This window comes from Chroicocephalus ridibundus, chromosome 5 (assembly GCF_963924245.1).
Source record: "Chroicocephalus ridibundus chromosome 5, bChrRid1.1, whole genome shotgun sequence".
In the NCBI taxonomy this organism is placed as follows: Eukaryota; Metazoa; Chordata; class Aves; order Charadriiformes; family Laridae; genus Chroicocephalus; species Chroicocephalus ridibundus.
Genome location: NC_086288.1, coordinates 5544120 through 5796991, shown reverse-complemented (window position 1 = coordinate 5796991; position 252872 = coordinate 5544120). Strand labels below are relative to the sequence as shown.

Sequence of the window (252872 nt, the reverse complement as noted above, 5' to 3'; positions counted from 1 at the left end):
TAAGACCGACTAAAAATTTTAATGACTTTTAAATCTGTACAGATAGGCATTTTACCGTACTGTTGCACTGTTTTACATGAGCTATTTATATAATCTTTCGATTCCTTAAATTCCCGCAAATATTGACCATAACTTAAATCACCGAGTGCGGTGCACCGAACTCTGAAAAGCGGAATGCTACAGAGCATGCCCATCACAGTAAAAGCCTTCAGCTGGAGTCAGCTTCCTTTTTCCTAAGTGCTTGTTCATTCCACAAGCGGGACTATCCACTAATTTACCTCCTCAAAGCACCGTCAGGACAAGTTAACCTCACCTTCACTGGTCAGGAAAAGCAGCGACCCCGCTGCAGGGTAAAGTTACAGTTTCAGCAGGTAAAAAAAAAAAAAAAAAAAAAAAAAAAGTGTTATTTACATGTTGAGAAAGTTGCTTTCACTTCCATAGAAATATATTATACAAATAAACGTTCCAAGACAAGTTACACAGTAGTAGCTTATGCCAAACCAAAAAAATATACATTTGGTGTGTACAAATTTTTTAAAGCTTATTACAGGCATCGCAAACATCGTTAATTGCATTAAAATATTTTCAATGACATAGCTACAACTTAAATTAAGATATGGAATGTTATCAACAAGATTTATCTGTTCATTAGCGTTGATATTTGTACGTACTTAATCCAAGTGTGCAGTTTCTTTGTTCAAGTTATCAGGAGACGGACCACACTGTAGCGGCCCCGCTATTATTTATAGATCTAAAAGAGCGACACAACTTTCACCGACAAATTCAGTTCTTCTGATGATGCAGATTTACCACGTACCACAGTGGGTCGCTTTTGCTCCACAACAGTGAAGTTACGCCCCGTCCCCCTTTTTTCAGGGAAAAACAAGACAGCTACACCGAAGAACAGTAGAGTAGAATGGCTTTACTGAAACTTTGGGGAAAGCTTGAGATCTACAAGCGTTTTGCATGTTGTCTTCAGTGAGCTTTTTCTTTTTTTAAAACGTATAACTTACATTAAATATCAGGGGAGACTACACGATACATTACACCAGATTTGCAGAAACTGAACACCTCCTTGAATTTCAGTCTGTATTAGCAGTATTAACCACCCTGTTTAGAGGCACAGGAAAACCAGAGCACTTCACCACACTGTTTCGTAAGTCGAACTTTTTTTTTTTTTTTCCTTTTTGAAATGCAGATATAGGAATTCAGTCTTTAGGTTCTTGTTCTCCCCCCCTCCAGCAGCAGAGCAATCATCCCTCTCCCAGTTTGCTCAGAGAATGCTGCTTTTCAATAATTGTTCCAGTCAAACTGAATTACAAGTTTTCCACAGCTAAATAATGTTAAGGACCACGCAGCAACAGATGTTGGTCAGTTCTGGGGGGACGGGGAAATCAAGACTTTGGTCCTGCCAGTTCTCCACTAGGAACTGGTTAAAATTTCCAGTTTGACACATACAAGAATTTTTATAGCTGTTCTTCTATCTAGCACGCGCTAAGTCTGGTATATTATACAAGACAATATCTTACCTAACCTGATGATTTATACTATGTTTATTGAGGTTAACTGTACTTAGCATAAAGTAATAAAAACATAAAACAAACGGTAAGAGGACAACACAAGGCTCGGAAGACTATAAGCTAGATAGGGAAAAACTGCCATTTACCACGTGTGATATTTGTTTTGCAGCTGGCTAAGTACACCTTCTAAATAGCTAAAGTCAAAAGCACACATTGGAAATAAAAAGTCTTTAAAATTATTTGTCTATATTCAAGTATTAGATAAATTGTATAAGATTGTTTCTGAGATAAATGTTAGGCCAATGATGAATTTTTAAAACAAAATCAGTAGAAACATCATCCAGAAAAAAAAGGCTGGTTAAAATATAGATAGGCAAGCTATGAGGCTTAAATTAGTGCAGATAATTTTATATTAAATCCAGATATCCAGAAATATACACAATAGAATCATCCCAGTTTCATAAAAGTTTAGAAGGTAGATGATAAAATTGCACTTAGTTCTGAATTAATTCAGATAGCAAGTCATTCCCGCTCCTTGCTGATCAATTTGTAAGAAAAAGGGAACCATGTTATAAAAGAGCAAATTGCTTTTGTACATTCTATTTCACTTTTCAACATTTGGTCACAAACAAGGGCCACGCAGCTCCACTATCTGTCTTGACGATCGGAATCGGATATCCTTACATCTGATGCAGACAAATCTAATACAGGATTTACAAATCCGGCATATTCTGAGTTGCCGTTATCATCCATTTCAGCGCTAACAAAGTCATTCTCCCACTCCAATCCATTAGAATCGTCAGAGGCGGAAGTTGGATTACTTCCCGTCTTCTTGCTGTTAAATTTCAGCGCCGCCCGGAGTATATCTTCTTCTGTTTTGGAGCGTTCTCTCATTGGAATCATTCTGTTCATGCCTGCGATTTGAGACATGTTTATGAGACAGACACAGTCTTGAGGGAGTACCTTTATGTTTGCGTTAGATCATCAGAAGAAACTCTGGTAATTTCACTCCTGAGCATCACCGTATTTTTTTCTGGCGGTGGTGTTCGCATCAACCCCATAGTTTGCGGTCAGTTTTGGCCCAAACGAACACAACAGCCAGTGATGTTGTTTTACAGCGTTCTAAAACAGGCAACATAGCGAAACAACTCGCTAGCAGTGTTTTTTTTATTTTATATATGCAGGCTGCTGCCCTATATGTAAAATGCACGTAAATATTAGATGATTTTGCCATAGTAGACGATTGTGCCATTTCCAGAAAAGCCAAATGTCTGGGGAATCCCATAATACTCCGGTAACTTACTGACCTCAAGACCCTCAACCAGTCAAATGAACAAGATCATTTTGCATGCGGGTATGCCTGGGAAAGACTGAATCTTGTTCTCACTTGGTTTTCAATACTTATTTAGAAATATATTACATTAAGCTAACACATAAAAGAGGGAGGACAACTCAATCTGTAAAAAAAGCAAAAGAATGCAATTTTTCCCCATTTCTTGAGCACGGTGTAGAATAGACAGTTCCCAGAACACTGTTACTCCACTGATGCTAATTACTCTCAATGTAAAATCCAGTGTACGTCAACACACACGATCCTACTCTAGCTCCAGTTCTTCTAGAATGCTATTAGCTCTTGCACACACGAACTAAAAAAAAGATGCTAGGATTTCTGGGTAAGTCTGTGAAAGTTAAGTCTTTCAACACAGGTTTCTGAACCAGATGTTTTAGTGCTCTAAACAGATTGTCAAAACCTAGTCTATTAAAGCAAACAAAAAAAAAAAACGCGCTATGCATTGGCTAAAAGAAATCCTAGCTTATTGTAGGTGAGCTTTTCAAGAGTCAAGGTCTCAAAATTTTGGGTTAACTTTGAAACAAAGACAAAAATTTTCGCAGATTTACTAAAGAGAACAGAAAAGATCTATAACAAACAGCAGCAGCAATTAGGATAGTTGGGCTGCTCACCTGGAATGCAGACTTAAGTTTCCAGTAGAAGTTACAATATAAATAATTAGGGTTTGAAGAAACAACGCTTCCCAAAATACTTCACTCAGAGACTCCTGCCCAACTTCCACATTTTAAAACAAAGAACAAGCTGTTCCTTCTGCTGCCGGCTCACAAGAGGGCAGCATTTCTTTACCATTAGTTTTGTTGCGAGTCGACAAGTCAGTTCCACAAAATGCAGGAAGAGACATTTACTGAAGGATCCAAATAAATTAATCATTTATTGGACAGTTAACCTATCAAAATAAGCAATTTTCTAAGTAAAAATAATTTATAGTTTAACCATTACATGCTTGACAGAAATTCTATCAGAATTAAGTTTTAGATCACCTTCCCTTTTCAAAATGACAAATTTGCAATCAACATACTTAAAACTCTCAGCATTTTTAACTTGGAAGTTCAGAAGGAAACCGAACGGCAGAATAAATACCTTCTTCATCTTCCCACTCTAAATCTAATGAAGTGCTGTCATCATTTCCACTCGTCGATTTTGTTTTGGTCATTAAGTCACAACTGCTCTCTGTGTTGGGCGTCAGCACTGTAGCATCAGATGAAAGCCCTATATAAAAAAAAAAAAAAGGTATTTTTAATTCATAAACATACATACTTGAATTTGAGGTTCAGTATGCAAAACTAAACTTTCAAAAGAAAGTTTTTCTTGGGCTTCGTGGCCTTTAAACCTCAGAAACACTTGAAAAAGCGCTTCACTTCAAAGAATATACAGCAGCTTTTTAATAGTCAGCATCACTAAGATATTACAAGAGGAAATTTAGCAATACTGTCTAATTAGAACTATAGAGGAATTAAGTTGTCAGCTGGATGTGTGTGAAGGCTTGCAAAAAAAAAAAAAAAAAAAGAAAAGCCCCATAAACCAACCTTCCCTTTCCAAAACCCTAAACTCCTAAACTCCAGGCAGCGTTTCCCAAGAATTACCATCGGTCCTCCAGCTTTTTAGTGACTATCACATACCGTCATCAAAAAACTTACGGATATACACTTATAGGCAGCCAAATCCTCTCTTGCGCTTCATTAGAAAAAAATTAACCATTAGCATGATTTTAATTATTTTTGCTAAGAAACGACTGAAAAGAGCTACACACGCGCACATTTGCATCTTCAATACACAGTTAGGTTTTACAAGAGAAGTTTACTGCATTGATGTTGCCTCCACAAAGACAGCTGGAAAGCCTTAGTAAAATAAAATCCATGCACAACACTCATTTGCTTACAGAACTGGTTTGCTTTTGAGACCTGGAATGGCTGTAGCACAAATTGTATATGCTGTGGGTTTTTCGAACACTTGAAGCATCGGAGATTAGAAAGCAAAGTAAGTTTCTATCAGATTTTTTAATACAAATATACGTACACAAAAAATACACATACATACAAATATAAATAAATGATGTTTATCTAGAATAAGAAATAGTATTCCATGCTCCTCAGTTGCTTAACATTTAAAGACATGCATAAGAAAAAGAAGACTTACTACTACTTCGAAAAGCTTCATACTGGAATTTGGTATTTCTTAAGAAAGAATCAAGATCATCTTCTGCCACAGAGCTGCAAGAACAACGCACGTACTGTTTTTAACTTTATAAACCTCTAAGGATGCCACAGAAGATAGGTTAATCCTTCGTTTCTAAAATCTGGTTAGTTCCTACTTACGCCATCAATCCTCAGTTTTCACAGTTCCTTTTCTAACTGTACTTCCCTAAAGGAAATTCCCTCCTATCCCCCCTTCTCTTCAATTCAAAAATAGGCGGTTTAGAATTTTTTTCTAAACTCAAATACTGTTCCACAGTAAATTTCTTTGGGGTTTTTTTTTGTTTTGTTTTTGTTTTTTTTTCCAGGGTTCCCCACCCAACCCCCAATACCAAATACAGAAGGTGGGAGTAAAGAGAATTAAGTGAATATTATTAATGAAGAAACAGGCTGGAAGTAGGTTCAACTTTGTATGCATCAGTCTAATAACTACAGTGAAAACAAGAACGAATGCAATCTACCCTCCAATTCTGCACATTAATGGTAACCCGTTTGCGTTCAGTAACTATTCCATACGAAGAAAACTGCAATCAATGAAAATAACTCTGACTTAGAAATGCTGCGCATGTAAGGTTTGAGAAATATGTGGATTTTTCTTTTTTTTTTTTGTGAGAGGCCATGAGGAACAGGAGTAAAAACAGTCATGGTTCTCAATTATCATTAATAAAACTTTATATCTTACCTCTGATATTCTCCATTATTAACAGCATGCGCTCGCTGTGTTATCCTTTGCTGTCTACGTTGCTATCGAAAGAAGTAAATTGTTGAAAAAGCTGAATGCAATCACCTGGAGTAATATACCCAATACATTAAGCATTCCTTTAACTGTGACATTAGAAGGAGCATTGTCTTGGTCCTTGGAGCAGTCTAAGTACAACTCGGGAAACGACTGACGTTCATTCAAATAAAGATCAGATTTTATAATACTGAAGGGAAGGCGACATGCAAGCGGTAATGTTTTAGTCTCAGAAATCTCTCCATTTAAAAGAAGGTATCAAAATTTTAACCTATTCCATGCACCAAAAAAGGAAAAAGTGCATCCATTTGTCTAGAAACATGTGAACACCATTCACAATTGCATCTGTCCTCTGCTCTATTGTCTTCTTTTCTCAAGCCACTGGTATTTTCAGCACACAGCTAACACCTGGGTTACACTTGATTTGTTTTGCTCTGTGCGAAGAACAGTCGGCGTACCACCTAAAAAGAAAGATTTCCTACAAGCCCTTTTATCCCTCTACAAAGCAGCACTGCTACCTCCTTTGGTTGTCTGTATCAGCACTAAGTGCTTCATTTACATTAATAAAAGCTTTGTTGCTTTGCTAGGCCAAAACTATTAATACCTCTACACTCTTGAGACAGAAGAGGCTTTCTTGGTATCACTAGGCAAAACCAGAATGAAAAATGCAAGACAAGCCATAAATGCATTTATTTTGTAGTTATAAGAGGAACAACAGATGTCATGGAAGCAGGGTTCCGCTTAAGTTTTAGGGTTTCAACAACATAAATCGTCTCAAGTTTCTTTTCCCTGCCTTGAAAAAGAGAGCATAAAAACCAGGCACATCAACTATGTGATCAGAGGTAAATCAGTTGTGAAGCAGTAATTGTTCACTAATTATGACAAAGATTAAGATAAAAATGAACAAGCTAGTCTTATAGACAAGTCTAATGTACCTAGCTACTGTACTTTCTGAAAAATCTATTCTCAGCCTTAAAAGATCTATCCCTGCAAAAGAAAAGCAGGGGTAAATAAACCAGAATTTTTCATGTCAAGTTTAACTTCATCTAAGAATTGCTCTTTGCTGGGTAAATAGTCTTGTGCGATAAGTGCATTGGATCAGCTAGTATTTTTCAGTCCCAAAGGATGATGGATTTGTTTGCTTGGCATCCTTTCCATCTCGGGTATTTAATTATCAGAACAGGCAGACTGAAACCAGTAAGGAAATGGAAAGTGCAGAAGAAGTAACAATATCACATAATGTTGGTTGTAGATGAGAAGACTGAAGTATGCAGGGAGAAAGACACAAGAATTTGGCACCAACACAGTTACCAGGTCTGTAAAAATCAATTACTGACATATGCAAAAACTGCCTTTTAAGATTCATATACCCACATAATATCCAATTTAAATTATCTACCCATTTTGTCAGGTCACATCTAGCACTGTATGTTCCAGGACATATTAAAATTCTCCGCTGTTCCAAACCCTGACATTTAGTAGGGCAACATCAGCAAGCCAAATTAAGTTTTAAAAGGATGCCATACGTCCAATGAAAAACCTATTTTCTCATTGAGAAGACTTCTGCCCACAAACAGCAGAGAGATGAGTTATGTATTCAAAAATGGCTTCTACATTATTTAGAAAGGTTAAATGCTTGATGCATATCTACACAAAAACGCTTCCTTAGAGATGCTTATAATCCCTATGGGTTTTGGGGGGTGGTTGTTTGTAAAGGAGATAAGTGGTACTAATTTCACGAGGAGGAAATTAAAATCTCTCTAATGCATTCTATCTTAGGTCCTGACTGAAAGAGGTGCGTATTAAAAATACTGAAAAACAAGAAAACTATCATTTCTTGCACAGAACTTCTACAAAAACCAGTTAAAGCCATAAAATAATTCACTTTTGCTGACTTTATATAGACCAAAAGTGCTAAAAAAAAAAAAAAGGGAGGCATAAAAAGGTCAAAGAATTAACCTTTCTACACCAAATGACAAGAGGATAGAAAGAGAAATGTGAAATGAGACCTATATTTAGCAGCATAAATATTAGATGAACACTCAGTCATCACTACCAGTCTGGAAATAGCAATTTTCAATTCACTGCCTTTTGAATATAGACATTACACTAGGGTTAAAGATCTCCCCTATACCTCCTGTAGATTTCAGACTTTCCCATTAGTCTAACACTGAACTTTTCAAAACTTAATTCTAATTCAACACGTATCTAGTGGACTGTTTCCTCAAAAATGCTACAAAACTGCAGCCATATACATTATAGACAAACAGACAGCAAAAAGTGAAAATGTTCTTTTTAACATACACATTTCTGGCAACCTGCAATTTCTACAAGAACACATCCTTTAATAGCTTATTAAGATGGCAAAGATATTAAACGCACTGATAATATGTAACTCTGAACTGCAACATGAAAACCGTCGGTAATAAATGCTATCAGGATACAGAACAGCATCTGTTTTCAAGAGAGCAGGAAAACATAACGTGGCTTTTGTTTTGCTTGACCAAGCTCCAAAAGCTAAGGCACCAGACATCTGAAAGTAGGCACAGACATATTAAATAAATAAAGACTACTGTTAAGTCATTACTGGACTTTGGCTACTACACATAGAAACCACGAGATGACAGAACAATTCAGGTTGGAAGGGACCTCAGGAGGTCATCTATAGTCCAACCTCATGCTCAAAGCAGGGTTAACAGTAAATTCGGACAACTTGGAAACACGTATCTTCACGTTAACGCAAGGAACAATTAAATGCACAGATACATAAAGAATATTTTGCAAGTCTAAATGACGTCATAATGCATGCTTAATTTCAGGGGGTTTTTACTAGAAAACCATCACAGATCACTTTAAAGATCAGTATCTTCTACATAAGGAGTCCGTTAAGCTAATTATAGATTAAAATCATACATCTCTCATTCAAAATCTATACTCAGCGTCATAAGCTGTTTCAAACAATTCTGATCGTTTTCAGCTGTTTCAGGCAGCCGTACTTCCAAATCGCGTTATTTCTTTCTCTACTTGAATTTACAAGCCAAAGCAATTTCCTCATTATGTTTCCTGAGATGTAAAGGATGTTAGGAAAGTCTGCACACATAGAAACAGAACAGAAGCTCTGATATATATTGGGGTCTTTTTCCCCTCACCTCCAAGAGCTTTTTCTGCTTTGCTGCCCTGGCTGCTTCACGTTGTGCAGCATATAAAGCCTCCTCTTCTAGTCTTAACTTCTCCTCTTGTAAGGCTAACTGTATATGAACAAAATAGTAATGGTTAACAAAAGCAGAACCTATCTATCTTCCTATGAATAAAGCCATAATTTCAATAAAACAAAAGAAGAGCTTCTAGAACATAAAAATAAAATAAAATTGGCTATAGCTAAAACATTTTTTCTTCATTAACTGAATCTAACAGCTTAGCCCCCCACCAAACATCCCAAGAAATTTAGGTAACTAAACATTACCCTACTGAATAAACATCATTACTAGCGAATTGCTGTAAATGCATGTTGTATTTTATTATGAACTGTATTTTATTATGCACTGCGAAAGACTTCAGTCTTTTCAGTTGCTTATTTCATTGGTACTTTATTACAAGTCATTCTCAATTTCTATGTTGCGGTCTACATTATATTCCATTAATTGCTGCAACATACTAAAACAAAATGACAAATTATGCATTTTTTCTCCTCAAGAAAAGCTCTGGAAAAAACTGAGCACAAGAAAAGTTGCCTTTCATTAAGAAAACAACACCAAAACAAAACCAAAACCAACCGACGAACAAAACCCAATTGTTTCGTTCACGCAAATGGAATCTCCTTGTGTTCGTGGTTGATCTTAACTACTTTAAAAGAAACACTATCCACACCATACTAGTCATCGTAACTGCTTACCTCTGACTGAAGTTTCATATCAACAACTCGTTGCTTTTCAGCAATGGAGTCATAATGTCTGTCTTTCAAGTCAGCAATTTCTTCCTCGGTCAGAGGTCTGAAAGCATGGGAGAAACACAAAAAGACTCCATCTATTATTTACGCACGAGAACCCTAAACTGCACTTAAATATATCCACATAGTCTTTCTCGACTGGTCCTGTAATGCAAATTCCACAAGCTGTGCTTTTGGCCTCCTCCTCCTGCTCCCGAGAACGCAGTTTCAAAGTTCCAGTTTACAGAGGACAATGCTCTCTTGCCTTACTCTTACAAAGCATTTTTTGTATCTTTGTAGAAAGCATATTTTCAAAACATTGTTTACTAAGAGAACTACTGCATAGTACAGTTAGTATCATTGTGGTGTAAATATAACTTTTTTTCTTACTCGTTTTGGTCCCCTAATTGTAAGTTATTGCCCTTTCAGCTGTTGCCTGCTTTATGTCTACTTTTATGTATCTAACAAAAAAGACCGCAAAAGCATTATAATAATTACAAGGTTTGCTATATTGCTTCTTTGGGACCATTGACAGGGAACAGCATTTTGGGAACGATCAAACTTAAGTAATACAAAATGCCTAGAATTAGACAAGCAAAGCACACGCTTGGGCACCTTCTTATGTTTCCTATAGAGCAGACCTCTAAGTTTCTACTGCCTACGTAAATATTAGCACTAACACCTGTGTAACTTCAAATGCAGACCCTGGGAACAAGAATAGCGATTCTCTTTGCAACACACTGTTTTAACACTCTTGTATAGTTTTTTACACGATGCATTATCATCTAAGCTGTTTTAACGGGGTTAAGTTTGACGTGTATTCTTTCCACGTATCTGACAACTGAAAAGACAGAAAGGGTTTTGACAGAAACTCTGAAAAATTTCATAGTCAAAACGGGAGAGCAGAGGGAAGGAGAGGTCCTGAATCTCAAAGTCCTACCTGTGACTGCTTCCTGGGCTTTCCCCCTGTTAAAAAAGAAATAAAAATAAATGTCTGACTTTGAGAATCCCACCAATCGATCAACTTCAATTGGGGAAAAAACCCAATACTACATCATAGCTTCTCCCATATATTGGTTGTGCAATCTCGGGGCTGGGGGGGAAATCTCCTGGTTTAGTTTGGAATCTTGTTGCGCAATCAACTGAACTGGCTGATTAGGTAAAACAATAAGTACTTCCAACTGAAAATAAATATTCCAGTGGTATATTTCAGGAACAAAACTATCAGTCCTCATATTTTTAAATACAGGGCAGGGTATTGAAAATGTGGTGTGTCCCCCACCCATTATCAAGCTCTATTAAATTCGTAAGACTGAAGTTTTAAGGCCAACTTCTATTTTTCCGAAGTACCGTTCAGCCAGTTTACCCATACTTGTAAAGACAGAGCACTACCAAAACCTTCCTTAGCAAAGCAACCCAGGGCCACGGATGTTCTCAGATAAAGAGCGTTTGCTGAGTCTTATACAAGAGTTACACCAGAAGCAAATTCTCCTTCAAGGCTTCCCTCCCTTTTTCTTATATTCTTTCTGCCTTCCTATTGTCCACAGTGCTCTCTTCCTGAAAGGGTTACTACCCATCCTCCTCTCAACCAGTCTTCTCTTCTCTTAGGTCTTCTTCTCTCCCAAAGCGTTAAATATTCATTCCTAGTGCAAGCAAAACTCAAAGTCAAAAAACCCTGCAATTTAAGTCTACAACATAGCATAAAGTGGGAGGAAGATACAGATCTTGGAACCATTTTTAAGGGCCATACTAGCGGGTTTCACATTACGATCCAGGTACCTACCTCATCACTTTCCACTAGGTTCTCAAACTGCAGGGAAAAAGAAGTAAATAATCTTTACAATTCAATAGAACAAGTCATTAAACACATACAGTAAGTATGATTATATATTTAATCTGTATTGTAAAAACACTACTCCATCAATAACAGTGGGACTGTAATACCGCTTACAAAAGCCCCTACTTTCAGAGAAAGTATTACTTTTGGAGTGGGACCTCTCTTCTTACCAGTGTTTCTTTTCCTAAATGATACATTCTCCTAAGAGGAGAAGAGTCAGCACTAAAGAACATTCACGTACTTTGCTACAACTTATGTGAGGGCCCTGACAAAAATGAAATCTCATTAGCTTGTAAAATGGCTGATAATTCTGTGTAACTGAAGCATTATGACCCAAGCAGCGGAAGGAACGGTATGGCTCTGACATACACCAAAGCACCCACTCAATTTAAAAATGTACAAGATGTATGGGGTATAGTGCCTTTGTGTAACCTCTACCCTGCGTGGCAACCGTATGATACTTATCAAAAAGTTATCTGAAGATGCATTTAATTTACGGAAAACAGAGTTAATTTCTACCCAGAATTCTAAAAATAAACCAGCAACAACCACCCCCCTCCCAGCTTTGCACGTAAGAAACTAAAAGTAAATAAAGGCACTGTAATGATTAATGATAGGAAGCCAAAAAAAGCCAGAACCAGGCAAAAATGCACAAACTCATCCATCAGAAGTTCAAATATCACGTAAAAACAAAGCAAATGGAAATTCTCCACACTATTCTCAGTAGAGTGATCCTACCTGTAGTCACACATCAAACATGGAGGCCAGTACCTACAGCGAGGCTCCTTATTGACTTGTATACTGACTAAATGCTGTAAACAGACTACGCATAACAATTTCTGAGGAGGACAGAACCTTCTTTTCCCCATCATATTTCTGCTGCAGGAACACTCTCTCGCAACTGGAAGTTGTGTACTAAAACAGATTCCCCCCACCATATACCTCTGTCCCTTTTCTTGAAAGCCAAAGCAGTGATTACAGCTATTAATGTTATTCTCAGTAATGGGGGCAATCTGAAAGGTCTAGGACTTTTAGACCATAAGGAACACTCAGAAAAAGTAAACCAGGTTATTCTGACAATCTCAACCTACACAAATTAACCTCACGCCACCCTCAGCAAAAAGGGTGATATTCGGTAGCCAAGGAGCTCTTGTAGTGAGCACAAAGTGGACTACAAGTGCAACTAACTATAAACTAACCTCATCAGACACTAGCTTTTTCTAGAATCAGAAATGATTAATGATCCTGCAATCAAGAACTTAATATCCTGCACTTAAACAAGCACAAAAGAAAAATCACTCTCAACACAGCAGCGATGAAAGATGCAATAGGCAGACTTCAGAATGCTCTGGTGCTGAGTATCAGATCACAACGGATACTTCTCTTCCTTCCAAATGACAGATTAAAATGAGATGATGAATCAATGTTCTGAGGTGTTACAAGAATCTTGCCACCCATTGCAGCATCAATTTCGTCTGGATTAATCCAGAATATTTCAGTGCGCATGTGTGCATAAACAGCAAAAAGCATTAACGGCATTGCTAGAATTACAGCTTTTTCCACCTTTTTTTTTTTTTAATCACTAAAAATGTAAGCTCTTACCTCTATAGTGAAGTGTTCTCCTGTTGAACATGTTCTAAAATACTTTGACCTGGAAAAATAAGTCTACAGTTACACTACAGAATAGTCTTCAATTCACAGCAGAAGGAAATCAAGCCCAATATTTTCAAAGAGCTTTTGAAATATGTTAAGTACGTATAAAGTAAACATAAAATCCTCACGTATTAAGCACATTTACGCATGCCAGACTCTGCATGGCTACCAGAATGGAAGGAGGCAAAAGCATGTAAACATCTTCTATAGAATTGGAGAAAAGACAAACACCACCCTCAAGTGAGAAGAAATCAATTATCAGGATGCCGGACTTGACATTTACAGACATTTAGCGTGTTCTGCAATACATCCTTCAATACATTTTTCTCAAAAACCGTAATTGCAGGCAATTTCTGAAAACACTGTTGCTCGTCATGGCACTTAACTGTTTACTAGCATAGCACCCTGTACAGTGTCAACGTTAAACAACACAGTTTATTTTGACAGCTTGGCACAGCTAGAAGGTTAAACCTCACAGAAAAATGTCTACAAAGAGGTCAAGACAATATCTTTCAAGTACAAAAAAAAAAGAGTCTGTAATTTTATACAGGGAATCAGTCTCCTCCTTGATTCTTGAACTATCCTAACACTGTCCTCTATAAAAAACAATACAGTATTAAGTTACCTGAATGCATTTTTACACAGTGAAAGAGGTTTGGCTATCTGCCAAAAGAACCTTCTAATGTACAGGGTGCTTCAGTACAACATCCATCTCATCAAACTATTTTAGAAACCAGAGTTTCCAGTTTGCAAGTGCTGACTGATACCAGGAATGAACCCAGGGCCTCAGGCATTTCGATACCTGTACAAAAGATCATTCTGTATTTGCAACCGACACCTATGTCTACTATACTAAAAGCAACACACCATCCAAAGCTTGAATTATTTTAATCATGTCATATTTCATCTCCATCATATTTTTCTTTGCAAGACAGGTAGGGCACATCTCCCCTGGCAATTTGTTGTGCAACCCACTTGAGTCTTGGTCAGCCTTCCCTTCTACCCCATGGTGTGCCTCGCAGGGCATAGCTGCCCCTAAAGAACTGTTTCCAGTTGATTCATTGCAATTAAACCAGAGGTGAAAGGCCACTTTAATTCATGCATTACATGGCAAGCATAACTGGTACGCATGGCATGAAAACTTAAAGTAATTTCACTGCTACCCCTCTGTGTCACATTTTGGTGTGCAGGAGCCAATACTATTAAGAATCTAATTTAATGAAACTGTTACAGGAAATTGTTTCAGGATTATCTATGCTTTTAACAAAAGCATGATTCCAGTTTACAGCATCAGGCAGTAACTAGATAATGCTAAACTTTACGAAGACACAACCTGCACGAATTGAACACCGAGCCTACAGAAAACTAAGAGAACACAGTGCAAACTTACTAAATGTAATTACAAATAGACCAACAGCAATGACACTTCAAGGGAGACCTACCCTTTCTGCTACCTGCTAAACAGGGCCTCAATAACACAAGACCTAATTCTGTGGCAGAGTTTGAGCCCTTAAATCCCAGAGCAAGTATGGAAGATTGAGGTCATGAGGGACAGAAATGGAAGACCCATCAACTTCACCCCCCATACATAACAACTTCAATTGAAATAAAATAGTAACCTATTAAGATGCTTACAAGTTTTATTATTCTCCTTTAAGCTCTACTGCTTCATTATTTTCTAAAACAGACTTGAGAAAAGTTTGGTAAGTAGTAGAGAAAACAATTCAGTTAATTGGCCACAGGACCTACCTGCCAGATCAACCTTCAAAGATCTAAAGCTATTGCAGACAAACTTTTCAGCACTCCATACGTATACGTGCTTTATTCTCCTTTTATGCAAAGTCACGTTATCGTCTTTTATTTAAAAAGAAACCCCACACCCAACTTATACGGATTATGTGTGGAAAAGAGCCACTAAAAAAGAACATTTAATCTATTAAAACCGAGGCATGAGTTAAAATTACTTTTGTAATTTTGTTATTACTTTTTGTACTTGTAAAATAATCCCAATTAACTCGATAAACTACGTTACGCTGTTCAAGAAGTAGCCAAATCTGCATAATTTGGTAGCAATCTAAGAAAATTTATGACTCAGTTTTGTTTCTAATACAATTCCCTGCCCCTCTCGCCACACAGGAAGAGGAAAATACCTAAATTGCTCAACACTCTAAAACTGTTCTGTAAACTACCAGCACACCCAGAAAATGAAGATGATGAGACACGTGGCAGCTGCCTGGTGACCTTTTTTTAATAAGCTGATCCCCATATACAATATTCCTGGTTCGGGCCTCAAAATACAATTCATATTAGCAGTAAACCAGTAGTTACGTGGAAGTTACATAAAACACACGACGAAGTCTGGCGACTAACACAGTAACTTCAGCAACCGTCTGCTGAAAACCAACGGGAGACTACGAGACAGTGGGGCAGGAAGCTAACAAATGAAGCTTCATAAAGCAAAACACACACCAAAACCAAGTACTAGAACAGATGACACTCCGAACATCAGTGATCATACAAAAGGGTAACAGAGTATTGCAAACATGCAATGAAAAAAGAATACGAGGTGGGGGGGGAAACCAAAAACATACAGGTAATAGTCGATTTAGACCAGAGGACGAGATAACCGTGTATACAGAATTTGCTGTTATAGCAAAGCCGATCTTGTGCCTATTTGGACTCTGTCCCCTACCCAGTGCTCCCAAGTCAGTTAATAAGCCAGTTAAAAGTAGTCAGGGGAAAAAATAAAAGACCAAAGAGACCCCACAACCAAAACAAACATTTAAAGGGTAAGTACACCTTGCCGGAGACTTATTGTCACTGCACCTGACTCCTAAAAAAGGGTATTGGCCTATGAGAGGAGACTCAGCAAAACACACATGTGAAGCAAGAATCTTTCAAGTATTACCTATTTTTCTAAGGGTATAGCACGAGAAACAGATACTGAAGTGCCAGCTGTCGAGGCATTTCAGATGTGCTCATACCCTCTGCTGGTGAGTACCAAGAATAAAAGCAGGTATCCTCCACATACACACTGTCCTGGTCTTTCACCCATTTCTCTGAAAGGTATTCCTAAAAGGTCTTTGGGACAAGCAGAACATCAGACTTGCCTGCTAGAGCCGATGTGAAATAAGAGGTCGCGAGTTCGCAACAAGTAAAATGCTCAGCATATCTGCCTAGAACAACAATGCTAATACACCAATCAAAAATAAGTGATACATCAGTATCAAATACTGGTAAGCGCACAGAAGAAAACCAAGTTCTTGTACAGGCAATGTTTGTACACCGCTTTTCCATGAACTGATTGTTGCAGAACAAAACACAGATTACACATTTACAACATATATGAAAGTTTATTCGGACTGCTCCGGATCTTCTGTAATAGTCACCCTTTATCCCAACTGAGTCTCGGCTTCTGACTCACAGAGAACACACGTATTCGAGAAAATATAGTGTTTTTCCACCTTTGCACAAACACAGCCGTCTGCACAGATTTTGGCAACTGACCTGAAAAACCTTTCTAAGCTGCCGCTGCTGGAAAAAACAACCCTGGAAGAGGGCTAAGGACTGTTCCCACAGCCAGTTACCTGAAGCCACCCCTGGACGTCTATGACTGTCAACTGTGCAAACTGCACAAAGCCGAGCAACCTTTAGATGGCATTTCATCAGCTCCAGCTGTCAAGGCAGATGCTACATAGGCGTTTGCTTCCTCTCTCCCCTCTTCAATCTACCCACGCTGGTCGGGGAGAAGTGGACAGCCTGCGGCCCACCTGTACCCACACCCTGCATGAGGCGACATGCGTCCACCTCAGTTCGCCCCCGGACCCCACCTCAGCCCCCCGGCCCGCCTCGCCTCAGCTGACCTCTCCCCGGGCCCGCCTCAGCCCGCCCAGACTCACCGGGCCTCAGTTCAGCTTTCCCCCGCGGACCACCTCAGCCCCCCGGCCCGCCTTAACTCAGCCCCCCCGGGCCCGCCTCAGCTCCCCCCCGGACCCCACCTCAGCCCCCGGCCCGCCTCGCCTCAGCTCCCCCCCGGACCCCACCTCAGCCCCCGGCCCGCCTCGCCTCAGCTCCCCCGCGGACCCCACCTCAGCCCCCCGGCCCGCCTCGCCTCAGCTCCCCCGCGGACCCCACCTCAGCCCCCCGGCCCGCCTCGCCTCAGCTCCCCCGCGGACCCCACCTCAGCCCCCCGGCCCGCCTCGCCTCAGCTCCCCCGCGGACCCCACCTCAGCCCCCCGGCCCGCCTCGCCTCAGCTCCCCCCCGGACCCCACCTCACCTCAGCTCCCCCGCGGACCCGGCTGAGCCCCCCAGCCCGCCTCGCCTCAGCTCCCCACGAACCCGCCTCACCTCAGCTCAGCCCGCCGGCTCGCCTCGCCTCAGCTGCCCACCCCCCCCCGACCGGCTTCCCCTCAGCTCAGCTCCCCCGGCCCCCACCTCAGTCCCCCGGCCCGCCTCGTCTCAGCTCCCCACGAACCCGCCTCATCTCGCCTCAGCTCCCCCCCCCCACCCCGGACCCCCACCTCAGCCCCCGGCCTGCCTCAGCTCCCCACGAACCCGCCTCGCCTCACCTCAGCTCAGCTCAGCTCACCCCCGGACCCCGCCTCGCCTCAAGCTCAGCCCCCCACCTCGCCTAACAGACAGGGACCACCCGCCTCAGTGCCCCCCATCTCGGCCGCCTCTCCTCTCTTCACCTCTCGCCGAAGAGGAGGGAAGGGGAAGGCGGAGCCGGGCGGACCCAGCACCTCCCCGCCCCGGGGAGGGGTAAGGGGCAGCCGCGCTCGCTTGCTTACCCTCCGCCTCGCTGCAGCCGACCGGTTTCCCTCCGCAAGAAGAGCCCGCAGCACCACTGCGCCCAGCAGTTCCCCATCGCATCCTGGTCAATGGCTCCTCCTCCCTTCAGGCAGGCTCAAACCGCCCCCGCCGTCAAGGGCCGCGACGGGGAGAGAAAGGGCAACCGCTGACCCTAAGAAACAAAGGGCCGGGCGGCGGGTGGAGGCTCCGCGCCGACACCAGCTTCATGGCCGCGGCCGCTGCGCAGAGGCGGATGCCGCATGCCCCGACAGCTGGCACCACCCCCGGCGGCAGCGGACCGCCCCTTCCCGGGCGCTGAGGAGATGGCGGCGGCCGGGGCCGGGCGGGCGGAGGCGGGAAGGCGAGGGGGGCGGCCGCCCCCCTCGCCTTCCCGCCTCCGCCCGCCCGGCCCCGGCCGCTTGCCTAAAACCGCCTAATTCAGCTTAAAAAAAACACCCACATCCTGTCAAACCTGGGAATTTTGAAGGCTCTTCTCCTCAAGGACCGTCGCCAAAGGTATTGATTTCCCTTCCAGGTGTGGCCTCGAGGGAGGAAGCGTCAGAGGGAGGTTGATGGAGGGCGTGGAGGTCCCGTCATCTCAGGGGGGGAAAAAAAGGTGGGCTTAGAAAAAAATAAGGTAGTTTACCACAAAACTGCCTCGGGAAGAAGGCGGGAACACGTCACGATCAGCTGTGTCATCAGCATTGCATGCCACAGGTGTGACTTTTATTTTTCATTTGTTTTATTCAAAGAATCATAGAATGGTTCGGGTTGGAAGGGACCTTAAAGATCACCCAGTTCCAAGGGACACCTCCCACCAGCCCAGGCTGCTCCAAGCCCCATCCGACCTGGCCTTGAACCCCTCCAGGGATGGGGCAGCCACAGCTTCTCTGGGCAACCTGGGGGCCAGGGGCTCACCACCCTCACAGCAAGGAATTTCTTCCTAGTATCTCATCTAAATCCACCCTTTCTCAGTTTAAAACTGTTCCCCCTCGTCCTGTGGCTCCCTTCTCTGATCCAGAGTCCCTCCCCAGCTTTCCTGGAGCCCCTTGAGGGCCAGGAAGGGGCTGGAAGGTCTCCCCGGAGCCTTCTCTTCTCCAGGCTGAACCCCCCCCAGCTCTCTCAGCCTGTCCCCACAGCAGAGGGGCTCCAGCCCTCACAGCATCTTTGTGGCCTCCTCTGGACTTGCTCTAACAGGACCATGTCCTGATGTTGGGGGTCCCAGAGCTGGGAGGCAGTACTCCCCTCCATTTTGTGCAACGAAAAGAAATGGGGTGTATTGTGAAATCCTGTATCTTGGTATATGTTCACTGCAGCTTGTACGCTGTATGCGAACAAAAATTCCTTAATTAAAAAAAACCAAAGCTCACCGTTGTAATTTCAGCCCTAAGAGGTCACTTGGGGCACCAGACAGCTTCATCCCTCTAAGTTGTTGGAGACTTCGTTATCAAAAATATTAAATAATGAGTTGTTTGCGTGACCCAACTAAAACATAATATCTAAATGACAGGGGCTATAATTTTTTGTCTTGTTGAGGTTTAATTACAAGAACTGCAATGGATGATTCTGGCAGATACCACGATGTCTCAAAATGTCTGGCAAACAAAATAGAAAAACAAAATCAGGACTGACGCTGCGTTGACGTTCTCTAGATGAACATTGAAGACAAACACGATGTGGAAGGCACACAGCGCAGCCTCGTGTTATTTGGTATAAAAAGCTAAATAATATATAAAAGACGTGCCATTGCCCCACATTCAAAGGATCCAGAATCTATGTTGACAGAAATTGTATCAGTGTCACTTTTGAGGAGAGGAATCCAGTTCAGGGCCCCTGTTGGCTATAGGCATCACATTACAAGAGGGTTTCTCTCTATAAAAAAGGCTTTTTCTCAAATTATGAAGACTGAACTCGGTCAATGCTATTCGGATACCAACAGGCTGTCAAACGTATGTGGAGCACAGGTACTGTATGGCTTGGCAAGATACCGTGCTCAATTCTTCACCACCTTCAGTTTCTCTGGCTTTAAATTATAGCACCAAGCCAACTCATATCATCGTAAGTCAACAGTGCTCTTATATTTTTTTTTTTTATGTATATATATAAAAAGACCACTCAATAAACAAACCCCAAAGCAACCTATAGCCAGAAGAAATTGTTGTCATCTTTGAGTTAGTTGCTGATGGTAAAAGCTGGCATTACTCACACAGCAGCGAGGCGTCTGGAAGTAATACAGATCCCATTGACACCGGGCACTGTCCGTAAGTGAGAAAAGCTGGTTCCCCGTATCATTTGCTATGATTAAAAATAAAATAGCATTGAAGAACCATCTGCACTGGCAAAGTGAGTTTTTGCAGTCTGCTGTGCATGTGCGTTTGTGGTTTGTGCCTTTGGTTTAATGGAAAGTGGTGTCTCAGCGGTGGAAGAGTTAATTGGTTGCCAAGTTAGCGATCTATTAGCAGCGCGGAACGGATGCCAGGACCCAGAGTAGGCACTTGCTACAATAATGGTGAGCAGTAGAAGATGGGAGGAATATAATAAATTAATGCTAACTGAGCTCCGATTTATATTTTTCCTGGAAATGTGAGGTCAGCCTTGAAAGGTGCATTACAGTGATTGCACGTAGAAAGGGAGGAGGAGGATGAAGGAGAAATAAAAACAACTGGCAACGAATTACAGAAGGTGACACATAGCGACGTGACTCAGAAGAAACAGGATAAAGGTTTCGGAAAAGTCATATTGGAATATAGGATTGGAATTGGGAGACCTTTTTTTCTACAGCAGCCTGGACTGTGCAATACATACACAAACAGAGGAGAGAAACATCTGGGAATCGATGGGTAAAAACTGATGAGGGAAAGCAGCTCAGCCCTTGTTTGATGGCCAGGGTGTGACATTTTCCTAGCGGCCAGACGGGGCAGGAGTTTCACAGCTTTGCAGTCCTTTGAACAGGCACGACCGGTCTCTGCTCCTTCCTCCCTGTTGCTTTCACCTCTTATTTTTTTTTCCCCACAACTCTTTAAACAGCACCTTTATTTTGGGAATATTGGCACAGAATGTCTTTGTTTCCGTAGTTTCCGTCTCCGATTGCTTCCTCCTGCACGTGTCCTGCCATGCTGCTCATCTCCAGGGCAAGACAAATCAACGGGAGCAAATGACATCACAGGTTGTGTCATCAGTCAGTGTCCTTCGCTGGCATGCAGGGGAAATTGCAAGTTTGTTGGATTAAGTCTCGATGGGTGAACACACACACGTGCTCCAGGGTTGCTACATGGAATAGAATTCCCTATTGAAGGAAACACGTTACCTTCGTGCCTATGTGTTAAGTTGCACATAGTATGCGCAGAAACTGCCACGTTTTTAAAATAAAACACACAGCAAGGGCACAGATAGACATCCCTTTTAAATTATTCCACCTTTATCGCTGCCACGTTCTTAGCAACATAAGCTGCCTCGCAACAGCCGCGCAGCTGCTCGGGCGCAGAATATTCATTAAATTAATTCATGCCGGGTTTTTTTTTTTTTCATCTTGGCGCTCTGCCCACCCCACGTTTTCATGCCAGGATTGCTCAGTCATTTGCTCTTCATGTATCTTATGGGTTTTAAGAAAAGGAGCTCAAAGGAGAATGCTTCATAAGGCTTTTTTTCTCGTTACGAGCCAAGTGGCTTTCCAGCGCTCTGAGGGTGGCTTCGTTAGGAAGGAATCGGGCGTCTCTTGTGCCGTTAACTCACAAATTGGTTTCCTGGACTGAGGGGACGGGGACGTGGAGGTCTTCAAGGCGAAAGGAAAGGAGGAAATTTTAGGAGCCGTGGGCTCCTGTTGGAATTCCTGTGGAGAAGCAGGTGACCCAGAAGGGACATGCCCAGTAGGACCAAAGCGCTTCCCAAAAGGTCCTGCAGTGCAGTCTTTCCCTCCTGTGCCCTCACTACGGCATACAAAACCTTTTCCCCTTCTTCTGATGAGAATCCGCTCTTAAACCTTTTAATTAATGAACACAGAGATGGAATCTGGCGTAGCTGACACCCGTACCTTTACTGTTTTGCTTTAGCTCCCCTCACGGCCGGTCGCGCCGTACGGCTCTTGCGACGGCTGGGCTCGCGCGGCGGCTGCGCCTTACGGCACCCCGTTGCCCTGGTGACGGCGCGTCGGGCCTCCCGCCGCCCGCCGGTGAGGCCCCGCTCCCGTCAACCGGCCGCGGCCTAACGGGGCTTCCCCCGTCCCCGGCTTCCCGCCGCGGCCATGGAGAAGTACCAGGTGCTGGGCCTCGTGGGGGAAGGCAGCTACGGGGTGGTGACCAAGTGCAGGAACAAGGAGAGCGGGCAGATCGTCGCCGTCAAGAAGTTCCTGGAAAGCGAGGAGGACGCGGTGGTGAGGAAGATCGCCGTGAGGGAAATCAAGCTGCTGAAGGTGAGGGGAGGGGAGGGGCGGCTGTGAGGGCAGCTGGCTGGCGTTTTCCAGCGAAGCCGGGCCGAACCGAACCGGTGGCTTTTTGGTGGCTTCGCTTTTAAATTCGTAGCTCCTTGTTCAGCTGGGAGACGTTCCTGTCGCAGGAGAGCACTCGCTGCACAGAGGTGGTTCATGCAGGGCCCGACCTCTTTATTGGGAAGCTCCTGTAGTTATGACTCGAGTGACCTGCCCTGCCCTGCTGTAGGCACGGGGAGCAATGGAGCTCAGCACGGGTGTCCCCTGGGGAGGGAGAGCAGCCTCCGCTGCGCTCCAGGGGCCTCCTCTCGGCCTGTTGGCAATCCTGGTAAGGTGTTGAAATACCTTCCCTAAGGCAAAGGCCTCCTTCAAGCAGAATAGTAACCTTCCTGTCTATGGCCGGGGTTTTTATTGCAGTAAAGGTGCTAGGTGTTTAGAATGATCGGTGCGGGTGAGATCGACCTGTAGAGAGTTGATGGGTCCTTGGGAGGAAGCTGCCTCTTGAGACTACTTAATAGTCTTTTAAGGAATGGTGTTTATCCAGTGAAGCTGTGGGATAGGTGTAAATTTCAGCCATTGGGTCAGTTTTGAAAGGGAAACAACTCTGACCACGATTTACAAAGTATAACTAAGTCCAAACCAAAAGAGACATAACTGTGCCCTGTTTGTATTTCCAGGAGCAGCCAAGCTGTAGTAGATTCTTTTAGCCCCTGAGTTGTAGCCGTGCAGAGCTTCGTTTCCCTTTGGCTGACGTTGTACTGGATTTACCTGGCTAAATCTGACTTGATTAGAATCTAGTCTGTGTATGTGCCCTGTATTCAGCAAGGAAAGGTACGAGGAAGGGAGTCATAAGCTCTCTATTGCCTCCCGGTGGTAGTTGTGTCCCCCTGCGTTGTGTACCAAATTGGAGTACCTCGCAGCTGCGAACTTGCTAAAAACTAAAGAAATGCTCAACTTTTAAAACCTGCAGGTGAACGGTGACCTGGATGTGTGGCAGTGTGCCTAACCGGATTCGGTGCCGATGTTACTCGATACAGAAAAATGCTTCTAGGAAAGTTTTACTTTTATTTTATTTTATTAATGGCACTTTCCTGGCAGGCTTGTACTGCCAGCAAGAGGCTGGAGGGGGACAGGTATCGTGTTCCCTGAACCTTATCAATCAATGGCAATCCACTAGGCTGAAGCCAGCTGGCATAATGTCCTTTGCTGTTTGAGTGCGTGATTTGCCTGGTATCAATTGTGGGTGCCTTGTACTCACCTAAATGTCCAGTCGTACTTCAGCCTATTGGCTTCTTATCAGCAGTTTTATGTGGTGTAGCCTCATTGTGTGGGTTGGTTTATTAAAGGTACTTCTCTTCATGGGCTGTAGGTACTCTGTCTGGGAAAATACCCAGGAACCTTAGATAAACAGGGTTTTGGGTGTGTGCCCTTCAGTGTTTTGTCATACGGTGTTTCTGCTTCCTCTCTTGGCTTTGTTCTTCCTACAGAAGCTTTTACAAGTTCCTGAACCGTTTCACTGCCAGGTTTTTCCGCTACATTCCTTCATGAATAGGATGCCAAGGATGCAGAGTGGCATTCTGTGCCAGGACATACATCTGTTGTTCTGCTTGCTCTTTTGACCACCTTCAGCCCCTGTGTTTGACACCATAGCCTCTAGCAGCAGTTGCAGCATTTTCCTTCTTCCCTTGTCCCGCAGGTGGTGTGCACAGAAGAGTGCGTGTCCCTGTCACGTGCACATGTGGTAGTTTTAAGCCTTGGGACACGGGTGATGCGTCTGGTGAAGAAATGAAGGAAAGTTTTACTAGAGTTGGAGTGCTTCTAGGCTTTTCCTCTGACGTGGAGTGTTCTGGAGGTGGGAGTACATGCAAGCCTGCCTCCTCTCCTCTTGGCTGCCATAAGTGTCTCTTCACAAGTCTGCCGGACTATAGTCCCTGTGCTGTGAAGGAAAAAAAAAAAAAAGTGATCACTGCAAGAGCTACAGACCCTTAGAGTTAATAGAAATGCACGAGCTGGAGGTTGAGAGGCAGCCGGCAGCTCCAAGTGTTGTCCCCTCAATTCCTTCTAAAGCAGATCTGCGTGAGTCTGGATCGTACCTGATCTGTTGACCAGGCTCGGCGTAGTTACTGAGTCAAAGCACGTACTGCCTCCTAGGTGTGTTGGGAATTAACTTGTTTTCCTGGGTTAGTGGGAACTTGGCAAGGGGAACATTACCATATATAGTTCAGTAAGTGTGGCCTCTCACGGTGAAAATAAATATCTAGAGATTTAATCTTTTTATAGTTTCTTCACTTGCACGCTCCCTGTGAACCTAATTTATTTTTTTTTTTCTTCTCTTCTGGAGTTTGGGCAGAAATTCAATCGAGGCTGAAAACAGCAAAACCTCCTCGGGTTTCCTGTGCTGTGAAGAAATTATTCTTGAGAAAAGAGCTTTTTTTCTAATTGACCTTTTTTTTTTTTAAAAAAATTTTCGCTTTTCAGACCTTCTAAGAAATCTAGGTCTTTGACGGACCCAGGTGCAGGTTGGCTGGCACTCCCTCTCGACTGGCAGAGCATTTTCCCTGAAAGTCCCTGTGCTCTGCAGTCCTCCCGCATCTTCCTTGGACGCGATCCCTGGGCTAAGGTGCTGCCTTCAGGCAGCCTCCGATGGCGTTTCCCTGCTAGGCTCCAAGCTAATAAATAACTGCGCATTGTAGCGTGGTCTGTTTTGTTAAAAGTGGTGTGTGATTAAACCAGTGTTACAAATGTGTAACGGATTAGAGGTGTATTCGTGGCTTGTCAGCATGTGATGACAAAATAACTAGAAAATACAGCGGCTTTTTTTATTCCCCTCTTCATAAAAGTTGCAGGTTTTTTTCTCTAAACTATCTTCAGCTTCCCCCTCTGCATATATTGGGGAAAAAAAATCTCTTCAAATCCTTGACTTGTCAATTTTCTCTCTGAATCCGCTCGACGCAGTTTAATGGAAGCTGTTTAATTGTTAACACTATTACAGGTAAGAATGCTGAACTTTCCTTTTATCCGTTCAATGTGCTTGTATTCTGGCACATGTTAGTTATTGTAAACGTGCATATGCTGGCGGTGCCGGCAGAAATGCTTTGGGTATGGTAGGAGCTTAAAAGAAAAGTCTTCTGTCATCCTTTTTAGAAAAAAATACAATACAGACACTGAGTAGTTGGTGATGAACTGGCAGATAGGTAGAACAGAGAGGTATTGCAACTGCTTTTGTTTTTCTTCTAAACGGGGATGTAAGAGCTTTTTAAAAAGAGGCCCTAGAGAAAGCAGTGACAGAGGAAAAGAGTAAAACTTCCTGGAAACGTGCGAGAAAAGAGAGGAATCACTTTGGGTTGTTGGCAGAGGCAAAAAATGTTCTTAAAACAAAGCATTGAGAGCTGTTTTCAGCAATCCTTTGAATCCTGTCTGGAGGGGGTAGCTAGTGGTGCTCCTCGTGCCCTGCCCTGAGGGAGCAGGTAGGGTAACGCAGTGTTAATTGGTCACCTTGATGAGAATGTCTCCTAAAGGAGTTTGAGTCACAGGTACAGGCCAATGTTACAGGCTGCACTTATTGTTGCTTGAGCAAATAAGCAAAACCAGAGAACTAGCAAGGGGTCTCTGCAGCTCACCAGTCGTGGCTAAACGTCCTGTTCTTCTTCTCGCGGTGGTCAGAGACATACTTCGCAGCACGCTGAACTTTCCAGTCCAAACCATCCAGCTTTGTCTTTCCTGCTAGCTCAGGATTTTCCTTTGCCATGGCAAGTCTTTGTGGGAGATGCTGTTAGGTGCCTGCTGTCTCTCACGTGTTAACCACACGCTCCTTTGGAATTCTTTTTGACTTCTTCAAGATATCTCTCACGTAGAACATAAGTTTGCTCTAAAGCTTGTCAAGATCATGGCAGGAGTTAGTGTCATCTCTTAGGTGAGGAGAGAAGCAGAAGGCGTGAGATTTTCCAGTAACAGAAGAGTGTATTTTGAGCATCCCCATTAAGAAGAAATGTCCTTAGCATTTTATTTATTTTTATGTTATAAAACCAGGTGTCTGCGTATATGAGGTGGCGGAAATCCTCCGGATAATGTTAAAAAAATAAAATAAATTTGGCAAAATAAAACCTTTTCTAGAATATCAGTGAGCGGATTTTAAGAATAAATGAATGTGAGTGCCATGACAAGAAGAACGTTCCAGGGCAGTGCACTGGCTGGGTTGCAGCAAAAAGTATCTGGTCGCCATTTATCCAGTATATGCTGTCAAGCTCTCACAAAACATTTCCTGTTTTATAACAGCAACTCAGGCATGAGAATCTCGTGAACCTGCTAGAAGTGTGCAAAAAGAAGAAACGGTGGTATCTGGTGTTTGAATTTGTGGATCACACGGTGCTTGATGACCTTGAGGCATTTCCAAACGGACTAGACTACAGCAGGGTTCGGAAATACTTGTTTCAGATTATGAGAGGAATAGCGTTTTGTCACAGTCATAATGTAAGTATGCAACAAGAAGTCAGCTCTGCAGTTAACCTTGAATGAATAGATACAGAAGCGTACATTTTTTGATATATATTAAAACTTAGAGAAATAAAGCTTTGGCTGACAAGGAAGAGGCAGAGCAGAAGGGACAGACTGAATTTCATATGAATTCAGAGCTTGATGTCAGCTAATCCCGTAGCCTGCCTCAGATGGATTTGTGAGGGTGTTTGAAAGGAAGGGTCCAGAAGTCCATGGGGATCCGATGCTGGATGGCACCTTATTGTAGGTTGGTTTATCTTGCAGGGGGAGAGAGTCTCTCTCAGAAATTTGATTCTGACAGCGCCCATGCAAACATGTAGGCTTGCTTTTTCGCTTCATTGGGTTTAGGTTTTTGTTCTCAACTGATTTCTAACAGGTTTGCCAACTTAATCCTAGTTGTGTAACTATATATATAAACACACACATATTTGTCTATTCATTTTTATGTTTGGGAAATTGTGTCTCTCATGAATCCCTAAAATACTCTTCACATTTAACTGCAGGACATGCCCGTGCCCTTGCGATACTTCAGCTTTTAAACTTTTAGTCGAGGCCAGATTTTCAAGCATAATAAATTGCGCCTGTTAAAATACCGACAGTAAACACATCTGCATAGCAGATGTAGAGAGATACGTAAAATAAATGCTTCTGTGTGCAAAAATTAGAGGTTCTGTGTTTACCTGTGCACTTGGGTCGGCACCTATTCATTGCCTATGTGCATGTCGTTGTCTTTTAGAGACTCTGTATTTTCTCATGCCTGCAAAAATGTAATTTTCTCCCTGGATGTGAGAAAGCTACTATTTTTGGTGAGCCAGTCAATTTACTATGTAGAAATGGGGAATTTATTTGTCTTGACTCGCTTTTTCTCTGTGCAGATAATACATCGGGATATTAAGCCAGAGAACATACTAGTTTCCCAGTCAGGAGTTGTAAAACTATGTGACTTTGGATTTGCTCGCACCATAGCAGCTTCTGGGGAAGCTTACACAGACTACGTGGCGACCCGATGGTACAGAGCTCCAGAGCTGCTGGTGGGAGATACCAAGTATGGCAAGTAAGACTGGCTTGTGAGGCTGCGGAAGGGTTGTGGGCATGTGAGGGGGGGGTTGCTCTGTGTTTTGGGGAGGCAGGGGACTATTGCTTGGCAAACAGGTTAAAGGGATGCTGCTCAGCGTTCCCTGGTTATTCGCTTGTGAAGGTTTAAGCCTCCTTCTCTCTTCCACTCTGCGGCTAACTGCTGCCGGTGCTAGGCTTTCCTGGACCAAAAGGCGAGGATAGCCCTCAGCATTCCTCATCTGTTGTCTATAGGAGCGTTTCCGTTGCCAATGCTAGTATTGGAGGAGGTTATGATTAGACTTCCCTCCCGTGCAGTCGGAGTCATGGAGGGAAGACAGAAAAGTCCCTCCAAACAATTAGAGATGGACGTTTCAGAAGGGAGTGGGTGGGATGAATGAGATTTTTTTCTTACTGCGATCCCCAGTGCAGCAAAACCAGGTCAGAACTTAAACTGTGTTCTTCACAGGACTGTTAGTACAATTGTGCAGATTTACGTATGTCCCTGTATTACTTAAACTTAATTTTCAGTAAACGTGCCTGAAGAGCGGATGCCTGCACAAAGAGGAGCGGCTTACCGTTGTGCTCTCTAAAGTGCAAGATTCTACTGATGCATTATATTAGTTTTTTTAAAGCATTGGGGTTTGGAACCTGATTTTACACCTGTCAGGCTTCTGCTAGCTGGATCCTTGCCATTCATCAGAGCACTCGTAAGCCTGGAAAACAGCTGTCGTGCTGTTTAGGGGGCAAAGCCGCCCTCTGGGCCTGTAACCTGCTGAAGACGTGCTGTGCGCTGGCCTGGCTCAGCCTTTAGATCAAAGAGAGATCAGAACGAAGCCACGCTGAGCTGGGATGTCGGGTTGTTTTTTTTTTTTCCAGGGCTGTCGACGTGTGGGCTATTGGCGCTCTGATAACAGAAATGCTTACGGGAGAGCCCCTCTTCCCTGGAGATTCCGACATTGACCAGCTCTACCATATCACCAAATGCCTGGGTAAGAACAGCCTGTCGGGCTCCTAGTGCCTGCTTAGTAATGAAGGAGTCAAGTACATTTTGACGGGGGAAGTTGAGTGTAGGGAGAAAGGCTGTGGTGCACGCTGAACTGTTTCTGAGAGCCTGTACTTTTAGTGCCTTTTACAAAGGGGGAGCTGGGAAGTTGTGAGTACAGCATCAGTTCCTGGCACACAGGTAAAAACAGAACGACACTGATTGTAGCTCTTCACGGTAGTTCCGACACAGTATTTCAGCCTCTCAAATGTTTCACAGGACTGCTCTGTATTTCTTCTGAGTGGTTGCTTTGGTTGTGTGATTCCAGGTAATTTAATTCCAAGACACCAAGAGTTATTCTATAAAAATCCCCTCTTTGCTGGCATGAGGTTGCCTGAAGTGAAGGAGGCCGAATCTCTGGACAAACGCTATCCCAAGCTCTCTGCTGCAGTGCTAGATTTAGCCAAGGTAATTAACCAATCGTTTACTATGAACGTGTCTCTGTTTACTTGTCCTTCACCTTGGGGGGCAGAAGAAGAGCCTACAGAAAGGGCTGAGGCTGTTAAACTGGCGTTCTCTCAGCTACCCATGCAACAGGCAACTGCTTGGGTTGGAAGCTTAGTGAGGACTGCAAGGATACAACAGCTACTGTCCTGGGTGACAGGGGAGACCAAGCCAGTCATCTCCAGAGCCAAAATCGTCACTGCATGTCCTCCAGGGAGGATTTGTATCTCATGGTGCCCCACTGATCTAAGTTTTCCAAGGAGATTTGAAAGGTGAAGAAGGGCTTGTGTGTTGAAAGCATCCGCTATACACCTCACTGCATCCGTTGATATTTTGAAAGGTCTCCCAACAACCTTTGTCCCTCATCCGGTACCGAAGTGGATGCTTTGTAGGTAATGCACAGCCCTTCCTTACTTGCGAGCAGGGCTGTGGATATAGTGTTTTCTGCCAACCCTCCCTCTGCCTGCTTGGTGGAGGCGCTGCAAGCAAGCAGGCTTGGGTGGGATGGCATCCAAACATGTCCCATGCCCTTGGGGTTACGTATCTACTCTGTGGGAGTTAGGAAGCCTACAGCTTTGTCATAGACTCTGAAGAATCCTTCCAGGGAGTGCTGTTGTGCTCCTTTTGACGCAGGAGTCTGGAGCACCTTTATGATAGGTAACTAAACAACTTGAAAACCACATAGTTGTATTTGAAATGCTTAATGAGTCTAAAGCTTTAGGCAAAACAAACTGAAAACAGGGGAGGCTTACTGAGAGCGGAGTTATGTATTTGTGTGACAGGTATTCCGCGTGCAGTGAATCTCTCTGAGCATCAGTGATTGGAATGGAAGCAGACAGCAAACATTAAACTTTTTTGGTAGTGGTGTCTCTTGGGCCCATTTCAATATAACAGGCCCTAGAAAGGGGAGTTTTGCAGCTTTTTTCCTGACTTCACTCAGAAATACTAAAGCCTTTGTTTAATTTCTAATATATTTGCCTTCTGATGTTTATGTTGACTTGACAGAAGTGTTTGCAGATTGATCCGGACAAAAGACCATCCTGCGCTGAACTCCTGCAGTGCGATTTCTTTAACAAGGATGGATTTGCTGAAAGGTAAACGGTTCATTCCTTGCTCAAAGCAGGCTAATGATGAGAGGGAAGTTACACAGTTGTGCTCGAAGATTGCATGCCGGGTTTGCAGAGCTGACAGCCCCTAAACGGGTTGGGTTTTGTTTGGGTTTAGCCTTCCTGGAAATAGAGCGGTTGAAAGGGAGCGCATTGCAGCGGCATGTTTGCCCCATTACCTTGTCATGACATTAATTCCTCAGTGTGCGCACCCAGTGTCACACCGTATTGGGTAGCTTAGTCTTGCGCTGTATTCGCTGTCTGCATCTACACCCGGCTGGGATACGAACGCCTTTATTGCTGTAACGTGAAAAGCGTGTGCTTGTAAGATTTTATTTATTTTAATGCATACATCATATTTGGCTGGCTTCTCAGTAGTTAAAAAGGCACGGTTTACTTGATTACTTAAAAGGCTATAGGAGACTGGGCTGAACACCAACTGATGATGATATTAACAGAAGCCCTTTTTTTTTTTTTTCCCCCCCTATACGGAATGTAGATTTGCTCAGGAGCTTAAATTAAAGATTCAGAAAGATGCCAGAGACCGTCAGTTACAAAAAAAATCAAAAATCAGCAAAAGGGACAAAGATGAATTTTTAGAAGAAAGAAAAATCCTTGGTGTCCAGGTTTGTTCATCTTTGTTTTCCAAACCCGTTTGGGGTTTTTTGATGTTTTAAAATGACTATATAAGTACGTGCAGCAGTTTAAGTTCATAGCAAGAATATAAGCATAATTGTCTCTTTCACTTTTTAAAAAAAAAAAAAAAGGCTGGGTAAGTGTGATGTGCCAGAGAAGCTCACCTTTGGAGGCCGCTGTGAGTCTAAACAGCCCCGGAGACTTTGTCGCCCGATTCAAGGCAGTACGTTAGGCCTGTGCCCCCGCAGGTCTGAGACTCAGTGCAGTACAGCCTGCAGGCTGTTGTGTAGGAGTTCTGTGCCTTGATTTTAGCCGTTTGGCCCTTACGAGGTTGTTCCAGTGCTCGGTTCCGCAGTCCTCAAATGGCTATTTGGGCCGTCCCTAGCAGGTAAACTACATCATGATGCAGTTCCTGGCAAATAAGGAGCTAAGGGGAGAATCAATTAGGAAGTATAACTCCTGTTGAATCAGGAAAACATGCTTGTATGCTGTTGTTTACCTGTGTTAAAGCCCTGTCTCTAAAATTACGTATTTTGCTTTCAATTGGCTACTAAGGAGTAGAGGCTTCAGAGTGACTTTGAGGTGATACTGGGCTCTTATTTCATTTCTTTGGAAGTGACACAGGATACGGCTGTTCTTCCTCCATAGTTTCCGATCCCATTCTAAAGTGACTTATTTACAGAGGGCGCTGGAACCCTGACAAGTCTCCTCCCATTTGATGGAAAACAGAAGTTTTCTACTAAAAACAATTCCACCTCCATCAGATCCTTGCAGAATCACGCAGGTTTAGGCTCTGACTTTTTTTCCCCACCTGCACTGCTCTAAGCTACTTTTTAAACAGGACCGTAAGAGAAAGACAACGCTTATCTTCCCAAACAGGATTTCAGCATCGACTCGAAGAGCAGAGATGCAAAGCTATTAAAGGCGAAGCGCTCTAAAGCTGATGCAGAGAAGGCGGACCGATCCTCCAACCTGAGCTCCCTGTATGACAGTGCGATCAACCCGTTTAAAATAAGCCCCCACACCAGCCTAAAAGATTCCAGCAGCAGCTTGGACTATGCCAAGAATGCAGGCATAGTTATCCCTCCCATCAACCAGAACCTTTCTCCCACTACGGTTGGGATGGGGCCTTTGGCTGGGAACCTTAATTACAGGTACGAGAGCAGAGCTAGAAGAGCTTGTATCCATCGTCCCTGTCACCAAGGAGCTGTAACGTCCCAAGAGAGGTGCAGGGTGATGGTGTGGGAAGGCCAGATGTGGGTTTGGGACAGGACACGGCTCGAAACAGCATTCGGGTGAAGGATTATGTGGATGAGAAGTCCCGGCTTCACCTCGAGCAGCTGTGTGTGTCCGCACAGGCTCTCTGCGTTCGGCAAAGCGCTACTGGACAAGCAACAGTTCGCCGGCTGCTGTGACACTGGCCTTTCTTTGATTCATGGCTTGTCCTTTGGGCCAAACTTCTCTGTTCACTGAGCTCACGAAGGATATTTTCCCCGTGAGCCTTCTTTCTCAGCATTTAATGACAGTGTTTCTGGGTGTCTTGCATTTGTTGTTTTTATATTCACCGTGTTACCCCCCCAGTTAATACAAAATTTGGTGTATTTTTGATTACAGAGTTGATGAAAAGAGTAAAAAATACTTGAACCCCTTTCTGAAGCAACGGAAGCGTTCTCCAGCGGGCCATTACAGCGTAAGCTTGACGTCGGTAAGCCATCTGTCTTTCCCCCTTGGCAAAGCAAAAATAAATGCTGCACTCAAGTATGTGTTTTATTGTCAAGAATCCCATCTGTTGCAGCCTTCACCCTAAGTCACGACTAGAAATATTATTTCCTTTATCCCTTTTTCCGTACAGTTGTATTGTCTGTTATCCTTTGCTAATAGTTATCTTATATGAAACGTATTTTCTGTCAGAGGACAATTTTAAATGAGGGGAGCAGTCCAACACGGGATATCTGTGAGACTTTGAATATATCTGTGGCCTCCTGCCTGGCCGGGAAAAACAGACCGTGTGTGCTGCGCTACTGAAGCAGGATTGAAGATTTGGATTTAACGTGGTCAAGGCCTTATTTAGTCATGTCATAAACGCATTAAAAATTGATAATGAAAACAACTGAAATAGAAAGCTTTCCACTGCACACGCTACCTAGGCAGTATTCTTTCCATGCCAGCGGGAACGTTTGCCTTCGTGCAGAAAACTGATCTGAGCCATTCTCCCGGTGTTGTATTTTGTCTCTCGGAAAGCAGTCTCGCTTAGATGATTGGGTTGTTTTCACTGCGGCTGTTCGGTTGTTTTTAATGTATAAATGACACTTGAGCAGAATAGATTCCTTCACACACATTAGCGTCTTTTCTTCTATTCTTGCGCAAGTTCCAACTACAGCGGAACGTTGCCATCTTGTTGCATTTTTAAGCTTGAAAATAGCTTCGTTTTTGTTTTTTTCTGTTTTTTCATGAGCTGGTACTTACGCCCTTGATTACAGGTCACTAATGAAAAAAACATCCTTCAGGCAAATAGGAAAAAATGGGAGTTCTCGAAGGCGGATGTGCGTTTGCCAGAACTAAATCATCTCCCTGAACTGAGAGGAGTGGAAGGTATGAGCTTTGACGTCCTGTAAATAAAACCTGCATCCTAAATAAGTGACAGGAAGCAGCATGCGTTAGAGCACTCAGCTCTTGCTTCCTTAACATGGTAGGCATCGGTTGTGTTTTGCAGGGTGGCATCCCAGATTTCTGAAAAAGGAAAATAAAACAGTTTCAGAGTCCCGCGTTCCCTCTCTTGCTGCTATCGACCTCCATACCCCAGGTCTGGCCTCACAGCAGGTAACGAAGCAGTGAAATAGTTTGTGCTGCTCCGTATTTGTTTGGTTCGGGACTTTCTGAATAGCGTGACCCATGAATTTCCAGTGTGACTCTTAGCAGAGGCACAACTTGCCTTGGTTTCTAAGTAAAAAGACCTGAGGCTTTAGGCCGGGGGAAAAGAGAAGGGTCATGGATGAAACACGGGGCTCTATTTGTCTCTCTGAGGTTAACCAGATATTAGATTCTTACTGCTAAGGCGGACAGTGTGAATTGTTGCGAATTCAGCTGGCTGGATCGGGGTGAAAGTAAGCCTGATTTACCGGAGTTGAAGAGAGACCAGGAGGGACATATGTTTTGAGGAGAACTGTTCTGGCTGTGTTAGATGTTGAGGGGCTGAGGACAGTACAGAGGGGGAAAGTGTAGGAGCCAGACGGAGGGAGAGAAGGGGGAAAACTAGCAAAAAAACCAACTTGTAACACTGAGGTGTTGTTTGGGAGTTAAGTAATTCCAGAGGCAGTCACTTCGGCTGCCTTGCTTCCAGTTGAGATTGGGCAGACCGTCTTGGGGCAGGAAACATTTTTAAAGTCTGATCTGATCAAAGAACAGATTTGTTTAAGTTGCACATTGGGAACACAGAAGGCAATTTCTGATTGTTCTCTATTTATACTACACTTGGAAATTGACACTCTCTTTTTTTTTCTTCTTTTTTTCTTTTTTTTTCCCTTCCCAATTTACAGCTGTCGGGGACCTTGATGCCCGATGCGTCAGAAGCCGGTTTCCCTAGAGTTGAGCACTAGCCTTGTGGAGAAGGAGATGACACCTGCCTGTAAAAGGTAAGCGTTAATTTCTGCAGCGTTGCCTTCCGGTGGCTTCAATTTCTGCTGTGTAGGCTTCTGGTATCTTTCAGATGGATAGTTTCGTGAACACTTACCTAGTTGGGAGGTGCAGTGGGACAATCCTTTTACGCATTCTTGATGAGGACTTCTTGCTAGGACAGATTTCTTACAGAGGGCAGCACCCGGCTTTCTTCACGGGTACTGAAGCTGGCTGTAGAAAGTAAATCGTTTTCCTAAGCTGAGGTGCTGGGCGTTGGTGTTGGAAATTAAGCAGCTCGTTAAGTTGGGGGTAGAGGAAGGCGATAGAATAACCAAAAAGGGAATGTGGCTGCCTTCAGATGAAGAGTGGAAAAACTGGGTCCTATGTACAGCACTGTCGAGCGCGTCCCTGAAAATGGACTTAGTAACCATGTTATACAATCTAAATTTATTTAACGTAGCTGTTGATACCTGAGTGCTCTCCAAGCATGAGGTAGGAGTCTGGAAGAGAAGGAAGCTTAGGAAAAGTCCTGGCTGTGTGGTTGCCTTGTAGGCTTAAGATCGAATTGCTAAGTTTGAACTCTGACACTCTATTTGCACTTTGAGTTAGCCTTGCTTCTTGTCATTCTAGATTGTTTTAAGCTGAGGCTTTTAAATGTGGTTTTAATAGTTTCTCATCTTGCCCGTTGAAAGACAGGCAGTTCTCTAAGTTGTTTTGTCTGAAAAAAAAAAAAAACCCCTCATAGAAAAAATTGTGTTGTTTTGATTGTTGTTTTGCTTTTTTTTTTTCTATTGGGGTATTGTTACCTCTTATCGCTCAGCATCTTCCAGGGTGTCTTGGAGTGTCTGTACGTCTTGGAGTTTCTCAGCCTCTTGAAAGCGAGAAGTGCAGCGCTTAGCCGAGGTTTTTCACTCTCACACTCATCCCTCTTCCCTCACTGAGGCTGGGCAGGAGGACTGCACCTTCCAGAGGGAGCAGAAGTTGGGGAGAATAAAGAGGGAAGGAGACAAGGTGCTCTGGAAGGGTGTTCAGACAGCCATGAGCATGTCATGGCAATACTGTTAACACGTAGGGGCAAACTGTGCATCTTAGTTTTTTTCTTTTGGGCACTGGCGTTTCCTGTTTGAGAAGAGGGAGCAACCACTGACTGAAATCTCTGCACAAACGCTGCGCGTGCTCTTAATCTGTGTGAGGGTATTTGGCACTCACATGCACGTGACGTGTTGGCTTAATGCTACTAGGGAAAAAGAAGAAAAAACGTTAGGATGGGAAGCAATCCTGATAATAAATGTGGGAGGAAAAGAGAACTTACTAAAGTTGTCTTCTGTGAAGCACAGGGGTGTAAGTGCACAGCTTTAGCAAGGTAAGGACGCGTAATAAATCAAAATAAAGGAAGCATGTCATCAGGGAGTCCCTCGGTGGTTTCGTTAGCCTGTCTATAACATCATTCCGCTTTTCTCCTCTCGATGCAGGCGGCTGAAACAGTGGGAACAATCCGTCTGAGCATCCAGGCGCTGAAGCTGCAGGGTCTCTGCGGGAGAGAGGAGGATCCCTTTCTCTCTCGTTAGCGCAGCGGATTGCCACGGGAAGCGGCTCGGGTCCCGTCCCAGGACGGAGCTCACACTGCCGTTGCTGCTGGATTTCTTGCATGCAAAACAGCTCCTGAAATACTGGCTTTCTGGCCCAGGGCTGGGCCTTGTCCGAGGTTGCTCTAAGGAAAAAAAAGCGGTTGTTGGTTTGTGTGACAAGGGCAGAAGTTGGTTTGGAGGATTTGGAAGGAAGCTGGGCTTTCTTTTGTCAAACTGCTGCCCGCTTGAGGATTTTCTCTTTAAATGAATAGTGAAGCGAGTAGATAGCTGCTGAATTTGCCATGTTTTGGTGGGCTACCTGATCTGAAAAGCACCTTTGCCTTGACATAAATGTCAGTGAAGAAAACGTTTGTGCAGGAAATAAGACGTTTAAACGTGCATATGTTCCCAGCTGTCCCTTTGAACCCCTCGCTAACGCTCAGCAGCGTGTGTGACCTTGTGTTAGGTCCCTTTTCCCTCCGTGCTTTCCTCCCCCAGTCTTTGGGCGGTTGTCAGGGGTTTTAACTGGGCCTGTTGTCTGGCCGCGCTGGGTGAATCGTGGCCGCTGTTAGCGGCGAAGGAAGAACGTGGGTGTAAAATACTGCGCCGTGGCCTGGGAAATGGCTTCCGTGGGCGCTGGGTAACTTAAGTCATCAGTCCTTTAGGTCCCCTGGGGGAATGGGACATGGAAGTGTAAAACTCGACAGTGGCTCCTGAGGAGAGAAAGATGGCTCCGCTTTTATCTCGGGACCGTTGAGAAACCATTTTTGCTTAACTGCCCTCACGTTGGCTGTTCTATGGTGTCCTTACGTTGCTCACAACTATTTTCCGGCAGCTGGAGGCTGTCGTCACAGCTCCCACCCCTGGACGGCGTAGTTGATTTTGGAACTCGTCCTTCCACAAAATATGTCCTTTCCCGTGGATGTGTCACGGCAGAATGCAGGATGTCATGGCGTTTAGAGCTTTGTGGCTGTGCTGCGTTTTGACACATACATTAAAATTTGTAAATAAAAGGATGTTCAAATTCCAAATCTCTCGGTACTGGTGCGTGCTTACAAATGTAAGATCCGCTGATTTAAGTCTTCCCTGGACTTGGTGCTCATTTGTATTGCTGGTATCACCTGCAGTGAAAAATAAGATATTTTTTTTTTTAATCCGCTTTTATTTAACAGTTGATGTATTTCTTGCAGCCATTTACAAGCGCAGGATCCCAACGTCCCTCAGCAGCATCCGGACACCGCGAGGCTGATGGTGCTCATCCGGTTTGCCCTTTACCTTCCCATTGCCTTTTTTTTTTTTTTCCTTCGCTGCTACTGATGAACTGCTCCGGGTAGCCCAGTTGTACCTTCCCAGCTGGCCACAGCACTCATTTAGCTAGCCACGAGCAAACGCAACCAAGTTATTCACCTAAAATTGACCTACGGAGAATTCACCGAGGCCCCAGGGGCTGGGGCAACCCCCGGTTGGAACCGGGCGCCTCTCCCAGCGCTCGGCCTCCGCGGCCGTGGGTCCTCATCCGGAAACAGAATGTTCTCCTCCCAGAAAACATTCCCAGGAAACCTGTCTGCCGTCTTGACTGCTTTCCCTACGCTGCATCGGATGGCCAAGAGCTTCCGTTTTATTGTTGGGGGAGCAGGGGGGAAGGTTTTACGGGAATGGGGGGGGGAAATGGCAGGTCTTAAGGGAGAGGTGGGAAAAAGGTTTTAGGGGAGAGGGGGAAAGGGAAGGTTTTAGGGGAATGGGGGAGGGAGGAGAAGGTTTTTTTGGGGGGGAAAAGGAAGGTTTTAGGGGAACGAGGGGCAAGGAAAGTTTTAGGGGAGAGGGGGGGAAAAGGAAGGTTGGGGGGGGAGGAAAGTTTTAGGGGAATGGGGGGAAAAGGAAGATTTTAGGGGAATGGTGAAAAAGGATGATTGGGGGGGAAAGGTTTTGGGGGAGAGGAGAAAAAAGGGAAGGTTTTTTTTGGGGGAAAGTAAGGCTTTAGAGGGAAAGAAGGTTTTGGGGGAGAGGAGAAAAAAGGGAAGGCTTTTTTTGGGGGAAAGTAAGGCTTTAGAGGGAAAGAAGGTTTTGTGGGCGAGGAGAAAAAAGGGAAGGTGTGGGGGGAAGGAAGGTTTTGGGGAGAAGGGGGAAAGAGGGAAGGTTTTGGTGGCACGCGGGGGGAAAAATGAAGGTTTGAGGGGAATGGGGCAAAATAAGGGTTTTTTCGCGGGGGAGGGAAGGTTTTAGGGGAATGGGGGAGGGAAGAAGGAGGTTTTTTGGGGCGAAGGGAAAATTTTAGGGGGATGGGAGGAAAAGGAGGGCTTGGGGGAGAAGAAAGGTTTGAGGGGGGAAGTTAAGTTTTGGGAAGAGGGGAGGAAAAAAGAAGGAAAGAAATGAAGGTTTAAGGAGGGGATAAAAAAAGATTTAAGGGGGAAAAGAAGGTTTGAGGCTGGGGGAGCTAATTTGGAAGTGCCGGCGGCACCGCCGCACACCGCTGCTGGGGAGAGGGGGCGGTACCGCCGGAAGCGGAAGCGGCGGAAGTTGAAGGGGCGGAAAGCGGAAGTGATAACGGCGTCCGGGCCGGGCGGGGGTGACCATGGCGGCGGGCGGGGAGGAGGGCTGCGAACACTACCGGCGGGGCTGCCTGCTGCGGGTGAGGCGGTGGCGGGGCCTCCGGGGCAGGGGGAAGGACAAGCGGGGCGGGTTTTAACGGGGAGCGGTGCCGTTCGCAGGCGCCGTGCTGCGGGAAGCTCTACGCCTGCCGGCTGTGCCACGATGGCGCCGAGGGGCACCGCTTGGACCGCTTCCGTGTGGCCGAGGTGCAGTGCACCCGCTGCCGCCTCCTGCAGAAGGTGGGTCCGGGGAGGTAGGGGGTCTGGGGGCGCCGCCATTTTGGGGGCGCCGCCGCCATTTTGGGGGGGGGGGGTGCGTGGTAGGGGGGGCGGCCGTTAGCGCACCTAACGGCCCCTTCCCCGGTACGGCGGCAGGCCCAGCAGCACTGCGAGGGCTGCCGCAACCTCTTCGGGGAGTATTACTGCGACATCTGCCACCTCTTCGACCGCGACAAGAAGCAGTACCACTGCGCCGAGTGCGGGATCTGCAGGTGCGTGAGGGGCTGGCGGGGAAGGCGAGGGGGACCCGGCCTTGGCCTGACGCTTTTCTCCTCAGGATTGGGCCGAAGGAGGATTTTTTCCACTGTTCAAAGTGCAATTTATGCCTAAGCTTGAGTCTGCGGGGGAAGCACAAGGTAAGAGTACACCGTTTAACTCCGTATCTTGAAAAAAAAACGCCTTGAAAACAAAAGTTGATAGTGCCTTAGCTCTGTCCGAGGCCATACGGACCAGCAGGCTCTTTTAAGTGCACCTAACAGCAACACAGAGCGCTTCTGGGCTGGCTTAGCTGCCGTTTGAAGCTATAGGAAATAAACATCTTGGTCTCCTTCCCCTTTAAAAGGAGCTGTTGATTGCGGCTCTGACAGTGTGTAAGTTTGAGCTCCGGTTCCTGCTGTAGTATAGGAAAAGCTAGGCCGCTTGCTGCTGCGGGAGTTCTGGGAGCCCTTTCCTTATGTATACTTTCAAGCTGTTTGTTTTTTAATATGCAAAGCCAGCTGCTAATTCTCAGAACTTCAAACCTAAATGCAGTGATGTTTCATACGTCTTTTCTTACCGTTCTAAAGGTATTTTAGAGTTTAGAAAAAAAAAAAGCAGATATTTATGCAGTAGAATAATTTTTGTTTGTTTGTTTTTTGCAAAGTGTATTGAAAACGTCTCCAGGCAGGACTGTCCAATATGTTTGGAGGTGAGTTCCTTCCTTTTGTTTCTTGGATTTGCGTGCGGCTGTATTTTTGGCTGTGTTTGAATTAATCTTCTCATCTTTGGTCTGATACTTGCCTCAAAACAGGACATTCACACATCTCGCGTTGGAGCTCACGTTCTGCCGTGCGGTCACCTTCTTCACAGGTAAAGCATTGCAGATACTTGAGAAAGGGGAGTAGCTGCTGCCTTGTGTGTGGCGTTTACTCAGCGGCGCTATAGGCCTGGTTAGTCTGTACCAGCTGCTTAGAGATGGTTTCTAAGGGATTCACACAGTTTGGGGACTGTCTGTGTTTCATCAGGAAATAATTTCTTTAGAAAGGTTGTTTTCTTTCCGCGGTAAACTTTGGTGGTTGGTGGTGGAGGGACCTGGGTACTGTTCATTCTGAATTTTCCTGTGCTGAATTTCCTTCTGTTACTAGTTAAACGTCAGTAAACCTATAGGGAAGTCCCTCTTTAGGGCAGAAGGCAGTTGCAGATTTTAAGAGGTCGGTGGCAGCTCTCCTTAGGCAGCTCCCCAAGACAATGGAGCGCTGTGTTGCGCTACGTAAACTGTAAGCTCTATTGGGAATTTAAAGGGATGTTATATATATAGCGCGGGGTGCCTTTGGAGGAATAATTACCACGTTTCACTTCCATTTTCCCTTTCTGTTTCTATCTTGTGTTACAGACGCAGCTTTTTGTTACTCTCTTGGCTCTCTGGTTTCCACCTCCCTCCCCATTGTCCTTGTGCGGTCTTTCATGTAGGTGTCCACAGATTGAATTTTCCTTCAGCTCCTGTCCATCTTAAACTTACCTTGTGATGCATCACACTATTTTTTTAGCCAGCTTTAACCATGCGGTGCTTTTCATAGTACTAACTCTGTTCCCTCGTGTTAGGTTGGAAGACCTTAGAACGGAGTCAAACATGCTTTGTCTCCGTATTTTTGCCTAAGTACCTGGTGATTTTGCTGGGAAGCTTTGTTCTCAGTTGGATTCGGGATGCTTTTTAACTTATGATTTGGGGATAACTGTGTGCCTTTTCCCTTCATTCAATCCAAATATGTTACCAGCCAGTAATTGCATTCTTTTTACTGAACTTCTCATTGTGCTTTTTTTTCAGAACGTGTTACGAGGATATGCTAAAAGAGTAAGTGTTTCTAAATATCTCTTCTCTTAATATTGTTGTAGTCCAGACAGATTACAAACAGGTGTCCCTGCCCACGGCAGGGGGATTGGAACTAGATGATCTTTAGGGTCCCTTCCAACCCAAACCATTCTATGATTTTATGATACTTCAGGAGGTAAAGATCACGATGACAGTCCTGTACCCGACAACGTAAAGCCAACTCCTAAAGGGATAAGGGGCTTTTAATTTCGAGTTCTTTTTGCAAGAACTTTTTGATTCACGGTGTTTCTCTTTGACTGGTGTGATACGAAGCTTGTCCTTTTGGGTGGACTTGTTTCACAGCCCCACTCCCATCTTCTGATTTAGACTTTTTTTTTCTTTCTTTCTTTCTTTCCTTCCTTCCTGCCAGAGGTTACAGGTGTCCTTTGTGCATGCACTCGGCTTTAGATATGACAAGGTACTGGCGTCAGCTGGATGACGAAGTGGCGCAAACTCCTATGCCCACAGAGTATCAGAACATGATGGTGGAGGTAAGAGATGGGGCTTGCGCGATGTCTCTGCTTTGGGCAGATTGTGCCTTTACGTTACTGGCAGCAGAGGGCACTATGAAGTTGTCCTGCCTCGGGTTGTCTGGTGTTAGGGAATGATGAAGAGATGTTGTGTGTAGGCTTACAGTATTCATCTGCTGGGTTTATAAACACACAAAAAAGCATTCTGGAAAAAAAAAAAAAAAAAACAATCCCAAAAAACACAACCTCTTAGTGTTGTAAGACCACGCGGCAGAGAAATGGCTTGGTCTGTGAAAGTGTCTTGCTTTGTCCAGTAGTGCTTAGTGCTGTGTGGTGAAAAGCAGGAACGTTTGTTTTTTAAGAGCTTGGAGGTTCATGTTCCAAACTAAACGTGGTGGGTTTTCTGCAAAAATATCCAGCTGTTGATTTGTGCAAGGCTAGCACACAGAGGTGAATTCTGTTTTCTTGGGTTTTTTTGTTTTTGTTTTTTTTTTCCTTTGTGTTAACTCAGAACTGTGAAACTAGTCGCCATTCGCACTGAATTAAACAGCCCTGGTCATTACTGTTTTAGCTGCACCCGTTACGGTTTAGCCAACCCATCCTACCGACGCTTGGAGTCAGGATATTGGGGGGGGGAAAAAACCTGTTTACTGCCCGTTTTGAGAGGAACCCCCACTTGCCTGACTTGCACGGCAGAGTGGCCCGTGTTGCTGTTAATCTGCGCTCATTTTCACTTGAGGGTTTCTCTGGTGGTTTCCTACATCAAGAGAAGAAGCCAAAGTCTGTCCCCGACTTACGCGAGGAGTCATCTTGCCGTGCTAAAAGGCAATTTCTCTGTGATGATACAGTGGGATCTGAGTAGTTACAGGTGGAAAAGTTAAATCAGCCCTGCTGTCTTTAAAGGAAGATATTTTCCGCTTTGTCCCCCGGTGCCAAACTGGTTCTGTGGTTGCTAAAAGCGTGGTTGTAGTCCGTTATTGAGTGTCCTGCTGATGCTGAGGGCCCGCTCTCTGTCTCTTTTCTGTGTGTGTAGATCCTTTGCAACGACTGCAATGCCCGCTCTACGGTGCAGTTCCATCTCCTAGGCATGAAATGCAAAAACTGTGAATCATACAACACCGCCCAAGATGGAAAATGCCGGCTGCCTCTGGAGGAGCAGTGACCGAGATACCCGCTGCCTACGGCCGCGCGTGGACGACTCTGCCACGGAAGAGACTTATCTATTTAAAGGAAAAAAAAAAAACAAAAAAAACCAACAAACCCACCCACTTGTCAGTAAAAAATCTATTCCAACTTTTTACAACACCGGTGAAATGGTTACCAGGTTTAATTAACGCGGGTGCAAAGGAGTTTTGCTAATTGTGCCCCACTGCCTAGTACCTGGGGCACAGAGCGGTCGGGCCCTTGGGGGACAATCCCCCCAGCGAGCAGGGTGATGCCCGCTGAAGGCTGCTTTCCAGAGAGAACAGCGTTCCTTTAAAAGAGCCGTTTACTAGCGGAATAACTAATGAGACGCAGAATGAGGCGTGATGAGCAGCTGATGCGGCAGAAGATGTTTCGGGGCAGCTGAAGGTTGCGAGCGCGCCGGGCGGTGGAGGTAGAGCTGTGCTGGCTGCAGCTGTTGGGGGAAAATTGGTAGCTTTGAGAGCAGCCTTTTTACATAAAGCTGACGTCTGCGAAGTCTTACTTGGGTACCTTTTGTTCCTTTTAAACGATGTGTTCATTCCAGGGCCTCGGAGCCGTCGGTGTAAGCGGCTGGAGAGCGCGAGCTCGCGGAAATCGCACCTTTCCTCGATTTGTGGGTGCGCGCGGCGTGCGCACAGAATTCCCTTCAAAACAAGGCTGTCCTGCTTGCCTACGCGCGATGAACGGCCTAAAAATCCAGCCTTCTCCCCAGGACACCCATCCAACCTGCTGTCTCACATTCCTTTGCCGGCCGCGCTCGCCTTTACACCCATTTCTTCCTCATTTTGCGTTCTTTGGTTACGGGGGCCAAGGTGTAGGGTTTTTAGACGCGCGCGTAGCATGGTGTTTCGATGAAGTACGCTAAGCGAAGCACGTGTCGTCGTCTTGTCGGGATTGTCGTCAAATTGGGCTGAGCCCGAGGTGTTTGCTAAAGCAGCAGCACTCGAGTAGTGCCAGGGACCAATTTTATGTGGCTTTTGGGGGTTGTGTGGGGTTTTTTTTTGTTTTTTTTTAATGGTATCCGGAGAGAGAATGGAGGAGTGCTTTTTAAAACATAAAAAAAATCCCAACAAACCTTCCCCCCCCTGCCGCTTCCTCACGTAACACCCTGCCCAAGGTGTTTCGCAGCCTAAATATTACAGAATGTTACGGAAAGCTCTTAGTTTCAGAGAATTTCAGAACATGCAAATAGTGTTCAATAGCGAAATAAAATATAAAAATAAGCCCAGTTATTCTTCACCGTACAACTACTTGATTTTAATTTGTTCTACCGTAAAACAGCTGCTTTTCTTCTTAATCTGGCAGTGCCCTTTATGTATGAAATACCGGGACTGGGACGATACTGTTACTGTAGCTTGCCTTTACTGCAGTATCTTTTTTCTGAAGCGCTTTTCTCACTGCTATAAATAAACGAACGTAAAATAACGTCTCTATTAAAATAAACAAATTACACTCTGCCTGGTGTACTCTTCTTTTACGCGCCTGCTCTGGAAATTCCCCGCCGAGTTTAAACTATGATTTGATGCTGAAAAACAAGGGTGAGATGCCTGAACGCGTGGCCCGCGTCACTCTCGTATGAAAATAGCGCTCTCGGCAGCCCCTATATTTCCATATTTCTGTGGCACGAGGTGAAACCGGAGCGGTTTGCGTCATTCCAGCACGTTGCCCCGGTTTCTTCAAGTCCGGGTCTCTGCTCTCCCACCCCAAACCTGCCCCTCTGTCCCACGGTGCGAGGGAGGTGGGCAACCGTAGCTACGTGCGTGGCCCAGCGGGTGCTTTGGGTTGGGGGGTGGCTTTCTCCCCTGTCCGTGGAGATGTGGAGGAGTCTCGTGGTGGGGAACTGCGTGGTGGGACCAGGTGGGCTGCATCAGCTCATCTGGAGCCCATTAAAGCCTGGGGGCTGTGCTGGGGGGAGCTGGGTGTTTGGTGGGGGAGCAGGTAAGGCTTCTGTGCTTGGTTGTGCTGGAGCGTCTTTGGGGGTGCTTCTAGGGAAAGGTCCTTTTTGGAGGTGTTGGGGTACGGGCTGTGCTGGGCACCAAGTGGTGGTTTCCTCCTGGGGGCTGCTGTTCAAATGAGGGAAGCTGGAGGGACTCTGTGGTCTTCAGAAGTGTAGAAGGAGCGTGATTTGGCTCCTGGCTGTCTCCCCCAGCCTTGCACGTGTGGGGCTTGGGGTTGGACATCGAGGGGAACGTCTCTCTGAAGGGCCATGGACTGGGGAAGTGGCTGATTTGACTATGGGACTGCGAGTCCCTGCTGCGACGGGCCAGTCGAGGTGTTCCCTCACTCAAGATGGTGCTGACATCTCTGCTTGACTTCAAACTCCTGTAGATGGTGAGAACTCGCCTCTTGCTTCTGGATGATGCTTTTGGTTTCTCCATTGAAGCTGCCAGCAAGACTCCCTGCCGCTTTGGAGCTCCCTCCAAATGTCTGCTGTCACCTGGTGGCTTCACTACCCTCCCTGGATGGAGACCTGCTCCCAGGTAAGCCCTGAGGGTCAATGGGGCTCGTATCAGCCTGGAGGAGTTGTCACCTCAGAGCTTTGTGGTCTCATAAGGACTTGGGGAGTATTTTTTTTAACTGGGAAGAAGCAGCAGCTCTGGGTGCGCAGGGGAATTTGGGTGCCTGGCGCCAGCAGAGCTCATCCCACCACCCATCACCACCTCTGCTGCTCCGCTGGGTCTTGCTTGGAGGCTACTGCTGCCCAAACATCTAGAGCCCCACGGTGACTGCCAGCAGCTTGGTACGGCGGGTTTGGCTGCCCAGAAGCAGGACAAAAAAAGGTTCAGGTGGTGCCACTGAGATGTTTTCAAGGTGCTCTTCTTGCTTGACTGTTACTGCTTGAGAAGTGACTTCCCGCTGGCTTTAAAAGGACAAGGCAGGGTTGAACGAACTGTAAATGGGATGAAAATGTTGATGTCAAATGAGGTCTTTGAGGTGAATGTGAGGAATGTTGGTTTTTCTGCATTATTAAAGCAGTTACGGTCCTTCTCCCAAAGAAGAGGGGGGGGAAAAAAATTCCTTGACCAGGACACACACTCTTAGTTGACACGGGAGAAGCCTGTGGATGGCAAATCTGGGTTAGACACAGTGGTGGCTGGAGAAGCAGAGATGGCAGGGAGTTGTGCCGAGGGCGTCCAGCAAAGCTAGGAAAAGGAACTAGCTATTAATTCCCTTCTTGTATTAAAAAAGCCACCAGTGAACAGATGCCGAGAAGAAGGTTGGGGAGCAACGTCTAGTCCTCGTGGGCTCCGAAACTGGGGCAGGCTGTCTCTGCAGATGAGCGTGGCAGTGTCCCCGGCTAGGTGCTGAGTGCTCTGGCTTGATGGCAGAGGTGGCCCCACCTTCTGCAGCTCTGTAAGCAGTTGACAAAATGCTTTTTTGTGTTCCTCACAAGCAAGCCTTGCGTGACACGGGGTTGTCATAGGTACTATCTGTGCCCTGTGTGGATGGGGCTCAAGCCTGGCTTCGTTGGCACCTGGTGGCTGTTGCCTTCAGAAGGTGGCGAGATGTTGAGCGCATCTAAAGTGCTGCTGGAGGTGGGGGACACGAGCAGTAACTTGCCTTTTATGCGCCTCTAAGGGTTTGTGCTGGCGGGTGGAGAAAGGGAGACCGTGAGGTCCACACCACCTCCTTGGGAAGGGCTGGGCTTGCCCACCCTAACTGGGGGCGCCATCGCTCCCCCCAGCACCCATACTGGTGAGCCTTTGGGCAAGGAAGCCGTTATCCCAGCGGGTCCAACAAGACCTCATGGTTCTTTCTGGCAGGCCTCCTCCCTCCAAGGGGAGCACTGTGGCCACGGGAGCCCGAGCGCTGCCGGTGGTGGTGGTGGTGGTGGGCCATGCAGGACACGAACCTCTTCAGCCAGCAGGTGCTGCTGGGGGCCAGCTAGAAGCAGCAGTCCAATCCAATCCAATCCAATCCAGCCTTAATTAAAAAAAGAAAAAAAAAAAACAACAACGAAAACCAGAGCAGGCAAATTGTCCCTGCGAGCAGCTGCTGGGGAGAAACAGATGCCAGCAACTTGCTCATTAACCGGATGAAATATATCTTTAAAGAGAGATGCTATTCCGGGGCTGCTGCTGAGGGGGTGGCCTCGCAACTGACGGCGGGGCCAGCCTAGGGACGAGTGGGTCTGCTGGGAACGAGGGACGTGGGGACGGCGGGCATTGCCGGCGAGCACAGGGGGACGGCACAGGCTTCTTGTGGCTCGCCAAGGTCGAGGCTGAATTTCTGCGCCTCTCCCAGCTATCCCTTGCGGAGCGCTCTGCTCGTTACCGGCTAATTGTTTCCTGCTTGTGCGTTGTTTTTCTTTTCTTTTTTCCTTTTTTTTTTTTTGTTTTTTTTTTTTTTTTTCCCTGCAAAAGTGTAGTCGGTTCATTTAGCCGATAAATAACATCGTGGCGCAGCTGGGAAGCCAACTTTGGAAAACTCGATCGCGAAGTAGCCTTTGACAGAGCAGCTAATTGTGAAACCGTGCGGGTCCAGTCCGCAACCAAGCAGATTCGATGCTAAATGGGAAGCTAATTTTATCCCTGCTGGAAATATTCCTATTTGGGTTCCAACCACAAGAGGAGGCTGAAAGAAAACCCGTAGTTGAGCTGAGCTCCCTCCCCAGCTGGACTTTTTGCCTGGGGTTGAGGAGGGGAAAAAGATCTCGGGGGCGGGATCCAGGTGATTTTGACCTTTTGCTCTCCCGCTTTTGGAATTTGCCGCTGCAAAGTGATGGGGGGGGGCATCTGGGGAACCTGATGCCACCAGCTGGACCCGCTGTACAGTGGCGTTTCAGCTTGGCACCGAGCCCCCCTTAGCTCCCTTAGCCAGGGAAATAAACTGCATTGCGCGGCGGAAAAAAAATGGATGGCTTTCCGAGGTGGGAAAGAGAAACGCAGGGAACGGAGACAGGCGAGGAGCTGTGGGGTGGGAGGTGCTGCGCTGAGCTCTGCTGCCCCGTCCCCTGGAGATGCTGGTCCAGGCTTGTAGAGCGGCGCGTGAGCGGTGCTGTTGGGCAAGGTGGGCTTCATTCCCACCTCCCTGGGCTTCAATCCTGTCCTCCCAGGGACTGGCGCATCCAGGGGTGCTGGGTCCCCTGCATCCCGGCCCCTCTGCGTCGATGGATCAGCAGGATCTGCTCAGCCTCTCCATGGGGGAGCAGTTGTGGGGCAGTCAGACCTGTCTGCAGGGCAGGTTGTGGGGCAGGCGGACCCGCGGTGGCTCCAAGGGTGACCTGGTGCCCGCTGTCCATCCTTGCTGGGGGCTGGCATCGAGGGGAGAGACATGGCGTTGACCTTGGAGTTGGCACGGTGCCACCCATCTCCATCCTTCCGTGAGCTTGGATGTGCCCGAGCAGCCGAGCGCTGCCGGGAGCGGGCAGGATGCTCGGATCGGAGGGATGCAGGTGGTCCTGGGATGAAGGCAACCTGCTGGCTTGGCCAGGGCTTGCCCGCTGGCTGAGGGAGCTGTGGCGAAGCTGTCCCTAACGCGGCAGGGCAGGGCAGGGAGCTCCCACCCTGCCACCCGCAATGAAGCCTTGTCACCGGCGTAGGGCAAAATCGGGAGCAGATGGGATTCTCGCTGCCTTGTGGGAAAAACGTGGTGTTCCAGCAGGCGCAAGGGCCGCCGGCACAGCCAAGGTCAGCGGAGCTGTTAATAAAGCCTGCCCAAATACGCAAAACTCAGGAGAGGGACTCGTTAAGCCAATGAGCGGAACGATGCAGGACCTGGGGGCTCGGGAAGGTGCAAGGCGATGGATCGGGAGCGTTTTGGGAAAGGAGACACACGCCTCCCCCCCGCCTCGCCCCAGTTTTGGGCTGGAAGGGTGGGTTTAGTGACTCTGGTGGTGTTCTTGGCTTGCTGGCAGAAAACAGCTCGGTGTGGTCTGATGGCCCTGGGTCCAACAACATCATTTTGGGGGGAAAGTAGGGTTGTCCCGATCGGAATCTCCTGCAGAGCCTCTCCAGCTGGCTGCGTGCCCGGAGACGGGGGTGTGGGTGCAAGGCTGGAGCTGGAGGGGTGCTGGGCCGGTACCCCAGTGCTGGCGGATGCTCGGCTGGTGGCAGCGGCTGCGAAACCCAACCCCGAGCGCTGCCGAAGCAGCAGCAGCAGCAGCAGCAGCGCGTGTGTTTGATCTGCGTCCCCCTGGGAGGGCTCGGGGAGAGGCGGGGAGCACTCTTGGGTGGGAGAAGACCCTTCCCTGAAGCTGTGCAGGCTTAAACCCCCCTGTCCCGCAGCCGGAGAGCCCCGGCTTCCCCGAGGCCGAGCCTGATGTCCTGCCCCTGCCCGGCTGCAGAGAAACCATCTGTTTTTCCTTTCCAACTGGAGGGAACGCAATTAGGGAAAGGCTCGTGGTGTGGTGCTATTTATAACTCGGAGGGCCAGCGGAGCATCTGTCTCTCCGGCTCCAAGCAGGGCTGGCTTAGCCCAGGGGTGTGCCGGCACCTCCGCGCTGGAAACGGGGTGGTTTCCTTGCTTTTTCTCCTTAATGGTCCCAGCTGGAGTTGGGGGGGAGTTTGCACGCGGGACTTGTAACTTGTCGCTTGATAGCGTCATGAAATAGTCGCCCTCTGACCCCTGAACCGATTCCCTTATCTTTTGCAAGGAGCTGGCTCCGGTCTGGGTGGCGGAGGCTGGAGCAGAGCCTGGGGGTGGGGACCTTGGGGTGCTGGCCACCCCCCACTTCCCTCCTCTCGCTCATCTCCTACGGCTTTTGGGGACTGGGGTCCCTCGGGGTTGTCGGGAGTTGCAAAGTCCAGCTTTGGCAAAGCCCAGCCGCCCGGCTGAGCAGATGGGACGGGGTGGGTGGGAGAAGTCTGGGTGCTCCGTGGAAAAAAACCCCCACCTTTCTAAACCTGTGAAATAATTGCGAAACGATGGATTAGCCGAAGACCTGTGAGAAGCGCTTAGGCCTTCAACACCGACTTCTCTGGTTGCGCTTGCAAGTAGCTTTGTTGGCAACACAGAGCAAGAAGTTAAACACCTGGAGCTCCTGGCTCTTCGTAGCTGCTGGCAGTGGCTTTTGGGAGCGGTGGAGGTGGCGGGATGGTGGGTGGGCTCCAGCACACCCTTGGGAGGTTGCTCGCCCAAGGGGGAGGTCCCACCAGAGGCCGGTGGCTCCCGGTCGTGCCCCTTGACCCGGGCAGAGCTGCTGTTTGCTTGCCAAAGCTCCGACCTTCTCCCAGCCCCGTGTGTGCTGGGGCAATGGGGAGCAGAAGACTTCCCCTAGCTTGCGTTGGGCGCCTGAGGCTGCTCTTGGCTGAGAAATAAAATAAAGGGCTACAAAAACCCAACGCGCAGATCTTTCTATAGCACCCAGGAAGACCAGCGGGATGGGCTGAAGGCCAAGCGGTTTGACTGGAGGTAGTTGTGAGCCGCGAGAGCTGAAGGAAAGGGCTTCCCCGTTGAGAAGTGACCTTTGAATAGGAGTGGCACCTGAAGACGACAGCACCCCAGTGCTAAACGAGCTACAGAAACTAATTCGGGGATGTTTCGTCCTCGTGTCGCAATATTTCCGGGGGGTTTTTGGCGGAAGCGACTATTGTTGGAGGCTGGGGCTGTAGGAACGTGCGGTGCAAAGACCAGGTGACGCCTTCAGCTCTGGACGGAGCTGCTGGGTGCTTAACGCGCCCTGCTCTCGCCGAAGGGGTAATTACTTCATCTAACGAGCGTTATTGCTCCTGGAGGCTGCAGCCAAGAGCTGTCTCTGCTAATAGGTCATTAATACTCACTCCATTAATACCAGCAAGAGCCTGAGAAGACGACACGCGGAGACGTGTTGATGGGATATTAGCATATTCGCAAACGAGCAAAACAAAAGCACGATTAGGGAGGGCAGAGGGAGCCTGGCAATGGGGGTGAAAGCACCTCTCCGGTGAGGGCAAGGCAGGAGACCTGGAGAGGGCTCACGTCATCCGCAGCGCCGCTGCCCAAAGGACCAGGGGAAGGGGATGTTCCGCACGGAGCTATGCAAGCTATTTTTGCTATATAAATAAAATATCTCTGAGATGAGATTGAGCCAAAGGCGGGGGAGTGGGGGAGGTGGGAAGCCTTTGGGAAAAATGGGCTTTTGCTATTTTCGTAAATAAACCAAGCCGGTGGCAGAGAGTTTTCCTCATCTTTTTTTTTTTCAAAAAGAGAAGAAAAAAAGAAAGTCTTTATTTTTATGGCGTATCCTGGATGGTTTTTTTTCCCCTGCTGCCCTGCCACAGTAGTGGGGGAAGACAGAAATCCCAGGGTGAGCTTGGAGGGTCCGAGGTGGGAAGATGAGGGGAGTGTTTGCAGGCATCGCCTTGAACGCAGTTCTGCCTTTGAGGGCGTCATCCCCCATCATGAAGTGTTTTTTCCACTTGGCGAGCACATCCGTTATTTTTCGGGCGGCCTTGCGCCTTGGCCCTTGCTGGCCCTTCAGATAGAAATGCACCAGCCGCGTCGCAGGCTGGACGCAGCGTGAATAAATGGAACATCAAGTCTGGTGTGTCTGCGGCGCGGTCACCCAGGAAAGCCCTTCGGTGCGGTCTCGGCACCAGCTCCCTCTGCCCCGGCGTCAGAACTGCCGGCACAGCATCCTTCCTCCAGCAGAACCCATCTCCTGGGACCCAGGGAGTCCCCGCATCCAGCAGGCAGCCGAATTTGCCCGGGTGTTTTGGGGGCAGGCGGGATGGGACGGGGCTGTCTGGGTTTAGCGGAGGGGCCGGCGTGGCTTGGGGAGAGCTCCGGGCTTTCCGTGGGGTTAGTTGGAATAACTCCCGCCGCTTTATTCTTCGCAAAGCGACGTATTTACCATCCCCGCGGCGGGGCAGAGTCAGGGCATCCCTGCATCTCGCTCGCCGTCCCCGCCTCCGCCCTTGTAGCTTTTATCCGACGCCGGGTTTCACCCAGCGATACTTTGGAGCTTTTCCGGGCCGTAGCCTGCGGTACCCAGCCCTTCCCCGGCTGGTTTTGGCCCCGAGCTGGAAGCCCGGCTCAGCTTCGCTTACCCCTTTCATTTCCCGGAGGATGCTCTGAGTCGGGGTTGCGGGGAGGGGGTGGTACCGCCGCACAGAGCCGCTGTTTTCGGCTCAGTTTCCAAACTACGCGGGTGAAGGTGATGGATTTATCACGACCCACTGCTGCCGGTGGGTCGCGTCCTCGCGCCTCCCTCTCCGCCCGTAGCAGTGAGCGCCGTCAAAAAAGACAAGCGGTTTTGTAAAAAGCCCTTTTTCACCCAGCGATGGGCTTGGGAGGCTTGAGCCCTTGTCGGGAGGTGGAGTGTCCATCCTTTCGTCTTTCACCTGACCTGTTCGACGAGCGCTGGCGGGCAGAAGCTTTGCCTTGCTGCTTACACCACGGCACCGGCGACGGTTCCTGGTCCCAGGCTCTTGCGGGAAGCGAGGAATCTCCTTTCACCCCGGGATAGCCCCAAAAATACGTCCAGCTTCTTCCTTGCGTTGTAGGCAAGAGATATTAATCAATTTTTAAGCGTCCAAGCGCAGGGTTGAGCAGGAAAGTAAACTTTACATTCCAGCCTTGCGGACCCGCAGCTCGGCGGCGCCGGGGAGGAGGCGGCGGCATCTCCGGTTTTGGGCGCTGACGCAGAGACGAAGTGTGAATCTGCACCTGAAATGAGCCCGCGCTGATGAGGACTGCCTTAATTTCTTGGCCAAGCCTTCCTCCTAGAAACTCTCGGTGTCCTGCAGAAGGCGATGCCCCATTTCTGTTCTCCTTCGTGAAAAAAAGTAATTTATTCCCCTGGAGATCGTATTACTTTTTTTTTAAGTGAAGGTGATGGCTTTTCCTCTTCTTTTATTCCCTCCCTTATAGCAGCGGCGTTTGAGCAGAGTGAGTGATTATTTTTTTTTTTAAAAGTTCGGGGTGTTTTGGTTGTTTTTAATGCCTGTTACCGGACACTGTTGAGCTGTAGCTCAGGATACAGAGCTGTCCTACCGTAACTCTCACCCCGTACGTGCTCCCAGCCCCACCAGCTTCCCGAGCTGGCCGGGGTTTGAAGGTGTGACAGCTGTTGGCTGCTTTATTCTCCGTTTCTACCCACTTTGAACCAAAAAAGAGCGAGGAACAGCTCCGTATCCAGAGCTTGGCGGGTAGGCTTGGCGCCAGCAAATCCCGCGCTGAAGTCTCGCTCTTGAGCCACCCGAGCCACGCGAATATGAAAAGGGAGGTGAAAGGACGGAACGCCGAAGGGGCTGAAACAGGCTGGGAAGGCAAGGGAAAACACCTAACGATTGCGTTTCCTTTTGGGAAGCGGGGCTGGAGGAGATGCCCTCGTTTCTCCTGGCCTTTTCGGGTGGCTGGTGTGGTGCCGGCCGCCTTCATTACGCAGGCTTGATGGAAATGAAGAGGTGACGCATCCGTTGCGGGAAGCAATCGCCCGAACGCCCCGAGCTTTGATGTTCCCCAGGACGCTTCTGCCAACGGCAGAGCCTGTTTCCCCGCCTGCGCCGCCGATTAACCCGAAGCAAACCAACGCCGGCGTTTCGGGTGAGGTGACAGCTCGAGCCTCTCCCGTTTGCCTCCCATAGGGAACCGGCAGCTTCTACGCGGTTGCCCTCCCCATAGCAGCCGCGCGGCTTCTGCTTTTGCAAAGAGGTATTTTGGAGGAAACCCTGATGAACCTCATGCAATAAAACAATCGGTAATTAGGAGCAGAGATATAAAACGCTGCGAACTGGTCCGTCTCTACCTGCGCGGAGGTGCTGCTGCCTTCCCCAAAATCCCTCCGGAAATTCAATCGTGCCACCGCCTTGCCAAGGGTCTATGGGATGCGCCCAATCTACAACCTCCGGGGTGATGGTGACCAGCTCCGCGGGTTTGCTGGGATGCCCCAAACCTCTTCAGCATCATTATTATGATGCCTCACAGGCCGAGGGCTTTGCTTTTCACTGCCCAGGGCGGGGGGTTTAGCCCGAGGCCGAAGTGGCCAAGTGAGGGGCTGCGGGCTGGGGTGAGCATCCCCCCCCCCCCCCTCCCACTCCAGCTTCTCACACTAGCAGCTCAACACAAAAATTTGGCTGTGTTTTAGCGGCCAAGCCTTTCAAGGATTAAAAATAAAGCTGCGGAGCACGCACCCGCTGGCACCTCTCGGCCCAGGAGTGTGGGTGGTCAATGCACCTTCCCACGGGCTCCCGGGCTGTGTTTGCGGCGGAGGGGGGGGGGCAAAAAAACCACAATTAAATGGAAAAAGAACGAAATGACAAGTTTGCTACGCAGAAGCCCCTGCAGGAAAAGAAAGGGAGCAGTGATGGAGCAGCCCCGTACCATGGTCCCTGGTGAGGGAAGGGGAAGGATTTCACAGAGGGGTGATGCAGGGAGGTGGTTTTGGAGGAAGGGGCACGTCAAAGCGCAGGGGACCCCTGCACGCTGCCGGCTCTGGCTCAGCAGCCCCCATGTACCACCCCCCGGGCAAGGGGCAGCAGCGTTTCAAAGGAAGCCACGGCCCTGGCTGAGCCTCCATCCTCTCCCTTTCCCTCCCCCACATCCCATCCCTTCCCTTCCCCTTGGGGAATTTGGGCTCCCTCGCCTCCACACCAAGCGGCCGACGTGCCCCAGGACCCAGAGTTTCCTACACAAACGCCAAAATTCAGGTTTATTGTAGGCACTGCACACACGCACGCCCTCCGGTTGCCTGGCGTCCGCCGGACCCGCCGTCATCCTGCCCACAGCAGTGGCTCGGTGCCTGGCCATCTCCCCGACAGCGGATGCTCTGCTGCAGAAGCGCTTATAAATTAAGGATATATATTTTTTTTTTTATTATTCTTTTTTTTTTTTTTCCTCGTCCCTGCTAGGAGTCGTCGTAGAGAGGGTTGTTGTAGTTGCCCCAGGAGCCGTAGTCGTGGTCATCCAGAAGCCTGCCGTAGGAGGAGTGCCTGCCAGGGGAAAGCAAACCGCCCGCCGTTACCTTTTGGGGGTTTGTTAGTTATTTTACCTCACTAGGCTGAGAGCTTCGGGATGTTTCAGCAGGACGCAACCAGGACAGAAAATAAGCCCAGGCAGGATTTTTGTCCCCGTTGAACCAGACTGGGATATGCTAGGGAATTAAAACAAGACTTCTGCTCGTCTCAGTTGTCAGCAAAGCCTCATTAGAGATGCTCAGCGCCGGGCTGGGCTGCTGTTTATTGTCTGAGGCACGGCAAGACCCGTGGCAGCAGCTTGCCCTGGGGATAATTACTGGTTATGACTATGCTGAGCAGCGTCTCCGGCATTTGAGCGAGGCTGTTGTAAAACGAGGAAGAAAAAGCTCGGCTTTTCAACACAGCCGTGGCAGAAAACGCAGCCGTGCTGGGACAGGAGGCTGCACATCGCCCCGCCAGGCTTGGGGACAGCATCTCCCCAGGGTTTGCCCCCCGAGCTTCCCCCTTGAGATGGGGAGAGGGGCTGCAGCCTCGGTGGGGTGGGGGGACGGACACACCACAGTTGGAGCACCCCGTTGGGGCAGGCACCCCCAAAAAAACAGCCTTACCTGATCTTGAGGTACGCCGCCGCCCCGAAAACCAGCACCACCACCACGATGACCGTCACGGTTATGGCCACGATGCTCCCTGCGGAAGATCCGTCAGAAAGGGCGGCGCTCAGCATCCCCGCCGCACCCACCCCACACCCCGGCTGCTGCCGATACACCCACGCCAACCCTCTCTGACATGGTGGGGGGGGGGTACATCCCCTCACTGCTTCCCAAAGCTCCCGTGGAGGATGCTGGGCACGCCTGTGTTTTTTGCCGTGATCCCTTTCCCATAAAGGCAGGGATAAAACACAGCTGGGCTTTGCTTGAGGACTATGGACTTGCTCCTTCGTGGCCCCCCCCAGCACCAGGCAGCGTTTAGTGCTGAGCCAAGGCTGCAAAATGCTCCAGATCCCTCCCTTTTCGGGCCTTAAGAAGCAGCTTTAAGCTGCCTGAGCTTGCAGAAGAGGACAGGTGAAAGCTAGTGTCAGCTCAGTGAGGTCTCCGGGAGGGAGAAGAAAAACCTACACCTTCCTAACTCGGGCTGCGCCCACCGTCCACACCCTTGTTTCCTCTCATCCTTAAGTGTTTCAAATCAAACTTGCAACTAAGGATTCAATTCACATCTCCGGGCAACTGAGGTTTGGTATCTACTTCTCCTCGTCTCCACCAGTGGAGCAGATGACATAGGCTCCTCCAGGAAAGCCCAGCTTTTACTGAATCATGCTCTCAGAAAGTTGACCAACTCTTCCCTTCCGATTCGTGGGGCATCTGCCCCTCTTATCTAAGCACCTCGAGGGTGACATTATATCTATATATGCACATGGAGGGTGGTGGTGCTCACCTGCGCTCAAGGCACGGGGAACCTCTTCCATGGTGACGCCGGTGGAGAGGGTGGTTTTGCCCATGGCCGTGGCCTCGGCTGTGGTGGGGTCAGTCACAGTCACTGGGGGGGACGTTGGCTCCACGGCCAGGCTCGATGCCATGGCCACCGTCCCCAGGGAAGGGAATTCCTTGGTCGGCGTCGGTGGCTGGGTCGTGCGGGGGTTCGTGAGGACAGGCGTTGGGGACAAGACCGTCCCAGTGGATGAGTACAGGTCGCTGGTGGGGAGGGAGGAGGAGGAGGACGCAGGTATACGCGTGGGGCTGGCAGCTGCCCCCAAATCCATCGTGCCTCTTGCCAAGGTGGCAGTATTTGCTGTCCGAAGACCTGGGGCTGTCTCCAAGGTCGGTGGCACCGAGCTGGGGTTGGAGGCCACGGGTGGGCTGTCTGCTGTGGTGATGGCGGCTGCGGCGGTGGAGCTCACGTTGATGGAGGCAGGAGCAGGGGACAGTGCTGCTGTGGGGGTGGCATTGCGGCCGTCCCTCTCCGCTAGCCCAGAGGACACCCCATCTCTGGCAGCTCCTGTGGACACGGACAGTGAAGGCTGGCGAGGAGCCGGTGTGGAGACATCTGCATCCCTGGAGCCTGGCCCCACCGGGATCCTCTCCGAGGGGAAGGGAGGGCGGGTGGGGGCGAGGGGTGATGCTGTGGAGTCATTGCCCAGTCCTAGGAGTGAGACAAAGAAGTATTAATAACAGCAAAAGCCTTGGGGCAACCTGGGGTTTGGGTGAACACGAAGGAGTTTGGGAATGAAGCTGGAAACATGTCGGTTTTTAAAATGCTGAGAGCCGCCTAAAAAGAGATGGGAAATATCTCCGCGTAGCTAGAGGTGAGGTTTAAACCGGACCGCTTGCCCCAGGGTGTGTCAGGACTGCTTTTCCCCAAGGTTGGGACCTCCCCCCATCCCCAGTCGCCCCCTCCATCTTCCCAGCATCTCCTCCCAGCAGCCAGCGAAGCGGCAGGGGAGCAAGCTCCTCCCCAGCAGCAACCACCGCGCAGCTGGGAATGATAACACAAGACTCCTCTTTCTCCTCTCCCCCCATTTCCTCGCGCATTCATTCATTTGTCTCCCTTTCTTAGCGTGAAGATGAGTCATTTTTTCCCTTATCCTCACCAGCAGACTGCTGGAGCTTTTATTCCCCCCCCCCCTCTTTTCTACTCCCCAAGGCTAAATTCAACACTAGACCAGCACTAGCAGCTAACTCCCTCAGCACGGTTGGGCTGAGGGAAGCGTGTGCCGACGCTAAGTGACATCGGGAGGGATTTTTATTCCCATGCATCCATTTATTTACACCCCCAGAGCACCCCAAGCCCAGCACTGGGAAGAGCAAGAACTTGCTCCGGTGCAAACAAGCCGCAAGGAACTAATTATTATGAGTGCGGAGGACAAAAACACTCGGCAAAACGCTGATTTTGTGGGAACCCTGCAGCCAAGTTCCCACCTTAGCTCCAGAGACAGGAGCCTGGTGCTCGTCTAAGGGAAAAACAGCAGCGGTGAGAGCAGAGACAGCTGTCGTGGTAGATCTTTGCGAGTAGGAACTTGCAGATCATACGTGGCTGGACATCGCTGGTGGGCACATAAGGCTCTCCTCCCCATCACCAAGCCGCCACCCCCCCCACCAAGGAGACGTTGTCAGCCACCCCAGCCAAATCTGCAGTTCCCCCCCCAAAGTCAAACTGAAATGCCACCCGTGTAGGTGACACTCAAGGCAGCAAGAAGGACCCAGCCTGCACCAGAGATGCGTTTTAGATGGAACAGAGCGGTTGCTGGCCCACCATGGGATGTTTATTGCACGTTAAAGCTGCGCCAAGAAACAGTGGCATGGAAAGGACCCGAATTTGGGAGCAGGGGCTGTGCAACACAGGGTTTCTCCAGCAAGGCCCCTCACCGCTGAGCACCCAGGAGACCCACGAGGCTCCCAGCAGGGCACAGACAGCACCTCATGCTGGAGGAGAGCTGGAAACACCTAGAAATGGTGGGATGCAACACTGGTGAGCAGGGGTTTCGGGTTTTTTGAGCCATTGGTGCAAACAGAAGGCTGCAGGTGTCTAAAACAGCTTGACTCAACCCACACACCTTCAGCGGAGGAGGACAGCAGAAGGGACATCTCAGCTAAGGACCTCCACCTTTCATGGCACACCTTTCATGAAGGCATTTTCTACCTAGAAACCTCAAACATGTGCTTGGCCAGGGATTTAAAACCATCTCCAGGGTATGGCTTCTACAAGAGCCCAAGGCATTTAGGAGCACACATCTAAAAATTTTACTTCTCCTGGCCCAGTAGATACCCCTGTGGTGGGCCCCATTTCCCAAGCAGGAGAGTCTGTGAGGTGGGACTGATGGCACAGGTGCTCTTCTTCCAGGGACAGGCACTTGGGGATGCCTCTGAGCTTTCACCCTCCACAGGCTCTCGGTCTGTTGAGGCACAAGGCTGATAGACCTCAGGATAAGGGAGAGGAGACGGGTGACAAGCCGGAGTCTGGTTACCGAATAAACCACCTGGCTCAGCACCCTGGTTTCCACACGTGGACGTCCCACCTCTTCCTTCCCAGCTTCCCAAAGCACACCAGGCTCCTGCTGTCAACAGGGCACTCTGATGTGTCCTCATCCCAGGATCTCTGCATCTCAGACTCCCTGGTTACTGCCTGGGAGTTACTGGCACATGAACTTGAGTCACGTTGCTGTGGTAATCCTGAGCTTTGAAGCCATTCGTTCAGATGAACGCAGCTTGGCTTCATCCACAGCATCTCACCTGGACAAAGCCTGCCCGCAGGGCTGGCTCCATCCAGCAAACCTGACGGGTCCCCACTCATCCTGTCCCTTCCTCCTGCCAAGGCTGGGGGGCTCAATTGCTCACTTTGGGCACCACAACGCCATAAAACCAAGTATTCCCTGTACCTTGCATAGCTCTCCACGCTGATGTGCCCCAGGCAGCAAGTGCCAGGTCCCATGCCAGCGTGGTGGGACCTGCAAAGCACCTCCAGCAACATCTGTTGGGGACCAACACCATTTGGAACATCACTTTCAGTGGCCAGAAAGAAGCTGCAAGAGCCTGCCTCCTCATGGTGTTGAGGTTCAAGTGGTCGATTTGTGCCCTTCTTGCTTTTACACTGGTACCCCCCTTGCCCTTTCTTGACTGGATTGAAGTATCTTGACGGGGTTGAAGCATCCCCATATGGTCTTCTCAAGACACTCACCTGGGGGGCAGGTGTCAGAGTACAAAGAAGGGAGGCCATCGAAACTTCGTCTCTTTTTTTTTTTAAAAAGGGAAAGAAGGCATAAGTGCCATTTCTAGCAGGTACTGTTAATCCGCAGCCTCCCCCATCGCAGGAGCTGAAGGTGGCATCAGCCACAGCCCCGGGAGAGCACAGCCCGCTGGTTTTCGTGGCCGAGGGCGGGACATGAAATCCCTGGCTGGATTCACAAGGAGCATTGAGCAACAGGGTCTTTCTCAAGGATTTAACACCACGCAGCCATCCCGGGCCTTATGCAAGAGCAGGCACCGTCTCCGCCAGAGGGTCTGCTTTGGAGGCCCATGGGTGGAAAGGCCTATTAGCAACACTGTATTTGATATAAAGGGCACAAGTGAAGAACCCAAGTGCTCAGGCCCAACCTGCTCCACCAACATCCCCGTGCCCGCACTTCTGACCTCAGATAACTGAGTTTTCTACCCCTACACACAAGCTACACCAACACCAAGTCCACCTCCCCCACCAGCGGTGATGCAAGGCATCATCACTGCAAGCGCTATTGCGACAGCGAACCCCTCAACCTCCACAACGCTGCCCAAAGGCGCCCAGCTGACCTGACACGGCATCGCCATGAGTAGCTTCCAGCTTACACACGCCCTGAGCAGAACACTCATCGAGTGTTTTAAGAGGTCTGCGCCGGAGGTGGCTCAGCCGGAGCAGAAGTCGGCCGCCATGTGGTGGCAGAGGATGCTGGAAGTGCCAACAAACCTGAACCGAGCACCCCTTCATCCTTAGTGCTCTTCGGATGAGCCCTGAACATCTGTCTGTATTTCTGGAAAATAATTCTTTCTCCATCACCCCTTGGCATTTCAGGTGTGGCTTCTCCAACAGCAGCACCTGCAGCCCATGGCGTGCCATGTTGCTCTTACATCAAGCACAGCAGGACCCTCCCAGGGCTGGCAGCACCTTGAAAATTTATTACCTCTTGTAGATGTAGGTGCTCCCAGCCTCTCATGGACACAGGCAGCTTATTCCCCCTCTGCAAAGCCATCTCATGTTGCTTGCTTGTGCTCTGGGACGGCACAGCTCTCAGGATCTGCTCCAACTTCGGAGGCAAACCGATAGGGACCTCAAAAAGCTGGCAGTACTGCTAGCCGGGATGAGTCAGGAAGTTTCCCATAATATCTAAAGGGTATAAATTCAGAGGGTGAGCCAAAACTGGCTGCAGGAACAATCCTTGGCCGCTGGCTGAGCGCTCCCAGCCAAGCGGGTCACAAGTCACAGGGACATTTCCCAGGAGACCAAGCACAGCCGAAGGCAGCCCTGGTTTTCCTTATCTCCCCCTGCTCCTGCATGGTCATCGCCAGCCAAGCTTTGGTTTCCAGATCAATAGTGCTGCATTTATCTCTGCTAGCAAACCCTGCCTGTGCCAGCCCACTGCTATCCTCTCCTTCCCCCGAGCCATCACCTCCACCAGGTCATCTCTGACCCAGCGACCGCCCTCACCCACGGCGCATCACCCCCTCCCACACGGGCTGTGCCCCGTGGCACCGCCGGAAGAGCCCAGCCGGGATCCCAGAGGCCATGCAGGCTGCTTCTCAACCAGGTTAGAATGAGGGGGACAAGAAGGACCTTGCTGAGGACCTCCTTGGCTGATAGCACCACACGTCCTCACACCACTGCACCCAGCTCATGGACAGCCTGCCCCCAGGGTGGCCCAAAGAGCACCCAGCTTGTCTGCTAGCCCAGTCCTCTACCAACACATCTGAGCCAGGGGGCAAAAAACCACCAGGGTGGGGGTTTCCTTGTTTCTGCAGCACCTGGTGTGTAGGAGCTGCGGCTGTGGGCAGAAACAGAGCCATGCACTGGAAGAAGGGACAAAAGACCACTAGAAGACGAGGTTTAGGACTTCAAAACCTAAAAAAAACCCCAACAAACCTCAAACAGGGGTTGTCAGAGGGGCTGGAGGATGTCAGCTATCAAAGGGTGCCCAGCACAGCTCGGCCCTGAGGAATTTGCCTATCTAATTCACTTACAGCAGTTGACCACCCCGCTGGAATCCAGGTTGGAGCAGAGGCAAGCCAGGAACTGCCAAGACACGGTAACAGCCTAGGAAAACTGCAGCGTCACAGTTCACAGCCCCACACGAGTGTTGAAAAGTCCTTTTTCTATGTTGCCTTCCCTAGGAGTATGGGAAACAGCCAAGGAAAGAAAAAACCCCCGAGTCCCTATAATTCAAATATCTCGCTCCTAGGGAATATTAACCCTAATCACCTGCCAACCCAAGGAATGAACCATCCACCTGGTGGATTATCTCCCTCTCCCATTGGCATGCTGTCCTCCTGGCCTCTGCAAGCCACTCAAAGGCAGAGGTCTCACCCTCCCAGGAGCTGAACACCTCCCACGCTCTGCTGGAGAGCCAAGACCTGGGCTGGCAGCCTCTCTGGCACTCCAGAAACCATCACAGCAAGCTTTCCAGTCCTTCTCGCCGGCTGAAACACAGCCTTTTGAAAAACAACAACAAGAGAACATCTCTAGCCCAAGTGGATGACATCAGATGGAGCAGCCATACCACAGCAAACAAACATCCACTGATAAGGCCGAGATGGAGCTGTTAACGAGCTTCACTTTGTGACTCATCACAGCTGGTGCAGCTACCAGAAGGTCCCCATGACCTAACCCACTCACAGCAGTGCTCGCAGCCTGAATTAACTGGGGCACCCACGCCCCAGCTGCAGTAGGTGATGCTCCTCTAGCAGCTGAGGCCCCAGAGATAACTTCAGTTTCTGTAACATTAATATTATTTCTTTCTCAGCCCTCCCAGCAGCTTATCCTGGCTGTACTTACACGTGGAATCTGAACCCTTCCTGAACAAGAAGCACAGCAACAAATGGAGAATAAGGCACTGCAACAAGGAGGTCTGGTGGGCGCCCACACATGCCTTGTCCATGCAGCAAGGTTGGGTACCACTTTCCATGCCAGCTCAGCAGCTGCTTCTGGGGCAGGTACTAACAAAACCGTACTTAAGCCACGCATTCAGCATACAATCTCTGCTTTCGAAAGGAAAAGTCAACAGTAATCCCGCTGCATACCTACAAGGCATATCCAGGGTAGATAAAAACGGATGTTGACAGAGCCCCCATCCTCTGCTCAAGCCAAGGGAACACATTAAATACAAAACCAACAGAAAAAATAAAATGAGAGAAAGAGTCAGAACATCAATCTACATGAAAGAAGAGGAGCTCAAAGACAACCTATTGGCAAGTCCAAAAAACCCACCCACTACTATAGACATATATATATCTACCACACAGTTGAGACAAGGAGGGAGGACTTGAGCCCCAGTTTAAATGGAGGTCCCGGCCCAATGGGCTGGGGGTGCGTGGGTGGGGGGTCCCAGGCGAGGCTCGTCAGGGTGATTAGGGGCTATTAGCACACTTAGGGGTTCCGACATAAAAGCTGGTGGCTGGAGCTGGGTCCTTGTTGCTCATGATTGCTAAGAGGACAGGAAAAACATGGTGGGTAAGGAATTGTACACAGGGGGGGCTTCTTTCAACTTTTTTGGACCATCAAATGGACCCTAAAACCTAAGGTAAGGTGGTGTGGCTCAATGTGGGTGATGCAGAATCTTTTTTGGCTTTCTGGAGATGTTGTGTTATGCTGGTTTTCTCCAAGTAATGATGATGGAGCAGCTCTGCCCCCTCTCATCCCACAGCATGTGTTGGTTTATTACCAGATGAAGTCATGCAGAGCAGTAAAGCAATTAATGTTTAAATATAGGGTAAGGACTTCCTGCTCGTGACCTTGTTGGCTTGGCTTCAGTTTCTGTGGCTGGGGACGCCCGTGTCTTGTGCTGGGTTTTGTAGTTCTCTTCCCCCCGCTGCTTGTCCTCAGGTGTGACTTTTATTGTGCTGTTGCCGTTTAGCCATAAAACTGGTAACATTTATCTGCAGATGGCTAAAGGTCTCCTTGTGATGGCTGGAACTAAATAAAGCTGCTTCTTGCTTTGGGTTCAACTTGTTTTTCAAGCTGTTCAGTATCGGGCTGCTTCATCTTTTCTGTCACCGTGTAATTTGGTGTTGCTCATCTCTCTGCTCTGGTTGGAGGCTCCGTTTGCAGTAAATAAGGGTTGGTCTGAACTCCATACTCACCCAGGAGAAGGAAGCAGGATGATGTGGTGGTTGTTTTCGGTATTGAGCTTGTGTTTCCGCTCTTCTAGGGCGCTGCTGCGGAGCCCTACCTTTGTATCCACCAAGAAATGAGGATGACGAGGTGATCTGGGAACAACCTTCCCATACCAGCACCTAGCCAGCTTGGCACTGGGGAAACAGCAACTCCTGGGGACATCTGTTCAGCTTAGAATAAACCAGGGCCACCATAGTGGCTCTCCAGGATGACAGCAAACCTCCAGCACCACATGTGCTTGCTGGTGACCTATAATGCTAGCAGCAGGTGGAGCAGCCCTGGGTGATGTGCTGCTGCTTTGCCTGCTCGGCTCCTGCTGTATCCCCTTTCTTTTCACCGCCAGGTCATGTCAGTGATGGTATGAAACCGGTTGCAAGTAGGAGGAGGAAGAAGCCAAGTGAGAAAATCCGGGGCCAGAAACATCAGCAGCTAAAAGGCAAAGCTGTCCAACAACTGCGTCAAGAAGTCAAGGCTGTCAGATCAAATAAATGTGCAGTTGCTCTGATTTACTGGCGAGCCGAGCTGGCTTCCTGCATGATTAGTTTTTCTTCTGCTGCATGGTCGTTAAGTGGTTTAGGTCTAATTGCTCCAAAGCCTGAAGCTTTCTTGTAGCTAAGAGAAACAGCCACGCAATGGAAACCAATCTGCTGTCTCCAGGTGTCCCTCACCATCCAGAGGCCCCATCCCTGGGGGAGAGGCTGTCCCCAAACACACAGTTGGCCAGGGCACCCTGGGCATGTCCCTTGGGAGCCCTCCTTGAGGATGCAACCCATCAACCCATCAGTATCCACCTCCCTGTGTGTAGGGGTTGTATCAGCATCTCCTGTAGATGCGTGGCCTGCCTTTTGCAAAAGGCAGGAGGAAAGTCCACGTGGCCAAACACATAAAGCTGGGGGGTTTTGGGCAAGCTGGCAAGGAGACACTCCAAGTCTTCACTGGCTGGTGGGTTGTGGCCTGGCTTGGGAGCAGCAGCCGCTCTTCTCCAGGCTATTGCGTGGGAGGAAGGAGCTAACACAGGGGCCTGGCTTGCTCTTGCATGCTTCTCAGACCCTGAGGAAAGCTGGTGTGGTCAGATTGCTCTTGAGGAACCAGGTGGACAGCTTCACTGTGCTGCAGTCTCTGCTCTTCCCAGCTAAAAGTGGTGATGCCAACTTTTCAAATCAACGTGGTTGCCTGCATGGTCCCTATGACCAGCTCCTTCCTTGCCTGGGGTGGGCGTCCAAGTCCTCCTGGGGACTTGCCCAGTGTCTGCCCCAATGTCCAAACCCAGCAGCAAGGGCTGTCGGCTGCGTAACGAACCCACCCTTCGCAGCAGCTGTGGAGTTGGCTGGCAAAGAAAACATATTTTCCCCCCCCATCACTAAGTGTTGCTTAATTATTCAATTCATTAAGCATTTTATCCTGAAGTCACTATGAAATTATAGCAGAAAAGGTGAAGAGGAGTATCTAGAGGGGGTTTTTTATTCCTTCTGAGAGTGACAAAGCACTGGTTGACCGGTAGCTGTGGCTACCGGTCAACCCGTGCAGAGGTGTCTGATGAGGACCTGGGGTGGAAAACCTCTGCGTTCCCGGAGAGCGCCGGGCTGGCAGAGCCCCGTGTCCCCCTTGGGGTGTGTTGGCAGGCTGTCACCTCGCGCGGTGGCTTTGGCCGATGGCTGGGCGTAATGAGGCTGCGGAGCAGTGTGGGAACCTTTCCTCGTGCTGTGAGCTTTGCCCTCATTAAGAGCAGTAGTTTACAGCACCGGCTCTTTCCAAAATGATTTTCTGCTTGATTTAAATAAAAAAAAACTTCAGACAACTCATGTTTTTTTTTTTTTGAAGCATGCAAACGTGTGTTGTGCTGTGTCTGCTTCCCTGGGATGTCACACCGCGGGAGGAGAAACCGTTTGTCGGCTCGTGGGGCTGGGAGGCTGGCAGAGGGGATGATTCTGGGGCCCCCCTCACAATACATTTTCCCAGGATTTTCTGGGATATGGCTCTCCGGCCAGCCAGGCGTGTTGCGAACAGCAGCTCTGCCCTAGTGACACCACAGCAGCTAAATAATTGCCCGGGCTAGCTGCTAATTGCAGCTTCCAACACGCGTCAGCCCCATCCCAGCTTTCCCCGGGAGGGGAAGCCGTGGGGTTCAGCTAAAGAATTTTCGAGCATCCTCTGGTATTCGAGGCCGAAGCTCATTCATTTGGGATGGGAGAGGGGATAATTAACCACCCATCTTCCCCTGTCCTTCAGCTCGTGTAGGGGGGGAGCAGGGCCAGAACCGCTCAAAGCTTCATCTCCTCGGTGGCAGCTCAAAGCAGCCCACCTGCCAGGCTCCGAGCCCACCCCCCCTCCCAAAAAGCAGCTTTTCCTCCCCGGAGGTTTCTCACAGGAGCGCCAAAGCCTTTAAAGCCGAAAGCTGCCTCTCGCAGGTACTTTAAAACATCTCAGCTGCCGTCTGGGGAGCAAAGGGAATTGCTAAGAGGGAAAGAGGGCTCGGGGCTGCAGCGCCCAGCTGTGCGTACGGGGCCGGGCATCACATCAGGAAAGCAGGTTTGACTTTGCATCCAGCGTACGAAGAATTAATAGCATAAAAACTTCCTTGTGCGAGATGCTATTATGTCATTATGTGGCCAGGCGAAGCCCGGTCTCATTTTATTCCTGCCCAGTGACGTCCCCTCTGTCACTAAGTCCTGAAGAATGAGCTCGAAGCATATCTAAATCGTGCTCTTTGTTTTCTCACTGGTAGTAAATATATATATATATATATATATTTTTTTTTTTTTTTAAGTATTATTTCTATGGGGACAAAAAAGTAGTAGAAAGCATCCGAAGGATTCGGGGGTGTTTGTGAGCAGCCTGGGAGCCATGGACCGCACTCCAGGGAAATCTTTCCTGGCTCTTCTGCCAAGCCTTGCCGGCGTTGGTGCTTTAGGGAGGGATGGTCGTGGGAACGGCTTGGGATTTGAGCCGGGCACTGGGAAAAACCCGCCTCCCAACCCCAAAAGCGGCCGAGGGCCGAGTCCCAGCAGAGCCCGGCCACTTTCAAGTGGTTCACCGAGACGGTGGCCAAATCGGGGCCAGGCAGAAGCCAGCAAAGGAGGTGAGCGGCACCCCTGCGGAGCAAAATGGGGGTTCATCCCCACCCCTCCCAAATGCACTTGCTTGGAAAGTACCGAAACAAGAGCTTGTTGGCAAACTCCTCCTTTACACGGTGAAGGATTGAGCCAGCTCTCCCTCCTCTTGCACTAGTGGGGTGGCTTAACAGGGGAAGATCTCCCACAGGCTGATGTGATCCAGGATGATCATAGCATCATCATAGAATGGTTTGGGTTGGAAGGGACCTTAAAGATCATCCAGTCCCACCCCCCTGCCCTGGGCAGGGACACCTCCTGCTAGACCAGGTTGCTCCAAGCCCCGTCCAACCTGGCCTTGAACCCCTCCAGGGATGGGGCAGCCACAGCTTCTCTGGGCAACCTGCTTGGTTTGATGAACGGTTTGCTGCTCCCGCAGACGCGGCCTTCCCCGGCTGCTGTTTTGGGGACATGGCTGCCGGCCGCGGGCTTTTGCCGGGAGCTCAGAACCTCTCCCAGCCCTGTCCCCTCGCGCTGCTCATGCCGCACGCCGAGAGCCATTTAATAACAACAGCTTTGCCCGATGTGTTTCTCCTCGTGCGCGTCCCCGTCGCTCGGTTATGCAAGTGCGTTTTTCGTGTTTCTGAGCAAGCAGCTCTTCGTGCTGTTTATTAAAAGCCCAGCCTGGACGGGGGGACAGCCTGAGCGTGCTGTCATTTGAAAGCGCTCGCTGTCGCGCCGGCCAGAACTGTCTCCTCTGACTGTCTTGGGCGGGGGGGGGAATAGATGTCAAAGGGGGTGTTTCTATGAAATTGTGGGGGGGGGGGTGGATATTGCTGGGGGGCAGGAGGAAGGAGATGCCTTTAGCTGGTCGGGGAAAACGCCAGGTGCCGGGTGTGCGGGAGCCTCCGCTCAAGGCCGGGGCGAGCGATAAAAGCTCCTTCAAATCAGGGACTGTGCTGGGAGGGGGGATGCGAGGCTGGGGGGGGGGCAATGGGGGGGGATGAGCTCCAACCCGGGCAGGGGGACTGCCGGCGAGGAGATGCCGGTGATCCCCCGAAGTTGTCCTCCTGCCCCCCGGCTTCAGGGATGCAGCCGGGGCAAAGAGGGGCAGGAGGCAAAGAGGGGCGAAACGCCTCTCGCCCCCCAGCCCCCTTGGTGTCGGGGTGACCGTGGGGACGGCGGGGGCGGGGGGGGTGTGTGTGTGTGAGTGAGTGAGTGGGGACCAGTGCGAGAGGGGGGGATGCTCTGCGGAGCCCTTCCCCGGGCATCCTGCTTCTCCCGGGAAGGGAGAAGAGGCGGGGGGGGGGGGGGGGCTTCCCTTTCCCCCCGGTCCCGGGTCCCCCCCCTTCCCCATCCCGGTGCGGCGGAGGGCGCTTACCTGCCGGGAGGAGGAGGAGGGCGAGGAGGAGGCGGCAGCAGCAGCCCATGGTGCCGGCGGGGCTGGCGGCCGGGGCGGGAGGGACGCACCGCCCGGCCCCGCCGCCGCCGCCCCGGTCCGGCCCCCCACGGCCGCCGCCGCCGCCGCCCCCCCCCGCCCCCCGCAGGTCCATGGCCGGTGGCACAGCGGCACCTGCCGGCACCGGGGACGGCGGCGGGGCAGCGGGTGGAGGATGCGGGGCAGCGTGGAGCTGCGGGGACCAGGGTCCCGCAGCGGTGACCGGGGACCGGCCGTAGGGGACCGGGCAGTCCGTAAGTGGGGACGGGCACCGGGGCTGGGGGTCGGGACAGCCTCGGGAGGAGGCACCGGGCACCCAGCGCTGGTACCGGGCGCCGAGGACCCCGCCAGGACCCTGCCTCAAGCGTGGTACATCCTCGCCGGGCATCACACACCGGGCATGGGGGGGCTCTTGCCCCAGTCGGTGGCGTCGGTGTGTGTGGCACCCTGTGGCGTTGTCCCTCGGCCCTGTCCTTCCTCATGCCGTCTCCCGCCTGAATGTAACACGCTTTTAAAGGAATAAATGCCGCGTGCACCTTGCTAGGGCATCCCTCTTGCCTTTCGGGGGGACGTGGGGCAGAGGCCATCTCCGGCCGTAGCTGGATGGGGCCGCCCATGCCTGTCCTCACGGCTGAGCATCGCCTGCCGCATCCGTCCGGGGACCGTGGCGGGGGACACCCCGGGGTCCGTGCATCGTGGGGAGCCAGGGTGGAGCCAGGCAGCCATGGCCTTGCCTTTCTGCCACAGGAACAGGTCCCAAAATGCAGCTGCCGGTGCCCAAAGGACCCGGCCAGGAGCCACCTGCGGCGCAGCGGGAGGTACGAGTGCCATTTTTTTCTACCTCTTTCCTTCTGGAAAGCGTTTTGCCGCGGGTGAAATGTTTTCAGGCTGAACTCATCTTCTCCGGGCTTTCGCACGCTCGCTGCAAAAAAGGATGTCATCGAGCCGGGGCCATGGCCGAGCTATCTTTAACTGGGGTTATGCAGCCATTCTATTCTGTTGCGTTGTGTGGTGTTTTCTCGGGATGGATCCTGGCTCCGGGCCTAAAACAGCAGGACACAAAATCTGAGGCAGCTGGCGTTTCTGGAGTGGCCGGGATGCTGGCTGCCCTTGCCGTACATGGGGCAGCATCAGCACCTCAGCTCTCCTTGAAACCTTTCCTCCGCTTGGGAGGAGGAAAAATAATGCCGTTATCAGGATCCCGGCATGCGATAAACTCCCTGCTGCTGGTCTCCCACCCTTACTTTGACTTTTTTTTTTTTTTTTTGCGGAAGGTGCTGCGTGTTTCCACGGCGGGGGAGGAGGTTTTCCGAGGAGAGGGCAGGGCTGGGCACAGCCACCGCTCCCCTCCGTGACATTGGGTGCAAACTCCACGCCTGAGATGGGTGCGAAGGGCTGGGCTGTGGGAGGCCTTGAACATCCCTGCCAGGCACCGTCCTCGGGCTCCAGCTGCCATCTGCTGGCCTCCTCTGCCTGGTCTCATCAGCATGGACACTTCTGCCTGGTCACCTCTATCAGCATGGTCATCTCTGCATGGCCACCACAGTAAGGCCACACCTGTCTGGTCACTTTTGCATGGTCACGTCTGCCTGATCAGCCCTGTCTGGACACATTGGCATGGTCACCTCTGCTTAGCCACCTCTGCCCTGGCTCATCAGCAAGGCCGCCTCTACCTGCTCGCCTGTGCTTGATCTCATCAGCATGGTCACCTCAGCAGGGCCACTTCTGCCTGGCCTCCTCTGCCTGCCCACATCTGCCTGGTCTCGTTGGCATGGTCACCTCTGTGTGGCCACCTCAGTAGGACCACATCTGCCTGGTCACCTTTGCATGGTCACATCTGACTGACCAGCCCTGCCTGGACACATCAGCACGGTCACCTCAGCAAGGCCACCTCTACCTGGTCACCTCTCCCTGGTCTCATCATCATGGTTAACGCAGCAGGGACCCTTCTGCTTGGTCACTTCTGCCTGGCTCCCTCTACCCGGTCTCATCAGCATGGTCACATCTGCCTGGTCACCCTGTCTGGTCTCATCGGCACGGTCACCTCTGTGTGGCCACCTCAGTAGGGCCACACCTGCCTGGTCACCTCTGCATGGTCATGTCTGCTCAATCACCCTTGTCTGGTCTCATCAGCATGGCCACCTCTGCTTAGCCACCTCTGCCCGGACTCATTGGCATGGTCACCTCAGCAAGGCCACCTCTACCTGGTCACCTCTCCCTGGTCTCATCAGCATGGTCAACACGAGCAGGGACACTTCTGCCTGGTCTCATCAACATGGTCACGTCTGTGTGGCCACCTCAGTAGGACCACACCTGCCTGGTCACCTCTGCATGGTCACCTCTGCATGGTCACGTCTGCTTAATCACCCTTGCCTGGTCTCATCAGCATGGCCACCTCTACCTGGTCTCATCAGCATGGCCACCTCTGCTTAGCCACCTCTGCCTGGACTCATTGGCATGGTCACTTCAGCGGGACCACCTCTACCCGGCCACCTCTCCCTGAGCTCAGCAGCATGGTCACATCTGCCTGGTCTCATCAGCATGGCCACCTCAGTAGGGCCACACCTGCCTGGTCACCTCTGCATGGTCACATCTGCCTGATCACACCTGTGTGGTCTCATCAGCATGGCCACCTCTGCTTAGCCACCTCTGCCTGGACTCATCGACACGGTCACCTCAGTGGGGCTACAACTGCATGGCCACTTCTGCTCCGTCTCATCGGCATGGTCATATCTGCTTGTCACCTCTGTCTGGTCTCAAGAGCAGGCCCACCTTTGCCTGGTCACTTCTGCCTTGCCTCAACTTCCCGGCCACCTCTGCCTGGTCTCATCAGCATGGCCAACTCTGCCCGGTCTCATTGGCAGGGCCAGCTCTGCCTGGCCACATCTGGGGGTGACATCTGCCTGGCCACACGGGTCCCTGGGCCTCCTCCAGGGAAGGTGTGATAGTCACGGTGACAGTGAGAGCAGAGGGCGTACATCCAGCGAGAGGTCCCTTTTTGGAGATAAATTCTGCCAGCCCTTCCCAGTTCCTACTGGAGAAGGGAAACCATTGCCTCTGGTGACATCTGCCTTGGGGCTCCAGCTCTTTCAACATCTCTTGAAAATGCTTTTTCTCCCCAATTTTATCCAGATATGAAGGATGCCAAAGGGACACCATTTTCTTTAGGTGGGCACAAGGATTTTTGCTGCTGGCTCCCTGCCTTTGCCCACCCCACCGGCATGAAGCCGGCTCCTCTTGGGTGGCCCCGTGCCGCATCCAGGTGGCAGCTGCCGGTTTCCCCGGTCTTGCCCAAGTCCCCGCTGTCCCCACCGGAGCTTTGCAACATTTCTCCGGTGGTTTAGCACACCCTGCCAGCTTTCGGGGGGCTGGGGTCTCTCCCCCGATGCCAGCCGGGAGCCGGGGTGGCCGCCAGCCGAGGGACCGGCAGCACCGGCATGCCGGAGCTCGAGGCTGGGTTTTTTTGGCTGGCTGGGTCCGCGGGAGCTCACTCACCCTCTGGCCGGTGGCCAAATGGCATGGCTGGGTGGCTGCCAGTGCTTGCATTAATAGCTGCCAGCTTGCGGTTTGAGGTCACCCGTTCTTTCCAGTCGTTCATTTCCCGCCTCCCCCCGTCCCTTAGTTCATGCCCGTAACGACACCGCGCCGGCAGCAGCCCCGCCACCCCTCCCTGCCTGCGCTCCCCTTCGCCGGGCCAAGCTCTTGGGCTTTCCTTGGGGCCAGGACAGCGTCAACTCAGGGCGCCGCATCCCTACAGAGCGTCCCCAGACGCCGGTAAGGCGACATGCCAGCGTCCTGGGGGGGGGCGTGGGGTGGTGATGGTGCACCTTCACCCCTGCGTGCCCTCCTCTTCCTCGGGACATCGCTCAGGGGACCAGAAACATCCTCCCAGCCGCCCCAAGGCAGAAAAAACCAAAAACCCTCCCAAGGCCAACGTGCGGAAGGCTTGTGCCAAGGCACAGCCCCTCGCAAAATAATTCGTAGCTGCCGTCATTCCCTGCCCAGGGCTCTGGGAGGGTGTTTTATTAGCAGCTCCGCTATGAATAAATCTGCCTTTTCATAACGCGCCGCCCAGGGGATAAATAGCGTTGGGGAGGTGAGGCTGGGCTCCGGCCGCACGCCCTCCTGTCCCTGTGGGGAGGGGAACGCCCGGAGCGTCCCCCCCCCCCCCCTCCCCCGCCTCGGAAAGCGGGGTGGGGGGACTGGGGGGGTCGAGGGGGCGTCCCTGTCGCTCCCCAAATCCCTAGGGATGCTGAGGCGAGGCGTCTGCTCGACGCCTCCTGCCCTGGCTGCTGCTGGCGGGACGGGCAGGTGGATGATGCCGGGGGGGGGGGCGGGGGACACGCTTGGGGGGACACAGGTGGGGGGACACGTTGGAGGGGGGGAGGCTGAGCCGGGGAGGGGCACCCCCGGACCACCAAGGGATGCCTCCGGCGGGGTAGGAGCCGGGCAGCTGGAGGAAGAGGAGGAGGAGGAGGAGGAGGAGGAGGAGGAGGAGGGCGGAGGTGCCGGCAGCGGCCGCCCCCGTCCCGTCCCGCCCCGCCGCAGCCGCCGGGCACCGAGCAGGCGGCGGCGCACATGGAGGCGGCGGCGACGGCCCCGGCCCCGGCCCCGGGCGGCGGCCCCGGTACCCTCCTGCTCTGCCTGGCCCTCGCCTCCGGTAAGAACGGGGCGGCGCGGCTCCCTAAGGGGATCCCCCCCGCCCCGCCGCGGTGCCGGTGTCGGCCTGGGTGACCCCCTCCACCCCGGCCCGGTGCCACCGTCCTCTCTCCGTCCCAGCCTGCGATGATCCCGGTGCTGCCCCTGTCCCATCCCGCCGCTTCCCGGTCCCACGCTGGTGATCCTCCACCTGCCTCCCGCTCCCATCCCGGTGCTCCCCCCGTGCCTGTCCCGGCGCTACCCCATCCCCTCCCGCTGATCCCCTGTATCCCCCCCGTCCCACCCCGTCCCGGTGACTCCCTGCGTCCCCCGGACAATCCCATCCCATCCCATCCCACTCCTTGCCCCATGCCCGGCCTGGCTGTTAGCCGGTCCTGTCCCCGTGCACCCACCCGCCATGCTTCCCTGCACCCATCCCAGTGCCCCCCCGGTTCCCATCCTGCTGCTCCCCACCATCCCACCCCACTGCTCCCCTGCGCGCGCGCCGGCTGGGCTCTGAATCCCGTGGGGCTGGGATGCCCTGGCAGGACCCTGGAGCGGAGCTGGGATGCTTTTCCCACCTGTTGATGGGACACTGCTCACGAGTTTCGGCGTCTTGGGGGATGCAGGGCCGAGTGTGTCCCCGTGTTGGTTCCCAAGCGCGTGGGAAGCGGGGAAAACAGGCAGCTGCCTGCAGCTGCCTGCTGAGGGCTGGCAGGAGATAACCAGGGGTAGGGCTGAACATCAGCCGGGCTTGGCGATGCCCCCCCCGGCATTCGGGGGAGCCTTCGCCTCCGCCGGGAACAGTCTGGGTTTGGCCCTTTGGCAGGGCTGGTGACAGCGCTCGGCAAAACCTGCCAAACCTGTGCTGGCAGGAGGAAATCAAGGGTGGCCGACCAGTTTTGGGGCTGGGGTGCCCATCGGTGTGCCGGGTGGTTGCTCTCCTGCAATTCGAGCTTTCCCAGGGGCGCGTGGGGGGGTGTTACGGCAAAAGAATCCAGTGTTTGGGTTGCTTTCCTGGGTTATCTCCGGCTGCTCGGGAGGGGATGCAGCCTCAGTTAGCAGAGCCAGGTTCTCCGTGCATCAAAGAGATGAGGTTGCTTTGCACCCCCAGCTCCTGGGTGCTGAGATCTGGGTGTCGGGGGCGGGGGGGGGCACACCAACCCGCCCCAAGCTGGCGGTGCCACCGGGGCGGTCCTCGCCAAGGGGCTGCCAACCCGGAGGATGCCAAAAGCTCTGCATCTGGTTGCAATAAGGGTGGGGATCGCGTCTTGGTGGGGATCTTTCCATGCCGAAGCTGCGAACTTGGTCACCAGGGGTGAAGTCAGCCTCCTGGCTCCCGCCGGGATGCTCCCACCCCGCTGCCTGGGCCGGATGGGGCGGTGGGATCCGTGCCCTCCCCGATGGGCTTTTTGGGTCGAGGAGGGGATGCTCGCCGGTGGGGAAGCCCCGGCAGAGGCTCAGCCCCGGCCTTGCTGCAGCTCTGTTGCCCAGAGCACGTCGTTAGCGCGGCGGTGGCTATATATAGCCAGGAGGGACGCCTGTGCTGGGAACATGGGACGGGGGGGGGACGCCGGAGTCTTGGCAGGGCAGCCCTCCCCGCTGCTGCCAGCGTGCCGAAGTGACGGAGGGGATAACGGGTACCGGGGGACGAGGCTGCCCGGGATGGGCTGCCCAAACTCTCCCATCTCCAGGAGGTCTCTCGACATGGCCAAACTGCAAATTGCACCCGCTCGGGATGGAAACACACCCACACACACCCCCCGCCTCGGTGTGCCACCCCTGCGGGAGCCACCCAGCACCTTGCCCCGTCAGGGAGGACCTGTCCCCGCTCCCTTGGGTGCCACCACAGTGGGGCGAATCCCTGGGGAGGGCCGGGCTGGCGGCGGGGCCGGGCTGAGTCAGCGCTGGTATGCCAGCGATCCGGTTACCGCCGCCGTGACGTGCCGGGGCTGAGCCGGCGCTCGGCTTCGTCCCTTGGCCACGGCGAGCACGGTCACCCCCTTTCCCGGCTCGGTTCGTGCTGGGCATCCCACACCCCCGGTGCAGCAGCGGGCGACGTTGCAATGGGGATTTAGCGCTGGAATTAACTGGGCTTTGGTGGGCGCTGAATTGCAGCGCTGCCGTCTCCTCGCACCCACGGCCAGTGGGTTTTTCAGCGCCCCCAAAACCCAGGCTCTTCAAAACTGTGAGGGAGGGGGGATGCAGTGAGCCGGACCTCCACGGGGATCCCCACCTGCATCCTTCCCCAGGCAAAGGGGCTGGCCCCCCTGAAACCCGCCCCGCTGGCTCCCGGACCCCCGTGCTGGAGCGTTGGTGGGTGGAGGAGGCAGGCGGGGACCGGCTTTCCCTTCTCCTCGCCCCTGGGGAGAAGCTGATGCTGCCAAGGAAAGGGGTGGCCACGGGCGCAGCTGCGGAGCCCTTTGCCGGTCCCCTCCCTGCGGGAAGGGCCGGGAGAGCGGCTGCGGTGGGGCGGTGGTGGCCATGCCGGGGTTCTGGCCGGGCTCCCCGTTTCTCTGAGCCGCCTCCATTGCGTTTCAGGCTTGGCGTTTTTCCGTTGCGTGGGTGCCGACGCCAACGTCACCGCCGGGCACGGCACGGAGGGGCTGGCCTGCGGCACAGCCGAGAGCTGCACGGGTAAGGATGCTCCGGGGAGCCGGTGGCGTTGGCCGGCGCGGGATGGAGGGGATGTTTTGTCTAGCGTAGCCACATGGCATCCAGCGAGCTGGGAGGTGGCCACGGCTGGCACGCCACGGTCAAGGACGCACACGTCCCCATTGCCGCTGGCCGGGCTCGGATCTGCTGCAGCTCCGGGGATGCTGCCGGAGGCGGCCAGAACCGTAACCTTTGGAGGGGGTTGTGTGTGGAATCCCTGTCACCTTTGTCACCCCCAGGGAACATGACGCAGCTGCGGCGGCAGGGTCACTTCTCCAGGTGCCCGGAGGAGTACAAGCACTACTGCGTCAAAGGGAGATGCCGCTTCCTCGTGGCCGAGAACACGCCAGCTTGCGTGTAAGCCACCGCCGGTGGGGACGTGGTGGCACAGCCAGTTGGGGGGACGCCATGCCCGTCCTCCCCGGGGCGAGCAGGAGGAAGGGGATGCGGGTGCCATGGTGGTTTTTTGAACACGCACCCGCCCTGCCTCCCCCGTGCAGGTGCGAGCGGGGCTACACGGGGTCTCGCTGCGAGAGGGTGGACATCTTCTACCTGCGAGGCGACCGGGGCCAGATCGTCATCATCTCCTTGATCGCCGCCATCGTCACCCTCATCATCCTCGTCGTCTGCGCCTGCCTCTGCAGTCAGTAAGTGGCGGGGAGAGGGGGGACGGGGACACAGGGTGAAGGGAAGGGGCATCCCAGGATCGGGAGCGGATCCTGCCCACCTCCGCCGGCTTGGGACAGGTTGAATTCGATGGGACATCACTTCAGGGCTGGGAACCACGTGTGGTCCCACCGAGAGCTGCTGCGAGGTGAAAGCAGAGGGAGGAGGAGCGGCACCTGCTTGTTGGTTTGGGGTTTTTTTGCGTGTTTTTTTTTAATTATTTCCCCCCCACCTTCCTCCCTGCAAAGCCACTGTCGGAAGCAGCGGAGGAAGAGAAAGGCGGAAGAGCTGGAGACCTTGAACAAGAATTTGCCTTCCAGAAGCGAGGACGTGCTGGAGACGGACATTGCGTGACGGTGCGTGGGGCAGGAGGGGGGGGGGGATGTGTCACCGAGCCTGGGGGATGACAGGAGAGACCCCCCCACCCCGGCCCACGGTCACTGAGGCCGAAGCCCTCCCCTCTCTCCGCAGGAGTTCCAGGTACCCGCGGGCGGGTCCCGGATGGCGGCACCGGCTGGCTCCACGGGCAAAAAACAACGGCTTGAATAAAGGGGTGACGGAAAGGTGTCCCCGTGTCGCCGTGGTCCTTACGGTCCCCCCCAAACCCCGCTACCGGGGAGGGGCGGTGTTTCCCTCCGCGTCCGCCAGGGGGCGCCGCAGCGCGGGGGGCGGGGCCGCGGCGGACACGCGAGGCTTCAAAGGGCCCGGCCGGCCGCCAGGGGGCGCCGCAACAGCGGCAGGCGCGGGCGGAAGCGGGCGAGGGAGAGGCGTCCTGGTCCCGGTCCCGGTCCCGGTCCCGGTCCCGGTCCCGGTCCCGGTCCCGGTGCCCATCTCCGGGCCGCCCGGGGGCCGTGCTGGGGCCGCTTCTCTGGGCCGAGCGGACACCGGCACCTCCGGCCCCGCCGCTGCCCCGGGCGCGGCTTTCACGGCAACGGGGGGCAATGGCGGCTCCCGGGCTCGGAAAATCAGGGAAAAATGGGGCAGAACCGGGGCCTTCTCTCCGCGCCGCTGCCCGCTCGGCGCCGCCTGAAGCTCCGCTCCCTGCCCCGGGGGCGGCGGCTGAGGCTCGGCCGGGGGGCACCGGCAGCTCCCGGCTTCCGCCGCGGGCTCAGCCCCAGCTCCGACCGTGACCCGGCGACCGGCCGGGGGGGCTGCGGTACCGGGGGGAGACGGGGTCCGGCGGGGCCGGGGGTCTCCCGGGGCGGCCGGTGACCCCTCCGGCCGCCGGCACCGGCCGGTTTCTCTTCCTCGGCCCTTTCCCGGAGCGGCCGCCGGCGGGACGGACCCCTCGGAGCGGTGAGTGCGGGGGCGGCTCGGGGGGGCTGGTTGGCTTTGCCCCGGGGCTCCGCTGCTTTGCCCCGGGGCTCCGCCGAGGGCCGGCGCCGGCAGCACCGGGCGCTGGGGCGGCTCCGAGCTCTGTTTAAATCCCTGGTTTTGTCTAAAAAGCTTCTTTTTCAGCTGGAAACGTGCCGCGGAGGGAGCAGAGGCCGCCGCAGGGACCCGTCGGCGGCCGGTGGAGCCGGGCAGGGGCAGCGGGGGCCGCCCCGGTGCCGCCCGTCCCTCGGTCGGTGCCGGCGGCCCCGGCGATGCCCGTGGCCGTGCCCCGGCGTGGGGAGGGCTCATCCCGGCGACGGTGAGTGTGGGGGGGGACCGGGGGACGGGACGCGACCCCGGCGGGGATCCCCGTTCCGGGGCTCCGTGGCTGCAGGGGGGCGTTCGGGGAGGCGGGAGGTCTCTGGTGTCCCGTCCCCTCTCGGGTGCGCGGTGCCGGGCTGCTGCTGCCGAGGGTCCGGGCAGAGCTGCCCGTGCCCGGGCGGCCGCAGGTTTGTCTGTCCCGGTGCCACCGGGAGCTGATTGTCCCACCTCTCTCCCTCTGCAGGGACGGACGGACGGACGGAGGAGCCCTGGGAAGGAGCCGGGCTGCCTGCGCCGAGGACAGGGGACACCCCAACCCGCGCCCCCCCGGAGACCCTGCGAGGACGGCAGCGCTCCAGCTCCGTGCGGCTTCAGGTCAGTTCTTTGGGCCTCTGTTTGTTTTGGGTCCCGCTGGGTTTGGGCCCCCGTTTGTGGGTTCGGGCTCCCATTTGTTCTAGTCCAGCTCCCGGATGGCTCCAGCTCCCGTTTATTTCTGCTCTGGTTTTAGGTCCTGCTTCTGGACGGCTCCAGCTCATTGCGGCTCCAGCTCATGGGTGGCTCTGGCTCATTTCAACTCCTGTTCCTTGTGGCTCCAACTCATTTTCACCTTCAGGTTGGTGGTTTCTGTTTTGTTTTGTTTTGTTTTGTTTGATGGCTCCAGCTCGTTTGCAGCCCCAGGTCATTGTTTCTGTCCTGGTTTAGGCTGGGGCGCAGTTAATTTGCTTCTCGGTAGCTGGTGCAGGGCCATGTTTTGGGTTTGTGCTGGAAACGGTGTTGGTCACAGGGATGGTTTAGTTTTTGCTGAGCAGAGTTTGCACAGCTGGGTACGGGTCAGCGGGTGGTGAGCAACTGCACTGTGTGTCACTTGGTTTTGGATATTTTATTATTAGTAGTAGTATTAATAGTATTTTTTCTTCCTTTTTTGTCCTATTAAACTGTCTTTACCTCAGCCCATTAATCTGACTACTTTTTTTTCTTTTTTTCAGTTCTCTTCCCCATCACAGTGGGGTGAGCGCAGGACTGTGTGGTGCTCAGCTGCTGGCCAGGCTCAGCCACACCACTTTCTGCACCCATTTTTTCAAGGTCCAGCGTCTGAATGGCTCCAGCTCAGTTTACTGCTTCTGCCCATCTCCAGTTCATTGATGGCTCCAGCTTGTTTGATTCTGCCCCAGCCCATCACAGCTTGTGCTTGTTCAACTGCTCCTGGCTTTTGGCCAGGTCGTAAATCAATCACTGTCATGGCCTGTATATGAATATGAACTGTCATAATTGTACACGTGTTGCCTAATGAGCGTGTTTATTGTTCAATGACTAGTCCGGTGAATAAACAGTTGGACTCTCAAATGAAGTGGGAAAAGTGCCTTTTCGCCCAGAGACTATCTCAGACGTTTAATTCGGCCTGGTGCATGCCGGCGTCCCGCACTTTGGGGAACAACGCGACCGGACCCCCACCTCCGGCGGGGGTCCACGCACCCTGCCTACCCCCCCTCCCGCCCGGGCCCCAGCGCCCTCCCACCCCCCTCTGCCTCCCACCGCCCAAAGGGCCCCCCTCCCGGGCCACGGTTTTGGGGCTGAAAACAGACGACTGAGCCTCCGTTTCCAAGTCCCAAAAACGCAGCACTTGGTCATTTTTCTGAGCCCAGACCCGCAGGACTCCGCCGGCATTTTCAAGCACAGAAAACGCACGACTTAGTCTTTTTTCTGGGCTGCAGAAACCCCCGGGCTCTGCCCCAAAACCGCCCCAGAGCTTGTTCCCAAACCCCCAGCTGGACCCAGTGGGAGACCCAGACCCCATCCTGAGCCCAAACCACCCACCAGTGCCTGCTCCTGAGCCCCGAACCTGCCCCCAGTTCCCGGTCCTGAGCCCCAGACGCCCCAAACTCTCCCCAGTGCAGGGCCCAGAACCCTGAATCTACTCCCAGGTCCCGGTCCTGAGCTCCAAATCGCCCCCCCCCAGTTCCAGGTCCTAAGCCCCAAACTTTCCCCTGTGCCCGGTCCTGAGCCCCGGATCTGCTTCCAGGTCCCGGCCCCCAGCCCCACAACCGGCCCGGCCCGGGGCTCCCGGCCCCCAGCACCCACCGCTCGGCACCAGCTCCCGACTCCCCGCAGCCCCGGACAAGCCCCCAGCCCCAGGCGCTGGTGGAACGGGCAACGGGACGGGGGGACCCGCCAGGCGGACCCGGGGCGCCGCTCTCCGGCCCTCCGGGCTTTATTCCCCGGCGCCCCGAGCCCCGACGGCTCCTCCGACGAGACCCCGGCAGCGCGGACGAGCCTCCGGGCGCGGGCCCCGGCCCGACCCTCCTCCGCTGCCGGCCGCAGGCCGAGCCCCCCGCGCCTCACCTGGCCCCGCCGGGGGAGCCCGGCCCGGCCGCTGCCGCCCCGGGGCCGCGGGCGGCGCCGCCGGCAGAGAACGAGCGGAGAGAGAAGGGGGCGGCCGGCGGCCGGCGGGGCCCAAATGGCCTCGGCCCCGCCCCGCGCACGCGCCCTGGGGACCCGCCCCCCGCCCCCGCCCCAGGCCCCGCCCCGCGCACGCGCCCCGAGGCCCCGCCCCTCCCGCCCCGCGCACGCGCCCCGAGGCCCCGCCCCTTCCGCCCCGCCCCGCGCACGCGCCGCTTCTTCCGCCGGCAGCGCGGGAGCGGTGGGTGCGGACGCGGGGTCTTCTCCCGGGGCTGGTGAGCTGGGGACGGGGCTGGTGTTGCGGCTGAAGCTGCTGCTGCTGCGGCCGGTGTTGGCTCTGGGAGCGGGTCTGGGTCTCGCGGGCGCGCGGTGCCGGGTCCCGGGGCCGCGGCGGGGTCGGGGCTGGGCCCGGTCTGCCCCGAGCCCGGCCCGGCCGCCCCCGTCCCGGCGCCGCGGGCCGGAGGAGCCGCGCTGCGGGGCCGGGCCCGGCCTGGCGGGGAGCGGCCCCGGGGCCCAAGTCCGGCGCTGCCGGCTCCTGCCCGCCGGGCTCCGGGCCCGGCCCCGCGGGGAGCCGGGGGCTGCCGGGGCCGGGCACGGGAAAACGGCGGCGGCTTCGTGCGGGCGCGGAATAATAAAGGCTGGAAGCGGCGGCGGGGCGGGGGCTGCCTGGGGCCGGAGCGGGGCTGCGGGTGCTGCCCCCCCGGGGGAAGCGGGGCCGGGCCGGGCTGTCGGTGCGAGCCCCGGGAGCCCGGGCTGCAGCCCCCAGCGGGGCCGGGGCTCTTGCCGGAGCCCCCCGAAGGCGGGACTCGGGCTGTGCTGCCTGGCCCGGACACGGGCACACGGGGCCGAGCCCCCGAAGGCGGCACTCGGTGGCTCTGCCGAGCCCCAGCACTGGCCCCCGGAGCCTTGTCTGGAGCCCACGCACCCCCCCGGGGCTGGGGCTCTGCTGCGAGCCCCCGCAGGCGGGCACTGACCTCTGTTCCTGAGCACCAACACACGGGGCTCGGTCCCTGTCTCTCAGCTCTAACACTGGCCACAGGAGCCCGGGCTGCAGCCCCCAAAGGCAGCCCTTGGTCTGTCTGGGGGAGCCCTGACACTGGCCCCATGAGCCAGGTTTCAGGTCCCCAAACACAGGGCTGGGTCTCTGTTTCTAAGCCCGAACACACAGGGTTTGGACTCCATTTCAAGCCCCCAAAATGCAGCACTTTTAGTCTCTTTTTGTGAGCCCAAAAGCAGACCAAATGAGCCCTGTTTCAAGCCCCCAAACACAGCACCTAGCCCCTCCTTCACAGCTGTGACACAGGGCAAGTGACCCTGGTTTTGAGTGCCCAGAACACAGCACTTAGTCTCCGTCTCTGAGCCCAAACACACAGCACTTAACCTCTGTTCCACACTCCCCAAGCGCAGCACTTAGTCTCCCTCTGTGAACCCGAAATCTGTCTTGGTGGCCCTGGTTTCCAGCCCCCAAAGTGCAGCACTTAGTCTCTGTTCCTCCCCCTGGCCCAATGAGCCTGGCTTTCACCCCTGCCCCCAAAACGCAGCACTTAGTCTCTTTTTGTGAGCCCAAAACCTGACCAAATGAGCCCGGTTTCAAGCCCCCCAAAATGCAGCACTTAGTCTCTGTCTCTCAGTTCTGAGCCTGACACTCCAGCCCCCCCCCCCCAAAAAACACAGCACTTAGTCTCTGTGAGCCCTACACTGGCCAAACGATGCCAGTTTCAGGCAGGACTCAGTCCCTGTTTCTCAGCTCTAACACTGGCCCAAGGACCCCGCTTTCAAGCCCCCCACCCCAAAACGCAGCACTTGGTCCGTATTTCTGAGCTCTGAGCCCGGCCCATGAGCCCTAAACACACGCAGGACTTAGTCTCTGGTTTTAAGTTCTGAGCCCTAAACTGGCCAAACGAGCCCAGTTTTGAGCCCCCCAGACTCAGCACCAAGTTTCCCTTTCTGAGCCCCAAACCTGCCTTAGCGACTGTCCTGCTTTGAGGTGAAACAGCACCGATTTTCTGTTTAGTAATTTCACTTTTTAGCTAAGCCCCTTCCAAAGAGCTGAACTCTGAAATCACCCATCTCTTCACCCCTCTCCTCAGGAGAGCATCTCTCCTTTGTCCCCGTGGCCCAAACCACGGCAGTGACCCTGGTTTCAAGCCCCCAAAAGGCGGGACGTGGTCTCTGTGTCCCGGCTCCGTGTGCCGGAGCCCCAAACCCGCCGGATTCACCCCGGACTCGGGGTTTAACCCCAGCGGGGGCCGGGGGCTGCCCGCTCACACCCACCCCCCCCCATGCAGGAGGGTGGGGAGAAGAGGGAGAAAGAGGAGGAAAAAAACTCGTGGGTTGAGTTAAAGGCAGTTTAATAGCACAGTAACGGCAGAGAACATCATCATCATAACAACAATAATAAAGTAATAAAACAATAGCATCGGTACAAGGACACACACTATGACAATGCAATAACAACACGCACAATAACAATAAAATACTAATAACAACAATAACATGGGTCCAAGGACCCACACAAGGAAGCGACACAGCCCAAGCGGCTCTCAGCCCCCGGGGGCCGGTTGCCCGGCCCGTCCCCGCCCCGGCAGCCCCCGTTCCCATCCCCTCCCCGGTCGGACCGTTCCTCTGCCCGGCCGGGCCCCCCCGCTGGAAAAGCCCCGGCGGACGCGACCCCCCTGGCCCCGCAGCCGGCGCCGTTCCCGACCCGCTGCCGGGAGAAGGGAGCTCCGTCCCGCCGAGCCGGTCCCGGTCCCCCCCGGCCGGACTCGGGCCGTGCCGGAGCCGCCGCAGTCGCTGTCCCGGGCGGGAAGGCGGGACTCGCTGCCGGCTCCGCGCCCCGAGCCCGGCCCGGAGCCCCAGCCCCGGTTCCCGACCGCCCTGGGGGGGAAGCTGGAGCGGGACCGGGCCGGGGGCAGCGCGGCGGCTCCGTCCCGGCGGGCGCCATTGCCCGGCGTGGGGGCGTGGGGTGTCCGGGCCCCGGCCTCGCCCCGCCCGCTCCTTTTATGGGCATCGCCCCGCCCACCGGGGACGCCCCGGGTCCCGCCGCCCGCCCGCTCCGCGCTGCCCGCTCCGCCCCGGCCCGTGGCCATCGGTCAGACGCCCATCGCTCGCCACCGTCGCCCCCGTTGGCCGCGGGCCGGGACGACAGCCCGGGCATGCGGCGGCGGGGAGCGGGGTCGGGGTCGGTTCTGCCCGGGGAGAAGCGGCGGCGGAGGCTCGAGGACACCCGGGGGGGGAAAATCAGGGGAACTCGAGCCACTGAGCGAGTTTTCAGGTCCCAAAACCGCGGGACTTTGGTCTCCCTTTTTTAAGCCCCGAACACCCCGACTCGGTGGGTTTTACATGCCCGGGTCTCACCGCACCGCTCGGCTCCTGTCCCCGAGACCCGGCTGAGCCCGGCCTGGCGCTGTGACCCCCCCGCCTCCGGCGCCGTCCCCGCACCCCAAACCCCGCGGGTGCCTCTTCCCCCCGCGGCCCCCGAGCTCGGGCTCCATCTCACCAGCCCGGGGCCCCTTCCTCAGCCCCGAACCGCCCCCGAGGCCGCCTCTCGGGCTCTGGGCTGGAGCGACCCCGCGCACCCCGATCCCGCTGCTCACCTGGGGCGGGCGGACGGACGGACGGACGGACGCACGGACGGACGCCGTCCGGGGACCGGAGCTGCGGGGAGCGGTGACGGCGGACCTGGGCGGGGGGGGGGGGGGGGGGGGGGGGGAAGATGGCGGCCCCGCCCCGCGCAGGCGCAGTTGCGCTCGGCGCAGCGCTGTCATGGCGGAGAAGGTGCAGAAGAGGTAAGTCTCCCTGTGAACCACCCCCCCCACACACACCCCCTTCCCCCGCTCCCCCATCACCCTTCCACACACACACCGGGACCCGCCTCCCCCTCCCCGCATCTCCCCTCACGGCTCCCCCACCCCCCACCCCCCGCCTCCTCCGTCCCTTCCCTCAGCGTGAAGATCGCCCCGGGGGCCGTGGTGTGCGTGGAGAGCGAGATCCGCGGGGACGTGACCATCGGTAAGACCCCTTTCCCCATGGTGGGGGGGTGTCTGGAGGGGGGGACGACTGGCCGCGGGGTGACACCGGGCTGTCGTCCCCCCCCCCCCCCGACAGGACCCAGGACCGTCATCCACCCCAAGGCCAGGATCATCGCCGAAGCGGGACCCATCGTCATCGGGGAGGGCAACCTGATCGAGGAGCAGGCCCTCATCATCAACGGGTGGGTGAGAAGCCGGGCGGTGGGCGCGAGGCCGGCCCCCAGCCCCGCGTCTCATTTCGGGGCCGGTGACACACCTGCGAAGGTTCGGGAGGTTGACGCGTCTCGGGAGGTTGACGCGTCTCGGGAGGTTCGCCAAGGCCGAGGGTAGGGTCGGGACAACCACCCCCCCCCCCCCCCCGGTTCTCCCTACAGGGACGGAGAGCAGCCCTGGCCGAGAAGGGCTGGATGGAGGAAAAGCTGGCTATGACCTGGCAATGTGCTCTCACGTCCCAGAAATCCCACCACCTCCTGGGCTCCATCACCAGCAGGGAGAGGGTGATGCTCTGCTCTGCTCTGTTCTGCTCCAGGGAGACCCCCCCCCTTTGCGGTGCTTCCTCCAGCTCCGGGGCCACCAACAGCAGAAGGACACGGACACGGGGCCAGAGGAGGCCGCGGAGATGCTGTGAGGGCTGGAGCCCCTCTGCTGTGAGGACAGGCTGAGAGAGCTGGGGGGGTTCAGCCTGGAGAAGAGAAGGCTCCGGGGAGACCTTGGAGCCCCTTCCAGTCCCTCAAGGGGCTCCAGGAAAGCTGGGGAGGGACTCTGGAGCAGGGAGGGGAGCCACGGGATGAGGGGGAACAGTTTTACACTGAAAGAGGGGAGATTGGGATGAGATAATTAGGAAGAAGTCCTTTCCTGTGAGGGTGGTGGGACACTGGCCCAGGTTGCCCAGAGAAGCTGTGGCTGGCCCATCCCTGGAGGGGTTCAAGGCCAGGTTGGACGGGGCTTGGAGCAACCTGGGCTGCCAGGGAGGTGTCCCTGCCCAGGGCAGGGGGTGGAACTAGATGGCTTTTAACGGTCCTTTCCAACCCAAACCGTTCTGCGATTCTATGATCAGTCTTGTCAGAGGTGAGCATGTGCTGACAGCTCTTTAGGGAGCAGGGTGTTCGCTTAAAAACCCTGAGGAGGTAGAATTTAAAAGAAAACAAGCCAAACTTTTGTGCGTATGTGTGGCACGATGGCTAGGCAAGAAGTCCTTCTTCTGTGAATCCTTCTCCAGCCGACAGGAGACAGCCCAGCTGGATCCAACAGGATATATGTGGCTTCGGCCTCCCACAGAAATTGAGCTGCTAAAGAGGATGGTACCTTTGTGTACCTCAAAACTTGAAATACATTCTTCCGCCTTGCAGGTATCCGGAAAATATCACGCCAGAAACTGAAGAGGTGGAGCCCAAACCGATGGTCATTGGCACCAACAACGTGTTTGAGGTTGGGTGTTGTATCCTTGCCGCGCGGCGAGACGGACAGTCTGACCCACCGCGCGTTGGGACGGCTACAAGGGGAAGCACGTGTGGGTTGCGTCGGGGTTCGACCAGCCCGGGGCTATTTAAGGTGCAAGGTGTTGGTCTGAAAATGGCGTCGGGGTTCACCTTTCGAAATAAAAGCAAAAGGTTTTACAGTTTTCTTTAGCACGGACCTGTAGACTCCCAAGCGATGAAGGTGGGAGATAACAACGTCATCGAATCCAAAGGTAAATCTGGGCTTATCATCTTGGCCCTTGGGCAGTGGCGCTCTTGTGGGCAGTGGCGCTCTTGTGGACGCTGGGAGAAGCGGAGGATGACGTGGTGGGGTCGTGCTGGAGCTGTGGCCAAACCACAGCTTGTCTCAAAGCTGTCGTTTTTCCCCACACAGAACCCACATGGGTCGCTGCCGTGGTGGCAGCTGGGCTGGGCTGGCTGTGATGGTGGTGGTTGGTGGTCCTGAGGAGCTTGCGATGGTGGTGGTTGGTGGTCCTGAGGAGCTTGCGATGGTTGCGAGGAGCTTGTGATGGTGGTGGTTGGTGGTCCTGAGGAGCTTGTGATGGTGCTGAGGAGCTTGCGATGGTGGTGGTTGGTGGTCCTGAGGAGCTTGCGATGGTTGCGAGGAGCTTGTGATGGTGGTGGTTGGTGGTCCTGAGGAGCTTGTGATGGTGCTGAGGAGCTTGTGATGGTGCTGAGGAGCTTGTGGTGGTGGTGTTTGGCAGTGCAGGGTTTGACAGGGCATTCCTCCCTCTCTTTCTGCCAGCATTTGTCGGCAGGAACGTGATCCTGACGAGTGGCTGCATCATTGGGGCCTGCTGCAACATCAACACCTACGAGGTGATCCCTGAAAACACCGTCATCTACGGGGCTGACTGCCTCCGCCGCGTCCAGACCGAGCGGCCGCAGGTGGGTGTGACACACGGCTGACACGCTGTCACCCTCCCGTCCGCCGCAGCCCGTCCTCGCCGTGGTGGCGGGGCCACTGGCTCACCTCCCCTGCCCCTCTCCCCAGCCCCAGACGCTGCAGCTGGACTTCCTGATGAAGATCTTGCCCAACTACCATCACCTGAAGAAGACGGTGAAGGCCACATCCACTCCTGTCAAGAGCTGAGCATCTTCTGCCGCCGGGGCTTTCGTCTGCTCCTGTGAAGCACTGCACGGTCCCGGGAAGCGGCCGGTCCCCGCGTCCCTCATTCCGTCTTTAAAAAGAATAATAACCTTGCTGATTTGTGTCCTTTATTTATACTCCACCGAGCGTCTCGGACCAGCTTTTCATCCGTCGTGTCTTGCGCGCCAACCCTATTGTACGTGCTTTGTTTTGGGGAATAAAATGTCACCTGCTTTTTCTGCCAAGGCTGCTGGGGACGGGGGACATCAAGTCCTTTGCGGGTCCGGTAACGCCGCAGGGGCGGTCGTACAAGCCCTGACACCTCGGGGCGGGTGTCACCGTCGCCGTCCCCGCCCCGGGGACAGCCCTGGGGACACCTCCCCGCGCTGCCGGCAGAGGGAGACGGGTCCACGCCGGGGGAGAGCCGGGTTCCCGGGGGAGGGAGGGGTGTCCTGGCCCCCACACCATCAGCCGTTCTTCTGGTGAGCTTCAGGCATGTCCATGACCCAACGTCCCGTCCCCCCCAACCCAACCCAAGCCACAAGATTCCCCAGGGATGTTGTTCACAACTTCCCCTTCTTGTACAACGCAGCCCCACGTTTCTTCCCGGCGCGGGATTAACGGTGGAGCGGAAATTCCCGTAGGAAAAAGAAGAGCGGCGAGAGCATCAGCAGAGGAACCCCCAAGTACTGCAGGACCCCGGGGTGGGGGGTTTGATTTGCGACCCGGGGTTTCAGGTGGGGCAGGCCAAGGCACAAAAGCGCCCCACCGGACGGAGCCCGTCGGATTTTCTCCCCGGGTCCAGCCGCAGGGAGACGGAAAATAAAAACCCACCGGGTTTTTTTGGTTTTGTTTTTTTTTGTGTTTTTTTTTGTTTTTTTGGCTTCGTGATTCCGAGCCGGGGTCTGGCGCTGCTGGGAATCTGCGGCTCTTCCCCAAAGCCGAGTCCAAATAAGGGCTGGGAACGTTTGTCCCGGCCACCGCCACCTCCCCAGCCCACCCCAGCCGAAGCAGGGTGTGGAGATGCCCACGGAAGTGGGGGAAAACAATGGGAGATGAAATGCATCTCTCCGACTTTCCCCCCCGCCCCACCGCCACAAGATAAGGCAGTCTTTTGCTGGGAATTTACCCCAAAAGCAAGAGGCTCCGGCAGATTTGGGTAACTAGAGCGGTCCCCACATTTTAGATTCCCTCTGGGGGGCCACCGTCCCTCATAGCCAGGCACTTCCCGCTCCCCAAAAATCCATCTGGCACGGCTTTCCGCCTCCCTCCCAGCGGGAGCGGTACTGCTCCGGTGGCAGGACACGCAGGCAGCCACCTGCAGATCTGGTTTGGCCACTGAGTCACAGAAAGGCGAGCCCGAGCCATGACCTTAAATGCCCCCCCCCCCCCAAGTCAGCCCCGTGCCATCAGCAGGATGTCCTCAGCGTCACCTCCGGTCCCCGCCGATTGTGTGCGGGCGGCATCCGCTCTGGACGCGGCCGGCTGCTGGTCCCAGAAGCTTTTCACCCCGAGGGTCTCCATCGCACCGCTCCGGAGCCTAGCGCGGCCCCCCTGGGACCACAGCCACGTCCGTGGGGACATGGCAGGGCCGGGGGTCAACCCAAAAACCCCAGGGCGAGGTGCCCCCGGCTCACCCAAAGCCTGTTTGAACCAGGGAGAGGGGTGGGAGCCTTAAATGCCAGGCGGGGAGGGGGCGTGGGTGGCCGGGAGCCCAGGTGGGGCTGGTTGGGGTGACGAACCCCCCGCCGGCCACCAGTCCCGCAGGGCTGTGGCACACCACGGCGGGGACCCCTGCTCTAACGTCACCTCCCTCCCACCGCAGCCAGCCCTGCTCCTGCGTGTCCCCCCCGCCTTGCCCTGTGTCACCAGCAGCTGTCCCCTCCTCTGGCCCACGGCCATGTCCCGTCACCCCGGGGCTGCACCTCGTGTCCCCAGCCTTGTGTCCCATGTCCCCAGGACTGTGTCCATCTCCCCAGCCTTGTGTCCCATGTCCCTGGGACTACGTCCCGCGTCCCTGGCCTTGTGTCCCATCTCCACATTGGGAAGAATGTGTCCTGTGTCCCCAGCCCTGCATTGTGTGTCCTGCGTCCCACGTCCCCAGACCCGTGTCCTGTGTCCCCAACCCCGTGTCCCAGACTGTCCCATGTCCCCAACCTTCTGTCCCGTATCCCCAGCCCTGCATTGTGCATCCCATCTCCCATCTCCCATGTCCCCAGCCTTGTGTCCTGTGTCCCCAATCGTGTATCCAGTGCCCCATGTCCCCAGCCCTGCGTCCTGTGTCCCCAAACCTGTGTCAAGGACTGTGTCCCTTGTCCCCAGCCTTCTGTCCCGTGTCCCCAGCTCTACATTGTGCATCCCATCTCCTATATCCCATGTCCATGGCTCTGTGTCCCATGTCCCCCTGTCCTATGTCCCAACTGTTTGTCCCAGACTGTCCCACGTCCCCAGCCCTGTGTCCTGTGTCCCCAGCCCCGTGTCCCAGACTGTGTCCCATCTCCCCAGCCTTCTGTCCCGTGTCCCCAGCCCTGCATTGTGCACCCCATCTCCCATCTCCCGTGTCCATGGCCCCGTGTCCCATGTCCCCAGCCCCGTGTCCCTTGTTCCCAGCCTTCTGTCCTGTGTCCCAGCCCTGTGTCCCGGACTGAGTCCCATCTCCCCGTGTCCCATGTCCCCAGCCCTCTGTCCCTTGATCCCAGCCTTCTGTCCTGTGTCCCAGCCCTGTTTCCCTGACTGTGTCCCATCTCCCCAACCTTCTGTCCCACGTCCCCAGACCTACATCATGCGCCCCATCTCCCATGTCCATGTCCCTGTGCCTCATGTCCCCATGGCCCTGTGTCCCACATCCCCAGCCCTGTGTCCTATGTCCCCAGCCCCGTGTCCTGTGTCCCCAGCCCCGTGTCCCAGACTGCGTCCCTTGTCCCCAGCCTTCTGTCCCGCGTCCCCAGCCCCGCATCGTGCATCCCATCTCCTATACGCCACTTCCATGACCCTGTGTGCCATGTCCCTGTGTCCCGTGTCCCCAGCCCCGTGTCCCAGGCTGCGTCCCTTGTCCCCAGCCTTCTGTCCCGCGTCCCCACCCCCTACATCGTGCGCCCCACCTCCCGCGCCCGTGTCCCCGCGTCCCACCTCCCCAGCCCTTCCCCTCCCAACCCCGCACCCCTCCATCACCCCCGCGCCCCCCGTCTCCCTCCCGCCTCCTCCGCCCCGTCCCTCCCCCGGCCCCCGCCGCCCCGCCCCGTCCCCCCGCCGCCCTCCAGCCTCCAGCGCCGCCCGCCCCGGACGCGGCTGCCGCCGGCGGGACGAGGAGCCGGGCCGGACGCACCATGAGCAGCCTCCCCGCCGCCGACCGGGAGGGCGGCCCCGCCGACACCGGCCTGCCCGAGGAGGAGGTAGCTGGGGGGGGGGACGGGGGACGGGACACCAAGGGGCGGGGGGACACCCCGCCGCGGAAGGGGAGTGATGGCGGAGGGGGGGGGGGTGGTCCGGCATCCCCTTCCCCACCCGCGATCCCCCACCCGCGATGCCTCACCGGGGTGGTGGTGGTGGTGGTGGGGGGGGGGGTGTCCGCCATCGAGTTAGGGGGGCGCGGGGGGGGGGGTCCCCCCCACCACGGGGGGCTGCGTGTGTAGGGGGAACGACCGGCGGGCAGCGCATCCCCCCCCCCCACCGCCCGCCGCCTCCCGGGACATCCCACCGCATCTCCCCGCAAACACACCGCCGCCTCCCCGGGGCTCAGGGGAGCCCCACCGGAGACATGCAGCCCCCCCCCCCCCCCCCCAGACTCGCCCCCAATCAGGGCGGTGGGGGGGGGGGCAAAGCAGTCGCTCCCCCCCACCCCCCCCAACCCCGCCGGGGCCGGTGCTCGGCGCTGCCGGGGCGGTTTGCGGGGTGCCGCTGGGTACCGCGGCTCCCGGTGGGCTTCGCCTCCTTCTTCCCGCGGGTCTCCCCCCAAAAATGGAGGAACCGCTCCCCTCCCCACGGGAGACGGACCCCTTCTCCCCCCCCATCCTCGCCCCGCCACGGGGTTTTGCTCCCTCGCAACCGCCCAAGTTCCTGGGTTTGCCCGTGACCTTGAGGTGGGAATTTGGACTTTGGGAAGGTGAGGGCAGGCGGATAGGATCTCTTCCTCGCCTTTCACCCGCCGGGCTGCTCCGGCACGTCCCCTCCGGCTTCTCCGCGGGGTCTGCGGTTGACAGAGAACGCCGGGATGCGGCGCGCAGCCGCTCGCCTGCTGTCGCCTACCTCGGTTCTTTTTATTCCAGAGGCGATTCCGGCCTGAAACTTCCCAAAGTTTCCCCAAGCGCTCCGCTCGTGGGGAGTTCTTCCGCCGGCGGCCTCGCCGGGTGCAGGGCAGACGATGCTGCCGGCTCCTTGTCGGTGATGTCACGGTGCGGCTCGGAGCTTCACGGAGGCCTGTGGCCTTTCCCCATGGTGTGGCACGTGCCACGCTGGCCACGGGTAGCCCTCACCCTGGCTCCTGGCCCTTGGGGACCCCCTGACCTTGCCCTGCAGCCCCGTCCGGGGGGATGCTGGACGTGAGGAGTCCCCGGAGGGGCGGGCTGCGGGGTGCCAGGGTCCTCCCGCCATGCCGGGGACGTGTTAAGGAGGGCGATGGCCACTCGTGTTTGCAAGCCGGGCTCCTCCGGTGCCAGGCAGGTATGTTTTTCTCCCCCCCCGCCAGCCCGGCACGAGTTTTTCCCAGCCCTGGCTGGAAGAGCCGGTGCCGTCGAGTATTTGTTTAAGCGCCGGGGAAGGGGGTTGCCCAGCTACTGCGCCCTGCAAACCTCTCCCCTCCCCGGGGCTCGCCTTCCAGCCTTGTCGTACCCCCCCCCCGCCCCCCCCAAAAAAGATGGAGAAGCAGCACACGTCCCGGGGAGGTCGATCAGGGCACTGCGAGGTGGGACAAGCCCCCCGCTTTGGCCCCTGCCTCCTCCCTGGGCTGGCGGGAGTCCCGCTGCCTGCTCCCGGCCTCCCCATCCCTCTGGCCGACCCCCTGAGAGGGACCCCCTGGCGCAGGGGAGCTGTGGGACAGGGGGGTGGGGGGTGGGTTTCCCCATGGAGGAGCCTCGCGGGGGGGACCAGAATTTGGAAAGGAGGTCACGTCACTCCGGCCGAGCGAGAACGGCATGTAAAAGGCTCCGACGGAGGCCTTATTTGGTAGCGGAGCAGCTCCAGAGAGCCCGGCTCGTGGCCCTTGTCCCCATCCCATGCCAGATCCCTCATCCCGGGGGACTGGGGTGCAGGGAGGGGACCCCTGGGGTGGTTTCTGGGGCAGGGGGAAGGTGCCCAGCGAGTGGATAAGCTTTTCCCCGTGGCCCCTGCGTCGCTTCCCCCAGTGATCCCGCTTCCTTTCCTCCTTGGAGCGTGGGGTCCGGAGGGTTTGGGAGCAAGCCGCGGGCGGGACGTGGGTTTGCTCTGTTGCAATCCCCCATCTGCTCCCTTGGCTTCTCGCTGCTTTTTCCTCCGCCGCTTCCTCGTTCCAGCCCCGGCAGCTCCGGACTCGCTCTTCCCGGAGGGGCCGCTCCTCTCCTCCCGTCCTCTGCCGGACCTTTGGGACGGAGACACGGCTCCGGCTGCCTGAGCCCTGTCCTCCCTCCCGCATCCCAGGGGCGGAGGAGCCGGCATCCCCCCCCCCCCGCCAACCCCCCCCCGGCCTCAGCCTTGTTTATATGTCAGGGAGTTTTGTGGCTTGATGGCGTGCGGACGCGCAGCCCGGGAATCTAAACCCAGCCGAGGAGGAGGACGCTCCATTAGCAGGGAGAGTATTTACGGAAGGACTAATCCCCGCGGGGCTGGAATGCACCCCGCTTTGCTGGGCCCCCTAGGCGGGGTGGGGGGGGAGAAGCTCCGTTTGCCCCGTTTCACGGCTCGATGGCAGCCCCGTTGGCCATCGCCCTCCCGCTCCCCGCCCCGGGCTGGGGTGCCTCCCCGGCGGCGGGCAGCCGAGCGGTTAATCGGGCTGGTAGAGAATTAAAACGAGAGTCCCGTCCCCCACCTCGCTGAAAGGTGGCGGAGGGACGGACGGGACGGAGGGACGGGGAGCTGGGGGTTGAAGGAGGCGATTAAATGCCTCGTGAATGAATCACCCGGACGCCTTCCGCCTCTCCCCGCCGGCCCCGGCCTGTTAACGTTTTACCGGGGGTGGTTCGTGCAGGAGCAGGGGAGCGTGACCGGGGCTGGGTTGGGGGCGGGGGGGGGGCCCGGCATCCCTCGGGGCATCCGGCATCCCTCCGGATGCCGCCATCCGATGGGGGTCCGAGGTGGGCAAACACCTCCCTGGTGCCTGCTTACCTTGGGGAGACAATCCTGGCTTGTGGCTTCATGTGAGGAAGAGGAGGAGGAAGGCTGCCGGCGCTCCGACATGGACCTCTCCATGCTGGGGCTGTGGTCTGGAGACCCCAGCCACCTCCTGGGCCAGGTCCCCGCCTCTCCTCGCGCGTCCCCAGCCCTGACCATCCCAGCAAACCCCTCTCCAGCGTCCCTTAAACTGGTCCCGGATGGGACGTGGTTATTTCGGGGACATCAGAAGGTGATGGCGGGACGCAGAGGAGCAGGCGCAGGCCAGAAGTGGGATGGAGGTGGCTTCCTAGGGAGAGGAGAGCAGCAGAAGCAAGGAGAAGGCTTTCTGCAGGGACAACAAAAGCCAGGAGGGGACAATCCAGGAGTGAGGTGGCGGAGGTGGGATCCAGTGGCCCTGGCAAATGCGGGAGCTGTGGGGCGGCAGCGACAGGAGGGACTGTGGAAAGGGGATTTTGGCGTGTTCCTCCCTGCGGTCCCATAGCTGTCATCCCCGCTGAAGGAAATCAAGGTGGCGGTCACCCGCGAGGTCCTGCACCCACGGCCAGCACCTTCCCGGAGAAAACGTGGGCACTCCTGACCTGGAAGAAACCTTTGTTTTCACCCCCGAATTGTTACAAGAAGGAGAGATGGAGAAACGCGAGAAGAAACTCTGGGAAAATGCCCGCGCGGCAGAATTGAAGCGAAACGGCTCGGGCTGCCCTAAAAAGGGGGTGTCCGGGCTGCGGGAATCCCACCGCCGTGTTCCAGCGCCCTTCGCTAATCCTTGCTCGGGAGACGCAGGCCCGGCCCCATCCCACAAGACACTTTGGGAACCTGTGTCTCACCCGATCCACCTCCCGGAAGGGGGAATTTTTCCCTATGGAAGAGCTCTAAAAAGGCTTCTTTTTTTTTTTTTTTTTTTTTTTCAACCTCCTGCCGCAGGGACAGGATTTTGCCCTGGGAGCGTCGCCGGCAGAGGACGGGAGGCTGAGCCCCTGGGATGGCTCGGCGCGGGAAAGCCTGGAGCGGCTCCCCCGCGGGATGAAGCTCCTCTTCCATTTAAGGGCAGGAGTAATATTTCCGCCTCGAATCTTTCCCTTGGCAGAAGGATATCCGTCCAGCCTGCTGGGAATTATCCCCGAGGACGCTCCCTTTCCCTGCCAGTCCCACCCCCCACCCCCCCAAAACCCTCCCACCTGCTCGTTACCCAGCCCAGCGAAAGGATGCTGCTTACGAAAGGATGCTGTTTACGTAGGACCTACACAAATGTCCCTTTGGCTGGGTACGCCAGCCCCCCCCCCCGCCCCCAGCACCCTTTTGCGGGGTGCAGATGGGGAGCACCCGTCACCTCGTATCTCCTCCCGACCCTAACCCTAAACCCCCCCCCCCCCCCCCACCTCCCCGACCCCCAACCATCCTTTTGGGGCTGGAAACCAGCCGGGGGTGTGTTGGGGGGGGAATCCGTCGGAGCCCTTCTCCCGCTCGCCGCTGTATGATTTTACGGTTTAAAACTTGGCCGGCCCGCGGTTGAACTTTGAAAGAAAACAAGTCATTACCGAAGAGAAGCCCTTCCTTCGCCAGGAGGCCGAATTTCGGAGGGTTTTTTTTATTCAGGGTCTTTTATCCCTCCCATCTCTCTGCCATGCGGCTCCGGGGGGGGCCTGAGCGATCCGGCGAGCCGGGCTCCTAGGGGTTTGGATTTCAGGGAGGCGGCAAATCGGCGGCAGGTTTTATCCCCCCCGCTCCAGGAGCCGTCTCCGCCGCCTCTGGTGTTTCACGCAGCTCGGGAGGCTGGAGGGACGATGGAGACAGGGGGGACCACGCAGGGATGCTCGGCTTCCTCGGGACGCAAACCCATCCGGGAGGGTGGATGGCTCCCGGATAGCGGCCGCGCTCGGGCGGACTTGTCTGAAAGGGAATATTTTTTTTCCCCAGGAAAGGGTAAATTTGCCTTCTTTACGTTGAATTTCACGGGCACGAGGGGAGGTCCTCCGGATGAATCCTTTCCCAGCCCCTGCTGGGAGAAATTCCGGCAGTGTCTCCAGGTGTGGCATTGAACGCCTTGGGATGCTCCGTCACCCTCCGGTCTCAGATGACAGGCAGAAAGCTGGGGGGACTCCCAAGGGTGCCTTGGGGGGGACTGTCCCGGTAGAGGGGACATGCTACCGGGCTGCGCCTACCTGCAGCCCTGGCTCGGGAAGGGGCGAGGACATCCCCGTGCTGATCCCATCCGGCCTGGAGCTCTCAGCATCCCTCTGGGAATGGCCGTGAGCGTCCTTTCCTGCCTTTTCCATTCCTTGCAAGGGGGTGGGATGGCCGTACTTCCACGGCTGGCTTGTTTTCTGGGAGGGACCCCCCTCCCTCCCCCCCCTGTGCACCCAGCGATGCGATGGGTACCAGCATCAGTACCAGCATCAGCGAGATGGGTACCAGCATCAGCGATGGGTATCACCGGGTGGTGGGGGGCTGTTGACACAAGGGCTACATGCAAGCAGCCCCCAGTACCTTTTGTTATTTAATAGACATAGGTCAGCCAGAGGTTTTGTTACCCAAAGCAGGAATGTTTGCTGCTCCCAGGCTGGGAGATGGGGTAGGTGATAGCTTATCTGCAAGAGAAAGAAGAGATGTCAGCAGGAGAATAGGCCCGGGCTGGCCGTTTCTGGCTGTTTTCTCATGTCTCTGTCCCGGGGAAAGAGGGGCGGAGAGGGTGCCTGGCCAAAAAATAAAATAAAAAAAAAATAATTAATAATCAAGTTTCCCCCCCCCCCCCCCTTCTCCAGCCCAAATCTAGCAGCTTGGCACCCGGGATGGGTGACCTCAGTCTAGCCCCTCCAGCCCACCTCTCACGAGGCATTTGGGTGCCTGAAAAAAAATAAGTTACAGCCCTCAAATCCTCCAGATTACCTCCCGGTACGATGCTACGGGAGCAGCAGGAGCGGGGCTGGCTCCCGAGCAAGGCCGGAGCCCAGGGGGACGGCAGGGACCCCACCACGATGGGTTCCGTCCCCGGGGTGGCCAAGCAAGAGCAGAGCCAGTGGGTGATGGCAGCCACGGGGACATGGAATGGCTGAGATCCAGCAGGGTCTGGGCTTAAATACAGCCCCGGGGCCATGGGAAGGGTAGGCGAGTGGATGGCGGGGGGCGGGGGGGGGGTGGTGGTGTCCAGGTGGGGCCAGTTGGGGCCATCATCAGCCCCAGGCTCCCCCCAGCCATTGGTCACCAAAGGGTTTGGATGAGATTTTTGGGGATGAGCTGGTTGTAAAGCAAAACCATCCCCATCTTGCCCAGGCGGGACTTGCCCGTCCCCAAGGAGCCCCGCATCCCCCCCCCCCCCGGCTTTGAGGATGCTGCACCACGGCAAACATTAGATCCACCCAAAAAAGAGTAAAAACCCCTGAAAAGGTGATTTTTTTTCATAAGTCTGCTTAGAACCAGCCCCTTCCAAACCCGGGCCATTCCTCCAGGAGGAAGAGTCGGGGGGATTTGATTCTCCCGGTTCTTAATGAGCTGCTGCAATTAACCAGAGACAATAGGCATTGTCTGCGGAGCAAGGGCTCCGCTGGGGATGCCAGGAGAGATGCCGTTTGCCAGAGCGGGGTCGGAAGGCCCTGGGATGCTGGCGGCCTTTTTGACCCGGAGAGCGCTCGGTGCGGTGAGGACGGGTCTCGGGTACCTTCTTCCCATGGCGTCTTCGCAGCTTGCCTTCCCCGAAACGCCGCGAAATGCCGCGTTCCTCACGTCGGGCTTAAAGGTTTTTGGCTTCCCGAAAGCGGTTCCGCTGGGGCTGGCAGCATCCCTCCGGCGTGCCACCCCCCCTGAGGGAGGTGGCCAGGGATGAGGGAGGGTCCTCAGGAACCTCCTGTCTTCTTTTCCAGGTGAGGACGCTCTTTGTCAGCGGGTTGCCTCTGGACATCAAGCCCCGGGAACTTTACCTGCTCTTCAGGCCCTTTAAGGTACCGGATTTGGTGGGGAAAGAGTGGGGCTGGAGATGTGGCCCCATCCCAATGGCCCCACCAACCTTGGTGGGATGGAGGAACCTGCTGGTTTCCCCCCCCGCCCCAAAAAAAATCTAACGCGGTCATTTTATTCACAGCAACAAGTTTCTGCTCCTTTCCCCTGCTGATAAACCATAAGAAAACGGCCTCGGGCGCTTTGATTACGCCGGGGTTTTAATTGCACGTTGAGTTGTGTCCCCCCCCGCTCATTGGTTGGCAGAGCGTTGGCTGCCAACCTCTCCGGTCCCGTCGCCCTGCCGGACCTCCAGCTCGGACACCGTCCCTTTTCGAACACGGAGGATAACATCACGGGGCAGCCGGCATCCCTACAAAAACCCTTCCGCACCCCGGCGCTGAGCTTTGCCGACCTCCCCCCGCCCCAAAATCCCTCCCTGGCTGTAGGGCTGCGGGGTGATGGATGCGGCCGGTTTTCCCCCTCCGAGGGGAATGGTGGTGGTGGTGGGTGGGGGGAATATCTCCACCAAACGCCCTTTTTTTTTTTTTTTTTTTTTTTTTCATTTATTTCTTCTTTTCTTGCAGGGCTACGAAGGGTCTCTCATCAAACTCACCTCCAAGCAGGTAGGAGCCGCTGCAAAACGGGGCGAGCGCCCCCACGCCACGCTCCCACTCCCCCACCCCCCCCCCCCGTCACACCCCCCACACCCCCTCCCCGGGTCCCCAGGGCCGATGGTGGTGGTGGTGGTGGGGGGGTTGTCCCCATTTTTCTCCCCGCCAGCCTGGGTTGATGGTGCCTCCTCTCCTTCCTCCGCAGCCCGTGGGCTTCGTCAGCTTCGACAGCCGCTCCGAGGCGGAGGCGGCCAAAAACGCCCTGAACGTGAGTGTGTCCGGCCCCTCCATGTTTGCGGGATGTTTATCCTCCCCCCAGCCCTCACCCCGCCATGTTTCCCCGGATACTCTGCAAATTCCTCCCTCCCGGGGATGCGCATCCCTCCAGCCCATCCCCATCCCATCCCCATCTCCATCCTCCCTCCCCGAGGCTGGGGCTGCGTCCCTCTCCCCTTTCCCAGGGCCATCCGGGAGGGCTCGAACCCTACGGATCGGAGCCGGCGAGAGACGCCTCCCCCAGCCTCTCCCGTTTCCCCAGCGGGAAAAACCCCAGCTAAAACTGCGAAAGAAAAAGCAAATTTCACTCTCCTTTAGCAGCCCCTGAAAACAATCACGGGGAGAACCGCGTGTTGCTGGTTCTCCAGCTCCTCCCCGAGTTTCGGGTTGGTTTTTTTTTTGGTTTTTTTTTGTTTTGTTTTGTTCCCCCCCCTCCGCCCCGTCTTCATTTTCAATGTAAAACATTTTTATTTCTTTTTTTTTTTTTGGCTCCTCTAATCCCTCTGGATAAGAGCTGGGCCGCGCGGGAATGCCCGACTGCCAAATATGGTGCCGATGCTAAAGATGCCGGAGGAATGCGAGCCGCCGCGCTCGGGGGCCCCGGCAAATTAGCTCATTTCAAGGCTGGAAGTTGCCCGGGGAGGTTTAAATAAAAAAAAAAAAAAAAAAATTAAAGAAAAAAATAACTAATTGGGAGTTATTTTTTGCGGCGGCGCTCGCCCACCCGCCCTGCCTCCTTCGCCTCTCCCGCAGGGCATCCGCTTCGACCCCGAGATCCCCCAGACGCTGCGGCTGGAGTTCGCCAAGGCCAACACCAAGATGGCCAAGAGCAAGCTGGTGGGCACCCCCAACCCCAGCGCGCCTCTCCCCACCGCCGTACCTCAGTTCATCGCCCGCGAGCCCTGTAAGTATACCCGAGAGGGACCCCTGCGCGGTGTGTGTGTCCCCCCCCCCTCCCAGGACCTTCCGCCGCCGCAGCGCCGGCAGGTTTGGCCCCCCCCACCTCTGCCCCCCCGCTCATTTCCCTGGAGAAAACGCCTTCTTCGGGCAATTTGATGTCACGCAGGGATCCCAAGTGGATGCAGTGGGCTGCTGGAGGGAGCAGGGATGTGGCGGGGTCAGGGCCTGGGAAGGGGGAGGGCGGCGGTGACGGAGAACGCCAGGTCTCTTTGGAAGCGGCAGCGCCCGCTTGCTGGCGAGCGCGGCGGCACGTGCCGGCCGGTGGCCAGTGGTCCCCAAAAGCAGCCGGAGAGGACGCAGGGACGGGGTCGAGGAGTCCCGCCGAGCTGCGGCTGCAGGGGGTGGGGTGGGGTGGGGGTTTGGGGGGCGCCTCGGCGGAGAACCTCGTCCACCTCTTGCCCGTTTCTGCGCCCGGAATCGGAAGGAGCGGCGCTGCCGACGGCGGCGGCGGCGGCTCCTCGTCGGGTCGCCGTTAATTTTCCTTCTTGTTTTCTTGCAGACGAGCTCACAGTGCCTGCACTTTACCCCAGTAGCCCTGAAGTGTGGGGGCCGTACCCTCTGTACCCAGCGGAGTTAGCACCTGCTCTACCTCCTCCTGCTTTCACCTACCCCGCTTCGCTGCACGCCCAGGTAATTCCGACCCCTTCCGCCATCGCTGCGCTCACCTTCCCACCCGCCCCGGACCGCCCCCCTCCCTCCCTCTCCCCCCGTCTTTTCCCCTCCGCTAACCTCCGCCCGGCTAACAGGCACTTTCCCCCCTCTCCCGCCCCGATATTTAGGGATGGCACCCAAACCCAGCTGCCTCTCCCCAAACGCCTCTCTCTGCCTTCCTGCCTTCGCTCCGGCCCGCCCTGGGGGCAGATGGGGGCCACCGGGGGCTGGACCGTCCCCATCGGAACCAAACGACCCCGCAAAATGGGAAGGGGTTTGGGCGGGGAGGGGGGGGGAGGGCACATATCCCGAGCCCCCCGACCCCGAGCACGGCTGGGATGCAGCTTGCCGGGTGCGGGGCGCGAAGGAAAGCGGCTCTGGCGGGGAGGAGAGGGCAAGCGAAGCGCAAATGGAGGAACCCATCTTTTATTGACGAGACGCCGGCTTGTCACAAGGCGCTTTTCTGACAGCTGTCGCCGCCGCTGCCACCGGTGGCCCCCGACAGCAGCACGCCGCCGTTAAAAATTAGCCGTTAAAAATTAACCGCCCGCCCCGGGAGAGAAGCCGGGAAAAGAAGAAGTGGAAATGGAAGCGGCGGAGGATTTCTTTGCAGTGCCAGCTTTTGGGATGTTGCCCGGAGCGGCATCGCAGGGATGCTGGGAAGAGACCCCCACCGTGGGGAGTGAACAGTCGGCCGCGCCGGACATCATCCCATCCCCGACATCATCCCATCCCGGCTATCATCCCATCCCAGCTTTCGCTCCTCGCCGCCGGCTCCGGCTTGGCGGTGAGCGGGAGGAAACGAGCGCATGGAAACAAGATTTACCGGATAAGCCGCATCCGAACGGCTTTTGGTCCTGGCCCGCCGGGATTGAGCCAGGTTATCCGGAGCCACCATTGCCGGGAGCCGGAGGCAGCCGGGGGCTGGTCTGAGTAGGAGGGCGAGGAAAAGCGCTGGGCGTAGGAACCAGCCGCAGCCTTTGGATGAAACTCCGGGGCTTTTGGGGCCCTGCTGTTTATAGGAAGAGCGGGGGTAAATATTATTGCAGCTACGTACTCGCCTTGTCAAATAACGGCCAACAGGCAGCACCTGCGCGGCTCGGGATGCTGGCGAAACGGCCGGCGAAGGGAACAGAGGCGTAAGGAGGGAGCTCCGGGAAAACCCAGGCTGAGACCTGATATGAGATGCCGATGGAAGAAATATTACCCGCCGTGGTTACAGAGCCAGCATGGCGGGGAGGACGGTGGTGGCACCTTCCCCGTCACCCCTGGTGGCCGCAGCCTGTCCCCGTCCCCCGCCGTGCGGCTGCCGGCGTTGGAGAGGGGCGCCACCACCCAAACCTGAGCTGCTCGGGCAGGGTGGCCCCCCCCAGGCCGGGTCCAGAGAGCGACGGGACGAGGAACCTCGGGACGGCGGGGACGAGGTGGCGTTATCCGGGTTTTGGCGTCTGACATCCCCCCAGCTCCGTCTCACATGGGTTTTGCAGGGGTCAAGAGGGGAAAACTCACCTCCTGCTGGGTGACAGCGCGGTGCTGCCGGCCCGGCTGGGCCCTGAGGCAAGGAGCGATGCCGGGGGACGAGCGTTACTGCCCGAACCGGAGCGGGGATGGATGGCTCGTTCCCAGCCCGACTCTTGCCAGAGTTGGCGGCCACCACCCCCTCACCCTCTGCCCCTCTTTTGTCTTCGCAGATGCGCTGGCTCCCTCCCTCCGAGGCTGGTTCTCAGGGCTGGAAGTCCCGTCAGTTCTGCTGAATGCCGGGTGAGTGCCGCCTCCCTGCTCCCCTCCTCCCGTGCTGGCCCGGTGGCCACCTCCACCCTTAGCCTGAGCTCCTGGGGCTCTCCGGTGGCTCAAGGGTGGCCAGACCCTACACCCGCACTGCTGAGGCCACTTTCCAGCAGGCACCGCAGGTCCGGGTGCCCTCCTTTCCCCCCAGGAAGGGGACACCTCTGCCACCGTCCACCCCAACGCTTTCCCGAATATCCCGGGGCAGGACGGAAAGGCAGGTCCGTGCCCGGAGGGCGTAGCAACGGCACGGTCCGGCAAACGATGGCGGCGTCAAGGCCGCCCGGCTGAAGGCAACCTCCGCCTCCCAGGGCGACGCAAACATCGCATGAAACCTTAACGAAATCTCTCCCAACGAGAAGCGCGGCATTACCAAGCCCCCCGCTGCCCGCCCGCCAGGGCTTTGATTACACCTGGGACATCTCGGGATGGAAAAAGCCTTGCGAGATACGCTCTGCAAATAACTCGGTCTTTCGTGGAGAAATAAACACCGGCGATTCAAATAGAAGAGGGGAAAGATGCTGAGTCGAGGCTGAGCGTCGCTCGCCCCGTGATCCCCACCTGCCCCCAACATCCCAGCTGCTGATGCCTGCTGGGAAGCCTCCTGTGCCACATTCGCACCCACCTGCGGAGAAATCCCGGCGGATCCAAGGAGGCTCCGGCATCGGCTGCCCGTCGCCGTCGCTCTGCCCGTCCGCCTGGCCCCCGCAGCCCTGCGCCAGGGCCACGAGGCTCCCTCGCCCGGGCAGCAGACCCCAGACGTGGATCCGCAAAGCATTTACCAGCTATTTTAGGCCCAGCAGATAAAAATAGGGAGCGGCGAGGCTTTGGGAACCAGCGGTTCTTCCAAAATATGGAACGTGCCAATGTTCCCAGCTAAAATGTAAGCAGAGCCGTATTTGGGAAGGGGAGATGAGTGAATTCCTTGGAAGAGGTCCACCTGCCTGCAGCAACCCTGGTAGCCGCAATGAGTGGCGAGGATGGAGGGTCAGGGACCTCCCGGCTCCCTGCCAGGCTCCTCCAGCCGGGAAGGGCTACGGCACAGCCCAGCGAAGGGTTTCGCTGCCGCCTTGGCTCTCCCGCCTGCATCCTCTCCGTATTTGCCAGGTGGAGCCCATGAGGGCAGGGCTGAGCTGCAAAACGGCCCCTTAGGAAGCGCCGACCCCGGCCACCGGCAAAACCACCTCTCCCCGCAGCACAGCGACCTCAGCCCCTGCCAGCGTCCCTAACCCTCCGCTGTGTCCTCTGGCAGGTCTCAGGTGTGTGATGGTGGCCTACAGTCAGTCTTGTGGGTATTAATGGAGTCTTCCAAGGCGGCTACTGGGTTGGCGTGCTCTCCGCAAAACCACAGTGTGCTGGTAAGGCTGCGGCGCGGCCCCGGGCTGCGCGAGGGGGAGGCGGCTGCTTTGGGGAGAGGGGGAGAGGGGCGAGGAAGCCAAGGCGACGGTCCTCGAGGAAATAAAATGGGCAGTGTCCCCGGGGTGGTTGATCGCTGCAGGGTGGCACGGCTGCTTGCCGCTGCGGCGCGGTGCCTCCCGCACCCAACCGCGGCTCCGCCGTTCCCGCGTTTACCGTCGTCGTTATCTGGGGCGAGAGTTTCGCCAGCCGAGGAATGCCTCTCGGCTTTGAATTACCCCCCCCCCCTCCCCGTAATCTCATCTCGCTGCCGTCCTCGTTTCCTGCCTTGGATCAACAGAGACTGAATTCCTCTTAAGTGCGAAATTCAACTCAAAACTTAACTCTCAGCTTCCCAGCTGGTGCCTCCTCGGTTAAAACCCCAGAGGCTACGGCCATCTGGAGGAGCAAACTGGGACCAGTGGGGTCCTCCTCCTACGCCTGGCCGACCGACCCCAGGGTGCCGACAGCCCTGGCTCTTCCTGCAGGCATTTCCCACCTTGCCCTTTCCCGGTTAAACGACCGTCCTTGGAGCACGGGCTGCTCCTTTCCTCGCCCGGTTTCCAAAACAAGCCTTCCTCTCCCCCAGGCTGCGGCACGGGAGCTTCCCCCGTGAAGGAGGAGACATTAACCACACACGGCCCCTTTTCTGCTTTGCCTCAGCCCAAGATCGCGGCTGCTTGCTTTTTTTTTTTTAATTATTATTATTCTTTTATTTTTTAACACCTCTCTCTGTTGTTACAGGCTTGAAAAAAAACCCAAAAAAACGAACCTCACACAAGTTTGGATTCCTCCAAGACTTTCCCACAGCCTCTATCACACATCTGCTCTCCTAGAAGAAAAACGAAAAGCATACCTAGTAATAATATTTTCCTCTTTTACACTGTATATTTGTAAGAAAAGAGTGTGTTACTTCTGAAAGCATGGTTTGACAGGCATTGCTGTAGTGTTTGAAAAGTCTTTTCAAACAGGACCATAGGAAAGCAGACGACAAAAAAAAAAAAAAGAAAAAAACCCACCAAACCCAAGAGCAAGTATTTTTGTACCAAACCTCCCGAATAGGACAATCTTACACTGGGTCAGATCACAGGTTTTGTGCTTGACTTTCGAATGCGTGTAATTCCGAGTGTCTATCCCCCCTCCCCCGCCTCCTCCGACCCCGCCCCCGGCCCCGTCAGCTGCATGTCGAAGGCATGATGTTCACGCGCGTGCGGACGTCGGGACGCACGGTTCGGGTTTGTAGGAATTGCGCTCCGACCGTGTCGGCGAGACGTCTGCGGACACTTACAGTATCACCGTTTTCTTCCCAGTTGTACCAAACGACAACCAGGCAGGACAATCAGAAACTTTCTTATGGTGATTTTTTTTACCTTAGGGCTATGTTAATAGCTTGCTGTGCAAAGCTTCGGCATGGTACAACGGCTCGGATCAGGGATGGGCAGAGACAGCCCGCACATGTAGCAAGGTGACAATTTGCCTCCTCCTCCTCCTCCTCCTCCTGCCATGACTGCTTGAAGTTGTTACGGGCAACGTAAACTGCTGTAATGAGAAAAAAACCAAACCAACAAGCCCTCGGTTCGCCAGCTTACTCGAGGTCGGGTGCGAGGGGCTTAGCCACGTGCCTACCGTTACGCCAAAGCGCTGGGCTGAACTGGGGTTTTAGTGTCAAGGTTATGCTGGTCCGGCGGCTCGCTGTGTGTAATTTCCATGTTTCCATGTGCAAAGACAAGAAGGGAGGCTGCTAACACCCTCGGGGCAGTATCTGTTAACCTTCACAGAGGCAACGTACCAGCAAAGAGACCGCTCGACTTTACTAGTCTTTCCTTCTCCTTGCTCCAGGAGCAATTTGGAAAAACAAAAGAGCAAAGCAAAGCAAAGCAGAACCTCGAACAGATTTCAGTTTCTTGCAAAAGGAGGCGCAAAACTTCTTCCATTGCATTTCCCCCCACCCCCATAGTACACTGAGCTCATCCGCTGCCCGGGCTTCGCCGTAACTGCACCGAAGACACAGGGTGCCCGTGGCCTTGCTAAACATCATAACCTTTTTTCTTCCCCTTTTCTTCCGTTCTGTGGGTGGGCCACGATAAGACGGCTGAGATTTCGGCTGCCGGAGCCAGGGCGGGGTGGGGGGAAACTGTCCCGTTGGGGGTCTTCTGTAAAGAGCGGGATTGATAAAGGCGATGTGAGAAGAAATCAATTCCAAGACAAACCTCTGAGCGGCTCTAAAAGGAACGATACCAGCGTTTCCAAGCGACGGACTAACTCCTTTAGCAAACTATTTCCTGTACTTTGTCTTGTGGAGAGGAGAGAAGCTTCCACATTGTCTACTCCGCTTTTGGAAATATGTTTAAAGGTACTTTTCTATTGTAATTTTTTAAAAATAAAACCAGTGATTATTATAAGTTATGCGCAGAGCGTCATCGCGTGCTGTGTGTCTGGTTAGGAACAGGGGGAAGGATCCCAACACGCCCTTCGGGGCCTCGGGGAACAGCAGCCTCCTTCCTCCCTCGGGGTATTTGAAGGCAACGGACGTGATTTTTCAGGGCAGATATCTGACTTTTCAGGGCAAATACCGTCGTCCCGCTTGGCTGGCTTGGATCTCTAGGAAAGCTCCAAAATCCAGGCTGGATGGATCAGCAGGCTTTAAAGAAACGCCTCCAAGTTTACAAAGATGTTATCGGTTAGTTTTTAAACCTACTAATCTTGGCACCGAGCACAGGAGCTAAGCTGCGATTTTCCATGAGCTCAGCCACAGCAGAGGCAAACGTAACCTAGAGACCAAGGGCCAGATTATTATTACTTTTTTTTTTTTTTTTTTTTTTTTTTAACAAGCTGAGAATTTTGAAAAAAACTCGGTTTCATAAGCCCAACCTAGAAATTCCTCCCCCTTCCTCCGCTCTGCCCCTGCCCCGATAAATGTGACCGGCGTCCCCAGGAGCCTCAGCCAAAAGGCCAGACACCGAAAACAAAGCACGAGGGAGCGAGCTCCAGCTTAGCGAAAATGCATCCCGGAGAACGGTGTGTAAAGAACATTATTAAAGCAGGCTACAAACTGTCGAGGGCGGAAGAAAAAGGCACGGTGGTGTTACTCGAAACCCCCGGCTGGCAGGGATGAGGCGGGGAGTTAAGCCCTTAATGTCGGACGCTAATCCCACCGCGGCCACCGCAAGTCACAGCCTTCTTTCCGAGCTGCATCGAGGGGAGAGGTTTCTTGGCAGGCCCCGGGGGCAGGAAGGGAAGAGAGCGACAAGCTGGGAGCGCAAGGCGAACGTATTGCTCAGCCCAACCGCTCTTCAGAGCGGCGGGAACTGGCCGGCACCACTGTCGCAGCCGTCCCTTTAGCAGGGACACGCAGATGCTTTCGGGAGCGGATTCAACAGCAAACATCCTCCAGCTAAGAAAGCAATGAAACACGCACGCATCCTCCTGGATTTTGCCTGGGCACAGCATCTGCTCCGAGGTCCACCCTGCGAAAGGAAAGCGGGGCCCTGCTGAAAATATTTAGCCTCTCGAGCCATTTCTTTTTTTAAAAATAAATAAATAAATAAATAAATAAATAAAAAATTCCCCTGTAAATCAAAACATTTTCGGGCCCGTGCTGATCGCCATTGCCCTCATCGGCGAGGGGTGGGAGCGGCAAGCTGCTTGCCCGGCCCCAGCGTCCCCTTTGCCCGTGGTGACCTTTCCCCATGCGGCCGGGGGAACATTCCTTCCCCGTGACCGTCGGGGCACTTACAGGAAGGCCTGAGCTGCTGGCTGACACCGGGAGATTGCAAAACGGGGACCAGGGACTCCCGGGCCAGTGCTGGCATCCGATACCAGGGCTAAGTCCCCGGGGGAAAACGAACAGGCAGAGCTGGAAAAACCAAAATGAGAAAATTTCGCACTCTCATTGTTTCCACTTTCCCAAGTCTTTCTCTCCCCATCCCCCTAACGCCAAGGCTAAGCTCGGGGAGCTGGGGGGGGATGCGAGCAGCTCCTTCCTACGCATCCCTGCATCTCTGCGTGGAGGTTTGCTGCCCTGAGGCTTCCCGCTGATGGGCAGCACGCTGGAAGCGATGATGGCAAAGGCAGGGAAAGGGCTGGCAGGAGAAAAACACAGCGCTAACTCCCCACATCGGACGGATGCAAGCAAGCGGCGGAGCAACGGGAACAAAACGCGAGAGAAGGAGAGCTGTATCTCCCAGAGGATTGTATGCGGGGGCAGGCAGCCTGTGCAGGCAGCCGTGAAGGCAGGGAGTCGGGAATGGTGCTGGGGGAATGGAGAGGGGCCAGCCGGGGCAGGGAAAGCAAAGGGCAGACAGAGCCGGCGCCGAGGCCGGCAGCCCGCTGCCCAGACGGGGCAGGGAGGAGGAGCGAGCCCAGCGCCCGCTCCTGCGGGCCTCCTCGGGAAAGGAGGGGAAGGAATAACAAGGCTGGGAGAGGAAAGACGAGATAGCCCTGGGGTTTGGCCAGGCAGCTTTAGAGGCTGAGATGCAGGCTGGGAGGGAAGCCGGTGGCTAAGCGTAAAAAGGTGGCCTTGCGGGGACAGCTGAGGCCAGGGCGAGGGCGCAGTGCTCGCCGTGGCTGTGCAACACCGTTATCCGCCTCGCTGCCACGCTCAGGCTAGGAAGCAAGATGATGGCGGAGCTTAAAAAGCAAAGCTAAGAAATACCATTAGCGGATCCCTGAAATGCTGCTTCTAAAACACAGGGAAGTCAACCATTAGCAGAGTCTGGACTTCATCTCTGCAGTCTCCATAATTAATAACTAGCTCAGGAGGGAATAGAGAATACAACGTAACTGATGGAGGCAGGAGGAAATCGCACAAGTACTGCAGGCCTTGGACGTAAGCCCAGAAGTGCAGGTATAGTCAAAAAATTAACTTAATGGAAGGACAACCTCCTGCCTTAACCATCCTTTTCCACTCTGCACAACGTCCCACCCATGGGGCCGGTGGAGCCCAACACGTGGGTCCCAACCGCAGAAGCGCCGATGGGTTTTCAGAGTCACGGCTGTTTTTTTCTGGGCTGCTAGGAGCACGTGGGTAAAAGGGGCCTCAGGAGGTCTCTGATCCAACCTCCCTCTTGCAACAGGACCACTGCCAACAAGAGATCAGGGCAGCCTGGTCTTGTCCACGCGATGCTTGAAACCTCCTTGGATAGAGACACCTCCCCACCAGCTTTTTTCCCTAACATCCGCGCCAAACTTTTCACGTAGCCCTATTATGTCATCTGCTGTGTCTGCCAAAAAGAGTTGGACTGCATCATCTTCCTAATTGCCCTTCACATCGCTGTACCCCTGATTAGATATGCCCCCCAGCCACCTCTTCACCACAACGAGCTGTCCCAGCTCCCCACTCTCCTCCCAGGCCCTCTGCCCCAAACCCGATTAGCCCAGGAGACCCAACCAGAGCCCCCCAGCATCCCTCTTTAACGGAGGGAGGAGGCCCAAACTGGACACAGGTTCCAGGTATGACCTCCCCAGTGCTGAGCAGAGAGCCAAAAGCTTCCCTTACTCCACTGGCCCTTGCTGGAGGGGTGCAGGCTGTGTTCACCTCATTCGGGAAGAGCGCGGCTACAGCTACGCAACACCCAGCACGATAGAGAAGCTGCCCTCCTGCCGAGAGCCCTGCCGTGTCCAGACAAGCCCTCTCTTCTGGGGAACTGCTGCTCTTCCTTATCTGCTTTACGGGGACGTGTCCGGAGAGCCTGCGCAGGACTGACAAGACAGACACGTTTAGGAATGAATCTACGGAGCCAGAACAACAGACCCAAGAAGCGGCGCAGAAGCAGACCCTCTCTCCCCCGGGAGATCGAGCCCCAAACCACTTGGCCTTCTGCGTTACATCAAAATGCCGGCCCAGGCCTCCCGGATGGTGCAGCGCTGCCTTTTGGAAGCCCCCCGCCCAGAGCCAGGCCGGGCAGTGCCATAGCAATGCTAGCTACCTGAGGCGGCCAGGAATGCTGTTTTCAGGTGGATCCCTCTCTTGGTGACAACTCAGCGGTGGGCCCGGATGATCCAGCCCTATCCCCAACTTTGCCAGCAGCAGAAAGCCAGTACGGGGCAGATCGGGGAGCGAGCTATCCTCTCCCCGATGTTTGTTAGCCGTTAGCCTTACCAGTCTTAACCAGTCAACAGTAAGCACTCAACCTGACTGGACATCCTCCCCCAGATGCAGTAGCTGCCAGAGGCCCCCGAGGCAGTGACACACAAAGGAATTTAGGCCTGGTACATTAGCAGCGACCGGAAAGCAAGCAACAAAGCTGGAAATAATGAGATGTCAGTGCCATAGTTGCTTCTAGTCATCTGCAAATGCAGCCCCTCCTCATCAGCAGGTACGGGGAGCCCAGCTCTCCCTGGTGGCCCCGCACCGCCTGCCCGTGCTCATGTGAAGTGACAGCCCTCGCCCGCTACATCCACGTGCGGGGTCTTTAGACCGTTCGCCAGGGCTCCCTTGCCTCTCTCTCCTCTGCTCTCTAAAAGCCTTGAATGATCATGATGAATTATAGATTAGCTCTGGTACACACCGCCTTATGTCAGTTTTCTCACTCAAGCATACAAAATCCTGCTGTTTTCCATCCCTTTCCAGAATGATCATCGTAACGGAGGAGGAGGTGGAATAACTCTTCAGTTAGAGCAACTTTTAGAAGAGAAGCCAGTAGGGCTCCATGTTTAGAGGTGTGACACCCCGTGGCTATTCAACTTGTACCTTAAAAAAAAAACCAGCAGTGCTTTTACTTTGGCGGTGAGGAGGAGCAGAAGAAATAAAAGGTCGGTTCATGTACACAGACACAAAGAAGTCCTAATGAGCTCCTCCTGAAGGGTCAGTGCAGTCCCTGATCCCCACAGGAAGGTTATGCCGACATTGCTAAGGGATGCCCTGCGAGGACACCTCTGCAGAAGCAAATCCTAGACCGCAATGCCTGGCTGAAGAGGAAGAGCTATCAGCGATGCAACGCGGCTTACTCCACCAGCTCCCTCCTCCTCCACTTCCAGCACAGAGGAACTGGCACACCTCCCTCCCAACAAGATGGAACTAGTGTAGCATTGAGGGGGAAAGAGAGGACTGAGTGCACGTCTCTGGCTGCTTGCAGACCCCAAAAGAGCCGTGTTTCTCTTGGGAATAGCTCCAGCGACTGCTGCAGCTACTGTCCTTGCAGCCACAGGCTCAAAGATGCGATTGTGCAAGCGAAAGGATGATATGGACAGCCAAGATATATTGAGAAAGGGTGTCCTTTTCCCCAGGGCCCTGTCCATATGTCCATCAGCAGCACAGGTGGTGGGAGCTGAATCCCTCTCTGCTCCTGGCCGATATGGCAGGGGAAGAAGAGAAGGATGCTGCATCAGGAGAGCTGCTCATCAGTGCCTGCATTCCTCCGTTGCCCCAGGGGGTCAGAAAGGGCAATCGACATATTGGAGCTGAGGGAACAATGTCCTTGCTGGACAGGACACGCATGACCCGAGGAGCTTCAGGAGAGCGGAAGAGGCAAGTCCTCACCTGGCAAGGACAGGCAAAGACCGCACTTAGGTGGGTTTGCCAAAGCGCACTCCTGAAATGAGGAAGGTGCATGCCATGGACCAGATCATCATTGTAGGTCCCTTCCAATTGAAATATTCTATTCTATGTTCTGTCTTTGTCAAGGGCAGCCCGAGTCCCGTTATCTTCCTGGTTAGCAGCAGACGCTTCCAGGGAAGGAAGAGAAAAATGGAGTAACGGGCCCACAGCCCCCAGGAGAGAGGATGATGCTTCTCGGCAGCCCTTTGTACCGCCAGACTGAGGGAAGAAGGGTTTTGCCAAAGAAAGCGAGCTGAGAGCATGATGGTTTTGGACGCTGGGAGAACCATCTTGCCAGACACAGAATACATGCGAACACCCTGGAGGAAGATGAAGTAGGTTTAAGTTTTTAAACAGCTGTGAACTCTTATGCTGAACTTCAGTGAAAAGCCCGATTTGGACATTACGCTGTGAAGAGACTGAAGTGGACTGGAGCGGTACTACAACGCTTTCAGCAAGCAGACTCCCGTCCATATAGTCTGAGACGTTTTCAAGTTGCACCCTTTGATTTTTAAGAGGTCTTGGAAAAAACCCTTAAGGACCGCTGGGAGCATCTTCAATAGAGAAACAAAACCCAACTCCCGAAACCCACACAGAAGAGAGGAGCTCGTGCTTATTTTCTGAACTTGTTTTCTTCACCACTGCTTGTCTATATTCCGTGCCACCTCTGACGGGCCAACGTGGGCTTCCTTCAGCTGTTTTTGAGACAGTACCCTAACAAGTTGCAAAACCTATTATGCCCCCTCAGCTAGTACAGCAGAGAAGACCTCCTCTGGCGAGAGAAAGCATCTAATCCTGTCTTTCCAACTGGACATCAACTGGACCCTTTTATTCCTTTGAGCACTGGAGCCTGACCATGCCAGCAGAGCACACAGAGCTGGGAGTGAATCTTCCTTTCCGGCTCTCCTATTTTTTTGACCTAACATATTTTTAATCTCTGAAAGTAGCTACAGGCGTTTTCTTTAGACTCCTCTATTATCTTAATCACTTGAGCAGAGAAACAAAACAGGTAGCCTACCTTACAGTCTGCTTTGCAAGCTTTGGTTGCAGAGGAAGAGTAATGCTATGTTAGATGACTGGGAAGTTACACCATAAAACCCCCCGAAGGTACGAAAGGCAACTCAGAGCTCACTAAGAGCTCTGCTTTTGGCTGAGTACCACCCACCACCACCAAAAAAAAAAAAAATCACTGCTCAAAAATGCAGCAGATGGAAGGGAACCTTTTTTTTTTTGAGTGAAGATGACAGAAGAGAGGTGAACGGTTTTACAAGTGTGCTGCAGGTGCTTTAAGGCAGAGCTGTAACAGAAAACTAAAAAGCTCCTAGAGGAATTGCTTGTGCTGACCTGGAAGATATAGGAAAGAAAAAACTGTTTCAAAACCAGCTGGAGCAGCATGCTTTTATATATGTGTATATATATACTTTTTTTTTTTAAAGGCATGAAAAAAAAACATTAAAAAAAAAAAAGAAGAAACCTCCTACCGGCACTTAGCAACTCTTCACACAGGGCTGATGTGCAATGCTGGAAGTATCGTCTCTTTCTCAAAAGAGCAGTCTTTAAAATCAAGAGGATAAACGCTACACTTACACAAGTATATTCCTCCTCCTGTGCTTCCCCAAGCAGACATAACTCGTTCAATGTGACAGCAACAAAGCCTTATTCTTCATTTGTTCGTGCGTCCAGATCCAACGGCCTCTGCTTCAACCCCCGATACGTCAAGCAAGACAACAGCTCACGTGCGCGCAGCAGCAACCTACTGTCGGTGGGATATCGCAGTCACCTATTTCATCTTTGATCCTAACCCTAGAAGAGCAGAAAAACAGCTCCTCGCCCGCAGTGCCATGAAAACAACATCAGCATTGATTGACTCTGGTTCAGTACATAAAAAGAAGTTATCAAGAGGACATAATCTGGCCATGTTCCACGTTAGTCTGTACTGCATAGAACATCAGGCATCTACAAGGAGCTTTCATTTAAGGTGGCTCCTTCCCCCTCCACAACCAAGAATGATAAAAAGATGACAGTGTCAGCCCAGAATAATAAGTCATCGAGAAGACAAAAATATAGCAAAGATTCCTTTACCTCCTTGAAAACGAAAACGCAGCAAGCACAAAAGATGTTCATTCTCTCATTCTTTAAGGAAGCAACACTGGAAACCAGCATTGTAAGTTTATTACTTAAAAAAAAAAAAAAATATTGCTTCAGTATTACACTGTCATTTTATTTCCCTCCTGTCCATAGAGTAGAATTGTGCAACGCACGTGCATCCACTACAGCCACGAGAAATCGCCGAGGGCAATTTCTGATTAGCATTAGGAAGCCACAGCTGCACTGCCATCCTGCAGCCCACTGGGAGCGTGGGAGCGGGATATTTCTGAGTTTGAGCCTCAGATATCACAGCCGTTCAGTACAGCTCAGTCCCATGGCAAGGAAGAAGCATACCAACCGTGGGTGTATTTGACTGTGAAAGAAAACTTGCCTGCAGTGATTTTAGGAAAAGGTTTTCCTGAAATAGGTAAAACAAACGCTGTATTCGATTCTGCTAGAAAGCCCCTCCTAATTCCAGGTACATACCCATTAAGCAATGTAAAAGCAGAGTTAAGCACTGAACAGGAACTCCTGCATTACATGCTGAGCACCATTATCACTCTAATGCCAAGAGGCAACTAGCGAGAGAACCTCTTACTTAAAGACACATTTCCCATTAGCTAATTAAATTAAACTCTAAATTTAGTAGTTCATACTTGCTCTTAAACCGACCTGCTTCATCTCGGCAGCTGCTGGGATGGGGGAAAACACATCACATTACTATATACAGTCAGTCTTTCTGCGAGCAGACACGGAGCCCGAGTGGCAAAAAGCCTTTATAAAAACGCATGTTTGCTCCAGAATTCAACCGGTCACTGTTTGCCAGGAACGACATCAGAGTAATCTTTTAATACTCCAGCCAAGTGGTCATTGTGAGTCTTAAATCGACGTTTCTTCTGAGAAGCTGGTTTCTTCCTCCTCTGAATAGGAGCCTACGAGAAGAAATAAACAGCAGTCAAAAGATCTGCCCTCCAGCTGCCACATCTGACCTGCTGCGTGAGACGCTGTGCTAGTCATCACTTCTGCGAAGAAGAGCCCTGCTTGAACCAGGGGCGGACAGGCGGGGAAGGTGCTTGTTTTCGCAAGAAGCACCAGCATTCGATTCAAATCCAGGCAGGGAGGTGACCCCGGGGACAGAGCAGAGTCTCCGTATCCCACGCGCAGTAGTAAAGCTGGCGTTCCTAAGTTTCCAAACGCTCCCATGCAGCTACAGAAGCAGGTACATGCTCCATAATTCTATCTACAATTACGGGCTCAAAGACACATTTAGCACGTAAGGAACCCCTGAGGAGTGCCGACGTGACGACAGGCATTAACGCATCTAGTGTAGCGACTACCAGAAACCAGGAATAAGTCCTGCGTGGATGGGCTCTCGCGAAAGGACAGTTTGAAGCCAAGTACAGAAGAGAAAAGACATGATATATCGCGTACAAATAAATGCGAAAAAAAATATAATTCTTTGAAGCCAGGAAGAAAGCATCGTTGGAGAGCCTGCAGACATTTTGGCCTCCCAGTAAAAGACGAGCGTACTGCACCCAGTTTGGAGAACGGCGTGTGTGTGGTGGGAAGCCCGTTACACGGTTCTCACCAGGATTGCAAAGCTATTTATTATCAGAAAAGCAAAAGCTAAAAAAGCCCCACCCTCCTCCCGGAAAAGTAACTATTCTCCTACTCCTAATATGTTGCGTGGCTTCAAGCAGAAGCTTCCACTTGGGAGCTCACAGGGATTTCTGGCGTTTGCCCTCTTCTCCATGCTGCTTGGATTACACTGGCTCAAACAAGCTGCAGAAACACGGACTGCTGGCTACAGCATTGTTTTTTGCAGCTTCTTAAAATTGGTCACACTTCCCCGAGCTACACAAAGCAGCTGTGCATAGGCTCACCAACATGTTTTGGAATTAACACTGCGGGGTCAGTTAGGGGGAATCTCCCGCAAAGATCTGTAATTTGTATCGCTTACTATTTTCTTTGGTCCAGTTTCTTGCATGGAAGAAATACCCTGTCGTTTCAGATACTCTTCAATTTTCTCCTCATCCATAGAATCCACGGGAATGCTCCTCCACAGCTTCTGAAATTCTGAAAGACCAAACAAACCCCTCGGTTTATATCCCAGTGAGCAAACCCTGGGCCAAGCCCCCGCACGAAGGGAGAGAGAGAGATTGATCGCAAATGCTGAAGGGCGCTGGCGTGTCAGTCTGCCACGGTCCAGACCCAGCGGTCACCGCCAGCAGGCACCCAATTAGCACAGCCTTTACCCACTCCAAATGCCGGATGCACTTCCCCCCCCACCCCACCCCCCCCCAAAAAACCCCACCCAACAAACAACCACCAAAACAACAACTTAATGGAAAAAGATGAGCTGATTGTCATTTGTGCTAACTGCACTGCAGCATCGGGAACACCCACCGGCAACATATGCTTTTTAATGTCGATTTGCTACGGAGTCTCTCTTTTCGCCTAGCATCCCTACAGCCGTGTGGACCGTCAACGTGCTTTATAAGCCTCTGTTCAAAAGATCCTGGTGAAGGGTAATAACTAACCATAAATGGCAACTTCATTTACACATCTTCAGCTGCCATTGTCTTGGGAGACTTGTCATCTCACAGTCCAATTTACCGAAGATTCAAGACATTTCACTTCAGTGGGCTGAAGCTCGTTTATCACCGTAATATAATACATACCGTGCCGTACAGATAATAAATTACTAAAATTCCTCTGGTGTTAAAAAGAAGAGAGATACCTTAAAAGCCACAGCAGCAGGAAGAAAAGACAGAGACAGTAAGTCTTAATTAGAGCAGCTGCCATCTGCCTGCACACTTTCTGCCTCATGTAAAGTTTCACAGAGCCTCTGGAATGCCTTCTCCAGGCAGCGGCTGGTACAATCCTACCTCCCTTCATTCCCCAGGCAGTAAGTTAGATATATCCTGTCAGCAGGTTTGGCTAACAAACTATAAATAAAACACGAGGCACACATAGCAACGCAAGACTAAATTTTTTCCCTTTATTTCCAGATAAATTTAGTATACAGTTGTCAAAACAACCACAACTTCGGCACGCTGAAGAAGCTGCGCTGTGCAGCGAGGCGACGAAACGCTCCGGTGACGCTCTGCCACTGATACACTGGCTCTAAGCACGCCACAACGAAAACGGCACTGTACGGAAGACGTACGTAACGGACTTGGTTCCTGCACTTGGACCCGTTCCCTTCCTCAGGCACATTGTTTTTCTATGAAAATACATGCTTTCAGTCTCAGGTCTTTCTTTTCTTGCCCACTGCCAACAGTAAGGGGCTGTTCAAGCTTTCCAGGAAACAAAAGGAAGGAATCTCGCCAGTGTAAGAACAACAATGTTCATTTTTGGTAATGCAGCGTTTTTGAAGAGAACTAAATCCTGTCAAAACACCACTTTTGGTTACACGGAGATAGCGCTCAGCCTGTTTCTCATACAGGCCATATAGCACAGCGGGATCACTTGAGAGCGCTGGTTTCAGATAACTTAATGCAAGGACTGACACTGTAGTCAAGACATTCTCCATCTGCTCATCCATTTTGAGCGTGATTCCGGGCTTTCGGCATAGCTTGCGGTGCCTGCTATCCCAGATCATCTCTCACCTCATCCTATCGCAGCAGGTGGAGAAGGTTGTGTTATGATCAAAGCGAACACGCAAGAGAGAGATCTCTCAGTGACGAGCACTCAGATTAAGCCTTAACAGCAGAAGCCCGCGCAAGGCTCCTATCGCGTCCTCCGAGCTGAGCAGAACATGCTCTTTCAAGCTATTTTTCCTTTCTGTTCATGCCCCCTCCCTCCCCTGAACATCCAAACTGGACTCAGCTGGACACCGAGACCGGGTGGCGCTTGGAAAGACGAATCAGACGATGGGTGTGCAAATGCAGTATCGCACTTCACCAGTAACCGCGTTTCGAATCACATGTTTCTGCAGTTCAACGCGTGAAGCGACGAGGCTGCACATAAATGTATGGCTATTTAAACAGATCCCGGTTAGAGACACTTTAACGTCGTGTTGTGCTATTCCCGCGCCTTTGGCTCTGCACAGACGACTCCTGGGGGAGCTGAGGAGATACAGGTCGGTCCTCCAAGACGCACGACAGGCACGCGTAACATGAGGTGATAGCTGATAAGAGACTTGGTAACTCTCAACTTTTACATGACAGCGTCCTTTTACTTATAATGTTCTGCTACAAACACAGATGATGTGTCTCCTTATTAGAGTTCATGATACACGCACAAATACGCTGCGGCGCAAAAAAAAAAAAAACGACGACAAAAAACGCTGAGGACAGGTGCTTAAGGTTAAACTGGTCTACATTCTTCTGGGGAACAGAAGTGAAAAATTAAACACTAGAAAATAAATGGTCAGCTCTTCAAGGATCAACATGCACAGAAGTGCAGATCACAGTTAATATCTAACCACAGCATTTTGCATTTCTTGTAATGCAGCGGTTGTACCACCATTACAGCTTCACATTCCCCTTTTAAACTTGGCCAAGAAATACGAATGTAACGGCCACCAAGAATCCGAACCTCAAAACTAAAGTGGACTTTACATGCAGATAATTTAATCCACTACTTGGCCCCACCAGAGTATACAGTATTCTGCAACTCCACTTAAAAATTCCTTCATAAATCAGGCTGCTTTCAGCGCTATTGCTTTGATTGCGGTAACTGCAAAAGAATCTTCTTCCCCTGCTGAAGCTCCATGTAGGGCATTACCTAGGCGTGCCTTACTGCCTAGGAAAGGGGGGAGCCACAACACCACGGTCCACCCCCCTCCCCCAAAATACTCCCTGTTAAAGGATTGGTTCAGAGCGAAAAGCACGGGGTGAAGGTGGAGAAGCACACAGAGCTGCCACCCTTCAGCCGGCTCTGCATGCTAGCTGCTCGCGTTCAGGGTGCCATCTAAAGGGAAGAGGAGACGCATCTATCATCCCATCACAACACCGATCCGGTGTAACACCAGACACTGAGCTAAACGCAAGAACTGCATTTCAGCTGGCGCTCCACCGTTTCCACGTTACCTGTCAGACTTATTCAGAAGTCTCCAAGGACGATGCCCCTATCAGCTAGTGAAAGTTGAGACCTTGGGAATACGCCATCTCAATTATTGCGACATCCTCCCTGAAATATGAGAACCTATGGGAAAAGCTGGCAATAACTACAGCTCTCAAGAAACAACCCCTCCGCGTTTGTGGCTGTGGTATTTCCGCACCTCAAAATTCATACCCTTGACCCAAGATTGGAAGAGATCTCTCCTACTTCTTTGAGGAGAATCTGAAATCCTGTCTCCCTGGCCTTTGCTGCGTGGCTCTGAGCAAAGGGAGTCACCACTTTTTAAAAGCGGTAGTTCATGAGAGGGGCCAGGGAGGAGGAAATGGCAGGCCATGACTTGATTACTGTCCTCCACCACTCCTGGAGCAGCGTCCGCGCTTACGGTTGGCCAGGCAGGGGGATGCGGCGGGCTGGCCTGTCTCTGGGGAGGGGAGAAGACAGAAAAGAAAAATGCTGTGATGAGCTGCTGCGTCTGAAGAGCAGACAACAGTGACGGAAGGCAGTTCCTAGGGACGGTTTCAACATACCGGATCCGTTTTTTACAATTTCTTTCTTTTCTCTGTGGACGGGGCAGAGGGAGTTGGGTACCGGTGTGAGGAGCGGGAAGGGGATTGCTGGAGCAGACAGCTCGCCACTTGCTGGCCTGCTTCCGCCAGGCAGGGAGAACGGGTTCAGCCGCACGCATTCCTGCAGTGCACGTAACCATTGCGACTACAGAGCACATCCAATTCCCCTTCTCCGTGTCCCGTCAACTAGGTGATCTTTACACCATCAGAGCACGGTGAAGGTGAGAGACTCCTCTATCAGAGCCGCTAAACTATTTGACAGATCAGCCAGAAGAAGCATGTAATAGCTATGGAAGGAAAAAAACTGTCGAGCAGTCAAGACAGTAAGGCTTCACCTGACCGCAGCAGACTGCACTCAGACAAGCTGACAATTTCTCCTACCGCTCAGGTTGCTAGGACAAGACGGAGCCCAGGAAAAAATCCCCCCAAGGGGAGAAATTTCCCAAGAGTTTCTGGCGAAAGCAATGCAGGTGCTGTGAACGCTCGAGGAGACACGCACATTTCCAGCGGAGTTTTTAAGTCCCAATGCAGATCTTCCCCAGAAGAGGCAGAAAGTCGTGATCCCGGTACCCAAGGCAGGCGCTGGGTGTCCTACCTGGACTATGAACAAATCCTACATGCAATATCTTGCAATTTGATCACTAAAATATTTTAACTCAGAAGCCTGGCAGAATCAACACTACTCACAGGCTCGCTCCTCCAGAGAGATAACTTCTGGTCTTTCAAGTAATAAAGAGGAGGGAATGAGACCACAAGCTGATTGAAAGGCCGGTTTAGAGGTCCGCCAACATCTCCAGCATCATGATGTCCGCACGCACGGACGTAAAACAATGCGCTTTGACCAGCAATAACCAACACACAGCAAAGCAGAGGGCAGCGTAACAAAGGCTTTGCAAACATCTTCTCTCTCTGAAATACCCGAGGGGTAAGGATGCGCAGTTACCTCAATGTTACCGCATCGCGGGGCGCCTCATGTAAGAAAACAATTTATGCTGACATTCCCTGAGCGATTATACCCTAACACGCTCCATTTCTATAAACGCTTACATGTGGCGAACAAAGTCACGGGTAAATGGCTGCACGGTGACTTCAGCGCAGCTTATCCTGCACTTCTGACCGCCTCACCTGCTCTTGCAGAAAGGTTGAGATGGCTTCTGGAGATAAACTGCTACACCACGCTGGTAATAAAATCTGCCAGAGATTAAAAACAGCTTAAAGATCTTCACTGAGCCGAGCCAAAATCTGAGCACAGGACAAGAACAGACAATAACCCGGCAGAAGGGAAAAAACAACCGAGTAGCGGGGAAGATGGAGTCTAACAGTCCCACGGAGTGCAATACCAGATTGATACCCGAAGGAAAAGGTGCTTGATACTAAAATTGTGCTGCCCCTGGACCATCTTGGAATTCAAATCCAGAGCCATACGTCATCACCGATCCCAAGCCATTTTCATACTGTTTAAATGTTTTAAATGTCGTCAAAGGTGCTTAGGAAGACTTTTAAAAACACGTATAATTAAGCGCCCAAATTCTTAGGTATTAAAATGCTTCCGATGCTGCATTGAGATGTGAAAGATACCATCTCTAACAGTCAAGCAATCAGACCGGCCTTTCAGCGTTCAGCCAGCACGGGGTGAAAGCTTGGTTCACGGGCAACGTGCTCAGTTCCAGCACAACAAGGCAGCGCTTTACTTGGCTGAAGCACCTGAAATCTAGCCCGGCTTTTATAAACGCTTTCAGCAACACAGGACCGACAGCAGATTAATTAGTCAGGAAGTCAAGAAGGAACACACGGAATCTGAACCTTCCTTGGCTAATCACACGGAAGGAAGAACAAAAGCCATTCCTTACTGCAAAACCCTTCTCCTGTACCCTGGAGATCGCGATACGCAGGTGCCGCACCACTGCTGCAGCGCATCGGGATTTATTTTCAATGTTCAGCCATCAAAACAACTGCAGCCAGGGCAGGGGCAGGCACTGCCAGAAAGAATTCCTCCCACTACTTTAGACTCAGCAAGCTTCAAATCGCCCCGGCGGCTCCTCTTTTTCTCTACTGACTGCTGACGGAGCTCAGACAGCGATGGGAGAGGACGCCGAACTTTTAGAGGATATTAATCCCAGCCAACACATGTTCGAAACTGGAGAGTGTCATACGGCAGAACCACGCACTGAGGAGCGCAGAGCCTTTATTTCTAAGGATAAACATTAAACCAGAAACATATTTTGAACTGTCATCAGCTGCTAGATCAAAGACTCTGACAACACTTCAAGGCTTATTCTGCAGTCTTCTAAAAACTTCATTTTAACGTTGCTGGAGATAATGAGCTGGAATAGCACTGCTAATGCAGAAACATGTCATAATTCACCCTGTACGCAGACAACTCCGCCAATGACTCCCTAAGAGACATGCTTCTGGTGCTCTACAAAGAATCATAAAGCAAAACTGCTCGGGGAGGATGGGTTTTCTTCATCACAAGATAACATGGTTGGAAAAGGACCTGTTCCAGCTCCAATAAGTAAGTGAACCCACTGAGGGGTGTTTTAGGAGTTGTGGCATAGGCAGGCAGATCACCAAATTCACAAAAGAGAAAGTACTCTTGCCTCCTCTCAGAACAAAGCAGCAGCATCCGCATGACAAGGAAAACCAAAACCAGCAGGAACAGAACAAAAAAACCGTAACCACTTTCTGATCAGATGGGAACATGCTGCCACCTGCGGATGAAAGAAAGCAAAGCCACCTTGAACTACAGACACCGCACACTAACGGTCCCTTCATTACAAACACTGAGGCTTAAATGCCTCCCTTCACCGGGAGACTGAGCCAAATGGCTTAAACATTTTGTTTCGAGGGGTTTTAGAGTGTGGGGTTTTTTTTAATTTTTTCCCCCCTTTCACAGCAACAGCCTGCATCGCTTGTTCCTAAACACAGAGCAGTGCTGAGGGTGCTAAAATATAATGTATTGTATATGAACAGCCTTGAATGTATACTGGCTAACTGACGAAGAGCTGGCAGACGTCTTCTTGCTACGTCTTAATAAAATGGGCTCTTTTATTAAATTTCACAGTTAATCCTGGAGTTATTACAAACTAAGAGCAACAGGGTAGGGAACTCCCTCTGATAACTTTTTTAGGATGGTTGGGTGCCAGTTACCTGGAAAAAACTGCGGAAGAAGAAACGCTCAGCAATCGCGACTGTCAGACAGCCAGTAGCTGCTAAAAACTGAAAAGCTTTGTCTTAACAGTTACTGCAACAGCGCTGATTTCTAAATGTTTTGTCCATGTTTAGGTCCCCAAAACCTGTGGGCTGATGGACTGAAGAGACGCGATCTGAACTGGATGACAGTGTTAATGGTGAACTCATAGGCATTTGGGAGGTTGGAAATTCCCAGTGAAGGCGGACTAAAGGCTTGTAATTCTGCATTTCACATACAGTTCTGACTGCCACTGTCAAGAAATGACAAAAATTATGGTTTAAAAAGAGATTCACTTCAATGTTTTGCAACAATTTTTTGTATTTTTAAATGCCGTAGACGTCACGTCTACTTAATTATCTTTGTGGAAGAAAGCTATTATTATTACTGATTGTACCAGTGTGGTACATAACAAATAAGTTAACGATACACATTTCCAGTTGCTTAATTCTATTGAAAATAAAAAGGCTCTCTGAGCTAGCCAAAAAGAGCTTTATCTTCTGTCCTGTGGTCCTATAAGTAGAGCAGCCCGAGCTTCTATGAAAACTCTTCCCTTTCTGTTTGCCATAATGTGACATTATACGCTAAGATGGCTTTATGTGGCATGTTACAAGAACAATACGTTAACGACAGAAAGTGTTCGGTGTCGCCGAGTCATTTGAAGTAAATCTTTTGTCACAGATTGCCTTCTCCTTTCTGTACTTACAGGCATCTGACGTTGGCATAAATGTCATTACCGGAACACACCCCGATTTGTGTAATTAATTTCCGTGCACAAACAGGCACGGAATCACACCAGAGGATTTTACCACTATTTGTTAGACAGAAAACGCACGCTGAACTTCTGAAGTCCCAAATCCCCTGCAGCTCTCGGCAGCAGCACTACCCGACATCTGCGCGCTCCTCCCAGTTGTAAACTACCCCTTCTCGGGACTTTTGCTCACATCTCCTCCCTGTTTGCTTCCTTCTTCTCTTCCGTTTGTGGCTTCTCGTCGCGTTCACCAATAAAAGGCACATGATTAATAAACTGGAAAAAAAAATAATCAAAAAACTCGCACCCAGAAGCCATTCTTTTGGGGTTTTTTGGCCGCCCTTTACACAGCAAAATGTTAGATGCCATTTTAGCCACAGTCAGGTGATTTTTAGTCTCTTCTGTACCGCCACACTTGAAGAGAATTGTTGGATTCCTGGCACCGCGCTCCAATGTATCCATTATAAAACAGAGGATATTACCCCTGAACTGACTTGCTAGTCTTGTTAGCCTCGTGTTAATATAAACCATTCTCCTGACACCTGGATATACCTAATATTTCATTACCGCCTTAAAAGACTGCTCTACCTGAAGACTGTTTATACATATAGGTGCTTAAGATGAATACAAATCAACTATCACGGCAACATATGTAAACAAACACCTACCTTCATCCACAGTAAACTGACAGCTCTTGTCATTGTAGAAAAGAATTTTCTTCTTATCAGGACGATTAACAAAGATGATCTGGTCCCCTAAAGCCTCGAAAACAAATGCAAAAGAACAACTCAAAATCACTTCGTTTCCACGAATAAGGATTCCAACTCGAACAACAGACCCAGATCTTGCGCTACAAAAAGCACAACAAACTAGAGAAGCGGCAAAGTCACCGGCAAGGAAAAGCATCCAAAATGGACGCTGACGATAAGTACACCAGTAAATCAAAGATAAGATACGGAGGACTGAGATCAAGGTATAAAAGCAGAACTAAACGCCTACAGTTGGAATGTGGGAGATCGAGTGTCTTTTGTGAGAAAGAGCTTTGGCAGCTGTGCTGAGACATCAGGCCAAATCTGAAAGTAAAGGACGAAATACAGAAAAAGCTACAGTATTAAGTGTTCTGAAATAGCTTTGGGGTTATCAAAAGAACAGAGACAACTCATGAGAAAATGCTCTCTTAGCCCTTCACCTTCCCTTTGAGGAGCTAACTGGAACGGGTTTCGCTGAATCGCAGACAGGCGCTACTCACCTTTATAGCTTTCTGTGCATTGGGCAGCCCTTCCTCAATATCTTCTAACAGGATTCCTCCCAGCCCTCGCTGGTCATGCTTGTCCAAGAGCCTGAGCAGAGCCTTTTTATCTTTCAAGTTGTACTTGGGTTTGAAAGCATACTTCCCATCTACAACTTCTATTTTCGGATTGTTGACTAGAGCCTGTAATAGGGACATTCATTTTAAACCGTGAAAAAGAGCACGTGCTAGGACTTTTTTTTTCTAGAGTGCTTTTGAGCAGCTAGAGCACATCAGCCACACGTTACAGCTGCCAGTTTGAAGGTTTGAGTTTTAAACGGATTTCAAATCCTTGGATCTCTAGATCCACCAGCCTAGGCATAATTTGCCACAACATAAAGCACAACGCACCGAAGGAGGCTTAACATCATTCGCTTCATGCCTTTGGGCTCGAAGGTCCATGAAGCCTTTTATGGCAGAAAGCCGCACGCGTTCCTTTTTGAGAGAGGAATGAAAATAAAAAGAAGAGGGAAGGCAACAAAGTGTGCTTTGGCTGAACATAAAGCGCAAACGCGCAACTCGGCCTATCAAGCTCAGGTGACACGGATGTTATGAATATGAAAGGCATTAAGCTGGGATGCACCAAACAGGGGTCAGTCTTCCCCAACTGCTGTCAATTGGCACCAGCAGCTGTAGAAGAAATTGAGAAGAGCAGACCTCCTGCACAGTAGGGTTTTACACATGATGCCAGCTTCCCAGCGGAAGCTGACCAGAAGTTCACGGACAATTGCAATGATTTAAGATATGCTCCGAATCAATTTTGCTGTGCAGCCAGTACCACAATGGAAGTTCACCTGTAACAGAGGGCAACTCTACTTAGTTTCTTCTGCAGATGCCAGCCTGACCCTGAAAGGAGAAAGAGAAGAGACACAGAGAGAAGAAAGGAGGGAGAAACCACCCGTAACAGAGAAGGCAACTAACTTTGGTGCTGCAGGGTATTTGTTCACCTTTTCTCATTCAGTAATAATTCAGTGATAATTTTATATACACTTTCTGGGAGGAGATTTTTTCGTTCCCTCTTGATATTCTGGTTCATCACAACCAACACTGCCAGACTGGAGGTTTCTGGACCCCAGAATATTAGCACCGGTAGCAAAGGAATGCGACAGGCTCTATTAGTTAAAACCCTCCTAGTTTTACTATCCAGGCATTTTTTTGCCCTTGACTCAAAAGCCTTTACTACTCTACTGCGAGGATTTTAAACACGATCCGAGCAAAACCAGGTACGCCAATCAAGTATAAGTACTGAACGTGCTATTTTCCTGATTTATTAATCTTGAAATTCCATGAAGACATTCAGATCAATTAAGCATGAAGACGAATATGGAGGCAAGTTACAGTGAGTCTGTAAGAACAAAACCTAGCATCTCGAGTGAGACTAATGAGCTCCAGCAGTGGAATTTGCAGATCTGTTACCCCACAGTTTCAGCCATCAGGACTGTTCATTTCAGTAAGTAACAAAGAACTGTAAGCCTGTGAATTCTGTGCCGTACTCCTTTGGTTTCGTTAATTTAAAATCCTCAGTACGGGAATACCTTTCCGCTCGAATTTTTTTAAATAAGAAATTCCTTAAGAAAAACAGTAACGAATAAATTCACTTGACATAAAATATACTCTCTGTGTAACAATTCTAACAGGTCCTTAAAAATGTCAGAACGGCCTTCATTTCACAGTTACCTCACCAGCAGGAGGTACAAGACAGACAGACAGACAGACAGACATGTGAATCAATGTAGTTTCTTAAAGGGGGATTACGTATTTATAGAGCTTGCAATTAAATAAGTGTGTATAATTCAGGTTTACCATAATCCTTTATCTCTAATTAAAATCTAAACATATGTTTTCTTTACCTCGCTCATTAACCATTGCTTCTGTTTGAGTCCAATATCTAAATGCTGAGTTTCATCCAAAATCTCTTCTAGGGTTAGTGGATGTGTATCACCACGCTGGTGCCGAGTCTGGAAGAGTAAACAGGATCTATTAGAGTTCCGTACTTATTTTATTCAGTGACTCGACTATCATAAAGTAACTAAAATTGGTATAATGCAATGACAAAATAACTTCTGCAAAACCGAGACGGACACAGTACACATATCATATGAGTTTCAATTTCACGTTTTTGAGAATATGAGGAAAAAAAATTAGTACCGGCTGAGACTGATGAACAAGTCATCTGTCAAGCACCGAATGACACGTTATTTTGATAAATAGCTCATGAATCCTAAAAGCTGACAACAGCATATTGTAGTTCCCATTTCGACTGCAAATAAACCCCATTATCCTGGTTTTAAAGTGACCTGGAATAATTAGGATTTCAGTAATGGAACGATATGCTGACCATTTTGTTTACTGACCGCATTTTGAATTTAACAAGCAGTTTCTTGAAATTCTCACTCTTGCAGTAAAAGAATTTTAAAGTTTGAAATATTCAGCATCTTTCAGCTACCACGGGAGAATAAATAAGTATTAAGTATTTTAAAACACTATAATTTTGCATCAAAACACCGTACCTTCATATAATTCACTATTTTAGCGAGGACTCCAAACTTGTAGCCAGAGCCTCCTGAAAGGGCTTTCAAGTTAAATGATCCATTGCTGTGATCTACAAAAGGAGAAAGGAAACAATTAAATGATGCTTTCAAGGCCACCCTGCTGGCTTTGTACTCCATCCCTTTCTCACTCTACTTCCCTAGGCTTTTAGAATCACAACGATGAAGAGAAACGCGTGTTGCAGGAGCGGTCACCCTCAAGAGGACTCTGTGCTAGCGCAGGCGTTGATCCAGACCCACAGAGTTACCTGTCGGCACACGCGGCTCTGGAACGCTTCTGAGAAGAGCTCCATAAATATAAGGTTATTGGGACTTGGCCTTTAAGACAACAGCGAGCAACTGCCGCATGACTACCATAAGAGTATGCGTTTAATTCTGCGGCTTAACGTATTATAATCATTTATGCTACATTAATTCACGCTGAAATAATGCACTGCATTTTTGCCCAATGATTAGCCCTACCGATAGCTTCCTGCTGCTGGGATAGGGGCAGAAAATTTCACTTATTCCCAACAGGTATCCAACAGTTACACACCAGGTAAAGGAAGGCTGTCCTTGTTGCGCTGGGCTTTTTTTTAATATTATTTTAAAAATAGCTCTAGCGGAGAATTTATATAAAAAAAAATAAAATAATCCCATAAATTCAAAACAATTGAACTTGGTGCGTTGAACAATTCAGAATCCCCTCCGTCGCCAAGTCTGGTTCCATGTTAATGTATCGTGAGGTTTGGTACTGTGTAGAGCTTGTTTCAGAAATTCTTGCAAGGTTGTTAATGACTGTTACTAATTTTATACCACAGCGCATTAAACAGAAATATCCACAAACCGCTATCAAAAGCCACAGGGCCATTACCACCATAACGTTGCTCAAACTTAACGGTAACAGCTTTTCAGAATTTCAACTGCTCCAGAAAAAGAACATTTCCTCTTCGTCACCACAGGAATTTTTTAATCACAAAAACGATTTAATCACAAAATTACTTTTTTAATCATTTCCAACCACATTTGACAGGACAGGAGGTATCTCAGAGCTACTGAGCTCCTATTATTTCTGTGGAAGAATCAGTCGAGGGAGAGAAAAGAACAATTACAGTTAGTGTATTAGGCAAGGGAGAGGTTGCAGCGGGATGGGGATGCTCTGCTGGGCAGCTGGAGGGATGGATGAGTGTGGCGATAAGGAGGAGTGGAAGGGCTCAGGGGTTTGCAGCGGTGAAAAAAGAAAGAAAAAAGGAAAAAAAAAAAGATCATCATATTCTAGCAAATGCACCTAAGGCGCTTGACAAAGACCCATCGCCTCCCCCAAGTGAGCAGCAGGACTCGAGAAAGTGTGTTTAAATTTAGATGCCCATGCCAAGTTCTTCCCAGGAAACTCCAAATGAAGTTTCCAAAGTCACTACGCTTTAGGCGAATTGTTTTCAAGTCTGTCCCACCGCATCTCAACCTACTTCTAAGCTGATCTGCAAGTCACTATAAAAGGCAAATTTTGGATGTAGTCAAACTTCAAACAAATCCACTTTCAATAATTATCGGGAAGACTTCATGGAAACTGGTGCTAGTAGAGTAAAAACCGTAATGGCGGAGGAATAAACATCAGATCGAAAACTTGGCAACTGGTAATTGTGAAACTACTGCACGACATGGTCCTAGAGGCTTTACATAGCACAACAATTCTAAAATTAATGTAGAAGAATCAGTATAACTCCATCTACAGAAGAACATTTTGTTCTGGTTACTAAATTAACATGGAAAAAAGGGAGAAAAACAAAAGCCATCTCCCCCTAAATAGGAGGAGCCTATAGGGATTTCCCCCCCCGGGGCCCCTTTTATCATTAAAAATTAATGTCTGTGCAGGATATTTCATAAATAAAAAATCAGTTGTGTAATGAGAGGTCTAAAGTGACTGAAATAAATTCAGAGGTACAACAAATAGTTAAAGACGACTTATGAGGTATTTGTTCTGTCAATTGAATCAAGAAGATTATCTTGTTTGATCTGCCTGGCTACAGCCTGCTGCAGCTCACGACAAGTAAATCTAACCGCGCGGCAAAGCTGGAAATCTGCAGATATTAACGCTTCCAACGTCATGGTTCGACTGGCTGCTTTCCAGCGCAACGCAGAGAGGGGTCACAGCCACCGTAGCACGCCCAGCGCACCTCTCCGCTAACAAGCTCGTCACCTAACAAAGAGCACCCCAAAACTGAGGGCGGGAAAGGGTTTGTTTCTTATCCGAGACACTAAGAGTCAAATTTATGAATGATTTACTCCTGGCGTTGAGGGCTCGATGCAAATGAGCATAAAGGAAGTTGTCAGCAGCACCATGCTCTGGCCAATGGTAGGAAAGCTCCATCTTAGCTGTGCCACGGGCTGCATTAAAAAAAGGGACCAGAACAGCGCTCTTTCAGCATCCTTTCAGACAAGAGGTAGGTGTGTATCATTTTATAACATTGTCTTAGGTTTATCTTGATTACTGAAAGAAAATATGCCTGTAACCTACAAGCCTGTAAAAAGCTTCTTAGAATCAGAATGATTTTTCTCTAGGCTTAGCCGGATTTCATTGCGCTGAACGCAGAGGAGCTTGTCTTGCACTATCAGACCAGCACTTTCACCATCTGTGCACTAATGGAAAATTGATGACCGCTCCATCTTACAGAAAAGCTCACATACCAAGCCAAGATTCAGTAAACAAAATGGATTTCGTGCTTCCTGGGGGGCTAGCTTCTTTCCTGCAGCCTCACGTTCCTCGTAATTGATTCTATAGGTTTGTACAGAAATGATAATGACAGGATTTTCCTTAAGACAGAGACAGCTAAACCTGAAATTTAAAAAACCTGCCTCCCAAGTGGGTATTCTGTAAACCGCACCGATGAGGCTGCCTAAAAGAGATCTACGTTCGTGGATACGCTAGAAACCTGTTCTAGAAATTTGGTACGTTAGGGTAGGAAAAAAAATCTCGTGGCATATTATTATCCTGGTAAATATTGGAGCAGCGATCAAGACAATGCAAACAGACAGGTTAGAATCCACCGGAGATTTGTAAATGCTATTACCCCAAGATGTCTATTCAGTGGTTTCTTAAACAGGACTTCCTCAGTACTGCATTGACATGATTTTTTGCCAGTCATTTCCCTCTGCTCCACGAAAAATGATTTCAAATAAAGCTGCTCCTCTGCAGCATCTAAAGATGATGATACTTTTAAATTAAAACCTAATATGCAGATAGCACCGAAGACAATTCATTAAATATTTAACTCACTGCATTTTGGATACGTACAATAGCTGAACTGCATTCAAATCAGACTGGCTTACATTATGCATTTAAATTGTGCCATTAAAAAATAAGTAAAACCGCAGGAAACCAGGCCATTTTTGACAGCTTTCAAAGACGCTAACCTTATTAGTGCTGTGCTAATTCTGAAGGCTCGGCAAGGGCTACTTCGGTCTTGTATTTAAATAATTACAGCAGCGAGTAGCTGGTATTTATCTGCCTCGCCTCATTCAATTTTGAGGAGATGATCATCCTCCTCGAGAAGCACGAACCACCTCCGGCACGGGCATTAAATTCCACCTTCGTGCGTAAAGACGAGCTTCCCTACGCTGAGCAAACCGCTACCCTAATGGTGGCTGCGGAGTGGGAAGGGGCCGGCTGCTGCACTGCGCCGGCGGCAGGGACTCCTGCCCGGGGAGCCATACGGTGCCGAAGACGCTCCTCTCCTCTCGGGAACAGAGCCGTGCTGGCAAAGGGGCCCGGCTACGTGATATAAACACGCCCAGTCTCTCCATCGGCCCCAAATCTCGATCACTTTTGGCAACGACAAAAATACTAAATTTCGCATCAGCAGAAACAGTTAATGTTTGTGCCTGGGGTTTACAGAGTGAGCAAACTGACATGTAACAGATTCCAACAAAATCCTCAGTCTTAGAAATCCGTTTGAAAAGTTCAAAACAAAACTCCTTTCCTTCCCGAGGACATTCTCTTGCCATTTAAAATACACATTTAAATCCTGCTTGTTTTAATTACCCCTCAAAGGGGACTCCAAATCCTTTTATTCATCCCCCTCCCTCGCTCACAAATAAGTCTTCAGACCACCCGTTCAAAAACCCTCCTGACTTTTAGCCCCATAAAACAGGGCAGCTGAGTTTTCGTCCCAGACCGTGACCAAACCAAGCCACGCTCTCAAAGCCAGGACCCAACTCAACTCAGGAGTATTTTTAGCTTGGATTTGCTCTGTAAACTTTTCTTTAAGAAAAAAAAAAACACCACCCCCCAGTCGAATTAATCCTATCCATCTCAGTCATACTTTGTGTATTCAATTACAAATTTGTGTATTCAATTACAAATTTAATGGAGGAAACAGTAAGTTAGTGCAACTGCTCCAATAAATGTCTGTATCTTCCCAATAACAAAGCCGTTCTGCTTCAGTTTAAATCCATTCAAGACAGAAGGATAAAGAACAAAATGTATAATAATTGAACAATAAAAATAAGACATAAATCGCAAGCTGGTTTGGCTGAATCATCCCGGTTTTCACGATATCCTTTTTTTTTAACAATGACGTAAAAATAATGACGACTCGCAAAATGCACTTTTTTATTCTGTGGTGCCCCAGAAAGTGGGGGCACCCCCACTTAGGTGCTCAGATCGCTTTAAGAAATCTATTTTAGTAGACACCACCACACTTTGCCTTTGTCACTTCCGATTTATTCAGACATTTTGTAGTTCTCACTGTCTAAAGAGGTTGCTCGCAGAATTATTTCAGGGATACGGAAGGTTCATTAAAGCATTACCTGTGAGCGCAGTTTAATGAACAAAGCATCAGCGTTACTCCTTTGTCCTGTATTTTCGATTCCTGAATGAAATTAAACTAAATGTGGGTAGCTAGGGCCATTTTGTTATGAACATAGCTAGTTTTTCACTTTTCGCTTTATGTTCAAAGCAGAAAAATCTTTCATTAAGGCACGGAAATAAGGCTCCAGGTTTCTACGAAGCTTCCATCTTGTCTCTCTCTCTTCCCCTTCTATAATCCTACATTTTCTGGGGCACCACAGAATAAAAATGTGCATTTTGGGAGCTGCTCCTTACCCAGCACGCACCCACCAACAGGCTTACACGCAGGGCACGGGTTGGCCCATTAGTGCTGCTCACCACCGTCTTTCACCTAAAACCTCTTTGCTATCTCCTCAAGGGAACATGGAGATTTGACTCGATCTCCTTCTCCCACACCCAGTTCTAAATTGCCTGAAGGATTCAAAGGTTACTGCGGCATCCTACAGTACGCTACGATAGGTAACCAGAAGTTACTGTGGCTCCTTGGACATTTTTTATTACACGAGACTATGTACGAAAAGTACTGTAAGTTCCCTCAGTTTTGGGAGGCAAAGCCAGGGGAAGAAAGAAATCGGGAGGACAAGAGACTCGTAACTGTAAAGATCTTTTTGCCAAACACCTCATCTGCCTACTTATCCATAATTCACGGAGAAATTCAGAGACAGACAAAACTACCCTTTGGTTCTAGATATACCACAGAAATTACTGAGGCACAGCCTACTTTCACGCTTTCGAGCAATGGCTTTTCCAAACCAGCGCATCTCGACAGCGACACCATTCGCGCCAAAGGCAGATTGGCTGGAGCCAACTTCTTGTTTTCTCTCCCCCACGCCACAAAGCAGTCTTTTCTTCCACTGGGTACAAGCAGACAGTGCCGGACAAACGCCGACATTCCTTTCCTAGCAGTTAAGCAGAGAATGCAGCTGAAAACAAGAAATCAGAACTCCTCAGAAAGGGTTGGGTTTTCCTCGTTAGATCTATCCTAATGACCGCGGCACCACAAACGGGCCGAGATTTCCAAACGCGCTCAGCGCCGTTCCGGCAGCTGAACGAAGCAGTTGGATTTCTCGAGCACAAGCTTCTGCTCAACAGCGGAACACCAGGGGAATGAACACGTCAAGAAACCTGACCCTCCGAAGTAAAAACAGTTTTGCAGGGTTAACAAGTCTATGCTAACAGGCAATTCTAAAATAACGACTTTTAAGGAACCAGGATTGTTATTTTGTAGTAGAACAACCAGAAGTTCAGTTCCATTCTTTGGAAACATCCTCCAAAATAGTTATGAGTTAGACATTATTTTTTTTAAAGAGCGATTTCTTTCTCTTTCCCAAATAGGAGGAAAAAAAACAACAAACAAGTAAACAAACTCCCATGACATTGACATGTAGTAAGTCCTTCTAATCACTCAGGTATGGGAGGGTGGTACACGGATCTTCTGTTTTTCTAAGAATGTCAAGAGCACTGATGGCTTTCATGCCACGCAAGAATCAACCTCAAAACTAACCATGTACAGATTGTTCAAACCGCTGTGTACCTTGAAAATTATCTTTTTCTCTTTGCTTATACTTGAAATAAAGAAGCAAAGCTCTTTCGTTCCAGAATAACTGACACGACACGATGCGTGCATGGACCCGTCATCCCTGAAATAAACGCTCCAGACAAATCACAAAGTTGTACATTTGGAGTTCGTTCCTTTTCTGAGCAAATATGAGTATGCAACAATCCGTGTTTGTAGGAGGTGTGAGCACTTAGTCCGAGCTTATAGTTTGGGATAAAAATTACAGCATGTTCTTGATTAACAGAGTCCTCAACGGCTTTGTTTTTCTGTTTCAGCCCCCAAATCTGTGACAGCGAGCACGCTAAGGCATCTCGTCAAGAATGGCAACCCTCAACAGCACTCACTGGAACGAGACTACATCCATTTCTCAGTATCTGGGCTTTCAGGTGCAGAAAATTTACCCTTTCCACGACAACTGGAACACTGCCTGCTTTATTATTCTGATCATATTCATCTTTACTGTAGTTTCTCTGGTGGTGTTGGCTTTCCTCTATGAACTGCTAGACTGTTGCTGCTGCGTGAAAAATAAGACTGTGAAAGACTTGGAGAATGAACCCAATCCTGTTAGAGCAATGCTGAACAGCTTCAGAAAGCACGAAACAGAGGTGGTGTAAGAAGGACTGAGCATCAGCACTTGAAGAACGTTTAACACCTCGAATGAAGCCTCTTGTACCTTACGAATGAGCAAGTCACACGCGTTTTTTCTTTTGGACTTAAATATAATAGCAACGGTTATCATTTTATCTCTGGATGTGAACTTGAAAAATTGGCAAAGGTTTTCCAAGTGCTTAGCAGAAGGATGATCTGTTACAATGTTATGGGGGAAGAAAATATTTTTGTTTTTAAATGACCTTTTGTTGTTTATATTGAGTTACTAGCATAGATCTTTGTCTACCTGAACAAGAAAATGTTGCCTAACGTGCATAAAACTATGTTGCTTAACTGGAGAAAACGTTTATAAAAACGCTCAACAATCTGATCATAAAGGACAGGGCAGTGTCCTCCTGCTGAGGTCAACCACACACAGACAGGAAAGACATACAAGGGGCGAGAAAAAACATACCAGATAGAAGGGTTGAATGGTGAGAGATCCCACAAGACAGGAGAAGCTTGTGTGAATTCTTGCCTTCGGCAGCTCTTATTACAGGTTTCTTGCTTTTAGAAGAGAGGGCGGTGGGAGGAAAAGTAAGCTAATGTGAAACGTATCCCTCAAACGGTCTTTTCTAACCTCCTGTGGTACAATGTGACCCATTCTCCCTCCCCTTCTCCAGTTCCAGAGAACTGATCTCCCCTTACTTCATGTTCAGCCTGTTTAACAACTTCTCCGTGTCGAGATGTGACTAATGTGCTACCTTCAGAATATCTGACTACTTCCACAAAAGCATAGTGTAGTGGTGCCACGATTTAGAAGGAACAGGGGCGTTTTTCTGCCCCAAGGCTGCTGCCTCTACTGTAACCACAACACTACAGGGAGTCAGATGTACTGGATATGTCATTCCTACCTTAACTTTTCAAAGCTGAACTGGAACTGACCGAGCTCTTGACAAGAAACGCAAATGGGTCGTAGACCTCCCACACCGATGACGATGACAGCGATTTCGCCCAGCCCGCAAGGCAGCTCTCAGGTGTCGACACGCTTCAGAAAGGAGGCCACACCGGGATAAGCCCTGCGCTAGAGCCGGCAGGATGGATGCACAGCGAGAAGTGCCTTCATTTTGCACAAGGGAATCTCAGCTCCCTTCATCAGCCTGCCGATGCATCCCAGCGTTCACACCCACACCCTTCTCACAAACTGACCGCCTAACACATACCTCTAGCTCACCAGATTATTTCTTTTCTGTAGCTGCATTGCGTCTACAGTTTTTAAAACCGTACAAGTTTTGCAGTTACAAATTACAACTGCAATAACGGCGTCCAACGGCGCGGCCATCAGTATTGCCCGGTAAGTCTCTCACGCTCCTGAACCCATAGAGAAGCAGGCCGGCGGGAAACATCCCAGAGCAAAGCTACATGTGGGACAACATATTTAACTATATAAAACCCAAATAATATTCCCGTCATTCGGGAAAGAAACCCCACCTAATGGCCAAACGGACAAGTAAGCTACAACACTGATCTCGCAGTCCATCCATGTCAGAAATACCTTTGTGCTACGGCCAGTAACTATAATTTTTTTTTTTTTTTTTTTTTTTTTAAATATATAAACTCCCTCTATCAGGTTCAGTATGCCTAAGCTCCGGAAGATCTGGACACACTGAAAGACTTGCTAATTTGACTCTTCCTGGTTGGTGAGATGGAGTCAGGCCACTACGAACCAGCGCAGCTAGTCCTGCGATTCACCTGGAGGAGCAAGCTCCTTTCTGCAATCACAAAACGACACAACTACCGCTGCAACCACTCATCTCGGATACACTTGTCACGGTGACGTTTCACCAGTACCAGTCCCTCGCGCAGAGAACGTTTTTAGCTAAGAATCAAACCATAAGCACAATTAATGGAAGCCGATGTCCCAGGGACAAGACGTTTTAGGATTCACACTGAGACACACGACGAAGACAGTGTTCGTGCTGTACATGTGTTCTGCTGTCAGGGAGACTGGGTTGATGCCTCGTTACCTTCTGCTGCATTTGACAGAGTCAGCCCTGAAAGACCCGTGTCCCGCTCAAGAGAGGCAAGAGCAGCCATCGGGACGCACTGAATGAATTAAGATTCCTCTTTCCTGAAGGCAAACACTCCGAACGACAATGGGACGGCTTTCCGTTCGCAGTGTTCCTACAAAACGCTCATCGTCGCTGCACACAAGAAGGCAGTGTGCAGGAAGTAACATGGCTAGCCTCTGCTACGCTGGCTTCGTGTTCTTACGCCTTCCTGAGAAGCACACGCAAGGAAAAATCTTGGGACTCCTTCCAGCTACTTATTTCACAGATCTACCAACGGGCTGGGTGTCTGCCCAAGGAACAGAAGACAAAGATCTCCCCTTGCACAGCCCTTGAGCCTCAGGACGATGCTTTCCCACCTGTAGGCGAAGTAGTGAAACAGCTCCTGGAGACTTCAGCTCTTGGTTACTTGCTGGCTAAGATCACTAAAGGTCTTAAGATAAAGACTAAGATCTTAGCCACGACTTACTATTGACCAATAAAAAGAAATAAACAGATATGATCAATTTCCTTTATTTTGCAGTTACTATTCTGAGCTGAGTACACAAGGCAGTTTTGAATTTTTTTCAAATAACTTGCTTGAATGATGATTTCAAATACCTATAGTAGTAACTATTCTCGCTGGAAAGCTTACAGCAAATCTTCATTTACAGGCCAGATTTAGCTATGTGGTCATTTAAAGATTAGCCTGATCTCAATGCCTCGGCTCCCCCAAAAAGTGACAAGGGCAGCTTCTCCGAGTCACAGAACCTGCAGGCACTACACACCCAGGGACTACCAATGCTAACATGTAATCAGGGTGACATTATTCATCGTCTTTGTGGTCACTACATAACAGAATGAGGACCGGTCACCTTAATTTTAATTTCTTTCGGGGGTGGGATAGGGATTCTTCGACATCAGGTTTTTTTCCACCTCCCCAAGACCCATCTCTGACACACGCGTATCCTGACAGGCACCTGGCGACCTGAATCTGGCGATTCAAACAAAAAGCGGGTTTTGAGGCAAAGGACTTTGACTCTGCAGCATCACAGGGCAACTTGCGCTGCTTGTGGCTGCTCAACCTGTTCAGTTTCTTGCCAGTCCAAACACTTGTTCTGAGCCAATTCCTAAGAGCAAGAGGGAGAAGGTTGGTCTTCTCCCTCTCCATTATTTTCCTTCCATCTTTGCTGCTTCTGCAGCAGTTAGTAAATACTCTCCAGGGGAAAACGAAAGAAGGCTGAACTCGTTCCGGATAAAAATGTTATAGAAACCCTGAAACACTTCTGATACTGTCTGGAATGAAGCCAGCAGTGTAAAAGATAAAGCGTATTTCCTCACAGCCACACATTCCTATTTGTGTAAGCTAATCATTTAACAACTGCAAAAAACACTTAAAGAAATATCCAACCCACAAAATCACAGAAAAGAAATTACACTTTCTTTATCAGCTCTGCCACATACCTACTCAACTCCTCCAGATCACGCTCACATTTGAACTGTCTGGCCTCTTCCTGCCTCCCCATCCCTCTTTCCCAGCAAACCGCTGTCACGCAGGATACACAGTTTAGGATATTCCATGTAGAATTTTATTTTATTTAAAGAGAAAGTGTGTCAAAGGCACCAATGGAAAGCCGGTCTCCCTTGATTTATTTTAAAACATCCGGCTGATAACTTTAGTTGGTGCCCTGAGAAGCTAAAGATACACAGAGAAACTCCCTACCGCTCCCCTCAGACAGGAGACGTTCCACTCCTCCCATCGTCCTTGACTGGTTTTAGGTCTATTGTTTTGGAGTTTAGAAGAGAACCACACGCGGTATTCAAAATGTGTGCACGCAAGAAGTTTGCACAACAGGGTATTTGCATTTTAGTAACTCCCGACATTTGATTTGACCTTTAGAGCGCATCAGAGAATGGTCAGTGCCTTCAGGGAACTGAAAAGGCCCCCCAGGTTCTGGCTCCCGCAAAGGGAAAGCAAACACAACACACTGCTGGGTGCAGGCAAATCCTCTCCTTGCTGCTGCAGGTGCTGCACTTTTCATTTGCTCACTCTACTTCAGTGCTGCTTTATTAACTGCTTATTTGATATTGAAAGATGCATCAGCAGCGTCACCATCCCAAAGACACAATGAAACTCATGACAAAAGCAGCCGGAAACCTACCAAAGCCTGGGGTTCGTGAACAAAGATTAGCTCCCAAGTAAAACAAGAACCATTGATAATCACCGTACGCTAGCCGGACAAGATGTAAGTTGCAAAATCCATCTCATGGATGGATAGCCGATGACTTAGAGTTAATAAAATTAAGTTTTATGCGCTTTCTTGGCGGTGGAGAGAAAAAGAATGAGACCACAGCTCCTGCTTGTCCTGTGGGTCCAGCAAGCCCCGAAATCCACAAATCAAAGCTCAGCTTCATACGAAATAATATTTTGGCAGTAGCGATTCCTCCAACTAAGTAACAGCAAACAAGTCGCAGGATGAGGCCTGACATACACACGTGGTTGTAAAAGCGTCTCTTCCCATTACGCAAGCCAATTTCTTAACAAAAAGTGACAGTTTAAGAGAAAGAATGACAACAGCCACTAGCAAAATTCACAGACAGACTGATTCATATTAACAAACCATGGTTTAGAGGCAGACAGTAGAAAATACCAAAGAGCTGTTGAACGGGAGACTGTCACCAACCTGTATTTTGTTTTGAGCTGGAGGAGCCACCTTGTTCTACCTTTGCTTTCTTCTTTTTTGAAGAGGAGGAGTCAGAAGATGGCGCTGGACGTTTTTCTACTGCTGGTGTGGAGAGGGCACGCTTTTTGAAGAGCTCTCGCTCTCTCAGTAAACTTGGATCCATAATTCTGCGAGGAGGAGGAGGTGGCAAAAAGCAAGAAAGTGATATTTGAATTAATAGGGTATTTAGAAGGGGAGATACGCGTTTGTGAAGTTGTTTGTATCCCGCTCTTCCTGTGCGTGGACTTTAAAAACTGAGATGTCTGGGGATTTAAAGTGCCAAAACGCACCCTTAACCCCCAGGGCAGGACCTGACGGTAGAGAACGCCATTTCCGAGCCGGAATTCGCGGACTTTAGAACGGGATTGACACCGACGCGGAGCAGCGCCGGGGGGGGGAGGGGGGAAGCCCGTTGGCTGCACGCCGCCACCACCCACCCGCCTCAGAGACACCCGGCCTTAACGATAAACTTTAAAGTCACCCACACGGGGTGGAGACGCTTCGGCAGCGAGGCCCGGCAGCGACCCCGCGGGCGCCCGCCCCTCGCTACCCCCCCCTTTCCCGACCCCGGCGGCGGGCAGGGGCCCGGGGAAGCCACCCCTCCGCTCACCCCCTCCAAGGCCGGACCGCTGCCTCCCCAGCGCCTGTGCAACACCGGGCGGGCGGAGGCCCGGCTGCCGGTCCCCATGTGCCGTCGTCCCCCGTCCCCCCCTCCCACCCAACGCCGGCTCCCCGCCTCCCCTCACGGCCCCGGCCCCCCTCCTCCGCCGCCCCGCGCGCGCTGCCTCACCCGCGAGGCGCAGGCCTGGCCCCGCCGCCTATTGGGCCATGCCGCCTTCCCGGCAGCCCCCGCGCCGTCGCCGGGCCGCGGCCCGGAAGTGGGCGGGCCGTTGCCATGGCGACGCGGCCAGCGTTCTAGGCCGCAGCCTTTCACCCCCCCCCCCCCCCCACGACAGGGAGACGGGGTGAGGTGTTTATTTCTTTTTTTAATAAGAATAGGTTTCACATAGTGAAAAGCATAAACACGCCTCTCCCCTCACTGCACAGAGGGTAAGAGATAAATAATCTAGAATTAGGAGTAAACTACACCAATGAAGTTGAACTCTGTTCATAAAATGCTCTCTGTACAGGGTAAAAAAAAAAAATAGAAATCGCCATGGCTGTAGTCAACTGAAAATCCCTTTTCTGGTCTCCGGTTTGGATTTCTTCATCTGGGGTGGAGGCAGAACTGGCACAGCTGAAGTTCCAAACCATTCCGGCACCTTCCTCTTGGAGGGGGGATGGGAGCTCTGGAAGAAGACGACAACAAACGTCTGGAACAAGGCAAGCATCTACACTCTGACTCTACCCCCCGAAAAATCATGTGCAGGGAGACATGTCTCAAGGAGTAATGCAAGGCTCACGTCTCTGTTAAGTGCAACGCCTTTTGCAAATAGGGACTGAAAAAAAATAAATATCAAGAGCTTAGAGCTAGGAGATAAATGGGTTTATGTTCATAAACATCTCCACAAAGATTGGTGTTCTGTTATCTCAAGATGAAGGACACAGACCTTTTAGAGCGAGTCTAGAGGAGGCCACGAAGATGCTCAGAAGGCTGGAGCCCCTCTGCTGAGAGAGCTGGGGGGGGTCCAGCCTGGAGAAGAGAAGGCTCCGGGGAGACCTTGGAGCCCCTTCCAGTCCTTAAAGGGGCTCCAGGAAAACTAGGGAGGGACTCTGGAGCAGGGAGGGACAGTTTTAAACTGAGAAAGGGTGGATTTAGATGAGATATTAGGAAGAAGTTCTTTCCTGTGAGGGTGGTTGGCTAAAGAAGCTGTTGCTGCCCCGTCCCTGGAGGGGTTCAAGGCCAGGTTGGACGGGGCTTGGAGCAACCTGGTCTAGCAGGAGGTGTCCCTGCCCAGGGCAGGGGCTTGGAACTGGGTGATCGTTAAGGTCCCTTCCAACCCAAACCATTCTGTGATTCTATTAACAAGACTGCTGGTGAGCTGCCCTTGGGAAACACACCAGGAGGACCCATCTACAGCCAGGAGGGAGGATGCTCCAGTGCTTGCCTCAAGAGGTGTGCGCACAAACCAAGACTCCCAGGCCAAGCTTGGCTGAAGCAGGAAGGATACAGAGACCATTACACTGATCGCACTTAGTTTCTGTCTCACAACAAAGCAGCTTTACTTGGAACTGATGTTCTGGAAGTTCTCTGAAGCCAGCACCAGCAATCAAAAATATAATGTTAATCGAAACACTGAAGAGAGCTGCTGTGCTATTTAGGAGTTATACTTACCTAACACTGACCAAACCGTCAATAATGATTTGTCTGGCTCATGTTTTTGCCTTCAAATCAATATCCAGCTTCAAACCGAAGAGAGCTGTACAGGAAGTAGTGCCCATCAGAGCCACATGAGCTCCCTTTAGAAAAAACACACCTGTGTTTTTGAAAAATCTTGTGTTTAGAAAATACAACTTGTGTTTATATACACACCAGTGCAAAAATCCTTAGCACAATACTGTCTCACAGAACCCTAGACCTGAAAGAGGAAAGGGAGCCAACTGTCATCTTTAAGTGCTGGAAGCATCTGCCACTAGATGGCTGACAAGACACACTGGGGGAAAAAAAAAAAAAGTGATTTTAGCAGGCCGATGCTGCGATAGAGGTATATTCAGGCATAGCAAAGACAATAAAAGCAGCATGCTGTCACTACATAAAGGATATTCACCAGAAAATTTGGCTGGCCATTCAGGCCAAGGTTTTAGACACAGTAAAGAACGCAGAGAGAAGCTGGGATTTTGGGTTGGTACAGATTAACACCCAAATCATCAGGTCTGTGCTCTGCTCCTGGCACGCAGGGCTACAGGCAGGCTCACCTTGGGCTGAGAGTCAGCAAACAGTTCCTCTTCATCAGGATTGAGGGCAGGCTGATTCCAGGAGGCCAGGGCAATGGGATTCAGGTGGCTTGCTGTCCCTCTGCCGCCTGGCTGGCTGTCATCCACGCTCTGCACAGCCTTTCCATGGGACAGGAAGGAAGCAGGCTGTCACATACATCCCAGCATTAAACCTTAGGTCTGCACAAACCAGATTCAGTGCAAAAGCTGTGTTTTGGAGTTTGGTTTTTTTTTTTTTTTAAGTGAGTCTAATTATAAACAGAGTTCCAACACCTCTACTCAGTGACAGCACTAGCTACTGTCTCACCCATTTCACCACAATAAAATTTCAGCAAGTGAAGCGTATCCATTTCAAACACAAGGGAACTGGAACTTGAGTGGGGTTTTTAGTGGTTTTTTTTTTTTTGCGGTGGAGAAGAATACTTCCTCCATCCCCATAGCTCTGCGAACTTAAAATACCTGCTTCTGACTCCCAAGTGCTGTGCTTCCAAACGTGTTTTTACAGCAAAGGTGTCAGTTAAAAATGGCATAGCAGGCACAGAGGCCTTGAATTCTAATTTCTATATAATGCCTGCTGGTCACAGGTTGCAATTGCCAAGTAGAGATTTTTTTTTTTGATCTACTGCACATCTTGGTGTTACTGAGAGCATTGCTAACGGCAAGTCTACCGCATCCTTTATTGCAGTAAGAACATCTGTTTACTGAAGCCACAGGCACCACTTGCAGATGGGTTTTCTCTGCTCCTTCCTTCAATGCTGGATTGATCAAATTACCCTGCAAAAGCAGCAGTAATGCGAGGCTGCTAAAATCCAAGAACATTCATTAGCAAATTTAAGAGCTATTTGCTACAGGGAATTATTAGAACCAGGATATCTTCTGAAGGAGAAGTAGATGAAGACTGTTTGGATTAGCAGTCTACTCATTTGTATAATATTAATTTGATTTCTAATAGCATGTCATTCCTGTTATTCGCTCCGGCAGCTAACAGTAGCAGAAAAAAGTATAATTAGAGCTCACGCCATTGGACTGCCAGGAGGTCAGCTTCAGGAAAAAGAAGGCTCAGACACAGATAACGTAGAAACAAAACAGCACTCGGGGAAGCAATCCATTTGGCAAAATGGCAAGGCTTGAAAAATTGTTTGAGTGTGAGTTCAAACAATCAAGCCCCAACCCTGTAAGGAACAGACAGGAAGTCCTAGCGCAGGCGGCAGAAGGATTTGAAGTTTGGAATTTCTTTTTACCAGTCCCACCGGGAGCCGCTCCATACAGGGTGGCCTTTTGGACAAGGTGCTGAACTGGGACTTTGGAGACACGGAGAGGCCAGCCAAGGTCTCAGAAGATGAGCCTGGCCTTTCTCAAAGGGCAACAAAGAGCTCCTTATTTCCTGAGATTTCTCCCCAGCGAGTCAGGCTTATGGCACGACATTTTTCTTGTTATCATGGCTACACCCAGCAGTTTCAAGCAACAGAGGAACCCATGAAAGACTGCGAGACATTTCTGACAGGCATTGCCTCTGGCTTTTTCATGCTCTCAGCTTTTCTGCTCTCTTAGAGCTTTCTGCACAGCAAGAAAGTCACTTTTCCCCCCATCAGATTGGTGAGCAGGTACCAAAGCACAGAAACAAGGCAAGGGCAGAACACGGACTTTGTGGCTATGAAGGAAGAAGGAAGAAGCTCACCAAAGCTTTCCATACTGGGGAGAACTTCAGCTTTTTCCTCCACTGCCCCAGCTACTGTAGATCTGGGACTTCACAGTGGATCTTTTGCATCCACATCCCAAGGGCCCAGACAACAGCAGAAAGCCTTGATCCCTCCTGAGGCCACTATGAAGCTACAGTTGTGATGGTCTACAGCGGTGGACCATCATGTGCCTGATGTTCCTGGGCTGCACGCCTAGGACTTACTACGGTAGAGATGAGCCGACAGTCCCGCATGGGAACAGATCAACTCAGGTGACACGTTTAAGAGCCCAGGGACAGCCCTCCTCCCAGGGCAATACTTTGCCAGGGGAACCCTCTGGTTCTGCTCTGAGCATTGCTCTCAGAGGAGAGGGAGGCAGTCCTCCTTAAACCTGAGGAAAAAACGGATTGTGAAGATGAGACTCACCGCGCTACTGGAAATTGCAACAACATAAAAGGGCTTTTCATCTGCTCCTACAAAAGAGGAAACGCTCTTTTGACAAAACTAGTTTTATACCTGTTTACTAACCTTTGTTTTACTCCACAAGGTATCTTCCCTGCTTGCTTGATCTGCTCCCCTTTTTTCCTGCTGCCCTTCTGACCACACCAACACCCTTTTGACGCCTGAGCCATCCTTAGACTTATTTCTGTTCTCTTTCTCCAGTAATGCAATGGTCATCTGGATGAGATACAGTTCAATATTTGCAGGAACAAGTTTTCTGATCGTTTGAATTTTGGTGGTGTCTTGGAAAAAAATAATTAAGAAATATTAACTTTTTTTTTTAATCCTCTTGCCCCTTATTCAGTTTGCTGTTGTAAAACATATCGGTTGTCCCTTGTTAAAGCATAGGCTAGATTAAGGCATGGAAAAGACTGAAAAATAAAACATACGCGTTTGCTTCATAAGAAAACAGATCATGAGCTCATGGGATAAATCCCCACCTCATTCATGCTCACACAAACTTACTGTCCTCAAATTTAGTCTAACCCATCAGAACCACCCGCCTCTAACTTGCGCGCTGTATGAACCATATTCTCTTGAGAGGAAGGCTGTATTTGCTCAGGCTGAAAAGCCTCTCCGCTTTCTTAAATATAGTGCCATGCCAGTTCTGCATCCCCGCGTGGCACTGAATTTAAGACAGCAATCTGAGAGTCTGGTTGAGCCTGTAACGGCTGCTGAAGAGCCATTAAACCCCAACAGGACAAGAGTGACGAAGCTAGCAAGTCAGCAAACTCTGCCAGTCTAAGAAGTTAAGCTACGAGGGCAAGGCTGGCCTTTACTTCACTCAGCCTGAGAGCCACAAGTCAGGACACGGCTGTCTTCAGCCTGTGAACTAGCCCATGGCACCACCTGGCAGCGTTAAGAGGAAGAACTGCTTTTCCTGCACTTCTCCGCCACCTCATCATAAACAAATAGCTTGCAAAGAAGTTGCACTGGGGAAATTCTACAGCTCTTACTCACCATCTTTTCTGTAAATACCGGTACTCACAGGAAGACTTTGTCAGGCTGATTTCCCACCCACCCCCCCCCCGCCAAAACACTTGAGTAAGTACAGATTTAAGAATGATACCTGAATCTTTTCAACATCCATACAATTGAGTGAAGTGATTTGTAGAGGGCTACCCTCTTTCGCTCCTTTATGAATCACGATTGCCTTATTTTACAACACAACCTTGAAAGGAAAACAGTGACCCTGGCATTGCCACGCTCTGCCTTGCCACAGCCTTCCAGAAATGACAGGTTCTACCTAAAGAAGCAGCTGTCAGTTTTTCTTTCCCTCCATCTGTATGCTACTGTCACAAGAAGCTTCATGTAAGGGCTGCGATGCTCACCCGAGTTAATGGGAGGATTTCGGATAACATCAGAAATGATCCGTCGAGCTTCAGGAGTCAAACCTGCTCGCTCCAGGTTGACAGGGTAGCCAGCTTTCACCGCCTGGACCAGGTGAGTGCCAACCTCAGAAAGGGGCAGAGATCTGCTCTCGCTTATAGTCCTCTAGGGAAACAAAAGCAGAAGGAATCGACGTGGCAGAAATACAACCAAAAGCTCAAAAATCCGTCAACCTCCCATTCCCAAAAAGCAAACCAGGGGATATTGGCACACAGCAGCGCAGAGCTTCCCAAGCCGCTTGGTTACTCCTAATATTTACCCAAGCTTTTCCATCTTGTAAAGAGCTTTTTCCTCCACTTCTCAGCTCAAGTGCAACGTCTCAGGTTGAGCTTACTTCTGACGGGGAGAGGAAGGGTGCTGTGCGCCCACCTCAAAGGCTCACTAGAGCTCCCAGCCCTTGTGCCGCAACACTCGCTACCAGCCTCCTTCCACCCTGTGGCAGCTGAATCACAGCAGCTTCTACCACAGAGGGAAGAGATGCTTTTGCCTCCCAGTAAAGTCAGAGCATCGACCCAGCTCCTGCTTCAAAGGACTTCTGTGTCACAGCTTCAGATGCCTCCTGATAAGTAGCTGTGATGCACTTCACCTTCCTTCCAGCAGCCCATTTGATTCATACCATCTATGCAGAAGGTGGATAACAGCGCCAAAAGAAATTCCCCCCTCGTTTTCACATCTGTTGAACGAATTCTTCTCTTAGAACACTTGCCTTTGAAGAAAAGCATCTCAAACTTATTTCACCTAAGCTTGTACTTTTCAAGAAGAGGCTTCAAACTGGTTGTTTGTCTTCCTCAACAGAGCAGGTTTGAAGCTTCTACCCATTTCTCCCCAGACAACACACATACTGCGCATATAATCATCAGGATTAGCAGATACAGAGCGTGAAGTTATCCATTAATAATTATACAGTTGTTTCTTGTTAATTAGTCCTTAGATACACTTTTAAGTCAGGGACTATCTGACAAGGTTTACCCATACTGTTGGGAAGGGTAAAGCACAACTCTAAGCAACTTCAGTTTCCTGCTGTAGAGCTAAAAAGCAGTAAATACAGGAAGAAGTAAGAAAAAGTAGTAAATACAGGCTCATGACACTCATCTTCACAGGGCACAAGGCGTGATGCCAGTTCAGCCACATGCCCCGTAGCACTTCAACTTAGACGTGACAGGTAACTTGTCCTCAACTTTTTGTTCCTAAGAGGAAACACGGCTTTCCAAAATCTGAACTAGAAAGCCACGATAATACTTCGCACTTAAGACTTTCTTTTCGCATTGAATCTCCCTCAGGAGCTTCGTTTCTTGACATGCAAGTCTTGCATGCGGACGGGGCACAGGCACAAGAACAGGGATTTGCTACCTAAACCAAAAACATAGTGAAATTTATCCCAATGGTTATTAACCTTAAAGACAGGACTGTATACAGCCCCATGTGTACTTTCCAGCAAGCTACCGGATCAGGAAGTTTTTCCTTATATGCCTTTACTGCTGTGAAAAGAGAAAAATACAGAAACAGGCAGAACTAACGCCTGCAATAGAAAAATCACGCTGCGTAACCGTACTGAAACGGGTCAATGAAGTAACAGCAACGGCTTTCCCTGATGCCCTGCCAAACCGCGCAGATGCCATAACGAGTAGGAAGCTCTATCTTATCTCAGTACAGCCCACCTCACAGCGAGCCCAGCTTTTCACACTTTGACCGGTCCACAGAGATAAGTGATCTGAGCTACCGTTTGCCAGGAAAGATACTGCCGCGACGGTTTAAAGCAACTCGGCCCCAGCACCGGGCAGAGGATTTAAGAGAACCTGCAAATCCCCCTCCTCTAGACAAAGCATCCCCGCTGTTTGTTTTCAAAAAGGAAGGATCCTCTACAGGAAGAGCTTACCACAGAGAGATTTTTCTCTTGGAACAGGACATACGTGACATGCTCTGAGGGAGAGAGGGCTCTAGTTTGCTTCCAGGGAGATGCTTCTTTCTGATCTTCACATCCAGACGTGGGGAACCTGTCAGTCTGAGCGAGACGAAGAGGATTTAGAAGAACTATATCCCAGTGACAACCAATGAATCACCCTCCCATTATCTGAATGAGTAACATAAATGGAGTCAATCGTTTCTATGGAGGTTGGTTTTGACCCCAAGTCCGTGTTCCTTAGAAAAACAAAGCAAAGAGGAAGTCCAGATGGACGCTCACATACTCTCATCTTAGTAACACACGCACGGGATTGTTCACGGGACTTGCAAAAAAACAACCCCAAACACAAAACCAGTGTCCAGATCAACACAGCTTCTTAGGCGTTGCTCCTTACACATAAAACTACTCCATCAGATTAAACTGTGGTATTCAGTTTTCTGCCTAATATGGGAAACCCCTCCATTTGTTTTTACCTTTTGCTTAACACAGATTTTTTTAAAAAAACCTCACCAGGAACGCTTTTGGTCCCCATTCTTACATCATAATAGCTTTCTGCGAGGCAGAAAGACAACTCCTGAGTCTTCTCAAGCATTACAGAGAAGCAGTATTGCTGCTCTCCCTGCTGTCTAGATTAGGTAAGTCCCTTTACCTGTACGTTTACATGGAAATTAAGGTCCCCAAAGTAGAACTGCTTCATCGTGCCTCTAACCTTCTGCTGCATGGCCTCTCCCTAGTGGTGTCTCTCACCATAGCCACTGATGAGGAACCATTCCACAGAAAGTCTTGGACAGAAGAAAGTCAACAGGAATATTTCCAACGGCTGGAAATCTAAGCTCTTCTATGATTCTCCTAAGGAGAAACTTAAATGAAGCAAAGCCCCCCGAGTCAATAAATCACAGTGAAGGAATATTTACTACACCTTTGGCCTCCAGCCCCAAATCGCAATAACTAGCCGCAAGCTCTCAATAACATGGCACTTACTGGACACTCAGCCTGGCCACGTGGGTGACCTTTATAAGGATGTCCTAGACTTTCTAGATAACCACACCAACCCGGAACATCAGCAATGACATTGGAACTTGGTTAAGTGGCACATTCAGATTTGGGAGGCCGATCTGTACGCAAGGCTAGCAAGTTTCACTGTAACGCTTGGATGGAATAGCTGTGACGAGGACAGACTTTGAAGGAGAAGTCCCACCGCCGCAAACTAAATGATGTCTTTAAGGCTCTTGCAAAGTAGCAGAGACTTTAGAAAGTCGTACCTGCAAACCATTCGCTCGGCAGAAGTCCTTGATTTCAGCCAGGAGAGGCACCAACATGGTGGATTTTGCTTCAGACACACCATCAAGTCTCTTCACATTCTCAACATTCGTAGGCCTGGTTCAGGATGAATAATAAAAGCCATGGAAGCGTCCTGTGCCAATGCTTTGAAACATCAAGTGTCTGCGAATGACGCACGCTTGGACTACAGATCTGTTAGTCAAAACTTGAAAATATTATTACTGTGCCCTCATCTTCATCATCAACTATTCGAGTTCACTGTTTCGTGGTTCTGAATCATGAAGCTTGACCGCAGCTAAAACTTCAAGTTTGCTGCTTAATACTTTGGAGGATCAGTTCACCAAATGCATCTCGCTTTGCTTTTACCTCTCAAGAGCACAGAGGAACAGAGCTTTTCCATGGAACAACAAGATACGCACGCCAAACGTAGTATTGTCTAGCACCTTTTAGAAGCTGGGGAAGGCACTTCCGATGCATTATCAACTGAGCTGCCCCACAACACCCTCTCATACAATGAGGAAAAAAAAATATTCACCCCCCCTTTCAGTAGTTGAGAGCAACACTAAATTGTGCTTATTCTCTTACGCTAGAGCCACCCATGCAAGGTAAGGGACAGTTCCTGACCCGTAGGTGACCCTTAGTAGGGTAAGGGCGTAATAAAATGATTAAGACACATCGGAGAGGAGCAGACAGAACGGTACGGATTAATAGAAAACATACACCTTCCTCCTCTGACTGGTCAACCTAACAGGAGGTTTGGATACAAAGACAGGCAAAGTTGTAATTTGGGTTTGTTTGCATTTTTTTTAAAGTAATAACTAGAATGAAGATGCAAGCCTGATGTCAATAACTATTTAACTTACACCAGTCAGTGGTCTACAAGGGTATTAGAGCAAATGAAGATCTCCCAGCAAAAATCACCGCTCAGCTACCCATGAGGCATACTCTCCCAACAAGAGATGAAATGGGATTTTCTACTTGGCTTCCAACCGTCTCAGTTTGTACAACATGCATGCGTGCTGGCTTTACCTTATTCGCGCCATCTCCACCAGGATCTTATTGGTTGCCAAGACAGCTGGAGGAATTACCTTCTCATTAGCTACCTTCTGTCTAGCAGTCAGCAGCTTGCCATACAGAGCAGTCTGTGAAGGAGAGCACCAAGTTCTCACGAAGCAGCTCTAGATCACTCACGTAGGTATAATCGATTTGAGAGCAAGAGTTAAAGCTTTCCTCATCTTTCCACTAAGAGACCAGAAACCATCAATCCATCTTAACATACTGAAATCCTCTCCCAGGGCTTCTGTTCAAGACATCTTTGTAATATATTAAGAGCTGCCCAAGCCAGCTGCTCCAATACAGAAGAACTGCGGTTTGCAAGTTGCCTGTAACTCACAGATATCCTCCCTCTTCCAAAAAAAACCCAATTTACCTCTAGTTCCTTTTCTCGGGATGAAACACCAGGTTCTGGGGACTTCAACGGAGATTTCACCGATGAGTGCTCTGCAACACTAACAAAAAAAAAAAGTAAAGTGTGAAACAAGCCCTGCATTAGAACTTCGCACAAGGCTGTGGGAGAGCAGCAGCCCAACTTATTTTGCCTGCTCAGACTGTGATCTGGCACCTCGTGCTACCGCTGCGCTCAGACAGGACTTGCGCTGGTTGGGGCAGCATCAGCAGTATCCCTACCGGAACAGAATTCCTGAGTCTGGTCCCATAACTTAAAAATAGCTTCTCACTGTACAAAGCTCAAGCAGATGAAATTGCAGTTTTGTGGGGGAAAAAAACCCCAAGCTTCCTTTCCTAAGCAAAGTGTGAAATAACACGTTTTTGGATTGTAGGTGTCCCTAAAATGATTTTTCTTCACACGGCTACAGTGGCAATTGTTTAGCTTAATTGACATATCCTGTTTTCCTGTCGTCTGCCAGCATCGGGCTACTTGTCCCAAGGGGAAAAAAAATAAAAAATCAAACTGCTCAGAAATGCAAGGTGGGTTTCATCTGAAGCCCCACAGGGAAACAAATTGCTTTGCCTTTTTTTTTTTTTTGCAAAAGCTTGTTTTATTTCTTTTGACCTCATGGAACCTCAACTTGATGTCAGTCTTCTCCAGACTAGTGGAGAAAGGCGGAATCCTACATGCTCACTTCCCAGTCCCTGCACAAGTTCAGTTCTGCCCGCTTTAAGAGCGAGTCACAACTTCGTCACTTATCCGCCCAAATTATATTCACGAACTGTTTGAAAAAAACACCTATTTTTCATTTCTTGTTTTAAATCAGCACAAATTTAAGTCCATTACAGTTTCAACCATCACACAGAAGACAGGCTAAAAAACCCAGAGGCCCAGTAGAAGTAACCAATATAAGTCTGCTATTGCTCCATTTTATCAACATTTGCTAATTTTCTTGCCCGGATTTGAAGTAATACCAGTGAGAAACTCTGCTTTGCCTGGGACACTGCAAGTATACCAATTTAGTCAAATTCAAAGCTTATTAAATGCTGTAGTAGTACCATGTTTTGAGATATCATGTAGTGTCCAGCAAGTTCTAAGCACTTGTCTTTTTAATACGTTAAACATTTTTACAAGAGTCACTTGATACAGAAGAAAGCTGGTTTTAGGGATCATCCCACAGACAGTACTCCTATTAACACAACCGCAATTAGGCGATTCTGGTTTTATTTCAAATACTGTACCTGTTAGGCATGTTATTGCTTCTTGGAAGAGTTTTACCTCTTTTCTCATATGAGAACATATCGTAGAGAGACATCTATAAAAAAACCAGAAGAAACAAATGCTGATTTACGAGTCTTCCCACTGAAGTTGCTGTTCGCAGGAAGATATTTGTGACACCATGATACGCTCGCAAGAATTTTGTTTATTACCGACAAGGATGGACTGGAGAGCGCAAGAGGGGTTGTACTCGGAGACCTACCTGCTTGACAGGAGACTGCATTTTTCCTTTCGTGTCTGGGGAGCGCTGCGTCGAGAGCACAGGTAAAGGTCTACTGCCATAACGAAACAAATTAATCAAATCAGACCAAGTCATTTGTACAGTGACGCTTTTTTTCTTTTTTAAAATTAACATTTTGCTAAGCAAAGTGATTTGAACTTGGTACAGTGATATCTCTGGCAAATCAACAGTTCTTATTTTTTTTATTTTAATTAGTAGAATCCCCATTCTTCACAAAAAAACCACCCAGGACCTCAAAGCCTGTTAAAAAGTTTAACGGGTAACAAGAATCTTGTCTTATGGAAGAAACCAAGCTTTTCGTGATTCTTCGTGACAACACTTGAAAAAGACTGAATTACTGGAGAAAAAACAAAGAAGTACAAACTTTCTGGTTTGCGCTAAACATCCAGGTTTCACTGTTGCTTACTCTTTAATAATAAGCAATTTTTTCTTCTAGGAAACCTGCAGACAGTAGCTGAAAGAGCCGCAACAGCAGAATACTAGCAAGCAAATGAAAATTGGTACTTGGTCACTATTTACTTATTTTTTAGCAACACGAAGACAATCTAGGCAGAAGAACAGGCTCCCAAGGCCAGCACTGAAGAGCTTTGTTCTAATTTTATTTCTTGTCACAGCAAAAGCTTCTGCAACCTCCAGTTCATAACCTTTCACTTCAAAAGGGCTGGTGAGAAGTAGCGCTTGTGAAGACCAACACAATGCCATTTGTAAAAATGTAAGCAGAAGCAAGAGATCACAAGCAAAACTCCACGTGCTCTTCCCTTGGTGGTATATATACTGCTGGCAAATACCCGACTACCACTGAAATAACACCCCACCTTTGCAGACACGCTCACCAAGACTTTAAAACGGTTCAAAGTTCACAAAAAGAAATACACTGAGACAGACAAACTATTACACATTTGTGCTGAATCACCTCTTAGTTAGAATGAAGGCTTTTTCTGTTTCATTCTCAGCTTAGGTTTCATGAGAAAACTAGGTCAAGTGCATAACTGGGAAAACAAGTTGTTAGCTGCTCTATTTAAAGCCTCACGGTTTAACTCATCAGCACTGGAAAGAACATAAATCTTGACGGATTTTCCTCTGTTTCTTGTCTTTAGCTGATCCCTTTCCCCACGAGCATGCGTTGCCGCAACATGCTTCCAGGCTACCCAGGATCACTGGGGATGATGAAACACACTTTCGGACTAGTTTTGGTTGGGGAGGCCAGGAAGGGATTTCTCCGTACCACCCTTCCCCGCTAACCCTCCCAGTTCCAGGACCGTCTGATTAGCTGCACCGAAGACCTCAGCGACGAGGCACCATCAGATTTAAGCTGCGAGCTTTCAGGAGCTCTAGACGACACGTCACCTTTCGTATCAGCAGTCAATAGAGGTGTCTATCCAGGCACTCCCACTGAATTTTTTGGTATCACAATATCGCCTAAGGGAAAGCTTTGGCTAGAAAAATCAAGCGCAGAAGTCTCCTGTCCAACCAAGCCATCTCCAGAAACCAAGGATCAAATACAAAAATAATAAAAGAGCCTCAAGAGAAGACATACACTACAGTTACCTTCTAGGACGTTTCTGCAGATTAAGGTCTTCACTGGACTGTAGCAGAAGGCTTGGATTTGAGGCAGATGAAGCTTTTAACAGCCAATTTCTACCCTGTAAGAAATAAACCATATAGCTTAGCTGTAGATTACTGTGAGAAGCCTACGATGGGTTGTTTCACACCAAAAAGTACCTTCTGGGTAAGCATGCACGTGGTTGCAAACTTGTTATGCCCAGAGGCTTCTTTGAGGAACCCTTCCATTATCAGTTGTTGGCAGAGCGATTTCCACCAGTTCTCCGGCCAGTCTTTTCCACTACCAAAGAGAGGGTGTCTGCGGTATCTCTCTGGCAAGCGTTGGGAACTCTGAAATTGAAATAATTGGTCAGGCTTCTCCAGTCCTTACGGAAGAAAGTTTCCAATATAACCAGTAAACCAAAAACCTGAGGTGCGAGGAGCATGTCCTCAAGAGATTTTCTCCAGAGGAGAACTTCACAGAAGAGTCACACCAAAGCATTTGATTCAGGTTTCCAAAATACCTATCACAATAACCACACCTAGAGCAGCTCAATGCGAGCTAAACCGTGCCTATTGCCTCACTCGTGTCACCCAAAGACCAGTTTTACCTCTAATCTAACCCACTCCTGCGCTTCCTGCCAAGTCTGTCACAAGATCGTGACTTTCTTTTGCAGTAAGACCCCAGACAAACCTACGCTTGGGTCACAGAACCGTTAAAACATCCCCCTTCATATACGGGGGAAGTTACAGGAACACTCTAGCCATCCCCGGCTGCAAAGTTAGTCATCTAGCACAGTTTGCATTCAACCAGTTCAGGTCAATCTCACACTGAATGAGTTCAAACAGAAGCAGTTACTTGTCCTAGTTTTAATTATAAAGAGCCTACAGAAGTAAAAATAAATTGACAAGCCCTGTTAAATCCTAGGACAGGGGTACAAAGCCAGAAGCAAGCTCGCTGCAGACATCTGCTCTACTCCTCCTCTGGCCTGCATTGCAGAGTGGTTTTTGGTTGGTTGGGTTTTATTTTGTTTTAAAGAGTTACTGATTTACTTATCTCTTACCAGAGCAGGTTCAGACTCTAAAAAAGCTGATTAGCTTCTGTCTGATGGGTTATCACCTCCCCCTGAACCGAGGGCCCAAACACGGAAGGAGCTTCAGTCCCTTACCATCCAAGAAGAGAAACTCTTGGTGTGAACCTGGAGAGCCGAGAACTTTTCAGAAACAGCCAAATAACAGGGGGTCAAGCGTTAGTAGGTAAGAGTGCCTCAGACAGAACGGCGTTTCAATTTATTGCTAGCACATGAAATCAACCAGAAGGCAGGCTTCGGTCCCTGTTAACTGTAGACTTGCTGAATGCCCCCTCCATTGGTGAAGCTACATGGTCAAAAAAAGTACTTTTTGGTTTTATATGTACGTGCATGTATATACAGCAATCGTATATTGTATATATACACACATATCTGCAATGCTGGTTAGATAAGGACATCCCATGGGAGGTGGTGATGGAAAAAAGCAGGAGGTGTGACTAAAAATTATCATCCTGGACAAGATAAGACACCGGGGCAGAGGCTCACCTCTCGCCATTTATAGAGCTGGTTGTTAACACAGGTTTTCCAGATGCCTGTTAGTACTTCTACCAGAATCCCTTCACGCTAGGCACCCTGCAAACACAGAACATCTACCCCAAAGAACACAATTTTCCTCATAAGGGAAAACAGAACAGGCTGATGTAAAGGAAAAGGGGAAATCAACTGAAAGAAATCCAGGACAAGCAGCAGCCAGCACACAGCAGCCTGCGGAGCTCCGTACTATCTCCAGGGATCACAGTAAGGAGCAATTTGGAGAGTTTCAGATGGTCAAGGAGCTGGTATCTTGCACGCACGGCAAGAGGAGCAGCAGGGAGGAGGGCGCGTTTCAGACCTTTGGCAGCAGGGGATAGAAGCTGGAGCAGCCAGCCATGGCAGGAGGGACCCAGCGTGCTGCCAGGTGGCACCAGGACACGAGTCCTGATGGTGAACACAAGCGAGTCACCAATTCAGCAGGCAAAGAAAGCGCCAAGTCCCCCATCCTCTCTTCGAGAAAGCCCTCATTCAACTTCTAACACGCGTTTCTTTGAAGTATTACTGCATTCCTGAACTTTTGGTTATGCCGGTTACATTAATTACTCCAACGGATGCACATTTTCAGAGCATAGTTTTAACTTGGAGAACAAATTCAACTACGGAAATAACTACAAAAGGAACAAGATGCAAAACAGAAGACTTTGCGTCCACGTTTGGGCTAAGCGTCATCACTTCAGCGTGGCATAGGACTGACCAACAGAAGCAAGGATTGCAATTTCGGCCTCCTACAAATTATTAGATGCTAGAGGTACTACTAAAAGCCGCTCACAACCAGCCACTGAGACTACTAACAACAATAAAATAATCGCTGAAAACAGCCACAAATTCCCCTGTTTGCTGATAGGAGACCTTAAGAGTTGCATGTTCTTCGTTTAGCAGGGTTAGTACTATATTTGTGTTAAAGCAGCTCTAATTCAAAGTTTCCCCGAGGGCCTTGTTCGCTTTCATGGTCTGACTCAGCTTTCAAATAGGAAGTGAGACAAGGTCTCCCTTACGGCCCACCCAAAGCCTCTTGGAAGCCACCTGGACTTCACCAAAAGATCCCGCTAACTTAAAGAGCGCGGATTCTCCATAAACCATACACAAGCTGTTAAAGCAACATGCCTGTCAGCCTCAGACAGACATAGCATGTAAACTTAACGGTGATATTTCATACATTCTTTCATACATTTCTATACATTGATGCAACAAAGAAACACTTATTTTTCTTAAAAAGTTATGTCAGCCCGGAAGAGGGTATTCCTGTAGGCAGTAAAGGGTTATTCTGCACTTGCAGTGCAAATTTGGCATCATCTTCACTTCTAGTAGCGCCTAATAAATTAACAACCACGACTACATCAAAATCTGCTTACAGCATATTTCACCCCAGACGCACTTGTACGACAGTTACGGATTAACTGTCTTTAACAGAAAAGAACACAATTCACACTGTTTTATCAAGTAGTACAGGTGATTTCCTCCTCCCCCATCCCCCCCCCCCCCAAGTTGTAAGCATGAAAAGTCCTATTGTTCTTACTCTATTTTATTTCTGGTGAATTTCTTGCCTAGTATTTAAAAAAAGACATTGTAAGTAAAGGTATGGAGAAATCATTTATATTCATTTTAGTGTCCTACTTCCCATCTCACTACTCCGAGTCAACCCACAGTACAAAGCTAGAACAGAAGCCATCGTTTTCTTTATTCGCTCACTGATTACCTGAGTTTACTGAGATTACTCACTGAGTAAACTCACTGATTACCACGACATACTGTGTTTATTCTTCCTTCTGAAAAGGCTACTCTTTTCAGGATAATGGAAACGATGCATCTTTATGGGGGGAAAAAACCCAACCAACCACTTAAATGTCTCTACAAAACCATCAAACTCACCATAAAGAAAACAAAAGCTCGAGCCTTACAGGAAGGGCTTTAGAACCTCTACCAACACTTGGGCTGGCATTTTAACAGACTATCATCAAGAACCAGCTCAAAACAGCACCCAAAATACAGGTTCTCTCTACACAAGGCAAATGACAGGTACTATTTCTAAGCTGAACTCTTGGGCCATAGAGGGCTGAACGCTGCACTATTAAGAAAAAGCAGTACTAAGACGGCAAGAGCTTGGGGGCAGGAACCATTCCTTTGCTGTACATGCACGAAATTAAGTACAACACGATTAGGAGGTCCACTATTTTTATGGCTGTTGCCTTTCAAGGCAACAATCTAGTTTGCTGCGCACGACGGGCTGCTAAGCAGCTTCAGAAAGTCTAGGCTACCTCTCTCCACAGATATCCAGCTCTCCAAGAAAGAGGTACTAGATATATATGTGTGTACACACATTTATACATATATATATCAAGGTATTATTTGTTATATCAATAGAGCGTGACACTGTAACAGTCCTTCCACTCTCAGAACACATCTAAGGATTTTTACTATCACTTACAGACCCTCGGAGAAACAGAATGGGAATTCTAGTTCCAAACTTCTCCTCCAGGGCACTCACTGCCGACAGCAGCTGATTCGCTTGCTTCCCGAAGTCCTGCAAACCACCTTCCGAGTCACTGGAGACCGCAAAACTAGAGACTCTGAAACACACAGAGACAAGCAAGTTTAACCACCCGTACCAGATCAAGTCCCCTCCACTTCTTTCGAATATCGTCTACCAAGGTGTAGCTAAATAAAATACACACTTCAAGTTACATCAATATAAGCGATTAAACACCTTTAAGCTTAGAGAACTAGGACTGAAAACATGAGACCACGCAGAAGTCAAACCCACTTGTCGTTAAGACAGCTGCCCAACCCAGCACTAAGCAGTTCTTCATGGTACTTGCTGTGCCAGAGCAACATTCTCTCGGCAATCTTCTGAATTTAGCATTTGAATATTTGGACTTTTGAGGCATACATTTATTTAATTGCATCTAATAGCAAAGAGCTTTTTGCCTTTTTTTTTTTTTAAAAAGTAAGATAAAGGGAAAACACAGGAGGAAAGAGCAACCCCATTGAGGATATTGTAGGGTTTGCTAATACGTTACTACTGACTAGAAGAACCCATCAGAGAGTTATTGTCACAAATCCCTCGCGGAGAAAGAGGACGGTGATCTATTTTAAGTGATTTCAGATCCGCAACACAAACTCACTACGGGGCTCAGCACAGCAACTCGACTTCAAAGACTGAAATCGCAACCTTTTAAATTCTCTTCGTGGTTAGTTTTAGTAGGGCCCAAGCAGAGATTTCTTAATCCTTGAGAACGCGGGAAATTTAGCTGAGCCGATACCATTTTTCCAGGAAGCCACACAGTGCAACATCTTGTCTCCGATCAGGAAGCGTCACGCTACCAGCAAGAACAAGCGATCCTTTATTATAACTTCAGGGCACGCGTGTTCCGCACAACGCAGGAGAGGCTGAGGAAGGTGTTTCTGCTCATACCTGTGTGACTACCGGTGCGACTACCGAGCCGCTGGCTTCCCTTCGGCACACCTATGAGATTATTTGCGATGCTAGAAAGAACGAGTGTCAGCACACGCTGTAACAGGAGAAGAGCTCCCTGAACACTCGGGCAGTTTAACCTTAGACACGTGCTACCGCATTCCACTTGCGAGCTTTTTTCCCTTTGGGGTTAATTACCTAACAGGACTTAAACAGACGAACAAAAGCAAATTTCACCGTCTAAAAGCGTCGCTCTAAAGCCTTTCAGGAACTGTGACTGTACTTTGTTTACAGGCTTTCCCCACAGCCTTAGAACTTCTAAGCTGCCTCATGGCTTGCTCAGCCATGGAGAAGATCAGAGACAGCTCTTCAAAGCTAAACTTCAGGCTGAACATCTGCAAAATCAGGTGCATAAAGAGGCCTATTCTTTTAGATGATTTGCCTCCTAAGTCAGCACGAAACAACGTGACCTCTTTTATCAGCCTTCAGGGAAGAAAGCTTACCTGGACCTGCAATTATCACAGCATTCTTCCGTGCCCATGATGCCGGAGGAAACCTTTCGGAGTTGTTTGTCTTCGAAATGAGACAGGATGATTCTACCCAAGGGAATGTAGAGAATTAAACAAAAAGACCAAGAATTTACGCATTAGATTTGTTGCAGAAAACAGAGCTGAAATCAGCATCATTAATTAATTCACTGGGGAGCCAATTATTTGGCCTTGATTCCTCTAAAGACAAAGTTGGGGTTCTTTAAAAGCAAATAAGGAAACACTTGACGTATAAGTATGCTGAAGGCAGTATTTTTTGATACTGGTTTTTAATATAAAACACGTTTGCAGAACACATTCTGAGTATAGAGATGCCTCCTGGTCACAACCTCCGGTTGTGACCGAGTCACAACGGCTCTTAACAAAGCTGACCAAAACGACACAAAGCATTAAACAGACCCCAGTACTCACTTCCTCCTGCAGGTATTTGACACAAGGTACTTCTCTATTTTAGCCAACATCTTCAGTTTGTACAACCGGAACGTTTCGTTGCGTATCTCATTTAGGAGGTGTCTGTCAGTCAAAAAAGAAAAATGAAAAGCCTGAAATACCCATTGCTACTCCCCTGTCCCACATCAAGAGTGAAATGTGCCAGACAACTCGATCACGTTCACCAGAAACAGCTAGGAAAAAAAATAATCCTACTGAACCCAGACCCGAACTGCTTGCCTGTTTCTCCGCGATCTTGATCCTTATAGCACGGGGCGTACTCAGAAGGGCACCTTATTCATATTCTAATTATGATGATCGTTCTAAACAATGCAGAAGGAGACACAGAGAGCTTCCTCCAACCCCTCCCCCCGCCCGGGCTACTAAGCTTCAGAAATCCAGGCCAAAAGGCACAGAGGAGGGAGGTGAGGGCAGAGGGCATTGAGAGAAAACCATTTGTCGCACTCTCCAGTTTTCCAAACTCTCGCAAGTCCTCATCAACGCCATCGCCAGGTTATAAATAATGCTGGGACATCATCACTCTTCTCTCAAGAAACTCAGAGGTGGCACATTAGGACGTATCCACCTGTAGCCTAATTTAATATCCTTTATAGTAATCACTGGAAGCACCCAACAGAGAAAATAGCATGGGAGTACGGAACACTCGCTCTCTGCCCGTGCTCTGAGCTGCTGCATGAGCCAAACCCGAGAGACCGTCTGCACCACGGCATCAAAAACACGCCAATACTGCAGGTGTCGGGCACCACATTAGCACAGCTACACCGTTCCAAGCTCAGAAGTTGAGCTAAGCAAGTTTCTGCCTGCCTGGAAAAAAAAAAAATAAAGGCAAGGAAGTCTATGGTGTCAGCAGACTGCCAGAGTCTGTGAAACAAGTTCGACTGACTGAGTTCAGGCATTTCTGTGGCCCTGAACCAGCTACGGACAAAGTTAACAGGAGACCTCCACAACAAGGACTCCCCCACGCAGGAAAAAAAAAAAGCCAAAACAACTCTTTCTCCATTTAGACTATCTAGACAGTGGAAAGAAAAGAACAATTCCACAGCATCAGCAATCTTAAGGGGTGATAATGCGTATAAAAGCAGGTCAAGGTGATTTACAAGGCAAATGGCAAGGTTTTATCACCGCCTGCCTTGCAAAGCATCTTCAGAAAGCCGAACCGGAACAAGGACCGACTCGTTAACATTAGTCAACCTTGTGGATTATCTTCTAGGAGAAGTAGAGCATACTTAATACGGTGCGTATGCAGGGAAGGACTTGGAACTACCCCAAAAACATCAATCACGTTTTCAGCCATACCCACCCTCCCACCCTGTTCCTTTTTCTTTTGCTATGTTTTGGCTCTCCCTGTCAAAGCAGTTGTCTTCGGTCATTTATTTACCTGTTAAAAGCCAAGTCCGTTGCGGTCCACAAGACGTGACAGGAAGCAGGAAGCCCATCGCGACCAGCTCGCCCAATTTCTTGATAATAGGATTCCATTTCCTTAGGGGCACCGTAATGAATAACCATCCGGATATCTGCTTTATTGATGCCCATCCCAAATGCCACCGTAGCCACAACACACTACAAAACAGAAGCCACATGCCAAACGTTTTGAAACGGTCATCAAGAACCTGCCTGGATTAATGCTCACACACTTTGGCGACAATTTTTTGCTACAGACTCAAAATCCAGCCTAAATGACAATGGCCTCAAGCTCACAGTTGACATCCACATTTCTGTTGTTAAGTCTGATTTTGGTCAGAGCACGAGCACAGGATTATAAAGATGAGAGCGATGACACGTTGCGGCAAACGCTATAGTGTCTTCAAGCGGTTATTCTCAAACAAGAGGCACAAAACATACAGCGAAGGGGAACACAAGCAGTCTCTGGATAACTCTTTGCCTGCTTAGCTGCAGGAGGAAGAAAGCAGCTCGCAGAATCTGTGATACTGTTCCAGCTACCGCTATTTTCCTCAAGTGCTATGCATTTTTTTAGACACTTAAAGGAATTTCAAATATAAGCCAGGGATCTTATTACTGTTAGCATGGACTGGCAATTTCTTTGCCCGGAATTGGAGACAGACACAGGGAAACACACGCTGATATTCAAATCCTTTCTTCTACCAGAAACCCTACAATAATAAATAGGACCAAGCGGACCTGGTTTCCTACGTACCTGAATTTCATCCCTCATGAACCGGTGATGGGTCTCTCTCCTTTGTTTGATTCCCATACCAGCATGGTATGCACCACAGGCCACACCGAGTTTCATCAGTTCGGACACAACCTGTTCAGTGGCCTTTCTTGAGGGGCAGTAGATGATAGTGGGGCCTTCAAACTCATACGCAGAACTGCTGTAAATAACAGCAAGATGTAAAGACACAGAACAGAAGCCACCCTTCTGCAAAAAGCCTGACTGAACCTAGCTGAAAAGGCAACGTAGTTTTTTTTTGTCCAGCAGTTCACCTTCTTGAGGATTTTGCAATTGAAGTGTATTTTAACTGGCCCACTCATACACAGGTTGTCTGTCCTTTGGGAAAAAATGGGCTTGGAAGTTATTTGATGTTCTTAAGTTTATTTTGCAAAACACAGAAGACTTTGGTCTCTGTAGAAGCAGCAGGATAAGGCTTCCCAATTTCCTTAAAGTCACCAGGAAATATGCTTTCGCAGCTGTCACTTTTGAAAGGTCTACATTTACGTAACAAGGTACAACTGAGCAGTAAGAAATTCATTTCTATTGCTGTGGAGGCACACATTGTAGCTTGCAAGGAGAGAGCCAGAACGGGTACGCCACCCGGTCTGCTAACAGAGAAAGCCTGCTGTTCACCTGCTGAAATTTGCTTTATTAAAAAAAAAAAATCCTTGAGATTTATCAAGAGAGATCCTTAAGTTAGCAACATGCAAACAGCAAGAGTCCATCGCTCCTTGCTTCAAAAGCCTTTTGAATTGGGAGAGGGGAGTGGGCACGACAACACAGGACACGATACATATTACTAGCATGTTATCAGAGCCAAGCTACCCGGAAAGCCCAGGCTCCTCCTCACCAAATCAGTTTAAGACTGCTACCAGTTTTTAGCAGACACTCCCAAAACTCCAGAACGCTGAAGTGTATCTGAGGCATCAAAGAAAACAGGCTTAAAGCCTCACCTTCCTTTCCTAGTAAGGAACTGCTTCAAATCCCTAAGCGTATTTCCACTTTGTCGTCCAACTTCTAAGTACAGGTTAGGTCTGTCAAAACTAGTGCACGTGACCTGGGGATTCTTCAGGTGCAGACAATTCACGATGTCTTCTCTAATCGATGGACTTGCAGTGGCAGTTAAAGCAACAATGGGAACCTGCGGTGAGAAGTAGAAGAAATTCTTGAGAACTCAATTAGTTGTTGGGTTTTTTTTTTTTAACCAAAAAACAAAAGTCAAAACTGAAATAGCATGAAAACAGGCGCTTTGTTTGTGATCACCGGATCAGCTCAATTATTTGAAAAATATACTTAATATTTAGCTTTTTAAAGCTTTGGTCTACACTGTTCTGAAGATTAGACAGGGACAGAACACTGTTGAAATATATGGCTTGATCTGAATACGTGCTTTTTTTAGTTTTGTCTTCACTAATTTTCTAATGTGGTTGGCTAAATTTAGGGAAGAAGGACAAAACTTCCAAGAGCAGCATGTAAAGTTCCAGCTTAAGTTTTTGAGCTTATGCAGCAAGTATTCGAGGAGCGTCCAGAAATCACAGTCGCTTATTCTTGCAAGCCACTCAGCTAGCCAGTTTAAAAAATGAATCCCTCGATATTAAACCAGAAGCTTAGGAACATCTTCTACAGCGTAAGTATCCAAAGCAGCAATTTAATTCTCAGAAGTTTCTGGTAGTCCAGGTTCAGAATATCCTTCATTGAAGCGTTTGGGAAAACAACCCACAAAGATCAGTCACCGACAGGGACCACATGAACTCCAAAACAACACGGTAAACGCAACCGAAGAGCAACGTCAAGAGATTGATATTTCAAGCCATCATATGAAACGTAGTACCCTTTCTCTCACATTGGACATCAAACACATCAGAACCTCACCGATGGCAGAGCCTTCTTTAAGGAGCCTAAACTTCTAAAGGAATTTCTGAAGTCATGGCCCCACTCGGAAATGCAATGCGCTTCATCAACAGCGATGAGGGTAATACCTGGTGGGCACAAAACCACAGCGTGAACACATCAAGACGACAAACCAACACAGGAGATGACAAAATACATACACCCCATCCTGCTCAATGTCAAGCTCTCCTGAAGAGGCAGCAACAGTCCACTGAAATTTTTGTTTCTAGACGTCTTCCGTTGTACTAACTCCCCAGGCCCATTTTTATCACGGCCTCTTTTGTGAAAAGGCCTAAGAACTTTTACAGCCTCCCCCTCCTCCCCCCATCTCTTCTTCCTTCTCCAAGCTCCAGATCTTCAACATCCTTCACAACGGGTCAAAAGCTTGAGCTACCTCTGACAGGGCCTTTTCCCACTCCCTCCTTCCCAGACTTTCTTAATAATAAGTCACAAGTGCTGATTACAGATGTCATTAGTTTTATTTTCTGGATTGTGAAACGAAGCCTGAGTATCTCAGGTCTGCGCTGAAGAGGTAAGTGCAAGGCAGGCCAGAAAGATATGACAAGACAGGGGTTAAAGATGCCCCTAGAAGATAACCTTACATCTTCTTAATTAGAAAAAAACAAAAAAACAACCCTTGAGTACAGATATCCCGTTGTAATCCACATATTCAAAGCGTCCTAGAGTCAGGGAGCCCAAGCATACAGTTTCTTGGGACTCCAGAAATTCAGATGTCTCGTCTTCTCCCTAGACGGTCCTCCCTGCCTACAGCACTAGAAACTCAGTTCCTTCGTAAAAAAAAAAATAAGTTTTGGAGTTTATGTGCCTTCAATTTACCCTACTAAAAAATGCATCAGCTGTATCACATTGGATGAAAAGAGCATTTTTAAAGCTCTCTATAGTGTTTCAAAACACAATTTCATTGTTGCATTCTGCGAAAGATCAGAGTACTTAAAAAGCTAAATATTAAGGGATATACGTTTCCTGTGATTTGAAGATCAGCATTTTAGCACCTCTGTTCCCAGTAACTTGTCTAACCTTCCCATGCCGAGACCACACTAAAGACACTACTCACGTATGATCTTTTTTTCATCAATGACAGGATCTTCTGACACCATTTATTGGCAGTCACTACACTAGCCTCTGAGCTCACTCTTGGTAAGAAACTGGTGAAAAGTGTTCAAGCATTAAAAAAAGTTTCAACGTAATTACGAATTTAAGCTGCCCGCCAACTCATCTCCAACTTACCAATAGTTTGGTCGAGATCCTGAAGTAACTGTAAGTTCCCTGAACAGAACTCTGGAGTCATGTATATGACTCTGTACTGACCCCTGAAACAACAAAAATTACACCGTCACAGACGGAAAAACCCCAGACGACTCAACCAAAGGGAACAAAACCGCAATTGCCTAGAAGATATAAATGAGAACAAGTACAGGCTTCTGCACAGGCAACAAGAGAAAAGAAGCGAAGGCCGCAGAAAGCATTCCAGATCCGTAGGAAAGCAAGGTAGTACACAGCGTCAGAGGAAAAGGAAGACAGCGGAGAGATTTACTAGCCTTTAGAACCAGAAGGGACTGTTGTCAACACCTGGTTACAGCTGCAGGTCTAAGACCTGCGTAAAATCCTGTACAAATCGCAACATAAAGCGAACAAGCCCCTTTCTCCCCAGCCAGAAGGCCCAAGAGGGTGGCTATAGCCTCCCACCACACACCCAGCCTGGGTGACCCCAAGAGATATCAGTGAGTGCCAGCTTCCAGACCTGGGCCAGAAACCAGAGTTTCAGCCATGTCCTATCAGGGAGGCATCCCACCTCTCAAATACAACTCCCTCAGAACCCGCAGTCCCAGAAAGCTTGGCTAAGACTTACGCTTTGATGCATTCTGTGATGTTTTTTGACTGAGCCGAACCAAGCAAGCAAGCCGGAATCTCCGACATCCTGCAGAAATAAAAAGCACGGTCACAAAAAGCACAGTGCTCTCAAGGCTCTCTGCCTTCCCTTTCAGCCTATGCCAGCACTTCACAAAGGAAGTTCAAGCTGCGGGGTCAGAGAAGACTTTCTTTCAAGGATCTTTGTTGGGGGGGAAAAAAAACCTTTTGAAAAAGCAAGAGCAGGAGAGTGGCTATTCCTCCCACCCGAATTGCTTTTCCACTTCCCCTCCAGCTGTCCCCCACAACACACACACACTTGATCAGCGCAATAAGGAATTAGAGAAATAAAGACCATGTTCTTTGCACAAGAACTAAGTTTACTAATAAAACACCCAAAGTAAAAAACCACAGTAGTTGTTTTCTTTAGCTATTATCTCATGCAATTCATCAAATTTGGATATAGGCCTTACCGACATGCAATTTTCCCCCCCCCTCTCACCTTTCAATCTTTTGCAAGCTACTGGTGCCGCCCCCGCTAATTGTCAATCAGGTGGCTGCTTTTTAATGACAGATTCAATAGTTACCCTTACCAGCTCAGCCACTTCATATCTGACCTCTTTCAGGACCCCGCAACCCCTGTCCTCTTAACTCAAGTTATCTCTTAACTTGGTTATTTATCACGTTTTATTACAGCCCTTTGCTTCCCTTGCTTCTCCCCACTCGTCCCTCCGTGTTTCCGTCCTCGGCAGACCTGCACCCGGACCAACAGTCAGCTTACTGAATTGCATGAGGTTGTAGAAATTCAGCCTCCTCGGCCTTCAAAACGAATGACCCGCTGAGAAGGTAGTGAATAAACCCTTTCCAGTCAGAAAAACAGTACGGAAGCCAAAGAAGCAGCTGAATACACGGAGACACCCCGCTGATTAATACTCAGTCGAGGAGCTGGCTGTAGAGCCAGCTTAGGCTGCCCAGCCATTCATCTGCGCACAGTCGTGATGCGCAGCAGAAAATACCGCACCTAATTGATGTTCCTCACTTCAAAAAAAACCCCACAAGTCTTCATATGCCCTCTTTCACAAAAGACCTGTTCTTTCCAAGTTGGAAAAGGCAGGAATGAAACCAGACAACTCAGCACGATACCCACAGCTTAAATGGAAAAAAAGTGTCAGGAGTGAATAGCTGTCATAACGGAAAGCAAGTACACGTAGAGAAAGGATTATCAGGTATTAAAATCAAAGGGATTTATCTTGACCACACCTGTAACTGCTCATGTAAGAGCAATTTTATGTCACCCACCAGTTCCCCCATCAGACCTTTTAAGAAGTGAAAAGGCCAGGTGTCAGGAGACCTGCCACACCACCCATCTTTGCCCTAAATCTGTGCCATAACTTTGATCTGAGCAGCCTAGAGCTTTCAGCTGCATGTTGTTCACATGTTATTTCTCAGACCCGAAGGAAGCTCTACCAAGTTTTGACACAGTTCTCCGTCTCAAATAGCCTGTGAAGCTCCTGCAGCAGTTCGGTCCACGCGAAAAGGGCCTGTGAATCCAGAAATGCTTAAAAAGGATCCACCTTCAGGAGCCACCCACCAGCACAGGTCCTTCGTTAGTTCAGCCTACAGTTGACATAATTGGCAACTCCAGCCACCTTAGACTATTTACACCGTTTGCATGTGTTCCCTGAGAAATGTATGCTTTGTAGCTGACGCGCAGACCGCTTGCTGTATAAAGCTGCAACCTTAAACGCCAACAAATGCCACAAGCAGAATCCGTGGGTTTCCACAGGAAATACAGCAGCAGCAGCTTGTTACTACCGTGTTACTTACGTCAGCTGCAGCACCTGGTCCTCCATCAAGGAGATAAGAGGACAGATGACAATTCCTGTAAATCCAGTGTAAACAGGAGGAAACTGGTAGCACAAGCTTTTTCCATAGCCTTAAAGAAAAAAGGCAGAAGTGAAACATCATGTTTTCTATGCAGCTATAACATACAGCTGGAATTCCAACGCCTTGTTCAACTCTTTAAAATATAAGTGGCATTTGTTCCGCTAGCAGAGGAACAAAAGCGGGAGATAAATATGGTCAGCATCCATTCGATACCCCTCTCTACAGCAAGGTCGGTGACAAAGGCTAGGACGGAAAGAGAAGGAGCCAGCGTAGCTGGCTCCAACTTACACCGTCTCAATCAGAGCACCCAGCTCGTATGAGCCACATGGACAGTCTCCAAGTTTGAGTCCCACTCTCCCCAAAAAGGAAAAGATTTTTCGCCGTGTCTTCGGATGTAAAGGTAACTTACCAGTTGCCATGACAACAAGATTATCTCTTCTGTCTTCGAGAACAGAATGGATCACTTTCCACTGGACCCTTTAAATTAAGCAAAGGGGAACATTTTATTTTTGCCACCGCACATAACGCTTAAGTTCTGCCAAACTGCACGTTCAGTTGAGTTTCAGGTTAAAGAAACCCTTCCGACTGCCTTATAGATTATTCTCTTCGCATGCTGCGACTGCTCAAACGCTCCAACTACTGCAGGTAGTCCCACCAGTGTTACAGCGGGGATTTCTAACAGCGCTCAGGCAAGAAACAATTTGATACAGACATTCAGAGAAGATCACGAAACAAACCCCGTCTCCCATACGTTAATAACCGATCCACAAACACTGAAAAAAAACCACGGTTATCTTCAACGCAAGAGATTGCGGGACAGGACCTTGCATTTTGCCAATCAATTGTCATCCTTTTTTGGTCTTGCAAGTGGACATAACTGCAGTCAATTAAAAAACAAACATCCCCCTGCCCCTGTTTCCAAAAGCGTACCAAATGTTTTGAGTAAAACAGCTTCCCCCCGCAAGTGTTGCCTTTAAGCTTGCACAGAAAGCATTCCACCGCCAGTCATCCAGGATGATTTCATCCCATTCCCATGGAATTTAAGAACTGCAATAGCAACGCTCGAGTACATAAGCGCCTACTGCACTGAGACTACGCCACGCTGGGTAGCCAGAAGCCTGCCTCTCCTTAGAGCCACATAAAGGAGAACCAGATTAAGGAAGTTTATCGTACAGAGAACAATATCTGTGCGGTTTTTCACTTGCTGTTTAACACACCTGAACTACACCTGATACAAAAAAGCTTCGATCACAGGAGATATGCCATCAGAAGAGTCAAGAAACTCATCCTCTACTGTGAGAGTAGAGCATTGCAGTTCCCACTCCTTAAGATTTATTTTGACATCTTGTTGTGGCAAGACCGCTTTTCTTTTCCTGGGGATTTTTGCACAGGTCCTAGTCTGTTAGTGGTTTTCTGAGTAAGTAGTAATTAAAAAAAAAGTCATCCAAGTTGAAAAAAGTGAAAGAAAACAAACCCTAGAGCGTACATTTTAACAAAATGTATACTTACGGTTTGAAAGAAGAATGCCCAAAATGCGTCTTCAGACATGCGATGTGGCTTTCGCTAGGTAGCGGCAGCAGTGGATCTTTAGTGGGAGAGAGGAAAAAAAAAAGAGTTCGTCTGTGATTAAGTTTTAAAAAGGCAAAGCACTGTCTCAACAAACAACAGTCTGCTCATGGTTAGTGACGCCCAGGGCCTAAGCTTTAGGCAACTCCAGTGAAAGAGAGAGAGACATCAAACTCAAGATATTTATGGGCTAGAATAAAGGACTTAAAAAGCTCCTCAGAGACCCTGCATGAGGGGGAGAACATATGGCTTGATTAATGAGATAATAAAGCAATAGCTATTGTAACGCTTAGCTGCATTTTCGGAACGTGTTCAGAACCAACGATGTTTTACTAGGCATGCCTTTATTAAAGGCCCTACTGAAGTTACACTAATCAATACGTGAGCGGCTAACAAAGTCATCGTCTTGCCGCGAACACCCAAGAAACTTATTCGAGATCTCCGTTGAAATTTATCATTAAGATTCAGCAGTAGAAAGTATGATACTTCCATCTAGTTTTTGTCTGTTGGGCAAGCACACATTCCCCGTTAACAGCCTGCCTGGCTATTGTTTAGAGATGAGCTGAACAAAGAAACAATTAACTCATCCCTCCCCATCTAGCAGCCCACGTTCCGCTTGGAGGAAGCGAGCGCCTCTTCTCCCGGCTGATGCTGTTACTTTCAGCGACGAGGTCCGCAGTTTAACTTACACAACACGGGAAGGAAGGTTTCACATGGCCCAAAGAAGCCAAGGTGTATTTCACCTCACATTTCAGCCTCTTTTCTCCATTGGATTTGTCTCCACCGGGCCAGCTCCAAAGCATTAGGTCAAGATCACCTCCAAGCCAAAGCATCCTGAGTATTCTATCACGGAACAGCAGTAGTGGAACAACAAAAGCATATAGCGGAGGTACCGCTTTCTTATCTGGTGTTTTCTGAATAGGTCCCCTCAATTCTGCGTGAACTCCACATCCCCAAATCGGTTTTACTTGTATTCAGCATACGTAACGCCTACTGATCATGGCCGGAGTCAGCTATGGTTTGACAAGGACATCTTTAAGTTTTCACCTTGATACGCAGACAAGTACTTCTTTTGAAACCCAGAGAAGCTTTAACTTTCTGCTTTAAGAAACCAAGCAGAAAGTGCCACTGTGCTTCCACATCTGCTTCTGTAGACAGTGGATTTTTTTTTTTAATTTAAATCGTGCACTGTGATTTCAAACATACCCAAACATTCCTCCTCTTCTTCCTCAACGCCTTCATCTTCATCGCCATCTAGTACGACGTTCAATTCTGTGTCAGGAGTTTTCCTGGCTTTATTGTACTCTCTTTCAGTTAAAGCTCCTTTGGAATTGTCTACGTCTTCTACAGACTGAGAAATCAGGAGACAAAGTCATTTCGGAGCAGGAAAGGGGAGATACAATATATGTCTGAGCTAATATGATATAGGGACATATGAGCTTTAATCTACTCATGGCGTAACTTAGATCTGTTGGCACACGGCACAAAGAAAAGCACAGGGGTCAAACTACTCCACCAGTAGCATTTAAATTCAAAGAGCCATCTCCTGGATACCGTTACAACTGGGTTTTGTTTCTTTTTTGAAAAAAGTCTTTGATATTTTGAACACATTAAAATCTGTTATTTTATGAAGTCAGTTGTTGGGGTTGATGTTGGTTTTTTTGACTGTCAACTAGACGAAGGCACAGTTCTCACTGGGAAGTGGCTTAGAAGCCTAGTCACAAGAACGGGAAGGATGGGATCCCAATGTCATGTTACACTCAGTTTCCAAAACATGGTACTCAGAGGAACACCAATTAATCCCTTCTACTGAAGTTAGCTTTATGGACCAAAACTGCATTTATAGAAGATTGACACACAGCACCGAGAACCATCCAGAAGAGACCTGGTCCTTCCCTAGAAGAAAATTCAACTTTTTTCCCCCCGCAGACCTTTTGAGTCTTGCTTCCTACTGAGCTGTAAGCAACACACTTGACCTTCACGTGTGTACAAGCACACAAACATTTGCGACTGCTCTGCTGGAATTGTTTGGTCACTGGACTCAAAATACATATAGCACTCAATCTGGGGGAATCAGGGAAAAAAGGCAGGGTAAGGAAAAAAACAAAAACAAACTCAACATTTAAGTCTTCTTTTCAGGAAACAGAAGCCACACCAGTAAAACACTTTAAAAGAAGTCTGCAGAACATGGCTACAAAGCAATTTGATCTACAGCCCAGGTTAGCTCGAGCCCTCAGACAAGGGTTTGAAGGCACAACACTCGGAGCACAGCAGTTCATGAATGATCAACTACTCAAATGCAGGAAGTGGCTGGATCAAACCCAAGCTGGTACAGTAAAGACGCAGTAGGATGCACGCGATATTGAAGGCTAATGCTAGTAAATTAAATTCTTTAGGTATCCACACAGTCATCTGTCTTCCACCCACCTTCTGTAAGCAACACCGTTTTGCTTCACATTCCCTCCCCTCAACTACACCAAGCTCCACTGTCACCCAAGAGCATCCTCACTACAAAAAAAATTAAAGAAAAACCAAAACCTTGAGGCACTCACTTTAAGCATCTCCATTTCCAGTTCTTCATCGCTTTCAATGACACAGGAAATATTCTGTTCGTTGTCTGTGGAGCATGCCTCCTAAAAAAAATTCTTATCAGAGTTATTTGTATTTTACACACAACCTTTCAACCTTCTGGACATACTATAAACCATTTCTCTGTATGCTTTTACTTCTTCCCCAAAATAGCTAAGCTCAACATTCAGCTCATGAAAAAGACATCTGAAAGAAATATTGGAACATAACAAGGCCCTATAGTCAAGGGACAAAACCAGTAGTATCACCAGATGCGCAAAACGCTTGGACCATAAGGAAATTATAACCTGATTTAAGAGCATCAATGCACTAGGAGGACTGCTATTTACAGATCCCTTAGAAAAAGATGTGCTTTTCCTTCGTGGCCGAGTTGGAGATGCTCAGGTGCAGAATTTGTCCCCATACCACAAGAAATTATTTGCTAACGTTTTAGCAACCGAAAGAGGGAAACTAATCCGACTACCTAGAGCCTCTGTATTCAGCATTAGTCTTTCCACCCACAAGACTGAAGAGCGGCTCAGCGCTGGACTACCTCCACAAACACTTTCCCGACTGAGCCCTTCTTTAGTCCATCTTAATAGTCTCTTGGGACCAGACCTTTAAAATCTTGGGGGAAAACTACTACGGATGAGATCACTTCCTCCGCTAAGCATCCATGATTAACAAGGGCTTTTCTCCTTACCTCAGGTGCAGCTTCGTTGAGCAATTCTTCTGCAGCTTGACGTTCCAAGATCTCAAGTTCTTGCTCAGTAATGTCTAGGGACATGAAGTCATCTCTGTCTGCTGCGTCCTTAGAGCTGGCTGCTGCAGCCCCATCTTCCACAACAGCATTATCTCTCTCCGCCTCTTCTTCATTGCCATCTCCCTCCCAGAGGCCAGCAAGCGTAGCATCAGAGCAGATGTTGAAGTCACCTTCAAGTTCTTTAGCAAATTCAGGCTTTTCAACTTTCTCTGCTTTGACATCTGCTGACTTTGCCTCAAGATTTGTTGGCGCTGCGCCACAGCTCCTCTCCACTTCGGAATGGGAACCTGAACCCAACAGCATGCTTCTTAAGGTATTTACATTCGCCGTTATGTCAGCTAGTATTTCCACAGCCCTAGAAGGTAAAACAAGAAAGGCAAACCAAAATGACGAAGGCAGTTACTACATACATCTTAGCCACAAGCACGACCGAGGATTCTAAAGCAGCCTCCTTCTCCAGATAGTTTGGCCAGAATTTCACATATAAAGGTTCATCACTCGTATACTACCGGCATTCCACTTCCGTGAGAAGAAAGTGAGATTTCTTTACACTTTACGCTATACAGACTCTCTGAAAACACGGTTTGGTGTTATCACCCCCATGCTTGTATCAAGTCTCCAGACTTCCAGTAGTTAAGACGTGCAAGAGTCCTGAGTATTTATGAGAGAAGCTGTGCATTTCAGCAAGAAGAAACTGATTCAAAGCTCAGTGTCAAACCCATAGCAATTAGACCAGTGAAAAACTACATTCCAACATACAAAGAATGTGTTCCCATGCAGTATACTGTGCTTTTTCTTGGAAATGGACTCACAGAGACGGCTGTTAACACCCACGTGTTTTGCGCTGTGGAACCTCAGGGATCAAGAACAGAAAAACAATCTTGCAGGTAAAGTAGAGACAAGCTGTCAAAAATCTAACCTCTGCCAATTTTCAAATTGTCCAGAAGAGTCAGGGATGCGAGAAGCCAGGTCTGTTATCTCTTCAGCTAGGGAAGTCAAGCGCTCCTTCACACCCTCTGACACGCCATCTATAAGAAGCATCATCAGAGTTATTTCACAGTAATTGAGGTCTAAGATCTCTACATAAATAAGTTCCATTCAAGTAACCACATTTCTACAAGATCTACAGATAAGACAGCCTTTTCCAGCGCTTAAAAATCAAGCCAAGCTTCCATGTACTTCAGCATCGCGTCTCTTCCAGCGGCCTGTTACACACGCTCAGGGAAAAGGGATACAGAACGGGACCATTACGAAGGGATCCTTTCCTGGTATACCCTCCAGCTTCCAGAAAAAAGAGCTGGCTAACAGAGATATGCTGACTAAACCAAAGCCAAAAAACCAGCATCTTGTATTAAGAGGACAGTACTGCCACTTTGATAGAAAAGTAAAATTCAGCCAGTACAACACGGAAATAAACTCCCCGCGCCTCTTCTTCAACCATAAGCTACACGCAATACTTAGCTTTTCTTATCAAGCACAGAACCAAACAAGGTTTTAGCATCATTTTTCTAATCAAACAGTGCTAAGCCACCCTAAAAAAACATGGGTCCTGTTTATACGCCTCAAGAAAAGCATTACTTCGTAACGCCTTTTTTTCAGTGGTTTTATTTCTTCTTAAACTACATTTTTGTCCCTGCAACAGCAGAATTGCCATTAACTCACTGAAGCATTTCCATAAAGAAACCGGAATGACAGCAGGAATTCTTACCATCACTGTATACAACAGAAACAAACAACATAGCAAGACTGCATTCCTACGTCACCATGGAACATAAGTTACACAGCATGGTAACCCAGGTCATCCAAGAGCCTTTACAGTCTGCTCTCTCTGGAAACAACCACTAATCACCAAGAAGCCAGACAGTCCCGACACAAAGATACTAGGGGAAAAACAAAAAAATCTGTCGGGAAAGAGAATATTCAACCGTACATTGAATAAATTCCTTATGCTTGGACGTATAATTTACCTCTTCTTACACAAAAGAGTTTCCGCTCACTGTTATCCATATTTTTCAGCTTTTGATAAATGATGTATCCAGCCTGCAAAAGAAAGGGGGGGGGGAGTTAGTACTCTTCAGGGAAACAACATCTTAGACTAAAGAAAAAAAAACCCCAAGAATTAATTCAGCAAACCATGGCACAAATACATTGCAAACATCAGATTCGGAGTTGTTGGTTCACGCTGTACACTGGCCAGTGGCCTGCCTTACTGCATCGCCCATGGCAACCAGGTCACGTTTTACAGAACGCTTTCGCAAAGTCCTGACTCAGGGTCCACATTGTAGCGGGTACTCTTATACATCCCAGCACGGTTATCTTAGGAAATTAGCTGCAAAACAGAGGGCTCCAAGAATTCCTCTCCCGTCCTCACCATCTGCTCCACCTCATGCAGATTTTATGTAGCGCTCTGAGAGAATAGCTCTGAACTTACTCAGATAGATTCTGCGTGCTTAATATTTCCCTTGATACGAATAATAAGTTCTAACAGGAAAATGCAGCCTAAAGCCAGGAATGTGCTAATTAGGCTACACATGTTAACCAAAGCATCTTAAAGAGAAAAGAGAAAGAAACAAGTTACTCCCTTGTGTTCTCCTGGGGGGCTCCAAAAGGCAGGCCAGGTGAACAGAGCGTAGCAAGACTGGAAAAAGCTGGTTAGAGCAGCTGCACCAGGCACCAGAAATAGAGGTCTTTCCTTACCGGTTTGGGTTTTTAACAGCTGCTAACCCCTCCACAGTTTAACTTTTAACTAAACCATAAAAAAAAAAAATGAGTCAGAAAATAAAACGGACCGCTAGTCCCACTTCCCTTCCTCTACCTAAACCTCATCACAGAAATAAAAGCGTGAAAGCATTTTATTTTGCTGCCACAAAGAACAGCTTTCTCCCAGGAAGCAGGCAGCGTGCTGGTAAACCCCTTCACAGAACTGTGGGCAAACTACACGGTTTTCAAAGTGATGAAAACGCAGAGACTTCTGCGGAGCTACACGAGTTCATATGCAACTAAATTACCCTTCCCAGTAATCCATACTGAGGTTTTGCTGTATTAGCCACTGGAGAAAGCTGTATTTCTTCAAAGTTGCCTATTAATTTTACCTCACATATTATCTTTATCAGGATTTTGGTTCACAGACAGCCAAAGAAAGATGACCAAAACCCCCAGTAGAAAACACATCCAGGAGTGGTGACCAGCTACGGCAAACACCTGCAGACAAGGGAACCAAAAAATAACTACCCGCTCTTCGCTTCCGTAAGCGATTATTGTACTTCAACACACATCAGCCATGTAAAACCTATAACCTGAGATAATCACACTGCAAGAATTCAGGCTTACTCCTGACAGACAGATATACAATTCACCCGATTGCGCCATCAAAACTCACTTCCCCGAGGCAATACCTCGAAGCAAGTCCAAACGGACAGACGCTCCTCAGAAATACTTGCTGGCGCCCGCGTTACTTGGCACGTTCAAAGCCCAGCAGAGCTTCCAGGAGCTCTGCTTTGTGAATAGATTTCACTAGAAAGGCAAATCTTGCAGCGCCAATAAAAATTAAGAGATAAGGACGTCACGGGAGGCTCGAGGCTGCTGTGGAATGGGGTTTCTTCCACCTACGTTCAATTTTCTACGCGAATTGTTGACCACAACATCCTCTTCAAGTCATCTCAGCAACAAGACTGGTTACCAAGTCAGGTACAAACAGTACCATCTTCAACAGAGAATATATTACAAAGCTCTGGATGAACGCTGAGGTTTAAAAACTTAAGATAGACAAGGAATTAGACAGCAACCTACTTGGTGGCATTTTCACCTCTAAGCAGCCCATATCCACAGCAGACCTCAGAGCCTTCCTACCTTCATTAAGCCCTGTGGCAGAAAGACAATTAGCCAACAACTAACAGCACATTAGAGTAGAAATCAATTGACCCGGGTGGAATGGTGATCTCTTCTTGTACGTACATAGGCATCTGTGGCTGCATACAACTTTTGCTCCTCGTTGAGTGGAAACTCTTCCCAGTTACTGCAGCGGACAGATTTATCCTTCAAAAGCTGCTTGCCAAAAAGGTGCTTTACCAGACCATTTAGACTCCATATCTCCTTACACTTCAGCTGGGGAAAGAAAAAAAGACACCAGAGGACTTGTTTAAAGGGGAGAGCAGTCGGACCTGGCAAAATGTATTCCTCAAATTGGCAAAGCGTACTTAATCCCTCATTAGAAGCAAAGAGGTCCGGGTTAGTCAGAACGAACTAGTTTCTCAAAGCACTAGTTGTTCTCCAGGCCTAACTCTGCTCTCATCATGTTAAAACATAGTTTGGCCATTTGAAATCTGTACTTCCCTGCTCTAAAACTGTATTGTTAGAGGACCCACCTGCATCCTCGAGCTGGAAAGATGGCATTAGGGCCAGATGAGTCCGCACAGTGTGAGGTGGTACCAAAAGTAGGAAATATCTTTACAACGTAGTCTCCAAGTTGATAAAATAAAAGCTATAGCCTTAAACAGCAGCCTCTCTCTCCTTCAGGATTTGCCTTTCTAATTAGAGAGACTCCGTATCAAACACCAGGAATTTTTTAAATATGAACACAGGAACATTCAAGTCTGCCTGTAAGTGTTTTGTCAGCTTTTGCAAATCTGGAGTCAAGGACCAGCAGAAGAGGGCTGTTATAAACCACCCTAACCACTAGTCAGCGTGCCGGGAAGCGCCACGCTGCTGTTTTCAATTGCTTTTGTAATCGTATTTGTCAATCGCTGCTGCTACAGGCTATTGTCTTAACAGCCAGTTTGGGAAGCTTTCCTTCAGACCCCATGGATCCAGGGTTCCCGGGCACAGCCTTCTGCTATTCCAGCTTGCAAAACATGTAGAACTGTCGAGCCAACAGCAGCAGTGCAGCATTATCAGCTCATCCCCTTAAATCTGGTACAAAAAAAAAAACCAAAACACCCTACTGACTCTTCATTTTAGGTTCCCCCAAGTCCTCCCCCTCGCACTGTGCCATTATATACAACCCTATTCTTTGCTCTCTCGAGCTTCGCTTTCAAGTTTATTTTTGGTTTGTTTTCTCCTTAGCAGAAGACTTTAAAGCTGCTATCAGAAATCACATTGCTCATCTTCATAACAAATTATTCCTGGAGTTGGATGCTGGGATAAAAGAAGGGGAGGGGGTGGGGGGGGTGGTGAACTGAAGAAAATCCAAGTCTGAAAAGAAACAGCTTGAGCAAAAAAAAGAAAAAAGTTTAATTTGTACAACTTCCAACCCACTAGAAACTGAAACTTTAAAGGTGGCTTGTACGGAGAGCACTGCCCCAAATGCTGATGATAGATCCCATTCCCCTCTCCCCGACTCCAATTTAATTACACAGGGTACATAAAGCACAGAATAGAGAAAGGTACAAGTAGCATTATTTCTGGGCATAAATCTTCATCCTCCACCAGGAAAACTTCAATTGTTGCTTTTATCCTACCAAACAAAAAAAAAAATGCACAGAAGGAAAGCAAAGCGCATGGAGAGACCGAGTACAAGTAAGGAAAAGCCTTGCACATAGAAAAAAAAGAGTCAGAAAAGCTTTAAGGGACATGCTAGAAAAAAGACTGGGAAGATGATCTGGAAGGCAATGAACATTTTGCTCTCTTCCCTAGTAAGACAGCGTAGATCTCCCTACATCAAATTCTATCTAAATATATCAGAATTCATCTAAACTGAAATTCAGGGTGCGCCAAATGCAACAGTATTTCTAAACAATGGGTCACCAGCGCTGGAAACAGCACCCATGTGAGAGCAGAGGAAACACCAACTCCAGAACCATGGAAACAAAGACACTTCTAGGGCTCCAGATCACACGGCAAACACCTCCGCACGGAGGACTTCAAGGAAGACCTCGATGCTTCCTCCCAGCGCTGAGTAAGCCATGGCGGGAGGGCCGACCCCTTCAAACAGGCATCAGCCCTTCACCGCCTCCGCAGCATTTCATGCGTCTTATTGTAAAGGCGCAGCCGTCGCTGGGACAAGTACACCAGCGCCAGCAGAACCCCGACTTGACACAGTCTGGCAATTTCCATCACTAATAAGTAAAGAAAATGGCTCTGCAGCTCAATTAAAAAGCCATACCTTGTAAATACGAGAAGTGAACAGGCCTGAAAGGGGATAAATGTTCATTTAGAAAGACAATACCTAGTTCTGCAGACTTTCCCGAGAGTTCTTTTAAACTTTTTCTTCTTAAATAAGTTAGAATACATCTCTGCTTTATGCTACAGAATACGTTTGCCATCAGAACCGAACTCCTATGAAGACAAGGGAGCCTCCTTTTGTATAGCACAATAACAAGATTCCCTCCCACAACAAAAAGGTTTTAAGTTTTACTTTCTCATTAGCAACGTCAGCCAGCTCCACAAAGCTCTTCAGTTTGATTTCAAAGTCACTCATCAGCTTCCATTGATCTCCCTCAATTCCTACGCCAACCTTTTTAATTGTTTCATCTTCGAGCAGTCTTTTGAGTCCCTTGGGAAAACCTAAAATAGATTAAGCCCAAACATCAGAAACTAAATACTGGAAGATGCCAGAAAGTCTAATGGAAATAACAAAATCCTAACACAAAGGCCATCTGCAAAAAACCCGTGCTTTTAGAGGAAAAGCCCCCAGAATTTCTCTGCTTATGTGACTGTACTCTGCAATGACTGGAAACACCAATGGGTTATGATATATCACCCACACACAAACAGGAATGAAATATTTGAAATGGGCAAATCAATTCTGCACCTGAAAAGAAATCAAGTAAAAGAATTAAGCCACCTTATTCCATTTGTCTTACAGATGGTTAAACCACGTAACAAAAAGGCAACCTCTAACTGAAGGAGATATTCTGTTCTCAGAATTGGGTGCTCACAAAGCCAAATGCAATATTATTTTGCTTTTTTCTACATTATTCCTCCACAGTTTTTGCTATTTCACATTCCCAGGAGACTTTTCGAAGCGTAAGCATGGGGAATCACCAGGACAGCAGATTCTGTGGAGGCATCCTCAGTGCTAACGCTGAGCTGGTCCAACCAGAGCACGTGGGAAAAAAAACAGAATTCACCAGCCAGACCCTCCATCAAGCCCAGACAAGTCAGTCTTGTAAGTAAGAACAAAAATATTCAAGGATGTACACAGATATTAAGTATTAGATTTTGATTTATCCCAAACTGATGGCACAGCAATCCTGGATCAAAGGACATCTTCAAGCGTACAGGACTGAATAAAAGCATGCAGCTTTTTTTTTTTTTTTTTTTTACAGGAGGGAGTTAACAGCCACAGACACTTCATACTCGAACAAAAGCAGCTTCCCCCCGCCCCCCCGTGTTTGTTTCCATTTCCAATTCAGAGCATCTTATTTAAATACATACCTTCAGGAACCCACAGCCAGGTACCCTGAATTAGTCTCAACTGTAATTCTAGTATCTGCAAATACTAAGTACGGTGCGTTTGCGCAGTACTGTGTATCTGCCTTGGTTCCGATTTCACATTTCACCTTTTCGCCCTTGTAATTTGTATTAACATACTTCGGCAGTCACTTTGCCTCAACTGATTTCATTTTACACACCAGTCTCCACACTTCTATGGCTACCACTGACGCACTATACAGATACATTTGGAACTACAGCCACAATCGTCTGCGTTGTGGACTGAAGCTGCAGGTCCAGTTCAAGGCATTAGAAAATTACTGCTAAAAAAACCCCACAAAACTGTAGTAGCCCGGTGCTGTAAGAGGCAGAGTACAACGCTGCCAGAGCACCTCAGCCATAACACAAAATGGAAGTTCCTCTGTAGAGGAGGATAATTTAACTTGAGCTTAATAAAAGCCTGCAACACACGCAGCTGACTCACTGAACAAGGGATTTTTCACTTAATAATATCATCACGAAAAGCGGCAAGGATAGGAACTTCCCAGTAGAGGACCTGTGCTCCATTTCCACCACCTAATTTCTAGAAAAGTGACTGCATGAACTAAAAAGGTCTAAGTTAAAGACTATACAGAAGCTACCATTCAAGAAATAGGCCACATTTTCGTAGAAGTCTAATAAAAAAAAGGAGTAAGAAATGAAAAATTATCTTCCTGATAAATATATGCATTTTTTCCCCTTACACACAGTCCAAAAACTGTCCATTCTCTTCCTCCTGCAGAAAGAAGCATTTTTTCTTGCAACAAAAAAAAATGCTAAGTCTTATCCAACTGGCTAGTTCTGCCAACATCTGCATTTCTGTAGATCAAATGTATTCTACAAAATAATCAGAAATCGGCTGCGGTGCCTGCAAAAGAGACTGACATCTCACTCAGTTCAAATCTTCAAAAATGATTCAGGAGGAAACACCATCTTCCTCTGTAACACACACGCAACCGTACTCAGCGTCAATACACAAACATCTTCGCTCTTAGAATCAAAAACATTTCAGCTCTTTATGACTCCTCTTCCCTTCCCTTCCTCAAATCTTTTGCTTCTGTGCGCTTGTACCTTTCTGCCGCCCGGATTGAATAGCCTCCAGCAATTAAATTTTCCACCCCATTTGCTATAAATGACAAAGGATTGAACACCAACATTAAAATTATCGCTATTATACCTCGGCATGCGCACCCCAGGGAAATCAGAGACATCTCCCAGGCATAGTTTCAATCTAACACTCAAACCAAAGGTTATAAAATTGCAGCCTCCTTCCCTCATTCCTGTTTTCCCTATTTGGAAGCTTTTATTCACATCCGTAATGAATTCAGACTCCGCTGAGCACACCCCCTTCTCTCCCCACAGCTGCATCACACCAGGTATCCAGCATTCTTTCGGCAAACCAATGTCAGAGAACGCAGGTATTAGGAACAAACAGCCACAACGGCCATCATTTTTGAGGGGTTTTGTTCTTGAAGCCAAATTAAAAAGAAACACGGCCTGCTAAATTTAGGTTCGCTGCTTATTTTGGCACTGAGCAGAAAGCTCATTATATGAGCAGGGAATTAAATTTTTAAAACAGAATTAAAATACTCTTTTCCAGACAGAAAAACAATCCTCAAGGGAGGCTTTTACCCTGTGCAGAATCTGAAATGCTGTATGCCAGCACAGAGGGCAAGGCTTGGGCTAAGATCCCCTTGATATACACAGGCAATACTCAAAGAATAAATCCCTTGGTTACAGGTGGGAAAGGGGAGCAGAAGGATGGATTTTCACCATCCAGCTTAGTGTGAAGTATCAGCTATGGCTTAAGTTCAAAGTTAATCACAAGAAACAGAGGGCAACTCATGCCCTAACTAGTAAGAAGGGAGGAAGTACAGTACCTGACATGGAAGAGATGTGAAACAAATAACACTTCTCCTCAGTGACACATATCTGGATTACAGCTATTTTCGCCATTTTTCCTTTAGTATAGGACGGTGGCCATTCAACATCAAATCCAACAGCAGCCCCATCTGATAAACTCTGCCTGAAAAGGAAGGGATACTCTTCGCATTTAACTGCTCTTCTACCAATATTGAAAATATCAGGCTTAAGTCGTCTTATATAAAGATGATGAGGAGAATCGCAACCAGCGCACCTTTCCTTTCGCATGTACAGGACACAGAAAACATTAAAAAAAATAATCCAGGAATCATAAGGAGGTAAGTTTTCTGCTGGTCCTAAAAGCTACAAGAAACCCTTCGAACCTCAGCAGCTCTTACTGCAAGCAAACAGTAGCATAGCAAGCCTCGGGAAATAGCCAGATATAAAAGGTGATGGAATAGTTTATGTTCCCTTGAACGACTGTTCTTTATCTATCCCACTGCACTGGAAGTTTTCTGTAGAATTTTTTTCACCAGTAACATGAGCTGTGCCATGCAAAAAGAGTGTGTGTGTGTGGGAAATATGATTTTACTCCCTTTTCTCCAAACATACAGTCCCCAGTTATGAATTAAGACTATGCCCGATTTCTTACAGCTCGTACTTTGCTGTGAAGTCATTAAAGTTCATGTAATTATCCATACTGTGGAAGGCACAGAACCTGCCTTAGCACCTTTACTGCTCTGGCTGAACTGTCGATCTCTGGACGCATCACATGCGCAACTAGCCAGAAGGAGCGAGAGAGGAGGGCCAAGTCCTTTTCAGAAAGGAAAAAGCACTCAAAAAAAAAAATGAAGAAAAACAGAGGAAGAGCTATTACCTGATATCTTCCGAGAGAAGGGAACAGTCGCTGGCTTCATAGCTGTAAACGATGGAGCCGCAGAACTCTAGGAATGGCAGCCCGTCCTCCAAAACGCTCCTCTGAACGGTAGACTTCTGTCAAACGATATTTGGAAGAGGCTCAGTTACTGGCCACATCTAACCTTGCCACAGAAACGCATCAGCGCTGCAGCCGCTGCACACACCAGTGTCCCAGCAAGGTTGGCACCGGCGGCTACGGAAACCTGGCAGCAGAGCTGTGCTGCTCACACAGGACCACTATCCCTGTCAGCTAACAGCAGGGCGACGTTCCCCACTCTATAAAACCATTTGAGTTCACGCCCCCATTTCTTTGCTTAACTCCAAGCACTCCAAAATCGTGCAGGCTGAGTTTTCACCTCCATTTAGCTGAGTTGGATTCTTCCTGTCAGAGAGATTCAGTAGCTTTTCAAGAATAAGGTTAGGGAAAACATCCATTTTTGACAGCGTCAAAAACCCATCAACACTATTTGAAACGCTGTGACACTCGCACACCTCAAATTTGAGGAACAAAATATTCAAAAATGCACAATAATTTATTTTGCAAGTCATTGAAGTCTGGTCATGCTAAAACTCCTCTGATGCCTCTCTATTTTGGCACAGCTGTATTCAATAGCTTGGTTTCCTTGTTTCCTTGGTCCCACATTCCAGCCTGCACACTTCACTTAACCCTGCCAGATAAAACATGTGAGGAACGTCACAAAGGTCTAAATAAGCTCCATGGTTTTAAAACTATGCGCAATATTGAAAAGGACCGATATCCTCCATCAACTGATGATTACTGGTTTACGAATTGAAGTTTTAAGTGCACAAGGTAAGGTGAACCGTAACCCTCCAGTTGGCATTTTTCCCCCCTTTTCAGAAACTTATTTACTAAGAGTTATTGACTCAAACTTACTTCGACTGCAAAAATTCTGGTAACATTGACCTGCCTGAAAAACCTTTAGGTTGGTTAAAAAATATGCAAGTAAGCTACGATGCCACTAATAGCGAATACGGTGAAGTACCATGCAGTTAACATTTGAAGAACAAACCAGTCTCGTCAGAAGAGGCCACAAAAGAGGTTTTAATACAGTTCCAGAATCACTCAGTTGCCTGGAAAAAAGAGATTCTGAAACGAAGATACTGCTGATTTTATGCTTGCACAACAAAACATTCCCTCCAGTTAATGAAGGGTGACAGTTTAATCAAAACCCTTCCTCAAAGAGCTTGTTGAGGGAGGCTGCACCACAACCAGTGAGAGTCGTGTTGGTTTTAACTGACATTTTTTAATATCCACACTACTAATTTTGTAATCCCACTTTATAGAAGGAAAACTGCTGAACCAGGTCTTCCACTTTTCTCTCATTAATTAGTTTTCTAATTGTTAAAGCAGTTTCAGATGTTACAGGAGGGGGCCTTCTAGTGGGAAATTTTGAACTGAAACTGCTCATATATGCAGGGAAAAAAAAAAAACAAACATCCAAGGAGACATTAACATTCTTGGAACACCAGAAATTTCAACATAATCTTGATGATCAATTAATTCTTCTGAAACACTGAATGCAGAAAGGCGGAGGGCATTACCAGAACAAACTCCCCTGTCAGGCTACGACTTGAGACTTTAAATTACACAGAGGAAGAATCCCCAGTCCTTGCTGGTGTACAGCCCACAACACTGGGTGAGCAACACAACAAAAGCTCCCTTATACTTTGGTGTTCTCGCTACCAAAATTCAGGTTGTCAGGAAGAAGTTTCAACGGAGGTAACAGCAGCCACCTTTGGTCTATACATATTTTAATTAAAAAAACCCAAAAGAGATACTTAAACAAGCTGATTCAACCAGTAGTAACACCAGAGGACCTAAAATGTAATTACTCTTTATAGAACAAAACCGCTGCAAACATTCACACATTATCAGAGGCAGAGCTCTAACTAAAAGCACGTTGTCCAACATTGCTTTATTACGCAGCTGGCAACCAACTAGATCTCCCCCAGGTGATGACGTACCTTCTTATCACCCAAAGCTTGGTTTTGTGTAAGCATCCACTGCGGATATTTATTCTGCAGACTAGTAGTTGGCAAATCCATTTTATTCATTTTTTCCACATTTCTGTTACTTATACATTAAAAAAAGAAAAAATAGAACAGTCAATAGTTTGTACATAGACAAGCTGTTACTATCATCAGGCCAGAACAAAGATTTGGAGGATCGCTTCCTTGAACGTAAAATGTTTTTTGCATGAGAACGGTCGTTTATGGAGCTGCCTGCATTAAACAGCAGAAAAGCTTTAGGCATTATCTTCTTGTTCACATCAGTAAGAAAAACAAGAAAAAAACCCAGGAAAACCTCATAAGGTCCTTCTGGAAAGGAAAAATCAATCTAGTTTTATTAAGATCAGCAACTCAGAACAGAAGAGTACACCTACTGCCATCTCTGGTCAACACAGCCTTCATTAATTAGACATTTATCTGGTGTTTTAGATAACAGCATAGGAACCAGTCACCTAGCTTAAAAGCAGTCAGCAGCATTTGCTGACAGATGAAGTCAGAAAACATCAAACTCAACACAAGATTAGATTCACACAAACGTTGCCCCGAGGCCCGCATTCCCTGCGCAGCGTCTCAGGGCTGCGAGACCAAAACAAAAATAAGAAAAAAAACACCACACAGAATTTCTAGGGCAAACTACAGCCAAACAAGGCACAGACTGCTAAGCTCTCTGGCACAGACTGGATGACAGATGAGGTTACTTATGAATTTACCAGCCCCGGATTAAACAAAATGAGCTCACCAAGCAGAGGTAGCCTATTCCCAGGGCATCAGGAAGCAGGGTGCATCCCCTGGAACAGGCAGGCACTCCACAAAGCAGTTAGAAAAGATCTGAGTTAGGAAGACACGCTGTCCGAAACAGCAGGAGATTTTCAGCCCTGACAACTAGGGTTTTCTCTCAAGGAAGTGGAGCAGGATTTCCCAGTCATGAGCAAACAATAACTGGATCGTAGCTGTTCCAGCTTCTCCTCGGACTGCTGCTGGTGGGATTTAGAAATCCTCCTGGAGATGGAGCAAAACAGTTCACAATGAAGTTTCTCATCCTGATTCTTCCCACTAGTCCCCAGGTGCTCAACGCACTTTTACAACAAAGTTAGGCCAGTACCATCTTCTTAAGACCATGCTTTCCAGCTGTACATCCTCACCAACAAGAAAGTACAAATCCTAGGCAAATTGGGGTATTTCAGTTTTTCGATACTCAAAAATGCCTTTTGTTTCTTAAACTTGATTATGTAGGGTATGCAGACTTTTTCCCTTGGTTACCTGTCCGCTTCTGCGGTGGCGTAGCCAGCTACTACCTCAAAGACGACTTCAAAAAGTTTTCTAATACGAAAACAGTCACAAACTCACCACTAGCAAGATGCCTCAATTAGAGCCAAGCTGTTCCTGGGAGCGCCAATTGCTGGAAACAAGAGAAAGCAGCAGAGAAGCTAGAAACAGAGAACGGACACTCTGCTGCACCCACATCACAGCTCCAGCAACCCATTTACCAAAAAGACAGCTAGAAGTTCAGGAGCGCCTTTGGTAACTACACCACACGAGCAAATGCTGCTCACCACAGCATCCTCCACCTTAGAAACATAGAAATAGATCGGTTTGGATTGGAAGGGATTGTTAAAGGCCATCTAGCCCAACCCACCGCCATGAGCAGGGACACTTTCAACTACAGCCGGCTGCTCAAAGCCCCGTCCAACCTGACCTTGAATGTTTCCAAGGATGGCACATCGACCACCTCTCTGGGGCAACCTGGGCCAGTGTTTCACCACCCTCAGCATATAGGGACTGGAAGGGCCTGGACGGTCTCCCCGGAGCCTTCTCTTCTCCGGGCTGAACACCCCCTCCCAAACTCCCTCAGCCTGTCCTCACAGCAGAGGGACTCCAGCTCTCTGACCATTTTTGCGGCCCTTCCTTAACCTTCCCAGCGTTAAATCAAGCACCTGGACTTCTGAGGGCGAAGCGCCGCCCGGCCAGCAGCCGCCCGGCGACAACGAGACCCGCTCCGGGCCAGCGCGGCTCCCCTGGGGACAACCGGCGGCAGCCGCAGCGAACGAAGCCTTCGCACAGGGGCCAAAACCCTTTATTGCCTGAGGGTAAGAACGGCGGCCCCACCGCCCCTCACCCCCGGGCGGGCACGAAACGAGGAGCCCCCTCTGGGTGGAGAGAGGCCGCCTCACCCCGCCTTCCCCCCCCCACACCACCACCACCCCGGTACCACACAGTAGCCCCCTCCCGGTACGGCGGGGCAGGGAGGCCCCGGTGCCCCAAAGGCCCCGCCGGCGCTCCGGCTTCCCCCCAGGCCCCACCGCGCGCCGGGTACGGGCGGCATCGAAGCCTCACCCCGCCTCAGAGACTCCCGCCCCGGTGCAGGCCCACGACCGCCTCACCGAGCTCGGCGCCGGCTCACGCATTCAACGTCACGCCGCGTCGCGGGTTTCATACGTCACCGGGCCGCCAGCTCCGCCCCCCTCCCTCCCCCTCCCGTCGCGGCCCCGCCGTCTCCTCGAGCCGCGGCGGCGGCGGCGGGTTACCCGAGGTGACGCGCATGCGCGGTGGCGGCGGCGCCTTCGGCGGCCGAAGGGCATTGTGGGTAGTGTAGTCCCGGGACCGGGCGGGCCGCGCACCCTCCGGCGAGGCGGCGGCGCCGACCGCGCTGCCGCCGCCGCCGCCGCCGCCGCCGCCGCCGCCGTCCTCGGCCGGGCGGGGCCGGGCCGGGCCGGCGGGGCGGGGCGGGGTGAGGCGGGGCGGAGCGGAGCGGGCAGGCGGGCGGGGGGTGCGCCAGCCCGTGGCTCTGCGCGGCGGGGGGGCGGCGGGGCCGCCGGCTGCGGGCGGTGGCGACGGCGGCGGCGGCGGCGGCTGAAGGGCAACGGCGGCGATGGGCGCTGTGGGGTGAGTGACCGGGCCCGGGGGGGGGGAGAGGCGGGGACGGAGGGGTGGGCGGGGGGGCGGCGATGGGGTAGGGGATGTGGTGCTGGGGGGGCAATATGGGGGCACTGGGAGGCAGTACTGGGAGCACTGGGAGGCAGGGGGGCTGTACTGGGGCAGTGGGGAGGGTAGGAGTGCGGTGCTGGGGGCACTGGGGGGCTGGGGGGCGGTGGTGGGGGGCATCGGGGGGGGGCAGGAGGTGAAGCTCTGGGGGCGGTGGGGCAGGAGGTGCAGTGATGGGGGGCGCTGGGGGGCAATACTGGAGTGGTGGGGGCAGTACCGGGGCACTGGGGGGCCAGGGAGTCAGTATTGGGGCACTGGGGGGCAGGGGGACCGTGCCGATGGCGCCCGGGGGGGCAGGAGGTGAAGCTCCGGGGGCACTGGGGCAGGAGATGCAGTGATGGGGGGTGCTGGGGGGCGGTACTGGAGTGCTGGGGGCATGGGGGGGCAGTACTGGGATCGCTGGAGGGCGGGGGGGGGCAGTGGGTGGCAGGGGGTCAGTGCTGGGGGGGCCCTGGGGAGCAGGGGGTCAGTATTGGGGCAGTGGGGAGGGCAGGAGGGCAGCACTGGGGGGAAGGGGGACCGTGCTGGTGGCACTGGGGGGGGGGGGGGCAGAAGGTGAAGTACTGGGGCAGGAGATGCAGTGATTGGGGGCACTGGGGAGCGGTACTGGGGCAGCAGGGGGTCCATGAGGGCAGTACTGGGGGCACTGGGGGGCAGTGGAGGGGCAGGGGGTGAGTGCTGGGGGGGCACTGAGGGGCAGGGGAAGGGCAGTACAGGGGCACTGGGTGGCAAGCTGGGGGCACTGGAGTAGGGGATGCAGTGATGGGGGGGCACTGGGGAGCAGCACTGGGGGCACTGGGGGGCAGGAGGCGAAGTTCTGGGGGCACTGGGGCAGGAGATGCAGTGATGGGGGTGCTGGGGGGGCAGCACTGGGGCTCTGGGAGCATTGGGGGTGCAGTGCTGGGGTTACTGGGGGGCAGAAGGTGAAGTTCTGGGGGCACTGGGTCAGGAGATGCAGTGATGGGGGGCACTGGAGGGCAGTACTGGGGTCACTGGGGGTGCAGAAGGTGAAGCTCTGGGGGCACTGGGGCAGGAGATGCAGTGAGGGGGGGCACTGGGGAGCGGTGCTGGGGCAGTGGGGAGGGCAAGAGGGCAGAACTGGGGGCACTGGAGAGCAGTGGGGCAGTACTTGGGGGGCAGAAGCCGAAGCTCTGGGAGCACTGGGGCAGGAGATGCAGCGGTGGGGAGCACTGGGAGGGCAGTACTGGGGCTCTGGGGGGCTCGGGGGGGGGGGGGGGGCATGGGGACTCTGGAGGGTAGGGAGGGCTCCCGGGGCGGCGTGGGGGCGGCGTGGGGGTGGCACTGGGAGGAGGGCTGCCTTGACTGGGAGGAGGTCGGGAGCCAGAGCCGGGGAGGGGAAGAGCACCCGGGATGCTGGTGCTGCGCTGCTGCGTGCCGTGGCAGCCGAGAGGGATGCAGGCGCCTTTGTAGGGAGAGCAGCGCCAAAGAGAGACGCTGCCGAGGAGCCGAGCAGGCCCCTGATGCTGCTGTTGTCATCTCTGTCTCTGTTATGTATTATTTCCAGCTGATTGGTAAAGATGGAAAGAGGGAGAGGAGGAGGAGGAGGAGGAGGAGGAGGAGGAGGAGGAGGAGGAGGAGGAGGAGGAAGGAACCTGGGAGGCTCTGGCCTGCAGAGGAGCATTTATTCCCAGTCCCAGCAGCAGTACCATTACCCAGCCTCCTCCCAGGGCGGCTGCATGGAGATCCAGGAGCTGGCCTCCAAGAGGGTGGACATCCAGAAAAAACGCTTTTACCTGGATGTGAAGCAGAGCTCCCGAGGCCGCTTCCTGAAGATCGCCGAGGTCTGGATAGGAAGAGGCCGGCAGGACAATATCAGGAAAAGCAAGCTGACCCTCTCCTTGTCCGTGGCCGCCGAGCTGAAGGACTGCCTGGGGGACTTCATCGAGCACTACGCCCACCTGGGCCTGAAAGGCGGCCACGGTCACCGGCACGAGCACAGCAATGACAAAGAGCAGCATCCCCGGAGGCGACAGCAGCACCCGCCGCCTTCGCCCCCGGCGTCAGTCGGCTCCGAAGAACACCCTCACAGCGTCCTCAAAACGGAGTACATCGAGAGGGACAACAGAAAGTATTACCTGGACCTGAAGGAGAACCAGCGAGGGCGCTTCTTGCGGATTAGGCAAACCATGAGCAGGGGACCTGGCATGATGGGTTATTTTGGCCACAGCTTGGGACAGGAGCAGACGATCGTCCTTCCGGCGCAAGGGATGATTGAGTTCAGGGATGCTTTGGTCCAGCTGATCGAAGAATACGGCGAGGGGGACATAGAGGATCGGCGAGGGGGAGGCGATGAGCCCCCGGAGCTCCCCGAGGGCACCTCCTTCCGAGTGGACAACAAGCGCTTCTACTTCGACGTGGGATCCAACAGGTACGGCATTTTCCTGAAGGTAAGTGAGGTGAGGCCGCCCTACCGTAACACCATCACGGTTCCGTACAAAGCGTGGACACGGTTTGGGGAAAATTTTATCAAGTACGAAGAAGAGATGAGGAGAATTTACAACAGCCATAAAGAAAAAAGGATGGATGCCAGAGGGGACAGTGGTGAAGAGCAAGAGGGTCTCGAATAGAGTGCATTGGACTGGCCGTTTGGCAAAATAAAAAAAACAAAACAAGCAGAAATTGGTGAGAGGGACTGACCTATAGTAATTTCAAGTCGCCCCTTTTTTTTTTTTTTTTTTTTGTAAAGTCCTTTTCCGGTAGTTCTTGCTAACTCCAGTCCGTAATGTTGCAGGAGTCTGGTTATCACGTTGAATTACGCCCCGAACATCTCCCTATGTCTTAACGAAAGTACCGACCTCCTGAGTCCGTAGGAGTCAGCTGCTTCGAGTGTTGAAGACTATGGAAGTATCAGCACAAAAAAACAAATTCCGGCACTCTGACCTTTAAATAGTCTAGAAAAGGCTTGTGTTGCACTTCAACGGGATAGAAAAAAAACCCCAAACCCCAAACCTTATGCTGGAATGTATCGGTTTCTGCTTATGACGGGTTTTCCGGGACTGAATTCTGCCTGTACTCGGTCAAAAGGCTGAGCAGCGTAGCCGTAGGGCACTGACAACGAAAACAGACTTCGTGTGAGCCGCTGGTTTGCGTATGAGGAGAGGGGTAGAGGTTTGAAAATCGGCATCTGCTGGTTATTGAGTTTGAAACCATATTCTGTGCGGGTAAAACCTCCGTAACTGGTCAGACCTTGATAACGTGCTGCTGAAGAGCGGAAGATTTTTATTCGTTTGGTAGTTTTGTGCTGACCGAATAACGCCGGTATCCCAGGATAGCGAAGCTCTACTCGAGCGCTAAGCCTTCTGAACTAATCCCCATGAATAATAACCCACTCCTCGTCTACGTGTTCTGCCCCGTGCGAGGCTGGTGATTATTTTTATTTTTTTTTAATTTATTTTTAACGCGTTTTGTCCGAAAGTGCAAAAGGTATTTTTGTATTAGGGGGGTTACGGGTTGCGGCGGGCGGCTGTGGAGCGGGTATTGGGAGGTGGAAGGACCGAGCCGCCACTGAGGCTCCCGGCTTCTCTCCCAAACGTGAGATGAATGCGGGGAGATCCCCTGCGAGGGAAACACCGGGGCATTGTTCTCCTCCTGCCGCGAGAAAGACCTTTGGGGGGTTTGGTGCACCATTAGATACATATAAAACGGCATCTCTCTCGTACTTAACCCCTAGCGCGTTTTCGGAAGCCGTGGTTGACGCCGCCTCGGGTTTTCTGTCGTGTTGATGTTACAGGTGTTGTCGTTAGGAGATAATATCCGTGGCCCTGCCATTCCCCGCCCCTTCCCACCCGCTCAGAGCTGGGGCCGTCCTCGAGCAATTCCATTCGCGATCGCCCACCGCCGGGTTCCGAGGTCGTCCCGCTAAAGTCTGCGTAACGTCAGTTTTACATCTCGCGATATAAACTCCCTGTCTGGAGGGAGAATGTGTACAATTACCTGTTTAGGAGGTTGATGAAAGATTTTGAAAATTCTTGCTTATTAAAACATGACTAGTTGTAACGTGAGGGGCTTTTCCAGCCCTTGGGCGACCAGCTCCGTTCCCTCTGAAACCAGCGGGTACTTCCAATAATGTGTTGCCCACCTTGAACATTTTTTTAAAGTCGACGTTACTGTGTCTAATTAGATGTTTATAATTGTTTGAATCGTGGGGGTTTTTTTTCACAGTGTGGCCTAGCGTGCACGTGGACCGGCTATTTTTCCATGCAGCCGTTACATGTTTGGCTTTCTTTAATCTGTCGAGAAAACGTTATTGATCTCCAACCGGACCCATTCACGGCTCTGAGGCTGGCCCCACCTGCACGCTGCACGGCCACGCTCAATCCCAACGCTATTACCTGTTTAACGTCATTAACCAGCACGAGAAAAGCTGGGGAGGCAGGGGTGGGAACCAAGAGGATAATCTGGACTTTAGTTTGGGTACTAAAACTCGTCGATCTGTTTTAACTTTAAAAAAAAAAAAAAGAAAAAAAAAGAAAAAAAAAAGAAAAAAAAAAAGAAAAGCTTGCACCAAAGTCACCAAAGAACCTTTAGGAAAATGTTACGGTTGTGACAAGAAGTAAGAAAGTTAATTTCACTGTTTTAGGTGATTCCCCCTTTAGGTAAAAACCAGTTCCTTTGGCTTAGTGTCGAATACTCCCATCCGTTTCTGCGGAAATCGCTCTTTCAGGTACTTTTTTTTCAACTCTCGGAGAGACGTTCTCGCTCCACCACTCAAACAGCTAGCGGACCGTGATGAATCGGCAGGAGGTTAAACGGGGTGCTGGTTCCTCGCCGCTCTTAGGGCTTCGGTCCCGATGATTTTAACAGGTCAATTAAAAAGAAAAAAAAAACCACAAAAAACAAAACTGACGTGAAAATAACTCTACATCCTGTTGTTGGTGTGAAACCAGAATTTAGTGAATGAGTCCTTGACGCATACGTTAGCGTATCGCTAACTGCTGCTGCCCATCACAGTGCCTGGAGTCAAAAATTAACTTCTGTTCCAACAAACCGGAGCTATGAATGTACACGCTTTTTAGGCTCTCCTTCCCCTTCCCATTCCGACGCGGCGTTCCTCCCCTACCAGCCTGACATCTCCCTGTCCCAGCCCGCCTTTGCCTCCAGGGATCGTAAAAGCTCCTACGTTGGAATTTGCCTCCTGTGTTGTAAGCGATCATGCCTTCCCCCCTCTCTTCCTGTAGCGTTGGGGCGGAAAATCCTTGCGACGGGCAAAGCGATTGGAAAGGGATATTTTCTTCACCGTTTTCAAAAAAGAAAAGATGCTAAATGGCTTTCCTTGTTGCTGCCCATTTTTTTAAATACCCCTTTATTATTATTTTTTTTTTTTTTTAATGAATGGCATTAGTTTATTGTAAATATCACCCAGGAATTCAGCGTTCCGCTGGCTACCGGGTCGGGCTCGGTATCCCGTAGGATCCGCTAATGCATTTACTCCCCTGGCGCGGGATGCACCTTAGAGTCTAAAAATTGCATTGGGATCTTCACGTTCACAGCTGATCATCCGTGGGTAAACCACTAGCCGTGGGTTTCCACTGCCGTGGAAGGCGCCGATGTTTGCCGATGTTGTCGTTGGAGGGTAATACAGACTCACTGGAAACGTAGCAATGCAAGGCGTGAACGGTGAGATTTGGAAACGGGTTCCTCGTTATTTTTGGCAGCGCGGTTTGGGGTTTTTTTCAGCTTCCGAGAGCGGCGATGCCGCGGGCTGCTCGCGCCTGGCGAGACGCTCGGGAACGCCGAATCCCTAATGCGTTTTAAATGTTTGTTCCCGACGCCCTGAAACTGCCATGTCCCTTAAACTTGAGAAAACACAAGCTTATTTGCACTAGAAAGAACGGCCAAAAAACAATCCTTAGGAGGACAGGGTGAAGAGCATCAGTCTGAACCTCTTTTTCTCACGAGAGAATTTCCTATTCAAGCCCTCGCCTCTGTTTCGAAATTGTATGGTCCCCGGCAGAAAGTCTGTCAGTTCAATAATGGAATCGTAATGCACTTTATATTGTGTAAATAATACCGGGAGCACGTTTCTGCTCCCGCTCTGGTAGGGGGATGCTTCGGTAACGTAGTCGAATGCTGAAAGAAGCCGTCTCCCGCATGCACGTGTCTGTTGGAGACCTATATCGTACTTGCTCGGTCCAGCTCCGCTCGTATGTTAAGAGGAGGACAGGCCGCTGTATTGAGGATCTTCTCAAACCACCAAGAGTGGGATGATTTTTTTTCTTCTTTTTTTTTTTTTTTTTTCTTTTTAAAGTTGCGATTTGCAGAGCTGCTGAGCATCCTCAGCTCCGCCATCGCTGCGGCTCCTCGCCCCTTCCGCAAATCCGGCCCCCGACCTTGCTGCCGAGGCTGAAACCTGAGCTTTCTTCCAACAAAGCCGAATCCAGCAGCTCCCTCGTACTTTCCCCACTGTGGACACAGAAGCTGGAGCGATCCTTAAAAACCCTATCCCAGGTAGAAAAGGCTGAGGGGGCTTCCCTTCCCTTGCAGCCGGGGAGGGAGTTTGTGTTGAGTCCAACCCATGGAGGTTTGGGTTCCAAGGTGGAACCGAGGTGTTGAGCCCAACCCAACTTTCTCGGTAAAGTATGGAGGCAGGGGCACGCTAACGAAGGGTCGGGAAGCGTTTTGCACTGGTGCAGCGAGGGGGAGGATGGCAAAACCCGGGTTGTCGCGGGTTCGTCACGTCAAGTTGGCATGACGGACTTTGCCCAGCAAGAAGCTGCAGCAGTTCTTGGTAATCTACTCGTCGTCGTGTTTCTTATCTGTATCCGATATATACAAATTCATATTCACATGTAGGCATTAATATATTTATGTGAGTATATTGTAGCCTGTAGTAGCTCGTAGCGAAATAATCTTATTTATCTGACGTACGCAGTCTAAAAGAGGGGGCGGTTTTCTCCTTCTATCGGTCTGGATAAACGCGTTATTTCACCGAGAGCTGGTGGCGTGCTGTTTGTCGTAGCCCTTGGAAGATTTCTGCTTTTAAGCACTCTCATCCCTTAGCTTTTCGGCAGTTCTGCAAGGGAAAACGTAGTCAAGAGAAGGCAAAACTCTTCCTTGGAGGCGTCGTCGGGGTGAGGTGAGAGCTGTAAGGAAGAGGCAGCTGCAGGTATTGCCGGCCACGTCGTGTTTCAATGCCGTTTTACAACCCCCGGCGCCGCAAACCTGTACCACCATGTTCCTAAAATCCCTAGTAGAAGTATTAAAAACCCATCCTTTAAAAAAAAAAAAAAGAGCAAACAGTTACCAAAATCAATGTCAGCACACTTTTTTTTTTTGCTTAAGATGTCATAGTCTAATGATTGCGTCATTATTTTCTTGATGTGACCTAAACTCACAGGGAAGGGAGTTGGTAGTGGTCAAGAAGCCTACCGCTCGCTTGGCTTGCAGCCCCTTTATCCAAGAGTAGTCATTTATTACGCTGACTTTGCACCAGGTCCAAAAATTAATTAATAAGCGGTTTTAGTTCCATGGCATTCCTATTTTTGCTGTACATACACTCTAGATATATACAATTTATAAAATAATTCTTTCAGAAAAGTATACCTTCCGTTTAATTTTCTATGCTGCTTCCTCCAAAATTAAAATGCCCTTTCTTTTTAATTCCTTAATGTGTTGCGATGTCTTAAATTCACCTTTCCCTTCTTACCCCTCCGTTCCTTGCGAGTAAAGGTCGTCTCCGAAATCAGGAGTTTATCCAAGCAAGAGCGGAAATAAAGGCTACACTTGACATATCATAAGCTATAGCGCACGCCGGTGTTGATCCTGCCGGCGCAAGCGCTGGCATTTGCGGGGAGCAAAGCTTCTCCATCATCTCCCAGATTTCCTGGGAGAGGGTGATACATCCCCATAAGTGCCTGGCAGGTTGGGACCGTGGAATTTGTCCCCTTGGATGGGCGCGTTGGCGGTGGCTTGAGGTGGCAGCGGGTTTAAGCCAACCTGCGGAGGATGCCAAATACACGAGTTGTTTCCCGGCTGTAGGGCACGGTCCCCGTCGGGCAGTGGGGACATCGCCTGTACATTATTAATGCTAGCGCGGTGGTGTCTTCTCTTGACCCCTCCGTCCTTTCGCTTTCGTCTGGAGTCATTAAAATTTCATTGCGTAGATGCAAAGCCAAGCAAATTGGAGCATCTGGAGAAACAGGATTCACCCGTTAGGCTTTTTTCTTCTGGGTAGAAGCAAAACCTGCGCGGGACTGTGGTTCCTGGGAAGGGTCTCGGTTGCCCTCCGTGTCCTACACCCTTGCAGTTCGTTATCGCTCAGCCCGTCACTGCTGCCAAATCACAGCTGTGGATGTTTTGGGGGTGATCCGGTCTTGCCTAAAAATGGCCTAATTCTGTCATGACCACAGGAAAAAAGCTGTCCAGGGGACAAGGTGCTTCTGGGCTCGGGTGGTCGGAATGAAGCTAAAGGCAGTTCTTGCGCTATTCTGTTCCTCCAAAATCTGCAGAAGCTTTCACGGGCTGACACCGATTTTTCTTCCTAATATTTTCTCACGCCCGCGTTCGGTTCCCCGCCTGTACCTCCGTAAAAGCAACAGTATTTTAAAGCATCGAGGTAAAATAAAATATCAAGAACTCCTGATATGACATGGATTAAAAATGGGTTTTCTGGAAATGTCAATGCGTAAATTGAGGTTTTAGAAGGGGGACGTCATTTTGGCGTTTCTGTGATGGATGTAGTTAGATTGTTCCTTCCACACGCCGAGGCATCACGCAAAACGTGAACCCGCAGCCTCGGGGCTCTCTTATGAGCATTAACTTGGAGAAGGGTGTACGCTGGATGGACCTTCTGGCCTTTTCACGCTTGTTGGGTGTGTTTTCTGTTTGTACCGTATCCAGGGGTACTGGCCCAGCCTCGAGGTGCCCGGCCGCCACCCCAATAAAACCATCATTAACAATTTGCTAATTCATCTTCCTGATTGCTAGGCTACCTCGAAACGCTTGGAGCGGCACATGGAAATTGCTAGCTCGCTACAGAGTAGCGGCCATAAATAAAAAAAGACATACTCCCATCTTTTAGGTGTTTCAGACCCATCCTACGTACTGGTATCCCACAGGGAAGCATAGCGGCTCCTGCCTTGGAGTTGTTGGCTGGAAACGCAGCCAGTCAGATGGGTTTCTTAACCGCGGGGAGAGGGGAAGTCCATCCCGCAGGCGGAAGTTTGCGTCTGGCTGTTTCTTCATCTTGATCATTTGCCACGCAGGGATTAATTGGAGGAACAGATCACCCTCCGTGTGCGTTGCTGGAAGACAGCTAAAGCTGTCAAAGCGCAGTGCTGATACAACATCGGTGAATTCATATGCGTGACCCACAAATTAAGAGAGAGAGAAGGGAGAGAGGAATATTAAATATATATATGTGCATATGCATATTAAAAATAGTAATTTTTTTCCTGTTTCCAATAGGTCCTTCCCTTTTGAGATGCTAAAACATTGTCTCTCGTCTTTTCTGTTTTCCATATCGGAGATGTTCAACGTGCAATACGAGCGGGGAGATAGACTTCACAAGCAATACCGACGTACTGTACTATTAGCGCTAAATCTTGACGCCACACAATCATGTGCAATAGAATCTGCATTTCCAAACAAGCAGAGAGTACGTGGGATAGAAGACATGGGTTAACCTCAGGCTCTTAACGCGTATTCCCATCTGGCCGTTGTTCTGAGCGCGCAGTGTTGGCACGACGAGGAGGGAGAGGGGGAGGAAGAGCAGAGATAAGCGCTTCCCACTGAGGAAGAGCAGAGACAAGGCAGGAGGGGGCGGCGGGAAGCGAGGATGGGATTCGTGCTCTGGGGGAGAGCGTGACGACGGTTTTATCGGCGGTAGGAGGAATAGGTGGCACCGTGGCGCCCCGCAGAGCCGGGGAAGGAGGCAGAGCCTGGATCCTAACGCTCCTCTCGAGGATCTCTTTGGCTGGGTCTCCTTCCTCTTTGGGGCACATCGGTCCGGCAGCAACGCGCTCTGGAAACCTCGAGTCTTGCCGACAAAACCCAAGCAGGTCTGACGGATGGAGTTATTGCTTTTCCAGCTTGCTTTTTAAGACTCGAGTGGCTTGATTCTTCCCAGGTTTGCTCGTGCCATCCCCATTTATGGATGCTCGTCGGTGCGTTTCACCGGAGCCTTGCCTCCTGCTCTGGGAACGAGCCGGGGCTGTGGCCGGAGTGTCACGATATCCATGGGGCAGCTGCTCTTTTCCATTGCCGGAGAAAGGTGTTGGGGAAGGCTGGAGGGGATGGGAGGGAAAGGAAGTGGCTTTCAAGAAACAGACCCCGTGCCTGTCTTTGCAAAAGGGGTTTGCGTCATTTTTAACACAATTCTTTGCAGATGGTCACCACTTGTTTTCCTGGGCACCGGCGTTGGTTCTCCTTGGTCTGATGTCCAGAAGCGGTCGGTGTTACCAGCTGTTGAAAGCTGTGCTGTAATTATTGCGAGGACTGTGAAAAAAGCCATCGCTACCTCCAACCGCTTTGGCTTTATTCTGCCTGTGCCTATCTTCCCCACCCATAAAACGGGGTGAATGATACCTCCCTACCTCAAAGGGGTGTGACAAAGACGAGACCGTTTGGCATTAGAGTTTCTGTGATGAATCTGGTACTGATCAATACTGACGGCCTCTGAAAGGAAAACAAGAAGAAATTCAGTGTACTGAGTAGATACGTCTGCAGTGTTTGGACGGTATGCATAGGTAAGGCTTGGATTGCGTACAGAACGATGAATGAGAAAGAAACCTATATGCTAGAGGTGCAGGGAAAGTGGCAAGAGATTGTATAATTAAGCTCTCTATGCATATGCCCAAAGCAGTCGGAATTAAGGTTACTCAGATAATCCTTACTTCCGGCACTTCCTGACCTTCGCTTGCTTTGTTTTCCAACTGGTTTTATTCTCCGCTGTTTCGTACGAAGCGTACCGTTCGTATCGGCGTATTGTTCGATAACACCGGGTTGTTCCATACATTTGGGGGTTTCAATCCCAGACGGAGTCTCGCAAGAACTCCTCCTCCTCCAACTTCCCTTCCAAGGAGGAGGGAAGACCAAAGAAGTCGAAGGGCGAGGAGGACGAGAGGACGTTGTACAAGCTGTATCACAGGCGGGCTGGCCGCCAGGACCTCTGGAGAACATGCGGTCCCCCATTCAGAGGTGGGACCAGCTAAACCCGGCCCCTTCCTCAACTGGTTTTCAGCAGGACTGGCGCTCGGTGGTCTGCCGAAAGTTACACAGGAATAACCCAGACGACTCTAAAACTTCAGTTGGCAAGCACAAGGGTGCCTCTAATGGTCCGCACCTGAAAAAAGCGTCTATATTTTTCCCAAGTTGAAGAACCTGTAAAAAAATCTGCTCTTTTAAATGTCCAGTGATAGATATTCCCGGCCTCCCTCCCCACGCTGTTCCGGTGGTTCACCCTGCTTACTCTCAGATACTTTTCCTGCTCTCCAGCCCGTGTCTCCCTTGCTTCCATCTAATTCCATCCCTTTTTGCCTTACAGCCCGTGCTCTCCAGAGGAGTTAGGGAAACAGCTTGTTCCCTTCCTTGCTGCAGCTCTTTTACGTAATTAAAGACTGTTGTCGGGTCCCTTCTCCATCCGTTTCTAAGCAAATGCAGAGCCTTCCGCCAAGGGTGATTTTTAGCCCTCGTCATGTTCTCGTTGCTTTCTGATGAGTCCGTCTTCTTCTCGAATCCCGAATTACAGAATCCGAAATCGGGAGAGGTATTTTCACTGCGATCTTACCACCTTCGAGCGGAAGGATTGCAAATGACGCAAGGTTTTGTACACCCAGTAATCTTTTTTTTTTTTTTTTTTGCCTCCAGACCGGTTCGTGACTCCGCGTCCTCCCGGGTCCTCTCTGGTAGAGCCGCTGTCATTCCTCGCTCTCCGTCTGTGCTGTAGTTCATGCCCTTCTTTAATAGTTATAAAAAATCCAGACTATGAAAATACCAGGGCGCACGTTTTCCGCAAAGCTTTGCGATAAATTTTTTTATCTGTCTGTGGCGGGGCGGCAGAACACCGTCTATCATTCGTGCCTCTGCTTATTTCTGAAGAGGACACAGAATAAATAGCCCGTCAACAGGCATTCTCCTAAATATTAAATATCCTCCTAAATACTGGCAATTACGGCACTCGCCCCGTCTTCACGATAAAAGCGGTAACTCTAGCGCCGACAAGACACCTCTTTAAACACAGACGTAAAGAATGCATCTAGCGACAACACGAGCTCCCTGCGCTGATTTATCTGGAAATACAGGCTTTCCCCTGTGTTCCCAAATCTCCAAGGATTGTTCCAGAAAAGTGTATTTTCGGCCTGCGATAATGTGAACGGTCACCAGAATATTTACGTGAACTTCGCTAGCTTCAGCTGTGTTTTTGTCTGAACTGGTGCGTGTGTCCCCCTGCTCATTCGGCCTCTCCCGTTTCCTCTCCTGCCATCGTCCTCCGTGCTCCATCTTTCCCTCCTTTAACATCTATGGATTTTCTGATTTTCTGCAGCGTTAGTTCGGCATCCTTGTCGCTTGACAAATCGGGATCTCGAAGCAAAACTGGCCAGCAACTTGAATTTCAGCTTTCCCCGACCTTTCCAGCCTTAAATGCTCCACAGAAGAAGGGCTCGTTCTGCTTTGATCCCAATCAGACCATCGGGTTGTTATCGGGACCCGGAAAAAAAAAGACAACCCCCAAGTGAGGAAGACATTCAGTCCCAGGTGGCTCCGTCTTCCACGGGGACGTCCCTCCTTCCTCCAGGGAAGTTTTAAGCCCCTCTATTGATTTCCTGGCTGGGGAGGCTCCAAGTCACGCCAGGAAAGGCTTTCAGCTGCCTTGTCTTAATGCTGTTGTGTCGCCGTCTCCTTCCCGGCTGCGCTGCAAGCAGCACCCGCCCAGCCAGGCCAGATAACTGCCCGAAGAACCCCGGTTTTGGGTTTTTTTTTCCCCAACTCCCAGCACCTTCGGTCACCCTGGAAGTTAATTGGATTTTCCTTAGTAAGAGTTTTACCGGGAGGAGATCCGACAGTTTTGGGTAGGTATGAGTAGAGAGAAGTTCCTCCTGTTCCATGCGGGTTCTCACGCTGCTCTATAATCACTCGACACGTATATCCAGCCGTATTTCCAGACACTCTATAATCACTGGACACGTATATCCAACCATATTTCCAGAGGTGCATTTAAGCGTATGACTAACATCTGTCAAGCCACGGTGGCTCTTCTGTCCCTCCTCTTCCTAGGAGGGGGAGAGGCTGAATGTGCCAATGGTATTTTTAACGTAAATTAATTATCCCTGCCGTTTGGCGTTAACCCTCTCAAGGGTGGGCTGAAGCGCAGCGGGGGCGAAGCCTGGCGTTCACATCGCTCCCACCGCTTCCCTGGGTAACTGGTGGTGAGCGGGAGCCGGTTCGTCTCCGCAATCTCCCATTCCACCCCTGCTGCTGTGCAAATCGGTGGTTTTGCTTTGAGCCCAGCGCGGGGGAGTTTGCTGTGCCGCTGCGGGGTTGGGAATTTTTGGTGTAAAAAGCCCGTCCCTCCTCCGGGAAGCATCTAAGGCCAGAGACAGCAGGTAGGTTCAGGCAGAGGAGAGGTGACGGAGCGGTGCTCTGGATTAAACGCAACTCATTCTGCGGTCAACAGATGTGTTTCTGGCTGGGATGCATTCAGGATAGCCGCTTTTTCTTTTCTTCCACGTTTTTGAACTCTCCCAAGATTTTTATAGCACTGGTCAGAGCAGGTATTTGCAAGGGAACGAGCTGCCTGTGAGGACAGTCTCTTTGCTGAGGCATCAATAAATTCTGAGAAGAATCTGAAAACTGTAGCGTTGTGCTGGTGCCGCTTTTAAAAGAGTTTTTCCCCAGCTAGGCGTCGCAGCGGGGATGTGCAGAGGCCGTTGGCAGCCGAGAGCAGAGGGCAAGGCTTTGCATCAGTTCTTCGTGGTAATATTTATCCTCGATCCTATAACTCAGTCAATGCATGCATATTTAAAGCATAAATAAGCGAACTCTTTTCTTCTCTCGTTGCCTTTTGTGGCAGGTGCAGGATTGTACTGGTGTGCTTGTGTTTAGTGGCTAGTGCTCCAGTCCGGGAGGGATTTTGGGGCAGACTGCTGTGTTTGAGCTCCGATGCTTTTGCCAGTTCACGACGGTAAATAGCAGGGGAAGAACTAAACCCAAGGGCCAGCCCTAAAACTTTGTTTGACTAAACCATTTATGTGTTTCTAGCTTCCAGAAGTTCTCCGGCAAGGGGATTTTGTCAGCTGGGCTCAATTTAACATGTCTTATCTCCCATTCCGCCCCTAATCATCAAAAATTATTTCACGTTCGAGTCCTTTAAAGCTGTAGCGTGTCTCCTGTTGATGAGATCACCGCCCTTTCTTTCTATCAAAGGGTTCTGTTGGACCCTTCCCGAAGGTTGTGTGCACATCGCTGTAGTTAGCGGTGAAATTTTTTAATTTAGGCATTTTGAATAATCCCCCCCCCCCGGCCCCAATCCTGGTAAAATTAGGGAAAGAGTTTTTTGGCTCAAACGCTTGCTTAGAAAGCTGAGAATAGGCGCTGTGTTTTACGAGGTGAACCAAACCTCGTGCCTGTTATCTCGGAGCGCATCCTTTACACTGGCATTTTATTTCTGGCTCCGTCTGGTTGCAACACATGAAGGTCTCTAAAGCAGCGTGGGTGGCAACCCCTGTAGATGTTTGTATGGCTCAACGGATAGGTCATTTTCCTCTCGCTTTGTTCGCAGGGCCCGGTCTTGGTTGTGCTGTTCCTTTTCCCAGCTTGACCACTAAGGGTATTTATCAGGCCAGTTCACGTCTCGTGGGCGACCTGGCTCAAGAGCCCTAAATCAGGGTTTTCCTCAGAAGTTCACCACCTTTTTTAAGCCCTTGCTTACGAACCTCTCTGGAAATGTTGTGCAAAGCCCAAACGTTCCGCGGTTCCTTCCATCCCCGTGCATTGGCTGACTGCTGCAGCCGACGTAGGACAAAAAAGACGCGTAGCTGGTTATATTTTTCCCAGGAAGTCGTTTTCCTCTGTGTCTATTTTGATATGCTACGGCTTTAACCATCCCAGGGACCGCAGGCATCCTCTTCTGCAGCTCTCATCTGCTCCTGCAGCCGCTGGATGGGACGGTGGGGCTTTGGGAGACGTTACCTCTAGGTTGAGGCAGGTTCTTGTGGGGCTTGGGCTGATGCCGCCGCGAAGGAGTAGTTATTTAACCACACAGCCATTCGTTCCCCCTGTGATCGTTCTCATGTCAAGTAGGGTTGCGTGAACCAGTTACCTGGGGCCGGTTCGATGATGCGCTGATCGTAGGCTGCTTCCTCCCGACAGCTCCCGTGCGACATCTCGCTTGTCGACAACGTACAACACCTTCCCCGGGGACGAGCTTTATTGCGTCTGCAGCAAGCATTGCTCTGAGCTTCGACTCTTGCTTCTCGCCACAACTCGATGCTCTGCCTGGATCCTTTGCTACGCGTAACCTTAATTTTGTTCCGTTGAAGTAGGCTGCAGCCTGGAAGTCCGCGGCTTGAGCTAAACGTTGCCAGGATTTCATCCTCCCCAGGACATTTAAATTGGTTGCAGAATAATTGGAGTCGCTTTTTTTCTGCTTGCGTTACAGCAAGGCGCTTCCACACGTCAGTTTGGGAATCGACCCAAGGGTTTGATGTGGGTTAGCAGATTCAGGTACGCGGGATGAGCGTGCCCACAGCAAAATGGGTACGAAGATGTTGAGATAAGAGCTGTGCCTCTGCCAAGCCTCCCATCTTCTCTTTTACAGTCCTGCGCTGGCTCCGGTTGCTGCAGACAATGCTGGGAGCCGCCAGGACGGGGGACCATCAGAGCCTGCAAGTGGGACCTGGGTCAAAGTGGCAACCGAGACCTGAGCGAGGCAAGGGACCACCGCCCACATGTATAACCGCAAAGGGAAGGCGTAAACAGCTTTATCCTGGATACCGCAGGAGCCCAACCATTTTAGCCATCCTTTTCTGCCTCGTGGGACTTTTAACTCTTGTCTGGTGCTCTGTGGAGAGCGTACGGACATTTCTATCCTGGGATTCGTGCAGGCAGTCTGCACGTCAGCTTGCTGCAGCCCGGCCCCTCCGCTCGGTAACAGCATTTTCTGCTCACGCCAGCACAGTCATCCCTCAGCGCTGTCGGGGGTCACCCTTTGAGTTAACAAGTGATAAGTTCCTTCTAGCTATCTTATTAAATAAAAAGAAGAAAAAAAAAAACCAAAACAAAGAAGAGGAGGGAGGTGCTGCAGTCACCCGATGAGCATTTTCAATGGATGCTGCCAGCTTTTAGCTGTGGGTTATCGTGGTGAAGGCATGTTACAGAGCCTTTTCTTTTCAAAACAGCTTAAAACTGTCAGTTTATTCAGCGGCGCGTGTTTTGTCCTGATATGTGTGCGCCCCCAAGAAAACCCACAATCCAGAGCTGAAGGCAGAAGTGGTGCCCACATACTCCTCCCTGCAGCAGCAAACTGCAGTTTAACCTGTCGCTTTTCTCACCTCTTTTCTGCTCTTAGGAGACACCCTCTAAAGTAGGGATAACCTCCCTAAACGTGCTGATCCCTTTTTAGGCAACCCACAGCCTCACAAGGTTTCGAGAGCAGCCCACGGTTTTTGAAAGCTTCTTGCCGTTTCCGAGATGATCCAAGAACGGGAAGGGACTGCAACTCCAAACCTGGCAAAGATGCAGTTGCTTTTGCTGGCTAAGCTATAAAGGAGAAGATGTCCCCCCGCAATGTATTTCTGCAAGCACCCCAAAAGAGGAACAGAAAGTTAGAAGAGCAAGCTCTTGAGACGTGAGCCAAGAGGTAAGAGTGAAGACCGAGCCACAGCTTGGACTTTGCAGGCGGTTTTGGAGAGCATGGCGGCTCTCTGGGGTGGACTGGTCTACCACCCTCGTTGTTTGCCTCCGAATCTCATCCAAACAGGCTCTGAAGGACGCTCCTGCAGAGAGAAGCAGCCTTCTCAGCTCCTCTGTGCCACAGGAGGAGAAAGAGAAAGCACCAACTGGAAGATCCTCCCAATTTCCTCACCTTTTCAGGCTCTCCACAAAGTGAAGTTCGTCCTCCTCCTCCGTACTGCAGCCCTCGAGCTGTTGCAATAAGCCCTAGAGCTGCTCTCTCTGGTTGTTCAAAACCTATGCTGACCTCTTCCTCTCGATGAGGCTGAAGATGCAAAAGAGAACAAGCAAAAGGCTAAGACCTGGGTATTTTTCACTTGCCTCAGCCTAAACAGCAGCCTCCTCCGGGCTTTCAGTCTTCCAAGAGCTTCCCACCTTTCCAGCCAAGCAGTTTGTTTTCTAGAAGAAAATCCGGTAGTTCCGTGCTCGCAATAGCTGGAGTCCTCTTTTACTAGGGAAGGAATTTTCTCCCTCTCCCTTGAATTTCATATGACACTAAGAAGAGAGCTGTAATATCGGGAAAGGGGAGATCAGAATGGCGTGTTCCTCTGGATAAGGTTTGATGCAATTTGAAGCTGCTTGCGGAAGATTGGCTGGAAGGTAAACTGATTTGGGCTAAAAAAGCTGGCTCTGTTAAACTGTGTTAGCAATTCTTTAGTAGATGGTCGAAAATAGCTTTTCCGTGACCTCTGACCTCTAGGAAAGATAACCACATTTTTGATCTTAGATTGAAGGTGCAGTTTGTGCTGGAAGAAACTTGCGTTCTTTAGAAACCATCTCAGGATGGCTTTTACTGTCAAAAACATTGCACGGGAACTTAAAGAAAACAAAGCTAAAGTCACACGTCTGAGTCAACACCAGGCGAGCGGTTGCAGAGTGTTGTCACGAACCACGCTGAATTCGGGTCGTGTACGAGTCGAAATCCACCTTTCTGCCTTCACGGCGACGCAAAATTTCCGATAAACACCTGTGTACCGCGAGAAGGGGTTGCGATTAGACGAGCAAGGAGCTGCTGTATTTGCAGCATCCCGCTTTGCACCTAGGCTCGATCCGCTGACCGTGGAGGTGTCGCCCTCCCCCACAAGCGAAGGCGGTCCTCTCCGATCTTCCCGTGTTGTGTTTGGATGCTGCGGCGCCCGTACAAGGTGGTAGATGCTGAGGTGGGTGTTGAGTTGGAGAGGTGCCTTTCAAGGGCAGTACTTGGTCCCCAGCTGTTGTCTAGGACGCTGTGGCTTTTTGTGCAGTGGAAAAAATAATTATTTCTGGTTGAATTTCAAGTTAGGGGACAGTTTTCTGCCAAGCTATTCCCCCCCACACCATTTCAACTGTATGTTATTCTCTTTTTCTTTCCACTGGTCCTATTATGCACCGCTCAACAGCTGCTGCATTTAATCCCAGAAGCTGTAGTTGGTAGCGAGCAAAGTGATCTCCATATAACCTCTATCTTACTCCTAAGTGTGCATTATGAAGCTTAACCGACAGTAATAAAATGTTTTGCTTTCAACATGCGGTCCCTGTGGTCCAATGTTCCCGTCTTCAGGCACCGTCGTTACAGCAGGGTGAAGGATTGGAGTTATTCCGCCGCCCGCCAGGAACGCGTCTCGTAATGCTGGACGCAGGCATCATCGGCGTCTAGCAACGCGTGCAGATACCCAGAGAGGAGAGATGGAGAACATCGAGGAGAGCCCTTTTCTACGGTAGCGAGTTGGTGGTGGTGGTATCCCCAGGTAGAAGCAGGCGCTGTGGTCGCGAGGTCCTCGTGAATAAAATTGTCACGTACCCGTTGCTCCCCTGGACGCGTTTGCTCTTTGATGAAGACTGTATCTTGATGGTCAAGGAGAAACTGCTGCAATGGGAGGACTTGGTGTCTTGCGTGGCTGTGACCCAAAGGTGCAGGTTCACGTCTCCATGAGATCATCTTGCGGTGCAACCATGTGCGATGGCCTCTTCAGGGGCTACGGTGGTACCAGGAGGAACCGAAACAGATTGCATGCCCCTCTGCTTGGGGGTTCTTTCATCCCTTTCACAGTGACTCTCCAAATTCATGGGTTTATACATTGGGTTTTTTCTTTCCTGCATACAAAAAAGAACATTTTTATGTCATCCTGCACGATGGATATTTTTATGCTGGGGGGGGAAAGATGCTTCTTATCCACGTTTAATGCAGAAAGTCTGCATTTTGGAATTTCATTTTGGTGTTTCATTGATGCTTTTATTGAAAGCATCTTTCCACGTATCAATAATTTAACGGCCGTGTGATTTTTCTTCTCTAAACCGCAAGGGTGAATTTCAAAGCAGGGATCTCTGAGCATCAACGACGGGTTGCGTTAGCCCTACAGATGGTATTTGTTGAACGGGACGCGGTTTTCCACGCTTTAAGTTTATAGCGTTTAGTTTCAAAGTGGAATTTCCCAGGCAGCGCACCCCCAGAAGGGCAGCAGTACCTATCAGAGTATACACAGCTTTTTCAGGCAACGATAACACAGCCTTTTTCTGGAGATTGCCATTTTGTAAATAAGCTGCGTCTTGAGCAGCACGGCTAGAACTACAAAAGATGGATGATTATTTCTTCCCGCAATCGGTTTTCCGCAGCAGGATCTGGTTTTTGTTGAGATAATTAGCATAGAATTAAAAATGGCCCTGCATCTTCGGTACGCATTACGCCTCTGATACCGAGCGATCTGGAATCGCATTTTACTGGGCAATCACTTCATTCGCCGCTGAAAATCAACATCTAATTGTAGCACACAGATATCTGCAGGCTTCAACGCAGCAAAAGCCTCCGCCTCCAAAAATAAAACGTTGCTTCTAATAAAATTTCCAATCAGTTGTTTTTTTTGGAGACTGGAAAAGTTGCCAAGAATATTTAGGTGAAAATCTAGCGTGCCAGCTGAAGCAGGATTTTACACATGCCTTCAAAATCCAGAGCTGAGGTGAAGGTGAGGTCACGGGCTTAGCACGCAGCTTTTTCTCCCAGAAAACCTGTAATAACTTTTCTTTTTTAAAAATTTAACAGGGTTGCCAGTCCAGGTGGAGGCAAAATTGCAAGGAGTCTCAGACGTGGCCAACGGTGCGTCCTTAGGACACAAACTAAAGCCGCAAAAACACAATGCGATGTGAAAACTTCTTTGTGAGAGCAGCGCAGGAAATTAGTGTGCCATTTGACGCAGTGTCCTAGCATCAGATTTACGATCCACTTCCAAATCATCTGCCAAAAATCCTTACAATCGGAAGACAGGAAAGAATATGTTATAAAAAGACCTGGAAAATGAGCAATTTTGTTACGGGAGTTTTGACGCTGCTAAGTTTTCTGTACATACAATGCTTGGGACCCAACATTTGGGTCAACGCTGAGACCTCAACCGTCTCAAAGTTGAGGTCAACGGCACTTCAACCCAATGTTATCCCAGCGCTTCCATGTAGGAAATGGTGATAGATGCCAGTCTTGCAAGATCAGGCTGGAATACGGCCCTGGAAGATGCTTCTTTGCCCAGCGGTTGCTTTTAATCCCACGGAACTCCACCATCATTTACAATAAAGCCGTGGCATGCAAGATGGCACACTCCTGCCCGGTAGCACTTGCTCTCCATCGCTGATGGACTTGCTCCTTGCTGGGTGGCAGGGTGGTGGCCACGGACATGCGCTTGTGTGCTCGCCCCAGACCTTGCTGGCTTTGCCAACAAGACTGGATATATCATTTCAGCAATTTTCTTGGCTGGATTGTGGACCGAGATGGTTGCGTTGCCCCCATTTCCCCCACCCCGATTACCGCCCATCTTGCGCCGCCCTTCTCCAGCTCCCGTGTCTTTTCCAGGCTCCTTTCTTTCCAGTTGTGTGTCTGCAAAGGTGGATGTACATCCATAGCCCCTGGATGCGCGACCTTGCTTTTTTTGCTCGTTTGAATCGTAGAATCATAGAATGGTTGGGGTTGGAAGGGACCTTAAAGATCATCCAGTTCCAGCCCCCTGCCCTGGGCAGGGACACCTCCCACCAGACCAAACCTGGCTTAAAGCCTCATCCAGCCTGGCCTTGAACACCTCCAGGGATGGGGCAGCCACAACGTCCCTGGGCAACCTGTTCCAATAAACAAAAAATACAGGTCTTTGTGGCAGTAGTGGAAATAAGTGACCTGGATTTGTAACTATTTTTTTTTTTTTTTTCCCCTGGGATGTTACTGTTCTCTGCTTCTGAAAAACCATCTCCCTGGTGCTTGGCTCTCTGGTTCGGAAAACACTTGCAGCTGTACCCGAAGCCTACCCAACACACCCTGCCAACTCCAGCAAGCCCAATGCTTTTGTTTTAAAAAGAGCTTTCTCCATAAAAAAAAAAAAAAAAAAAAAAAAATTTGCACCCGGTTCAGAGGCACCAGATGCTGGACACCCAGATGTTGCCTTGTCCACCACTTGGGAGAGTTGACGGCGATGGATGCAGGGCTGGGGAGCCACTTACGCTACTCAGTGACCTTTTTTTTGGGGGGGTACCTACTCAAACATAGTGTGAATTGAAGGTCCGGCTGCCCCTTTTTTCATTTGCCATTTTGGGAGAAAACACCCTATTTTCGCAAGCGCGGAGCTCCCAAGGTAAGGGGGACGGAAGGGCGCTGCTGGAGCGCGTCCCACTTTGCGAAGAGCCGCTTCCAGCCCAGGGTGAGGACTGGGACCAAGGCGGACCGTAGCGGGGAGATTCCTGCACCCTGTTTCCAGCCAGCGGAGTCCTCGCTTTCCCAGCAGGGGCGTGAAGGTAGGGTTGGGCTTGCAGCTCGATGCGAGGGAACAAAAAAAGCAGCTGTCAGCAGCTGGAATAGGCGATGGGACAGTCGGTGGGAAGCGCAGTGTTTAAAGAGAGAAAGGGGAAGTGCCTGAGGTCCCTCGGGATCAGTCCTCCTTTTCCGTCCTCTTCCCAGAAGCGTGCTGATCCAAAGTCCTTCTCCGGAGCGTTTTCCTTCATGAAAATGAAGATGGGACGTTAGGAACATCAGTGTTTACCAGACCGCCTTCATCGTCTTGTTCTTGCGTTAATTGTCCTTCGACTGGTAGGGTGGTTAAGAGAAAAAAGCCAGCTTAATGCATAGTCAGAAAGCTAAAAAAAAAAAAAGAAAAAAAAAGAAAAAGAAAAACAAAAAAGCAAACCACAGATAAATAGGTAAATAGGCTAACTGTAAGATAGCGTGTAAAAGGAGGCGGTCTGCGGCGCGACTCCTCCGTAAAGTGCATGACAAAGCGTCGGCGAAGCTTGTCGCAGGCACTGTGCAGGCTTTCCAGGGTTGCTTTTGCTAGACTTTTGAGTATCATAGTTGCAAAGACTCGTAAATGTTCCGAGAGGCTCTTGGTTTTGGGGTGGGTTTTGGCTTGGTTTTGGGGATGGTTTTTTTTGTTTGTTTGTTTTTTGTTTGTTTTTGTTGTTTTTTTTTTCTCGTAAGCTGTGACCGCTTGCTTTCCGAATGGGTTTGTAGTGATGGAGTTAATGGAGCTGTTCTTTATCGTATAACCTAAAAGGTGTCAAAGTCGTTTGCTCGTCCGTGTTCACAAGCTGAGCCGTAGCGTGATGCGTCTCTCCGCGGCGGTGTGATTTGAAGCACTTTTGGTGTGGCATGTGCAGTTGCTGTGCTGTCTCTTCTTAATTCCCCCCCCCCCTCACCCAGCGAACCCCCCCCGCAAGGGCGTTCCACCCGTGTTTCGGACACCGAACCAAACCGACTTTGAAACTAGCACTTTACGTACTAGTAGTCACTTTGCTTCTGACTATATCGAGCACTGCACTTTTGTAAGTACTATTAGCACTGAGTTTTGAACTGTTTATTTCCCCCAGTCTCAATTTAGCCTCTTAGGCGCGGTGTTAATTACGTAGAGGCCATCAGAAGATAATTTCGAGGTGACCACTGCCTGGTGCCTGACTTCCATTACGTATCCGTTAGCGGTTTTATAAATTAGGGAACTTAACCCATCCAAGCTTATTTTAACACAACAGAACCGACACCCAAATCACTGACGTCCAGGCAGACGTGGTGGTTGTAAACTTTGAGGTCATCATTGAGGAGACCCAAGCGCGGGGCTTTTAAAAACACCAAAGACACAGGAGAAGTCTCAAAAAGGCATCGGGATGGTGCAAGATCGTCTAATTGACACTTGGAATTGAGCGGACCGCAGGACGCGAAGCAGACCCGGCGGGAGAAACGTGGGGCAGACGCTCTAGTTTTTGATAGGAGACCCCGGTCCGCATTAGCAGGCTGAGTCCGTGGGACAGCCAAGTTAAAAACCAGTCCGAGATGCTGGTGTCCGTAAAGACTGCGCTCAAGCCATTGCAATAAAAGCCATCATTGTGCCTGTACTGAGCGTGCTGTTGAGACTGATCGTGGGCTTAAACTTAAAAAAAGGTATTTTTAAGTAAAAAGACTCGCAGATGATTTAGAAGATGGAGCATAATAACCACGGGGTTTGCCGTTGAATTTCGAACGCGGTGTTAGGAGTTGATCAGGCCTCGTGTTAGGAGGCAATTCAGATGTCTATTGCTATTCTTGTTAAATTCCTGTGGTATTTCAGTACAGATGGTCGGGGACCAGAGCTCCCCTGCCAGCAAGAAATCCGTAGGGTGGAGCTTGTAGTAAACGTAGTCATCAATCTCTAGGATTTGAAATGGGATGATGATCCCTGGGATGCAGAATAATCGGGGTTTTGATGTCCCAAACCGTCCCCTCTCAACCCACCGATGGTGTTTCGCTTCTTTCAAAGCCCTCGTGGGTTTTCCATGGCAGCAAATAAATCACGGTGGTCGCGAGAGTTCTGCGTTTCCTTCAAGCTGGGGTACCTGCCCTGGGGACTCCTGCTCGTCCTCCTTGACGAGCCAATAATCGATCCAAGTCCTTCTCTGGCAACACCCCTTGATGGGAGTTTCTCCCCGGTGACACTTGATGGATAAACCCCTCCGTTCCAGCATGATCAGTTCGAACAGAGAGAAGTGAATTAGGTCTTCTCCTACACTGCTAGCACGTGGACGTGGTGGAAATCGCCTTCAGCAACCAAAAATATGGGTGTGTTGGGGTTGCTTGTTGCAGCAGATGAAGGATTTTCCCCCACCAGCTCCAGTCGCGGTGGCTGGTTTTGCTTGGGTTCAATTCAGGCTTCCTTCTTTGATAGACCTTCATGGGTTTGGGTATTTGGTGGGAATTGAAGGTGGTTAAAAAGCGCAAACCTTGAGCAGCCCCAAGTGTTACGCTCTTACATCCTCTATAGTCGCATTTAAAAATGGAAACGTAATAGAATCCAGATTTTTTCCGTTTTTTTTTTTTTTTCTTTCTCCCCCCAGCCCAATTAACCCTGCAAATTTAGCTGTAATGAAATAGCGCCTGGCGATGTTGCTGCTATATCTGAGCCCTCCCCCCACCCCCCGCCAAAACGATAGCGGCCGAGGGGACAGCCTCTTCAGAAAGCACCTCGGTGACTCGGAGCCTACGTCCTGCTCACTGTCACGAGGATATAGGCGAACCCTTTGGAAATTTCACCCCCCCGGCGAGCTCACCGGTCTCCTTGTGTCCTTGGAAATTAAGCTCGCGAGAAAGGGGGGACAGGGAAGATGTTTTGTTTTTTTTTTATTTTCCCCTGTAGGTGTAGTTTTTTTGCCCCTTGGAGCTGGCATCTCATCCTTTGGGAGGGTTAAAAAAAAAAAAAAGAAAAAGAAAAAGAAAAAAACAAGGCGTTTTCTCCTGCATGTGCCCCAAACGCAAAGCCTAGCACAGCACCTCTTGCTTTGGAAGGACCTTTTAGGCAGAAAAGAGCTCTTGTTAGGGATTTTTGGGTTTTAAGATAGCTCATGAGAAGCGCATTGTGATGGCACACAGGCGATGTTTTACCGACCTTTTCTTTTCTCTCCAAGAGAGACTTTTTAATTTGCTTCGGTAGTTTAGCGTTCGTTTCCTTCCAAGTCTTTTTGGACCCATGCAAATGCCCTTGAAATGAGTCAAGTTTATCAAAACAGATTGTGCATTGCAGGAAGCAGTCTCAAAAGGCGCACACACCCATGCACCTATCCAGGTGTTATGCGCATGTGTGTTCGTGCGCGTAAACATAGAGATAAATCTATTATTTCCCCAACTGTTCCTTTTTTTTTTTTTTTTTTTTTGTTTGTTTTTTGGGTTTGTTTCCCCCCCGCCCCTCCACACCCCCCCCCCCAGGATATTAACCAAAAGGTGTTTTAAATCATGGCATGAAAACTCCTGAATGTAAATCTGAGTACCTTGTGATGCTAATTAACAGGTTTTTCTGAAAACTTTATGTGATGCTTAATATTTTTTCTTAGGAAGTTCTGTTTAATGTTAGATCATTGTTCTGGAGGATGTTGGTCCTACTGGCATTAAACTAATGGAAATAAAATGCATGTGTTACAAGTGTAGAAACGGTGAAGAATTAAGTGTGAACTTACTGTACGATACTGATTCTGTTTTCAAACAATCTGTTTTGCTGTTCAATAGTTGACATATGGAAATGCCAATGTACTGTAATTTAGCACTTTTCCAATGGACCCTGTTCTCACTACGCCCGAGGGAAGACGTGGGGTTGGCTTGGGGCTGTCCGAGCTCAACCTCTGAACCCTTTCTGCGCGTTTCGGCACCAGAATTGATCCGGGGGAAACTCAAATTTGAGGTTTTCCCATGGGTTCAGCGGCTGGCGCGGGGGCAGAGGGGCGGTGGCTCTCCTAATTTCCCTGGCCAAACCGGCACAATTTGGGTGAAAACCTCGCTGCGGATGGACTGGAGGCATCCCGGTCCCCCAGCGCATCCCCCCTCCGGGAGCCAGGCTTGGGGACAAGTTGTCTGAGCTGGGGTGGGAGGGAGGCGCTTCTGAAAAGCAGCCGAAGCAATCGGCGGACCCTGGAATTAAAAAGGCAGAAAAGGGTTAAATTACCAGCCACCTCCCTCCATCCCAAAGCCTCCTTTCCTAGTGTTAACAGGGTGCAAAGTGTTACTTGTCATGTACTGTACTGAAAGGGTTAATTGATCAGTGACTGTATTGTACTGTATGAAAACTCATGAATTGCCTTGTATTGTTTCTAATGGACTGTACCATGTCCCCCCCGCAAACCACCACCACCACCCCCCCCCAGTTCCCAACCTGGCCCCAGGTTTTTTTCCAAATGACGCATGTTATCAGTTAGGTCCTCCAAACTCTCTGGTGCTAACTCTTCCGTATCCGATGGTGCTTCTGGGGATGCTAACTGACGACATGCCGAGCCAGAGCTTGAAGTTCACAACGTCTTTCTTTGTCTGTTTGTATGAAGTCCACACACACACACACACGCTCACGGGAAAAAAAAAAAAACCACAAACAAACAAACAAAAAAACCCACAAAAAAAAAAGCGTGATAAACTTGAATTTGTTTCAAAGCATCATTGACAATCTAATGTTTTCTATGTCTGCTTTTATTTTGGGATGGCTTTTCTAGAAAGCAGCGCGCCAGCACCTTCGAGCCGGGAGGGGATTTCATCCCGTTCACGCCGCGGCAGCTCCTCCTCCGGCATCGGAGGTGAGCTGATCCCTCGCTGGCTCTTCAGGCTCTGCCACAGGAGGTCGAGCCATCAGGAGCCAGCGAGGAAGAGGAGGTGCCTTCAAAGATGCCCGACCTTGAAAAGCAGCTGGCATCCCCAGAGCCGGTAGGTGGGTCTCAGAAGGGATGAACCTGCCCCTTGCTCTGTGGCAAGAGTTGGCTTTTTATGAGAATTGGGAGCAGAAAATTGGAGACGAGGGGGAGTCGGAGCTCCCAAAGGCACGTCCATCTCCTCTGGCATCGCTCATCTCTGCTGGCAGAGGAGCTGCCTCCCGAGCCTGAGGTTTTTGCGGGTGACACACACCTCGGATGGTGTGAACGGACCCGTCCCCTCCCAACCTCCCTCCGACGCGAGCTGCTTTTTGGACAAAATAAAATCTGACTATATTTTATATTGATTTGAAAACAAAGTCTGATATTTACCCCTGTTCTCAACCGAATTTGCATATTGTTGTTTGCCACGATATTTGTTCCGTCTTAAAATAAATTTGCTTACTTGTGTAGTCTTAACTGTCTGCTCTGATTCTGATCACCGGATTTATCGCCACCCCAAGGTGCCCGCGCGGCGGCTCTCCTTTGGGCGCTTTCCGTGAAGGCGAGAAGGAAATCCGTCTGCCTGGGAGGGGAAATCATTTCAGCTGAGACTCAGGCTATAAATGTTTTTCTCTTGGTTATCTCGCATTCATCTCCATGGGGCTTTTCAATTTGACATCCTTTTATTTTTCCCCTCAGTCTTTCTTCATCAGACCCTTCTATCCAGTAGGCGCCCAACAGAGGAACGGCCGTGCTTCAGCCCGCTTAATTTAAGAGATTATTAAGTTGTTGCTAACGCGTATCTCGAGGGTAAAAGTCATTTATTTATGGCCGGGAGCTCGCTGAGAGCAACGAGCAGCTGAAAGCTGTGGGCATTGGCACCTTAACACCGGTTCGGTCCTACCGTGAGCGGGGAGTTGGCATCAGTCGCCGGAGACATCGCGGCGGAAGGCAGTGCCCTCGAAAGGCTGGAAATCCAATTTGCACATGCGTTTCCAGGGACGTAATCGAATCAAGCCAGCGGGTTCAATAAGAGGAATAAACAAATGCTCCAGGTTTGCCTGCGTTTGGAAACAAAACCTGTTGCAACGCTTGAAGGTTTTGAGGGTTTTAAAACCTATTTTTGGATTAAAAATGTTGCAGGCTGCTGCAGGAGGGCATTTTATATTCCCTTAAAGACCTATCTGTATCTGAGGGAAACATTTCAGCGGAATCCGTGCGAGCGCTTGGGCTGCCACCCTTCCTTCCCATCGGTAGCTGTCCCCGTGCATCTGTTACGGCCACAGAGTCCATTTTCAGTGATTTATCCCCCTCCCTAGGCACCATCTCTCCTCTCTTTGCCTCTTTCCTTCCCTCTGACCTTTCTCCAGCTTTTTTTATCACGGTTTTGTAGATGTTTCCTGCTGCTCCTCACAGGACGAGCAGCGCTGCCTGTGGTGATGGATGCCAGCACGGGAGCAGAGATGAATCCCGTGAGGAGAAGCTGGGAACAAGAAGCCCGGCTCGGTGGAGGGTGCTGTCAGGTACGTCTGCCTTCCATCCTCAGCAAAAACGCGGTGTCTGCACCACAGAATGCTCCTTTGTCGCCTTTTAGCCTCAAATCCGGGGGCGGCGGGCTCTGCCGCATGTGGACACGGGGAATGAGGTGCCCCACAGAGGCATGGGGTGAGGGTGCAGGGTATGGGGTGCCCTTGGCATGGGCCAGGGATAGAAAGAGGTTGGCAAGTAGCTACCAAATAGTTGTTTCCAATATGAAACTTAGGATAACAATCAAATTATTAGTTAGCAAGTACGTAACTAACTAGCTCAACTATCTCGCTAACCGCTCGTTAATGCTGTTCTCTGGTTTTGCTGCAAGCCTCGGCGTATGAGGTATTTTTCCCAGCAGGAGCGATGTGAGACTTCTGTGTTAACACACAGCCTTTCTCATTTTGTTTCCTCGCATTAAATAATGAGGAAACCTTAACAATCGGAAGGACATACATAAAAGCCGCACAGCGTTTGTTTTAGTGCTGCATCATTACCTCCTGAGACCCAGGACGCACTTTTTCTGGTCATTTTGAACAAGCCACGGGATGATTTTTACGGCGGGTGTTGGTCTCCCTTATGCTCTTGAAGGCACACGGCACGCGCTGTCCTTGGGAAGCTCTCGGGTGGAAAGATTTATCGTCCGCCGCCACGCTGGAGGTTCTGCCTTATGCCAGGGCCGTTAAGTTCTCCGCTGTGGTGCCACAAATGCAGTCAATTTGGTTAAAAATAACCTGCTGGAAACAAATAAGCAAATAAAACATCCAGACGTATGCGAATGGTTCCTGGCGGGCGTCTTTTCTGGGTACTGAAATGGCAAATGATGGGCAATCTTTAAGAGTAGCTACAAAATTCTTTTATATATAGAAAGAGAGGGATCTTTTTTACTTTGCTAAATGTAAATTTTGTTGGAAAGTTCACTTCAGGGATGTAATGTTTTAAACCCTTTGATTTTCTCCTTCACCTCAGGGTGAAGTCCACGAGTCCGGCTGCTTTACCCAGCGGGGATTAAGGAAAACTGTGACCGGCTTTGGCGTTCCCGGTAGAAGAACGTGGAAAAAAAAAAACACCTTAGGGACTTCCCTTATCTTACTCTACTAAAAATTCCAGGAAAGTTTCCCACCAGTGATCTCCTAAAATCCCAGTCCTCGCTGCCTGGGCCAGGCACTTGGAACGCGAGCGTACCCAGTGCTCCAGACCTTAGCAATGTAATAATGTGAGTTATTAAACCATTATCACTATACGTTACTATTACATTCCAGTATAGAGGAAACGGTAAAGCAAATCAAAACACACAGAAGATCAACTGAAGAGCTGGGTACGCTGCAGTAGACAGAAATGTCCGTAGGTCAGTCACAATTTAGGGCTGACCATGAGATGAACGGAGTACCAGACTGTAAGAAAATACACTAATTTTTATTGGTAATGGTTATGTGACTTAATACCGTGCTGTGTTTGTTATGTCACGGTACATACACGCCGTTTTCAGTCGCCCTTGTATAAAATGAAGCATACGAATACTGTAAAATATACATGGTTTAATGCTTACCAGAGCTAGCCAATAAATAGGGCAGTCTTACAATAACACTCCACAAAATTTCGAAGGATTGTGGTGAAGTGAATTAATAACAGATATTTACTGAGACGATTGAAGAAAGACAGGTATTGTTATTACATTCCCAGATGAACAACTGTCCTGCTGCTAACGCTTGGGACCCAACACCCAGAGTGGGTGCAAAACCTTGTAATTATCATAGAATCAATGAATCATAGAATCCCAGGTTGGAAAGGACCTCAAGGATCATCTGGTCCAACCTTTCTTGGCAAAAGCACCGCCTAGGCGAGATGGCCCAGCGCCCTCTCCAGCTGAATCTTAAAAGCGTCTGATGTTGGGGAATCCACCGCTTCCCTGGGGAGATTATTCCAGTGGCTGGTTGGTCTCATTGGGAAAAATTTTCCTCTTGTGTCCAACTGGAATCTCCCCAGGAGTAACTTGTACCCGTTACCCCTCGTCTTTCCCACGTGACTCCTTGTAAAAAGGGAGTCTCCATCTTCTTTTTGGCCACCCTTTAATTACTGGAACGTGGCGGTAAGGCTTCCCCTGAGCCTTCTTTTCTCATGGCTGAACAAACCCACTTCTCTCAGCCTTTCACCGCATGGCAGGCTTCCCAGGCCTTGGATCATCTTGGTAGCCCTTCTCTGGACCCTCTCCAGCCTGGCCACATCTTTTTTGCACAGCGGGGACCAAAACTGAATGCAGTATTCCACATGTGACCTAAGAATCACCGCGTAGAGCGGGATAATGACTTCTTTATCTCTGCTGGTGATGCCCTTGTTGATGGAGCCCAGCATCCGATTGGTTTTCTTTGCCTCAGCAGCACCCTGTTCACTCGTACTGACCTTGCTGGCCACCAGGATCCCCGGGTCCCTTTACACAGAGCTGCTCCCCAGCCAGGTAGATCCCAGCCTGTGCTGCACTCACAGAATCATGGAATGGTGGGGGCTGGAAGGGCCCTCTGGAGATCATCTTGTCCAACCTCCCCTGCCAGAGCAGGGTCACCCAGAACAGGCTGGACAGGAACGTGTCCAGGCGGGTTTGGAATATCTCTAGAGAAGGAGACTCTTCCAGTGCTCTGTCACGCTCAAAGGAAAGAAGTTTTTCCTCACGTTCAGACGGAATTTCCCGTGTCCCAGCTTGCGCCCGCTGCCCCTTGTCCTGTCACCGGGCACCACCGAGAAGAGCCTGATCCCGTCCTCTTTTGACACCCGCCCTTTAGATACCGATCGGCATGGATGAGATCCCCTCTCAGCCTTCTCCTCTCCCGGCTGAACAGCCCCAGGTCTCTCAGCCTTCCCTCAGAGGAGAGGTGCGCCGTTCCCTCCATCACCCTTGCAGCTCTAACAGCCCACCTCCCACGGGGGGCGACAGAACCACGGCCTCCCCTCGCAGGGCGGCGGCGACGGCGCCTCCCTCCCCTCACAGGAGGCGGCGACCGTTATGGGAGAGGCGGGGCCCTGAGGGGAGGGAGGCGCGGCCCGGAAGTGCGCGCAGGTCACGCGGTGTAGGTGTGGCCGGAAGTGCGCAGGCCCGGGAGGCTGAGGGAGGGGAAGGGGGGGGGGCCGCCATTACGCGGAGCGGAGCAGGCCTCGCCTCCCAGTTGTTGCGCCGCTCGGCCTTCAGGCGGGCCCCGGGCCTCGCGGGCCCCGAGCGCGGCGGGGGCCCAGCCCGGCCCGGCCCTGCCCGGCCGCCATGGAGGAGAAAGGTTTCGCCAAGGAGCTGGATCAGTGGATCGAGCAGCTGAACGAGTGCCGGCAGCTCAGCGAGAGCCAGGTCCGCAGCCTCTGCGAGAAGGTGAGTGCGGGGCCCCGGGGGGTCGCCCCTCTTGCCCGGTGGCGGTAGCGGGTGAATCGCCGGGGTTTGGCTCGTGGTTGGGGGTTGGCGGTGCTGAGGGTGGGCTGCGGGCAGAGCGGCCCGAAAATGGCAGCGGGGGGGGGGGGGGGGTGGGATTCTGCGAGGGGGAAACGTGTTTGCTTCGCTCGCTGCGAGGCCGCGACGCTGCCTGGGTTGGATCCGAGATCCTCTCGTATGCAATACAGTAGATTTCTGGTGTTAAAACCGCCGCGGTTATAGGATTTTATTCCACACCTAACTGCCCTCAATAACGTGGTTTTTACATTTTGGCTTTGGGCTCGTCTGCGTCGCGGGGGTGCTGCGCGCGGGGAGGAATCTCTTCGGGCTTCTCATAATTCGTAGTAGCCACATGCGAAAAAGTCAGCCCCAAACCAACGAGGGAGTCTTCTGACATCTGATGTGCGATCTAGGAAAGCAGAAGGGGATAAGAAATAAGCCATAATGCCGACCTAAACAGAGGCTTACAGCCTGCTGAGAGAGACTAAAATAGAAGGAGAAATGGTTGGATAAAGGACACGGTCTGCTATTTTGGACTGCGGTTTGGAGAGTCCTTTGGCAAATTCCTCTTTGGACTTGTTTAGCGCAGACTGTCAAGAGCCTCAATTTTGTTTTATCATGAGACAGATCTTTAGACTTGTGTTGGGTTTTGTCTGAGAAATTAAATACCCCGGTGTGAACGCTCCCTCAGTAGTGCAATCTAGGACTAAGTTAGGATTTTCTTTGAACTTGGCAACATGTGACAGTTAGGGATTGAAGTGGTAACGAACGCAGTGTCAAAGATTATTTTTTTTTCTGTTTGCTTCTTAACCTCAGTGACCATCAGAGACCGTTGCTGTGCATTGGACGGTCTAGAGAAGCTCTCAGCTTCCTTTCTTGGATAGATCGATAATTTTCAGGCACAGAGGGTAGAGCAGTTAGTTCAGTGTTCACCCTTATGGTGAACTTGGCATTGTCACGTTATTACCTGTGCGTCTCAGTCAGTTCTCTCAGAAGCGACACATGTTTTTCGATGCCTGTTCATGGCAACACATTTTGGCCTGTGACTAAACATCTCGGCGCCAACTTTGGAAGATGCAGCTCTTTCCTTCTGTGGGATCCTCGGTAGACTACTGCAGTGATAAAATCTGAACAATAGAGAGGATCTGCGCTGCGACCTTGTAACGTGCCAGGGATGCTCATCAGAAAGGTAGGAGCGGTTTGTTTGGATGCCACAGGCAGAGACTATGTAGGACTCCAGGATCTGGCTTCCTGGCAAATGCCTTCATCAGTGGGCCTGACATCTAGCTAACCCCCACCCAGCCTCTGTTTTCTTTCCCCCTTACCTTTTTTTGTATCCCATGCAGGGCCTGTCCATTAGTTTTATGACTCTTTCTCCAGCGCTTCATCAGTTCCAAGGGAGTGTGGTGATGAGGGCTGGTGCTGCAGCAAGGAGCAACAGCAGTGGCTTGAAGAGTAGATATATCTTGAAGAGTGAGTAAGAGCACCTTGTGGCTATGCTGTCTCCTGCGAGAGGCCCAGCTAATAAGCCTGAAATAATTTATTAGCATGATCTGTGCCCTGCTCCAAGCATTGCTGGTTGGGAACTGCAGTTCTAACCAGCAAGCTGTTACAGAAAACCATTTCCCTTCTTCTCTGGATGTGTTGTTAGTTAAGGAGCCATGGCTGCTGTGTTTTGAGAAGCTGGAGGACAAAGCCGGCAGATTGTGGCTGTCCATCAGGGCTTGCACAGTAAACAGGGATAGCAGCAGCTCAGCTCGCTGCGTTGCAGCTGGACCTGGAACGGGTGTTTGTCATCCAGATGACGGGTAGGAGCCCTCAACCTGTGGTGCACGGCATGAAACGAATGTCATTTGTCACAGCACCTCATTCTTCTAGGGTGCTGGTAACAGATCGAAGTGACTTGTGTGTGAAGTAAATACTCTGCAATGCTCTTACTTGGCTTATTCTTAAGTTTTCAGGGAGTGGTTGTATCACCCAGCTGGTGGTGGAAAGGAGCTTACAAAAACTTCAGAGTGTGCAGGCTTGCTTTTGGTGTGAAGCAGCCCTGCCAGAAAGCTGGTTTAGTTTGTTTCCTTGAGATAACATTTGGTGAAACCCTTACGAACCATGTTGCACTTGTTAGCACTCCCTTTTCTGTGACTAATTTCTAAGAGGCCAAGCACAATAGTACCTCTTGCCTCAGGTTTAGATTTGTGGAAGAGTTGAGTAGTTAAAAAAAACAAAAAAAAAAAAGAAAAAAAAATGGTTTAAATAAAAATTTTTGTGTTTTTCCAGAGAAGCTGTGGCTGCCCCATCCCTGGAGGTGTTCAAGGCCAGGCTGGACGGGGCTTGGAGCAACCTGATCTTGTGGGAGGTGTCCCTGCCTGTGGCAAGGGGGTTGGAACAAGGTGGTCTTCAGGGTCTCTTCCAACCTAAACCATTCTATGGAAACGAAGAGGCGGGGAAACCCCAAAGAAACAAATCCCAGACTTGCCTGTGTGGATTGTTCTTGTTTTTAATTGCTGGCATAATGGACAGTAATGAGGGAAAGGTTGGACATAGCTAGGCTTAATGCGGGTATGCCAAATTATTCTGCGCTCTGAAAGTTCTTGAAATTTGCACCTGTAAAAATCACATTCTGTCTTCACCTGCCCAGTTACAACATCATTTTGGCAGCTAACCAGTCTTGTATTCTTCATGCAGTTGAAATCAAGATGTCATCTCAAGACAACATGAAAACACTTGTTTCCCGTTCTGCTGGTCTTTAAAATGAAATCTAGCTAAAATCATGCAGACATTTAAAGGATAATAGAAGGACAAACAATTGTGATCGCTGCTGGAGCTTGTAGACACAAGAAATGTTCCAGCGTGTTGGGGAAATGTGCGTTGGATGTCTTGCATCTCATACAACTTCTCTTAACGTCATGGTCTTAGACTCTCTTTATGGCAGAAGGTTGTTAAGACTTTTTTTCCACTCTCAATAAATAGGCAGTGGAATATAGAGTTCTGCCTTGGATTATGGCTGCACTGCATCGGAGGTGCCATGTCACCTTTCTGTGCCGGTGCTAGCTTTCAAATTGTTAACTCGCGTAGTGCTGGCTATATCGAACTGCCTTTGAACTTGCACAGGTCGTAACCTGTATTTCCTACAGCTAAAGTCAGGCTAAAAGGAAGTTGTATTAATTTAATAGGAAGCCCTCCCAGGTTTGGACACAGAGATCTCTGAATATTTATGTTTTAAAGTTCAATGAATGAATCACCAGCAAATGAATTCTGGTGCGGGTGAGGCAGTTGAGAGCCGTCCTGCTTGTCCCAAGGAAAAGAGGTTTTGATCAAGGTAATGAAATGGGATATGAAAGAAGGCAAGTAAAAGTCTGTCTCGTAAATTAAACACAGGCAAGCAACCATCTATAACCGTCTCTCTCTTTGTAGCTTCCTTTTTCTGTCCTTGTTCTTTGGATGTGTAAGAAGGGTTACAGTCTCATTGGTGTGAGCAGCTTGAGAGCTTTGTGTTGTGAAGTGGTGGGAGGAGAAGGATGCTAATCGCTAATGAAGGCTTAGATTTCTTGTACGGTTATTGAATGGTAATTATAAATTGATTCTTCAAACCAAGCAGCAGGAGCCAGCTGATGCTGTAGGGAGTATTGCTGTTACTGGCATGTACCTGTGATGCTCTGCCCTCGGAGATCATTTCACCTAAGAATAATTTTAGGAGAATGAGTTAGCAAGCTCTTCTGCACTAATTGGAGAAATTAGTATGAGTGATGGAGCCAAGTAGCATCCTGGATGCTGTTCAAACCATAAAATTCCGAGTGTTGTGTTGAGTTGTGGCCAGGAATATTTCATCTCTTCAGCGATGACACTTAGCCCAGGGTATGCTGGCCCACGTACCTTTAGGAGCACGTGTGCACCTTGACAGTCCCTGTCACTCTTGAGGCTCCAGGGTGTCCTCTGCTGCTTTGCTGTTGCAGGGCAGGACAGCTCCATCCCTTGGGCTTCCACCTCATTTGGGCACAATCCAGCTGGTTCTTGTTCAGGCCAAGCTCCTTGAGATTTTAATATCCTCAGCACGCTGGTTGACATAGTAGTCTGGTCTGTCACAGCTGGTGGAATGACGATTCAGTTGAATTTTTATCAGAAACTTCATGGCTGGCTTCTCTGATTACTGAAGTAAGAGCCTCTACAGGTCAAACTGAGCTCGTGGTGCAGTGAATGAATCTTCCAGGAGGAGCTGATTTTCTGTGCTCTCAAAGGATCCTGTATGGAAAGCAGGTGCTTGGGGTCTTCAGTTTTCTCTAGAGAAACTACAGCGCTGAAAATCTGCCTCCCGGTTGGATCGTAATCCCCTCACCCATGGAATCGGCCTACACAATTATCGCAGGCAAATCTGAACAGCGTAGTAGTTGATGTGGATTTGATTGTTAAGGCTCTCACAGAGGGATTAGTCTCCTGGTGATCCCGGTGGCAGTCTCAAAGCTGGTGTAGCATCTCAGGTTTTGGAGCAGCACATTAATGCGTCGTGTGCAAGCCCTGAGACTGTTCAGTTTCCTCGTGCAAGGACAACACAGTAAATTATTGGGACGTGCATTCGCCAGCCTCCCTCCACGTGGGTAGAGGACTGGACAGCAGACAAGCTTGTGTTCCAGTCTTCAAAGGTGATCTACAGAATCTAAAACTGGGAAAGAGGGGGGAGTTGAGATGACGGGCAAGCTCAGAGCCAACAAATAGTCTACCTCTTCAAAGTAATATGGAGCACAGACGTGGTAACTATTGTGCTTAATGGAGGTTTATTTAATAAAAATACCTAAACGCTGCTTCTTTTCTACTGACCTGGATATGGTTTTCATCCAAAACATTGGGACGCATGCTTAGCAAGCTGATAACATTAGTCACCGTTTTCTAAAACAAAGGTAGCTAAAATATGTCTTCAAGTCATAGTTAACACCCTTCTTAAGTGAGTGAGTGATGATAATGCAAGGCAGTTTACTTGCATCAGAGTTTTATATGCTGCTTTTGTAATAGTCGATTTGTTATTTTATGTCATTTGACTTCAGTGTTAGCTCTGCACAGTGAAACACGCAAGCAGCGTGCACTGGTTAGTTGCCGCTTTTCTGGGGTGTTTTTAACGATGTTTAAGATGTTAAAGGTCTTGTTCTGCATTAGAAGGTCACGTCAGGGCAAATCTCTGTGGCCAGCCAAGCTCAGCTCCCAAGCCTGCTTTGAACCAGCTCTGCAGCATTAAAACGACAGCCTTGATCTATTCACATGCTTGTGTGTTTGTGTACGTAGTAAGCTAAAATGGGCTAGACAGTAACAGCTGGTAGGCAGCTTAAGAAGCTGCTGCTCTTCAGCTTCAACCTCCTCCTTATTCATGCGGGGAAACTTCTAGACTCTTCTAGTACCAAAATTTCAGGACTTGGGCTGGCCTAACTTCCTAGGACGCGTTTAACGTATGTTTGCCCTCTTAATGTGCAAAAGGAGCTCTACCCTGTTGCCTGTGCTGCTTTACCTGTACATGTTCTCAGGATGGCTGCATGGGGTTTCTGGGCAGATCAGAGAGGTGGAGAGTGATGGTGTGGTCGAGACACTGCTAAGTATGTCTGGTATCTGTACGGTGTCCCACATCTTCTCCACGGAGGCTTGAAGTAAGTGTATTTCTTTTTATGCATTTGGGAAGGGAGCAGTATGTGTGATAGGAAAAGGCAGAAAATACCTCGCACCTTTTGTGGTTAAGTTAGCTTCAGCTTACATGAAACCCCATCTTTGTGCAAGTCAGAACACACTGTGCAGCTGTTTTTGAGACGGTGTTTTATATTTGACTCTCCCAGAGAGTAGAAGCTCTCAAAAGGTGCGATAGGTGCTTTTTAAAGATACTTGAACCACATTTGACTACTGCTGTTGCGCTCAGAGATGCAACATGTTCAGCAGTTTCGAGTCGTTTTAGAACTGTAAGGTTGACCCCACGTCATCGAGTCCATGTGCAGGACTTGTCTTTGAGGATCAGGGTCACATCCCTCGGGTTACATACCGTGCAGGGGGCATGCTGGATGCTGTCCAAGCCCTTGGCTGCTTGGGTTTTAGTTGTTTTTTCCAACTACATGCTTGCCCTAAAAGAGGCGAGGCAAGTAATGTTTGAATGTGAACACAGGCCTCCTCGGGGAGCCTGCTGAGGGTATCCTTGGTAAGCAGCTTCTTCCTGGTGGGAGCTCCATCACCCTGAGCTAAGGGACTTGGCGATGAATAGCCAGATCATCGCCTGCTGGTGACTGTTCAGCACCGGTGATTTTTCATCCCTTCTGTCCAGCTCGCAGCGAGCCTATATGTGGGTGTTCTCTGTGCCTGGAGCGCTGATCTGCATCAGTTGCTGAGCTGGAGGCAGCAAAAAACCCACGATATTTGATAACGATAATAAGGTAGTGCAGATAGGCTACATTACGTGTCTGTAATTAGCAGAGGAAGAGATGACTAAATCCAGGGATGCCATCCCTCCATCTGTGGTCATCTTGTTGCCAGCTGGGTACGGCCAGGGAAGCTGGTGGTGGCTCCGTATGTTTAAATTGCCTCTGACTTTGCTTTTCCAGTTGTATGTGACCTGCCTGTAGAAGTTGTTAAACTGTTGTGCTTGGAAGAGGATTGGAAATCTGGCAGGCAAAAAGTGCCCTGGGCGAGAGAAGCGCCTCTTGCATATGCAGTGATGTTCTGTGCCAGGTTAGTAAAGTGAAGCTTAGGAATACTTGTTTCCCTCGATAGCTTAAGCCAGAAGGAGAAATCTGCCCCTCTGCAAGAGAAACGGATTTGTTCGTTCCCATGTGTTCTGGGAATGTGCGGAGAAGGTTCGCTTTCCTGACATACGTCTCCAGTCATCTCGTACTCGCCGCAGTGCGATCTGAAAGCGCAGTACCTCTGGAGAGCTGGGGCAGCCCCATCAACTCCTGGCGCTGGCGCGCACGTTGATTATCATTTGGCAGAGTAACACGGCTCAGCTCATCTGGTGTCGTGGTGGTTGCCCAGCGTTTCTGCCAGATGAGACACTTTGTCATGTGCGGCCTTTCTTAACACCGTCTCTGCTCAGGGTTGACATGATGAGCTGTCTTTGTCCATACGGAACGAACACGCTGTTCGTAGCGCTGTTTCCATGGCACGCACCGCTGCCGTAAGAGAACACTTGAGTTTCATGGGTGTGCGGCGACGAGGGGAAGCCTGAGGGATCCCAGAGGAGGAAGGCGGTGAGGAGTGGCTCTCGGTGCTGGCAGAAGGATTGCTCCAGCCTGCCGCTGTGTTTGCCAGCGCAGGTGGCGACGCGAGTGGTTCCACATGGCTGCGTGGGATTGAGAGCAATCCTTTGAGCAACTGAGATGGTAGTCAGACTAAAATGTGGCAGGAGGGAGTTTGTGCGTAGGTGCTTCATTGCAAGTTAGATGACTTCTAGCAGAAGTCTAGGAGGCTGTGGTTTTCCTACTAGTGTCAGTATCAAATAATATCTAGCTTTACGCGTGCTTTTTGCAAATCAAGTTGTTCAAAAAACCCTCTGAGTGGCATGCGCTATCTCCTCTGGTATTTCTGCCCTTAGAGCAGACAGCAAGGATCTTGCTTAACCTCTGTTCATACGAGTTTTGCGCTGAACTCTTGCTGACAGGACACGGGATGGCCTGCGGTACTGAGGGGACAGCTGTGGTTCTTGAGGTGAAAGCATCTAGGTATTGTGAAACCGAATAACACTTGACTTTGGCAGTCGGATTGGCGTGCTGAGTGCTGCTGTAGTTCACGTAGCTGAGACAAACAGACCCGAGCTGTGTCGAAGACGCTGATGGAGAAATCTGTATGTTAAATAAATCGGTTGTGCTCAAGAAGGTAATGTCTGCCCACAATGCTAACGAAGCTTACTGGAATAGTGCTTCGCCTTGTCTGTACTTGAGAAATATTTGGAAGAAGCACAGGATTCGTGGGTGAACCCCGGCAGTGACGGAAGCTGTATATCCGGTGTGAGTCTTGAAGTTCACGCAGCTTCATTTCAGGAGAGGCTGGGAATTAACTTGTTCAGTTGCTTCTTTGAATTTGTTTGTTGATGCGTGTGGTACAATAATATCGTAATGACCTGGCTTCACACTGGCAAACCTGCTTGCCTTTGTGCACAGGGATTTGTAAAATGCACTTTTTCTTTGCTGACCCAACAAAATGTTTTTTTTATTATTCAGCTTGAGCTGCTGGAGTGAGATTGTGTTTCCGGTGCGAAGGCAGTGGAATAACATCTTCATTTGCTTATGGAGGAGCTTCCTACCTTTTTGCCTTAAATGTGTTTTTCTTGCTAGGCTAAAGAAATTCTTACGAAAGAGTCAAATGTGCAAGAGGTACGTTGCCCCGTCACCGTCTGTGGAGATGTCCACGGTCAATTCCACGACCTTATGGAACTCTTTAGAATTGGTGGGAAATCGCCGGACACAAATTACCTGTTCATGGGAGACTACGTGGACAGAGGCTATTACTCGGTGGAAACGGTGACTCTTCTAGTAGCCTTGAAGGTATGGTTTGACAGCTTTTCTCCGGCAGCTTTGGGCAAAACCGGGCTTTTGGGGAGTTTTGAAAGAATTGCTCCTCCTGTTGACGCCGCCGTTGGCTTGAGCTAAGTGGATATAAATTGAATTGCGTTAATGGACACTTGCTGTTCTGTAACACAGCTGAATGCTTGATTGCTGTTTGAAATACTCTGTTACTATTTGTTTCCGTGTTGATGGTACACTTCTTGTGTTACAGAAGAGTTTTCTTTGTCGATAGGTGCGTTACCCAGAACGCATTACAATACTGAGGGGCAATCACGAAAGCAGACAAATTACACAAGTGTATGGCTTTTATGACGAATGTCTGCGAAAGTATGGCAACGCCAACGTCTGGAAGTATTTCACAGATCTGTTTGATTATCTTCCACTTACAGCTCTAGTAGATGGCCAGGTAAGCCGAAAATAAGCAAAACGCTTCATTTCATAGAGTTATGCAGATTGGACTGTCTGACCTCCTCTACATGAGCAGTCTCAAAGAAGCTCCCTTAACTTGTGATCTGAATTTTTTCAAGTCCCTGTACTTATTTGGTGTTTGAGGAAGAATTTAATGAGGCGTTAAGGCGAGTTGATGGTGTGGGAAGGCTTTTGATTCTGCTCCCAAAATAATGGCAGGGTATTGCATGTATGGTTCGTTTTAAATGACTGCTCAACAACTGGGCATCCCCTCGTGACCCATCAGATGCGAGTTGTTGTGGCCGTGAGACAAGATGTTCTTAAAACAGAAGGCACGGTGTCTTTGTTGCTCTGATCTCTGTACGCCAGATGAAGCCTTTTAGTTCTGTTTCCTCCTGCCGGAATTAAATTTAGTTTCTCTGCTGTGAGGGTGAGTCGGCTGTAGTTGTAAAAGAATGATAACACAGTTAAACCCCGCTATTTCTGAGAACAGTTTTCCCGTAACAACATGCACTGAACGGATTGCTCTCTTTTTTTTTTTTTTTCTCTTTTCCCAAACAGATATTCTGTCTCCACGGTGGCCTCTCTCCATCCATAGATACACTGGATCATATCAGGGCCCTGGACCGCCTGCAGGAAGTTCCACACGAGGTAAAGGGAAAGGAAATGCATCATAAACTTAGATATCTGTTGGTGGAAAACGCAAATGTAGCCTCAGGTGGAAATCCATGTAAACGGCGGGACGGACACGCGGTTACACAGCAGATTATTGCCTTTCTGAGAGCTAGAGCAGATGAACATACATTTGGGCAAAACACCCACAAGTCAATATGGCTTCGATTACAGCAATCTACAAAGGGAGCGCTGTGGGCTTTTCACAGCTGTCTTTCCACAGATTCACGGGATTTTTTGAGGCTGAGTCAAAGACTAGTATTTGGCAGGGGAAGGTGTTTAATACCTTCGTCCTCATCGCAGACTTGCTTGTGAGCAGCCAGCCACCACGTGAAGCCACGTTGTGTCACCGTCCTTCCTCCTCAGCCAGGCCTTTCTTCTCAGTCCTTTCTTCTGTGGTGTTTCACCTCGTTCCTCACTTTCTGGGGGCCTGAGATCAGGACTGAGGAAACCACCTCCCGAACTCCCAGGGCAGCAGCTGGCCCTTCTGTGTTGGGCTGGTTGGGGCTAACAAATGGACTTGAGCGTTCCCTGATAAAAATGAACTGTTTGTCCTGCAGCGTCTTTGGTATAACAGCAAGAACAATGCAGCGAGGTCTGCCCAAGCCTTCCAAAAACCTGGAATAAGCCGTGTAAATTACTCCTGGAATTGGGGGGGGGGGTACCTGGTGGGGCGTCTACCTGTAGTTAGGTGTAACGATTATATTGTTGCTCTGGGGTTTTCCCGGCCCTGTGCCGCCTGTCTGTGTGCTGAAATCTGGCTGTCCTGAGGACCTCCACAGGTAGTCAGCGTGATCCCTACCGCAGAGCTCAGATCGGTGGGTAGGAAACAGCAGCAGGCTTGGATAAATACTGGAATGTCTTTAGTGCCCCTTAGGAGCCCAGCGGGAAAAGCTGCTGAGCTTCACTTGGGAGCGTTAGACGATGTACACCAGGATATTTTTGAATATATCTAGTGCGACAATAGACTGTTTAGGAGAGGAAATTAAGTGATGAATACCTTGCCAGAAGGGCTGCTGAAGGCTGCACATCAGTCTCTGGAACGGTCAGTTCATAGCCTCCTACGGGTCGTTTCCCTTTCTTTAATTTATTGCGACTCGGCTGGCACCGGTGAACCCACTGTGTCTCCTCGGACGTGTATACCTTCTCACGTGGCCTATTTGATTATACTGGGAGAGTCGGGAGGAAGAATGCGGATCTGCTCTCCGTGTCTTTGTGTCTCTGATTAGCTGAAGTGAAAGGGTAAATGGCAGGTGTGGAAGAGGGAGGTGGGAAGAGTTTTCAGGTTACATGAACTCCTTTCTCGGTCAGCCGTGTGTGCGTTCCTTTCTTTGGGAAGGATGCTGACTGATAGAGTGAGTAACTAGCCGCTACTACGTGTGTTAAATAAAGCAGAGAAGGACACGCTGGCAGTCTCTTCACTGTAAATAAATTTTAGAAGTGTCTTTTTATAGCAACCTTGGCACTGATCTAATGAAGAACACTTAATCTTTTTCAAGGGTCCTATGTGTGATCTGTTGTGGTCGGATCCGGATGATCGTGGCGGCTGGGGTATCTCTCCACGTGGTGCTGGCTACACGTTTGGGCAAGATATTTCCGAAACATTTAACCATGCCAATGGTCTCACACTGGTCTCCCGTGCTCACCAACTCGTCATGGAGGTAGGGCAAGCATTCTGCTAGATGGGGCTAACACAACATAGATGCCAATTCCTGTCTCCTCTGTGAGACCTTCCGCTGATGGGTTTGCGTAAGTTAAATACCAAAGGAGGACTTCAACCGTGTGAAAACAACAAGCAACATAAAATGATGTGCGTTGACCTGTGATTGTAAATAAGGGGATGTTCTGCCCTTTTTTCCGCCCCCTCTCCGAGTAAATTGCCGAAGGGACGCTGTCACACCCCATTTGTGGAAGTAATAATCTCCTTATGCGCTGGCTGCTCTACTTAACCTGCCGCTGCGTTCAACAGACTGTCCTGTAATACTCGGCAGTCAGATGTGACGGGGATTAAGCTGTAATTTTGGCCGTTGGGGGGCTATTCTTGTATGTCTTGCTGGAAAAATGCCAGGTGGGTCAATGGAGCGGATGTATTTTTAAAATCTAGTTGAAGTAGATCCCGTAAGTAGTGCCGTGTGTCCGAAGTCGCTCGCGTCCAGCTGGCGACTTCTCCTTTGGGGTGGTTGAAAGCTGAAGGCGTACCTAAAAAATCTCGAGGTTTCTTGGTGGCGCAGACCATAATTTATATACAAAATGGATAAACACACGAGTGACGAACGGCCGATCTCTCTGTAGAGAGGTTGGAGCTGGTTTTGCTTAGTAACTACTGCTTGTTCTTACTTCTACTCTTTAAAAGTCCTTTTAAAACGAAACTAAGTCAGCTGGAAATATGTACGAGAAGTCTACAGTTCCACAAATGCCTTGTATCGTTTCAGGCCTCCAGAGGAATTTCAGACGGGCTGAGGTTTGGGGTTTTAACAGGGACCTTTTTTCTCTTTTTTCCGGCAGGGTTATAACTGGTGCCACGACCGAAATGTGGTTACCATTTTCAGCGCGCCCAATTACTGCTACCGGTGTGGGAACCAGGCTGCTATCATGGAACTAGATGACACTTTAAAATATTCCTTGTGAGTAACCTGGCTCGGGCTGTTCTCCCTTTCTGATCCTTTCCAAAGGGATTCTTCCGTGACAAGCCAGCTCAGACCACTCTGGAATTAACGCTGTGCGCTCTACCTGCAAGAATATCTAAAAATAAGTAGCGAGTTAAGCTCTTAAAAGCTTCCCTTGGGTACTGCATTAGCTCCTCTTCCCGACTCTCCGGAGAGTTGGAGCTTCTGCATTTCCTTAATCCCTCTACTACTGCCCAAGCTTGATGGAGGGAGTAAAGACAGGTTGATTTTTTGTATTTTTTTTTCATGTATTTATTTTTATTTTTGGTAGTTCTGGGCTTTGTAAAGGTTGGGTGAGAGAGACTGAGCTTTGCGTTCAGCTGAGCTGGCGTGGCGGCAGCGATGGGCTGCTGAAGTGCTGACGGCTGGGTTGTGTTCAGCCTGTAAGCAGCATTTTCCACCAGCTGATGAGTTTTATCTCCCTCCGGATGCTTGTTTTGGGACTGGGGATGTTTTACGTGGAAGCAGCCGGGGTGAGTAAAGCACTAGCAGCAGGAGGGAGCAAGCCTAGTGTTTACTGTGGCATTGGAAAACACCTCATGGAGAGGGAAAACGATCCCTGGGTTTTTTTTTTGTTTTGTTATTTTCCTGCAGCCTCCAGTTTGACCCAGCGCCGCGTCGTGGAGAGCCTCATGTCACCCGTCGTACCCCAGACTACTTCCTATAAACCTCTCCTAACCTCCGCAGGGGGAAGTACACCTGGCGTTTTAAAGAGCAACAGATATTTACACGTTTCTGTAAGAAATCGGGGTTCGTCTCAACTTAAAATCCCCCCCTCCCCCCCATCATGGACCAAAACGTGCCATACAGAGGACGAAGAGCGTTCAGCACAACTCGAGACTGAATTCCTTACGACACTATCGGCATCCCGTACCCGTCAGTCCAGCCGTTTGCCTGCTGTATTTGTAGTCATTGTTTTTTCTTCTGGACTGTTCAGAGAGGAAGGGGTAACTCCTAATAACACTTTCCACCTCCTTCGAGACGCTTCTTTGTAAATTTTTAGTTCTAGTGTTTAACTGGCATGAATTAGAGTTTATTTTCGAGGCAAATGCACACTAACTCCTCCCCCCCCCAACCCCTCTTTTTATTTTATTGAAAAGACCCGTCGACTTAACTGGAGAAAGGAAGCGATTCCTGCTTGGGAGTACGTTGTCATAACACGGATAAAAGCGTTCCCCTTTTTAGCTGGATTCCCGTTCTGTGTCGATCCTGCCTTCTTTTTTTTTTTTTTTTCGGGTTGTTTGTCTTTTTCTTTTTTTTTTTTTGTGTTTTTTTTTTTTTTGTTTTTTGTTATTCCCCCTCCCCTCTGTATATTTGTCCTGGAAAATGCTTGCAATCCTCCTGACTGTACCTGAAACAATAAACTTGCCATTGTCAGCCCCAAATCGTGGTGGGATGCTGAACGCGGGGGGGGGGGGGGGGGACGGGGCGGATCGGGGACACGGGGGTGGACGAGGGACCCGGGGAAGGCGGGGCGGGGACCCGAGGGGAGGGAGGGACGGACCGGGACCATGGAGGGGGCGGAGCGGAGCTGGCGGGGCCGTACCGAGCCGGGGGAGATGGCGGCGGCCGCCTACGAGCTGCTGGTGCTGGGCGGAGGGTCCGGGGGGCTGGCGGGGGCCCGGCGGGCGGCCGAGCTGGGGGCCCGCGTCGCTTTGGTGGAACCGCGTCGCTTCGGAGGCACCTGCGTGAGTCCCCCCGGGGGGGAACCGGGCGGGGGGGGGGGGGGGCGAAACGGGGACGGCGAGTTGGGTCCCCGCAGGGCTCGTCCCGCTTCCCCCTGGCTGGTCCCGGTGGCCCCGGGGCTTGTCCCGCTTCGCCCTGGCTGGTCCCTGTCCCCCTGGAGCTGGTCCCGGTGGCCCCCGGGCTTGTCCCTGTTCCCCCTGGATGGTCCTGGTCGCCCTGGGGCTCGTCCCGCTTCCCCCTGGCTGGTCCCGGTGGCCCCGGGGCTTGTCCCGCTTCGCCCTGGCTGGTCCCTGTCCCCCTGGAGCTGGTCCCGGTGGCCCCCGGGCTTGTCCCTGTTCCCCCTGGATGGTCCTGGTCGCCCTGGGGCTCGTCCCTGTTCCCCCTGGCTGGTCCTGGCACCCCCCCGGGACTCATCCCGGTTCCCTCTGGACTGATCCCGCTTCCTCCCGTGCCCGGCCCCAGTCCTGCGGGAAGTCGGAGGGGCAGGAGCCGCCATCCCGGCTGCGGAGCGTCGTGCAGGGAGCTGGGAACGGGTCCCGGTTCCCCTCTCCCCTGGCAGGGCGTTGGGTGGGTTTTGGCTGTTTTCGGGCCGATAAAGGGACAGTGGGCAAGCGAGGTAGGACCGCGGGCTCGGTTGCGGAGCCGGCGGGGCACGGCCAGCCGGTGACAAGGAAAAAAACAAACGCGTTCCTCAAAAAAGGGGACAAGGGACAGGCTCTAGTTTTATGCTTCCAAGTGCGTTTTCCCCGGAAGAGTGGCCGTACTGGGACCAGGAGTGCAGGAAAGGGATGGCAAACACCCTCCTCCCTTAAATTATCCATGGGAAAAAAAAAAAAAAACGAAACAAAACAACAAGATAAAAGGTTGTATTTGAAAAGCGTGCACCTTCCGTGTTCTCCGTCAAGGAAGTGAAGAGAAAACGGGCAAACCACAAGACCTTGAGGCACCACAGGCGGTTACAGCCCTCTTTTGCCGGAAACCTGTAATCCCGCTTTTATTTTCCCGGGCAGAGAGATGGGATTCAGTACCGGCCTCAAAAATAAGCCTTTAACGCCGAGTCTTGCTCTTATTTCCCCCCAGGTCAATGTCGGGTGCGTGCCAAAGAAGGTAAGGGGGGGTTCCCCCGCCGGCGTGGGTCGGGTCCGGGGAGGGGCGGCGGGGGGGGGGTTAGGTGGGAGGGTGCGGAATTGCAGGGAGGGAGGAGGGTTTGGGAGCGGATCGAGCCATCCAGACACCACCGCCAAGCGCTCCGGGATGAGGCATCAGGAAAGCGTGGCATCGGGAAAGGGTTCCCCTCCCCACCCCCCTTCCAAAAATCAAACCAGCTTTTCCCAAGCCGACGGGGAGTTTTGTGCCGGGGTGTGTGTGTGTGTGTGTGTGTGTGTGTGTGTGTCAGGTGATGTGGAACGCGGCGGTCCACGCGGAGTTCATCCACGACCACGCCGACTACGGCTTCGAAACCCCCGGCGTCAAGTTCAACTGGAGGTAGGTGTCCGGGAAGGGCCGGCTGGAGACCAGCATCTCCCAGGGAGCGGGGACTGGGGGGGGATTGTCCACCCCCAAGGGTTCCCTGCCACGTGCCGAAGGGATGGAGTGGGTTTTTGCTGAGCTCCGTAGTTCCGGGCCGTTAAGCCTCCCCCCGGCCCCGGCTCTGTTCCAGAACAATTAAAGAGAAGCGCGACGCTTACGTGAGGCGCCTGAACGACATCTACGAAAACAACTTAAAGAAGGTGAGGATGCGTTTATCCCGCGGGGAAAACGCACTCTACTGGATTTTGGGCCGCTTTTCCAGCCTTTACGGGCGTCCTCTTTAACGGCGGGAGCCCTGGCTCTGTTAGCCGCCGCTCTTAATTGCCCTAATTACTCCCCTCAGGCTCACATCGACATCATTCGGGGCTACGGCAAGTTCACCGCCGATCCCCAGCCCACCGTGGAAGTGGACGGGAAGAAGTACACGGCTCCGCACATCCTTATAGCCACGGGCGGGCGCCCGGCTGTCCCTGCCGACAGCCAAATTCCCGGTGAGCCTGGCGGAATTCTCCGGGGCTGCCCGGGGAAGAGAGAATGGCCGCCAAAGCCCCAAGCTGATGGGGGCGAGAGGTGGAAAAGGGGGAACAGCGAAGGGTGCGAAAGGGGCTTTGCTTCGCAGGTGCCAGCCTGGGGATAACCAGCGACGGATTCTTCGACCTGGAGGAGCTGCCCAGGTAAAATGGGGATCATCGCCCCCATCCCATCCCGTCCCGTCCCATCCCACCCAAAGCCGTCGCCGCCGGTGGCTCGGCACGACTCCGCGCGGCATCGTCGCTTCTCCGCAGGCGCAGCGTTATCGTGGGTGCCGGCTACATCGCGGTGGAGATCGCGGGGATCCTCTCCACCCTGGGCTCCAAGTCAGCCCTGCTGATCCGCCACGACAAGGTTAGTGTGTCGTGTGTGTGTGACCCCCAAAACGCATCCCAGCCCACCGGCGGGGGGGGGAGGTTCTGGTCACCGGCTCCCAGGAGCTTGTAAAGGAGGGTCGGAGTCGGCGCGGGCGGGCGGCCATGGGGATGCGGAGGATGGTGGCGCGAGGCTGATGGGTGTCAGGAGCCGGGGGGGGACGTGGATGGGGTGAGGTTGTGGGGGGGGACCACACGGATGGGGTGGGAAGAGCGTGGGCGTGCTGCCAGGCGGCGTTCCGGCAGCGCCAGCCTACGCGCCCGGCATTTCTGCGGCCCCGCGTGCCGCCGCACCCCTTTCCTTGAGCTTGATTGCAAGTCGTGACTTGAATAAAAAGGAAAGGAAAAAAAATATATTGAAGGAAAAACAGAGAGGAGGACTTTATCATGGACCGGAAGAAGCGCCCCAGACCTCTCTGGGCCCGCATGGGGCACAGGCGTAGGGAAATGCCGGCGGAGGGGGCTGCCAGGCGGTGCCTTCGCCTGTGGACCCTCATCTCATGGGGCTGGCGGGTCCCTGCCCAGGTCCTGAGGACCTTCGACTCCATGATCAGCTCGAACTGCACCCAGGAGCTGGAGAACACCGGGGTGGAGGTCTGGAAGCACACGGAGGTACAAGCAGAGCAGCCCCACGGCTTGTCCCATCCCTTCTGGACAAGCAGGGATGAGGGAAAGCTGGCATTTTTGGGCGCCACTCGCCGGGCCACGGCTTTGGCAGTGTCCCTGGTCCTGCGGCGTGGCCACCATCGCCTGTTGCAAGGCAAAAGCCATTGGCACCTTCTCCCCTCGGTAGCTCTTCTTGTTCCCCGCAGGTGAAGACGGTCACCAAGTCCCCTTGCGGGCTGCTGGATGTGACGGTGACCTCCGCGGTGCCCGGCCGCAAGCCGACGGAGGGAGTGATCCGGGACGTGGACTGCCTGCTCTGGGCCGTGGGGCGGGAGCCCAACACCGAGGACCTGTGCCTGGACCAAGTGGTGAGGTGGCAGCACGGCCCTTCCGCGCTGCTGCAAGGATGCCCACGGGTCTCTGGGGATCCCACGGGTCTCCAGAGTTCCTACAGGTTTCCGGGGGCTCCGGGGGTCTCCAGGAGTCCCATGGGTCTCCAGAGTTCCTATGGGTCTCCGGGGATGCAACAGGTCTCCAGAGTTCCTATGGGTCCCATGGGTCTCCAGGGGTCTCTGGGGATCCCACAGATCTCTAGGGGTGCCGTAGGTCTCCAGGGGTCCCACAGGTCTCCAGAGTTTCTACGGGTCTCCGGGGGATCCCAGGGGTCCCATGGGTCTCTGGCGTTCCTACAGGTCTCTGGGGGGTGCCATGGGTCTCCAGGGATCCCGCGGGTCTCTGGTAGTCTCACAGATCTCTGGGGTTCCCACAGTTCTCTGAAGTTCCCACAGGTCTCCGGGAATCCCATGGGTCTCCAGGGATCCTGCGGGTCTCTGGAGCCTGCCATAGGATGGTGTTCCCACCATGCCACCCCCCCATCTGCGAACATGGTGGCCACCGGCACAGGTCCCCCATGGGCATCGCTTGTCCCATCCCACCTGGGCCACGTTCCGAGGTGTCCGCCATTTCCCACGGCAGGGTGTGCAGGTGGACGCCAAGGGCCATGTGGTGGTGGATGAGTACCAGAACACCACCAGGAAAGGGATCTACGCCGTCGGGGACGTCTGCGGGAGAGCCCTCCTCACCCCAGGTACCGCGGTCGTGTCCCCCTCCCCAGCCCCTCAGCGCTGCCCCGCGCCGCAGCTCAGGCTCCCCGTCCCTCCCTGCAGTGGCCATCGCGGCCGGCAGAAAGCTGGCCCACAGGCTCTTCGAGGAGAAGCAGGAGTCCCGGCTGGACTACCGGGACATCCCCACCGTCGTCTTCAGCCACCCGCCCATCGGCACCGTGGGCCTCACGGAAGGTGGGGACGGAGAGGACACGGGGTGGGGGGCGGAGAGGATGGGGACGTTGTGGCTCCGAGCTGCTGCTTTGATGCTCGAGGAGACCATCTGAGCTCCAGCAAGCGGTCTGAAGCCTTGCAAAATGTGCTTTGACTCCCTCTTTATAAATGCCTCGGGGACACGGCGCGTCCCCTTGACCTACGTGCCGTGTCTTCTGCTGCAGAGGAGGCCGTGGCCACGCACGGCAAGGAGAACGTGAAGATCTACAGCACGTCCTTCACCCCCTTGTACCACGCCGTCACCCAGAGGAAGGTGAAGTGTGTCATGAAGCTGGTGTGCGCTGGCAAGGAGGAGAAGGTGCGTGGAGGGGAGCGGGGGGGACAGCCGGGCGCCGCAGGGGGCTGGCCGTCCCCTTGTCCCCTGCTCAGGCCAGGTCTTGGGGTGGGATCCAGCTGCCCCAGCACCAAGCCTGGATTTCAGCCTGGATTTCTCCGCTCCTGGGTCCCATCCGGCCTCTCGCTTCTTCTTTTCCCAAAGGTGGTGGGATTGCACATGCAAGGGCTGGGCTGCGACGAAATGCTGCAGGGCTTCGCCGTGGCCATCAAAATGGGGGCCACCAAGGCCGACCTGGACAACACCGTGGCCATTCACCCCACTTCTGCCGAAGAGCTGGTGACGCTGCGCTGAGGCGGTGGGCGCTGGCCGCCCCAGGGACGGCAGCTGCAGCTGGGGAAACCTTTTTAGATGTCTTAAAAAAAAATGCCTTAACGTCAGGCGGTTGCCTGGAGAGCGTGTCAGAATCCGTGTGGCTTGCTTTGGAGTGGAAAATAAATACGGCGATGCTGGCAAACATCACGCTGTTCCTGCCTTCCGCTTTGTGGTGCCCATCTCTGTCCGTGCCCAGCTGCGGAGGGTGGTGGCACGGTCCCTCAGGGCGGTTTGGGGGAAGGCTGCTGGTGGCCGGGCTCCTCCTCTACCGTCCCTGTCACCGGGTGCGTGCGGGGAGCAGCAGAGCGGGGCAGGACGGCTGGGTGTCTGGGGTACTCGTGGTGGATCCCAGTGGGCTCTCTCTTCCGCCGCGGGCTCATGGAAGGGCGCAGCAGCATTGCCATTGGACATGGATCCATCCGCAGCGCTGTTGGATGTTGATCCATCAGCATCGCCCTTGGACGGGATTCCAGCAGCATCGCCGTTGGAGGTGGATCCCTGGGATTTGCTGTTGGATGTTGATCCATCAGTGTCGCTGCTGGACATGGATGCATCAGCATCGCTGTAGGACGTGGATCCATCAGCATCGCTGTTGGATGTTGATCCATCAACATCGCCGTTGGACGTGATTCCAGCAGCATCATCATTGGACATGGATCCATCAGCATCGCTGTTGAACATGGATCCATCAGCATCGCCGTTGGACGTGGGATCATGGAGGAGCTGCTGGCCTGACCCCGCTGCATCCCGGGGGCTTCCAGATCCCCTCCGCTGCCCCGTCGCTCTCTGCTCTTCATGGCTGCAGCTCCCGAGCTCTCAAAGCTTGAGGTATCTTGAAGCGGGTGAGGGCGAAGCTGGCCAGGAGAGCTGGGACACGGCGCTGGCTGAGGAACTGCTGGCTTCTGCTTTGCTTTTGCTAGAAAGAAATAGTTTAAATGAAATCGAAGTGTCTCTGAGGTTGAAAATTCCCTGAAACCTGCGGAGGAGGCGAGTGGCCCAAGGAAGGGGAGGCTGGTGTCACAGCCCCAGTGTCTCCATCCCAGCTGGAAAAACCATAGCAGGCAAAAACCCACCCCTGCCCAGCCCCCCTGACCCCATCAGCTCACGTTTAAAGAGCGTATTGGACTCCCACGGGCTAAAGTTCTTTTTCTTTTCTTCTCTTCCTTTTCTTTTCTTTTCTTTTCTTTTCTTTTCTTTTCTTTTCTTTTCTTTTCTTTTCTTTTCTTTTCTTTTCTTTTCTTTTCTTTTCTTTTCTTTTCTTTTCTTTTCTTTTCTTTTCTTTTCATTTCTTTTTTCTTTTCTTTTCTTTTCTTTTCTTTTCTTTTCTTTTCTTTTCTTTTCTTTTATTTTCTTTTCTTTTCTTTTCTTTTCTTTTCTTTTCTTTTCTTTTCTTTTCTTTTCTTTTCTTTTCTTTTCTTTTTCCTCTCCTCTCCTCTCCTTTCTCCTTTCCTCTCCTTTCTTTTCTTTTCCCTTCTTTTCTTTTCCCTTCTTTTCTTTTTATTTTAGTCTATCTTTTATTTTATTTTATCTTATTTATGTTATTTCAGGCACGGTTCAGAGCGTTTGGGCGATTTCTCCCCCGCTTCGCGGCCAGAGGGGTCACCACAGCGCGCAAACGCCCCAGCGCAGAGAGGCGGGGAGGCACGGGCACGGGCAGGAGCCGAGCGCCCGCAGAACCTTCCTTTTTTTGGTTTTTTTTTGGGGTGAAATCGGGCAAAAAGGAAAAGCGGCGGAGTCAGCGGCGGGAGCGGGGTCAGGCCACGCCCCCTCCCGCCGCGCCCCCGCCTTGGCCACGCCCCCGCCGAGACTCCGCCCCTCCCCGAGGGACGGGGCCGCGCGGCGCATGCGCGGGGAGCCCGGCCGCCATCTTGCCTCGCGCCGGTACCTCAGCGGGCGGCCGCCTGCCGCAGGTGAGCAGCGGGAACGAGCGGGGCCCCGGGGGGGCGGCTCGGGGCTGAGGAGGGGGCCCCGGGCTGGTGAGATGGAGCCCGAGCTCGGGGGCCGCGGGGGGAAGAGGCACCCGCGGGGTTTGGGGTGCGGGGACGGCGCCGGAGGCGGGGGGGTCACAGCGCCAGGCCGGGCTCAGCCGGGTCTCGGGGACAGGAGCCGGGCGGTGCGGTGAGACCCGGGCACGTAAAACCCACCGAGTCGGGGTGTTCGGGGCTTAAAAAAGGGAGACCAAAGTCCCGCGGTTTTGGGACCTGAAAACTCGCTCAGTGGCTCGAGTTCCCCTGATTTTCCCCCCCCCGGGTGTCCCCGAGCCTCCGCCGCCGCTTCTCCCCGGGCAGAACCGCCCCCGACCCCGCTCCCCGCCGCCGCATGCCCGGGCTGTCGTCCCGGCCCGCGGCCAACGGGGGCGGCGGTGGCGAGCGATGGCGTCTGACCGATGGCCACGGGCCGGGGCGGAGCGGGCAGCGCGGAGCGGGCGGGCGGCGGGACCCGGGGCGTCCCCGGTGGGCGGGGCGATGCCCATAAAAGGAGCGGGCGGGGCGAGGCCGGGGCCCGGACACCCCACGCCCCCACGCCGGGCAATGGCGCCCGCCGGGACGGAGCCGCCGCGCTGCCCCCCGGCCCTGTCCCGCTCCAGCTTCCCCCCCAGGGCGGTCGGGAACCGGGGCACCGGGGCACCGGGCCGGGCTCGGGGCGCGGAGCCGGCAGCGAGTCCCGCCTTCCCGCCCGGGACAGTGTCTGCGGCGGCTCCGGCACGGGCCGAGTCCGGCCGGGGGGGACCGGGACCGGCTCGGCGGGGCGGGGCCGGGCTTCCGAGCGGCGCGGCCCGGGGCCCGGCGGGACGGAGCTCACTTCTCCCGGCAGCGGGACGGGAACGGCGCGGGGAGCACGGCGGGGAACGGTCCGACCGGGGAGGGGATGGGAACGGGGGCTGCCGGGGCGGGACGGGCCGGGCAACCGGCCCCCGGGGGCTGAGAGCCGCCTGGGCTGTGTCGCTTCCTCGTGTGGGTCCTTGGAGCCGCGTTATTACTGTTAGTATTGATATTTTATTGTCATTGTCTGTGTCGTTATTGCATTGTTATTGTGCATGTCTTTCTACCGATGTTATTGTTATTATTTTTTATTATTGTTGTTATGATGATGATGTTCTCGGCCGTTACTGTGCTATTAAACTGCCTTTAACTCAACCCACGAGTCTTTTTCCTCCTCTTTCTCCCTCTTCTCCCCACCCTCCTGCATGCGGGGGGGGTGGGTGTGAGCGGGCAGCCCCTGGCCCCCGCTGGGGTTAAACCCCGAGCCCGGGGTGAATCCGGCGGGTTTGGGGCTCCGGCACACGGAGCCGGGACACAGAGACCACGTCCCGCCTTTTGGGGGCTTGAGACCAGGGTCACTGCCGTGGTTTGGGCCACGGGGACAAAGGAGAGATGCTCTCCTGAGGAGAGGGGGGAAGAGATGGGTGACTTCAGAGTTCAGCTCCTTGGAAGGGGCTTAGCTAAAAAGTGAAATTACTAAACAGAAAATCGGTGCTGTTTCACCTCAAAGCAGGACAGTCGCTAAGGCAGGTTTGGGGCTCAGAAAGGGAAACTCGGTGCTGAGTCTGGGGGGCTCAAAACTGGGCTCGTTTGGCCAGTTTAGGGCTCAGAACTTAAAACCAGAGACTAAGTCCTGCGTGTGTTTAGGGCTCATGGGCTGGGCTCAGAGCTTGGAAATACGGACCAAGTCCTGCGTTTTGGGGTGGGGGGGCTTGAAATCGGGGTCCTTGGGCCAGTGTTAGAGCCGAGAAACAGGGACTGAGTCCTGCCTGAAACTGGCATCGTTTGGCCAGTGTAGGGCTCACAGAGACTAAGTGCTGTGTTTTGCAGCTCAGAGCCAGAAACTAAGTCCTGTATGTTTGGGCTCAGAAACAGAGACTAAGTAGGGAAGTGCTGTGTTTTTTGGGGGGGCTGGAGTGTCAAAACCAGGCTCAGAACTGAGAGACAGAGACTAAGTGCTGTGTTTGGGAGGGGGGTGAAACCGGGCTCGCTTGGTCAGGTTTTGGGCTCAGAAACAGAGACTAAGTGCTGCGTTTTGGTGGCAGGGGTGAAAGCCAGGCTCATTGGGCCAGGGGGAGAGTGAGAGATTAAAAGTGCTGCGTTTTGGGGGCTGGAAACAGAGTCCAAACCCTGTGTGTTTGGGATGGGAGACAGAGACTAAGTGCTGCGTTTGGGGGACTCGAAACCTGGCTCCTTTGGTCAGGTTTTGGGCTCACAAAAAGAGACTAAAAGTGCTGCGTTTTGGGGGCTTGAAATGGAGCCCAAGCCCTGTGTGTTTGGGGGCCCGTAAACCGGGGTCACTTGCCCCGTGTCAGAGGTGAGGAGGAGAAACTAAAGGCTGCGTTTGGGGGGGCTTGAGACAGGGCTCGCTTGGCGAGGTTTTTGGGCTCACAAAAAGAGACCAAGTGCTGCATTTTTGGGGGCCTGTCAGCAGAGACCCAGCCCTGTGTTTGGGGGCCTGAAACCTGGCTCATGGGGCCAGTGTCAGGGCTCCCCCAGACAGCCCAAGGGCTGCCTTTGGGGGCTGCAGCCCGGGCTCCTGTGGCCAGTGTTAGAGCTGAGAGACAGGGACCGAGCCCCGTGTGTTGGTGCTCAGGAACAGAGGTCAGTGCCCGCCTGCGGGGGCTCGCAGCAGAGCCCCAGCCCCGGGGGGGTGCGTGGGCTCCAGACAAGGCTCCGGGGGCCAGTGCTGGGGCTCGGCAGAGCCACCGAGTGCCGCCTTCGGGGGCTCGGCCCCGTGTGCCCGTGTCCGGGCCGGGCAGCACAGCCCGAGTCCCGCCTTCGGGGGGCTCCGGCGAGAGCCCCGGCCCCGCTGGGGGCTGCAGCCCGGGCTCCCGGGGCCGCCGCGGGGCTCGCACCGACAGCCCGGCCCCGCTTCCCCTGGGGGACCAGCCCCCGCCCCGCCGCCGCTTCCAGCCTTTATTATTCCGCGCCCGCACGAAGCCGCCGCCGTTTTCCCGTGCCCGGCCCCGGCACCCCCAGCTCCCCGCGGGGCCGGGCCCGGAGCCCGGCGGGCAGGAGCCGGCAGCGCCGGACTTGGGCCCCGGGGCCGCTCCCCGCCAGGCCGGGCCCGGCCCCGCAGCGCGGCTCCTCCGGCCCGCGGCGCCGGGACGGGGGCGGCCGGGCCGGGCTCGGGGCAGACCGGGCCCAGCCCCGACCCCGCCGCGGCCCCGGGACCCGGCACCGCGCGCCCGCGAGACCCAGACCCGCTCCCAGAGCCAACACCGGCCGCAGCAGCAGCAGCTTCGGCCGCAACACCAGCCCCGTCCCCAGCTCACCAGCCCCGGGAGAAGACCCCGCGTCCGCACCCACCGGCCCCGCTCTGCCGGCGGAAGAAGCGGCGCGTGCGCGGGGCGGGGCGGAAGGGGCGGGGCCTCGGGGCGCGTGCGCGGGGCGGGAGGGGCGGGGCCTCGGGGCACGTGGGCGGGGCGGGGCCTGGGGCGGGGGCGGGGGGCGGGTCCCCAGGGCGCGTGCGCGGGGCGGGGCCGAGGCCATTTGGGCCCCGCCGGCCGCCGGCCGCCCCCTTCTCTCTCCGCTCGTTCTCTGCCGGCGGCGCCGCCCGCGGCCCCGGGGCGGCAGCGGCCGGGCCGGGCTCCCCCGGCGGGGCCAGGTGAGGCGCGGGGGGCTCGGCCTGCGGCCGGCAGCGGAGGAGGGTCGGGCCGGGGCCGGGGCCCGCGCCCGGAGGCTCGTCCGCGCTGCCGGGGTCTCGTCGGAGGAGCCGTCGGGACTCGGGGCGCCGGGGAATAAAGCCCGGAGGGCCGGAGAGCGGCGCCCCGGGTCCGCCTGGCGGGTCCCCCCGTCTCGTCCCGCCCGGGGCCGTGGAGTTCGGGGCTTGTCCGGGGCTGCGGGGAGTCGGGAGCCGGTGCCGGGGCTGAGCGGTGGGTGCTGGGGGCCGGGAGCCCCGGGCCGGGCCGGTTGTGGGTGTTGGGGCGGCAGCGGGGGGTTGGGGATTCAGGACCGGGAAACGGGTGCGGTTTGAGCTCAGAACCGGGCACTGGGGGGGATTTGGAGCTCAGGACCGGGACCTGGGAGCAGATTCAGGGCTCGGGACCGGGCGCCGGGGAGGGTTCGGGGCTCAGCGGGGTTTGGGGCTCAGGACCGGGGAACTGGGGGCTTATTCAGGGCTCAGGGCCGGGCACTGGAGCGGATTTGGGGCTCAGGACCAGGTTCAGGCTCAGGACCGGGAGCTGGGGGCAGGTTTGGGGCTCAGGAGCAGGCACCGGGGGGTGGTTTGGGCTCAGGCCCAGCTTTGGGGCTCAGCTGGGCACCAGGGGATGGTTCAGGGCTTGGGTCTCCCACTGGGTCCAGCTGGGGGTTTGGGAACAAGCTCTGGGGCAGTTTTGGGGCAGAGCCCAGGGATTTCTGCAGCCCAGAAAAAAGACTAAGTCGTGCGTTTTCTGTGCTTGAAAATGCCGGCGGAGTCCTGCGGGTCTGGGCTCAGAAAAATGACCAAGTGCTGCGTTTTTGGGACTTGGAAACGGAGGCTCCGTCGTCTGTTTTCAGCCCCAAAAACGTGGCCCGGGAGGGGGGCACTTTGGGCGGTGGGAGGCAGAGGGGGGTGGGAGGGCGCTGGGGCCCGGGCGGGAGGGGGGGTAGGCAGGGTGCGTGGACCCCCGCCGGAGGTGGGGGTCCGGTCGCGTTGTTCCCCAAAGTGCGGGACGCCGGCATGCACCAGGCCGAATTAAACGTCTGAGATAGTCTCTGGGCGAAAAGGCACTTTTCCCACTTCATTTGAGAGTCCAACTGTTTATTCACCGGACTAGTCATTGAACAATAAACACACTCATTAGGCAACACGTGTACAATTATGACAGTTCATATTCATATACAGGCCATGACAGCGATTGATTTACGACCTGGCCAAAAGCCAGGAGCAGTTGAACAAGCACAAGCTGTGATGGGCTGGGGCTGGAGCCAGAGCTGGAACCACCCAAGAGCTGGGGGCGAAAACGAGCTGGAACCATCAATGGGCTGGAGCCAAAACTGCCCAGGAGATGAAACCCAACTGGAGCCCACCAGGAGCTGGACCTGAAAAAAAAAATGGGTGCAGAAAGTAAAACATCGCTGTGTGATCAACACTGTTTCCAGCAAAACCCCGAACAGCCCCGTACCAGCTACTGTGCAGAAAATTAACTGTGCCCCAGCTGAAAGCAGGACAGAAACAATGACCTGGGGCTGCAAACGAGCTGGAACCACCCATGAGCTGGACCAGAAACAAAATGGGTGCAGAAATGACTCACCTGAAGGTGCAAATGAGCTGGAGTCACAACAAGCAGGAGCTGAAATGAGCCAGAGCCATCCATGAGCTGGAGTCGCAACGAGCTGGAATCGAGCTGGAGCCGTCCATGAGCCGGACTGAATCCAGAGCAGCCACAAACAGGAGCCGCAAACGAGCTGGAGCCAAAACTGGGGAAGAGAAAGGAAAAAAAACCCAGTAAATATTGTGGGTTGAGATAAAGGCAGTTTAACAGGACAAAAAAGGAAGAAATAATAGCAATAATAATAATACTAGCATAATAATAATAATGATGATGATAAAATATCCAAAACCAAGTGACACACAGTGCAGTTGCTCACCACCCGCTGACCCGTACCCAGCTGTGCAAACTCTGCTCAGCAAAAACCAAACCATCCCTGTGTGACCAACACCGTTTCCAGCACAAACCCAAACCAGCCCCGTACCAGCTACTGGGAAGAAATTAACTGTGCCCCAGCCTAAACCAGGACAGGAACAATGACCAGGGGCTGCAAACGAGCTGGAACCGTCCATGGGCCGGAACAGAAACAAAATGGGTGCAGAAACCACCAACCTGAAGGTGCAAATGAGCTGGAGCCAGAAGGAACAGGAGCAGAAACGAGCCAGAGCCACCCATGAGCTGGAGCCGCAATGAGCTGGGGCTGGAGCCGTCCATCTGCTGGACTGGAACCAGAGCAGAAACAAACAGGAGCCACAAAGGAGCTGGAGCCAAAATCGAACTGCAGCCGTCCAGGAGCCGGACCTGGAACAAATGGGAGTGAACCCACAAACAGAAACAAACGGGGGCCCAAACGGAGCTGGACCCGAAACAAACGGGGGCCCAAACGGAGCGGGACCCAAAACAAACAGGGGCCCAAAGAACCGACCTGAAGCCGTACGGAGCTGGAGCGGTGCCGTCCTCACAGGTCTCCGGGGGGGCGCAGACCACGCTGTCCCCCGTCACGGGGCAGGCGGCAGCATCAGCCTCAGCGCAGGCAGCCCGGCTCCTTCCCGGGGCTCCTCACCCCACGCAGGTCCCGGTGTGGCTGGGGCTCCTCCGTCCATCCGTCCATCCCTGCAGAGGGAGAGAGGTGGGACAATCAGCTCCTGGTGGCACCGGGACGGACAAACCTGCGGCTGCCCAGGCACGGGCAGCTCTGCCCGGACCCTCGGCAGCAGCAGCCCGGCACCGCACACCCGAGAGGGGACGGGACACCAGAAATGTCCCGTTTCTCCCCAGAAGGGTGGGTGACAGCCACATCTGGCTGAAAACCTGCCCACGCAGCAGCGTCACAGACTGACTCCAGCAGCCCCAAGGTGGGGCCGGGGCCAGCACCAGCAGCACGTGCCCTCCCCATCCCCGGGAGCCGAGTGTCCTGGTCCCCCCCCGCAGCTCTGGCTCCCCTCCCCGCTGCCCCAGGGCACTCACCTCACCGGGCACAGCCTCCCCCGCCCCGGGGCCACGCTCCTCGCCTGGGCACCGGGATGAGCCTTCCCCGCATGTGGGCACAGCCACGGGCATCACCGGGGCCACCAACACCCCCCGAGGGACCAGCAGCTCTGGGATGGCATCGCTCCCTCTGCCCGGCTTCACTGTCCACCGCCGGGGCTGCAGGAGCCGGGGTGGGTCCCTGGAGTGGCCTCTGCTCCCACCGCAGCACATTTTGAGCTAAAAAAAAGATTTCAGGTAAACGCACAGTTTCAAACAGAGCTCAGAGCCACACCAAGGCCCCGCTGTGGCAGTGCCCTAACGCTGCCCTCCCCGGGCCATCTGCCTGCGAGGATGACGCTGGGCTCTCCCCAGCTCCGGCAGAGCCCGTGCTGGGCTGGAGGGGTTTGTCCTCCCGGCAGCCGCTCTGGAAAAGAGCTGTGGGGAAGAAACCTGCTGGTGCCTGCACCGGGAGGAGGGAGCCCGGCAGCAGGAGGGGTCACCGGCCACCCCAGGAGACCCCCAGCCCCACTGAGTCCCCTTCTCCCCTGGGGACAAGATGTGAGCCAGGCCCAGGAGCTGCCGGCGTCATCGAGTGAGGATTGATCCCATGGTGGAAATCGGGAGCTGCAGGGGACCCCCAGCCGCTGCCCCCCGAGAGGGGACCCCAGAGGGTTGGTGCCGAAACCCGCTGGGAAAGTCACCGGGCCCCGGCCAGGCACCGCGGGGGATCCCGCACCAGGGAGAGGGAAACGGAGCACTCACCGCGGCTGCCTGCGTGAGGCCCCGGAGCGGAGGAGCAGAGCAGGGCCCAGCACCGGTCCATACATCCGCACCCGGCCCGTGCCGTCCAAGGAGAAAGGCTGGAACACAAAGCACAGACTCACCAGAGGAAATACCGACTCCTGCACATGAGGCGTCCCAGCCACACTGGGGCTCCCCAAACCCGGGGTTCTCGCACCCTTCACACGTGCGGGTCCAACACGTTTCACTCCTCACTGGCACCCACCCTGCCCGTTACTGATCACAGAAAATCCCGGCACAGCAGCTCTATTTCTGCAGCATCCTCGCGGCTTGGCTGGATCCCGATGCCCCTGCAGTCCGTCTGGCCAGAGCCGCTTGTCCGTGACACCAGCCGATGCCGGAGGGTTTCAAAGCCTCGACAGAGGGGCTGGCTTTACCTTGGATGTCCTGGGGCGTCCGTTGTCCTTCAGGGACAGCTCTCCGCTTCCACACAGCAAAGTCCTCATGTCCAGGGCCAGGACATCCTTGAGTTTGTTGTCCTTCAGCACGAACACCACCCACGTCTGCACTGAAGTCCACCACATCGTCAACTGCAGTGTAGAACAGGAACCAGTACAGTATAGCAAAGTTAATACGCTTTTATATGATAAAAGACCGACCGATGTATCATTAGGGAAGGGCATTGCCTTCACACTCCCCAGGCAGGGGGGCACACACAGCACACGCCACCCCCTGGGCTCCCCCTCGGCCCCTCGGAGCGCGTCCTGCAGGGAGGAGTCAGCCCCCGGGACTTTGCCCGAGGGATCTGCAGTGGCCCCAGACCCCCAGGAGCTCCCTGAGCTCCCCACACCCCGAGCAAAGTCACTGCAGCCGCCACCAAAGTCCCCACTCACCAGCGGTGGGAGCAGCTGTGGCCTCAGCCGGTTCCCCCGATGCCAGCAGCCCTGCGAGCGAGCGGCCGTTGTGCCCGGCAGCTCCTGGAGCCACAAAACATCACGGCCAGCGGCCAGCGCCGCGTCTGTCCACGGTCACTTGTGGGTCCTGGCAAAAACCCAGCGACCGTGAGACTATGGGGTCAGGCACACAGACGGGAAGGGTTCGGAGAGCGACGGGGACAATAAAACAGTCCGTTTCCTGCGGGGGAAAGAAAAGCGTGGTAAAAATCAATGCACAAATACAACTGCCGTGTGAAGTCAAAACTTTAACTTCTAATCTTAACCATAACCATTTAATTATATAAACCATTAGCCATAAGCACTTAATTACACCCTTGACCTCATCAGAAACCCCTACAGAAAGGCAGAAAGGCTCCTCTGGTGCAGGTGACCTGCAGAAATTCCGCAGCGGTTCTGGTCCCAGCCCTGCTGCCCCCAGCACCTCAGGGGACGTGATACCCCCCAGCCTCGGCCCTGCTGGGAACCAGCCACAGCCCTTGGGGTTTTGCAGGAAGGAACAAAAACCATTCTTCAGAGTAACAGCCAATACCTGAAACTGAGAAGCAGAAGAAACTGTGGACCAAGCCAGGCAGCAGCAGACAGGTGGAGCCAATTCAGGTGCCTCCAGCTGTTGGTGCCTCTCCTCATGCCTCCTGGTACTCACTGGGATTAGGGCAGCATCCAGCACCTCTGCTTCCCCTCTTTGGAGAATCCCTGGAAATTCTGAGTCCATCAGCCACCCAGTGTGTGCGTTTGGGTGCCAAGACCATGCCCTGGTGTCCTGGGAACACCCCGTCTGTGCAGCCCAAACCATCCTGGCCTGTCCAGGGCTGGAAACGGATGCAGTCCAGAGCTATCCATGTAAAATGGCTCATCTGGGGATCCTGGTGAATCCAGTAGTACATCTATTACATGGGGACCATAAAACCTGCACCAAAAATGCGTTAACTCCACCAAAGGAGACCTCAGACACAGGCCCCAGCATTGCCCACCCACGTCCCCCAGCCCCAAGAGCCCTCCCGGCCACGGCCCCCACCCCAGAACCCACACAAAGTCAGTACCGACCCCCAAAATGTGGTACAGTGCAGGTTCCCCCTGTGCAGGTTGGGGACCCCCCCAGAACACAGACACAGGCCCCCCCGCCGACCCCCCGGGGGTGTTCCCAGGGGACGGGTCACCCACAGCCACCCCACGGGCCTGGCACCCAGGGCCCCCCACCTCCTGCGCACAGGGACCCCGCACCCCCGGCCGAGCCCCCCGGGGCTGCTCCGGGATAGAGCCGCCCCCCCACCGCCCCAACCGGGGGGGCCCAAACACCCACACCCCGGGCCCCACCGCCCACACAGCCCGACCGGGCCCCGGCACCCCAACCCGGGGGGGAAAAAACCCACCCCGGGCACCCCTCGGACCCCGAGCGGGCCCGGACACCCCCCACAAGCCGCGGCCGGGCCCAACCACCCCCCGGCCCCGACCGGGCCCGGTCCCCCCTCACCGCGGCCGGGCCCGGGACTCGCCAGGGGCACTGTGGGACCCCAGGGTCGCCTGGAGACGGGACCCCAGGGTCCCTGGCCCGGCAGGGACCCCCCCTGCAGGCAGGGACCCCCCATTGGGCCGGGACCCCCCCCTCTCCCCTCAGGGCCCCCCGCCCCGCCGGTACCTCCGCGCGCCGCCCGCTGCCTCGCGCTGCTCCCGCCGCGGCGGCGCCCCCTGGCGGTGGCGAGCGGTACTGCGCCCCGGGGCTTCTTGTCGCCTCGGGGCGGGGTCGGCCCCGCCCGGCGCCCACCAATCAGCGGCGCCGGCGCCCGCGGGGCAGCAGCCAATGGCGGGGCGGGAGCGGGGGGTGCGGTGGCGCCGCCTGGCGGAGGAGCAGCGGCACCGCGCCCGCCCGCGGCCGCGTCCTCCCCGGAGTCCCCAGTTCCCGGTTTTTTTCCCCCAAAAAGGCAGGGAGCGCATCAGCGACAGAGCTCGTCAGCCCGCCGCCACGGCCCCTCTGTCCCGGGAGAGGCCCTGAGGGCGCCCAACGGCCTAAAGAACGCTGTCGGCATCCCGTAGCGCTGGCCCGGCCCGGGCGGATGCTGTTGGTGACGGAGACTGATTTCTCATGAACGTGCCCAAAACCAGAATAAGGGGGGGGTGTTTCACACCTGGCGACCTGCTGGAGGGACCTGGGGGGTTTTTGCCCAGACCCAACCGAGGGATTGTGCCCGGTGACCTGTTTTCCATGCCCATCCCTTGCTGGAGGAAGAACGCAGGGCAGCAAGCTGGGGGGTGGGGGGGGCACCCAAAATGGGACACGGGGAGCGGGGAGCAGAGGAGCCCCAGACTTCTCCCTCTCTCCAAGCACAGCAAGCTCTCGGGACAAAGCAGCCTTTGCTGGCTAGCTGGAGCGAGGAGGCACTAGCCCAACCCCACGGGGCATTGATAAGACCCCCCCGGGCAAGCGGCTGCACCGCGCCACGGGGTCCCCTCCCGGGGCAATGGGGGGGCAGCCAGAATTTGCAGAGAAAACAACTGCTGTAGCAGCGAGAAAACCACCTCAGCGCTGCCCGGAGGGCCTGGAACCCCCATTGCTGTTGGTTTTGATGGAAAAAGAGTAACCCTCGCCCTCAAGCAAGGGCGCAGCAGCAGAGGGAAACACGGAGAAGTGGGTTTTGCACTGACTAAGGGAGAACCGGAGACGTGTTCCTCGGGGATGGATGTCTCCATCCTGCAAACAAGAGAAAGCCGCTAAAAGAAACCACCTACAGATCGGTGTCAGGCTGCCACAAGGGAGGTCAAGCACAGAAACGAGCCCGAAAGGCAGGTCTGCGGCTGTGGCAAGCTTCGGCTGTGGATGTGGTCGTTCCCTTCCAAGCCAGAGCATGTCAGTAAAACATCTCTCATCGTGAGACATCAAGGCAGGGATGAAAGCGTGCCTAAAACCCATTCCAGCCGCATTCCCAGCAGCCGCAGTCCCCTCCCGGCTGTTCAGACCGAAGTCCAGCTGGTTTTTTTAAGATGCTGTGTTTAGAAATGCCACGGGTCTCCAGAGTTCCGACAGGTCTCCGGGGGCTCCGTGGGTCTCCAGGAGTCCCGTGGGTCTCCAGAGTTCCTATGGGTCTCTGGCGATGCAACAGGTCTCTGGAGTTCCAATGGGTCCCACGGGTCTCCAGGGGTCCCACGGGTCTCTGGGGACCCCATGGGTCTCTGGGGATCCCACAGATCTGTGGGGGTCCCACAGGTCTCCGGGGGTCCCACAGGTCTCCAGAGTTTCTACGGTTCTCCGGGGGGTCCCAGGGGTCCCATGGGTCTCTGGTGTTCCTACAGGTCTCTGGGGGGTCCCATGGGTCTCCAGGGATTCCGCGGGTCTCTGGTAGTCTCACAGATCTCTGGGGGTCCCACAGGTCTCCAGAGTTCCTATGGGTCTCCGGGGGGTCCCAGGGGTCCCATGGGTCTCTGGAGTTCCTACAGGTCTCTGGGGATGCAACAGGCCTCCAGAGTTCCTACAGGTCTCTGGGGGGTGCCATGGGTCTCCAGGGATCCCGCGGGTCTCTGGTAGTCTCACAGATCTCTGGGGTTCCCACGGTTCTCTGAAGTTCCCACAGGTCTCCGGGAATCCCATGGGTCTCCAGGGATCCTGCGGGTCTCTGGAGCCTGCCATAGGATGGTGTTCCCACCATGCCACCCCCCCATCTGCGAACATGGTGGCCACCGGCACAGGTCCCCCATGGGCATCGCTTGTCCCATCCCACCTGGGCCACGTTCCGAGGTGTCCGCCATTTCCCACGGCAGGGTGTGCAGGTGGACGCCAAGGGCCATGTGGTGGTGGATGAGTACCAGAACACCACCAGGAAAGGGATCTACGCCGTCGGGGACGTCTGCGGGAGAGCCCTCTCACCCCAGGTACCGCGGTCGTGTCCCCCTCCCCAGCCCCTCAGCGCTGCCCCGCGCCGCAGCTCAGGCTCCCCGTCCCTCCCTGCAGTGGCCATCGCGGCCGGCAGAAAGCTGGCCCACAGGCTCTTCGAGGAGAAGCAGGAGTCCCGGCTGGACTACCGGGACATCCCCACCGTCGTCTTCAGCCACCCGCCCATCGGCACCGTGGGCCTCACGGAAGGTGGGGACGGAGAGGACACGGGGTGGGGGGCGGAGAGGATGGGACGTTGTGGCTCCGAGCTGCTGCTTTGATGCTCGAGGAGACCATCTGAGCTCCAGCAAGCGGTCTGAAGCCTTGCAAAATGTGCTTTGACTCCCTCTTTATAAATGCCTCGGGGATACGGCGCGTCCCCTTGACCTACGTGCCGTGTCTTCTGCTGCAGAGGAGGCCGTGGCCACGCACGGCAAGGAGAACGTGAAGATCTACAGCACGTCCTTCACCCCCTTGTACCACGCCGTCACCCAGAGGAAGGTGAAGTGTGTCATGAAGCTGGTGTGTGCTGGCAAGGAGGAGAAGGTGCGTGGAGGGGAGCGGGGGGGACAGCCGGGCGCCGCAGGGGGCTGGCCGTCCCCTTGTCCCCTGCTCAGGCCAGGTCTTGGGGTGGGATCCAGCTGCCCCAGCACCAAGCCTGGATTTCAGCCTGGATTTCTCCGCTCCTGGGTCCCATCCGGCCTCTCGCTTCTTCCCCAAAGGTGGTGGGATTGCACATGCAAGGGCTGGGCTGCGACGAAATGCTGCAGGGCTTCGCCGTGGCCATCAAAATGGGGGCCACCAAGGCCGACCTGGACAACACCGTGGCCATTCACCCCACTTCTGCCGAAGAGCTGGTGACGCTGCGCTGAGGCGGTGGGCGCTGCCGCCCCAGGGACGGCAGCTGCAGCTGGGGAAACCTTTTTAGATGTCTTAAAAAAAAATGCCTTAACGTCAGGCGGTTGCCTGGAGAGCGTGTCAGAATCCGTGTGGCTTGCTTTGGAGTGGAAAATAAATACGGCAATGCTGGCAAACATCACGCTGTTCCTGCCTTCCGCTTTGTGGTGCCCATCTCTGTCCGCGCCCAGCTGCGGAGGGTGGTGGCACGGTCCCTCAGGGCGGTTTGGGGGAAGGCTGCTGGTGGCCGGGCTCCTCCTCTACCGTCCCTGTCACCGGGTGCGTGCGGGGAGCAGCAGAGCGGGGCAGGACGGGCTGGGTGTCTGGGGTACTCGTGGTGGGATCCCAGTGGGCTCTCTCTTCCGCCGCGGGGCTCATGGAAGGGCGCAGCAGCATTGCCATTGGACATGATCCATCCGCAGCGCTGTTGGATGTTGATCCATCAGCATCGCCATCGGACAGGATTCCAGCAGCATCGCCGTTGAAGGTGGATCCCTGGGCATTGCTGTTGGATGTTGATCCATCAGTGTCGCTGCTGGACATGGATGCATCAGCATCGCTGTAGGACGTGGATCCATCAACATCGCCGTTGGACGTTGATCCATCAACATCGCCGTTGGACGTGATTCCAGCAGCATCATCATTGGATGTGGATCCATCGGCATTGCTGTTGGATGTTGATCCATCAACATCGCCGTTGGACGTGATTCCAGCAGCATCATCATTGGACATGGATCCATCAGCATCGCCATTGGACGTGGATCCTTCAGCATCGCCGTTTGGACGTGGGATCATGGAGGAGCTGCTGGCCTGACCCCGCTGCATCCCGGGGGCTTCCAGATCCCCTCCGCTGCCCCGTCGCTCTCTGCTCTTCATGGCTGCAGCTCCCGAGCTCTCAAAGCTTGAGGTATCTTGAAGCGGGTGAGGGCGAAGCCTGGCCAGGAGAGCTGGGACACGGCGCTGGCTGAGGAACTGCTGGCTTCTGCTTGCTTCTGCTAGAAAGAATAGTTTAAATGAAATCGAAGGTGTCTCTGAGGTGTTGAAAATTCCCTGAAACCTGCGGAGGAGGCGAGTGGCCCAAGGAAGGGGAGGCTGGTGGTCACAGCCCCAGTGTCTCCATCCCAGCTGGAAAAACCATAGCAGGCAAAAAACCACCCCTGCCCAGCCCCCCTGACCCCATCAGCTCACGTTTAGAAGAGCGTATTGGACTCCCAGGGGCTGAAAGTTCTTTTTCTTTTCCCTTCCCTTCCCTTCCCCTTCCCTTCCCTTCCCTTCCCTTCCCTTCCCCTTCCCTTCCCTTTCCCTTCCCTTCCCTTCCCTTCCCTTCCCTTCCCTTCCCTTCCCTTCCCTTCCCTTCCCTTCCCTTCCCTTTTCCCTTCCCTTTTCCCTTCCCTTTTCCCTTCCCTTCCCTTTTCCCTTCCCTTCCCTTTTCCCTTTCCTTCCCTTCCCTTCCCTTCCCTTTTCCCTTCCCTTTTCCCTTCCCTTTTCCCTTCCCTTCCCTTTTCCCTTCCCTTCCCTTTTTCCCTTTCCTTCCCTTTTTCCCTTCCCTTTTCCCTTCCTTCCCTTTTCCCTTTCCTTTCCCTTTCCTTTCCTTTCCTTTCCTTTCCTTTCCTTTCCTTTCCTTTCCTTTCCTTTCCTTTCCTTTCCTTTCCTTTCCTTTCCTTTCCTTTCCTCTTTCCTTTCCTTTCCTTTCCTTTCCTTTCCTTTCCCTTCCCTCTTTTCTTTTCCTTTCTTTTCCCTTCTTTTCTTTCCCTCCTTTTCTTTCTTCTTTTCCCTTCTTTCCTTTTCCCTTCTTTTCTTTTCTTTTTATTTTATTCTATCTTTTATTTTATCTTATTTATGTTATTTCA

At 51.3% G+C, this 252872-nt stretch overlaps 15 protein-coding genes and 1 long non-coding RNA gene across 37 annotated transcripts; 10 read left to right on the top strand and 6 right to left on the bottom strand.

The window, feature by feature from the left end:
- Positions 1–907: 907 nt before the first annotated feature.
- AP1AR (adaptor related protein complex 1 associated regulatory protein) lies at positions 908–18317 on the bottom strand. 2 transcript variants are annotated; one of them, XM_063336647.1, is made up of 10 exons: positions 18006–18317; positions 13164–13212; positions 11508–11534; positions 10665–10690; positions 9692–9788; positions 8949–9047; positions 5746–5807; positions 5008–5081; positions 3952–4080; positions 908–2434 (listed from the first exon to the last, which is right to left on the bottom strand). In XM_063336647.1, exons 1-10 carry the CDS (start codon positions 18080–18082, stop codon positions 2169–2171), a joined length of 906 nt encoding a protein of 301 aa, XP_063192717.1. In that variant the 5' UTR covers positions 18083–18317; the 3' UTR covers positions 908–2168. The 2 variants fall into 2 exon arrangements, with proteins under 2 accessions (XP_063192717.1, XP_063192718.1); XM_063336648.1 differs by lacking the exon at positions 8949–9047.
- An 84-nt stretch (positions 18318–18401) lies between these two features.
- Positions 18402–37207, top strand: CDKL2 (cyclin dependent kinase like 2). 5 transcript variants are annotated; one of them, XM_063335761.1, is made up of 14 exons: positions 18419–18522; positions 22056–22414; positions 26705–26899; positions 27799–27977; positions 28856–28968; positions 29290–29429; positions 30471–30559; positions 31071–31197; positions 32087–32361; positions 32822–32912; positions 33688–33799; positions 33921–34027; positions 34744–34839; positions 36295–37207. In XM_063335761.1, the coding sequence occupies exons 2-13, from the start codon at positions 22247–22249 to the stop codon at positions 34801–34803; spliced, it is 1656 nt and encodes a 551-aa protein (XP_063191831.1). In that variant the 5' UTR covers positions 18419–18522; positions 22056–22246; the 3' UTR covers positions 34804–34839; positions 36295–37207. The 5 variants fall into 5 exon arrangements, with proteins under 5 accessions (XP_063191836.1, XP_063191831.1, XP_063191832.1 ...); XM_063335762.1 differs by having other exon boundaries at positions 18423–18522; positions 27799–27968; XM_063335763.1 differs by having other exon boundaries at positions 18424–18522; positions 33921–34010.
- A 1679-nt stretch (positions 37208–38886) lies between these two features.
- On the top strand, positions 38887–44437 carry RCHY1 (ring finger and CHY zinc finger domain containing 1). Of its 2 annotated transcripts, XR_010071329.1 has the most exons (10): positions 38887–39019; positions 39099–39218; positions 39354–39469; positions 39535–39613; positions 40120–40164; positions 40267–40325; positions 40849–40921; positions 41281–41307; positions 41696–41816; positions 42829–43056. XR_010071329.1 is itself a non-coding variant. In XM_063336678.1 (9 exons), the coding sequence occupies exons 1-9, from the start codon at positions 38963–38965 to the stop codon at positions 42955–42957; spliced, it is 753 nt and encodes a 250-aa protein (XP_063192748.1). In that variant the 5' UTR covers positions 38888–38962; the 3' UTR covers positions 42958–44437. The 2 variants fall into 2 exon arrangements, 1 of the variants encoding a protein (XP_063192748.1); XM_063336678.1 differs by lacking the exon at positions 40849–40921 and having other exon boundaries at positions 38888–39019; positions 42829–44437.
- Positions 44438–54524: 10087 nt separating this feature from the next.
- Positions 54525–68208, bottom strand: PARM1 (prostate androgen-regulated mucin-like protein 1). Its single transcript, XM_063335987.1, has 4 exons — positions 68096–68208; positions 56249–56953; positions 55426–55504; positions 54525–54832 (listed from the first exon to the last, which is right to left on the bottom strand). The coding sequence occupies exons 1-4, from the start codon at positions 68142–68144 to the stop codon at positions 54748–54750; spliced, it is 918 nt and encodes a 305-aa protein (XP_063192057.1). The 5' UTR covers positions 68145–68208; the 3' UTR covers positions 54525–54747.
- Positions 68209–72688: 4480 nt separating this feature from the next.
- BTC (betacellulin) lies at positions 72689–79090 on the top strand. Of its 2 annotated transcripts, none has more exons than XM_063335869.1 (10): positions 72689–72812; positions 75332–75427; positions 75685–75802; positions 75946–76092; positions 76360–76467; positions 76583–77407; positions 77570–77744; positions 77991–78121; positions 78255–78359; positions 78733–79090. In XM_063335869.1, exons 1-5 carry the CDS (start codon positions 72731–72733, stop codon positions 76463–76465), a joined length of 549 nt encoding a protein of 182 aa, XP_063191939.1. In that variant the 5' UTR covers positions 72689–72730; the 3' UTR covers positions 76466–76467; positions 76583–77407; positions 77570–77744; positions 77991–78121; positions 78255–78359; positions 78733–79090. The 2 variants fall into 2 exon arrangements, with proteins under 2 accessions (XP_063191939.1, XP_063191938.1); XM_063335868.1 differs by having other exon boundaries at positions 77558–77744.
- A 4750-nt stretch (positions 79091–83840) lies between these two features.
- Positions 83841–86981, top strand: DCTN6 (dynactin subunit 6). The gene is made up of 7 exons (XM_063337028.1): positions 83841–83931; positions 84090–84154; positions 84251–84356; positions 85524–85612; positions 85817–85864; positions 86398–86540; positions 86647–86981. The coding sequence occupies exons 1-7, from the start codon at positions 83909–83911 to the stop codon at positions 86743–86745; spliced, it is 573 nt and encodes a 190-aa protein (XP_063193098.1). The 5' UTR covers positions 83841–83908; the 3' UTR covers positions 86746–86981.
- Positions 86982–90004: 3023 nt separating this feature from the next.
- On the top strand, positions 90005–102617 carry RBPMS (RNA binding protein, mRNA processing factor). 2 transcript variants are annotated; one of them, XM_063335193.1, is made up of 8 exons: positions 90005–90134; positions 96900–96977; positions 97560–97598; positions 97792–97854; positions 98616–98766; positions 99322–99452; positions 101165–101234; positions 102511–102616. In XM_063335193.1, the coding sequence occupies exons 1-7, from the start codon at positions 90069–90071 to the stop codon at positions 101225–101227; spliced, it is 591 nt and encodes a 196-aa protein (XP_063191263.1). In that variant the 5' UTR covers positions 90005–90068; the 3' UTR covers positions 101228–101234; positions 102511–102616. The 2 variants fall into 2 exon arrangements, with proteins under 2 accessions (XP_063191263.1, XP_063191262.1); XM_063335192.1 differs by lacking the exon at positions 90005–90134 and adding an exon at positions 94377–95069 and having other exon boundaries at positions 102511–102617.
- Positions 102618–111676: 9059 nt separating this feature from the next.
- GTF2E2 (general transcription factor IIE subunit 2) lies at positions 111677–138289 on the bottom strand. Of its 6 annotated transcripts, none has more exons than XR_010071118.1 (8): positions 137393–137981; positions 125651–125742; positions 124991–125098; positions 123102–123284; positions 122521–122607; positions 122046–122128; positions 114239–114354; positions 111677–113210 (listed from the first exon to the last, which is right to left on the bottom strand). XR_010071118.1 is itself a non-coding variant. In XM_063335186.1 (8 exons), exons 2-8 carry the CDS (start codon positions 137553–137555, stop codon positions 113091–113093), a joined length of 876 nt encoding a protein of 291 aa, XP_063191256.1. In that variant the 5' UTR covers positions 137556–137559; positions 138222–138289; the 3' UTR covers positions 111680–113090. The 6 variants fall into 6 exon arrangements, 5 of the variants coding, with proteins under 5 accessions (XP_063191259.1, XP_063191256.1, XP_063191257.1 ...); XM_063335186.1 differs by lacking the exon at positions 122046–122128 and adding an exon at positions 138222–138289 and having other exon boundaries at positions 111680–113210; positions 122521–122614; positions 137393–137559; XM_063335187.1 differs by lacking the exon at positions 122046–122128 and adding an exon at positions 138042–138160 and having other exon boundaries at positions 111680–113210; positions 122521–122614; positions 137393–137559.
- On the top strand, positions 127808–135222 carry SMIM18 (small integral membrane protein 18). The gene is made up of 3 exons (XM_063337075.1): positions 127808–128109; positions 132348–134014; positions 134291–135222. Exon 2 carries the CDS (start codon positions 132393–132395, stop codon positions 132684–132686), a length of 294 nt encoding a protein of 97 aa, XP_063193145.1. The 5' UTR covers positions 127808–128109; positions 132348–132392; the 3' UTR covers positions 132687–134014; positions 134291–135222.
- A 119-nt stretch (positions 138290–138408) lies between the features above and the next one.
- Positions 138409–184363, bottom strand: WRN (WRN RecQ like helicase). The gene is given in 36 exon segments (XM_063335284.1): positions 138409–138651; positions 138654–138720; positions 140288–140452; positions 142513–142727; positions 143817–143979; positions 145751–145876; positions 147040–147154; positions 148088–148200; positions 148488–148566; positions 149747–149820; positions 149986–150058; positions 151573–151667; positions 151747–151917; positions 155617–155758; positions 157107–157199; positions 157563–157664; positions 158980–159161; positions 159757–159934; positions 160728–160915; positions 161647–161753; positions 162913–162995; positions 163535–163603; positions 165361–165469; positions 165830–165897; positions 166930–167005; positions 168193–168337; positions 169539–169619; positions 170258–170672; positions 171237–171345; positions 172285–172357; positions 174272–174421; positions 176670–176818; positions 179608–179753; positions 180468–180583; positions 182495–182603; positions 183279–184363. Coding segments are annotated over 35 exon segments (4464 nt in total). The 5' UTR covers positions 182585–182603; positions 183279–184363; the 3' UTR covers positions 138409–138514.
- A 2696-nt stretch (positions 184364–187059) lies between these two features.
- PURG (purine rich element binding protein G) lies at positions 187060–213056 on the top strand. Of its 9 annotated transcripts, XR_010071426.1 has the most exons (3): positions 187136–187910; positions 197348–197912; positions 198024–198038. XR_010071426.1 is itself a non-coding variant. In XM_063337321.1 (2 exons), the coding sequence occupies exons 1-2, from the start codon at positions 187219–187221 to the stop codon at positions 204063–204065; spliced, it is 807 nt and encodes a 268-aa protein (XP_063193391.1). In that variant the 5' UTR covers positions 187136–187218; the 3' UTR covers positions 204066–213056. The 9 variants fall into 9 exon arrangements, 8 of the variants coding, with proteins under 8 accessions (XP_063193390.1, XP_063193391.1, XP_063193393.1 ...); XM_063337321.1 differs by lacking the exons at positions 197348–197912; positions 198024–198038 and adding an exon at positions 203970–213056 and having other exon boundaries at positions 187136–187929; XM_063337323.1 differs by lacking the exons at positions 197348–197912; positions 198024–198038 and adding an exon at positions 202101–213056 and having other exon boundaries at positions 187136–187929.
- A 3523-nt stretch (positions 213057–216579) lies between these two features.
- On the top strand, positions 216580–230571 carry PPP2CB (protein phosphatase 2 catalytic subunit beta). The gene is made up of 7 exons (XM_063335720.1): positions 216580–216878; positions 225227–225436; positions 225690–225863; positions 226427–226516; positions 228037–228198; positions 229043–229161; positions 229798–230571. The coding sequence occupies exons 1-7, from the start codon at positions 216777–216779 to the stop codon at positions 229868–229870; spliced, it is 930 nt and encodes a 309-aa protein (XP_063191790.1). The 5' UTR covers positions 216580–216776; the 3' UTR covers positions 229871–230571.
- Positions 230572–230740: 169 nt separating this feature from the next.
- GSR (glutathione-disulfide reductase) lies at positions 230741–236060 on the top strand. The gene is made up of 13 exons (XM_063336902.1): positions 230741–230891; positions 231970–231996; positions 232286–232374; positions 232550–232619; positions 232763–232910; positions 233039–233093; positions 233205–233304; positions 233850–233936; positions 234137–234298; positions 234906–235017; positions 235097–235228; positions 235432–235565; positions 235746–236060. Exons 1-13 carry the CDS (start codon positions 230763–230765, stop codon positions 235893–235895), a joined length of 1395 nt encoding a protein of 464 aa, XP_063192972.1. The 5' UTR covers positions 230741–230762; the 3' UTR covers positions 235896–236060.
- A 6450-nt stretch (positions 236061–242510) lies between these two features.
- Positions 242511–245891, bottom strand: LOC134516203 (uncharacterized). The gene is made up of 7 exons (XM_063336150.1): positions 245745–245891; positions 245329–245426; positions 244569–244777; positions 244022–244154; positions 243709–243897; positions 243139–243304; positions 242511–242926 (listed from the first exon to the last, which is right to left on the bottom strand). Exons 1-7 carry the CDS (start codon positions 245889–245891, stop codon positions 242720–242722), a joined length of 1149 nt encoding a protein of 382 aa, XP_063192220.1. The 3' UTR covers positions 242511–242719.
- Positions 245892–246358: 467 nt separating this feature from the next.
- On the bottom strand, positions 246359–248194 carry LOC134516677 (uncharacterized). Its single transcript, XR_010071399.1, has 3 exons — positions 247900–248194; positions 246793–247170; positions 246359–246441 (listed from the first exon to the last, which is right to left on the bottom strand). It is a non-coding gene; the product is annotated as an uncharacterized LOC134516677 (long non-coding RNA).
- A 1705-nt stretch (positions 248195–249899) lies between these two features.
- LOC134516202 (glutathione reductase-like) lies at positions 249900–251003 on the top strand. The gene is made up of 3 exons (XM_063336149.1): positions 249900–250335; positions 250538–250671; positions 250848–251003. Exons 1-3 carry the CDS (start codon positions 249900–249902, stop codon positions 250995–250997), a joined length of 720 nt encoding a protein of 239 aa, XP_063192219.1. The 3' UTR covers positions 250998–251003.
- The last annotated feature ends 1869 nt before the right edge of the window (positions 251004–252872 follow it).

Excerpts from the sequence above, each read along its gene's own strand:
- AP1AR (XM_063336647.1), bottom strand. The coding sequence starts at position 18,082 with ATGGGGAACTGCTGGGCGCAGTGGTGCTGCGGGCTCTTCTTGCGGAGG. Across the intron at positions 9,048-9,691 it reads ATATGAAACTTCAGTCAGAG|TTAGCCTTACAAGAGGAGAA; the intron begins GTAAGCAGTTAC and ends GTTCATATACAG. Across the intron at positions 5,082-5,745 it reads AATAATGGAGAATATCAGAG|CTCTGTGGCAGAAGATGATC; the intron begins GTAAGATATAAA and ends TTGTTCTTGCAG.
- CDKL2 (XM_063335761.1), top strand. The coding sequence starts at position 22,247 with ATGGAGAAGTACCAGGTGCTGGGCCTCGTGGGGGAAGGCAGCTACGGG. Across the intron at positions 31,198-32,086 it reads GAAAAATCCTTGGTGTCCAG|GATTTCAGCATCGACTCGAA; the intron begins GTTTGTTCATCT and ends CTTCCCAAACAG. Across the intron at positions 34,028-34,743 it reads CAGGTCTGGCCTCACAGCAG|CTGTCGGGGACCTTGATGCC; the intron begins GTAACGAAGCAG and ends CCCAATTTACAG.
- RCHY1 (XM_063336678.1), top strand. The coding sequence starts at position 38,963 with ATGGCGGCGGGCGGGGAGGAGGGCTGCGAACACTACCGGCGGGGCTGC. Across the intron at positions 39,470-39,534 it reads GCCGAGTGCGGGATCTGCAG|GATTGGGCCGAAGGAGGATT; the intron begins GTGCGTGAGGGG and ends TTTTCTCCTCAG. Across the intron at positions 40,326-41,280 it reads TGCGGTCACCTTCTTCACAG|AACGTGTTACGAGGATATGC; the intron begins GTAAAGCATTGC and ends CTTTTTTTTCAG.
- PARM1 (XM_063335987.1), bottom strand. The coding sequence starts at position 68,144 with ATGGGCTGCTGCTGCCGCCTCCTCCTCGCCCTCCTCCTCCTCCCGGCA. Across the intron at positions 56,954-68,095 it reads CCTCCTCCTCCTCCCGGCAG|GACTGGGCAATGACTCCACA; the intron begins GTAAGCGCCCTC and ends TCTCACTCCTAG. Across the intron at positions 55,505-56,248 it reads TCCCCGTGCCTTGAGCGCAG|GGAGCATCGTGGCCATAACC; the intron begins GTGAGCACCACC and ends GATCTTCCGCAG.
- BTC (XM_063335869.1), top strand. The coding sequence starts at position 72,731 with ATGGAGGCGGCGGCGACGGCCCCGGCCCCGGCCCCGGGCGGCGGCCCC. Across the intron at positions 75,803-75,945 it reads GAGAACACGCCAGCTTGCGT|GTGCGAGCGGGGCTACACGG; the intron begins GTAAGCCACCGC and ends TCCCCCGTGCAG. Across the intron at positions 76,093-76,359 it reads TGCGCCTGCCTCTGCAGTCA|CCACTGTCGGAAGCAGCGGA; the intron begins GTAAGTGGCGGG and ends CTCCCTGCAAAG.
- DCTN6 (XM_063337028.1), top strand. The coding sequence starts at position 83,909 with ATGGCGGAGAAGGTGCAGAAGAG. Across the intron at positions 85,613-85,816 it reads CGTGTTTGAGGTTGGGTGTT|ACTCCCAAGCGATGAAGGTG; the intron begins GTATCCTTGCCG and ends ACGGACCTGTAG. Across the intron at positions 85,865-86,397 it reads CAACGTCATCGAATCCAAAG|CATTTGTCGGCAGGAACGTG; the intron begins GTAAATCTGGGC and ends TCTTTCTGCCAG.
- RBPMS (XM_063335192.1), top strand. The coding sequence starts at position 94,827 with ATGGAGACAGGGGGGACCACGCAGGGATGCTCGGCTTCCTCGGGACGC. Across the intron at positions 96,978-97,559 it reads TGCTCTTCAGGCCCTTTAAG|GGCTACGAAGGGTCTCTCAT; the intron begins GTACCGGATTTG and ends CTTTTCTTGCAG. Across the intron at positions 97,855-98,615 it reads CGGCCAAAAACGCCCTGAAC|GGCATCCGCTTCGACCCCGA; the intron begins GTGAGTGTGTCC and ends CCTCTCCCGCAG.
- SMIM18 (XM_063337075.1), top strand. The coding sequence starts at position 132,393 with ATGGCAACCCTCAACAGCACTCACTGGAACGAGACTACATCCATTTCT.
- GTF2E2 (XM_063335186.1), bottom strand. The coding sequence starts at position 137,555 with ATGGATCCAAGTTTACTGAGAGAGCGAGAGCTCTTCAAAAAGCGTGCC. Across the intron at positions 125,099-125,650 it reads AAATAGTGAATTATATGAAG|ACTCGGCACCAGCGTGGTGA; the intron begins GTACGGTGTTTT and ends TTACTCTTCCAG. Across the intron at positions 114,355-122,520 it reads TCAGTTTACTGTGGATGAAG|AATTTCAGAAGCTGTGGAGG; the intron begins GTAGGTGTTTGT and ends TTGGTCTTTCAG.
- PURG (XM_063337320.1), top strand. The coding sequence starts at position 187,060 with ATGGAAAGAGGGAGAGGAGGAGGAGGAGGAGGAGGAGGAGGAGGAGGA.
- PPP2CB (XM_063335720.1), top strand. The coding sequence starts at position 216,777 with ATGGAGGAGAAAGGTTTCGCCAAGGAGCTGGATCAGTGGATCGAGCAG. Across the intron at positions 225,864-226,426 it reads CAGCTCTAGTAGATGGCCAG|ATATTCTGTCTCCACGGTGG; the intron begins GTAAGCCGAAAA and ends TTTCCCAAACAG. Across the intron at positions 228,199-229,042 it reads CTCACCAACTCGTCATGGAG|GGTTATAACTGGTGCCACGA; the intron begins GTAGGGCAAGCA and ends TTTTTCCGGCAG.
- GSR (XM_063336902.1), top strand. The coding sequence starts at position 230,763 with ATGGCGGCGGCCGCCTACGAGCTGCTGGTGCTGGGCGGAGGGTCCGGG. Across the intron at positions 232,375-232,549 it reads GGCGTCAAGTTCAACTGGAG|AACAATTAAAGAGAAGCGCG; the intron begins GTAGGTGTCCGG and ends GCTCTGTTCCAG. Across the intron at positions 235,018-235,096 it reads GAGAGCCCTCCTCACCCCAG|TGGCCATCGCGGCCGGCAGA; the intron begins GTACCGCGGTCG and ends CCCTCCCTGCAG.
- LOC134516203 (XM_063336150.1), bottom strand. The coding sequence starts at position 245,891 with ATGTGGTGGACTTCAGTGCAGACGTGGGTGGTGTTCGTGCTGAAGGAC. Across the intron at positions 244,155-244,568 it reads GGCGGGGGAGGCTGTGCCCG|GAGCCCCGGGAAGGAGCCGG; the intron begins GTGAGGTGAGTG and ends GCGTGGGGTGAG. Across the intron at positions 243,305-243,708 it reads CAGCTCATTTGCACCTTCAG|TTTTGGCTCCAGCTCGTTTG; the intron begins GTTGGTGGTTTC and ends TCTCTTCCCCAG.
- LOC134516202 (XM_063336149.1), top strand. The coding sequence starts at position 249,900 with ATGCCACCCCCCCATCTGCGAACATGGTGGCCACCGGCACAGGTCCCC. Across the intron at positions 250,336-250,537 it reads CACCGTGGGCCTCACGGAAG|AGGAGGCCGTGGCCACGCAC; the intron begins GTGGGGACGGAG and ends CTTCTGCTGCAG. Across the intron at positions 250,672-250,847 it reads GTGCTGGCAAGGAGGAGAAG|GTGGTGGGATTGCACATGCA; the intron begins GTGCGTGGAGGG and ends TCTTCCCCAAAG.